This window comes from Talpa europaea (assembly GCF_964194135.1).
Source record: "Talpa europaea genome assembly, chromosome: 16".
NCBI classification, from domain to species: domain Eukaryota; kingdom Metazoa; phylum Chordata; class Mammalia; order Eulipotyphla; family Talpidae; genus Talpa; species Talpa europaea.
The window spans coordinates 377,536-645,005 of record NC_140084.1 but is presented as its reverse complement, the minus strand read 5'-3'; the positions used below and the strand labels follow the sequence as shown (position 1 = coordinate 645,005).

General features: G+C 71.0%; 14 protein-coding genes across 17 annotated transcripts; 6 read left to right on the top strand and 8 right to left on the bottom strand.

The window, feature by feature from the left end:
- Positions 1-45,691: 45,691 nt before the first annotated feature.
- On the top strand, positions 45,692-56,089 carry ZNF469 (zinc finger protein 469; the record flags this gene model as incomplete). The annotated part of the gene is made up of 1 exon (XM_084257881.1): positions 45,692-56,089. One exon carries the CDS (start codon positions 45,692-45,694, stop codon positions 56,087-56,089), a length of 10,398 nt encoding a protein of 3,465 aa, XP_084114007.1.
- A 6,348-nt stretch (positions 56,090-62,437) lies between these two features.
- On the top strand, positions 62,438-110,889 carry ZFPM1 (zinc finger protein, FOG family member 1; the record flags this gene model as incomplete). The annotated part of the gene is made up of 10 exons (XM_084257442.1): positions 62,438-62,477; positions 81,633-81,761; positions 83,616-83,723; positions 98,835-98,968; positions 105,301-105,403; positions 106,293-106,502; positions 108,412-108,645; positions 108,788-108,883; positions 108,960-109,106; positions 109,220-110,889. 10 exons carry the CDS (start codon positions 62,438-62,440, stop codon positions 110,887-110,889), a joined length of 2,871 nt encoding a protein of 956 aa, XP_084113568.1.
- Positions 110,890-120,594: 9,705 nt separating this feature from the next.
- On the top strand, positions 120,595-144,423 carry ZC3H18 (zinc finger CCCH-type containing 18; the record flags this gene model as incomplete). Of its 3 annotated transcripts, XM_084257309.1 has the most annotated exons (18): positions 120,595-121,158; positions 123,012-123,096; positions 123,729-123,800; positions 129,324-129,472; positions 129,789-129,881; positions 130,401-130,558; positions 132,837-132,954; positions 133,917-134,185; positions 139,743-139,934; positions 140,096-140,221; positions 140,356-140,460; positions 141,032-141,175; positions 141,554-141,613; positions 142,321-142,481; positions 142,647-142,846; positions 143,126-143,222; positions 143,859-143,955; positions 144,216-144,423. In XM_084257309.1, 18 exons carry the CDS (start codon positions 120,595-120,597, stop codon positions 144,421-144,423), a joined length of 2,898 nt encoding a protein of 965 aa, XP_084113435.1. The 3 variants fall into 3 exon arrangements, with proteins under 3 accessions (XP_084113435.1, XP_084113437.1, XP_084113436.1); XM_084257311.1 differs by lacking the exon at positions 123,729-123,800; XM_084257310.1 differs by lacking the exon at positions 141,554-141,613.
- Positions 144,424-148,711: 4,288 nt separating this feature from the next.
- CYBA (cytochrome b-245 alpha chain) lies at positions 148,712-154,127 on the bottom strand. The gene is made up of 6 exons (XM_084257185.1): positions 154,031-154,127; positions 151,117-151,186; positions 150,820-150,894; positions 150,553-150,636; positions 150,310-150,391; positions 148,712-148,979 (listed from the first exon to the last, which is right to left on the bottom strand). The coding sequence occupies exons 1-6, from the start codon at positions 154,086-154,088 to the stop codon at positions 148,758-148,760; spliced, it is 591 nt and encodes a 196-aa protein (XP_084113311.1). The 5' UTR covers positions 154,089-154,127; the 3' UTR covers positions 148,712-148,757.
- Positions 154,128-154,884: 757 nt separating this feature from the next.
- MVD (mevalonate diphosphate decarboxylase) lies at positions 154,885-159,673 on the bottom strand (the record flags this gene model as incomplete). Its single annotated transcript, XM_084257089.1, has 10 exons — positions 154,885-155,372; positions 155,640-155,784; positions 156,266-156,381; positions 156,570-156,788; positions 156,879-156,953; positions 157,160-157,359; positions 157,705-157,848; positions 158,055-158,169; positions 158,355-158,425; positions 159,604-159,673. 10 exons carry the CDS (start codon positions 159,671-159,673, stop codon positions 155,292-155,294), a joined length of 1,236 nt encoding a protein of 411 aa, XP_084113215.1. The 3' UTR covers positions 154,885-155,291.
- A 4,822-nt stretch (positions 159,674-164,495) lies between these two features.
- On the bottom strand, positions 164,496-168,782 carry SNAI3 (snail family transcriptional repressor 3; the record flags this gene model as incomplete). The annotated part of the gene is made up of 3 exons (XM_084257880.1): positions 164,496-164,677; positions 166,171-166,740; positions 168,707-168,782. The coding sequence occupies 3 exons, from the start codon at positions 168,780-168,782 to the stop codon at positions 164,496-164,498; spliced, it is 828 nt and encodes a 275-aa protein (XP_084114006.1).
- A 4,783-nt stretch (positions 168,783-173,565) lies between these two features.
- On the bottom strand, positions 173,566-178,236 carry RNF166 (ring finger protein 166; the record flags this gene model as incomplete). Of its 2 annotated transcripts, XM_084256817.1 has the most annotated exons (6): positions 177,981-178,236; positions 175,477-175,633; positions 174,485-174,597; positions 174,202-174,316; positions 174,021-174,128; positions 173,566-173,631 (listed from the first exon to the last, which is right to left on the bottom strand). In XM_084256817.1, the coding sequence occupies exons 1-6, from the start codon at positions 178,133-178,135 to the stop codon at positions 173,566-173,568; spliced, it is 714 nt and encodes a 237-aa protein (XP_084112943.1). In that variant the 5' UTR covers positions 178,136-178,236. The 2 variants fall into 2 exon arrangements, with proteins under 2 accessions (XP_084112943.1, XP_084112944.1); XM_084256818.1 differs by lacking the exon at positions 175,477-175,633 and having other exon boundaries at positions 174,485-174,552; positions 178,022-178,236.
- A 142-nt stretch (positions 178,237-178,378) lies between these two features.
- CTU2 (cytosolic thiouridylase subunit 2) lies at positions 178,379-185,494 on the top strand (the record flags this gene model as incomplete). Its single annotated transcript, XM_084257879.1, has 14 exons — positions 178,379-178,440; positions 179,070-179,144; positions 182,556-182,634; positions 182,740-182,799; positions 183,006-183,066; positions 183,258-183,367; positions 183,477-183,766; positions 183,856-183,991; positions 184,087-184,218; positions 184,422-184,513; positions 184,617-184,724; positions 184,854-184,955; positions 185,089-185,155; positions 185,240-185,494. The coding sequence occupies 14 exons, from the start codon at positions 178,379-178,381 to the stop codon at positions 185,492-185,494; spliced, it is 1,629 nt and encodes a 542-aa protein (XP_084114005.1).
- Positions 185,495-185,704: 210 nt separating this feature from the next.
- PIEZO1 (piezo type mechanosensitive ion channel component 1 (Er blood group)) lies at positions 185,705-216,642 on the bottom strand (the record flags this gene model as incomplete). Its single annotated transcript, XM_084257878.1, is given in 50 exon segments — positions 185,705-185,954; positions 186,038-186,227; positions 186,316-186,395; positions 186,469-186,833; positions 186,920-187,012; positions 187,086-187,274; positions 188,082-188,229; positions 188,299-188,457; positions 188,531-188,745; positions 188,831-188,978; positions 189,063-189,171; positions 189,253-189,508; positions 189,585-189,773; positions 189,849-190,107; positions 190,181-190,360; positions 190,431-190,513; positions 190,628-190,800; positions 190,884-190,931; positions 191,008-191,104; positions 191,461-191,561; positions 191,933-192,004; positions 192,235-192,320; positions 192,395-192,484; positions 192,737-192,908; positions 192,984-193,080; positions 193,154-193,397; positions 193,553-193,706; positions 193,935-194,039; positions 194,750-194,954; positions 195,115-195,315; positions 195,392-195,517; positions 195,772-195,948; positions 196,051-196,211; positions 196,347-196,435; positions 196,529-196,711; positions 196,800-196,948; positions 197,022-197,207; positions 197,210-197,383; positions 197,596-197,856; positions 197,998-198,098; positions 198,623-198,719; positions 198,790-198,903; positions 199,001-199,172; positions 199,249-199,462; positions 199,538-199,706; positions 201,290-201,428; positions 201,539-201,581; positions 201,935-202,057; positions 202,795-202,890; positions 216,579-216,642. Coding segments are annotated over 50 exon segments (7,596 nt in total).
- Positions 216,643-224,893: 8,251 nt separating this feature from the next.
- Positions 224,894-227,978, top strand: CDT1 (chromatin licensing and DNA replication factor 1; the record flags this gene model as incomplete). The annotated part of the gene is made up of 9 exons (XM_084257877.1): positions 224,894-225,427; positions 225,496-225,629; positions 225,848-226,045; positions 226,118-226,263; positions 226,374-226,474; positions 226,752-226,940; positions 227,158-227,298; positions 227,364-227,565; positions 227,815-227,978. 9 exons carry the CDS (start codon positions 224,894-224,896, stop codon positions 227,976-227,978), a joined length of 1,809 nt encoding a protein of 602 aa, XP_084114003.1.
- Positions 227,979-228,553: 575 nt separating this feature from the next.
- Positions 228,554-230,390, bottom strand: APRT (adenine phosphoribosyltransferase). Its single transcript, XM_084257184.1, is given in 6 exon segments — positions 228,554-228,903; positions 229,011-229,089; positions 229,280-229,413; positions 229,909-229,985; positions 229,987-230,100; positions 230,295-230,390. Coding segments are annotated over 6 exon segments (627 nt in total). The 5' UTR covers positions 230,375-230,390; the 3' UTR covers positions 228,554-228,760.
- A 632-nt stretch (positions 230,391-231,022) lies between these two features.
- Positions 231,023-244,600, bottom strand: GALNS (galactosamine (N-acetyl)-6-sulfatase; the record flags this gene model as incomplete). The annotated part of the gene is made up of 14 exons (XM_084257088.1): positions 231,023-231,567; positions 232,961-233,078; positions 233,479-233,600; positions 234,581-234,683; positions 235,222-235,358; positions 236,753-236,856; positions 237,501-237,640; positions 237,780-237,907; positions 237,976-238,042; positions 239,009-239,152; positions 240,346-240,448; positions 240,999-241,073; positions 241,369-241,492; positions 244,481-244,600. 14 exons carry the CDS (start codon positions 244,598-244,600, stop codon positions 231,481-231,483), a joined length of 1,572 nt encoding a protein of 523 aa, XP_084113214.1. The 3' UTR covers positions 231,023-231,480.
- Positions 244,601-245,017: 417 nt separating this feature from the next.
- TRAPPC2L (trafficking protein particle complex subunit 2L) lies at positions 245,018-247,863 on the top strand (the record flags this gene model as incomplete). The annotated part of the gene is made up of 5 exons (XM_084256702.1): positions 245,018-245,050; positions 246,159-246,331; positions 246,793-246,880; positions 246,987-247,066; positions 247,732-247,863. 5 exons carry the CDS (start codon positions 245,018-245,020, stop codon positions 247,775-247,777), a joined length of 420 nt encoding a protein of 139 aa, XP_084112828.1. The 3' UTR covers positions 247,778-247,863.
- A 5,960-nt stretch (positions 247,864-253,823) lies between these two features.
- Positions 253,824-267,262, bottom strand: CBFA2T3 (CBFA2/RUNX1 partner transcriptional co-repressor 3; the record flags this gene model as incomplete). Its single annotated transcript, XM_084257640.1, has 11 exons — positions 267,133-267,262; positions 264,983-265,060; positions 262,187-262,428; positions 262,027-262,116; positions 258,793-258,974; positions 258,081-258,304; positions 256,389-256,474; positions 255,797-255,992; positions 255,266-255,334; positions 254,509-254,699; positions 253,824-254,099 (listed from the first exon to the last, which is right to left on the bottom strand). Exons 1-11 carry the CDS (start codon positions 267,245-267,247, stop codon positions 253,824-253,826), a joined length of 1,749 nt encoding a protein of 582 aa, XP_084113766.1. The 5' UTR covers positions 267,248-267,262.
- Between the last annotated feature and the right edge of the window lie 208 nt (positions 267,263-267,470).

The window sequence follows — 267,470 nt, the reverse complement described above, 5'->3', positions numbered from 1 at the left end:
GCGAGGCTGTTTACCCTGGATCGGCGCTCTGGGGGCGTCCCGGGCGGCGCCGGCTCTGACACCACGAGCCGCCAGCAGGGAGGCCGCGCGCCCCCGGGAGCACATCTCTTCCTGCGGCTTCCAGTCGCGGGTCTCCTCTGGCCCTGGGGAGCTCCCCCCCCGCCGCCTGCTGTGTGGCGGCCGGCCGGGGTTTGGGCCCCGGCCACGCGCATGAGTGGGTCTCACCTGCTTCGGGCTCTCAGAGACTCGCGCCCGACTTCCGGCACCCCGGACGTCGGCCCGTCTTACCAGGTGTCGTGTCCCTGCCGGGAGCGGCGCCCTGGGGAGAAACGCAGGCGTCCGCAGGGTCTGGGGCCCGCGCACCCGCCCTCGAGTCCGCTCCGCCCCGCCCCGCTGGCCCGCCGCTGCCACTGAGAGAGCCGCCGCCCTCCCGTCGAGCTGCCGGGGCTCCTTTGAGAAGCCCGTTTGCTGCCTCTGCGTGTGCTGCTCGGGGGCCCCGCGGCCCGGCTCCGTGGAGCGGTGTGTCCCCTCCCGGCCCGGCGCGGAGCCCGGCTGCGCCTGGGGGCTCGCGGCGAGGCCGAGTCAGGGGGCGCGACCTCTCCGGTGTGTTCCTTCCCGCGGTCGCTGGCTAGTGGGGCCCCTTTGCGGCTCCGTGGGGCTTCTGGAAACGGCCGATCCATTTCTATTTTTAAAAAGCCTCCTGGGACTGAGATGGGGGCCCCTTCGAGCCCGTAGATCAATGTGGAGGGAGACGGAGATCCTGGCCACGCCGGCCCCGGCCTTCACGCGCTCACCCCGCCTCTGCTGTCTCCCGGGGAAGTTCTCCTCCTCGGACGTGGACTTGTTCCACGGCCACCCCCGGCAGAGAGGCCTTTTCCCGGTCGTGAGGGCCCAGCGGGGGAGCGGACCCCACACCCGGACACTGGTCCGGGTAGCCTAGGACAAGTCCCCCGTCACAGCCCAGCCGTGGCTGCCGTGGCCGCGCACAGGGGGGGCTGCGCCCGCTGTCTCGGCCGCCTGCTCCGGGAGCACGAGCGTCAGCTGTTTCCACACGCGGGCCACGCTCAGCCACGCTCAGCCGGGGCCCGCGCCCGTGTGCCGGCCTCCCCAGCCGCTGCCCGCACTCTCCGCGGGCCCGGGCGAGCGCGTGGCCTCCTTGGAGGCCCCAGAATCGCCCCCTTTTTCTGACGCCCTCCCTTCCTGGACGACAGGCCGGGGAGAGCAGAGGGTGGCGCGAAGCTCCCTTCTGGCCTCCGCCTCCCGCTGCCGTCGGGAGCGTCCTTGAGGGACAGCGCCCCCTCTCCTTCGAGGCGGCCCCGGCCACAGGGTACTTCGGTAGCCCCGGGGGAGACCAGCGCGGAGCACCGACGGCTCGAGGGAAACGCCCGGGAGCCAGACCCGCCGGCCAGGCGGCGTGTGACCAGGCGGCGTGCGTGCGGGTCGGGGCAGGCCCCGCCTTCACTCTGGGGGAACATGGAGGAAGACCCTCGGAGTGGGGGGCTTCAGGGTCACTGGGATGGCGTCGGTTTGGCTCCAGGAAGGTGTTCCGGGGGCGGGGGCGGCGCCCGCTGTCGGGCCGGGGCCCCGGAGCCACGGCAGGAGGGGGGCCAGCCCGGGAGGAGGCCGGGGTCACGCAAGGCTCTGGGTTTGAGATTCCAGGCAGCATGTGGGCGGGCGGACTTCCTTAGAGCTAGAGCTGGCTTTGGGGGTGTGAGTAGTGTAGCCTTTGGCAGCACCCCCTGTTTCTTTTAGAAGCCCAGAGAGGGGAGAATCTGCATGACTCCCATGAGTAACAGTCCCCGTGGCCGTCACGGTGACCAGCTGGCTTCCAGGAGCCCCTCGGGCGAGAAACGGGGAGCGCCCCAAGGAGACCGCTCTTCCCCCGTCCCCTCTTCTCCCTGTTCGCACTGGGGCATCCGGCCCACAGATGCCGGCAGTGGCGGCGGATTTGAACCCTGTGTGCCGGGTGCTACTCCGAGAGCACGCCCTGAATCTCCTGGGGGCGACCGCCTTGTCTCCCCAGCCCAGCTTGTCCTCGGGAGGGCCGGCGAGGGCAGCTGCTGTCTTTTCCTCAGCCCCCACCAAAGCCCCGCCGGAGAGAGCAGGGAGAAGGCCCGGGGGCTCCGTCCGGGCACCCACCGCTGTGGAGAGGGGGTGCGGCTCTCCCTCACCCGGCCCAGGCCTCTGGGGGCCCGCAGGGCCTCCCCCCACCTCCTGCCAGGAGGCAGCCGGCTGGGGCTAGGAGGCAGCCAGCGGGGAGGGTGGGGGCACAAGCCCCGCGTTTCCGGTTGGGCTGCTGCGGGGAAAACAACAGGTTTTTCTACTTTGGAGCCTTTCTAGCCCCGGAGCCGGCGCCGCAGATGGGTCCTCCGCACGCAGGCTGGGGCGCCGCCGGCTCCGCGAGCACATCTCAGAGCAGCCGGGCCCTGGAGCCCTGGTCCCCGAACTTTCCCAGGGTCCGGCGGCCGGGACCCTCCCTGGCCCGCCTCCGCCGTCTCCCATCACCCGCTCCTGCTCTGCCGCGCGCCTCCTGCCCAGGGGGCCCCCAGACAGCCGCCCGCCCTCGGCCCTCCCTCTCCCTGGGCGTCCACCCATCAGTCCTCACCCAGCACCCTTGGGCCAGGTGCTGCGGAAGGTGGAGCTGAGGCAAAGGCTGGGGACACCTATCTATTTGGGGTGCAGGCCTCGGACAGGGAGGGTGCTGCTGTGCAGCTGCTCCCCTGGCGGGACCTTCCCGCAGCCCAGGGCTGGGTGGACTCTATGCAGGAAGGACCTGGGGCGCCCACGGGGAGGAAGCGGCTCCACACCTCACGGTGGCCGCAAACACCCTGCTGGGGATGTGGAGAGGAGCCTGCGGGCAGGTGGGTGCGAAGGGGCAGCACAGGGGCACAACGGGGGCTCCAGGACACGGGCCAGAATGCCCTGGGATGCAGTAGCCCCACCTCTGCATGTACCCCAAAAGAACTGAGGGTGTATGTCCAGCCACACTGGCCCACGCAGCGCCGTGCGCCTGCTGGGAAGGCAAGTGGGCACCGCCGATGGGTGTGGCCTGGGCCGGGTGGGGAGCACACCCCCTCTACGGGGAGGGCCCCGCCCCGCAGCCGACCCCGGACAGCTGTGCTGAGGGGATGAGGGCCAGCGCGCGCGGCCGGGTGGCCAGACAGCGGCCATGGGGCTTTGGCAGGGGGGGGGCCGGGACGCTGTGGGAGGCTCAGCCTCGCCGGGCAGGCGGCGGGCAGAGGCTTGGAGGTGGTGCCTGCTCGCCCGGCAGGGTCACTCGGGCCCTTGCCCCCGAAGGAAGCCACACCCCTGATGTCCCCAGTGAAGTCCCACAGCGGCTGGCCCTCGCTGTCTGGGGGGCGTTTGGGGGGCTGGCACGGGGCCCCCCACGCACACATGAGGGCCTGCCTGGCTCGCGTGCCGCTGCTCTGACGTCTGTCTGAACCCCGTGTCTTCTGCAGAGCCGACAGGAGCAGAGAAGCCGAACGAGCTGGACCCGGCGACCGTCATGCCCCTCGGAGCGGATTTGCCAGCCTGAGAGCGGGGATCGCGAGGTAGGGACGCGGGAGGCTCCGCTTGTCTGGGAGCTGGACCTGCCGGCCTGGCGGTCGTCGGGTTCCCAGTGCTGGCTGTGGCGCCGGCGGCGGGTGTCTGGGCCGGGTCCTGCGCCGTGTGGGTGCGTGGCTGGTCCTGAGCTCACGGAAGTGGACATCGTGGGCACCACATGTGGGCCAGGCACGCAGTGCTGCTCCGACGGCCAGGGCGGGAAGGGCCAAGGGCCGGCAGCTCTGTCCACAGGACGGGAGGGAGCCCTGAGTCCAGTGTGGGGCGCTTGGAGGTGCCTGTATGTTCTCGCCCTCGCCGCGGGGCGGGGAATGCATGGCCTGACTCCAGGCTGCCCACCCTGCGGGACCACCCCGGACCAGACCCTCCACCGTCGCCTGCGGGAAACCTGCCCACGGCTGCCCCCCACAGGGCTGTGGCCCCCACGCCTCTCATCCCCTTGCTTTTCCTTGTGCCTCTACCACATGTGTTGTGTCCCGAACTCTCAATTTTGGCTTCCTTGTATTTGAATTTTATGAAGAGTCACCCAGAGCCTGACGCTTGGTTGGCTCCATGGGGTGTTCTCTGGGGCGTGGCTGTGGCTGGAGCCCCGGGTTTTTGTTGCCAGGTAGGGGCCCCCCCATGACTGCACTGGCACAATCACCGCCTCCCAACGCCTCGGGCACCAGCAGGTGGACCGCGCCAAGCGATGCCATCCAGGCTATGGCCACACTCCGTGACAGCCGAGGTTCGCGGGCCATGTCCCGTCCCTCGGGGCGTTGGCTGTCCTCCTCTGTCCACGGGGCGGGAGTTTCCAGCATTCTGCTGTCACCAAGGAAGCCTCTGTGAAGGGCCCCTGCGGGCAGTGGCTTCCCGGGTACACGCGCCGCCACCCTGCGGCCACTTCCCAAGGGCAGCCGTGGCTCCAGCTCGGCAACAGTGCGGCGGTGCTGGTTGGCCTGCCCACGCGGCAGATGGCAGTGTCCCTGGTGCTCACCCGCTTCGATAAACACAGCTGCCGTGGCCCTGGCGTCGTCCTGCCCCTGGGTGCTGCTGCCCGTGTTGGCTTTCTGCTGGCTGGCTGTGGTTCGTGGCTGGCCCCCCGTGTGCCGGCACTCGTTGCGCGTCCACCTGACCCCCGTCCACCCAATGCCCCGAAATGGCTTCACCGCCCGCGGCTTCAGCCACTCGCCAGCGCCGGAACCGCTTATATAGGCCCCGGGGCGTGGCCAGGGCGTATGCAAATGAGGATTTCCATCCGTGCGGTTCTGGTTGGTGGGCAGTGTGTTGTCACACGGTGATTGGTTGGGTTTCAGGCCTGGGCGTGGCTGGCCAGTGTGGCTTCTTTTCCGCGGGGCCGGCCCCTGCCCGCCTGCCCGCTGTCCCGGACCTGGCCTGTGGCTGTCACCCCGGCGGGCAGTGGCTGCACGTTTGTTTGCGGTTTTCTTTCCATTTCGGCATTTATCCCCCCGGACTCTCCGCCCTGCGCCTCCCCTCCCACCCTTGGGGCACCTGAGCGCCTCGTCCCCCACCTCTGCCAGGGGCCTTCCGCTGCCCCCCCAGGCTGGCCGGCCAGGGTCCCGAGACAGCTGTCCTCACGCCCGCGCCTGTCCCCTCCCTCCCCATGCCCTGGCACCCCTCCCGCCCCACTGCTCTCAGTCTGGGCCCCGAGGGGGGCCGGCCCATCCCGGCAGGAGCCTGAGGGTCAGAGGCTGGAGGCTGCCCCTGGCCCCAAGGCCGCCCTGCTGCCTCCTGTGATAGCCGTCCAGGGACAGGGTGCCGCCAGGGACGGAGGGCCTGTGGTGGGCCTGGGGCCCCACGGAGCACCAGGGCTGCGGGGCGTGCGTGGCCCCTGCAGGGGTGGTGTGAGGGCAGGGCTTCCAGTTCGCCAGTCCTGCCGCCACTGCTGCCCGGCTGTGAGGGGCGGCCCCTCGGGGGACACGCCGGGCTGTTCCTGGCACTGCTGCCCCATCACGCCAGCCCCTTGCTGGGGGGGAGCCCGGCCGGGCCACCTCCACGGGGCCAACGAGGGAGACTGTGTTGGGAGCGGGTGGGAGGAGGCTGGGCCAGGCCCCAGGCGCTGGACCTGGATTTGGCTGCTGTGTTTGACTTCGCGCAGCAGGAAGCCGTCAGGAAGCCTGGCCGTGGAAACGCTGGCGGCTCTTGCTAATCGAGACAGACACGCTCTGGAGCTTTGGCCCGGGTCTCGGGGCTGTAGCCCTCTGAAGGCCGAGGGCCCACCTGCATCCCGAGAGTGAGCGTCCCGCTCCCGGGGCATCCCCACTGCCCGGGCCCCCCCTGAGACAGAGAACTCCGCGCAGGCGGGGGACGTTTGTCTTGACCAGCAAGTCTGCTGGAAATTCCTTCCACTCCGCGGCCCTCCCGCCGGGCACTCCCCTCCGCATTCACGCTGGCGGCCAGACGGGCCAAGGCCGGCCGGAGCGAGACTGCGGCTGGGGAGGGCACAGACTCGTGATGCTGGACGGTGGGGCACCCAGGCCGCCCCGTGTCTGGCCGAGGCCTGGGACTGTGGTGCCCCCTGCTTGCTGGGCAGGACCCGGAGGGAGGGGCACGCGTCCTGCCCCCCTGGCCTGTGCGCGACGGGGCCGCTGGGGGTCTGCCTGGACCGCCAGGGCTGCCCACCCCAGTGACCGCACAGCTGTACACACAGGGGCGCGTTGACCCGAAGATCTGGACGCTGAAGAGGCAGATCATCCGCGTGCGTCCCTCTTAAGCCCAGCCCCGGGCCCCGGGAGCACAAGTCGGGGGCCTGCCGGGCCCCTGGCTGGCCGGCCGTGGCTCTCGGGGCGCCGTCTTGCCCGCCTGCCCGTGCACTTTGTTTAATTCCCAGCCGCGGCGTCTTTTCGACGCGGGAAGTCGTGTGAACGTTCTCCCGACTCGTTCTCACTGACCATTACCCCAGCCCCCAGGAACTCATAGGAACCTTCCAGAAATCTGTCTTATTTCCCAGCGCCCATCTGGTTCTGCTTAAGGGTTCACCATATCTCCTCCCGTTTTCTTGGCTGCTGGACCTGCTCTGGGCTCAGCCGGCCCGCGGGCGCCGATAGGCCCGGTTCCCGTGGGCTGCAGTGGGGGGCCGGCCTGTGCCTGGGGGCCCCCGCGTGTCCCTCCCCAGCGACAGCCAGAGTCCGGCACCCAGGGCGTGACCCACTGCAAGAGAGGCCTTCACCTGGAAGCCGTGGGGCAGCTGGGTGGGCAGCTGCGGGTGGCCGGTGACGGGCTCTGGCCCTCCTGGAGCTGCCGGTGCTCCCCAGACAGGAGGGCGGCTGCCGGGCTCAGGGCGTGATCTGGGTTAAAGCGGGTGCCTCTGAGACCCAGCACCTGCCACCGCCTCTGGGACACGGCCGCGGCCTCCTCTCACCTGCCACCTGGGCCATGCAGGGACGGGCCGCGGCCTCATCTCCCCCTGGGCCCCCTCCTCATATGGGGGGCGGGGGAGACTCCGGGTTGGCATCAGCCCAGATGCGTAAGCAGCTGCGGATGGGAAGAGGGGTAGGCGAGGGGCTCCTGGCTTCCCTGGCTCTTGACCGTCCTACCCGGCTAGCATCTTCCCTGGGTGCCTGCACAGTGGTGCCCGCACAGCGGGCAGTGTAGGCAGCGGGGCTGGGGGCTCGGAGCCCCGGGACAAAACGGGGTGTCGGGCCAGGTCTGGAGAGCGAGCAGGACCTGGAGGGCTGCCGGCCGGTCCCCGGCTCAGCAGAAAGCGGCAGCAACTCTGGTCCCCGGGGTTCCCCGGCCCAGCCACGCTGAGCCTGGCCCTGAGGCCCGGAGGCCGAGGGCAGGGAAGGCCCGTCCCCGGCGGGAGTCGGGTCTCCGGGAAGTGTTGGTCTCTCAGCTGCTCCAGGTGAGAGCCGGTGGCACCCTGGGCTCCAGGGTCACGGGGCCCAAAGGGGCAGCCAGCCCAGGCTGGGAGGGGAGTGGGGACCCTCCCCGGGCCCCCCAGGCCCAGCACCGCAAGCGCTCCTCCCGGGGCAGGGGGGCGGGAGCCACCCCGTGGGTCTCCACCCGCCGCCGGAAGCCGCCCCCTCCTGGCAGCACCGCCGCCCCCGTTTTCTGAGAAGATGATGGGAAACCCGCGGTGCCTCGGCAGCTCCTGGCCCGGCGGGGCCCCCGGGGTCTGGTCCGTGGCCACCCCGCGCGGCTCCGGCTCCTCGGCCGCACCGCAAGGCCCCTGCCAGGCAGCCTGCGCCCAGCCTCAGCCTTCGAGGCCAGCTGGCCGGCTCCGGGGCTGGCGTGGGGCGCCCTGCCACCCATCCTCACGGCCAGGGCCGCTTCCTCCGCCGCCGTTCACCAGCGCCGCTGCTGGGGCGCCGGCGGGGCCTCCGAGACCCTCCCCGAGGGGCCTGCGCTGGGCCTGGGGGCCCCGCCCCCGCCAGGGCTCCCGTGGCCAGGCCAGCCCAGGGCCGACGAGAGCCGGGAGCCCCGTGTCCCGCGGCCCCGAGCGGGGAGGAGGACCCGCACCCGGGCACACCAGGCCCAGCGCGAGCACCTGCGCCCCCAGGCGCCTCCACCAAGCCAAGCTGGTTGCTCAGCGGCCTCCTGGCCCCAGGCCTGCCCCGGCCGCACCCCCGCGGTTCCCTGGACCCTCCCTGGGGGTGGGAGCGTGGAGCGGCTGCAGCGGCTGGGCTGACGTTCCTGCTGAGGAATTCAGCGCTGGCCTCGGGGAGGGGCGGCCGCGGGGCGCTTTGTCTCTCCCCGGCAGTCTCCCCGGCGGTCTCCCTCGCCCTCCGCTTCCCCTGGCCCTGATGAGAACGAGCCGGCAAGGCCGCAGGCGCGGGGGCGGCTGGGGGGCTCTGCCTGGGCCAGCCGCTCCGTGCCTGCTCCCCGGGGTCCTCCTCACAGGAGCCAGGACACGTAGGGCTCACGCCTGGGGTACAGAGGGTAAACTGAGGCAGGGCCGGCCTACTGCCGCGCACTTTTTCCCGGCTAAACTTGCTCCTGCATCCACAGGCGCCTGGCCTTCCCCCCTGCCCCTGCTGGGGGCTGGGTGGGCGCGGGAGGCACGGGCCGGCTGGTGGGGCGCCGGGGCAGGAGCGCGTCCCCTGGGAGAGCCGGGGCGAGGGGGGTACGCGGGTGCCTCTGAAACTGGGGGCTGGGGCCCAGGACGGGACACCTGGACCCTGAGGGGAGGGGAGCTGGGGCAGTCACCCGCCGGGAGGCTCATCCGCGGGGGCGCTGGGAGGGGTGTGGGGGCAGGGCCCGGAGTCTCCTCCCGCCCCCGGGTCCGGCCTTCTCGCCCCTGAAACGGGACCCGGGTCTTCCAGGCCAAGTGCAGGTCAGGGACACCACGCGGGGCCCGTCTCCGGGCGCCTGTGACCAGGGCTCATGGACCTGCCGGCCGCCTCCAGAAGACACGCTCGCCACCGGGGCCAGGAACCTCGACCCCCTCCCGCCGCCTCCCCACCGCGCCAGTCTCCCGTCGGCGAGCATGACGCGGGGAGCCCGCTCGGGTTTTCTCGGGTGCGGAAGGGACCGTCCAGCCCCCGCAGAGAGGCCGGCGAGGGGCCCGGGTGCTCGGCCCCCGCGCCGCCCCCGGGCCCGGTCCAGGAGTGTCACGGCCAGCATCGTCCAGGGCGCTCCCTGCCCACCGGCTCCTGCCCTGTCCTGCCGCGCGGCCGCCCCTGCCTGCTGGAAGCCGGGCCCCGGGGCCGTGGCCGAGATCTGCGGCGCCTCTGCTGTCCGTGGCGGCCAGTGGGTCCGGCCCGCCGGCTCGACTCCCGCCTTCTTGTGCTGAGTCCCGCCTCCCTGGAACCCTGCGTGGCGGCCCGGAGCTGCCCGCGGGGCAGGGGCCAGGAGTACGCCTGCCCTGAGCCGTGCCCCTGCCCCCGGCCTCAGGCAGCCCCGCGGGGTCCTGGGCACCCCCAGGGACCCCGGGCGCCATTGGCAAGCGGCTGGGTGACGGGCCCAAGCCCCGCCCCCAGCGTGTCCCGGCCCGGGGCTAAGGGCCCGAGCGGGGTGTGCGGGCGGGAGCCTCCGCGTCCTGCAGGCCGGAGGGGCAAAGGGCAAAGCCCCGGCAGCGGGGCCCTCCCTGTCCCTGAGGGCGGGCGCTCGGCTCACCCGCACCCTGCACGCCCAGCCCGCGGGGCCCGTCCTCGCCCTCACCGCTTCCCTCGCTCCGAGAGGACCTGATGGCGCCACCCCGGCGCCCGGCTCAGCCCGCCAGCAGCAGGGGGACCCGGCACGCGAACCGGGAGGCGCCCCAGACGTGGCCCCGGATGGGAAACTGAGGCCGAGATGGGGACCCACAGCCAACGAGCACATGAGACTTCACCCCCGCGCCTCGGGACACACACCCACGCGCCACGTGCTGTGCGAGCCCCACGCGCAGCCCCCCATGTGCATACAGCCCCCCACGCACACACAGCCCCCCCCCGTACACAGTGCCCCGCACCCACACAGTCCCCCACACACAGCCCCCCCATACACAGTGCCCCACACCCACACAGCCCCCCATGCCCACACAGGCCCCCATGCGCACAGCCCCCCCACATAGCCCCCCCCACACAGCCCCCCCATCACACAGCCCACCCATGCACACACACACAGCCCCCCACAACCTTCAGCCTCTCGGGGTCCCCATCACAGCCTCTGGGAGGGCCCCTCCCCATAGCCGGCCTCCCTCCCCAGCAAACCCATTCTGGCTTGTCCCGCCAGCCGCCCCCCACCCCCACCCCGGCCCTGCAGGGCTGCTGGTGTGAGCAGAGCTGCTTTAGTTACCGGGAGCGCCTCCCCGCGAGAGAGGACCTGGCCCTGAGCCCCCTCCAGAGGCTCTCCGCCAGCCGCCGTCCTGAGCCCCCGCCCCCGGCCTCCTGCTGCCGGCCGGCCCTGGGCAGTGGGGACCCGGCAGGTCCGCCTGGGCAGGGCAGTGCTCGGGTACCTGGGCCCGCGCCCCGACCTCGGCTGGGTCACGGCCCGTCACCCCGCTCGGAGCCTCCATTCCCCTCCTGCGGGAGGGCCTGTGGGATGGCCTGCCCGGGTCCAAGCCAGGCCCCTGGTTGGCAGAGTCGGCCCCGGCGCCCTCGCCCGCTGCGATGGGGTGGCCCTGGGCCCCGGGCACCTGGCGTGGCCCCGGGCGGGGGGCTGGCGGCAGCCTCGGGGTACAGGCAAGCGGCCAGAAGCAGACTCTCCCCTGGGGGCGCTAGACGGACCCGGCCGCCTCGCCGAGACCGTGTCACCCAGGGCCAGGCTCCAGGCTCCAGGCCGTAGCCACTGTCCGCGCCCGGGCTGGCCCCACGCTCACCTCCCCGGCTGCAGGCGCCGAGCTCTCCACGCCGCCCCCCTTCTCCCGCGCGGCAGCTGCTCCGTGGGCAGGCGCCCTACCCCGCGCCTGGCCCGCTCTGACGGCCCCCGCGGCGCGCAGCCCCCAGGATGCTGCCCCCGCCCGCCCGCCCGCGCGTGGTGCCCGCAGGCCGAGATGCTGGTTCTCGGGCACATCCTGGGGCTGCTGAGGCCGGGGCAGGCGGGGAGCCCAGGCAGCCGTCCAGCGGGCTGAAGGAGCTGGCGAGGGAGAAGCTGCCTCGGGCCAGCACGGGGCAGGAGGGAGACCTGCCGAGCAGCCAGCGGCCCAGGGAGTCGGGTGAGGATGGGCAGGCCGGGGGGGGCCAGGTCCCCTAGCGGACAGCGGGCCCGGCTCCCTCTCGCGCTCCCAGGAGCTCCGGGCGCCGCGCTGCCCAGGCTCTCCCCTGGACAGACACCGCGGGCACCTCTCACCCGTGCCCGCGACCACGGAGGCCTCACAGCTCGCACCTGCCTCCCGCCGAGCCCGGCCCTGCCCCGCGGCCCCCCAGCCCCCGTTGCGCTGCCCACAGCCTGTGGGGCCCTGCCTCGGGGCCCTGGCACAGGCGTGACCGCCCGAGCTCCCTCCCACTCAGGCCTCCCCCGGCACTCCAGCTCCCGGCTGCATCCTTCTTGCCGCGCCCACACGGGCCAGTCGCGTCCCCCAAGGGCACCCTCTGGCACCCTCTCCCAGAGACGCCGCAAGTGGGTCTTTGCAGATGCGATTTGTCGAGGATCAAGATGCGATCCCGTTGGGCCAGGGTGGATTCCCAGTCCGACGACGGGTCCTTCGAGGAAGACGGAGACGACCCTCCCGCGGGGATGTGGCTGCGGGCCCGGGGAGCCCGGGAAGCGGGAGAGGCGGCCAGGGCCGTGCCCTGGAGCCCCAGAGGAAGCCCCGCGGGACTTGGGAACCATGAGGAAACCCGTTTCTTCTGCTCTTTGCAGCTCCTGCTGTGTGGCAGCTGCCCACGGCCGCCCGACGCCCCGTCCCATCCTCAGTAACCTCGGGCTTGCTTCTGCTGGTTCTGGGGAGATGTCCCTGGGGCTTGGCGGGGCTGCGTGGGGGGTGCAGACCGCGCTGCGCAGACTCTCCAGCCGCCGGTCCTGCCCCCCACCCGGCCTCGCGCCAGCTGCCTGGTCTTCTCGGGCCCTGCTGCCAGTGTTCCCCAGTCCCCGTGGGGAGACCTGAGACATCTGCTTTCGGCGCTATTGTCAGCGGGACGGACGCGCGAGCTGTCTCGGGGGCTTGTTCCCGCGGAGACGTGCAGCCCGCATCTCTGTGGTAGTGTGTCCCAGCCGTGCACCCCCCAGCATCTGTCCTGGCCGTACGCCCCCACCCGTGTCTGTCCTGACCGTGCACCCCCCCCAAGCGTCTGTCCTGGCCATGGGCCCCCCCAAGCGTCTGTCCTGGCCATGGGCCCCCATAAGCATCTGTCCTGACCATGGGCTCCCCCAACGTCTGTCCTGGCCGTGTGCCCCCCCCAAGCATCTGTCCTGGCCATGCGCCCCCGCAAGTGTCTATCCTGGCCGCGCGCCCTGGCCTTCCTGGAGTCGTGCACTTGCTTGGGTTCCAGGGTGCACGTCACGGGAACACCGTGGTTGTTCTTCTCCCTCTGGCTCCACGGCTTGAGCTCTCGTCCCAGACGCCTGCCCTGGGCGGGCCTCGCGGGCAGTGGGAGTGTGAGCCAGCGCCGTGTCCGGCTTTGCCTGCGGGGGGACCTTCGGCTCCTGGTCACCAAGTAGCGGGGAGAGTGGGGCCGTCCCTGCGGGCCCACGTGTCAGGCAGGGCCTCCCACACGTCAGGATTTGCGGGTTTTTATCGTGGAGGGATGTTGAATCCCGCGCCTGCCGGCAGGTCGCGACCTCTGCCTGTGGCTCTGTGACTGCCGCGCGCCACGTGGCGTGAACGGGTCAGGCCGCCCTGGCGCCCCGGGGAGAGGCTGAGAAGCACGCCTGCCTCCTTGGGGTCACTGCCCCTTCAATGCTGGGTGGGGCGCGCCGGCGGGGCCGGCCGGTTCCAGGCTTTGCCGCCATGCTGCGTCCCGACGCTCCGCGCGCGGCCTCTCCGCAGCGTGTTTCCAGGACTGCACGTTCTTTCAGCCGCGCGGCTGCGGGCGTGGAGCCCTCCAGAGCAGCGCCGGCCGCCGCGTCCTCCCGGGCTCAGGCGCTGTCGCCTTGGTTGGTCTTTTCAAACAAATCGACTCGGGTTATTGATCTTTCCTGTTGTCCTCCCGGTCTGTTTTATTTATTTCTGCTCTGATTTTTGGTTTCCCCCCACCTGAGCACACCCCGGCGTGCCGTGCGCACAGTAGGCCCACAGTAAGTCCTCGCGGGTTGAGACGCTCAGTGAACCGATGGATGAAGGAACCAACATCAAGGCCGCCCTGGGATACGCGCCCTCAGCCTGCGGAGCGCTGTCCTGCGGGGGGCGTCAGCCCCGGGGTGCAAAGCAGAGCGACAGGGCCACGTCAGCGGCCTCATCCCAGCCCCTCGGAGGCAAGAGGGAGACGTGCCCCCATCCTGGGGTGGCCACCACCTGCGCGGATCTCCGCTGGGGCTGGCCTTGAAGCCTGGTGTCCCGCTTCCTGGCCGCCCCTGTGTCCTCCGGAGCTCAGGACCCCAGTGTGAAGGGGGGGACTGGCGTGTGCGTGCCCGGGGTCCGGCCCGTCTGCACAGGGGTCCCGCTCCGGGAGGGGCCCGGGCCTTGCCCTGCGCTGGCGTGTGACCTCAGGCCAGCTCGCCAGCCGCGCCAGAGAGGACATCTGGGGGTAGCAGAGGACGGCGTGGGTGGTCTGCCCGGTGCCCACACCTTGGCACAGGTGAAATAGCAGCCACTTTATCACACTCTCGTTTATCTAAACCCGCCTGAACTGAATTCCTGTTTTCACCCTGATGGGCCCAGGGCCGGCTCCATGCTGCCTGCGGCCGCTTCCTGCAAGTGCCCGGAGCCAGCCCTGCGGCTTCAGAGGCGGCCTCTCACGTCTGATGTCCCGGGACTGATGGGCAGCTGAGATCAGAGCGGGGTGCTGCCCGGGACGCGCTGGAGAAGAGTCAAGTCTGGGGACCCCGAGTGCGGGCTCTGGCCCACATCCAGCCTCCACCTCCTCCAGCCCAATCTCCCACTGCTCCGTGGGGCTGGGGCCAGCAGGGGCAGGCCGGGGCACGGGTGTGGCGCAGCACAGAGGCGGCCCCCGCAGGGACCCAGCAGGCGGTCGTGGGTGCCGTGTCCAAGGTCGGAGGTGGAATGGGGGTGCAGCCTCCAGGTCTCAGCTCCGTGGGGCCAGTTGTGTGCACTTTTGCTCCCGAGCCTCAGCGGCCTCTGGGCACAGGGAACAGCCAATAAGGTGTCGGGTCCAGGAGAGGGCGCTCTGCGCATGCGTGTGCTTGTGTGCGTGTGGCTGTGTGTGTGGCCCTGGGGTGCTGTGTGCCCGGGTGTGCACCTGTGTGCGCGTGCATGAGTGTGCACTTCAGGACTGCGTGCCGTCGCTGCCGTTGCAGCCAGCGTGTCGGGTCGGGGCTCCCTGGGGCTGTGGGAGTGGCAGCAAGTGAGATGGCCTGGTGGGCCCACGTGTGTGTCCAGGAGGCCCCAGGTCGCCCTCCCTGGCAAGTGCCGTGTCTGACTGGGCCTGACAGGTGTGGCCGAGAGCTGGGCTCGGTGCTGAGGGAGCCGGGACGCCCGCATCGAGGCCCACCACCTGCAGGCAGGCACCCTCAGCCTCGCCTGCCGGTGCGACAACCACCTCGAGGTGTGAGCCGGCCCACTGCCCACTGCCCATGCCCCCTGGTCTGCGGTTGCCCCCTCCAGCCTGTTGCCGTGACTGCCAGCTCTGGGATGGCCCCTTGGCACAAGGTGGTCTAGGTATAGGCTCTGGGCGGCATCTGCAGGACGCAGGTGGTCGACCCTGACCACGTCCTGGTGGCTCCGTGCGGGGCATGGATGGGCTGACATGGAGGTGGGCACCGGCAGGCCGGAAGCTGGGCGGGCATGGTGTGAGTTAGCCGGCGCCCAGAGCGTGCCAAGTCTATTCCAGGCTGTGTGGAGTTATTTTATTTCCCATCTGCGTTTATGGGCACTCGTGATTCAATTAATCCCTTTGTTGCTCGTGCAATGAAAAAAATGTGCAGCGTGCTCTCAATGCTTCCCAAACTGTGTTAGTTATTAAGTGAGTCACTGGGCTGGGAGGTGTAGACAGGGAAGCGGGGGGAGCAGGCGGCGGTGAGGACCCCAGTCTGTGGGAGCAGCCGGGCCCCTCCAAGCCTCCTTCATCACCCCTTGCCGCTGGGGGAGCCGCCTGTGCCAGAGACCTTCGCTCGGGGCAAGAGGAAGCTGGGGTGGTCAGGCGCATGTGGGGTAGCCCCTTGGCGCCCTGCAGTCCCGCGCCTGACGTCAGCCCGAGCAGCAAGGAGACGTGTCATCTAGAAACTCCCCTCGGGCGCTGCTGTGTCCCAAGGCGCTCTGCCCGCGCCTGTTGGGTGAGACCCGTGGCCATGCTCCCTCATGAGCACTGCAGTTTCAGCCCAGAGGACACGGTCTGCCCCGACGCCCCAGCTGCACGGGGTCCTGGCAGGCGGCATGTGCTGTTCCAGAATCCTGGCCTCGCCGCCTTTACACGTCAGTTGGGGAACCTGGGTCAGACCCTCGGTGGAGGTTCCCTTTGCTCTTGGCAGGCAGACGTCCTCCCAGACGCCCACCAACATGCAGGCCCTGCAGAAGAGTCTGGGAAGGGGTCAGGGCAGCAGGCGTGAGATGAGGCGTCGGCTCCAAAAGAGGAGACTCTGCAGGCCTCTGCTGTGGGAGGCGCCTCAGACACCCAGGGCACAGGAGCAGTGGGGCGCAGGGAGGGCCAGTGTGCCAGGGTTATGCAGCAGGTTGGCAGCAGGTAAAGTGAGAACCCACCTCTCAACTGCTCACGATGACCCTGCCCACAACTACTTACCCTGAGACACACCTGAACGGCTGCGTCCTGCCCAGCCCGTTACTTCCAGCAGTTTCAGGTTGAAGGACCAGCATCCACCACCACCATTACCACCACCACCATCATCACCATCATCACCATCACCACCACCATCATCACCACCACCACCATCACCACCACCACCACCATCCCCACCATCACCATCACCACCACCACCATCACCACCATCACCATCACCACCATCACCACCACCATCATCACCATCACCACCATCACCATCACCACCATCACCACCATCACCATCACCATCACCACCATCACCATCACCATCATCACCATCACCACCACCACCATCACCATCACCACCACCACCATCACCACCACCATCACCATCACCACCACCATCACCACCACCATCACCATCACCACCACCATAACCATCATCACCATCACCATCATCACCATCACCACCACCACCATCACCATCACCACCACCACCATCACCACCACCATCACCATCACCACCACCATCACCACCACCATCACCATCACCACCACCATAACCATCATCACCATCACCACCATCACCATCACCACCACCACCATCACCATCACCACCACCACCATCACCACCACCATCACCACCATCACCACCATCACCACCGCCATCACCATTGGTTCACCTGAGGGTAGGACCCGTGACTTCTCCTGGTCCCCCTGGCGTCCACCACAGGTCCTGCCTTCGGGTGGTGCTCAGTGAGCATCTGGGGTGATGCGCGGGTTTTGGAGGAGACGCACAGGTGAGCGCCATCTCCTTGTCGTGTCCTCCGTTTGAACATCAACGCCGCGCTGAGCCCTCCTCTTGCCCAGCTCGCGGCCTGGAAGTCAAGGCATGGACGGGGTTTGAACATGAGTCTGAGTCACACAGAAGTCCGCGCCCCGCCCACCCGGGAGCCCATGAGGCATGGCCTCTGCCCCGTCCTCGCGGGGCTCGGGGGCCAGCGCTGCTGCGACAGCACAGAAGGGTCCGGGCCCCGCGCAGAGAAGCGGGGGCCGGCCGCTGTGGAGGCGGAAGCAGGCGGAGGGGACACAGGCCGGCGGGGTCGGCCCCGGGCTGCTGACCGCCCACCGAGGGCCGGGCACGGGCACATCCCAGGGCTGCCCGGAGCCCGGCTCCCAGCTGGTGCGGCCAGCCTGGCCGGGGTGCTCGGCGCAGGACTGCGGCGACTTTCTCAGAGGCACGTTATTAGAAAACAAAGGCGCCCCTCTCCTGGACTGCCCGGTGCCGGCGCCGCCTCCGGGAGAGCACCTAGCTGCTGCCGGACGCGCGTCCTCCCTCCAGATGGCGAGAGGAAATGCAGTATTATTTTAGGACCAGCCTCCGCGTGACCGCCGGCGAGGGCAGGGAGAACAATCCGGCGCTTGTAGCGGACACAGGCCCGCGCGGCCCCCCGGGAAGGGCTCGGCACCGGGGCCGGCCTCTGGGTCACAGCCGAGGGGGCCGGGGCCGGGCGGGGAGGGCCGGCCCCGGGTGTGAGCGCGCGCGAGTCTGCAGGGCGGGTCCTCCTGGGCCCAGCGTCTGCCCGCGGCAGCAGAGGCAGCGCTCCCTGCGGGGGCAGCTCCGGCCTCGCAGGCCCTCCACGGCGGCCGGGCGCGCTCTGGGGGGCGAGGACTGGGAGCCTCCGGGAGAGCGAGGCCTGGGCGGTGGGCGCTGCTGGGAGCCCCGAGCCGCCGGAGCCCGGCCACCGGGCAGGGGCCACCTGCCGGCCCCTCGGGCGGCACCCGGCCAGGCCTGCGCCTGCTCCCAGGCGGCTTGGGGTCGGGCACGGGCGTCTCTGCTGGGGGAGGCCCCCCGGCCGGCACCCCCAGACCAGTCCCCAGCCCTCCGCCCTCCGGGGCTCTGCTCCGGGCCCGGGTGCTCGGCCGCCTGGGCTCAGGCAGCGGCCGTAAAGGCGTTGTTTTCCGGTCCCCAAACCCTCCCTGTCCTCCACGCAGAGCTGGGAAACCGCAGCGAAGCCCGAACAGCGACATTTCAGCATGGCCCCTGACTGCGGCTCAGAGAAGCCGCCCGGCCTCCGAGGGCTCCGGCCGGGCCCGGCTTCCTCTTCCAGCCTTTTCATGACGCTCACCCGGGCCGGAGGGGGCGGTGGGCAGGGCCAGGCCGGCTGCTCCCAGCTCTGAGCCTGCGAGTGCCAGGGGCACCCCGCCCCCAGCTGGGTCCTCCCCAGGGGGAGCTCCTGACATGGGGGAATGTTCCGGAACACTGGCCCGGGCGTGCTCGTGGCCCTGCACCCGCTGCTGCCCTGGGGCGCTGCTGCTCCCCGCTTGTGTGTGGACCAGTCCGGGGCGGGGGGGGGGGGGAGGGGGGTGGGCTCGTGGCCTGAGGGCGGCTCGCACCGCCCCCCTCCAGGCGCGTCTCCCTGCTCAGCACCTGTGTGCGCCCCCGGCCGCTTCTCAGCCCCGGCTTCCTGGCTTCCGGAGCCAGTGGCCGCCAGGGCCAGGTCAAGGCCAGAGAGGCGCTCACTGGTTCTGCCCCGGGGTGACGCCCCGGCCCCAGGGAGGGGCCCCCAGGGAGGGGCTCTGGCCCGTATCCTTGGCTGGCAGCTGCCCCGGCGCCCCTTCTCTGTCCTCCCACGGCCGCTCCTGCCCGGTGCCTGTGTCCAGCCCCCCCGTCACATGGATGCCTGTCCGGAGTTAAGGCCCATGTGCCCCAGGGTGGCCTGGTCTCAGCTCGATGACAGCTGCAGAGACCCTGGTCCAGTGCGGCCACCTTCGCAGGCCTGGGGTGGGGTGAGCACATCCACTGGGGGCACATGCACCCCCGCCCAGCTGGACCGTGGAGAGCGAGAGGGTCTCCACCTAGAAGTGACAGGGTCCTGCGGGCTGCTCCGTGCCAGGCCCCGCTGGGGCGAGAAGGACAAGAGCGAGGACTCCAGCCCCAGCTATCAGGCTCCGTCTTCCTCCAGGACAGGCAGGCATGGACTTCGGGGCTTCAGCCCTGAGGATGGGGTCGCATCCGTTCCTCTGCTGTGTCCCAGCCCCGAGACAGTGATGGGCGGAGAGCCGTGTCCCCACCAGTGTCCACTGAGCCATGACTCTGCGTCCAACCCTTCGTGGCCTCGTTCCAGGTGTTCTTCACCCTCCCGAGAAGTGCGTGGTCACCCCAAGTCACCATGAGGGGGCAGCTAGGTCCAGGGTGTTTAGAACATGTCCCCAAAGCTCCCGTGCCCCCACAGGCGGAGGACGCCAGGGCGGCCCAGCCGCGGAGGGCGAGCAGTGGGCCGGTGTCCTGCTGTCACAGCCCCGGGGCAGCCTATCCCCTGGGCCGTGCCCCACACCCACCCCGCTGGACCCACAGCCCCGGCCGCCTCTGCACGTGCCCTGGGCCCGGCCCCACGGGACCCGAGCGCCCCGAGACTCCCAGCCCCCGGGCCGCCCCCCCTTGCTGCGTGCAGAGCAGTGTGTGGGGACGGGGACGCGCTTGCCCTGAGCCGGGCTGGGCACCCTAGCATGGGGGCCACGGCCTGGCCGTGCCGGGCACTGACGGGTCGTTAAGCAGCTGGGCGCTGGGCGGGGCGCCCCGGGGCGAGGGCAGGCTCACGGGACGTCCAGGCTCTGGGTGTGCGCGTCTGTCTGGGTAGCCCGACGGAAAACAGCGCCCCCGCCTGAGCGGCCCTGAGCCCCGAAGGCGCTCGGCTGCGCGGGCATCAGGCCGCGGCGGGGACGGGCGTGAGGCAGTGAGCGCCGTCGGTCTCGAGGGCCGGGATGGAGAGACGCGGCAACGTCTGGAGATGGGTGGGGAAACGGAGGCCAGGTGGGTCGGGACAGAGCTGAGGTTGAGCGGAGGCTCCACTGTGCTGCCTCTGGCTCCCCCGCAGCGGGGACGGGATCCCAGCGCTAAATCGGGCCCCTGGCGACCCCCTGGGGTGCCCACGCCCACAGGAGCCCCGGCAGGGTCAGCCTCGGGGGCGTCCTGCGGCCGCCGTCAGCATCAGCCCGTCCACAGACCCAGCCGCTGCGGCCGGCGCTGCTGCGGGCACCCAGGCCAGCCTGAGTGGGACACGCGCGTGCACAGGGGTCCACGCACAAACGCGTGTACGTGACGCTTCTCACGCGCGCTTCTCACACACCTCCGCTGGCGGTGCTTGGCTCACACGCTCACTCCGCGCCCAGCACGGCTTCGGCCTCCCCCACCCTGCAGGAGATGGCCACGGGCGGGCACCCGGGAGGGGTGTGGAGGGCAGCAGGCGCCCAGGGGCCCCGGGTGCACGGGTAACTCTGGGCCGGGTCCAGGGACACGCTGAGCCCAAACGGGGCCTCCACGGAGCCTCAGAGAGTGGGGGCGGGACGTCTGCTCCGTGCCGGCCGCGAGGCCACAGGGCGCGACCCGGGGCCAAGGCAGCAGGTGGCCGGGCGGGGGCAGCGGGGATGCTGTCATGGAGGACCTGGCGCGCGCCGGCCGCTCAGGGACGGAGAAGCAATTTGGAGAGAAAACGATCCGGGGAAGCTCGCCACATTTTCCCTAGAAGAATGTTGGACGTCTTGGTGGCCAGGTATGGAAAAAGCAAACCTCTGGACAGTGAGGTCATCCGTGGCCAGCGGCGTGGAGGCGTCTCCTCGGCCCAGGTGGGGAGCTCCGGGCCCGGCTACACCGGCCGCTGTGAGGGCGCCGCGGACCCAGCCACACGGCCCCGCGCCGCCGGCCCAGCCAAGCGCGAGCTCGGCCTCCCGGGACCGTCCAGAAGACGCGGCCGGAGGCGTCGGAGGCAGGGGGCGCGGCCGCAGCCGCCCGCGTTCCTGAGCACCAGGCCCTCCACCCGCCCTGCGGCCGCCGTGAAAGGGCCCATTCACGCGCCGCCGCCGGCCCGGCCACCCCCACCGCCTCCGCCTTCTCCCCCCAGCGGCGCGCAGGAGGCCAAGGACGGGCGGCCGGTGGGCAGCAGGGGCGGCAGCTGGCCTCGGGCTCCCCCACAACCAGACCAGACTGTTTCCCCGCAGGGCACTAGGCTCAGGCCGCACGGCTGGCTGTCCAGAGCGGGGTGAGCCCCGGGCGCCAGCAGCCCGCTGCACCCCAGACCTCCAGGCCCCCAGGGGCCTCCGCGGCAGCTGTCCCAGGACCCAGGAAGGCCTGCTGGGGGGGGGGGGGCATTCCCAGGCGGCCTGTCCTCCGGGGCCCACCTCCTTGTCGTTACCTGGCCCAGGCACCGGGGCCATGGGAGCCAGTCCAAGCCAGCCAGGCCGGGCCTCGGCAGTGCACTAGGCTCTCGGGGGCGGCAGGCCAGAGCTGGAGGGGAGCTGGGGCTCGAGCCCAGGGCCCTGCTCCCCAGGGGCTCCTGAGTCTTCACGGCGCCGGGGGTGGGCAGGCCACAGGCCGTGCTTGAGGGGACAGCGATACAGACCGCATGGCGTAAGAGGCCTTGCCGGGAGGCACTGGAAAGACAGGAGTCCTGAGCCAGTGTGCAGAGCAGGGCAGGCTGCCTGGAGGCGGAGGCGTGGTGCTGGAGCAGTGGGGGTGGAGTGGGGCCCGAGCCCCATGGCGCCCGCAGCCCTGAGGCCTGTGAGCTCGTGTTGGGGTTCGTGGCATGTGGAGGGAGGGTATGAGCTGCTCCTCAGAAACACCCTTTTCCGCTCCCCCTCTTTGCCCCCAAGTTGTGCGTGGCAGGCAGGAGGCGGGCAGAGCGGCCATGCTGTGGTGAGTCCCGCGCCAGCTGGGCCTCTCCTTGGCAAGGCCCCACCGTGACCTCCAGGGTCACCTCCCGACAGTGCCGGCTACACCTGGGAGGCCAAGTCTCCCCCGCCAAGAAGCCACACAAGGCAGGGGGGCCCGTAGTGTGGGCGCAGGAGGTGGGGTGAGCTCCCAGCATCGTGAGGCTGGGGCCTGATGTGCTCTGAACCCCACTTGGTGGGCTCCCCTGCAGGAGCGGCGCAGGGCAGCCAGCAGCTCCCAGGCAGGGCCCCTGCCTCTCCCGGGAGAGGACCAGCTGCCTGCACCAGGGGGTGCTCGCCGGGAGCCTGGGGGCGGGCCTGGGGCAAGGCCTGGGTGGGGTACACTCACCCCCGTGCAGTACTATCTGTGCACGCACCGTTCTGGACCTGCGGCCCCCCGTGGAGCGGGGCCAGGCCCCGAGGGAGGCAGCTCCTCTGGGAGTGGACCTGAGCCCGCCCGCCCGGAGCCCGGGAAGCCCCTGGATGGAAACACCCGTGGGCCCGACGGCCCCTGGCCCCTGCGTGCCGCTGTCCGCGGGGAGGGGCGGGGCTCCCGGCGGCCCTGGAGGTGTCCGCTGAGGCTGCGAGCCCCTGCGCCCCGGCAGCAAGGTCCCTGCCCCCACCCCCATTCAAGCTCTCGGTCACCTGGCAGGAGTTTCGGGGCCTCCTCCAGAGGTGCCCGAGCAGCCACGGGCAGTGGGCTTTGAGCCGCACATGGCTTCGGCCCTGGGAGCTGGGGGAGCTGGGGCGCGGGCCTGAGCCCGGGGGCCCTCCCGGCACCCTGTGGCGAAGCTGCCCCTCCGCTCCGCGCTGGGAGCCTCCGGGCGCACCGTCGGAAGGGCTAATTCTGAAAGGTGCCTTTCTGCGAAGTGCAGGCTGACCCCCACAACCTCCCCTCTTAGACGCTCCCCAGTCCACGCCTGGGTCTGTCTAAACCGAGGCGGGGGGTGCCTAGGAGGCCACCCCCACCATGGGGCCGTCGCACCCCCGGGACGCGCGGCCATCGGTGGGGCCCCAGAGCGAAGCCACAGAGCAGGTGACGGTCAGGGCCGGCCACGGGGTGGCTCCCCACCACCCTGCCCCAGGATCCGCCCGTGCAGAGGCGCTGAGATTTGGGGGCGCCTTCCAGGTGCCGGCTCGGGAGGAGAAACTGCAGCGGCGGGCAGGGCGGAGGCTGGAGGCGGCCCCTCGGCTCTGGCCGCGCGGAGAGGCCGGAGGGGGAAGGACCGGCGCGGCGCGGGAGGGGCTCGGGCCAGGTAGGCAGCGGCCCGCTGTGCGGAAGGGGCGTCTGGGCCCTCGCGGGCTGGCATCTGAGGGGCCTGGGGTGGGCGGGCCGGCCGGGGGCTCCAAGCTGCGCGCGGCCTCGGGGCGGGTGCGGGGAGCAGACACCTAGGAAGAGCCGCCAAGGGGGCGGCGGCCGGACGCGCCTGGAACCGAAGCCAGCGCCGCCGGGCAGACGCGGGGCGCAGGGCGGGCGCCCCCGCAGCACCCAGCCGGGCCGCGGCGCGCGGGGGCGCGGACTTGGCGGCTGAGCCGACCTGAGCCGGGCGGTGCCCCCTCCGCAGGGCGCGCGGGCGGCTCGGTGCCCGGCGGGCGGGCGGGCGGGCGGGCGGGCGGGAGCGCGGCCCGGGCGGGCCTGCGGGCGGGCGAGGACGGCGCCGGGGCCGCGCGCGGGCCGCGTTCCGGGATCCCTGGCGTCCGCCAGCGCGGCGAGCGGCCCTCGGAGCGGAGGTGAGTGGCGCGGGCCTCTGCGCGGCTCGGCGGGCGCGGGCGCGGGCGCGGGCGCGCGCTGGGCCGGGGGCACCTGGCTGCCCGGCGGCCGCCCCTCCCGCCCCGGGCCCGCCCGGACGCCCCTCGCCGCGCCCGCCGGCCGGGCGGGAAGCGCTGCCCGGGCGCCCGCGGGACTCGGCCGCGGCCCTGCCGGCGTCCGCAGAGCGGGGCGGCTCCGGGAGCCCCGCCGGCGCAGCCCGAGCGCCCCGCGGCGCCCCGCCAGCTCCCAGCGAGCGAGGGGCGCCCTCCCACCCTCCGCTGCGGGGAAGGGGGCGCGCTCGGGACGCGGGGCTCGCGGGGGCACCGCGGCGGCCGGGCTGGCTCATTCATTGCTGATGCGAGCAGTGGGTTCCCCCGCGGGTGGGGGGCACCTCCTCCAGGCCGCCCCCCGGCGCGCTGCCCCTCCGCCCGAAGTACAGGGCTCTCTGGCCAGCAGCGGCGCAGTCTGAGGGGGGTGGGGGTGGGGTCTTTGGGGGAGCCGGAGTGGCTGCTGCTGCGCCCTCCCCCAAGGAGGCCACGCGGCACCCCCACCCAGCCAGCGCGGAGGCCACCGCCTGGACGCAGAGAGCGGGGTTGGAGGGTCCCGTGGGGAAGCGGCGCCCCGCGGCGGGGCCGGAAGAGCAGGCCAGTCTGTCTCCCAGGGACTTCCCGCGGTCACCCAGACCCTGCCCCTGCACCCCGGCCCGGCAGGCAAGAGGGCCGGAGGCCAGCAGGCGCCCCCAGGCCAGCGCGGGACTCTGCCCGGAGCCCTCTCCTGCGCCTGCCGGGCTGAGGCTGTTAACTCCTTCGCGGCTGGGCCAGCGCAGACTGTGCCACGTGTTACGTGCTTACTCCTCGGTGAGATAGGTGGTACCCCAGATTCTAGGGGAAGAGTTGGGGGTCGGGGAGGTTGGGTGGCTGGGCCCACCCACAGCTGAGGAGCTCAGCGGTGACAGCCCTGCCCCCCAGCTGTTGGCACAACCACGTTGGGGGCACCCTCACTGTGCAGCGCCGTGGCACATGCCCGCCCACCGCCTTCCTGGTGACCAGCGCGAAGAGGGGGGAGCCAGAGTCAGACGGGGCGCTCTAGGGGCCTGGGGGCCACGGCTTGGGGAGGGGCAGGGCCTCGTGTGAGAAGGTGGCCTGGCGGGCGGGAACCGCGGGGCTGAGCTTGGCAGAGCTCCCGGGACTGGGAAGGGGAACAGGGAGTGGAGGCGCAGGGGCGGGCATCCCGAGGGGAGGTGTGGCCCCGCAGAGCCACGGCCTGCAAGCGCGTGCGGCCAGCACCCCAGAGCCGGCGGCCCAGGACCGGGGGTCAAAGAGCAGTTGGAGGCATCAGTACAGCGGTCTCCACCCGGCCGCCTCCAGGCAGGACTCCGCTTGGACGCCCCCCGTGACGGGGACCTCACTGCCTGTCATAGCGCCCCTTCCTGGAGCTCACCCGCCGGCCCGGGCGCAGCTGGGAGAGCGTAGATGGGAGGGCTGGTCCCCGAGCCCCATCTAGTCTGTCGTGCGCCTCTGCTGACTGCTGGTTTGCGGTCAGGCCCTGTCCAGCCCCACCCTGGGGGAAGGGCAGGGCCTCTGTCTTGCCTGTGCGTTTGCCCTGGTGGCCTCGGAGCCAACCCCTGTCCTGTCCTCAGCTCCTTGCTCCTGGAGCCACTGGGATGGTGGCAGAGGCGCCGAGTCCAGCCCGGCCCCGCCCGGCCCCTGCCTGTCAGCTGCCCCAGCCCACTGAGCGCTGGGCTGGGGGGCCAGGGAAGCCGGGGGGCCAGGGTAGCTGGGACCTGGGCAGCTGCCCTGGGCAGTTGGGGTGGTGCCAGGGTCTCTGAGTGCTTCCCACCTGGAACACGGGCCCTCCCACGGGTCCGGGGCTGGGCTGAGCCCAAAGCTCCCACCTGCGGGCCTTGGGGCGTTGCGAAGGTGTCACAGACTGGGAAGAGAGGGGTGCGGCAGGAAGCTCAGGTAGGAGGAGGTTGTGGGGCCGCCTCCTTCTCCAGTGCCCCCGCCAGCAGCCCACGGCCCTCTTGGCTTCGTTCTAGCCGCGGGCGGAGACCAGGGCAGCGAAGGGGCAGCAGCCCCAGCCAGCGGCCCTGCCTGCCGACGTCCTTGGGGTCCGTTCCCGGCACGCTGGACCCCCTGCCCATCTCCCGCCACCACCGTCTGCCCTGGACGCCTGGCGTCTGCCCTCCGTCTCCACTGGTGGGGCGCAGCGAAGCCCTCACAGCAGGACAGCGGCCGCATACCGCGCCTTGTCGGACGGGGCCTCCACTGGTTCTCAGACCCCTGGGCCTGTGTCCTTGACCTCTCCCTGCTGATTTCCCCTCGCCATTAGCCTGTAGACCGCAGAGAGGGGGGCCACGCGAGGGTGCAGACACCGTCCACGGGGACCACTTGTTGCCTCCCGCTTCAGTCCCACCGTGGTCAGGAACGGGGGCGCCGGTCCCCGGGGGGAGGGAGAGGTGGGCCTGGACGGTTGAACAGGTTGCTCACTGCACAGTGGCACCCGGCCCGTACTCTGCTCACCGGGTCTGGCTCTGGCCCGCTCTGTCTTCCCAACGGTACCTACGTGCCAGGCCCCTGCACCCCACGAGCGCCGGAAGGCTGAGCAGCCACTCTTCGGCCCGGGAGCCCCCCTCGTCAGGTGCCGCCAGACATCCGGGCCTCTCAGCACTCCTCTGGGCCCGCGGCGCTCACAGACGCCCCTTGGCCGGGGAGGGGGGTTGCCAAGCCCACTTTGAGGAGCGTCAGGAGCCGGACCCGCAGGGGCCCGCTGGGGCCCGGCCAGGCCTGTGCCGTGAGCGCCTGTCTCCAGATGTCCCGCGAAGCCCGCAGCCCCGCCCGCTGCTGGCCCTGGGTGCTGCGTCCCCGAGACCAGCAAGTCAGACTGGCTCTGCCCTGGCAGGAGCTTGGGGCCGTGACCCTGGCGTGAAACTAGGTTTCCTGCTCATTACTCATCCCGGCCCCGGTCGGATTGAAGTGGTCTGGAGATTACGTCGCCGCTGAGCCGGAGCGGGCGCGGGGCGGCTCCGCCTGTGCTGGGGCGGGCGGCTGCAGGCCGAGGGTGGGACGTGGGGCCAGGCCCATCCCGGGCTTCAGGGTCCCCGCCACGCGCGCAGCTCCCGCCCCGCCGGGCTGGCGTGGGTGTCGGGTGGGTGACCCGCGGGCCGGCAGAGCCGCTCGGCCAGAGCCAGGCGGCGGCCCTGGGGCCCCACGAGCGAGCGGAGACCCAGGCGCGGCTTTCTGGAGGCGCCGGGAGGCCCACCTGGACTCGGCCGCCCCCGGCGCCCAGACGCAGCAGCCGGGAGGCGGGCGCAGAGACCGCCGGGCCGTCCGGGCAGGCAGGCGGGAGCCAGCGGCAGCACAGGGCCGTTCTGTCCCCGGGCGCCTGCTGACAGCCTCCGTCCTGACTCCGGGCAGCTCGGCCTGGCGCCCCGGCCGCGGCCAGACAGAACCCGCATTCATGAGCGGCTCTCGAGGCTTTCCTGCCGGGGGAGGCCCGCGGGCGCGGGGGCCGCCGCGTCTTCCGCATTCCCCTGGCTCGGCCCCGGGCCCCGCGTGCGGGCGCTGCCTGGGGGTGCCGCGGCCGGGCCTCCCGCCTGCCCGAGGAAGGGCGGGGCCGGCGGTCAGCGGGCGGTGGCCAAGACGGCGCTCGGCCGGGCGAGGGAGCCGGGACCGGGGACCCTGGAGGAAGCTGGGCGGGGGCCGCTGCGCCCGCGGGCTCCTGTGCCCGAGCCGCCTGCCCACCCCCGGCTGAGCACGGCCCGTCGCCACGTCCCGCCCGTGGTTTCCCGTGCGGTCTCGCGGCGGTGTGACCCCCACACCACCTACTTCCAGAACATTCCCATCACCCCAAAAAGAAACCCTGGCCCATTGGCAGCTCCCCCCCTCCCCCCCCCGCCCCCCGCCCCAACCACTAATCTGCCTTCTGCCTCGGGGGATGTGCCTGCTCAGGACATTTCACTTGAGTGAAATCACTGTCTCCGGGCGCCGGCCCTGTGGGGGCTCCGGGCCTCGTGTCAGGCCTGGGGGTGCCGTTCCCCTCAGCCGAGGCGCAGCCCTGGGGAGAGGCCCGCGCGTGGCTGCGCTCGTGGGCGCGGGGCGTGGGCGGGGCGTGTGGGCCGGGGCTGGTGCGGCTGGCGCGCGAGGCGAGGGAGGGTCGCGGGGTCCCCGACTGCTGAGGGCCCCAGGAGGCTGCACCATGTCCTATTCCTGGGGTCAGGGTGGGGGGGCCCAGGCCGTGCTGACGTACGTGCACCCGGCCTCGCACTGAGCCCCCGTCGCTCCTCGTGGGGACCCTGCTCCCGCGAGCCCCGCGCGCCAGCCCTCGCCCCGCTCCCGCGCAGAGCGTCCCGCAGCCTTTTCGTTTACTCCTCGCTGCTGCTGAATGAAGCTGTGTTTGTTTTTGCATAGACGCGCTGGGGTGCAGGCCGGGGGTGGGGGTGGGGGGGTGAGAGGACTCCCCAGAGACGGAGCGGGGAACAGAACAGGCAGACTGAGTGAAATCCACGGCTGAGGGAGCAGCGGGCGACAGGAGGGTCTGCTGCGCCCTGTGGGCAGCTCCCTGGCCGGGGGTCGCGCCCTGGCAGTCGCGGCGCTAGCCTGAGACGGACCCCCAGGCCACCGAGGAGGCCCCAGTGGACACAGTTTAATGGTGAAACGCGGAGCCCCTTTTCCAGGAGCAGAGCCCGTCAGTACTAGCCCAGCCTCTTCCACTGCACCCGCACACTCGTGTGTTCACAAAACTGTGCAGTGTCTATCCAGACCCGCCAGTGTAGACGGGCCTGGCACACAGGCGTGTGACTGTTTCTGCAGATGCCCTGTGTCCAGCACCCCCCGCATTCAGCCGCTCCTCGCATCCAGCCTCAGCCCTCCCCCTGGGCACCCGCCCCTGGGGACCGGCCGGTTGGCGCACACTCAGCCAGCCCTGCCTTGGCACAAGCTGGGGGCACGGCCCCAAGGTGCCCTGTGGGGAGCTGGTCGATGAGACAGTTCAGGGCGTGAGGACCTTGGGGAGGTGCCCAGGAGCAAGGACGTGGGTTTTGAGGCATAACTAGGAGTTCCCCAACCGTTCCAGAGGGACGAGGATGCTGCGGGCCAAGGAGGCGGCAGGTGCACAGGCGCAGCACCGCTCCCGGCTGAGCCGGCCTCTGGAGGCGCCCGTGACAGCTCGGGCCCCGTCTGTCTCGGCCTGGACGCAGCCCCACTCCGCCCCGGGCAGACGCTGCCCTTGGCCTGCTGTCCCGGGGCAGGGCGAGGGAGGCCGCACAGCCCCGCTGCTCCGTCATCCCTGTGCGGGCCCAAGGCGGCGCCTCCGTTTCCTGCTCTGCGAAATGAAGCCAGGAGAACGAGCTCGCCCCGCTGCAGGGCGCAAAGCACCACACCCGGCTGGGCGGGGGGCGCGTGGAGAAGGGACTGTCACCTGCGCGCCGTGGACTTACTGTCTAGGAAGGCGAGGCACAGGCCGCGGGACAGGAACCCGACCGGGCTGCGGCGGAGGAGGGCGGGGCAGACGCGGAGGGACGGGAGGCAGCAGGGAGCGGTGTGGTCTGTGGCGCAGCCGCGTGTCCTCAGCACCGCCACATCTGAAGGGCCGCCTGGAGCGGGCGAGCACCCGGCTCTCCTCAGCCTCCTCTGGGAAACGTCAGCAGCTAACCCCGAGACCTCGGGCCGGCTTTGGCCCCCGTGCGGCTCGCTTGCGGGTGCCGGCTCGAGCGGTCTGGTGGAGAGACGCGGCACGGGCGGGGCTGAGCTGAGGGCCTGTGCGACAGTCAGGCGGGCGCCGTGGCCCGGCCGCGTGTGCGTGTAGGCGGGTGTGATGCGGGGTGCCGGGTGCACAGGTCGTCCTCGGTGTCCTGCTGGTTCCATTTAAGATCACAAAGACTAACAGCTGACGCCATTTCTTTGTACCACAGTAGCCCAAATTCTGTGCTCTGGCCCCGGTCAGGCCACACCAGCGAGGAGGCCCGGGCCCAGGCGTGCTGTGCGTTTGGGCTCCGAGCCCCCCGCTGGCTCCAGGGCAGGTGCGCTCCCGCGGGCCCCCCGCTGGCTCGTGCCTCCCCTGTCCTGACTTCCACCTCCTTCTCACCTGCTTCTTCCAGAAGCCCTCCTGGCCGCTTTTCCTTCCCTGGGCCTCCACTTCTCAGAATGGGGTCTGCTGAATCAGAGTCCCCAGCAGCAACCCTGGGGTTCGCATCCTCACCAGCCCCTGGCAACTGTGCCCACATTGGAGCTCAGGCCCTCCTCTTTCGTCTTCCGATGCCCTGTTCCGGGGACACTGGTCGCAGCTACCCCAAGCATGCCACTGTCCCGCTCACCACCATACCGTTGCTCACACTGCTCTTCTCTCCTAAGGATGTGTGGAAAACTCCTATCCATACTTCAAAACCCCCCTCCAACATTACCCGCCTTTCCTCTGAGCAGGCTTCCCTCCAAGGCGGCCTGTCCCTGTCCCGGTTTCGTCTGCCCCCGTCTGTGCCTGGAGCCCCTACGTGCAGGAGCTGCCCGCGTGTCTGGATGGCGTCTCCTCTCTGACCCCGGAGCCTGCAGCAGCCCAGGTGTGGCTGTGGGGTGGATCGGCATGTGTGGGTGGGATGGTCTCTGCGATCTCAGTAAACATCTGGCCCCGGGGACTGGCAGCCATCTGACCCGGAGGGTGCCCCTTGGCTGGCAGCCGTGTCCCGTCTATAAATACAGTCTAACCCGGCCAGCCCACGCGCATTCCTGCTGCCCGCCCTGGGGTGCCCTCCCAGCGGAAGGAAGCCTCCCGCGGCCCTGCACGCAGGCTGTGGCGGCCACTGCTGGCGGGCGGGAGGGTGCCCACTGCAGGGTCAGCTCAGGGCCCGTGGGGTCCGGCTGTCATCTGAGCACACCCGCCGGCCGGCCCATGCCGGGCCGCATTTAGCCCTGGGGAGCCTCCCGTGCGGCGCTGTGCTTTTCTTGGCCGTCCAGGCTGTGTTTACGCCGGCCTGGTGCCTGGGGAGTAATTAAAGTCTCCGAGGCCCCTGGAGGGACCTGCCTGCCGTTTGCAGAGGGTGCCCGGCCGGCGTGCTCAGTCCTAACTCTCCTGTTTCATCGGGGGGGCCTGGTGCAGAACTGCGGAGCTAGACTGACCCAGGGGCAGGTCCGCAGGGGCCCACGGTGGGGTGCAGGGGGAGCCACGGGCCCATCAGGGCCTCTCGCCCCACCCTGGGCCTCCTAGGACGGGTGTGGACTGTGTGGCCGGGGGTCAGATGGGTGGGCAGAGCCGGTGCGCGGCAGCTGCTATCGTTCTGGCAGAAAGGGAGCGTCTGGCAGCTGGGGTCCTGGGCGTGTGCTTCCATGGAAGACGGAGAGCCCAGAGTCGGGGTGCACGGTGCCTCGGAGAGAAGAGGCTGGCCGTCTACACCGGCCTCAAAGGGAAACAGGCTGTGAGCCACAGGCTCCCCCGGGAGCTGCACGCAGGAAAGAAACAAATAACGTGAGCTTCTTGGCATCTCTTATTGAACCCAGCGACCAAAAAGTTCATTCCAGCGGGTAACTGAATTTTAAAAATGATGTGTGCAGCTTTTCACAGTCTTCTGGCTCCGTCTGGGAAGGTGGGGTGTCCACGGGCAGAGCAGCACAGGCCCTCGCGCTCACCCCGGAGCCGGGAAACGCCACACCCGCCCTGCTCCCCACCCCGGCCCGGGCCCTGAGCCGCACCCCCCCCACCGCCCCCGTGGCTTTGCCATGCCTTGTCCTCGTTCAGGCCTTGCCCGCGCCAGCCTCTCCACCCTTGGACCGCGGCTTCGGCACACCTTGGCCCAGGCAGCCTCAAGTGACCCCCCCCAGGATCGAATCACCCTTCACCCCCAGGTTCCAGACCCTGTCTCGGAAGCTCAGGATGTTGTGGCAAAGGGAGAGTTTCTCTTGTGACCTCGGACAGCAGGTCAGGAATCTTTGGATGGGCAGGCGTGCCCCGTGCGTGTGTTACTGCACGCGTGCTGTGTGCACAGGTGCTGTGCAGCCGGCCTGGCGGCGGGTCTTGTAGCGTGTGACAGGGTGTTCCGATAACTGCCCTCATCTCTCGTACCCGCGGGAGGCGCCAGGCCCACGGGAGGACTGGCGCGTGCTGGTGCTGCTCCCACAGGCCCTCTGGGCGGGTCACGCTCTGATGCCGGGAGCCCTGCGGCACTCAGAGGCCCCCCTGACTTGTCTGAGGTTAGAGGCCCAGCGAGCAGAAGGGGTAGCAGCCCAGACGTGCAAATCCAAGCCTGTCTCCTTCACCTCAGCGGTTCGTCCTGGGTCCTACGTTTGCCCATGGTGCCACGGGACTGTCCCCTGCCCCTCCTGCCGCAGCTGTCACCTGTGTCCGGGGCACCTGTCCCCAGTCTGTCCTAGGCAGGGCACCCGCTGAAGCCCAAGTCCCCCCCCCAAGCTGGTGGCCACTGGGGGGCTCAGGGTTGGGTGGGGCCCACCCGGACAGTCAATGGGGACTCCATGTCCATCCACTCACCCCCTGCACCCCCACTCCTGGCTTTGTCGCCTGGTAACCCCCGAGCTTGTCTGTCACCTGGCGTTCCTGGTGCTCACGCATTAGTGGCAGCAGCCCTGAGGGGACTGTGGCCTGGGGATCGGAAGCCCCCGCGGCCCCTCGGGAGGCCTTCCTGAGCAGAGGCCCCGGCTCCGTGCTCAGCCTGTCCTCCTGCCAAGCGGAAGCCCATCCAGGCCCCCGGCCCAGGGCAGCCCACCACCATGGCGTCGCCTATGGTACTCGTGCCCACGCGACGCCCCCCCTCCCCGGGTCAGGGCGTGTCCGGTGTCCGGCCCCAGGGAAGGAGAGAGGCCAGGCTGGTGATGGCAGAGTTGCGGGGGCAGAGGGAGGGTCGTGCTTCTTCCCGAGTTAGTCATCTTGGGAACACGGATCCGAGTATTTACACAGCGAGTGTGTGGTCGCAGGTGTGCGCTAGACCAGGGCGCGGGGCGGAGGGTGCCCACCGTGTGGCAGGGAACGTCATGTGGGGCCAGCGGTGAACCCGTCACGCTGAGCACTGTCCCCCGGGAACTCCCGGCCCGCCGAGACACGCCCGCCCAGGCGAGCAGAGGAAGGACTCGGCCCTGGGGTGGCGCCGGCCAGGACGCGCGGGAGTGTGAGGAGGTGGGGGGCGGGGGGTGCGCTGCGGCATGTGGCGTCCATGGAGTCGGGCTGTGCCCAGCAGTGCCTCAGTCCCCCGACCCCTCCGCAGGCCTGGGCCCACGGGACTGTGGACTGTTGTGCCAACACGGCGGGTGCACTGGCGCCGGCGAGGGGGCCCAGGGGCTGCCCCAGAACCGGTGCCGAAAGCGGTGGACGCACGGGGAGCAGCCCCTCCCGCCTCCCGGCACCACCGCTGCCACCTCTCAGGCCCTGGGGGGCTGGGGCCCCGCGCCCCCTCCATGGGGCTCGGGGGAGAGGGCTTCCTGAGGCCGCTGGCCCTTGGTGGTGGTCAGCCGGGGGGGCCAGGCCGGGCCTGGGAGCTGCCCCAAGGCAGGGTCTGGGCAGCTGCCCCAGGGCCCAGGGTCTCATCTGAGGGTGGAATCGCCTGCCTGTCTCTTGGCGCCCAGCCTGTGCCCGCGGAAGCGTGCACGTGCCACGAGGGCCCTTCAGCTGCAGCAGCGCTGCGTGGTCAGCCTCGTGGCCAGCAGGCCCGCCAGTGCTCCCCCGCCCGCGCGCCTGCCCCACGGACCCAGCCCACGCCCCACGCAGCCTCCACCCTCCCCTCGGCTCCTGGGGGCTCTGCGTCCTGCTGAAGCGGCAGAATCCCACGGCGAGCTTGTTCTGGGGCCTGGCTCGGGGCCGTGGTGCGGGGCCGCCCTCCAGAGGCCCTTCCTCCGCAGAGACGTGCTGATGGCGCGGCAGGGCCCCCAGCCCGCCCCTGCAGGCCAGGCCTCGGTGCCCGCGGGACCCTGCGGCAGTGCTGGCTTTAGCCGTTTGTCAGTCTTCGCGGGAGGGACCTTTTCACACACGCGGGGAAGGCCCCACCCAGCCCCGCTCGCGGCCAAAACACCCAGTAACCTGCTGCTTCTCGCCGCAGTTTTTTTTTTTTTAAAGATTTATTTATTTATGCATACAAGAGCTGGGGTGCAGGCCAGGGGTGTGTGGGATAAGGGGATCCACCAGAGACAGAGCGGGGAGCAGAACAGGTGGATCTACTGAAACCCACTGCTGAGGGGAGCAGCGGGGAGACAGGAGAGTCTGCTGCGCCCTGTGGGCAGCGCCCTGCCCGGGGATCCAACTCAGGCCGCAGTGACTGCAGACAGCTTCCCAGAGCTGGGGCTCACCCCTGCGCCCCCAGGGAGGCCCCTTCTTGCTGCATTTTTATAAGCATGTGTCAGTCCCCCTGTGAGCCTGGTTGGCCCTTCAGAGATGCCGGCCGTGTGGCCGGAGTTGTCCGCCTTTCAACTTAAACTGGAGTGGGTCCAGGGTCGCCCCTGCCGTCATGGCCCCTTCACGCGGGGAGAGAGGGGATTGCCGCCGAACTGAGCCGCCTCCAGGCAGCCAGCTGCAGACCCAGTAAAAGCTCACCCTGGGGGAGTCACCCCTCAGCCCCCGGGAGGATGTCTGGGTCAGGCGCCTTTCAGCTGCAGAGAAATGGAGCTCAGCTGAAAATAGGTTAAGCAAAAAGGAGATTGTGTTGGAAGACATAATGGGGCTCTGTGGTCTGCTTCAGGCATGGCTGGATCCAGGTGCCCAGACTGCGGCATCCGGACGGGGTCTAAGCGGGCAGGGGAGGGTCGGCCCTGCCAGAGGCTCGGGGGCGGGGGAGGGAGGATGGTCGTCAGAGGAGACGCGGGCGCTGTTTCCGGGAGGGAGGGTCCCGGGCGGGCCAGAAACAAGTTCTTGCGGAGGAAACATTCCTGCTGCAGAGACAGCCCAGGGGTGGGAGGAGGCAGAGCAGGCGCCCCGTGCCTCGGGGGCAGCAGGCGCGGGCCAGGGAATCCAGACCGGAGCCGGGTCAGCTGCGCTCAGCATGTGTGTTTGGTTTGGCCGCAGCTGTTTCTGAAATCACGGAAGCCCGCGGAACACCCGGCTTCTGTCGGAAACCCTAGAAGAGTGTCGACCCCAGCCCGGGATGGAGCCTCCAGGCCGCAGCTAGGTGGGGCCGGGCAGCCGCGCCCCCCCCGGGGGGGGCTCAAGCCCACCCCCCATCCCACTGTGTCCCCAGCAGCGGGGGGCGGCGGAGGGGTGGGGTGTCCGGGGGCCCGTGCCGCCTGCTGCCCCGGTGGGGTCGGCTCAGCGTCCTTCCCGGCCGTGGCCGCCCAGCCCGCCCTGCCCGCCGGCGCCGCGGGGCTCCTCCCAGAAGCGGGGGAAACCTGCGCGTTCAGACTCCGGTTGTTTCTGCACCGGGCGCTGCCCCAGCACACGCACGGCCGCCGCCGGGGACTTGGCAGCTGGCGGGCGAGCTAACGTGGCTGAGTTGCGTTTGGGGACTTTGAAGGAAACTAATTCAAACCAGCTGAGATGTGAGGCGCCGGAGGTGGCAAAGCCAGGGACAAGTTTCCACAGGGCCGGGGAGCCAGCCGCCCGGGACCTGCCCTTCCTGAGGCCCCGTCCGAGGCCCGGCGCTGGGGGGCTGGCCGAAGGGGGACGCAGGCCGGGCTGCTCGCCCCCGGGCCGTGGCCGCTGGCCCTGCCTCCAAGAGCAGGCCCCGCCTCTGGCCTCAGTTTACCCGCCAGCCACAGGCCCCGAGAGCCCCTGCGTGTCCCGCCCCCGGAAGCCACGCTGGGCCTCTGGGGCGCCACCCGGCAGGCCCGCCCCCGCCCGCTGCCTCCACCAGCTTCCAGACGGCCGCGTGGCTCGCCGGCCCTGCTGCTCCCCATGGACGGCCCCGCCGCTGCAGCCGCTGTCTGGGCCCTTCGAGTTGCCGGGCTGATTGTTTCTACTTCCTGCAATTTTTTTTTACTTCAAAATCAGTGTAAACACGTTATTTGGGTGAAAGACCGTTGGACGGGCCCACGAAGTGGAGACGGTGGCGTCTGCCAGTCAGCCCTCCAGTGCCCGCGGCCAGCGCGGCCCCGCGGCTGGCCTCTGCCCCAGCCCCACCCCCAGGCACAAGGCCAGCGGCTCCAAGCGCCGAGGGCAGGACTGGCCTCCCCACGGGCGATGCACCCCGAGCTGTGGGCCCCTCCCAGTGCGCCCCCTCCGCCAGCGGCGCTCACCCCGACCCCCTGGGGCTGTGCTGGGAGCAGGCAGTTCACATCCCAGACGGCTGTGCTGACCACTCCTCCGCCTGGCCCCCGGGCGCTGGCCCCGAGCAGGCTCATGTCGTCCTCATGCCCCCGCGTGGGGGACATTGCTGTCCCTGTGGGGTGCGAAGGGAGACTGAGGCACAGGCAAGCTTGTCCTCTGCCCTCAGGGCTGTGCTCCAGGCTGGCACCGGAATTCCACGTCTGACTTTAGGGAGCCCTCATGCCCCATCCCACCCATGGGCCAGCCGTTGGCACCCTGCTTGTCGCCACCCTGCCTCCGCGCCCACGGTCGTGCTGTGGGTCAGGGGGAGCAGCTGCCTGGGGACACGCCGCCGCCCCGAGCCCCTGGTGCAGGGACAGCTCTGTCCTTTGTGCCCTCTGGCAGGGAAGGACGTCCCCAAAGACGTCTGTGTGTCGCCTTTGAGATCCCCGCACTGCGTGCGTCTCCAGGACCCGGGCGACACCGCGCGACGGTGAATGACAGCGCTCGCCCCCCCCCCCCAACCGCGCCAACGCCCGACCGCAGGGCCAGGCCCTGTGTGCTGGGGCGACTCCCCCACCCACAGGTGGGTGAGGACACAGAGAGGTTAAGCCACTTGCCTGAGGGCGCACAGCAAAGACAGGGTGCTGCCCTTTGACCCTGACCCGCATTGGCTCTGCCCCTCCCCCTGCCCAGAGGGGCTAACTGACCTGAGACCCTGCCTGGGGGCACCCCTCTCTCCTGGGCCAACCCTCCTGCTCTGCTGCCCCCCTCCCCCGCCCCTACCGACGACCGGCGGGTCCCTCGTGAAGACCGACAGGGCCCTGGCAAGGGCAGCCTCTGGCTCCCTGGGCTGTGGGGTGCATGGGGCTCACTCCTGCTCCCTGGAGATGGAGGGGGCCGCAGGCTGGGACCGGGGCTGAGCGCAGCACACCGCCTCCCCTGCCTCTGCCTCTGCTGTCTGGTGCCAGCCGCGGCCCGGTTAGGCTTGGCTCCAGCGGTCGTCACTCGAGACGGGGTGGCCCCGGCGCAGGGTCCTCGTGGGTCAGGGTCGCCAGGGTCAGGCCGCCGGGTGATGTCGCCCTGGGAGGGCGGGCTGCCTGCGGGAAGGTGTGCGCCGCCCACCCTCCTCCTCCTCACACGCTCTCCCTGCACAGGCGCCTCTGCCCCTCGGGGCCACGGGCCGCCCAGCGGATGAGGGGCAGGACCTCCAGGCACTGGCCCCGGGCCACGCCCTTGTTGGGGTGGGAGCAGGGCTGGTCATTAGAGCCACGTCGCCCCACCCCACCCGGGACTCGGCTGCGGGCAGCCCCTGGGCCAGGGGAGAGGGGACGAGCGCCGGCTGCAGTCCTGGCTGCCCGCCTCCTGCGCTGACCGCGCGACCCTGCCAGCCGCCGGGGCCGGGAAGGCGGGCGTGGAGGTGCTGGCGGCTCCTACTCGGCCTCCGTGCCTGACAGGGTCGCGCACGGTCTCGGGAGAGCTGGCGCTCCCCGGGGCAGAGAAGGGAAGACACAGCTCGCTCGGCCGGTCCCTTTCGCCCTGGCGACCAGGAAGCGCGGAGGTCAGCTGGAGCCTCCTGGGTAGGCTTTGGCTTTGGGCCTCCGCCACCCACCGTGGGGAAGGCGCCGCCCCCCTAAACGCCCCGGGCCTCGCCGCAGGAAGAGTTCCCGTTTCAGGGAAACCACGTGAGAGGAGGGGGCTGGAGATTTAGGTCTGAAGGGGCGCTGCCGCTCTCCGCCTGGCGAGAGCGCAGGCCTGGGCAGGAGCCGGCAGCGGAGCCCACGAGGCTCAGGGTGGCCTCGCAGACTCGCAGCGAACGCTGCTCGGGCGCTGGCCGTGCACAGACCCCTCGTCCCTCCACGCGCCCTCTGCGGCCTGCGGCTGCTGCCCGGCCCACCTCTAGTCCCCAGTGCTCCATCACACGGGCTCTGGGGACCGGCCCTGGCCCCTCAGCCCCGCCCCTGTGCCCGCACTGCCTCTGGCGGGGAGTGGCTGTGCCACCCACACCCCAGGCGCCTTCAGAGAAAACCGCGGTCAACTGCCCTTTCAGCCCCTAGCAAAGGGCCCCGGTTTCTCCCTTCCCTCGTCCGCCTCCGACTGATGAAAGAACAACACCCGGAGGTGGGCGGGAGATGCCCGCTGGGGGTCTCTGCCAGCGCCCCTGCAGCCAGCAGAGCCAGGGCTGGTCTGAGTGGCTGTGGGTGTCATGCGAGCGGCCCTGCTCCCCGCCCCCCGCCCCTGCCACGGGCTGTGGGGAGGTGCGGGCGGCCCCGCAGCTAGAGAGCGGCCCCTGCCCTCGGGGCTCTGAGGGGTCAGAGCCGGCTCAGCAGGGAGAGGCACCTTGTGACAAAATGTCTGCGGGAGGGTGAGGGCGACCCGCTGGTCAGCGGTCCCTGCGGTGCGTGAGTTGTTGGGGTCAGGGCTGGGCCGGGCGGCTGGCAGGAGCAGAGCGGCGGCGGGAGCGGGAGAGGCCAGGCAAGAGCAGGCCGTGGGCAGTGTGGGGCGCGAAGACCCGGGCGGCCTCAGAGGGACGGGAGGGCCAGGGGGCGCTGCCGTGGGTCTGAGCAGGAGCCAGCCCCGGGGGCGCCCCATGTCTGCGGTGTCCCGGCCTCCCCGCGCTGTCGAGTGCGGGCCCGGGAAGGCCCCCTTCCCGTCACACAGCTGGCCGGGGCCCTCGCAAGGCCCAGGCCGGCCAGCCCTGCCCTCCTCGGCAGCGCAGGGGCGGGGGCTGTAGGCTGGCAGGGCTCTGCCCGAGAAGAGGCCCGGGCTTCAGGAAGGCGGGGGTGGGGCTCGCGGTCTCGCATGTGCCCCCCTGGGCGCCGACAGCCCCAGGCCCGGGCTGTGCCCACCCGGACAGCCCCTCCGCGTCCTCCCGCCGCAGCGTGTCCTGGGCCCGCGGCTGAGCCTCCCTGAGCCCCGCTACACCGGAGCCCGCCCGTCCTCCCGCTCCAAGGGGCCGTGCCCCGGGCCTGGGGAGTCCCCGCACCGTCCCTGCACAGCGGCCTTGTCCAGCGCGCCGGGGGCCAGGCCCGCCCCGCCCGCCCCGCAGCCTCCAGCCGCCAGGGCGGCCCAGCAGTGAGCGAGGCCGGGAGTGGGGGGAGCGGTGGGCGGAGGTGAGTGCGCCCCGCCCGCCGGAGGTCAGGCCAGACCAACCGCAGCCTGTGTCCCCCGGGGCTGCCCACACAGTAGTTATTTTGTCTCGCGTGAATTTGTTGCCAACTTTTAAAAATGGGGGGATTTCACTCTAAAACCCGGGCTTCTGCTTTTCCGGGAGCTCAGAAAGCCGGCCCTGTGCTGCGCTCCTGGGGCTGTCCCCGCCCCCCCGCGGGACTGCAGGGCTGGGCAGGGCGGTCCCCTGGGTCCCCTGGCCCAGCCCCCACTCTGGGGTCCAGACCCCACGTCTTGGAGGGTGGGGCCCGGGGCTGAGTGCAGGGGGAGGGGCAGGGCGGAGGCAGGGTGGGCGAGGAGAGGGGCAGGGGCAGGGCCCGGTCCTCAGGGCAGGGGGCAGGGAGACGTGCGGGCAGTGGCGTCTCCCCAGGCCCAGGGGTCCTGATGGGTAGCCAGTCCCACCCCACCAGCTGGCAGGCCAGGGACTGTGGGGGTGCTGAGCACACAGAGCTGAGACCCCAGCCTGGGAAGACGCCATGGGCCCTCCCTCCATGTGCCCAGGGGCCGCCCCCACCTTTGGGGCCTCCCAAGTGGGCGCCCACCTGCAGGACGTGGTGGGCACAGCCCGGGCCGGGCGGCCACCCTGGCACTGTAGGGCCGAGGGCGGCGGCAGGGAGAGGACAGCTTGGACCCCGAGCTGGGCTTGAGCCCCTGTCCCCCCATCCTGCAGACGGGCCCTCACCCAGCAGGCAGCGGATGCCCCAGGCTCCCCGACTGAGGCCGACTCACCCGCCACCTCGGGCCAGAGGTGCCCCTCCCTCCAAACCCCTCCCTGCACAGCCCGGGCGGGGCGCAGGCCCGCTCACCCGAGCCCGGTCCCAGCTCCCCACGGCCGCGGCCGCGCCTTCGGAAGGGAAATTACAGTCACTTCTGACAGGAAAGGCGTCTGACGGGTTCTGCGCTGCCGGGGAGTAATTAACGCTGCGCCCTGGGGAAGCTCATTAATCTTGTCCTTGGAGACAGCTCATTAGGCTGTGCGGGGCTCCAGGCTCGTGTCCAGCAGCCGGCCCCGGTCTGGGCCCCAGTGGGTGCCCCACAGCTGTCTCCCTGCCCAGACCCCTCGGCCTCTGCCCCTCACCTGTGAGGTGGTCTGGTCGCCCCATGCCGACAAGCCTGGGCCCCCAGGGTGGCCCGAGTTCCGGGGCCAAGCCAGCAGCCATCCAGTGTCCGCACGTTGGGACCATGCGCCAGACCCCCAGGCACACCCGTGCCCACCCCCAGGCCGCCCTCCTGCCTGCTGGCTCCTGCTGGAGCCTCAGTTCAGAGCGAGTCCAGGACCCAGCCCTGCCGGCGTGGTGTGCCCCGGTGTGTGCTGTGCCGGTGGCCACGGGGGCTTCCCTGCCCTGCGCCCCAGCATGGATGGCCCCGAGCCTCCGGCCACGAGGCTCCCCTGAGCAGGGTCCTGACTGGCGGCGGGCTGCTGAGGGGCGCAGCGCCACCGCCTCACAGGTGGGCACTCAGGACTGCATGCGCCCCAGGGAGCCAAGGTGTGGGCGGCGGCCCCCACCCCACCCTCGGCTGGGCAGGACTGGGGGGCCTCCACCCTGTACAACCGCGGCTAGGGACAGGCGCCCCACACAAGGCTGCGTGCAGGCCTCAGAGAAGTGGACGGAGGTAGGGAAAGCAGCCGGTGGCCAGGGCTTCCTGGAGGAGGTGGCCCTGGACCTGAAGGCCGAGGGGCTGGCCTCAGGGGAGGAGGAACGGGCATCCCAGGACAGCCCCGTGGTCCAGGACTCCACGGCCCGGGGTTGTCACCATCAGAGCACACTGCCCCCCGCTCGCCTTGGCCCTGGCCAGCCTGCAGGGCAGTGTGCTCCCCGGCCTCAGCCGAGGGTGCCCAGCAAGCTCCCCCAGAGGGCCTAGCCCCACCTGCCCGGGACCACAGTACCCAGGGGTGCGGAGAGCGCCGGTCCGCACAGGCGCTGGGGACAGCCGCCTGCAGGGTGGTGCCCAGGCCGGGTGTCCCCTTCGGTTACTGGTGGCCCCTTGATGTGGGCGGGGCCCTGGGCCCGCACGTGTCGCCGGGCTCCACACAGGACTTCGGGGTGCAGGCAGGCTGCTCTGTGGGGAGCAGAGACCCAGGGCGAGGCCTCCGGCAGGCCAGGGCTCCCCACGTGCTGGGCACGAGGCCGTGTGGGTCGACTGTCAGGATGAAGTGTGGGGCCTGGCATCGGGGCCTGGGGGGCGTCCAGCGGGGCTGCGGGCGCCAGTGCTGGCCGGCCCGGCCATGAGCGCCTGAGGCACACCCCGCCGCCGCCTCCCTGTCATTTCCGAAGACATCATTTCCCCCGCGCTCCTCTTATCTCCCTCCTGTTAAAGGATCTCAAATATGCGCCCCGATAAGGCGGGGCAGACACCGTTCCAGCCCCTTCCAACGCCAGCCTCCACTTTCCCCGAAGTAATTAAGATAAATGCAGCCGATAATTCCGGCGTTTTCTTAAACGTCCCCTCCAGGCCGGATCGCAGATACAGTTTCACCTGCGGAGGTTCCTCTGCGCGCCCAGGTAACAGATAGCGCCAGAGCAGGCGGCGGCGTTGGAAGCAAAGGAAGGGGGGACATTTGTGAATTAAATGTCAGCGCAGCCGGGCCCCTGCTCCCGCGCCGGCCCGTCCCCCGCTGCCGTGTGCCCGCGCGCTCTGGCCAGGCCCCCGGTCGCCGAGGGACACCCCGCCCAGCAGGCCGCGCAGCTGCCCTTTTGGGGCGGCCGCCGGCCCGGGCCAGGGCCGAGGGCACAGGCGACGCTCGGGGCTTGGCTAGGAGGGCGGCCGGAGCCGCCCTGGGCCCTGGGGAGCGGGCGAGGGGGCAGACTTGGTTCCGGGCTCTGCTTCCAACTCACCGGGTCAGGCCGCGTCTGCTGGAGCCTGTTTCCCGTCCACACGGGGTCAGGGCGGAGGCCCGCTGCCCGCCCAGCCCTGCCTGCCTGCGTCCGGCGCCGCCCCCTGTGAGGTGCGGGGGCCACACACACGGCCTCCCCCGGCCGCCGGGTCCTGCCACCCGCCAAGAGGCCAGAACGCAGGGAGCGGGACGGGCACACGCCCAGGCTGGCGTCCCTTCCTCCCTGCCCGCCTGGCTGGGCTGGGGCTGTGTGGTCCTCGCCCCCCGCCCCCCTGCAGGATGAGGCATGGAGAGGGGGTGTGATCGCCCCAGGCACTCGCCCCCACGACTGCAGCACCCCAAAGGGCCCGTCTCCAGATTCCGCCTCGTGGGGGCTGGGGCCACAGGGCAGCTGTTCAGGTCGCCGTGGGGAGCCTCACCCCAGAGGCCACCCCAAGCCGGCCCCACGCAGCGCGACGCTGCAAGGCCACGGCTGTGTGGGCAGCCCTGCGGCCGGGGCAGGGTGCGGGCCCCCCGGGGGCAGCCCAGGCGGTGGAGGAGGTCACAGGGCACCGCCCACTTGAGTTATGCAGGGAGAGGGCCTGGTCATGTTTCCAGGCGCTCCCCAGGCAGGCCGGGGTCTGAGGGGTTGGCTCTCCTGCTTCAAAGGGGCCGCAGGCCTGCTGAAACCCACACCCCCTGGGCACCCAGGGGCTGGGCGGGGTGGGGAACCCGAGAGCCGGGCACATGCTGCCCCATGCCCAGCCCACATCTGAGCGCCAGGACGGGGCCCTGGGGGCGGCCAGGGGGAGGCCCGGGGGCATGGTGGAGGCCCCTCCGCAGGGAGGGACAGCAATGGGCCGCTGAGCTCGGCCCAAGGCACGGCCGGGGCCATGAGGTAGGGCCGAGGGGCGTGCGTGGTCACCACGGGCACCCCACCCCTCCCTTCTCACCACGCACCGTGCGCTGGGCAGGTCGGACCACCTCTCTGAGGCCGCCTCCCTGCTGTGGCCGGCTGTGCCCTGCACACCGTCCAGTTCGTCCCATGCGGCCAAAGCCACAACTCAGTTGCCCACACTGCGCCCAGTGTCAGGTGGGACGGTGGCGGGTGGGCGGCGGGTGGGCGGCGGGTGGTGGACAAGAGTGGGTAGTTGTCGGGCGCAGTGGACTTCTTCCGCGGCGTCCCGGGGAGGCCAGAGCTCTGCAGTCCTCCAGGCTCACCGCGCGCCTGCGGACGCAGCCTCTCCCGGCTGCCATCGGGACTCATTAAATCCTCGGGTCTGTGTCTTGCACGTCGGACACCACCGGGGGCTCTGACGGTCCAGGCAGCCGTCTCTGTCCAGTAGCAGCTCAGGGCGTCCACTGTGTTCGTCTCCAGGGTCAGGAGTTGGGGGCCCTCAGCAGGGGGCTCGGGCTGCTGTTGGGATAGCGTCTCCTCTGACGACTGGGCCGGCTGGAGGCGACCTTCCCGGGCGGCCCCAAGCATGGCAGAGGGTGTCCCCCCCAGCGCGTGGCCCAAGTCCAGCGGCCTGCTCTGTGCCCGAGCGGGAGCCCCGTGCCACCTGAGCCCGCGAGGGCCCGGGCCTGCCTTTGGAGGGAGGGGTTGTGTGGTCTCCACGGGGCCGATTCCACCAGTGCGCGTGTCCCTCGACCCACTGCCCTTCCTGGGACCCCTGCAGGTCTCGGGGGGCTGGTCTTCTCTGCTGCGAACCCCTGCCCGGCTGCACCTTGAATGTGTCCCCTGGAGGCAGCACTTCCCAGAGAGAACGCTGAAGCTGGGGACCCCAAACCCCGCAGGGCCCTCAAACTGGGCCAAGCCACCCCGCTGGCCCCCACACACCCCCAGCTCCCCAGGGCGGTGGAGGCGGCTCGCAGCACTGGGGGCTCCTCCAAGCCCTCTGCCCCTTCCAGGCAGCACAGGGACTCACGCTCCCCATTTCTCTGCAGCCAAGAAGCCCTGCCTCCTGGGGCAGCCGCGCGGCCCGGCAGCCAAGGCACCAACTCCCAGGTACGTGAGGGACCCTGGCCAGGGCCCCACCCCGCTGGAGACAGCCTCCCTCGCCCCTCCACCCCCGCCCACCGCCCCTCCTGGCTCCACTCTGGGCCGTCTTTGGGGCTGCCACCTGCCCCCCAAAAGCGGGATGTCAGGGGCGGACTCGGGGCTTGCACTGCAGTCCAGGCAGCGTGGAGGGAGGGCGCTGTGTCACCTGGTGGGGGCCTGAGCCCCGAGGGGGAGTGGCCAGAGGCCCCAACAGGGTCACAGCCAGTGTGCACCGTGGAGCACCCCTGGAGCCAGCAGGCCCGGCCCAGAGAGGCTGCCGAGCCACCCAGACTGCTGGCTAAGGCCTGGCATGGGCCCGGCCCTGCAAAAGCCTCGACAAAAGCCCTGCAAAAGCCTCTTGGGCCAGTGGCAAACACAGAACACCCTCCCCAAGCCCCCAGGGAGCCCCAAGCCACCTGTGCTCCACAGCCCCCCATGCCTGCTCATCGGCATGCCAGCCAGGCAGGAGCAACCCTGGGCCCTCCGGGCTGTGGGTGAAGCTCCTTCTAGTTGCAGCCCCCATGCACAGATGGGGAAGTGAGGCTGGGAAGACACTGGGTCAGGTCACTCGATGACCGGTGAGGGAGGCCCCATGTGGAAACCCACAGTCCCCTGAACGCCTGCTGCTCACCGGCCTCCAGGCCCGGGCAGGCGGAGAGCGCCCCCCGGCCCTCTGCTCTGGAGGACACGGGCTGGGGCGGAGCAAGCCCAAACCAGCAGCGAACCACCCCCAGGCCAGGCCGCGTGCGCCCGCGCGGAGCCGCTCACCTCCAACAGCCCCTGGGGCCCCGGGCAAGGAGACGGGCCTGCCGTCAGCAGCCGGCCCGGGGCCCAGGCAGGGGCGGGTCTTGTGGGGGCCATGCCCTGTCCTCGAGCACCACAGCATCTCCAGGGGGATCCCTGAGGGGCCCTGGTGGCCGTGGGCCCCGCCCTGGGGACCGCTGGCCCCAGCATGAGCCACCTGGAGGTGGGCAAGTGGGCGTAGCAAGCCCCCGGGACCTCCACAGGCGGGGAGGCCTTGGGCAGCTTAGCCACCTGCCGCCCGGGCTCCTCACGCACAAATGGCAGCGCAAGTGCAGTGCCACCCTCCGGAGCCCGGTGAGGGCAGGGAAGCCGTGGGTGGGCAGCGCTGGCGGTCCGGCCCGAGGAGCTGGGCACCGCCACTACTGACTCATTCAGCAAACTCGCCATAAGTCCTGGCCGGCAGCGCCCTGAGATGGGGAGGGCCGGCCCTGGTGGGGCCCAGAAGGGGGAGCCAGGCCTCTGCTTGAAAGGGGTGGGGCCCCCGGGGGGGGGGGGGAGGGGGAAACGGGGCGGCTTGGCGCCCTCTGCTGACAGCCCCTGGAAGCACACCCCGGAGACCCTGCCGGGGCAGGGCGTGCAGGGGCCCAGAAGCGCCCTCCACAGCAGCCGCTCAGAGGACGGGGCTGGCCGGGGCCCCTCCTCCCCGTGCCGGAGCTCTGTGGCCCTGCCGCGGACCCCATCCCCAGGGCCGGCGGCCACTCCCTGCAGCCCCTGCAGGCCTGTCTCCCGCCCACACCGGTGCGGCCCCTCGCCCCTCTGCGCCCAACTGCCACCGCAGAGCTAGGGCGCCCCCACCAGGCCGCGGGCTCAGCCCGGGCCCCCACACGGCCTCCCGCAGCCCTTCAGGCAAGGATGGAGCGGGGCTGGCCCGGGGACAGGCAGGCCCCCACGCCCGAGCCTCCGCGGGCCTGTGGGGCGGCAGGAAAATGCAATTCCAAGGCAGGCCTGGGTGGCTCTGACGAGCGCTGTGCCCCGGTGGAGACCCCCCCCCCCGCCCCGGCCCCCCAGAGGGGGCGGCCAACCCTGAGCAGGGAGGGGCGCCGGCCACGCCCCAGGGCTTTGTCTTGCAGGGTCTCCCACCAGCTCACCATGTCCTTGGAGCTCGCCTCTGAGGCCTGACCAGGCCCCAGGCACACCCCAGAGATGCCACCTGGCTCAGAAGCCCAGGACCGGGTGGCACCTTCCGGAGGCTGGTGTCCTGGGCAGGGGCTGGCCCGCAGGCCACACTAGGGCTGGTCAGCTTTCCACTCCGCGCCCCGTCCCTGCGGGCCCTGCCCTGTCCTTCCTGGCCCCGTGGGCCACACAGATGGCCGCCTTGAGCCCACGGGCCCGCCCCATTCACTCCCACCCTCCCCTTGCAGGCTCCACTCAGGACCATGAAAGCAGGCGTGTCTGGGGGACCCCGAGGGCCGAGGATGGCTGCCCAGCTCACTCCCCAAAGCCCCCATAGGACCGCTGCCCCCTCCTAGTGTCCAGGAGGGGCCATGCCGGGGGAGCAGCCCCAAGGAGCACCGCCTCCAGCCATGACCGGCGACCTGCAGCCTGGCCAGGCGGCCAGTGGCACGAGGGGCTCCACCCTGCCCCCCAACAAGGACGGTAACCCAGCCGGCAGGACCGCCAAGGCCGCCAGGGAGGCCGGCAGCAGGGCCCAGGCTGTGGACCTCAGGACCAAGCCACAGCAAGCCAGGGGGGTGGAGCCCAAGCCTGCCCCTGTGAGAGCTCACCCCCTGAGCAGCGACCCCGAGGAGGTGGGCAGCCCCCGGGCCCCACCCGGGAGGAGCCCTGCCCAGGCTCGGGCTTGGCAGGCCAGCAGGGCCGGGGAGAGCCCCCAGCAGCTCCGCATTGTGGGCATGGCCAGCGCGAGGGCCAGGCCCGCCCTGGACGAGACCCCAGAGGGCCTGCCAGTGGAGGCCCCCCAGCCCCCAGAGGGGGAGGCCCCCCGCACCCGTGTCAGGCCTGGCCTCCCCAGGGCCGAGGCCCCGCCTGCCCCCAAAGAGCTCAGCTTCCCAGGGCGTGTCCAGGAGCCCCCCTCCAGCTTTACCTCCACAAGCCATACCTCAGCGAGCACCAGCCCCCGAAGGCCAGGCCCCTACCCAGAGTTCCCAGCTGGCGGGGCCAGCCCCTGGCCCCCCGCCACCGAGGACAGCTTCCAAGGTGCTGGCTTCAGGCCTCCCCCCACCAAGCCAGAGTCCTTTCCTGAAGGCAGCAGCCCGGGGGGGGTCTTTGAGCACCCCTTCCCGCGGGGCACCTCTGAGCATGAGTACGCCCAGGGGCCCCTGGTGCTGGCCTTCCACCAGCCCCCCGCCGCGTGGCCGGAGGAGGCCGTGGCCGCCAGCGCCACATGCCAGCTGCCCTCCAGGCCTGCTCCCCCACCCCCACCCTGCTACCCCGGCCGGCCCAGTGGCCTCCGTGCCCCCCGGGATGCGGGCAGGGCTCTCCCTGGCCCTGGCGCTGTGCGCCCAGTGCTCGGCCCCTTCGCAGGTGCCAGGGCCACCTTCCCCGACAGCCTGCACCAGGGCCTGGCGGAAGCTCTCCCAGAGGCTCGGCCAGTGGCCCACGGCGGGCTGGGGAGCCCCAGGGGATGCTTTCCCGGAGCCAGTGGTGTAGACCCTCCCCTGGGGCCTTTGGACACAGAGCTGGCCCCCCCCGGGCCCTCCCCCACGAGACTGCCCCAACTGTGGGACCCAGCCGCAGCCCCGTATCCCACGCCTCCTCTGGGCCCCACGGCCGCCCCCGGAGGGGTGTTCTTTGACGGCCAGCCTGGCCTCGGCCAGCAGTTGGGCCTCCCCCACAGTCCCCCGCTGCCCTGGTCCCAGGTGCTCCCGACCGCCGTGGCCGGCCCCCACCCAGTGGACATGCTGGGCCGGCCGCCTTTCCCGCCGGACGCCCTGGACTGGCAGGGCAGCGTGCAGGGAGCGCTGGCGGCGGCCGGGAAGCCTCCCGGCGCGGGCGAGAAGCTGGGGCTGCTGGGAAACAGCCCAGGCCAGCACGGCGGCTCCCCCGGGCCCTTCCCCTACAACGGGCTGAAAGACCCCGGAGCCCAGCCCCTGTTCTTTGGGGTGGCCCAGCCCCAGGTCTCGCCTCGAGGGGCCCCAGGCCTGCCCCCACCCAGAGTGGTGGCCGCCTCCCCCAGCGAGTCCCCGCTGCCCTCGCCCGCCACCAACACCACGGGCAGCAGCACCTGCTCCTCCCTGTCACCCCCTTCCTGCAGCCCCGCCAACCCCAGCTCGGAGGACAGCCAGCTGCCCGGGCCCCCCGCCTTCTTCCATGCCCCGAGTCACCCCCACCCGCCCCCCGGGCCCTCCCAGGGCCCCCCTGTGCACTACCAGCCCGAGGCCGGCCCCTTCCCCACGGGCGGGCTGGGCGCCCAGGGCGCCTTCAAGTGCCTGGAGGACGCCCCCTTCCCCAGCGTGGGCCCCGAGGTGGCCCAGGGGGTGCTGGAGGGCTTCCCCCAGGGGCCGCCCCCCTACTCCGCCCACCACTTTCCCCTCAGCAGCGCCAGCCTGGACCAGCTGGACGTGCTGCTGACCTGCAGGCAGTGTGACCGCAACTACAGCAGCCTGGCCGCCTTCCTGGAGCACCGGCAGTTCTGCGGCCTGCTCCCGGCCAGGGCCAAGGACCGGCTCCAGCAGCCCCTGGGGCTCCCCACGCCCCCTGCCACCCCCAAGGCAGCGGCCGGCGGGAGCCCAAGCCTGCTCAGCCCCGCCAAGGCCGCCCCCTTCCTGCTGGCCGGAGACGGGCGGGAGGACAGCAGGGACGACCCCCTGCGGGGCAGCCTCGGGCCCAGCCTGGCCGCCCACTTCGCGCTCCCCGCCGCAGACCTGGACCTGGAGGACGCCGCCAAGCTGGACAGCCTCATCACCGAGGCGCTGGACGGCCTGGGCTACCAGTCTGACAGCCCCGAGATCGATAGTAGCTTCATCGACGTCTTCGCCGACGAGGAGCCTCCCGGCCCCCGGGGCCCCGGTGCTGGGCAGCCCCCCAAGGCCAGGGCGGGGGCGGTGCCCGAGAGTGAAGTCCAGCCCCCGCTCCCCACTGCGGCCGACACGGCAGAGCCCCAGGCCCCTCACCTCCGGGACGGGGTGCCCACCCCCCACGCTTGGCCCAAAACCCGCTCCCGAGGCCCGGCGCCCGCCAAGGCCGCCAGGGCCAGCCTGGCCAGCAGGCAGAGGGGAGGGAAGCGGCTGACGCGGCTGCGGAAAGAGCAAGGCCCGGCCAGCGGCCCCGGCGGGCCCTGCAGCGGCGCCAGGGCGCCCCACCTGAGGCCGCGGCCAGTGGGGGGTGGGGCTGAGCCACCCCCGCCCCAGCCCCGGGACCTCAGGAGCCAGGCCCCCCGGGGCCGCGCCGGCCCCCGCCACCGGGCCCTCCCCGCGGCGGCCGGCAGCTCGCAGCGCTCTCGGGGGCCGGCGCGGAGGAGGCGGGCGCGGGGCGGCTCGTGGAGCAAGGAGCTCATCCACAAGATCCTGCAGCAGAAGAACCAGCCGGGCCCCCGGCCGGGCCCCCGGCCCCCGCGGCAGCCCCGCGGCTCCGAGTCTGAGGAGGACGAGGGCCCGCGGCCTCGGGGACCCCGCTTCAGGGGCCGGCCCCGCCACAGCTGCCGGCGCTGGCCCCGCGGCGAGAAGAGGAAGGAGGGGGACTTGGGGGGCCTCAGAGAAGAGAGGGAGCAGCAGAAGCCCCGGAAGGTCCTGAGGCGGGGAGCCCCGACGGACAAGGGCTCCCCAGGCCCAGAGGAGCCGGCCAGGCCTGGCCTGAGCACCCCCAGCTCTCCTGAGACCCAGCACCCAGCAAAGAGCCCAGAAGCCAGAGCCCCCCAGTACGCAGATGGCACAGCGGCGGCCCCCCATCATCCGTCGCGGGCCACCGCCCCGCCCGAGGCCCCAGAGGAAAGCCGACAGTCCGTGCGCCCCGGAGCCCCGGAGCCGCCTCAGCCCGGCAGGGGGGACCCCGAAGGGCCGCCCCCCGGGAGCCCGCCAGGGCCGGGCAGTGCGCCAGGCCCGGAGACGCCCTCCCGCGGCGGAGAGGAGCCCGCCCCACGCCCGGCAGAGGCAGGCCCCCCTGGGCACAGCGCCCTGCTCCTGAGGGGCCCCGGCCTCAGCGGCGACCCCGCGCCCTCTCACAGCAGCACCGTGGGGCGCCCGGCTCCCAGAGAGGGGCCCCGGCCTGACCGCAGGACACCAAGTGGATTGTTCCTGGGACCTGAAGACCCGGCCTCGCGTTTCCACCGGGACCCGTACGCCAAGCCCGAGGCTCCGGACCCCAGCGGCAAGCTCCTGTGCCCGGACGGGGTGCCAGCGCTGCCCCCAAATGCACCCCGCCCTGTGGAGCTGGCCCCAGGCAGAGCCAAGCCTCCGCTGACCCCGGAGTCCGCACCGCTCTTCCCAGGGCTGCCCGTGGAGGGGCCCCACGCCCCGACCTCCAGCAGCCCCGGAGGCAAGGACACCCACGCGGGCACCTGCCCTGGCCCAAGGAGAGCCCCGCCGCCCCCGCCTCGGCCCTCTGTTCCGCCCAACCACGGCTGGGCCCTGCAGGAGGAGGTGGCCCCGCTGCTGCCCAGCCGGGTGGGCCACGTTCCTGGCCGCCCCGGGGAGCCGGCACCCGGCCAGCGCCCCAGCACAGGCCCAGCCCGGTCGCCCCCGGCACCCGGCACGGCCGGCCCAGGGCCTGCCTCCCTCGCGGGCAGCCTGGCCGAGGACGAGCTGGAGATCAGGAGGCTGGTCGCTGAGCTGGAGAGTCAGCTGCAGAGCGGCCAGGGCGCGCAGGAGGCCCCGGGCCAGCCGCACGGAGCCCGGCTCCAGGCCGCCGCCCCGCTGGCCCGGCCGAGGGCACCCCCGCAAGGGGCAGGAACGGCCGTGGCCACCGTGGAGTGGGCTCTGGGGGGCCCCCGGGAGGAGCGGCCCTCGTTCCACCCCGGAGAGGCAGCCCCGCCGCTCGGTGCCGCCTGCCAGCCGGGTCCCCCCAAGGCTGAGCGGGGCTGTGGGGAGTCTTCTCACGTGGGGAGTCCAGCGAGGTGCAGCCCCCGCCGGGACGCCTCCCTCCCCGGGGACAACGGCGCGTCAGGAATACTCGGCCGCCCAGCCCCCCCGCCGCCCCTCGCGGCAGACGGACCCCGCGGAGACCCGCCTCAGCTGGAAGGGGTCGGCAGCCCTGCTGTCCCTCTGGCCCCTGCCCTGGCATTTTGGGGTGCTGGGGTTGTGCCTCCGAGCACCCCACCCCCTGGCGCCTGTCCCGGCGACGGCCCCCGGGAGCCCTGTGTCAGCAGAGCGGGGGCCTGCCCGGGGGCCGAGACCGGCGGAGACCGGAGGCCCCAGCACCCGCCCACCGGCCCCCTGCGTCAGCTCCAGCTGCTGGTGGCCAGATCCGTGAAGCCGGACGCTGACCCTCCGGACCTTCGCGGGGACGGCACGGAAGGCGGGGGCAGGAGCCGCAGCCCCAGCCCGGACTTCCTGGGGGCGGCGCAGGCGACAGCAGCCCGCCCACACCTGGGGCCGCAGGCAGAGGGGCGTCCGGGCTGGCTTGGCCAGGCTGAGGAGCCCGCGGGCCCCAGCGGGGCCAGCCAGCCGCAGCCAGAGACCTGGGGGCACCCAGGGGCGCCAGGCAACCCTGCCACGGTCACCGTCAGCCGTGACATCATCACGCTGCACACGCCAATAGGACACGCAGACCAGGGCCAGGCCACCCCGAGCGCCCCCTCCTGTGCTGCGGGACCGCCGGTCCTGGCCCTTACCCAAACTGGGCCCACCGTCCAGGCTGCAGACCAGGCAGCCGGCCCCAGCCTCAAGGGGCCACCTGCCCTGGCCAGCCCTGCCTCCGCCCCCTGCAGCCGCAGGCCCCTGCCTCCTGAAGACCCTCCCGCGGCACCGGCAGGCGGGCTGACGGGCCTCCCAGCCTCCGTGTCCCGTGGAAGCCCCACAAGCCCCCAGCGTGTGCCGGCCTCTAGTCCCGCCGGGGGCCCTCCCGCAGGAGCCAGCTGCGGCCAAGCCCACGTGGACCCCGCAGCCCCCCTGGCCTCGAAGACGGGCCCCTGCAGCCCCGAGGGGAGCCCAGCTGCCCACCCTGCCCTGGACGGCAGCCCCCGGGAGGGCCCGCCTGCGCGGCCACCCCGCCTCACCGACACCCTCACCCCCGCCTGTGTGGCGGGCCGCCCGGAGGACAGCTCCGCAGGGGCCCCAGCGGGGTCCAGAGGAGAGAGGCCGAGAGGGTCTCCCCCATCGAGGGCCGTGCCCTCCCCGGAAGACGTCCAGGCCGCGGCTCCTCCCGGCATTCCCACTGCAGAGGGCCCGGGGGCCGTCAGGGGGCCCGGAGCCGGGGACCCAGACACCCCAAGCAGCACCGTCCACCGTGGCCACAGGGAAGGCCAGAGGGTTGCTGCTGTGCCCTCTGACCGTTCCACACCAGGGCCTGCAGCGCCAGCTCACGCCCCCTGCCCAGTGGGCAAGGCGGGGGCCAGCCTCCAGGGACAGGAGGGCCTACGGACTCGGAGGCCCGGGAGCCCTGGTCTTACCAGAGCCCTGGAGACCAGCAGCAGAGGCCCCCCTGCCACCTGCCCCTCCACAGGGCCCCGCACAGGCAGAGACACGTCCCCCGGCAGCCCCACTGGCAAGCCCAGACCCAGCTCCCCCCAGAGCCTCGGAAGCAGCCTCCACCAGACACCCCAGGGCGACTGGAAGGAGCCGCCGGCTTCAGGGGAGAGCAGCAGCTGGAAGGAGCGGGCCCCCAGCGGCCAGCCCCCCACCTGCGAGGTCTGCGCGGCCTCCTTCCGCTCAAGGCCCGGCTTGAGCCGCCACCGGGCCAGGAAGCACGGACTGCATCGGGGGGCTGCCTCCCAGCCCGGGCCCCCGGCCCCGCCCCCTCGCCAGCCTCAGGACCCCTCGGAAAAGAAAAGCCGCAGGAGCCCTGGGAAGGAGAGACGGAGGCAGGCGCTGAGCGGCCCCCGCCGCGCTGCGGGGCCGCCCCTTGTCCAGGGCTGCTCCGCTCCGCTGGACGCCCCAGCGCCCGGCACTTCCCTGGGCGTGCCGGGAGCGCCAAGCTGCCCCCCTGGCCGGGAGACGCCCGTCAAGCGAAGGGTGGACTCGAGGCGCCCAGAGCCCGGGACGCGGGGCCCGCCGGAGCAGGCTGCGGCCCGGCCCAGGCCCGCGGCGAAGGGAGGCCAGAGGCGGGGCCGAGAGCCCACGGGCTGGCCCGGCCGGTCAGAGGGGAAATCAAATAAGAAGGCGGCGAGCAAGGCGAGCGAGAGGAGGTGCCCGGAGGCGCGCGGGCCTCCCGTCGCGGCTGATGTGATTTCAGATAGAGGCGGCGCAAATCCATCAACTGTGATTGCCAATTACCCGGCCCCGGCTGGCCGCCGCCTCCCCCCGGGCGCGGAGCGGGAGAGCCGGGCCACGCGGCCGCCTCGCGGGGCCCCGCCAGGCCCACAGGGGACAGCCGCCCGGGGCTCACCCAGGACCCGCACGGCCCCCGCGCCGCCTCCCGGGGCAGGGGCCGGCCGGGGCCAGAGACAGCCCGGGACGGCGGGCACCGGCCAGGACCCGCCCTGGGGACGGTCTGCAGGGGGCCGCGGGGTGCCCGAGTGCAGCTCGGGGCAGGGGCTCAGGGAGGCGCACAAGCTCCCCTCGGGCCCCCCCGGCCCATCCGAGGTTTGTGCTGAAGCAGGCGGCGTCCCCCATAGCTGCTGTCCAGGAGACGGGGCCCGGGAGCAGAAGGGCACCCCTCCCGCCACCCCCGGCCCGGGTCTCGGGGACCCTCTGAGCTTGGCCCATGATGAAGCTGCCTTTTCCCAGCTTTTCCCTCTGGCCTTGACTCGGAAGAAGCAGCCCCGCGTCTGTGGGAAGAGCGGTAAGAAGCCGAAGCCGCCCGCACCCCTGGAGCCCAGGGGCAAGGTGGGGGACAGTGTGGCACTGCCCCCCGCTCACCCACCCACAGACCTCAGAGACTCGGGCTCTCTCTGCCTGTCCCGCGAGGACCCGTGGGGTGCTGAGGCCGCGGGCCTGCCCCCGGCCTTCCCGCTGGACGGCTTCCTCGGCAGCCCGGCGCCCGGCATCGAGCCCTGGGCCCCCTGCCCCAGCCTGTGGGGTCTGGAGCCCGACCGGGAGGCGGCTGGCGACACGCGGGCCCCCCCTGGGGCCAAGGACCGCCTGTCCGACAGCATCCCGGAGCTGCACATGGTCCCGGCCGCCTGGCGGGGGCTGGAGCCGCTTGTGCCCGTGGAGGACGCCGCCCCTTCTCTCAGAGACACGAGCCCCGAGCCCCCCAACCTTGAGCGAGAACGCTGTGCCGGCGCGTCTCCCGGCGACGCCCTGCCCCTCCCCACACCCGGCGCCACGCTGGAGGGACAGGCCCTGCGCCCCCCGGGGCCCCGTGAAGGCCCCGCCGGTCCCCCCAGCCTCAGCTTCCTGGGCCCGGAGGCTGCGGCCAAGGTGGGGAACCCAGGGCCGGAGGGGGCGGCGGCCAGCCCTAGGCGGGGGGAATCCCGGCCGGCCAGAGCCCGGCGGGCGGCCTACAAGTGCAGGGTGTGCTTCCAGCGCTTCCTGGGCCTGGGCGAGCGGGACCTGCACCGGCTGGCCCACAGCCCTGCGCCGCCCCCCACCTGCTACATGTGCGTGGAGCGCAGGTTCGGCTCCCGCGAGCTGCTGCGGGAGCACCTGCGGGAGAAGCACGTGCAGAGCAAGGCGGGGCCCTGGGCCTGCGGCATGTGCCTGCGGGAGGAGGCCGACGTCTGGATGTACAACGAGCACCTGCGGGAGCACGCTGCCCGCTTCGCCCGCCGGGCACCCGCGCGGAGGGCCCCTGGCGGCTGGCCGGAGGGCTGGGAGGGCGGCCGCACAGCCGCCTGCCTCCTGGGCCGTGTCCTGGGGCCGTCCCCCGCTGGCACAGCCCACGCTCCAGGGCCGGAGGCCCCGGAGGACGGCCCTAGGGAGCAGGCGAAGCCCCGGGGTGGCGCCGCCACACCAGCCAGCTCCCCGCCACTCAGCTGGAGCCCCCCTCCGCCCGGGGGCCGGGCCGCCCCCTCTGGCTCGGGCCAGACGCCCCCCAGCCCGCCCCCCAGCCCCTGCCCCGGCGGCGAGCCCCTGCGCCCCGCCAGGCAGGTGCACGCGGACTGCAAAGACCCGGCCCGGGACTGCCACCACTGCGGCAAGCGCTTCCCCAAGCCCTTCAAGCTGCAGCGCCACCTGGCGGTGCACAGCCGGCAGCGCGTCTACCTGTGCCCGCAGTGCCCGCAGGTCTACCCCGAGCCCGGCCAGCTGCGCGCACACCTGGGCGGGGAGCACGGCCTGGGCGAGGAGCTGCCGCTGGAGCTGCCGCACACGCCGCTGTACGCCTGCGAGCTCTGCGCCAGCGTCACGCGCATCAGCCGGCGGTCCTTCGCCTGCAGCGCCTGCAACTACACCTTCGCCAAGAAGGAGCAGTTCGACCGGCACATGGACAAGCACCGGCGGCGGGGGCGGCCGCCCTTCCCTTTCCGGGGCGTGCGGAGGCCAGGGGCCCCCGGGCACAGGGCCCCAGCCTCCCCGGGCACGCTGCCCAGCAAGCGGCGACGGGTGGCCTTGCCCTGCAGCCCCCCGGAGCCCAGCAGGGATGCCCCCCCCTCCCTGCTCCTGCCCTGCCCCGAGGGGGCTGCCGGCACCTCCGAGGGACAGCCTAGGGCCCCAGAGAGGCCCACGGGGCCGCTGGGCCCCCGGGGCAGGGCTGGCAGCCTTCCATCGGGCCTGCAGACGCTGCTGCCCCCGCCTCTGACTCCCTTCCCTGCCGTCCTGGCCGACGGCAAAGGTGGCCACGAGCCAGACCGAGTCCCGGGCGGCTCCGGGAGGGAGGCTCCCGCAGGCAGCCCCTGGCCGCGGGTCCAGCAGGCCACCCCGCCGGAGGGGTGTCTGCCCCAGCCAAGGGCCAGGGGCCAAGGTGCAGAGGGAAGGAGGGCGGCTGGGCCCCTCTCAGGGAGACGTGGGCCCCCCGGAGCTGCTGGCAAAGGTGGCCCTGACCATCGCCCCGAAGCCCCCACCCCTCTCCGGAAGGAAAAGCAAGTGTCCACGAGCCACGTGGCACCCCAGGGGGACACAAGGTGCCCCTCTGATCAGAGCAGCGCCGCCAAGGCTGGGGGCGGCCAGCGTCTGTCGAAGCAGACGTCCAGCCCGCCTGCCCCCAGCAAGGCACCCGCGTTCCCAGAGACACCAAAGACGGCGGCAGCGAGCCCGGCACCCACCGCGCCGGCCCCCGGCACCGAGGGCAGGGGAATGCCCAGCACCCTCAAGGCCAGGCCGGGCCCCCGCTCCCAGGGTGGCGGAGAACCAGGGCACCGCACCAAGGCCGCTGGGGGCAGCCAGCCCCAGCCGGCCAGCGGGCAGCTCCAAAGCGAGACGGCCTCCACCCCCGCCAAGCCCGGCCAGCCGGGCCAGAGCCCCACCCCCGACAAGCTTGCCCCGAGGGCCACAGCCCGGGGCTGCCCCCAGGGCCCCGGGGAGGACAGAGAGGGCGCCGAAAGAAAGAGGAAGAGCCGGGCCCCCCGGCCAGCCAGGAGCAGAGGTGGGGGGACAGTCCCCGGAAAACCCCCGCGGGCCCCCCGGAAGCAGCTGGCTCCCAGCCGCGTGCTCCCCACCAAGCCCCGGCCCGGCAGCCAAAGCAGCAAGACGCACTCACAGCCGTCGGCCCCGCGGGAGGGGGAGCCCGCCCATGCCCACGGGGGTGCCCGGCAAGGGGGGCTGGGCCAGGCCTTCCCCCCGGCGAGACCCCTGCACAGGTCCCTCAAGAGGAGCAGAGCTGTCCTCGGCGCCGGACTCGCCGCTCCCCACGCCCGCCGCACGGCCGAGTCGCAGAGCAGCCTGCTCAGCCAGCTCTTCGGGCAGCGGCTCACCAGCTTCAAGATCCCGTTGAAGAAGGGCGCGGCCGAGTGAGCTGCAGCAGCAGCGCCCCACGGCGGCCGTGGAGGGGGAGCGCCCCCGCCAGTGCCCCTCGCCCGTGGCCGGCCCCCTCCGACTCCCTGATGCGCACGGGGCCTGCACCCCACGTCAGGGCTGAGACTGTGGCGTCTGGAGCAGGGCTGGGGCCCGGCGAGGGCAGCCCCGCGGCAGCCCGCCTGAGCCCACGCAGCCATCTTCTTAGTACCGAGAACTTGACGAGCGCAGAGCTCCCCCCGCCCCTGCCCCCCGCCAAGGCACAGCGCCCACAGGGCCCCGCCTCGGAAGACCCACACCGGGCCCCCCCAGGCCGTCCGGCAGGGAAGCGGAGGCGGCTGCCGGCCGATGGTGACGGGCTCGCGCTCCATCTCTTGCTGCCGGTGCCGGAGTGACCCATGGGGGAGCCGCCTGAACCCCCACCTCCGATGACAGGTGCCCCGGGCACCAGGCTCCCCTCTGGAGCAGACAGCGACTCCCGCGAGCCCTCCCTCCTGCTCCCCACGGCCCTGCCCGCCCCAGCCCCCCGGCCGCCCCCGGGGAGCTCCCGACCACGTCTGCGATTTTTCTTGAAGTCTCTGGTGCTAGTTCATGTCATAATGTGAATCCAGGACCCCGGTTTGCTTTCCGAGGGACCCCCGTGTTGGGGTCGGGGAGGCCCCGGCCCCGTCTTCCCCGGCTTCCCAGATGAGACACTCGGGGCCCAGGGCGGCCCTGGCGCCCGGCAGCCCGTGCACTGAGGTGACCCCAGAATTGCGTCCTCGAGGGGAGCAGGCGGGTGGGGGAGGCTTCCTTCTGCCCTGAGGGTCACCGTTTGTCTCCCCTGTTTCAGCCCCACCTCGGGCCAGACCACCCTCCTGTAGACACGACGGGGCTCCGGGCGCCGCGAGGGCGGCACCCTCCTGTCAAATACACTCCCGCTGTTTTTGCAGAAGGCCTGCTGTGTTTGTGTCCCCCCCACCGTCCTGGGGAGCCCTGGGAGCCCCCAGGCCCTGCCGGCGCACCTCCGTGGGAACGGCCCCGGCCCGCCGCCAGGTGGCAGCACCAGGCCAGCTGCGGGCAGGGCCCCTCTGGGCAGCGCGGGCCGCCACCGCCCACGGCCTCCGAGCCACGCGCGAACGCGACCCACGGACACTGCCCGCCTTCCGTGCCCTGGGGCTGCCCCGAGGCACCCCCCGCCGGGTCCGGAGCCCAGCGGGAGCCGGTGAGGGCACGGGTGCGGGAAGCAGCGCCCCGGACCCACAGGGGGCGCCCCAAACGCTCGGCCAGGCTCTGGGGCCACCAGCGCGGGGTCGGGGTCAGCCAGTACAGACCAGCTGCCTGCAGCCCGTCCCGAGGGCACCTGCCTGCCCTAATCGTGGTGCGCCGCGTCCTGGGTGCCCATCGTTGCTGGCCGGGGGCGGCACGTCGGGGAAGCTGGCCAGGCGCCCGCCCCCAGGGAGTGCCGGCGCAGGAGGATGGCGGCCTCGCTGACCCCCGCCCGGCCCTTCCCCCGCCGCGCCGCACGCGCAGTCCCGCCCCCGAAGGGGGCACTGCCTCCGGGCCGCCACCCCCGGGCCGGGTGTGCTTGGGTCTGACAAGCCAGAGGCGCCCAGGATGTGACCAGAGCAGAGAGCAGGACCCCCCGCGCCTGGGCCCGGAGACCCCAGGCAGTTGCCCCTCCAGCCTCAGTCCCCTCCCCAGCGCTGTGCCAGACGCGGGGTTCTGGCCAGCTCGGAGGTCTGCCCCGCAGAGCCGGCCCGGGACGCGAGGGGGGCAGGCGAGAGGGGCCGCGGGGCCACCCCGGGAGCCAGGCCGCAGAAGCAGCCCAGGAGCGGCCCCTCCTCCCTGCCCCTCCTGCAGCCGAACCCCCTTTCCTCACTTAATTTATTTTGACATCCCGCCTGCCCTTCGACCTCCTTACGAATCACGTGATGCTTAAAACTTATTATCCAGCGTTGAAACAGGAAGTTAATTAAACCCTCGCGGAGCCGCGGTGACGAGCGTCAGCGGCTGCCCGTGAGTGAGACCGGCCGGGCCACGCGGGACAGGCCTGCCCTTCCCCACGGGCGGCGCCGACGGGGGCGCGGGCCCTTCAGCGGCCTCCACGGCTGCCTCCAGCGAGGACGTCGCTGCCCGAGCCTCGGTGGCGGGACTGGCAGGGGCCGGGGGCCTTCTGCAGAGAGTAGGGGCCTGTGTTGGGAGGAGGGGCCGGGGTGCAGTGCCCGCCCGCTGCTGGCACGGAAGGAGGCCCCGTCTGTGGGGAGCAGCCAGGGCTGCCGGGGAAGGGGGAGTGGGCCGGGCCGTGGGAGGGGTGTGCAGCAGGCGGCGGGACAGCTGTGCAAAGGCCCTGTGGCCGCAGGCCGCCCGCTCCGAGGAGGCTCGGCAGGAGTGGTAGCAGGCTGAGCCGGGGCTCCTCACGCAGGCGGCCCTGGGGGAGCAGGACAGGCAGGCCGCGGGCCGGCCAGCGAGTGCCAGCCTCAGAGCAGGGGGCTGTCTCGGGCCACTCGGAGCCGGGGTGCTGGGGTGATGAAGGAGAACCAGTGCTCCGCCTGGTGTTCCGAGGCTCCTTTTCTGGCCTGGCCTCGGGGATGCCCCCCCATTCTGCTCCAGGCCCCGCACTCTGGGCCCTCCAGACCTTGTACCTCCTCTGCCTGCAGCTGTGCCTCTTTCTTGAGCATCCTCTTCATCCTGCCTAGTGCAGCTTGTTTCTAGAACATTCTGTGACTCCCTAGGTCACGGCCCCACCAGCAGTGCACTAGCGAGGTACCCGCAGCTGCCTCCCTCCTGGCACATGGGGTGGGGCCGTGTGCAGCAGCCCCAGGTCAGCGGGCAGAGGCTGAGGAGGCAAGCCAGAGACGTGCCTGGGGCCAGGCCCTCCAAGCCCCTCTCCCGGATCCCAGGCCAGAGCTGGGGCACCACTGCCTGGGGATGCAGGAGGCGCTTCCACTTAAGAGCTGGGGGGCCGCTCTGAGCCAACTCTGCCGCTTCCTGCCCTGGGTACCCTGGCATTCATAACCACCCGGCAGGTGCATGAGGAGTCAGGAGGGAACACAGGCCAGCCCAGAAAAAGAAGGTGTCTGTGACGGGGATGCCACACGGCCCCAGAGCAGGCGCCCGGACAGAGTCACCCCCTGGGCCCGCCCCCCAGGCCTCTAGTGCGCAGGAAGTACCCAGCTCTAGGGGAGTTGGCAGGCCCGACTCTGTTCTCTCCACACTGACATTAGGATGTGACTTGCTGCTCATGGGCACACAGGCAGGTGGAAATTAGGGTTCACAATGGGCAGACCATGGGGCATGAGCCCCACCTGGACACCCTCCACACCCCACCACCCCCTCTCCTACTGCATCAGGGACTCCTGTTAAGCCCCATCTGGAGGTCACCGCCTCCAGGAAGCCTTCCCTGACGTCCTCAGGCAGAGGTGCTGTTCTGCTCCAGGTCGCCCTGGCCTTCCTTTCCACTCGTTTCCAGTCTTTCCTCAGCTTATCGCCATCGCCAACAGCCCTCCCCTGAGGGGGTGGCAGGTCCCCTGCCCAAGTAGGCCGCAGGGTCTCCCGCACCCGGGGCTGATAATACCCCTGCAGGGCACCTGAAAGACAGAGGGGGCAGAGTGTAGAAGGAAAGCACCCTGAAAACCTCATTTTTGAACAAGAGGGCCCATTTTCATTTGCACTGTGACCCCCCAAATGATGCCCTGGTCCTGGAGAGTGATGCTGCCTGGCCGCCACCGCCTGAAGTCCTGGGCGGGGTGGGCACGTCTCTCCTCCCAGGCCTGTTTGTTCACCTGTATGTGGGTGACCAAGTGACCGCAGTGCCGAGGCCGACCTCGCACGGTGGTGGCCTCCCCGTGGCCCTCAGGCCCCTCCCCCACAGGCCAGCCCCCAGCCGGCCAGCCCAGTGCCACTGGCTGGTGTGGACGCCCAGGCCCCCTCCTCCAGGAAACGCCACTCCCGGGTCCCTGTCCTGGCCCAACGGGAAGCCCAGTTAGGTCGGTGCCTCGTCCAGCTGGAGTGAGCACGCAGATGTGGGTGCACTTGTGAGGGAGGGGGTGCAGCGCCAGGCAGTGGTGGGGAGCTGCCCGTGCCTGTGCAGGGTGCTGGAGGGCAGGTCTCTTGGCCGCCTGGCATTAGTGTCCCCTCTGTCCAGGCACAGGTGGGTGGACCCGGGGTGGACCCCAGCCTCCTTTCCAGGGGCCCCCGTGAATACTGCTGGAAAGGGGACAAGTTATGGGGTAACCCATCTCTTCTGTGAGGCAAAGGTGTGGGGAGTGAGGGACTTCCCGCAGCAGCCCCCCCCCCCCCGCATGAGACAAGGGACAGCGCTGCTGTGACGGGTCCTGCCATCAGGTGGGTGGGCCATCTGGACGGGTGTCCCGGTGCCCTCTGCAGAGGCCCGGCTCTCGGTCCCCCGCCCTTGCTGACTCCCTATTTCTTGTGAATATGGGGGAGAGGGGCAGGCGCTAAATGCAGGCCGAGGATTATAAAATAAAACATAATTCCATCTGGGAGGACAGCCTCCAGGGCCGTGTGACCTCGACCCTCCCGGGCCTCTGGGGTCCCCTGAACACACCCCAAAGACAGAAGGGTCATCTCCATTTCCAGGGCTGGACAGACAGTTGACCCTGGGGACCAGCTCACTCGCAACAGTTCAGGAGAGCAGGGGCGGGGGTTCGCTAGGCCGGGAGGGGTCCTCCTTCCGGGGGGGCCCCCAGCAGGGGCACCCGCAGAGTCCTGGCTGGTGAGTGGTGGGGACCACGTCCCGGGGGCTGCTGCTCGGGCCTGGCCCAGGCCTCTGGCTCCCGCGTGCTCCCCGATGTCCAGCCTGATCTGGGAGGAGGCCCCGGGGCGCCCGCACCCCTAAAAGGCCAAGGCCTGCACTGCGGGGTCACGGCCGCCAAGGGCGGGAGGGAGGCGCGGGGAACCTGCCCGCTGGGCGGTGCGGGCAGACGTCCGGCCGCCCGAGCCCAGCTCCGCCCAAGGCAAGGGGGGCGCCCACACCTCGGGCCTCCGCCGCCCGGGGCGGCGCTCCAGAGCGGAGGGGCGGGCCGTGGCCCGTGGCCCGAGCAAGGGCCGGGAGCGGGTCAGGCCTGGGGCGGGGCTGGCGCCGGCGGGCGGGTCCGGAGAAGCCGGCGGCCCGGCCGGACGCGGGGCCCAGCCGGGACGCAGCCGCGGCCCGAGCGCGGAGGGGGCGCCGGGAGCGCCGGGGCGGGGGCGGGGCCGCCGCGCTGGGCGGGGCCAGCGCGGCAGGGGCGGGGCCTCGCTGGCTCCCAGAGGCGGGGCCAACTGGAAGGGCGGGCCGCGCGGGTGGGCGGGGCCAGGGCGGCCGGGACCTGAGATCGACCCAGGCCGCGGCGGGGCGGGGCGGGGAGGCGCGGGCCGGGGCCAGGGCGGGGCCGGGCGCGGGGGTGGGGCGGGGCGGGGCCGGGGCCGGGCTCAGGGGCGGGGCCATGCGCGGGGGGGGGCCGGGGGCGGGGCCGGGCGCGGGGGAGATGCCGGGCGCGGGGCAGGGCGGGGCCCGCAGGGGGCGGGGCGGGGCCGGGGGCGGGGGAGGTGCCGGGCGCGGGGCAGGGCGGGGCCCGCAGGGGGCGGGGCGGAGCCGGGGGCGGGGCCGGGCGCGGGGGAGGTGCCGGGCGCGGGGCAGGGCGGGGCCCGCAGGGGGCGGGGCGGGGCCGGGGGCGGGGGAGGTGCCGGGCGCGGGGCAGGGCGGGGCCCGCAGGGGGCGGGGCGGGGCCGGGGCCGGGGCCGGGGGCGGGGCGGGGCCGGGCGCGGGGGAGGTGCCGGGCGCGGGGCAGGGCGGGGCCCGCAGGGGGCGGGGCGGGGCCGGGGGCGGGGGAGGTGCCGGGCGCGGGGCAGGGCGGGGCCCGCAGGGGGCGGGGCGGGGCCGGGGGCGGGGCCGGGCGCGGGGGAGGTGCCGGGCGCGGGGCAGGGCGGGGCCCGCAGGGGGCGGGGCCGGGCCGGGCCGGGGGCGGGGCCGGGCGCGGGGCGCGGGGCGGGGCGGGCGCCGGTGACGCGCCGGCCCCGCCCTCCCGCCCGCCCGCCCGCCCGCCCGCCCGCGCCCGCCGGGAGCGCCTCGCCGTGGCCGCGGGTCGGGCGCTCGCGCGGCGGCGGCTGAGGAGAGCGAGCGGCGGCGGCGTCTGGCGCCCGCCGAGCAGCCGGCCCCGCGCCCGCGCAGCAGGCCTGGCCTCCAGCCCCGGCGGCGGCGCGGCGGGCGCGGGCGGGCGCGGCGGGCGGGGGGCGCGGGCCGGGGCGGCCGCGGAGCCCGGGGCCCGGGGGCATGAGCCGCCCCGCGGCCCCGCCGCGCCCCCGCCGCCCGCCGCCGCCCGCCAGGGGCTAGAGGCGGCCGCCGGGAGGGCGCGCGGCGCCGGAGACATGTCCAGGAGGAAGCAGAGCAACCCGCGGCAGATCAAGCGTGAGTCCAACTTCGCCGGCGGCCCGCGGGCCCGGCCCGCGCCCCGACCGACCCCCGACCCCGACCCGACCCCCGACCCCCGACCCCGACCCGACCCCGACCCGGCCCCGCGCGCCGCGCCCCCCGCCGCCCCCGCCGCGCCCCCCGCCCTGCCCGCTCTGCCCGCGGCGCGGCGGCCTCCCCGCCCGGCGTCTGCGCCCCGCGGGGCCGGGCCGGGCCCCCAAGGCCGGCGGCGGCGGGCGCGGCCCCCGCCCCTCCCCCAGCCCGAGATCGCGCGGCGATGGGGCGGCGCGATCGGGGCGCAGATAAAGTTGAAAATATTCCACGGCGATAGCATCGGCGCGGCGGGCGCGATCGTATCGCGCTCCCAGGCTCCGCGGCGGGCGGGCGGGCGGGACCCGCGCCCCAGCGTGCGGGCCGGGCCGGGCCGGGCCGGGGGCGCAGCTTCCGCCGCCCCAGCTCGGCTCGGCGCGGCCGCGGGACCCCGCGGGACCCCCGAGGCCGGCGGCGTCCCGGGGTGCGGGGGGGCCGGGCCGGGCCAGCGCGGCGGCCGCGGCTCCAAGTTTCTCCCCGGCCGGCGGCGGCCCCCGGGGCCCCTACGCCGGCCCCGGAGAGGGCGCGCTCCGGGCCGCTCCGCCGCGCGGGAGCCGCGGAGCCCGCGCACGGGAGGCGCCCCGCGCCCGCGCCCCTCGCGGGAAGCGCCCGCGCCCGGCTGCCCGGGGCGCCCCCCGCCAGGCGGGCCCCGCTCCCCGCCGTCCGCGCCCTCGGCCCGCGGGACCCCGTGCTCCGGCCCCGGGGAGCGGCGCGGCCCAAGGCCCTCCCGGGGAGCGCGGGGAATCCGGTTCCGTAACCCGACGCCGCGCGCGCGGACCTGTTTTCCGAAAGTCCCGGGCCGCGCGGCCGGGTGCCGCCCCCTCCGCGGGCTCGGGGCTGCGCGGGGCGCTCGGCGGGGGGCGCCCGGGACGGGGACCCCGTGGGCACGCGGGCGCGGCCCCCGCCCCGCGCCTGCGAGCCGGGCCGGCAGGGGAGGGCGGCGGCGGGAGGCGGGGCTGCGCCGGGCCGGGCGCCCCCCCGCCCCCCGCCGATCGCGGCGCGTTAAGATGCCGGCGCGATTGTCCCCAGCGGCGGCGCCCGCCCGCGCCCCAGCCCGCGCCCCAGCCCGCGCCCCAGCCCGCGCCCCAGCCCGCGCCCCAGCCGCCTCACCTGCGCGCGGGCCGCGGGGGCGCGGGGGCCCCTCGGAGGCCGGCGCAGCTGCCCGCGCCCTGCGCCTTTGTTCGGCGGGAGAGATGTGCCGGCTGATAGCCCGATGGCGGCGCGATAGGCGCTTCCATTTATTAACTTCAAACGCGGGGCGGGGGGCGCGGCGGGGGCGGCCCGGCCCGGCCAGATGGCCGCGGCGATAGGGGGCGCGCAGCCCGGACCCCGGCCCGGCCCCTCGCCGCCTCCCGCCGGGTCGATGCGAGCGCGATAAGCCGGGCCGGGCGGCGATCGCCGGGGCGATAGGGCTTATCTGCGGCCGCCAGGCCCGGCGCGGCGCTCGGCGTGCGGGGGCGGGGCGGGGCGCGGGTCTGCGGGGCGCGGGCAGGGGCTCACCCCAGCGCACCTCGCTGCCCAGCGGCGGCCCCCCGCGGGCGGCGCGGCCCGGCGGGAGGAAAGAAAACTCGCTTCGCCGGGCGGGGGCGGGGAGCGGACGCGCCCCTAGATGGTGCGAGATAGCGGGGCGGCCCGGACCCGCCGCTGCCCTCCTGAGACACAGTCCGGGGCTTTCCTGGCTCCCGCCGCTTGAGGAAGGACCGGGTATCCCGGTGTTTTTTAAGCAGGGCCCCCCCCCAAGTCAGGACAGCCCCGATTTCACGTAGCAGGTCTGAATTGAGCACCTGCGCTTTGCAAGGTGCCTTGAGGAAATGGAGGCCGCCGAGCAAGTGGGGGCGCCGCTGAGAGCAGTGTGGGTCACTTTGGGGGGCTCCTGCACCGTCTGAAAAAGCAGCCGCGAGCGCTCCCGGGAGACATGCGCGGGCCGCAGCTCCCCGCTCTGAACCGTGGGGACAGGAGCCAGCAGTCCAGGGGCTGCAGAGCCCTCTGCGGTGGGGGTGCCCTTGCACCCCAGGTGCTAAGTGGAAACCGAGGCTGCCCTGGCCAGGGCCTTCTGCAGGAGCGGGGGCCGGCTGGGCACCAGCCACTTGTCTCAGGACGGCGTTTTCACACCTTCTCAGAGTTTGCTTAAACAAATTATTGTTCCCCGCACACGGCTGGCCCGCCCGGCTTCTCACCCGCCGCCTCACAGAGCCCAGCCCGCTGGGGCTGGCACCGTGGCCGAGGGCCCTTCCCGGGAGCCTGACTTGGGCACAGCTCAGGGCGGGCGGGCTCTGAAGTGCTTTATCAGCGTGGAAGCCATCACGCTGCCCCCACATGGGGACTCTGCCAGGTGCCCAGCCTCCACAGGCAGGGGACTGCCTCCCCTGCCTCAGTTTCCCCTCTGGAAAGTAGGCCTGGCCGTAGAGGACACAGACGTAGAGATGGGGGCTGCATGGCTCAGCCCCAAAGCCTGCACTTGAGCTTCAGGTGCTGGAGCCCGCACTTGAACCCCAGGGCTCCGGCTTCGCTTGGCTCCAGGTGGGCCTAGTCCCTGTGCCGCTGGCTCGGGCAATGGCGCAGGCCTCCCCTCGGTGGCCATGGACTTGGTAAGAGCAGCTGGCCCGGCGCCGCTCCGCGCTGGGCAGTAACGGCCCCTGCTGCCCATCGTCACTTCACAGCTGGGGAGACGGCAGTACCGAGAGGTGACGGCCCTCCTGGGCGGGCAGGTGGCCCGGCTTCCGTCCCTGGCTTCTCCGGCCTCAGTCTCCACACCTGTGCGATGGGCTGCGGCACAGCCCCCCATCCCGGCCCTGCCCACATCCCCTGACCTCCTTCCTGAGACATCCAAGTGCAGGGGGGATGCTGGGGGGTTCACCCAGCCCTGACTGGGGGCCAGTCCCGCCTGGCCAGCCCCTCCCGAGGTCACCAGGAGCCCAGCGTGGCACCAGCACCGCCAGGGATTTAAATGGGTCAGTTGGGGAAGAAAGGAGGAGGGAACGTGATGCCATTAATTGTGCCCCTTATCTCCTGTTTCTATGCCAACCAGACGTTCCTGGGGCTTGCCGGGCCGTGAATAATACTCCAGGCCTATCTGCCATCGACAGGCCTCCTCCTGGAGGCAGCTGCTGCCTCGTCGATCGGTATCGCCCCCCACCCCCGGCCCTGACCGGGCCACGCTCAGGGGCCCCATGGGACGCCTGCCCACAGACCAGACCCCCGGCTTCCTGGAGCTGCCCACTAGCCCCATTTCACAGAGGGGGAGACTGAGGCCACAGCCAGTTTGCTGCTGGCAGGAGCAGCCTGGGACCCAGGGGGCCGAGGTCAGCCTCAAGGACAGCAGCCCAGAGGGGGTCGGCCCCGCCCGGTGGGCCTTGGTGTGCTGGGCTGTGGCCTGTGAGTGGGGGAGAGCCTGGCCTGGAGAGCCAGACGGGGAGGTCCCCGGGGCCCCGTCAGCCAGTCACGCCAGCCTCGCTGCCCTGCTCGGGCCACCAGGAGCCAGCAAGCTCATGACCGGTGTGCCACGCAGCGGGCCTGGGCCCGTCCTGGGCCTTCCCGAACTCTGCCAGGGCAATGGCCCGGGGGGGCGTGGTGTGAAGTGGATGCGAGCCTCAGTTTCCCCATCCGCAGAATGGGACTGATGGCCGTGCCCGCCCCAGGCACACCCCAGTAGCCGCCGTGGCCTGTCAGTGGGGTCGGCTTTGTGGTCTGCGTGTGTCTGAAGGGGATGCCCTCGCAGGCCTGTCCATGCAGCCGCGTGCGGGGCGCAGACATGGCCCTGCAGGGAAGTGCTCCCCTGCGCTCTCCCACCTGCGCGGCGCCTGGGTATGTGCTGACGTCCCCCACCCAGCGGGTCCTGGCAGGAAAGGCACTGCCTGCTCCAGGCCCCGGGGGCCCCCTCCAGCCATTCTGCCAGGCAGGTCCCTGGGCTGTGCCGCCCTGGCCAGCTCGGCCTCTCCAGGCCGGCCTTCCTTGCCCAACGCTGCAGGCGTATGGGAGGTCTCCCCAGCCCTCCACCCCTCGCTGGGCCAAGCCCGCTCAGAATTGAGGGTCGTGGGGCAGGATCTCCTGCTCCCTGTGCCCATTTCACAGGTGAGGGGCGGGAGGCCTGCAGGCCCAGCCAGTGTGGGCAGCACCCAGAGCACAGTGAACCCCCCTTGCCCAGGAGGGTGGGCATTGCTGCAGAGGGCAGGCCTGGGGCTCCTGGCAGGGGCCCAGCAGCTGCCCGCGGTGCCGATCAGCTGAACGGGCATAGCCCAGTCACTGCCCCGCTGTCCAGTGAGGGGCCCTAAAAGGCCTGGATGTGAGTCCAGCAAGGGGCCAGGAGGGATGTGGGGGCCTGGCTGTGAGCAGGGTCTGGGCCTCAGCCTCACCCACCCCTGCCTTTGTCCTCCACACTGTGGCCCCGAGGTGGCAGCCCCGCCTGGGCCCACTTCCCCCACTCTGCCCGCGTGCCGTGCAGTGGGAACACGGCAGGTGCTGGGGCCTTGGAGCCGCCAGGTCAGGAGGGCACAGGGCCCTGGAGGCCACCGGGCGGCCGCAGACCAAGACCCATCCCTCCTGCGCCCACAGAGGGCCTGGGCCTTTACGCTTCAGCCTGGCCTGGCCAGTGTTGGGGCGCCGCTGGCCTCACTGTGCCCCTGGGCCTGTGGCTTCTCGCGGCCTCAGACTCTGCTTTTGAAGCAGGAGCCCAAGCAGCACTGCCAGGCATGCTGCACTGGGCCAGGAGCCAACTGGCCAGAAGCCGGCTCAGGCCACCACACAGAGCCCCGCCCCCAGGTGCCCGCATCTGAGGGTCCTGCCTGCAGGGCCGTGTGGTGTTAGCTGTGCTGGCCGTGTGCTCCGTCCACTTCACAGGGAAGAAAACTGAGGCCCATGCTTGAAGCCGCAAACTGTGGGAGCTGGTCTGTGGGCCCCAGAGGTAGGCAGAGGTGCCTCTGGGCCGTGCCCCGCCCCCAGGCCCTCCGTCCCACCCGCCGCCTCCTGAGGGTCTCCGCAGGGCCCCAGCAGCCTGCCCCTCCTGTGAGGCGCTGGGAGAAGGCCGTGGCCCCGCTGGGGCAGGAATGCGGGGCTGACCTTGGGCCAGAGCTGGCTGGGCAGATAAGCAGGCCCCTCCCCTGCCCTCCTGGCCTTCTCCGCTGCCTCTCCCCTGGCGTGGGTTCCCAGAGCCTCAGTGTCCCCCATATAAAGGTGCTGGGGTGCAGCTTCCCGTACTGGCCTGGTCTGAGCTCGTCCCAGGCTGCTGCTGCTGGGCCCTGGGCCCCTGGGCCCGCTCCCTTGGCCCCCAGGGCTGGGCTGCAGACAGAGGTCAGGCAGCCAGGCCCAGGAGCACCTGGTGGGCCCTCCCCAGCTTGGCCATCCCCTCACCGATGCCCTCGGGAGGGCGCTACGCCAGGGCCGTGCGGCACGCGGCCTGGGGAGGGGGAGCGGCGGTCCGGCTGGGGCTGTGCCCGGCCCGCCTCTGGCAGGACTGCTGCCGCCTGGGTGCTGCCGCCTGCACAACTGAGCACAGGCCAGACCCCGGGGCACAGGCCAGACCCAGGCCCTTGGACCCTGCGGGTGTCGGAAGGTACCCGGCATCCCTGGGCCTCCGTTCCCCAGGGCCAGGGCTGAGGGGAAGCCTCCATCAGGGTTGGCCGTGTCATGCGGCCCCACAGATGCCAGCGAAGGGGACATAGTGCCCTGTCCCCCTACCCGCCTGAGCCGCGCCTCTGTGTCTGGCCTCAGGCCCGCCACCTTAGCCCCAGTCTCTGGACGATGGCCACACCACAGCCTCCTGCCTCAGTTTCCCTGTTCTCTATCAAGCCTCACCCCGAAAGTCAGACCTAGGTAGTGTAGTCTTGGTGCTTCCAGGGGGTGCGCCAGAGGGACTCCCCGGCATGGGCCTGCCTGGGGCTCCGCGCAGGGGAGGGCGGGCTGGTGTGCCACTTGCCGCGGCTTCGGGCGGGCAGCGAGGGAGCTCCTCCCCGGCCTGCGGGCTCCCAGGCGCGAGCTCCGTTCTCCTCCGCGAGGGAGGGGGCTCAGAGACTCCTGTGCACAGAGAGGAAACTGAGGCTTCAAGCTTCACAGTCAGACTTGGCTTGCACTGGCGCCCCCACCGTGGGGAGAGAGGGGCCGGCGTGACCGGGGTGGGGCTTCGCAGGCCCGGAGCTCGGCCCCGGCCCCACCTGGAGACATCCATGTTGGTTCAGGTCAGGAAACAGGGCCTTCCTGCGGTTCGGGCCCATGTGGCTGGGCTGACCTGCCCTCGCTGGCCATGTGGTGTGGGGCCTGGCCAGCCCTCTCTGGGCTGAGGTGGCCCTGCCAGCCTGGAGCCACAGGCCCTCCACACCCTGGGGCCACACAGGGGCCCTCGGGGCAGTTGGGAGTCCCTCAACATTTGAGGGTGCCCTGAGCACTCCAGGCTCCCCAGGTGGCCAGGGCTGGGGGTGTGAGCTGAGCCCCAGTGGGGGCACTGCGGGGACAGGCCTGCCTCACTCCCGACAGCCAGGGCTTGGGGCCTGGACACGCCTCTGCAGGGGACAGAGCCCCGCAGGTCACCGTACCTGCTGTGCCCCCCCTGCCACCAAGCCTCTCCACTTCCCAGACCCGGCTTCACCCCAGAGTCTGCGACCCAATGGGATGGAGACCCTAAGGTAGCTTCCTGCCTTGGTTTCCCCTGCCGTGCAATCTGCCCTCTCCCAGCTCCACCAGAACCCTGGAGCAGAGGGACGGCCCCGTCCTCCCTTGGGTGGCCTCAGGGGTGGACCGGCCCTCGGGGGCCCCGACCAGGCCCGGCAGCCAGGTCCCTCTGCCTCCCGGCCGTGCTGGCCGGAGCCCCGGTCTCTCCCGAGCGTCTCCTGGGCCGGGCCCCCGGCGGGCGCAGGTTCCAGCTCCCGTGATAACTTGGAAAGTTGAACCGGCCCCATTACTGCGCAGAGATGGTTGGCGAGATACGGCCTTGATAATGGGGGAGATAGCGCGTCTCCCGCCGGCCGCCCAGCCTCCCCACCATTAACATTCCCCACCAGCGCCCGCTGCTATCTCCTCTATTTCCACTCCTCCCGCAGATAAGGATGGAAATTCTGACTTCATAGCTCACTGATTAAAGTGTCTGGATTTCTTGATAATACACAGATAAATTATGTTTTTGAAAAAGAAGGTAGGGAGGCGGGCTGGGAGGATGGGGGCTGGCGGAGCCCTTGGCCGGCTCTCCTGGCCCTCCTGGCCCCCAGGCCGGCCGTGACCCCCCGGCGGCCCCTCCCGGGCCTCTGTGCAAAGACAGCGTCCAGGGGCCCGAGCTAGGCGCTGGCGGGAGGTGTCAGGACCAGGCCCCGGCTCGGGGCAGCAGCCACAGAGGAAGGAGGATGTCCCCAGCCAGCACCCCGCCGGAGCTGGGGGTCCCAACTCGGAATCATGGAGCCGTCTGTGTGCCTCAACTTCCTCATCTGTCCGTGCGCCCCGGCTCGGAGGCTTGGCAAGAGTGCCCGGTGCCCAGGCCAGGGGTTTTGCCCAGCTTGTCACCCCAGCATCTGAAACAGTGCCCGGGTCTAGAGTAGGCGCGGGGCAGGGGGGCGAGGAGAGCCCCCTCTACCAGTTGGGAGAGGCGGCGCCAGCCTGGCCCCCAGCCCCTCCCGGACCACCCTGCCCGCCTGCGCGGCCAGTGCCACGCGCGACGGTGCCGCCCAGATGCGGCGAGGAGCCGTCTCGCGCTGTCTGGATAAAGCCTCCTTCAGCTGATCCGAGAGCCGCGCTGATGGCGCGATTAGGGCCGCGCGGCTAATCCCGCCGTGAGGGACAGGTGCGCAGCCAGCGCTGTGCCGCCGGGAGGCGAGGCTAGGGGCGCGCCTGCCCCCCCCCCCCGGGGACTCGCCAGGGGCTGCCCGGGGATCCCCAGGCCCAGGACAGCCGGCCTCTTTCTCCCGCTGCTCTTACGTTTAAAGCAACCCTTGAGAACCGGGACGCTCCGTGACCCAGGCAGGAGGCCGCATGGGCCGCAGACGTTTCTGGAGGCGCGGGACTCCCGGCTGTGGTCCTCCGAGCGGGGCCGGCGTCAGCAGAGCCGCCCTGACGGAGCACTTGCTGGGTGCCGAGGCGGCACCTGTGTCAGCCTCCAGTCTTCCCAGCCTCCCTGGGAGGGCACCTTGGACCGCATTTCTGCTGTCGGGACTTAAGGCTCAGAGAGGTTGAGTAACTCACCTGAGGTCACACAGCCCGGGAGGGAGCAGTGGACACTCTGGCCTTGGGGACAGTCCAGGTGGGTGAGTGCTGGGCCCCGCCCTGCCCAGAGCCGACGCTGGCCCCTCCCACTCCAGCTGTTCTCGGCTTCCAGACATAGGCCCCTCAGTGCCAAAATGGGTTTCTTTCTCTCTTTTGGGTCTTGTGTCTCGAAACTGTAAAGGAAGTCAGCAGTTTGCCGAGCACGGGTGCACGCGCAGGGGCGGCGGCGGGGCCCAGGGCTCGTCCCCTGCCCCTGAGCGCCGGCCTGCCGCAGCCTCCTCACCTGTACAAGAGGCGTGACCCCAAGTCCCCCTCCGCGCCTGGGCCTTTGCGAGAGATGGGTAAAGCACCCCAGGTTGTGCCGTGGGTGCGGGGAGCCCAGAAACCAGGACCCCGCCCGCACTGGCCTTCCCCCCAGCCCCGCCTGCGCCCACTCCTTGGGCAGTCCTGTTCTCCTCAGGCCCGTGGGAGTGGGGTCCCCCCACCCCGTCACTGTGGCGCTCAGGCACCTGTCCTGAGCCGTAAAACGATACCGGAGATGCCAGACCTGTCCCACAGACCCTGGGGGGGACCTGGCCTGCTCTGGCCACCTCCCAGCCCCGTGCGGTCACCAGGGCCCCCACCAGAGCTGAGTGCCTGTCTGGGCCGCCTGCCCCTGGCAGTCACCTCTCGGCGTCTGCCCGCCCATTAATTGGGGGCTGGCCCTAAGGCCCAGCCACAGCTCCTGGGGGGGGCCATGGGCAGTGCCCCAGGAAGGAGCCCCCATCCCTTAGCTCCCTGGCTTGGGGGCCGAAACCCCCCACCACAGAGGAGGAAGAGGGGGTGGGAGGCCCCTGTCCGCTACCTCTGCCTCTGTTGTTTCCCCTTATGGCGCACACCACAGACACCCCGCAGCCGCACATTGCGCTGGGCTCCGCGCCCTCGCACAGGTGTCACTATTTTTCAAAGGACGCCTGACAGGAGGCTGCGGGAACAAAGTTGCCCCAAAGGGCCCCAGGGAGGAGCCCCCCGGGGTGGGGGTCCGGACTTGGGGTGCACACTGCTGTGGCTGCTGGCTCCGACCGGCGACCTTGGGGCACCCTGACCCTGAGCCACCCGCAGCCGTGGGGTGAGGGGCAGCCTGGGGGGCTGGCGGGGAAGGAAGAGGCTCCCCGACCCTTGGTCCTCGTGCTCGAGGCGGGTCCTGACCGGTGCCCCCAGCTGCGGTGCCCACCTGGGCGGGCGCGAGGGGCGGCAAGCAGATGAGCGCGAGTGCGGCCGGGGATTGGCGGGGCCCGGGGCGGGGCGCAGGGGTGTGCCGGCCTCTGGATGCCCTGCTGCTGACCCTCGGGGCCCAGGCCCCCGCAGCCGGCACGGGGGGCCGAGAGCCGGTGTTCCGGAGATCAGCGCTGCCAGCTCCGACTCCCGTGTGGGAACGCGGAGTTCAGAGGCGGGGCGGGGAGGCCCAAGGCCGCCGCCGGCTCCCTCCCTCGGCGCGGCGCCCCCACTCTCGGCCCTCCCCCGGCCGCCCCCAACTCTGCCCCCTGTAGCGGCAGGAAGGGCCGGCCAGGATCTCTGTGACCTGAGCAGACGGGTGAAGGAGAGTCCTGGAGCCCTCGGTGGCTCTTTCAGGCTTTCATTGAGTTTACAGGGGCGCGGCAGGCCGGGGTGGAGGGCGGGAGCCTGGCAGGCCCCAGCCCGGCAAGTCTTCACGCTCTGGGCTCCCCGCATTCTCCCCGCGCCTTTGCTTCCCTGCTCCTTTCACTCTCTCTGCTGGCGTCCAGGTGACGCCGCCCTCGTAAGCCCCGTCTCAGCCCAGGTGCGCCCACCTGCGCACGCCCACACCCCACCCCAGGGGCCGCCGTCAGGCGGGCTGCAGGGCCGCAGGGTCCACCATCCATCCCGGCGGGAGGGCGGAGAGGCCCGCTACCGTACTTCCCCTACGCCCCCGTGATGCTCATCCGGAACCGCGCTGTGCGCGGCTCTGCGCCCGGCTGCGTGGGCAGGCTCTGGGCCTGGCTCCCTCCGCAGGGGGCTTGTCGCACCCTTCCTGGCCTCGGTTTCCCCAGCCATGCAGGGGGCTGGGGTCCCCGACTCTGGCTGTGGTGTGCTCTGGAAACGCTGGTCTTCCACATGGGCCCTTCTCAGAAACGCGGGTGATAGGAGACCCTGTCCGTGGGGTGTGCCCAGGAAGCATGGGGTTCCCACTCCCTGAGGTCACTTTGCACGCCACAGCACACCCCACACGACGTGAGGCCCGTGGACCCGGAGCCCGGCCCCAGGCCCCGCGGGCTGCCACACTCTGGCCTCGCCATGGCCGTGCCCATGACCGCACCGGGCCCGCGGGCTGGGGTCTGAGCCAGAGGCAGAGGGCCGTCGTGGGGCTGTGGCGCCTGGGCCTGGGGCGGCGCCCGCGGGTCCCGGTCGGTCGGTGCACCTGACACGACACAGCGCTCCAGTGAGCTCAGTGTGTCCGGGGGTCACAGCCCACGCCGTCCACCTCCAGAACCGTCCGTCTCCCCAAGGAGCCCCGACACCCACCCAGCGCCTCCCCTCCCACGGCTCAGCTCCCAGCCCCGGCCAAGGTGCAGGCCCGCGTGGGCCAGGGCCTGCCTGGTGCCAGGGGGCCCCGCACCCTCCCAGCCCTGGGTGCTGTGGCTCTGGGCCCCGTGCGGACAAGGGCCCCGGGGCAGCAGGTCCGGCTTGGGGCCCACAGAGCTGCGGACCCCTGGCGGGACACGGGAGCCTCTCCTCACTTGCCCCACTTCCCCCTCCGCGCCCTGGGGACGCATCTGCTGCTTGGGAGGCGGCCACCCCGCGGGCCAGCGGCTTCCTTCCGCCCCGCCCCGCCCCCCTGCTGGAGAAGCAGCGGGCAGTGGCCACAAGTCTGGACAGGAAGGTCTCCCAGGCCCGGTGGGAGTCCCGCTCCTGACTCAGCAGCGCCAGGCTTCCTGGAGGAACGGCTGGGAGCTGCACCCGGCCCCGAAATCCTGACCCTGGGCCCCACCGAGAGCCCCCCGCTCCTCAGGCCTCGGCGCTCCGGGGAAGTGTCACGCGGCCGAAGCGCCCACACGGGTGTGGCGCGGCCGGTCCCGCCCGGAGCCCAGCTGGGCCTCGAACCCTGCCCAGCGTGCTGGGCCTGCCCCCGGAGCCCGACCCCCGGAGCCCAACCCCTCTGGGCCCGTCTGCCTCGGCATGTGGCCGGGCCGCGGGCTCCCCTGGCCGAGCCCGCCCGCCCGTCGGCCTTCCCCGGCCATCGGGGAGAGAGTCACTCCGGCCACGGCCCTCGTCTCCGCAGCTCCCCCGCCCGGGGCCCCACGCTCAGCACTGGCGCGGCCGCGCGTGGCCTCGCCTTCTGCCCCACGCGCACGCAGGCCTTTCCCGCCAGCGCCCGCCACGTGGCCCCGAGCACTGGCGATCGCTCTCCGGACCCGGCAATCTCGTGTAATCTATCAGCTGCTATCGGCCCATCGAGGGCTGGGAGCGGCCGGGCCCAGAGATGGCGCCAAGCGCGGGCGCTGATAACGTCCCGAGTTCAGGAGATGAATGTTGAGTAAGCGCAGGCCGGGCCGATAGGATGTGGACTTGGCAGGCCCGGCTCCGGCTGAAACCAATCCCCCCTATCTGCGGGCTGGGCTTTCTCAGGCCCGGCTCTTTCTTCCCGCCTCCTCACCTCCCTTTTCTCTGCCGTCCCCGCCCGGGCCCTGCCCCTGGGGACAGGAGTGGGGGCCAGACTGCTGGCCCAGGAGAGGGGCCGGGGAGGGGCGGGGGGCCTGAGCGAGCCCGAGGAGGGCACAGCCCGGGGGGGCTGCCTGGAGGAGGCAGCTGGCGCAGCGGCAGTGCCAGGGCCCGAGCGCAGCCCAGCTCCTCCACTCCCCCAGCCCGTGCTCAGCCGCAGGCCGAACCCACAAACACTCCTGCTTCTGTGGCTTTGCCCCGGAGTCCCTCCGCCCGTTCGCACTTCCCTGCTCACGGCCCGGCTTACTGCCACCCCGGGAAGCCCTCGCCCACCACCCACGCCCACCCAGAGGACCCAGAACGAGCGGGCGCAGGATGGCGGCGGTGGGGAGCCAAGTCCAGAAGTGTCCTGACCTCCGGGCCCCCCCTCCACAAACCGCCAGCCGCACAGCCGGCTGAAACCCCGGGGCTGGTGCCCAGCTGCTCTCCGCCTGGGCTCCCTCCTTTGCCCCGTGGAGCCGGTTCCTAGCAGGCTCGCGCGGAGGGTCTAGGCAGACGGCACAGACCATCCAGGGCTGAGGGCGGGGGCCTGGGGGTGGCGCCGCTGGAGGCGGATGGCCGGGGCAGAGAGGGGCCCGGGCTCGGACGAAGACTGAGGCACACGGCGCCCGGGGCAGAGAGACACGGAGCCAGGAGGGAAACAGGCCGGGGAGGGAGACAGGGGTTCAGGCCTGGGAGCAGGGAGCTCTGGGCGCTGCCCCCGCCCCCCGCCTGTATAAGTAGGGTCAGCAGATGGGTGGGGGCCGGGCAGGGCAGCGGGGAGACAGAAAACGCGGGGTCAGGACAGGCTGCTGCCCACTCCCAGCGGCGAAGCCTTAAGCCAGTTTTGTTCCTCGGTGCCTCGGTTTCCCCGTCCGTGAAGGAAGGGGGCACCAAGTGGGTGCTGTCTGAGGGCCACAGGGCTGTGTGGTCCCCCCTAGAGCCAGGCTGATTTGGAGGCCGCTCCCGTGGCTGCTGCTGTCCCTGCGGTCCCCTGCGAGGCCAGAGAGGCCCAGCTGCCTGGGAGGCCTCCAGTCCGTGCCCAAGGCCCACCCGCGGGTTACAAAGCCGAGCCGGGAGGACGTGGGGGAGGTGGGTGCGGCCCCTCCCCGGGCTGGCGAGGGTCTGCCTGTATCACGCCCCTCCCAGCCTGGAGCCCCCACCTCACCCATCAGACCTCCTGGCAGGCCATCTGTGGGGCGCACCATTCACCCCAACACTCAGGCTTAGACCCAAGACTTCCCTTGGGTGAGTCCAACCCCAGTCTGCCCAGCCACACCCTGAAGCTCGCCCGCCCTCTCTGCCACACAGCCCCCGGCGCGTGAAGCACCTACTGCGTGCAGGGCACTGCTCAGACCTGGGTGAGTGGGGAGACCTGGCGTGACGGTGACCCGGAGCGTGCTGTGAAGGGGGCGTGCCAGAGGGGCCCAGGAGAGCTGGGGAGCCGCGGGGTGCCTGAGCAGAGCAGCTGGGGGTGTGGGGCCACGTGGACACGCAGTCTGTAGACTCCCCACGACAGCCCCTCGGGAAGACAGGCAGGCCTGGAGGGAGGTTCGGGGTACCAGGCCCCTCCAGGAGGGACAGCAGGACCCTCAGAGTGAGGCTGCGGGACGCTTCCTTTACAACCTTGGCGCCCGGGGGTAAGCCAAGGGCGCGCGTGGATAGCTGCGTGGCCGGGACCCGGGCTCCATAGACCGCCCCCACCTTTCCACAAACACCTTGGTGTCCAGGCAGTGGGTGGTGACATGGTATGTGGGTGCAGCCCAGTAAACGCCGTCCAGCTAAAGCCTCTGGAGGTCACGCGGCTCTTGCTCCTTAGGCTGTCCCGGGACAGCGAGACCCTCCTGGCCCCACGGACGTCCGTGCCCTATGGGTTAAGGGAGTGGCCACAAGCAGCGGCCTCCCTGCCCCGGCCAGCACTGGGCCCTGAGGCTGCAGGAACCCCTGCGGCCACTGCCCTGAGCAGTGCCTGGTGGGGACGGCGAGGGCCCGACCGCTGCCGGAGGCCGGCGCAGGGCAGGGGCTGGGAAGCCGCCCCTGCGGGGGGAGGGGGGGAGCTCCCCGCTGCAGGCACATTCCGGGGCCCTGGTGGGCCGGCCAGTCTGCGTCCCCGAGCTCCCTCAGTCACTGCCCCTGTGGCTACTGCCAGGTCCCCAGCACCACCCCCCACGGCCATCAAGTAAGCCGAGGTGCTCTCGCCAACGCCCTCTCTCGGGTCGCCCGGCGGCAGTGGTGCTGGGCCTGGGTTGAGGGGCCCCTGAGGCTGCAGCATCTCGCACCTTGCCAGGGACCCCAGGCCCTCTGCACGTCTGCAGCGCCTGAGCCCCGGCGTCCCCCCTGCCGGGTGCAGGTGTGCAGGGACGCCCCGGGCCTCCCAGAACCGCGCCGAGGACGTGGAACCAGCATGAGGCCTGTTGAGCAGGGCCGCAGCCCCAGACTCGAGGTGCTTTGCCTAGGGGGCGGGGGGCAGCATGACCTGACAGGGCCGGTGTCGGGGAGGCCCTGGGGGAGGCGGGGCCCAGTGGGCCTGGAGAGAAGCCGGCGCCTCAGCTGGAGACCAGGCCGCGTGGCGTCCACCTGGGCTCTGCCTGCTGGGGCAACCTGGAGGTGAGGCTGCGGGGGGCTCAGTGCCAGCGCCTAGCGGGCTGCACCGGGCCCGAGAGAGGGCTCCTCCTCCCCGGGCGCCGGCACCTCGCCCACCCGCCCCAGGAAGCCCGCCTCGGGGCCGACCGTTGGGGTCATTGGGGTAGACAAGACCCTTTCCTGCCTTTCCCCCTGCGCGAGGCCTCGCGCCTGTCCTCTGGCCCCACAGCCCCTGTGCCCACCCCCGCACCCCTTTCCTGCCAGGCACCCCGATTGGCTTCCAAGCCCAGCCTTGCCTGCTGGTGTTCTGGGCCGCTGCGTGCCAGCCCCGGGCTGTGGGGACACCACTGGGCTCCCCCACACCCCTCTTCTAGGTGGCCTCCCTGCCCTGGCCGGGCAGCAAGCTTTGCCGCTGTTATAACTGTCACAGCCGGGGCTTCGTTCCCAAGGGCTGGGGGGCAGGGGCTGTGCCTCAGTTTCCTCATCTGTCAAGCATCAACTGGGTTCCAGGCCTCCTTGCAGGAAGGGCCTTCCCCAGGGTCACACTGGCCGTAGCCCAGAGCTGGGTGCCGGCCACCCAGGCCCCCAAGCCCAGCCCATCTGGGCGGGTGGGCAGTCCCCGCCGCCTCCGCCCTGCCGTGGCCCAAGCTGCCCGCTGCCCGGCGGTGGGAAAGTCCGAACCTGTTGCTATTTTCGCTGTGTTATCAGGGCCTTATCTGCCGCTGTGTGCACCCAGACGCCAGGGTCTCTCTCCTGGCCGCCCAGCCCCACCCGCCCACCGGCTGCCCAGGGCCTGCGAGACGGGAGGCCAGGCCGCAGCGTCCTCCCCCGGTTCCTGCCCCTCAGCCCCTCACTCTGCCTGAGGGACTGACACGCTTGCCCCCAGATGCTCGGCTGTCGTAATACACGACTGTAATAACAAGGCAAGTCTGTGCCGGCACCTGCTGAGCCTGGCCGTGGCCCTTGACGTGCTGCTGCTGCCCACCCGGTCCCCAGTGTCAGTCACTGCTGGGCCTCTGCCTGGAATGCATTTCCCTGGCCCCAGTTGTGGGCAGTCTCCCCCCGCCCCTCCCAGATCACCGCCCTGGTCGCCTCCTCCAGGAAGCCCTCTCGGACCACCCACCCCCGCCCCCAGCAATGGCTGAACTCGTGCTTTGACATTTGCCCCTCGTTGCTTGGGCAGAACATCTCGGTTGCTTGGGGTCTCCAAGTCCTGACGCAGAGCCTGGCCCTCAGAGACGCAGCAAAGTCGCGAGCGATCGAGCGAGAGTGGGACCATCGGAGGCCAGGGCACCCCTCCCGTCAGGAGGCCGAGACGGCGGTGGGGGCAGAGCCAGGCCCTGAGGCCAGAGGGCCTGCGGCCGTGGTCCGGCCCTGAGGGACCATCTTCCTGTTTCCTTCTCTGTAAATGGGAATAAAAGCACCTCCCGGGGGCCTGAACAAGGTGTCCGCAGGCACCCCTGCGGCTGGCCAAGTCCAGGCGGCCGCGTGCCGGGCCCTGGCACTGGCTCCTGCAGGTCTCCAGGGCCCCACAGGGCCAGGCCTGCGGCAGCCACTCCGCTTGCACAGCCGGGAGGCCGGGGCGAGGGAGCCTGGAGCTCTGCGGCCATCGGAGCCCGCCGGACAGGTCTGGCCGGGGCCACCGTCATCCTTCTGTCACGTCCTCGGCGGCCAGATCCGGCTTCTTTGAGTCTGTCTCTCCGAAGGACCTGCCCCCACCGCTGCGGCCCCACGGAGCCGCGGGCCTGGGGCGGCCGGTCACCCCGCCGGCCCCGGACTCAGGGACTCGGGACCGTCCTCCTGCGAGTCCCCGTCTCCGTCATTCCGTTGACGGCATGAAGAAAGGGAGTTGATGAAATTCCACTATCAGCGCCGAGCCAATATGCAAAATATCTCGCCCCCAATCAGGCAGCTATTATGTTTTCATTTCCATCCTGCGCCGCCTAATGAGCGGGAGCCGATGGCAGCGGGCGGCTGCTCTCCGCGATAACCGGGCTCTCGGCAGGGGCGGCGCGACCCATCGTGGGCCGAGGAACCCCACGCCGGGGCTCCAGGGAGCCCCACCCGCCGGTGGGCAGCGTGGCCGGTGGCCGCGGGGGTGCAGGCTGCCTCAGGCGGGGCGGACAGCGGCGGGCTGGGGGAGCCGGCCCGCGTGGCAGCCACTTTGCTCCCGAGGGCCGGGGGAGCTGCTGCCCTTGCTGGGTCTCACTTTCCCCATCTGCAAGTGTGCCCCCTGGGGCTACGGCCCGGGGTCCTCCCCGCACCCCTCCCCACGCCGTCCCCCCGGGCGCGGGCTGGGGCTCGGGGCCGTGTAGAACTCAGGCTCCTACACAGGACGGGGTGCGGCCGGTGACGGGCGCGCCCCGGGGCTGGGGGGGCCGTGTGTCTTGAGTGCTGGCGGGACCCCGCTTCTGCCGTTTGTGGGCTCGCTGCGACCGCCGGCAGCTGTCTCGTGGTTATCAGCCGCGCTAATTGTGCTGGAACCGAATTAGCGGCATTAGAATAAATTGCCGCTGCGCCGGCCTCCCTCGCGCTCTCGTCACGCCTCTGTGCCGGGCGGCGCTTTGTTCCCGGGAACCGGCCGCCGCGAGGGCCTTCCTGGGTGGCGCAGGCACCAAGGCGGCCGCCTCCCTGGGCCGGGCGTGTGGGGGCGGGCGAGCTGTGTGCCCGGCGAGCCTGGTCCCCACGCCACAGAGCGGGCTGCAGACCCTTCCCCAGAGCAGGCCAGCGGGGCCCTGAGTCCGGGCCCCCAGCTCTGAGTGTGCCCACAGGCAGGCTGGCCAGGAGGCCCCAGGCCTGGGTGCTCGCCCGCGGCAGTGCAGACCCGCCAGGCCGAGCCTCCTGGAGACGGCCACGGGCCGCACCCTGCCCTGTGCGTGCAGAGGGAGGTCACTGAGGGTCAGGCCTCCCACCTGTCCCAGGGCACGAGTCGGACCGGTCTGGGGTGTGCCCAGCCGGCTGCCTGCCGTGTGGGCGCACTGGCAGAGCGGGAGGCTTAGCCTGGGGCTGCCTCTGTGTGGTCTGCGCGAGCGCGCCTGTAATTACGCGCCGAGGTGTGCGGGGGCGGGGCCGTGCCAGCCCGAGCGCCGCTGCTGGGCCTGGGACCTTCTTGGCTCCCTGGTGCCGCCAGGACGGGGACTCACTCTTCCCCCACCTCTGGGTCGCCCCTACCTTCCGCAGCCTCCTCTCCCACCTCGTCCTGCCCTGGGGCCTGTGCACAACTGCTCCCTCCAACCCGAGGGCTCAGCTGGCACCCCCCCCCCCCCAGGAGCCACCGCAGGTCCCTGTGGGTCTCCACCCGCTCCTGGCCCTTCCCACACAGCACAGCCTCACCCGCCCCTGCTTGCGTTGGGCCGTCTGGAAGCCTCTGCAGAGCCAGGGCCAGACCCAGGCCCCGACCTCCTGAGCACCTGCCCTCAGCTGTCAGCAGGAGGCGGGCGGGCCTCTGCCTGCGGGAGCAAGGTCCTTCTGCATCCTTCTGGCACCTTCCACATCCTGCCAGATGAAGTGTGAACAAATAGAAACCAGCTTTACCCCCATGGAATTCAGCTGGCCTGGCCTGGGCCAGCCCCAAGGCTTCAAAGGGCCCATGGCTGCCCCCCCCTTCTGCGTCCCCTGGAGGATCCTGGACGGGAGAGAGGCCGCGGGAAGGAGGGTGTGGGTCTCGGGAAGCCTGAGTCTGTGTTTCTGGGGAGAAGGCAGGCAGAGGGAGGCGTCCTCACGTTCCTGGAGGCCCACCTGCCGCCCGCCTACCCCGGGATGGGGCGCAGCCCTCGGAGTGGTGCATCCCCGGGGTGCTCTGGTGCCTCGGCCCCCGCCAGGGCCACCGAGCTGCCGGTCGGGCTCCTGCGACCACGCGGTGGAGCCCGGGTCTGGGCCTCACCTTGCTGTCCTCGGCAGTGAGGGGCTGGTGCTGTGGCCTTTGCAGCTGGGCCTGAGGGGGAGCCCTCAGTCAGGACCCCCGAATGCACACCTGGGTGGCAGCCGTCACCCCCGACGGCCGGGGGGATGGGCAGGGGCTTGCCCGGGGCTTGCTGTGAGCCACACTCAGCACCCGGCCGGCGCGGGCTCTCCGGCTCCGGGGCCTGCAGTCAGGCCAGCTGGACGCCCAGGCAGCCTCTCACGCGAGGTGAGAACCTCCAACAACCTGCAGAACCTGCAAGGAGCAGAGCCCAGGCCCGCGGCGCCCTGGCCCCTGGAGTGGACACATGTGGCAGCAGCCACTTAAGCCTTCAACAGGCTTTCTGGGTGCTCCCCGTGCGCCCCAGACCTGAGTGTTGGCTTCCCGGGTAGAAGGGATGACTGGGCCATGGTCCTGCCTGGTCACCCCATCTCGGGGACCACGGTGCCCATCAGAAATGCTCGTGGGATGGGGTGGGAGGGATCCCGCTGGGGACAGCCTGGAGAGGGGAGTGCACGTTTCCCCGGCCGGGGGGACGGAAGGCAGTGGGAACCCTAGGACTGGCAATGGCTGTTGATGTGGGCTCGCCCTTCAAGCCTTGGGGGGGCTCACAGCCACCCCCTCATGGCCGCTGACCCTGGGAGGCCTGTGGGTCAGGGGCGGCGCCCCTGCCCCTCACGAGTCCCCTCGGCCCGTGTCCTCAGGTTCCGTCGGCGACATGGAGGCCGGAGAAGAGGCCCAGGCCGGAGCCAGCCCCTTTCCGGAGCGGGAGTCTGCGGCATCGGAGGCCTCGGCCTCGGGGGAAGCTGAGCCCCCGCGTCCTTCCGGGCCAGGTGAGTCTGCGGCTAAGGTCCCCCGCCAGAGCGGCCCACGCCCTCCCGTGCCTCCACCCCTCTTCACGGAGCCTGGAGCCCGTCCCTGGGGGCCAGCCCGGGGACACCTGCAGGCCGTGGCACCTGGTGGGAAGCCCCGCGCCTCAGGCACACTGGGGCCACACCCCCGCCTCAGGCCCCTCCTTGCCAGGAGCGGGGCCCTGCCCCGCGGCACCGGCCCCAGCACAGACCCTGGGAAGGCACTTGGCCCAGAGAGGCCGGGCCACTGGCCCAGTTCACACAGCCTGAAACGGGGTGTCCCCCGCCGGCCGATGCCGCTCGAGTCCTGTCCCACCTCCCTCGCGCCCAGCCTGGCACCCGGCCCTCTCCCATCGGGCCCACCTCTCCCCAGCTGAGAGCAAGGCTGGCAGGACACGCCCTGGGAGGGGAGCTGCTGTGATCCTGGCACAGGTGGCCTCAGAGTGGGGGGCCTCTCGGGCTAGCTGTGCCCCAGAGCCCCCGAGAGGAGGGCTTCACAGGCAGGGGTACTGGGGTGCACAGCACCTGCCCTGCAATTCTCCAGAAGAGAAAGGCAGGGTGGAGGGTGTGGGGCCGCCTGTGAGCCGCTCTCCAGCCGCTGCTGCACCCGCTGGCCTGGCCCATCTGCTCCTTCCCCATGGGTCACAGCCCGGGACACCACGAACAAGACCCTCGCGGGGGAGTGCAGGGCAGGCGGGGGTGACTCGGGTACAGGTGAGGCCCCAGCAGGTGCAAAGGCCCTGAGGGGAAGGAAGAAGGGCTCTTAGGGAGAGGCTGGGGGGCAGCTCCTCCCCACGGAGGCCCTGCCCGGCACATCCCCATGCCAGGCCTGGTCCCCCAGAGGCCCTGCCGCTGGGGTCACAGGCCGTGCAGCAAGGAAGGCAGAGGGGCTGCAGGACCCCACCACCTGACCCTCAGTGCCCCAGGGGGCTGCCGGCCAGCAGGCACCCACTCGGGCCCCCTGCCCTCCTGGCCTCAGTCTCCGCAGCCGTGGCGCCTGCCCAGGGCTAGGGGGCTGTGCAGCCCTTATCTCCCCATCGCGGCTCGGCTGTGGGTGCTGCACCAGTGGGGGCGCCTTCTGCCAAAGGGCAGGAGGCTGTGCTGGTTGACTTTGACCCAGTGGCTCCCGGGAGCCAGGCCCTTATCTGATCTGGGAGCCGGGCCGCGAGGGGGGCAGGAGCTGGAAAAAACAGCCGGGGTTGCACCTGGCACCGCGGGGCGATCGCACGGAGATGGGGGCGATAAGGGGGAGCAGTATCTGCCGGGGCGGGCCGGCGGCCCTGCATGGTGGCTGGGCGCAGATGCCAGCCCGCTGATTTATAGCCAAAAATAATAGGACTTTTATACCGTGTGATTGATTTATTTGATGTTAATCACAGCTCTTATCGCGGGTATTAATAACCCGCCGGGCAGTGACGTCACCCCGGGGGGAGTTTATGGGGGCCCATCGATCGGGGGCCGCGGTGGTTATCAGTCGGGCGGGAAGGCAAATATGCCCTTTGGGCCGGGATTGGGTGCGGGGCCCGCCGAGGGGCCCCAGCTGCCCAGCAGCAGCTCGGAGCCGGAGCCCCCACGTGTGCCGCTGGCCTGGGTGTGCCTGCCGGCCATCCTGCGCTGTAATTATTAACAGCAACTGGAAGAGCAATTATTACCGCTGCAATTAATGAGGGGGCGACGGGGTTTAAAGGGCAAGGAGAACCTGAGGTGTCTGGCCCCCCAGCTGGAGCCAGCCGGGGGGACCTGGGGAGCTCGCCCACCTGGGCCTCGGTTTCCCTCCTGGCCACAGGGTGGGGTGCCCAGAGGCTGGCAGGCCTGATGGTGTTTTCCTCTTCCCAGACACTCCCCCCCCACCGCCGTCCCCCACATCCCCAGAAGGCCCGGAGGAGGCAGAGGGGCCAGAGGCGAGGCGGGATGAGGAGGCCGGCGAGTCCTGGAGCGGCCCAGGTAAGAGCCACGGCCGTGTGGCCGGAGCAGCCCCTCCCCGGGGCCCGGGGCCAGCCTGCCGGGGTCCTGGATGTGGCCTGCAGGTGGCAGGTGGGTCGGCCGGCCTGGGTCGCTTCCAAAGTCCACCAGCCTGTGGGAACGGTGTCCGCTAGAGGCGCCCGGCCTGTGCCGTCGCTGGGCTAGACCCGGCCTGGGGCAGGGCCCGGGGTGGGGCGGGTAGGTGCTCAGCCTACGTGGGCCAGAGAGGCCCACCCACCCGGTGGCCGGAGCAGCTCACAGTGCTCAGGGTGTCCGCCTGAGCCCCGTGCCAGTGGCAGCAACTGTGGGTGCAGGAAGGGCCGCCTGCCGGATTCTGCCCCTGCTGCCCAGCGAGGAGGGCGGGGCTGGAGGCGCGCCCAGGGCCCTGGGGCAGATCCTGCCTGTGCTGGGGGCGGGTAGGGTGCCGGGCCTCATGGAGCGCTGGGGCCTGGCCGCCATGTACGCGGCCAGCATTGGCCAAGCACCAGATGTTCAGGTGCGCAGCTGGGGCAGCACGTCCTGTGGGCCTGGGGGCGTGACCGTGGCCGGTGGGGAGAAGCACGTGGCCAGGCCTCGCCTCCAGGGGCAGGGCCAAGACGGAAGGGGGTCAGGGGTGGTCTTCTGCCAGTCCAGTCCAGTCACTGTGTGGACGCTGTGGGTGCCGAGGCCCCGGAGTCCATGGAGGGCCAGTGATGTCTGCCGGCCACAGGCCCACCCTGAGCAGGTGGCAGCTGTGGCTCCGGGAGGGGGCCAGCCCTGGCCCCCGCCAGATGGTGACCCCTCCTTGACCCGGCCTCCCCACCGGGCACACAGCATGGGGTGCTGCCCGGCGCCGGGACAGGCGTCCGGCACAGTGACATGCTGTCCTTCGAGAGGGGCTCAGCTTCTCCCCACCATGGGGCACCTGGCAAGGGGCAAGCCCAGAGCAGCGTCCACCAGCCTGACCCTGGGCAGCAGCACCAGGGACTGGGGGCCGGGGAAGGGCCCTCTGGTCAGGTGGTTGGCTCCCGGGCACACCCTGCTCCATCTCCCCTGCTCTGGGAGGGTGGCGGGCACCCACAGACACCGCGGCAGCCCCAATTCCAGGCTTCACCAGCGGAAACATTTGCTTTGGGTAGCGGCGAGAGGCAGGGACCCGTGTGTGCCTGCAGGACCTGATGGGGCGCTGGGCATGCAGGGGGCAGTGGCTGAGGCAGGAGCTGCTGGCCAGAGTGACCATGAGCACAGAGCTGAGCTCACACGCGGCAGCGCTCGGGGCCCTCACAGGCCGCCTGGGTGACAGCTTTGGGGCCGGGGCTTCGTGACACACGCAGCCCGCCTGCCCGCTCGTGGTGGCACGTCCCCTCGGCAGATGGAGGGCAGGCCACCGGACACAGGAGCCCGGCCTCGGGGAGGTCAGCATGGGCAGCCGCGGCCGTGGTCTGGGGCTGGGTTCACCCAGGGCTTCCTGCACGATCTGTACCCTGGAGGCCCAGGGGCTCCCTATCGGCCCCCACAGATAGGGATTTCTGGGCAGTGGGCAGCGATGGGCCGATAAGCGGCCATCAGCCCGCGCTGCGGTGGCCGCCCCTATCAGACGCCGGGCAGGCCACGCTTATCACCCGCCGGGAGCCAGAGGGGCCCGGGGGCGCTTATCTCTCGGGGCCGCCCGTGCCAGCGACGGGGCAGCAGGGCTCCCTGGCCCCGGGCTTGGCCTCCGAGGCCGTGCCAGCTGGTGACCGTGGGCACGGGCTGCTCCCGCTGTGCGGCTGAGCGCCTCTCCTGCGACCCTCTCCCCCGAGTCTGCTCCTGGTCTTTGCTCTGCGACGCCCCACCCCCATGGGAAGCACCCCATCACTGAGGGACGCTGTCCCCAAGGGTGGAGCAGGCGAGCCTGGCTCTGCAGCTTCTGTGGGGGTGACTGCCTCAGCCTGGGCTGCCCCTCTGGCCCTGGGACGCCTCAGAGCCCAAACCCAGGCTCGGCTCCCCCACTGTGGCCCCTCGCCCCTGCGCGGGCTGCTGGCCAGGCCCAGGTTCCTGGCCCCCTCCTTGGTCAGAGCCTTCCCCAGCGGCCCACAAGCAGGGCCTCGCGGACCCCAGGGGCCCTACCCTGCAAAGCCGGGTGTGAAAAGGCTTTGGAAAGGCAAAGCGTGAGCTGAGGAATGAGGGGCTGAGCCTCCTTCCCAGCTCTCCTGCCCCCCAACCCTGTGTCTGGGGCTGGCGCTGGTGCCCCAGCTCTCGGTGTCGCTGCTCCAGGGGTGCCCCCAGCTCTCTGGCAGGACACAGGCCCCGAACCCCCGCCAGCTGGTGGCTCCACCCCATCCTGCCTGCAGCCGGGGCTGCCCTGGGACAGGGCGTGGGCACGTGCGGGGCCAGGGAGACACCCCAGAGGCTGCCAGCGCCCAAGAGCCAGGTCTCCTGAGGTCGGGGCCGGGCCCAGGCTGGGGCTGATCCCGCTCTGAGCCAACGGGGTGCAGCTGCCGCCTCGGGGCAGGGTGAGCGGGGGCCAGTGTGCTGCCAGCGAGGTCACCACAGGCGTGTGAGGTGGGCACCCCAGAGGCCCTGGGTGGTGAGCGCACCCCTGGCCTGAGGGGGCTGCACCCCTCAGTGAGACCCAGGACCAGGGTCGCCTGCCCCTCGTTCTCCCTTGAGCTGGCAGCCTCAAGCGCAGGGAGAGGGGCCGGGCAGCAAGAAGGGGGCAGCGGCGTTTCCTCTTTGATGACCTCGTTCGGGGGTGGGGGGAGTGCAGGTGTGCAGACGGCTGAGGCTCTGAGCATGGTCCCAAGGGCGCGCCTGTCTGACCCCTCCTGTCCCTGCTCACGGCTGCCCCAGCTCCCCCAGAGCCCCCTCCCCGTGCCCCCTCTTAACGTCCAGGAGATGCCAAGGGCCGGGCAGACATGCCAGTGCCCCTCCCCGCCAAGAGGGTTTGCGCTCGGACGCGGGGTCCTGGGCCGCCCACCTCCGTCCCGGGCCTCGGTGTGTCCTCGGCCGCCCGCAGGTCGTGAGGGAGCAGGGCAGGTGGTGGAGGGCCACGGGCACTGCCCCAGGTGAGCCCGGGGCCCAGGAGCGCCGTGTGATCAGGCTGGCCCTGCGGGGCTCCCCTCACTCTGCGCAGCCCTTCAGGCCCCGGATAGGGCCGGGGCCGGCTATGCGTGCAGAGAGAGCCACGCCCGTGGGCACCGCGTGGCTGGGACAGGGGTGCGGGAGGCCCTCGGGGTGGCCCCGCAGGCGTGGTTGGGGCGTGTGGTGGGCAGGGCAGTCGGGCTCATGGCCTGGGGTGTGACCTCAAGGTCCCCATCGCCCAAAAGTGTCTCAGGGCCCGGAACACCCAGTGAGCACCGTACCCCAGCTCCACCCCAGGCCTAGGGCAGAGGCAGGCCACGTCCCCAGGCCTGAGGTCAGCAGAGGGGCAGTAGCGGGGTGAGGGTGTGTGCAAAGGCCAAGCCGCGTGGGCCCGGCTGGAGCACGTGGAGGCCGAGGGCAGGGCGTGACGGGGCGGGCGGAGTGCTGGGCCCTGGGGTCCGGAGGGTCTAAGCAGGCGCGCGCGGTCAGCTGCCCCGGGAACGCGGGTCGGCGAGCACGCACCCCTGGGTGGGGAGGCCTCTGTTGGCCTTTCCTGCCCGATCCCCTACTTGAAGGTTCCCGCCGCCGCCGCTGGAGACACCCTCGCCCAGGCGTGGGCGTGGGCACGGGACCCATCTCACCGCCGGAGCGCGTGTGCGGACCTCAAGGCTTGTTGTCGCGCGGCGGCCGAGGCAGGACAGCCTGTCCTGGTGGACAGGCCGGGGAGATGGGCCGATACACCGGCCGCGCGTGTGTGGGTGGGAAAATCATTTCAGCGATTATGCCTTATCGCCGGCCTGGCACAGCGGCCCATGGGCCTATTTGTCTTGGATTAACAGGGGGAGGGGGCGAGGCAGGGTCAGCCTGAGGTCAGCTCCAGAAACCAGACCATGGCTGGGCCAGAGCTCCCTCTTCTGGGTGTCCCCAGAGGGACCCGGGGCCCTACTTCTAACACTAAGACACCCCTGCAGGCCTGGCGCTCTCCTGCCCCTACCCGCTGTGCAGACCCAGACAGCCAGACCCCACCCTGGAGAATGTCCCTCCTCCCAGTGTGGCAGAGGGCGGCCTGCCCGCTCAGAGGGGCCACACTGCTGGATGCAGGGGAGCCAGGGCCAACAGTTCGGGGCTGGGCAGGTCGTGCATTCACTCAACAACCCCTTGTGTGTTAAGTGCCCACCCGGAGCCAGAGTCCAGGTGCCCAGGGCGTGGGCATTTGGGCCGGGAGGCAGAGTAAGAGTAAAGAGGGGCCCGTCCTAAACAGGGAGGCCAGCCCAGCTGCTGGTGGACCAGCCTGTCGCTGTCTTCGCTGCACTGCCCACTGCCTTGGACTGGCCCCTTTCTCCCCGAAGCATCTGGCCCCCAGGCCAGGGCAGGTCTGACCCCTGGCCCTGTGTCCACTGCCAGGCTCAGAACTGCCCTCCCCTCTGGGCACAGCCCTATGGGCAGGGCCCCCAGGCCAGAACTGAGGTGGGGCCTCGGGCTGTGGATCTCCGTCGCTGGCCTGGCCCACATGGGGCCACCTCTGGTACTGCCCCGTGGGCAGCAGGACCAAGCACCAGGCCACACACCACCCCAGAAAGGCCCGGTGCAGGGGCCTCAGCCCTGGGCACGCCCCTTGCTGTGGTCAGCAGTTGGCCATCCCGAGGTGCTGAGCACCTGCGCCCACGGGACCCTGGCCAGAGGGAAGCTGCCCTGGCACTGCAGCCGATGGGCTTATTTGTCTTGTATTAACGGGGGAGGGGGCGGTGCAGAGTCAGCCTCGATCAGGGGTGGGGGGGGCTGGTGTGCAGACAGCCAAGGCCCTAAGCATGGTCCCAAGGGTTCAGACTTTGGCCTTGGGCCCCTTGGGGTCTGCCCAGGGACGGAGCAGGTGGTCAGCTCCCGGGGCACTGCCCACCGGGGGGCCTGTCCACGTTTGTCCTCCAGGGTGCACTTCTCTGCGCCGTCCTGCGTGCCAGCCCGTTAGATGGGGACACAACAAGAGCCGCCGTCCATGGGCACAGACCAAGGCCTGCTGCAGCGGCGCCCGCGGGAGTGGCCCTGCGACGTGGCCTTGGCGGGACGGAGGGGGCGGGGGCACCCTCGCCAGTTCCCCCAGACCCCCAGCCGCCGCGTGGGAGTGGGCTGGGGCGCTGGGAGCTCACGGCAGCCTGTGACAGCTGTGGCCCCACTTCCTGGAGGCGCAGGCCCAGGGAGGTCCTGCGCTGCCCCGGCGCCCCACCACACACCCCGCCGGGGAGGGGCCGCCCCCGCCACGTCCCTCTGCCCCCGCCCACCCCGTGTGTTCTCGCGGGCTCCGGGCCTCCCTCCGCGAGGACGCTGGCCCGGGTGAGTAAGCAGCGGCGGGGGGCTCCCGGCCCTCCTGCCCAGTGACCTCACCGCCTTCCGGGAGCGGCTATCTGCGGCCGCGGCCTATCTCGGCCACGGGTGCTAATCAGGCGCTTCCTCCCCGCCCTCCTGCCGGCTTCCTGCCCCCACCAGCTCACCCGGCCGCACGTGGGCCTGCGCCCCGCCAGGGCCTGCGTGCACCAGAGGGCGCAGGCCTTCCCCGCCGGGGCCTCTGGGGCCGGCTTCCCTTCCAGAAGCTCCCCGCAAGTCCTCCTCCGGGGGCGGCCAGGCTCCCTGGCCCTGCTCTGGCACCGCGGCTGGTGCCACCTCACCTCACTGTCACCCCGGCACTGTCCTCGCCATGCGGCCACGGGTCCCTGCCGGTGCGGGGCAGCCCTGGCCCCCCGTCCCTTCTCGGCTGCCTGGCGGGGACCAGGAGGGACACGCTCCTGCCGGGAGGTCCTGCAGGGCGGAGGTGCGAGGGCGTGCGTGCCGGCCGGCGCCCTCTCCAGCCTGCTGGGCTGTGCCGTCCCCAGCGCGGCGTGGGTGGGGCGCTCTCGGCGGTCAGCGGGCTCGGCCGGGCATCCCGGGCCGGCAGGCGGGATCTCCCCCATCCCCAGGCAGGTGGGGACACTGAGGCTGGAGCTTGACCCTGAGGCTTGACCCAGACCCGGGCCGGGCCGTCACCCGCCCTCCCGCGAGCCCCCGCCACACCTCGCTCCTTATTTATTTATTATTTCTCTATCTCTGTGCGTAACTTTTGATTTCCTCACCACGTTTTTCCATTACGGCAGCCGTGGACGCGGCCGATAAGATCGGTCCCCGGAGATGGGACAAAGGGGCCGCCATCGGCTCGAGGGCTGGTCATATCCTGCCCGAAAGGCCCGCGCGGGCCTGAAACGAGGCTCGATGCTATCTCGGGGCTTATTGTGTCTCGTGTCGAGGAGGGGGCTGCCTGCCCAGCGAGGCCTCACCCCCTTCTCGCCTGGGCCGCGTGGCCCCTGCAGACTCAGGCGTCCGTGTCCACTTTCCCCGTCCCCCCTGCCGCCGGGGCCCTCGGTGACCGAGGCCATGTGGGTGCAGGCAGGGCTTTGGCCCCACCCCGGGCTCCCGAAGTCTGTGCCGAGGGGTCCCCCCGCCCCAGCTTGCGTGCCCGGGGCCGGGTCTGGCTCAGCGTCCGGCCCCCAGGAACTTGCCCAGAGCCGTCCCCTCGTGGCCGGGTGCCCCGTTGGTGGCCGCGGGCTCGTTTCTCTTTGCTGCCCTGTAAGGCTTTGACGAGAGGGGGGCGGTCAAAGCGGCGGTCCCGGCCACAGGGGTCTCCGCTGGCACACGGCTGGGCCGGCTGCAGCTCCGGGACGGGGCCCCAGCAGAGCTGGGCTGTGGGCTCAGTGCGGGGCCGGTGAGAGCCGGGGCTCCTGCGCAGGGAGTGGGGGGAGGGGGCAGCCCCTTGCCTGGAGGCCCTGCAAGCGCCTGCCCACCTCCCCCGGGCACTGTTGCCCTTCAGGGGCGTGGAGAGGACCAGGACCTGGCCGGGACCCTGACCCTCGTCTCCTGGGCGGCGGGTGGCCCAGGGGCCGTGGGCAGGGAGCCTGCTGGGCCCCGCACGCAGGGGCTGGCACAGTTCCCAGGCCTCACCTTTGGGCGCCCTGGGTGGGGGTCCCTGGAACGCGCCCATCCCCAAGGGCGGGCGCCGCCTGTGGCCGGCAGGTGAGGCTCTGCACCGCCGTGGGCTCCCAAGCAGAGTTGTGGTTCCCCCAGGCTCCCGTCAGCAGGACTCGCCCGGGGCGGGGTAGGGGAGCAGCCCCTGCCCGTGAGACCCCCCAGTCTGCTCAAACTCACTTGCCTCCAGCCCATTTGCGGCGGCCGGGCCCACAGGCGGAGCGAGCAGGGCGCAGACCCCACGCCCCAGCCTGGTGCAGGAACAGGCGGGCGGGCGGCCGGGGCCCAGGGTGGCGAGCGGGAGGCCGGCAGGAAGGAAGGGCCCTCGGTGGCGTCGGCCCCTGGAAAAACAGGGGCAGGGGCCGGGACGCGGCCACGGGAGCCGATAAGCCGTGGGCCCGGAGGCATTTTCTCTGCCTTATCGCAGATCCTGCTTCGCGCCCGCCAGGACGGGGCTGGACGGGGGGCCAGGCACCCTGCCCCCTCCCCGGACTCGGGGCCTCTCTCCCCTCCAGGGTGTGAAGCTCATGGCCCGGAGACCCTCAGCTTTTTGAGCAGGTGCCAAGACCGTGAGGTTCTGGGCTGCGAGGTGCCAGGAAAGCTGCGGGCCTCAGGCAGAGCGGGGCCCAGCAGGGAGGGCCCCGGCGCCTCGGTGGGGTGGGGTCCGGGCGGCACACAGCCCCTGGCAGGGCTCAGCCCCACTGTCTGTAGCTGCCCCTGCTGGCGAGGCTGCTCTGGCAGCGCCCGAGAGAGCAGAGGCCAAGACCACACCCACCCCTGGGCCCGGCCGGGGCTCGCTGCACCCCCCAGAGCACTTCCCAGCCTGCCCAGAAGAGGCAGCTCTGGCCCCTGCCTGGGGCCCAGATGACGGGCCAGGCCTGCCCCACCAGCCCTGAACAGGCCCCGGGCGGTGGCAAGGGCCCCACCCTGCTCTCTGGCTATCCCATGTGGTCCCAGCTCCACCATTAGCCGGGGCAGGGTTCAGCCCGATAAAGATGGGGTGCCGTTCTAGGCCAAAAAATCAATAATCCCAGCGATCGGGCGATAGGGAGCCAAGTGCAAGGCTGCTGTGGGCGGACGGGCGGGCGGGGCACTGGGCGGGGCCCTGCCCTCCTCACCCCACGACTGAGGGGCCCGGGCTCCAGCGGGACGATGCTCAGCCACCCAGCCGGCGCCCCTGCCCCCTCCCGCCAGGTGCCCCCAGCCCTGTGGTTGGGCAGCGGGAGTGCGGCAGGTGGGGCGGCCGAGCTGGGGGCGGCCTCGCGCAGCCCCGGCCGTGGGGGGATGGCTCCTGCCCGGGGTCCCGCCAGCTGTCCCTTCTCCCAGGCCTGTGGCGTGAAGGCTGGGCCGGCTTGTCTGGCTCCACTTCCGCCTCCTGCCGCTGTCCTGCAGCCCTGTGTGCCCTGGGGTCTCAGGCCACAGCGCTCAGTGCCCCTTCCTGAGGGCTGTCCTGCGCGGAGACATCCACTCCAGGACATCAGAGGCAGCGGCGCCCAGGGGCAGGAGGGCAGCGCTGCCGTCGATGACATTGCCTGAACGTGGGAGACCCCAGCGGGGTCCTGGCCCTAGGCCCCCGAGGACCCTCTCCAACCCAGGCCGGGGCGGCCCAGTGCCTGGCACCCGCTGGTGCACACTGATCCCCGACCCACCAGCCCCCTCTGCTGTCTGCTCCCAGGAGCGTCGCCCCAAGCTGGGGCCCCTGCTGTGCAGCCAGCAGGGCTCGGCGGGAGGGCGGAGGAGGCCCATAGTGCTGCAGCTGGCCAGGCCCCAGAGGGAGCGCGGGCCTGCTGCCACCCTCCACCCTGTCCCCGGCCCCCGGGAGCCCCATGGAGTGCCAGCTGGTCTGGGCGCTTGTGGGGTCACCGTGGGCAGAGGGCAGCGGGGGGGGGGGGCGGGCGGTCGCGGTGGGTGGGTGCGGCCGCCCCGTGCAGCAGGTAGGCGGCCCCCGGTTGCGAGAGGCAGTGCCGCGCGTGCGGGCTGCTCGTGGCCGGGGCTGGCACCCTCCACAGTACACATGAGCGGTTGGGTGCAGACTTGGCCGCCGGGCTGCCCTCAGCAGGGACGCAGGGATGGGCACCCCAGGAGAGGCCTTCGGGGCCAGAACCCGACTCTGCGCTGGGTCTGTTTCCTCCAGGCCAGGTCCTGGGAGGCCGTGGAGTTGGACCCGAGGACGCCAGTCAGTCCCCTGGCGCCCGCCTGCGGCCTGGCCTTCCGGGCTCTGTAGCTCCGCGGCGGGGGACAGAGTGACGCTGGAGTGCGGTGGCTTTGCTCCCGGGGCCTCAGCCCGTCCTGCCTGGCACCACCATTGCTCCGCATCAGCCCGCCCTCCGGGTGCACACAGCCGCGGGGGTGCCCTGGGCCAGGCCTGGGCGAGGGCCGGGATCTCCTGCGCCGGCGGGGCCTCGGGGGGCTTCCTCCGCTTGGCGGCCTTCTCCCCGTGAAATGGGGCAGGCCCAGCCACCCGGTGCACCAGCCACTGCCGGCGAGGCCTGGGTCCGGCCACAGCTGCAGGTCAGGGAGACCTGGGCACCGCCCTTCCGTGCCCCCTCCTAGCCGTGCAGCCTTGGCAGCCCCTCAGCTTCGCCCGGCCTTGCTGTCGGTTGGCAGGGAATGGGCCGTTTGCCACATGTAAAGTTCTTTTTCAGCCATGCCCCTTCCATTTCTCCTCATGAATGACAGGGTGGGGGGGAGGCGCCTGGCGCCAGAGGTGGGGCGGCGCCTGTCCAAGGACCAGGCCACGGGGGACAAGGCCGGAGCTGGCGTCAAGCTCCGTCCCTTTCTGTTGGCAGAGGTGGTCTTCAGGTATGGCTTGACCCAGGGGCACACTGGCTGGGGCCTTGCAGCCCGGGTCTCCTGGTCCTGGAGACCTGCACTGTGGGGCTAACCCTGTCGTCCCTGGCGGGTGGACAGCAGACGATGGCCCGAGCCTGTCAGCGCCCCGGGCGGGACCGCTCCCCAGGGCTGGTGAGACCCCCAGGTGGGGGAAACGGCACAGCTCTGGCACCGGGCTGGCAGGTGCAGCTGCGCCCTGCCCCGTGGTACCTGCCATGGACTCGGGGGCCAGGGCTGTCGGTCAGGTGCACCCACCTGAGCTGTCAGGGAGCCCTCTCACCAGTGACACCGGTGGACGCTGGTACCTCCATTTCAGGGAACCCCAAAAGCATGTCCTCTGCCTTGCAGGGCTCTGTCAGGCAGGCATTCCTCTCCCCCATTTTGCATGAAGGGGAACAGGGCTTGGGGGGGTGGGGAAGGGGCTTGTCCAGCTGGCCCGTGGCAGTGCCCGGACAGGCTGTTTCTAGAGGCTCCGGAGCGGCAGAGGCTCGTGGCGGTTGAGTTACAGGAGGCAGCCCCTTCCCCACCCGGTCAGCTGCCGAAGCTGTGGCGGGAACAGTAGACCTTGCGGGAGGGGGCTGCCCCTCTACTGTCTCTGTCCTGCAGGGCCTTGCCCGCCCTCCGGCCCGTGCCTTCCATCGGGGGCCAGGGAGAGCAGGAGGAGGCTGGGCACAGGTGGGGGTCCGGTCTGCAGAGCGGGCAGCGTCTGTTGACGGGGCCTGGCGAGGCTCCACCCACCCTGATCTGCTACGTGACCCTGAGGGGTCGCACCCTCTCCCACATGGGCAGGGGGTGTGGCTGCAGGCTCTCTGGGGCTGCCGCTCCCCACCTCCTGCTGGGAGCCCTGCCAGGGCCGAGCTGGGGTTTCCTGCTGTCCCTCGCGCCTTCTCCCATTCTCTGTGACTTACCAAAGGCAAACAGCATGGTCCCTGCGGTAAGGCCACGCCCAGCAACGCCAGGCCAGCTGGCCCAGCTGGGCAGGGCCGGGCAGGAGCGATGGGGCCGGTTAGATAAGCGGGTGCTGGCAGGGGCCCCAGTGGGTGCCCCCATGCTGGCCCCAGAGCCCCCTGCCCAGGAGGAGCCGAGGGCAGCTGGACTTTGTGCTGCAGGGGCCCCGGCCATCAGCACGGGCGGAGCCCCAGCTCAGACCCCCGCACCCGCAGGACAGGCCGCAAGCTGAGGCTGCGAGGGCGGGGGCCTGCGGGTGGGGGCTGGGGGCAGAGAGTCCTGGCTGGAGGCCTGGACCCCCGTCGGATGGGAACCGGGGCCTGAGCCGGCTACAGCACCCCCTTGAACAGGCTGCTCGAGCTCCCTAGTGGCTCCCAGCTTGCCCGTAGGCCGCCAAGGACTCCAGGGCACGGGGCGGAGCTAGCGCCAAGGGCAGCCGTGGGGTCAGAGGCCACCTCTCAGGGACCGCAGCACGCCCAGCACCCAGGAGAGGGCAGCACCGGCCACACCACGGGCATGCCCCCCCTCCTCACGGCCCCAGCCCAGCAGGTAAACTGAGGCTCAGGCAGCCAGCGGCAGCGGGAGCTGGCCCAGGCTTCCAAAGAAGGCCCTGACTCTGCTCGGTCCCCGCACCCGGCCCTGAGGGGCGGCCTCGCTGCTGCCTTCTTTGCGCTCAGAGGCCAGTGAGGCTCGAGCAGGCGTCAAGGTCCCGTAGTCACGCCGGCCGCCCGCATGTCCCCTCGCTTCCTCACAGACGCTCGGGGGCACAGTTGAGCCCCAGCGGCGTGTCCTGGGATGACATGTGGGCTGTTGGCCAGGACAGGGTGTCCTTGTCCCGCTGCGGCGGGCGCCTGTCGACACTGTTGGCCCCGGGGTCCGCCAGGTGAACAGGCTGCCCCCCAGGGACCTGTCTGCAGATGAGGGACCCAGGCCTCGGCGGGCTGCATGGGGCCGCCCTCCGCCCGCTGCCTCCCTCCCTCTCCCTCATCGCCGCCCGCCGCCCCCCGAAAGGGCATGCGGGCCTGATGTGCACGGCTCGGCCAGGCCTGGCTCCAGCCTCCCCCGCTGCTCAGCAGACCTGGGTCTGAGGCGCAGCCTCCCCTGCCCCGGGCGATCCAGCTGGGGGCGCCGCGGTGTGGTGGAAGGGGCTCCTGCGGGTGTGCCAGGCATCATGCTAAGGCAGAGAGCCGGCCTGCCCCGGCTGCGGGTAGGCCTGGGCGGCAGAGCAGGGAGGACTAGCCGGGGCCGCCTGTGCCCGCACACCTGGCTGCTCAGCAGCGGGGAGGGGACAGAGACAGGGGAGCCCGTCCTGATGGGCACATTCCCCAAGGACCCCGAGGCCAGTGGCTCCCTCCCTTCCCCTGCCCCAGCAGGGCCTGTGGCTGGCCGAGCACCCAGTTCCAGGGCCCTGTCCCCACTCCCGCGAGTCTGCCTGTGGGGCGCGGCTTCTGGGCCCTGTGGGTGTGGCGGGAAGCTGGTGTTTCCATGGCGCCTCCATCTGGGGCCTCCAGCTCTCCGAGATGCTATTTAAGGATAACAGTCTTCCTGCCTGCCGCCTCCAGCCCCCCTGCTGCCCCCAGCTCTCGTCCCCCTTTCCCTTGTTCCCCACCTCCGCCCAGCCCCCCGGGCACCAGAAGTCGGCACCCCACACAGCCCCCCTTTTCCAGTCTAATTTGGCCCCTGGTTGGGAGAGGGTCCCTGCTGGGCATCTCTTTGGCCGGGCTCAGCCAGGGGACAGGGGTGCCGCCGGAACAGCCCTCTACCAGAGGCTGCTGAGCACCCCCTGCCAGCGTGCACGATGGCACAGGCCGTGCCCTGCACAGGGGCCTCCTGGACCTGGGAGATGGGTCGTCGTGGTGACCACTGCTGCTCTCCACCCTCGGCTCCCGGTTCCAGGACTCCCTGGCCTTGGCCAGGCCAGCCCTGCGTGGGGTCCTGCCCCTGGCGTGCTGAACGGTCGCCTTATCAGGAGGCAGCCCCTCTGGCAGCGCGCGATACCCGGAGGACGCACGGCTGCCGGGACGCGCCAGCCACGCTGTTATCTGGGGCACTCGGCCCGCCGGTCCTGCGGCTCCGATTAGGGACGTGGCCGTTGCCTGTGGGTGCTGGCCTGGGTGGGGTGGGGACACCACTGGCTGCCTCCTCCCTCCACATCCACGAGGGCTCTTGGGTGCCATTCCCAGGCGTCCCAGGAGCCCCAGGGCTGCCCATGGCTCCTCCTGGCTGCCAGGGAGACCTGGGCCCCCACCGTCCCCGTGCATCCCCGCATGGGGGGGCAGAACCCCAGCCCTCCCTGCGCAGGAGGTGAGCGCAGCCGAGGGTCCCGAAGGGCCCAGCCAGCTCCAGCGGGCAGGACTTCGGGAGTGTTCTGGTCACTGGAGGAGAGCGGGGCAGCGGGCCTGCCTGCCGTCTCTGCCTCGTCACAGGGCCCAGGGGCTTCTCAGGCAGGGCCCACGCCGGCCAGGCTGCAGCAGGAGAAGCGTGGGGTCTCTGCTCAGAGGCCGGAGTGCAAGTGACCCCGCACCTCTCAGCTTCGGGATGGGGCTGGTGAGGCCTCAGGGTTAGGGGACGCCCTGGCAGGAGGGGCTGCAGGACACAGGCCCAGCCCCTGGCGACTGCACGCCAGCCTGGGGAGCTGAGCTCTGGGCCCACGGGACAGCTGTGCTGCAGCCAGATGGCTGGACACGGGGCCTCTCCCCGCCTCGTGCACGCCCCGGCCCCATGCGGACACGCGGGGCCGGGTTGGGGGGCCAGGCTCGGGTCAGCCGTCGGAGCGGGCTGGGGGTGGCCGGGGCTGCTCTCGCTCAGCGCCGCGCCATGGGGCCGGGGGGAGTGGGGATGGCGGCCTGGGCAGAGCTCTGGCCAGGACTGCGTGGCCTGGGCTGGCAGAGGCAGGGCCCCTGTGGGTGGGCCGCGGAGACCCCGGACCTGCCTCCACCCCGCTCTGAGGGCTGATAAGGGGGCGCCGGCCTCCTGGCCTCATCCTGGTCCCCTGCCACCTTATCTGCCCTGGGGAAGACAAGGACCCAGTTACAACGTTTAGCCGGGCCTCCCGTGTACGCGCACGTTATCTCTGCCATTAGGCTGGCGGTTATCTGATAATTGGGCCCATTAAGGCCACAGCCTGCCCGGTTGGGGCTCCAGGAAGTGGGGCTGCCACAGAGCACGCGGGGACCAGGCCAGGCCATGTGAGGCCTCCATGGGCCCGGCGGCACCAGAGCGCCAGGGGACCCCACCTCGGCCAGCAGAGGGTGGCGGCCTGCGGAGGACCCCCTCGGGAGTGGCCACTGGCCCCGCCAGGGCCTGAGCCTGGAGCAGGCTGCGTCTGGGGGCTGCCGTGCCCCACATGCCTGACCTGGTGTGTGAGAACACGGAGCCCAGCGAGCTCCCCAGCCAGGTCCCTTGTCCCGGGGCCACGCTCTCCTTCCTGCCCCTCCCAGCCCGCGGCCCGGGCTGTGTGGCCACCTCTGCCTCCATCTCCTCGCGGCTCCTTCCCCACAGGCCTATTCCCGGGCCTCTTGCGAGGATGGTGCTGGCCTCGAGGCCTGTACTCACCCGGTGCTCACGCACCTCTGCAGAGGCCCCGCATCCGGTGAAGACACAGCGTGGGTCCTGGGTGGGCCTATTTTTTGGGGTCCGCCCTTCAGCTCACAACACAAGGTCTCAGCTCCTGGGGGGGCGGGTGGGTGGGCCCTGGTGCCTGGCCGCAGGCCCTGTCCACCCCGGGGCACTGGCCCACCTGCGCAGGTGTGGTGGCTGGTCCCCCGGCCGGGTCTCGCAGCCTCCGTGGGGTAGAGGCTTCACGAGAGCAGGGGCCGGGCCGCCCAGAGGGCAGAGGAGGTCCGGGGGCACCACTCGGTGGCAGGGAGGACACAGAGTTGGCCTTTGCCTCCTGGGACAGTCTGGCTGTGCTGAGGGCCGTGGGGGGAGCATGCGGCTTGTGCCTCGGTTTCTCCAGCCGGGCCCTGTGCTGTGCACGCCCCGTGGGTTCCATAGTGCTCGCTGCCGGCAGAGCCAGATGGTGCCGGGTCCCCGTCTTACAGCTACGGGAACCACAGTGACGCCCCCACCGGTGCTGCCTGGGGCACGGCAAGCCCCTCCTCACGGCCCTCCCTCCGCATGCAACAGCAGGGCAGCCCGGCCCAGGCGCGTCCTGGGCTTGCAGGTTGGCCCACCACCGGGCTACAGGAGATGTGTGTCCCCGCTCAGGCTGCCCCAGCTCCAGAACCGGCACCGGATGCCAGCAAGCCCCGCCGCCGCTCACCCTCTGATGTCTCTCCACAGACGAGCTGGAGCTGGTGCTGCAGGACGGGCAGCGGTGCGTGCGGGCGCGGCGTGGCCTGGCCCAGGGCCTGTCCTGGGGCCCGTTTCCTGGGGACATCCAGAGCAGAGCCTCGTCTCCGGGGCAGGCAGAACTGGTAAGGAGCCCGCCTGCCTGGCAGCCTCGGGCACAGCCCCTGCGGACGCCAGCAGCGCGGCGTCAGGCCCGCTGCCACTCGGCCCCTGCTGGGCACTCTGGGATGTGGGGCGGGAAGGCGGGGCAGGCTCCCTGGAGGAGGGGTCCTCAGCACGGACAGTAAGAGTGTGTGGGGGTTGTGGGGGGGCGGCTGGGCCTGGCGCAAGGAAGGTGGTTTCTCAGGGGCAGCCCCTCACATGGGGAGACAGCCTCTCGCTTCCCCCCGGGGGTCCTGTGGGGACGGGGAAAGGGCACTGCTGGGGACTGTGCGCCCAGCGCTCGGGGCCACCCAGCGCGGGCCAGGCCGGCCTTGGCTCTGCTTGACCCTGTGGTCACTGGGTGTCCTGCAGAGGTGGGGAAGCAAGTACCCCAGGGCCTCCTCCTGCAGGCAGGAGCCCCAGCACAGAGGCCAGGCCTGTGTTCCTGCCCCGACCTCCCCAGTGCAGAGGCTGTGCTGACCCAGCGTCCCTGGGCCGGCCCATGCCCCCAGCAGTTGGACGATCTCCCTGGCAAATGTGCCATCCAGCTGAGGCCCCTGGGCTGCCCACACCCCACACCACCTGTCAGAGACCTGGCAGACTCAAGGAGGCACGTCCAGAGCCCCTCCGTGAGTGCGTGGGAGGAGCCCAGGCCCAGGCGTCTGCCGCCACACTCCTGCCACACCTGCTGCCACATCCCACTCCGGCTACTGTGCTACGTGTCCCCAGCAGGCCCCTGACCTCTGCATATCCATGATCTCTGGAACCCCGGGGTCAGAGAAGCCCTATGTGGCCCTTGAGGCCTGGGCCTGAAGCCCTTCTGCTCACCACAGAGGGCGGGTGGGCTGTGGCTGGCTCCTGGGCACGGCTGGGGTGGGGGATGGTGCCCGCCGCTGAGCAGGGCAGCCATCTGGTCCATGGCCGCAGGCAGGGAGGACAGTGGTCAGGGCTCCAAGGTGGATTCGGCCCCACCACTGGACAGACAGTGAGCCCCCAGTCACGGGAGGCTTGCGGGCCACGGCTGGCTCTCGAGGGTTGGGGGAGGCCGGGGCTCTGTGGCGCCCAGTGGGCGCCGTGCGGGTCGAGATGTCCTCTGGGACATGGCCGCCGCGTCCGTCATGGATGAGCGTGTCCCAGGCTTGACCCCACCAGCAGTGCCCCCTTCCCATGGGCCCCCCACCCAAGGAAGCAGCCGCCAGGCCCTGGGATCGGATCACAGCAGGAGAAGCAGGCCACATCCTCCCAGCCCAGAGACCCCCGTGGGCCCGGCCCCCCAGCGCTGCCGCCGCCTCTCCGGGCCTGTCCCCCTTGGCTGGGCACAGGTCAGCCTGGGGAGCGAGGCCCTTCCAGGCCGGCGCGCACGCTGGGGTGCACTGGGGTGCACGGCAGCACGCCAGGGAAGCTCTGAGGGAGGAAGGGCCTGCTGCTCCCGCCTGCAGCTTTATCTCCCGCAGAATTAAATCCTTGATTAACCCTTATCTCGCCAGCAGCCGCTATCTCGCCCTGGCGCCGAGTGTCCAGACGCACCGTACAGATGATTGATTCTCAAAGATACACACGCCTTCCGATACTTCATTTATTGTCTAAATATTTTTGATAACATTTCAGCGGGCCTTATCCAGCCGGGCTGATGGCGCCCAGCACCCCCGCCCCCCCCCATGGTGCTGTCGGTTCCAGGGAGTTTGTCTTCGCTGGAAAGCAGGAGGGGAGAGGGGTGCCTGTGTGGTGTGGGGGCCCCGCCCAAACATCCTTAGGCCACCACTCCCAGGCGGGCAGGGGCGCGGGCACCCCGGGGGCCACTGGCAGCACCGCCGTGCGCTCTCCTGACCGGGGGCCGCCCCCACTGGAAACCCAGGGCGGAGACTGAGTCAGCTTCAAAATGTGCAGCAGACACAGGAAACATCTAGGAGAGCTGGGGGGCGACAGGCAGATGAGGGCTGGGGTGCGGGGGAGGGATGACTAGTGGATGGGGTGGGGGACCGTGAGCGAACACCCCCCATCCTGGCCTCGCTGACTCGGCCCACCCCCAGGGCTGTCCAGCACCCCCCCCAGGGCTTATGCCCTTTAGTCAGCGTCCAGGCAGCACAGGCCTGCGAGGTGGGTGGGCCACTTGGGTCCTGACCAGTGTGGCCACAGGTGCGTCTTCACATAGGAATCAGGGGGCCTTTCGGGGTGTCCCCCGGGGCTGGGTCCCTGGGTGGCCTCTGCAAGAAGCTGCGCTGCCTGGGGTCGGGGTCGCCGCATGCCTGAGCCAAACCCCACGGCATGACAGCCCGTGGGGGCTCTGGTCGGGCTTGTGGGGACGCAGGGCACGACATCGTGGGGGTGTCCCCTCCCCATTTAACTCTACTTACATCTGTTTGCAATGGCGATAAATTCAAAAGCCCCAGCCTGTCACCGCCACAGGCCCTGTGACTTGCGGGGCCCCCAGCCCAGAGGCGGGCAGTGGGGCTCCCTTTACATGATGGGCACCTTGAGGCCCTGTGCCTGAGCGCCCACTGTCAGCGTCCCCCTCCTGCCATGTGGGGTGCTGGGGTCCCCACTGCTGGCCGCGCCCGGGCCCCACCCTTGAGTGCCAGCAGGTCCTGGGACCACAGCAATCATGCCCCGTCGTACACATGGGGAACTGAGGCTCTGGGAGACGCCGGGGGCGTGGTCCTCCTGGGCCGCTGAGCAGGATGTCCTCGCGACTCTGGTGTCCGCGGGCTGGTCCCAGCCGGGGCCTCCCGCCCATCTCCAGCAGCCAGCTGCCAGCAGTCCTGGGCCCGTCCTCACCGTGGCTCCCCTTCCGAGGGCACTTGTCCAGATTTAGGGTCCGCCTGGGTAGTCCTTTCTGAAACCCCCTGGATTATCCTTCATCAGGTCTGCAAAAGTCCCTTTCTGAGCAAGGTCATGTCCAGTGGCTCCAGTGGACGTGACTCTGGGGTCACCACTCAACCCACAGAGCTGCACATGGCAGCACCAGGTAGCCGGGGGGTAGTCTGTGCCCAGCTGGAGCACCAGGTGGGCAGCAGTCTGGGAACCAGGCCCAGACAAGACACCTGCAGGCTGCCTTGCCTGGTTCTGTCCCCTCCTGCCTCAGTTTCCCTGCCTGCAGCATAGGGGCTGGGAATGTGCCACAGGGCCTGGGAGCTGCGACTACAGGGTCAAGTTGGACTGGCCTCCTGGGGGCCCAGGAAAAGGCTCAGCTGGTCCCAGGACACCGGGGTGACCTCCCCTGGGTCCAGGGCAGTCACGGGCACCAGGCCCACCCTTACTGGCAGGACCTTCTCTGAGCCCCAGGACCTCGAAGCCACGTGGCCCCCCCTGCCATCCACACAGCCCCTCTATCGCTGCAGGCCTCCTGGCTGCCCTGGCTGCAGCTGCCCTCCCCGCCCCAGCCTGCCCTGTCCGTCCAGCTCGCTCCCCTCCTGCCCTGTCCTGCCCCGACTCTAGCACCCACCAGGGAGACTGTTGATGCCGCGGTCCCTGCAGCCACAGGCTCTCCTGCCCCGGGGCTGCTGGAGAAGTGAGTGGGTGGAGGGGGTGAGAGGTGAGTGAGCAGGTGCGCGGGCGAGGGCGCCAGGGGTGGCGCTGGGCGTGCAAAACGTGCTGCTCAGGGCCGCTCTGCACGCAGCACGTCACGGCGTGGACGGCGCCATCACCTCGCGGCCTCAGCCTCTGGCTGTGAAGCAGGCTCTCAGCATCTCGGGGAGACAAGGGCCGGTGGGGTAGGAGGCCGACCCGCTGACCTCTGCGGGGCGTGGGCTCCCTGGGCCCCCCCAGCATGGCACCCGGGCTGCCTCCACGCTGCCCGGCGGGGCTCGGGCCGGCGGCTGCTGCCTGCACGGCGGATGCGCCAGGGATAGGGTTTCCGATGGTTATCACGGCGCGGGGGCCGCACACTGACCCCTTTGTTGGGGGAACAAGGGGTGTTCTCAGATCCGCCCAGAGAGCTTGACGAGACTGCCTGCTGTGCCGGGGACAGGGCTGCCAGGGGCTGCAGGCCGGGTGGGCAATGGGCTGGGGCTGGCCCTGGACATGCCTGCCCGGCCGGCTAGAGGCAGAAAAGACGCCGTGCGGGCCGCAAGGGGAGGCGGCCGGCTGCTCACGCGCGTCTCAGAGTTTGGGCCAAAGCTTGCACCCCACTGCCCGTGCTGGGGGCTGGGACCTCTAATCCGGGGCTGCTCTGGAGGGTGAAACAGGAAGTCCCCGCAGATGGGACTGGAAGTCACCCCCTGACTCGGGGGTCGCAGCCCCGTGGGCTTGGGGTCCAGAGCTGGCCGGTCCCTAGACGCCGCCCCTGCCCCTGTAGCATTGGGATGACAGCAGCCCCCACGGGCCAGGCCCAGGCGTTGCATCTGACGGGCAGAGAGGCCGAGAGGAGCCTGACCCGGCCACGGCAACCGCACCGGCGAAGTGGGCAGCTGCCCAGGTGAAGGACTCGGGGCGCAGGCCCCGGGCCCCCTCCTGCCCGCCCGGCCCTCATGGGTGCGCACCCAGCCCCTGGGGAGCTGCCGCAGGGCACGGGCTGGCAGACGGGCCAGCGGGGGTGGCGGCCCTGGCCTCCCTGCGCCCGGAACACAGAAAGTCGGGGGTTCTGCAGCGTCAGCAGAGCCGCACGGGGCTTTTATCGCGCAGCGAACACGCCGCGCCGGAGAGTGATAAGCGTTAAACCGGCCGGGAGCCTGTCAGTCTCAGTTTGAGGGCTTAGAAATATTGGGACGAATAATTAGATTTCATATCGTTACCTTCGCGCCCATCGGAGGATCAGCAGATTAATTTTTTCACCCTCCTCCACTCATGAATATTCATCAGAGGCCGGGAAGGCTGGCCGGCCGCCGCCGCGGCCAACTGCTGGCCCGGCCCGGCCCGGCACCGCAACACGGGCGCAGCACCCCAGCGGGCCACCCACCACTGCCCGGGCCCCGCCTGTCCCCAGCGTGGGCTCGGCGGAGCCCCCAGCAGACGCCCTCAGCCCAGACTCACGTCCAGCGGTAGCTAGACGGCGCTGCCTGCCCTGGCAGCTGTGTTCTGCGGGGCGGGGCGGGGCGGGGCGGGGGGCACGGGGGGCAGAAGCGGGGCTCCAGGGCTCACATTGCCGGATGTGGGTCACCGCCAGCCCTCCCAGGGAGGGCTTCACACCCACCGCCCTCCTCCGTGTCCTGGGGGACCAGACTGGCAGTCACGGGCAGACGTGACCCACCCGCAGCTCCCCGAGAACAGGACGGTCCAGAGTGAACACACGGGCCACAGCTGCTGCCTGGAGCGCCAGAGACCCAGCGGCAGGCGCGGGCCGGGCTGGCGGGCCAGGGCTTCCTGACCCCGGGCTCACCCATCTCCCCCGACCCAGCCGTGGCCCAGAATGCGGCTCTTCTGCTGGCCTGGGTGCCCTGGCCTTGCTGGAATTGGCAGTGGCCGGACCACAGGCCTCCCAGCGACAGGCCGTTGTCTGCAGGGGATGGGGCTGAGGCGGGGGGCTGCCTGGGCAGGGGCAGTTCCCTGCCCAAGGTTGTGGGGAGATCCGGGTGGCAGGCAAAGCCCAGGAAACCGTGGGCCCGGCCCATGCAGAGGGGCCTGTGCCTGGCGCCGATGCAGTGTGAGTGACGGGCACGTGTTTGTGTAAAACACTCGCCGGTGTGCTGTCCTTCCCTAGAGCACCCACTGGCTGAACTTGGGGGCCGCAAGCAGAGAGGGATCCCCACATCGGGGTCCACTCTGGGGCAGAGACCTGGGTTGGCCAGCCTCCCCCAGGCAGCAGTGGGGGCTGAGCAGGGCCAGGCCTCAGCCCGTGTGCCCTCCACGGACCAGAGGCACCACAGGTGCCCCCAGGCCTCTCCCGGCAACGCCATGTTGGCACAGGCCCCGCGTGCCCCTGCTGCTGTGCTGGGACAGGGTGCCCGGAGCCCAGTTACCCCTCGCTCCAGCGGCAGCCGGAGCGGGCCCGGCTGGGGGCAAGCACTGCTGGGGGACGCTCTCAGGATGAGACGGGGAGGCCTCTGTAGGACCCCACTCGGAGGGAGGCTGCTGCCACCTCGGGGGCCCCTGGCCTGGGGCTCATTTCAAGGATCTTGTGTGGGGGGAGCTCATGCCCGGTTCGGGCACCCCACAAGCAATCCAAGGCTGGGGACGGGGGTCAGCAGAGAACCTCCAGAGATGGGGTAGCCCTGGCTGGTGCCCACTGGCTGGCAGCCGCTGCCCTCTCTGGGCCTGAGATCCCGAGAGTGCCCAGGCGTGACCGCTGGGGCCCACTGGCCCGCCCGGGCGGGCTCCCGCCCCCACCTACCCCACAGGGACGCCCACCGGCTCTTCCGTGCTGACCCCTCCCACTCCGCAGGGCCCCGCCGTGACCCTGCTGCTGGAGGATGAGGCCTGCTGGCTGCGGACACTGCCCCAGGCGCCAAGAGAGGCCGAAGCCAACGCCGAGATCCACAGGAAGGGTTGGTGTCCTGGCGCTCCCCTCGTGGCCTCCGGAAGGCGGGGCACCGGGCCTTCGCTGGCCGGCCCTTAAAGGAAAATCGCCCTGCCGGGCCTCACCGTGCTGGCCACCCTGCGCGGCCCTTCAGGGGCTGGGGGACCTATCCCTCCTGCGCACAGTCACGCGCCAGGCACTGCCGCACCCCAGGGTGTCTCCGCTGCCAGACGGAGCCGGGTGTGCCGAGCAGGTGCTGGGCTCAGCACTGGGGGCCTGGACTCCCACGCCTGGACCAGCACCCCATCCCCAAGGGGCACGCTTGGGACCGAGGGGTGGTCAGAAGATACTCGGGCCAGAGCTGCGGGAGCGGTCGGCCGTGGGGCTACACGCCCATCGGTTAGCACTGCCCACGTGCCCCCTCGCCAGCCTGGTCAGCTGAGCTCGGGTCACCTGCAGCTACCCAGGGAGGACGGGGCCCGGGCTGTGCTGACGAGGGAGGGGCTGTGCCCCTGGCAGGGCTCCTGGCCACTGCCGACCACCACCACCCCTGCCTGCAGTGAAGGCCGAGGCCAGAGCCCGTGGGGGCTGCTGGAGATGCCTGGGCAGAGGCAGCCTAGCGCAGCTCAGCCCACTCCTTTGCCGAGGCTGCCCCCTGCAGGCCGCCCAGGGAAAGGCATGGGGTGATGTGGCAGCTGCCTGGGGCGCACACTGCCCCAGGCTGCCCTCCTGCCAAAGGGGCCCTGTGCTGGCCGCCCGGGCCCTCTGCTCCAGGGCGGGGGACACCGGGGCCCTGTGTCCCCACCCGGGGCTTCAAGCTTCATCTGTACGCCATGGTGGAGCAGAGGGCCCAGGACCAGGGGTCTGTGGGGCACTGGTGGGGAGCCCTGCTCCTCACAGGGGTCCTGCCTCTCCAGATGGCGCCGTGTGGTGCAGCCTCACCAAGCCCGTGCCGGCGGGCGCTCTGCTGAGCGTGCTCCTCGTGGCCAAGCCCCTCGACACTCCCAGCCACCCTGTGAAGACAGAGCCAGCAGAGTCCAAGAGCCCGGCCCCCCCACACCCCGACATCCAGCTCCTGCCCCAGCAGGCCGGCATGGCATCCATCCTCGCCACGGCCATCATCAATAGTGAGTACCCTCCGGGGCGGGAGCCGGCGCACCATGCACGCCAGCGGCCTGCAGGGCTGGGGCCGGACTTGGGGTCCCGGAGGGAGACAGGGCACCGGGGCAGCCCCAGCCCTGAGTTGCAAGCATGGCACGGCCCTAGAGGCACGCCTGACCCGCCCCCTGGGTGCAGCCCCCACGCTGCCAGCGTTGCCTGGCAGAGCCGCCTGCAAGAGCCCCGGGGCGGAGGGAGCGCATCTGCCAGGGAGACGCCTCCTGAAACCAAAAAGGGTTCACTCGTCCCCCCAAGTCTAAAACAGGCGTGGGAGGAGGGGTACCCTCAGGCCGGGGATCCCAGCGGGGCGGGCAGCAGGGTTGGGGCCGAGCGAGACACCTGACGGACTTGAAGGTGGACACGGACAGGTGGGGGCTCAAGCAGGACAAGGCTGCCAGGGGCCAGGGGGGTCTGCTGTGTCCAGGCTGTGGTGAGCCAGGAGCAGAGACGCGACCTGACACTGGGCGCAAGGTCACTGCGCAAGGCCGTGGCAGCCCAGAGGGGCCACGTGCAGGAGCGATCAGGATGCAGGGGTGAGGCAGGGCAGACGAGTCACCAGCGTGAGGGCCTCCTGCAGTGCCCACGTGGAGTTCTGGGCGGGAGCAGGACAAGGCCACCACTGCCCTAAAGCGAAGGCAGGCTGGGGGGTCTCTGGAGCTGGGGCGGGGGTGCAATGGCTGGCTCCCCCAGACCCGGGAGGGCGTGACCCTGAAGCCCGGGGTGGCCTCAGTATCCTGTCCCTACCCACCCCTGGCCTCCTGGGCCTGCCTGCGGGGGTGCAGGGAGCGCAGGTGCTGGGCCCGGCCTCTCTTGCCGCCCAGGCCTGCCCTGCAGCCTCCATCACCTCCGGGCAGAGGCGCTGGTGTCGGTCAGGTCAGGCTCCCCATGGGGCTGGCCACGGCGCTGCTGGGCGTGCTCCCACTGGCATGAGAGCCCCCTGCCAGCCCGGCAGGCAGGGTGTAGCTGTCAGGCCCTCACTGCCCAGGGCCTCGGAGTCCTCCGGGGAACAGGGCGAGGGCAGCACGCACACCGCCGCAGCGGGCCCTGAGGGGGCTATGCACCCTCCTGCCAGCCCGGGCTGCGCGCCCTCCCCATGAGGCCCGGCCCCCTTCCTGGGCTGTAGCCCAGTCCCAGCCCCCATATTGGGGACACGCAAGCCCACCCGCCTGGGTCTGCGGCGCCGCCCAGCCAGGCCTCACCAGAGCCCCACACAGGTGGGAGCACGCGGGGCTGGAGCAGGAAACCAGGGTGCGGGCACCTCCTTGCCTGACAGCGCCCTGCTTCGAGACACGAGCGGGGCTGGCGGACTCGGGCGGGGACCATGGGACCCCAGATAAGCCCCCTTGTGGGGGGACAAGCACCGGGAGGACGGAGCCTGCTCCCGCCCCAAGACGGTGCAGAGCAGCCCTCCCCGCCGGCCCAGCCGGGCAGCAAAGCCTCTGCACAGAAGCCCCCACTGGCCCCGCCACCCCGCAGCTCAGGGCGGCCTGCAGGGCCAGGTCGAGTGAAGGCGGCAAGTCTGGCCATTCGCTCAGCGGCTGACCCGGAACACCCACTGCGGGGGCGGGCAGCTCTTCCCTGGAGCCCTGCTGCCCCCCGCCCCGGGGCCGGTGTGGGGCTCGGTCCCTGCCACCTGGCCGCTCGGCCACCTGCTCACATGCCCGTGTCCTCAGGGGCACCCGGCCCGCGACCCCCGCATACAGCCCCCACCAGGTGCGCGGCCTCACCCCTGCTTCCACGCTGTCTCCTGGGGGGGCCCGCTGAGGGCTGTTCAGGCCCCACCCCCTGACCCGAGGGCTGCCGAGGGGCCAGGGGAGCCCGGGCACGGTGTGAGGGCGGTGGGCTGCCCCTCAGCTGCGCCCGCCCTCGCCCCCGCAGAAGACGTCTTTCCCTGCAAGGACTGCGGCATCTGGTACCGGAGCGAGCGGAACCTGCAGGCCCACCTCCTGTACTACTGCGCCAGCCGCCAGGGCGCCGGCACCCCCGCCGCGGCCGCCGCGGACGAGAAGCCCAAGGAGACGTACCCCCACGAGCGCGTCTGCCCCTTCCCCCAGTGCCGCAAGAGCTGCCCCAGCGCCAGCTCCCTGGAGATCCACATGCGCAGCCACAGCGGTGAGCCCCCGCCGCCCGCCCAAGGCCCCGCGCAGGGCGCCCTGCCAGGGCCTGGGAGCCCAGGGGCCCCCGGGGCCAAGGACCGAGGCCCCCGGCCGGGCGGGCGCAGAGCAGCCCCTCACCCGGCCTGGCTGCCTTCCAGGAGAGCGGCCCTTCGTCTGCCTCATCTGCCTGTCGGCCTTCACCACCAAGGCCAACTGCGAGCGCCACCTCAAGGTGCACACGGACACGCTGAGCGGTAGGTGGGGCCGGGAGTGGGGGGGCCCCCACGGCCAGCGCCCCCACCCCCTGACAGCAGGGCCGCCGCCCCGCAGGTGTCTGCCACAGCTGTGGCTTCATCTCCACCACAAGGGACATCCTGTACAGCCACCTGGTCACCAGCCACATGGTCTGCCAGCCGGGCTCCAAGGCCGAGCTCTACCCCCCCGGGGCCGGCCCCGCGGCCGCCAAGCTGCCCCCAGGTGAGCCTGGGCGGGGCGGGAGGGGCTGGGCCCCCAGGCAGGGCCCGGGCCGGGCTCTCCCCCACCCTCGCCCCGCGCTCCCGGCCTGAGCGCCGCCCGGCCTCTCCCCGCAGACGGCCTGGCCGGCTTCCCGCAGCAGGCGGCCCCGCCGGCGCCCGCGCCCGCGCCCGCGCCGGACAGGGAGGCCCCGGCGGCGGCCACCAACGGCGAGGCCAGGGCCGGCGCCCAGAACGGGGAGGCCGGCGAGCCCCCCGCGGCCGGCGGCGGCCGCAGCATCAAGGTGGAGGCGGAGGAGCCCGAGGCGGAGGCGCCGGCCCCGGCCCCGTCGCGGACGCCGTCCCCGCGCAGCCCCGCCGCGGCCCCGCGGGTGAAGGCGGAGCTGCCCAGCCCCACGCCGGGCGCGAGCCCGGGGCCCGGCGAGCTGGGCCCGGCGGCCGGGCCGCTCCTCGCGCCGCCCTTCGCGCTGGACGCGGCGCCGCCCGCCGCGGAGATCCTGGCGCAGATGTCGGAGCTGGCGCGCGGCCGGCTGCGGGGGGCCGCGGGGGCGCCGGCCGCGCTCTTCGCGGGGGCCGCCCCGGGCGCCACGTGCTTCGACTGCGACATCACCTTCAGCCACGTGGGCAACTTCTACGCGCACAAGCGGCTCTACTGCGCGGGCCGCCGCGCGCCCGAGGACGCGCCCCCCGCGCGCCGGCCCCGCGCGCCCCCCGCGGCCCCCGACGCGCCGCCCGGCCCCGGCCCCGGCCCCGGCCCCGGCCCCGGCCCCGGCCCCGCGGCGCGCGAGGAGGAGGCGGCGGCCGGCGCGGGCGCGGGCGCGGGCGAGGCGGCCGGCCGGGGCGGCGAGGGCAGCCCGAGCCCGGGCAGCGGGGCGGACGACGACGACGACCCGCGCCGGACGCTGTGCGCGGCCTGCAACATCCGCTTCAGCCGGCGCGAGACCTACACGGTGCACAAGCGCTACTACTGCGCCTCGCGCCACGACCCGCCGCCGCGCCGCCCGCCGCCCGCCGCCCCCGGGGCGCCCCCCGCGCCCGCGCCCGCGCCCGCCCCGCGCGCGCGCCGCCGCCGCAAGCTGCACGAGCTGCACGCCGCGGGCCCCGCCCCCGCGCCCGCCGGCCACGCCCACCCGGCCGCCGGCCCCGCCCCCGCGCCCGCCGGCCCCGCCCACCCGGCCGCCGGCCCCGCCCCCGCGCCCGCCGGCCCCGCCCCCGAGCCGCCCGCCTCGCCCGCGCCCGCCGCCGACGGCCCCATCGACCTGAGCAAGAAGCCGCGGCGCCTCGGCCCCGACGCGCCCGCGCCCGCGCCCGCGCCCGGCCGGCCCGCGCTGGCCGACTACCACGAGTGCACCGCCTGCCGCGTCAGCTTCCACAGCCTCGACGCCTACCTGGCCCACAAGAAGTTCGCCTGCCCCGCCGCGCCCCGCCCGCCCGACGACGCGCCCGCCGGCTGCCCCTGCTGCCCGCCCGGCGGCCGCGCGCGCGGCGACCTCGTGCAGCACCTGCGCCTGGCGCACGGCCTGCGCCTGGCCGAGGCCCGGCCGCCCTCGCCCGCCGCGCCCCGGGACAGCCCCGGCCCGCCCCCCGGCGGCCCCGAGCCCGACGGCAGCCCGCGGCCCGGCGCGCCGCCGTCCCCGGCCCCCGCGGACAAGGGCGCGCTCGCGCCGGCGCCCAACGGCAGCCACCGGTTCTGCCGCCTGTGCAACATCCGGTTCAGCAGCCTGTCCACCTTCATCGCGCACAAGAAGTACTACTGCTCCTCGCACGCCGCCGAGCACGTCAAGTGACCGCGCGGCGGGGGCCGGGCGGCCGCAGGGCAGCGCCGCCGGACCCTTGGCACTTAATAAAGTTCAGTTTGATGAGCAGCCTGGTTCTCTGCGGGCCCTCGGGCGCGCGGCCGGCCCCCGCCCTCGCCGCTGTGCGGACCCCGCCGGAGGCCTGCGCCGCCGAGCCCGGCCCTGGTCAGGCCGGCCGGGCCGCACGCGCCACAGCCCTGCCGGCTCTCGGAAGCCGGCCGCAGCCGAGCGGGGCGCCAGCCTGGCCCCGGCAGATGCAGGCGGCTGCGGCCGGCTGGCCCTCGGGCCTGGGGGAACCCGGGGACCGGGGAGGACGAAGCCCTGCGGTTGCTGAGGCTGGGGGGGAGGGGACAGCAACGGCCGGGGAGGAAGGTGGGCAGGGGCGCCGCCCGGAGGCCCAGAGGCACCTGGTCTGGGGAAGCCACATCCTGCCCTGCAGGAGGCCTGGCCAAGGGGGCGGGGTCCACCACTCGCGCTGGGGCTGGGGCACCCCTGGCCCCAGAGCCCCTCCTAGATGCTGGCACCTGCTTTTTCAACTTCGCTTCAAGTGGTGGGAAGTTTTTTCCAAACAATCCTGCCTGGCAGCATCAGGTGGATAACAGGGAACAGACCTTGGGCTGCTCTGCCTCAGAGTACCCCGGAGGTGCTTCCTGCTGCGTCACACACCCTCTGGGGCACGTTCCCCTCCACCCTGCCCTGGCGGGGGCGGGTCTTTAGAGAACGGTGGGTCTCAACCTCTCTCCAGGCCCTCCTTGCTTCCAGCTGGTCCTGAGTCCCATGAAGCCCCCTGAGAGCCAGGAGCCCTGGGACTTAACCAGACTGGCCACTGCAGTCAGGATCCCCCACCTGCCGGGGCCCAGGGAAGCTGTTCCAGGGCACCCCTCCTGGCACACCAGCCTGGGCCTCTGCCCTCTGGGGTCAGGTGGGGGCAGGGAGATCAGCAGATCCTCAGCCCTGACCCTCATTTGCACTGTTCTGCATGAATTTGCATGGAGACCTGGAGGCTCCGCCTCTGAGCGCCCAGGAACCCAGGCCGCTGTCACACTGACCCGCGCACTGTTCTCTACTGTGCCCGACAGAGAAACGTCACTGTATGTAAATCAACAAATAAATATTTTTAAAAGGTGTGGGGAAACGGGTGTGGCCTCCTGTGGGCAGCACGGAAGGGGGGGCGTGGCGGAGCCTGAGAAAGGGGCTTACTTTCACCCTGTAAATGTGATGTGGGTATGCCTGTATCCCTAGGCCACCAGGCCCTGAGGTCCCCCTCTCCCCACCCTCTGGCCCTGGAGGCCACTGTGCTGGCTGATCCTGCGACCCCTCCTCAGCCCACTCAGGAGGCAGAGCCCACGGGAGCAGCCTCTGCCCCAGGCCTGTCACCAGGGAGGCCTGGCCCCGCAGCCTGCCACCCCGCCCAGGGCCTGGGGGGGCTGCTGTGGCCCCGCTGGAGCCTCTAGGCAGCACTGCTGGTCCGGGTTCCAGGACCTGTGACACGCCCCGCCGCAGTCCCCAGCACGGGGCCAGTCCTTGGTGCACCAGCATGGCCCAGAGCCCCCTCCAAACGCCTCAGACCCAGGCACCCCACGCCCTGCAGACACCCTCAGTGGCCCTGCCTCCTCATGCCGCCCCACCCTTCCCCAGAACCCCCGTCACCCCACCACACTGCTCCACTCCCGAGCCCGTCACACTCTATGCAGTGGACTGGCCACCACCCTGGCCACTAGCGCCACAGTCAGGGGTGGTGCAGAGTCCAGGTGGCGGCACGCCCTGCTTCAGGCCCTGCTGGCCCTGGTCACCGCCCACACCCACTGTCCTGGTCACCGTTGTGCCTCAGCCCAACACGGTGCCTCCCAGAAGTGCTGTCCTCCTCGTCCGGTGCTTGGCCCAGGGCCCAGCCACCGTGGCCTGGCTTTGTCCCCATAGCCATGTCACATCTGATGTCCCCACCCCTTGGCCTTCCCCACCGGCCTCTCCTACACGGCCCCTGAGCGCCAGGCCCGGAGCACCCAAGCCTCTGAGGCCAGGAGAGAGTGATGGGGCCCACAGACAGATGGGCGAGCTCCTCCCCAGGGCCCCTGCTCAGCCAGGGCCCCCGCCCAGCCCTGGCCCCCTTCCTCCAGGCCTTCTCCTTTGCCCCTCCACACTGTGCCAACTGTATCTCCCTGGAGACAGCTCTGACCAGGTGACACGGTGCCACACCTCGCACACAGGGCGCATGACCTCACGCCCAGGGCATGGCCACCTGCAGCCGTGTGCACCGGGGGCTCCACAGCAGCACCGCGACCACCCTGTCCGGGGCCAGAGCTGCTGCAGGTGGGCACACGGGCTGGGGAGCAGTGCCCGTGCCATCCCCTCTACACTGCCAAGCCTGCCACCCTCAGCTCCCGGGGTGGGGACGGGGAGGGAAAGATGTGCGGCACAGGAGGGCAGGGCAGCCGCACTGGCCGGAGGGAGGGCGCGGGCTTTATCTGGGCCAGAAGGAGCTGCGGGAGGACCTGCAGGTTGGAGTAGGGAGAGCCAAGAGGGGCCTGTGGGTGCCCAGGAGGGAGTGAGGGTAGCGGACAGACAGGGCAGAGACCGGGGTGACACCTGTCCCTGCAGGCAGCGCTGGGGACTGGAACCAGAGGCTCGGGGACCAGAGGACGGGAGAGTGAAAAGGGCTAGTCCTGGGGCCAGAGTGCGGGCAGCCGTGGCCCCGACAGCGCGCCTCCTCCACCTCTGCCCACTCCCTTCCGCGCCTGCATCCTCCCTCCTCTCCTCCCCCTCCCGTTTTATTTCTCCTTCAGAACTTGTTAGGTTTAATTCACATGCCAAGAGGTGCACCCTTTCACAGTGCACAAGTCGGTGCTTTTGGTCCATTCACAAAACCGAACCATCACCTCCAACAACTCCAGCATGCTCCCATCACCCCCGCGGGAAGCCTGCCCACAAGCAGCGGTGCCCACGCCCCCAGCCCCTCGTGCCAGGGAGCTGCTGTGACCCTATGGATTTGCCTGCTCCTGTCATTTCGCTCAGGGGGCATCTTGGTGTGCTCCGCCAGCCGTGACAAAACTGCACAGGCCGGGCGTGAGACATTTATTTCTTCATGGGTCTGGAGGCTGTGTCTGAGCCCAGAGTGGGGGCACACTTGGTTCCGTCCGGTAACAGTCTGTGCCTGGCTGGCAGGGACAGCCTCGCGTCCTCGCCTGGGGGGAGAGAAGGGAGGAGGCAGGGAAAGGGAGAGAGTGGGAGCACTCCAAGCCTTTGCAACCTTTTCTCACAAAGACGCTAATCCTTATGGGCTCAGGACCCACTCCACACCTTTACACCTTAGCGGCCTCCTTACACTGTCACCACACACAGGCACCTCAGCACTCGGGCGTCGACACAGATGTTCAGGGGACACAAGTCAGTCCACAGCATGTCTGGCTTGAGGTTTTTCCGTGGCCTAGCCTGTATCGGGCCTCCGTTCTGTTCCGTGGCCACATACGGCTCCAGCCCTGCCCGCAGGCGTCCCCATCCACCTGCACACAGTAGGTGGCTTCCGCTTTGGGGGTTTCGTAAGGAAGCCTGCTTCCAACATGCAGGCACAGGCTTTTGTGTCAACACGTTTCATGACCTTGCCTTGGACCTCGGAGGCCTTGCTGGGCCTCGGGCCGGCTGTGTTCACGCCTGTTCCTCCCCCTGCCCATCGGGCCCATCCCGAGAACGGGGCGGCCGTCCCGGGTTCCTGGGCTGCAGCGCGGGCTGCCGCGGCCGGGGCCCCGGTGCTCGCTGCAGGCTTCCCGGGCAGGACGGGGGGGGGGGGGTGCTGCCCGCGGCCCCCGCCCCCCGGGACGGCGGCAGCCTCTGCGGGCCCAGCGCCCGGCGCAAACGTGGGCGCTGCGGAAAGCGGCGAAGGCCTGCGGGCGGCGGCCCGGGCGGGGCACCCCGGGGGGGGGGACTTGGTTTTCGAAGCTTTACTCGCTCGCGCGCGGAGCCGGGCGCAGGCGCGTGCGGGTGAGGCCCGACGGGCGGCGGGGGACGGACGGGAGGGCCGGCCCGGGCCCCAGGGCCCCCGGGCACACGAGGCCCTCGCGGAGCCCGCGCGGCGCGGGGGCAGCCGGGGCGCCGTCCGGCGAGGGCGGCGCGTCACGGGGCGGCGCGGGGCGGGGCCGGGGGCGGGGCCTCGGGGCGCCTGCGCCGTGGCGGGCGCGGGCAGGTGCGCGCGGGGGGCGGGGCCGCGCGGAGGCGGCCGCGCGGAGGCCGGAAGGAAGCGGGCGGGGGGCGGGGCGAGCCCGGGAAGCCCGCGGCCGCGGGACGGCCGTCGCGGGCTGATGACGTCGCACAATGGCCGGCCCCCGCGGGTAGTGGAGCCCGTTTGTTCCGCTCGCGTCGCGCCTCCAGCCCGAGCCCGTGAGGAGCGGAAGGGCCGAGGGACGCCCTCTCCGCGCCGCCCCCACTCCCGCGGCGCCGAGGCCGGGCCCCCGCCCTCGCGCTGAGGTAGGCGGCGGCGGGAGGGGCAGGCCGGGCGGCGGGAGGGGGAGGCCGGGCGCGAGCGTGGCGGCGGCGCGGGCCGAGGCCGGGAGCCCCGCGCCGCCGCCGCCCGGAGAGCGCCGCCCCGCCCGGGAGGGGCGCCGGGCCCGCCGCGCCGTCGCCCGGGCCCGGGGGGCGCCCGCGGCGCGGCGGCGCCCCGAAGCTGTCATCCCGCCCGGCCCGGCGCGCACATGTCCGCCGCCCACAAAGGGGCGAGGGCGCGCCCGCCCTCCGCACGGGCCGGCCGGCCGGGCGCTGCAGCCTTGGGGCCGCCCGGCGCGCGCCCCTGCCCCCGGCGGGCTCCGGCCGGCCGCCCGCGGCGCTCCCTCGCCTGCGTCTGGAAGCCGGGGGGCCCGGCCCGGCGCGCTGGAGCCGCCCCAGCTGCCCCCGCTGCCGCGGGGAGTTAAGTTTCCCCGGAGTCCTCGGACGGCTGCCGCGGCGGCACGGCGCGCCACCATTTCCGACGAGCCTTCTCCAGCGAACTCATTTGCAAGACTAGGTCGGCCTTCACCTGCGCTTGGGGGAAATGGAGGACGGGGTGTCTGACGCCCAAGTGAGGGCGTCGCAGCGGCTCGGCCACTTCCCTGCTGACGCTCGCTCCGCCGCTGGCCGCTGGCCGTCTTCCCGGAGCGGGGCTGGGATTCCCAGGGTGAATCTGGACTGGGGCTGAGTCCTACTTCCGAGCCCTGAGAGGACAGCCCTTGCCTAGCAGTTTTACAATCTGGGCACATGTGTGGTGTCCCGCCAGGCTGGGAACCAATCAGATGTGCCCCAAAGGCTGGACGTCTTCCCCAAGTTTAGGTGGAAAATGCTCAAACTTTGTAAGAAATTGTGTGGAGCATTTGCAGAGCGCACACAGGTAAGCCGTGGCTGTACCCATGGTGGAAAAGGAACAGGTCGCCTCCCGGTGAGGGCGTCCTTGCTGAGTGTTGGTGGTCAGGATTGGCTTGGTGGGTTGGGGTGGTATCTGTCACCAACTGTGATGTCTCTTTTTTAGATGCTATGAGTCCATGAAGTTATGAAATAGAATTTTAATCACATATGCTTAAACACTCAGTGCAGGATATTCTATTAAAAGTTTTTATCCCGATAGGTGATTGTAGTATTCTGTTGGCGCTCCTTTGCCAACACCTCTGTAAACTCCCGTGGTGGTGACTTTTGTAAAAGCCATGTGAGAAAATGAGTCTCATTCAACCTCTTATTTGACCAAAAGTAGTCCTCCCTGGCTTGGTAGCACCTGTCTCCTGTGGAGGAAGGTTTGCTGCTCCGAGAGCGTCATTTCTAGAGGTCATGCCGGAAGACGTGCTCCCGGGTGCTGTGCACCACCATGGCTGTGCCTGGGGCCACGTCAGAGTGACCCTTGGGAGATGAGGGAGCGCCCACTCTGTCTTCTAAAAATTAGGCACCCCTTTTTTAAAATATTCTCTGGCTTCAACTTTATGGAGAATTCTGTACCACCCCAGGTATCCCCAAATCATTCTTCAGTCCCCCTGAAAGTGTAACTTGCCTGTGCTCTGTAGGTCACCCTCAAGCACAGGTTCTGAATTTCTCTGTTTAGTAGTAGGTAGTTGATCAGATGATGAGGCTTTGTCATTAACTCCCTTATCCACCAGGCAGTTGGCAGCGGGGCTGTGGTGAGAGACCCTGGTTCCCTGTGTGGGCAGATGCAGCAGCGCAGAGGACTGAAACTCTGCCGAGAACCTTCAGTGTCGGGGTGGCTCTGCAGGAACACGCTGAGTCGTTTTCCAGCCTGGAAGTTGGTTAAGACAGGACCAGAGGCGCCTCATTTCACGGTCCCTGCTTAGCAGGCCATGTGTTTTTTCTCACACCTGACGTAGAACACATAGTCAGATATTTGCCAAATTCAGTTAATGTCAAAACACTACACAGAGGCCCAGAGAGACAGTCATCCTGCCTGGAACAGGCCTGGAACCGGCCTGGAAGACGCTGCCTCTGACCCCAGTGACACACCTGCTCTTTTGGGCGGCAAGTGTGACTTGGATCGCTCCCAAGTCCCTGGCCAGGGACACCCATCAGCCTATTTTCCTCTGAAAGATAGTTCATGTGTGTGCAGCCTATGATCAGAAAGCCTTAGGAGGCCCCGGGGGAAAGAAGAGGTGTGACCCCTTCCTCAGGAAATTGTCAGCGCTGCCGAGGGGCAACAGGATGTCCCTGTCACCAGGACAACCCCTGTGCACGCCTGTTTGAATGGCTGATAGGGCCGTGCTTTACCTCAGGTGTGTCCCAGGACAAGAAATTAGGTGGTGGCTCTGCCACAAATGCCAGCCCTTTGCCGAGCCCAGGGGCCCCGGGCGGGGGCATGGGGCGGGACGTGCTGGCGAGGAGGGGCTCCGCAGACTTTGCTCACAGAGGGGCTGCATGGGCAGCAGCAGGACTACGTGAGGGAGTGATGTGCTGAATACCTGGGCGAGAGTTGTTCTGTGTCCGGAGACCACGGGTAAGCCTCAGGAGGCTCTGAGCCCTCTGAACTGGGAGATAAGTGCAGGAGTTCTGATTTTTCTAGGGGGAGGAGCCATCCGCCTCATCAGATTCCTACAGTATTTCAGCCTCCCCAGGAGACTCAGTTCCACTGACACAGAGAACACAACTTCTTGACAGGGAGCCATTCACAGGAACTTCGCTCTGGAAGCTTCCTGTGAGAGCTGGGGGGCTCCCTGGACGGTTGAGGTCATTTCCATTATTCAACCAGGAGGCCCGTAGGCTGGCAAGGACCCCTCAGCTTGCTGTACGGACCAGCGCGGGGCCTCGGGGTTTTTCCTGCGGTCTCAGTGTGAAGGTGACTGCCTTTTGGAGGCTTTTTCTCCTGGGCTCGTGTTTAAGTTAATTGCTTAGGGTGAAAACGTCGAACACGTTGGAAGTCATGAAATAATTCACTGATGTCCCAAGCACTGTCTTCTCGTGGTCATCGTTTACGTAATAGTCTGGATGAGCCGCAGTAACTTTTCCATCTGTGTGAGAACTTCTGTTTTGGGTCCTAGAGGAGAGAAGCGTGGCTGGGCCAGCACCCCGCTTTGAAGGGAGGCAGACAAGGGCAGGACGCTGGCTCGGTAGAAGCCCCAGGTACAACACCCATCTGGAGCCCAGGTCCCATTTTTCCCTCAGAAATAACAACAGGAGGGGCCTCCCCGGTGGCGCAGTGGTTGAGCGCTGGGTTGCGAGGCTGCCCGCGGCCTCTGCGGCGCCGGTTCGATCCCCGGCTGCTCCCCGGCCACCCGAGGAGGGTCCCCCATGGCGCGCAGACCTCCTGCCGCCCGCTGCTCCCCTCAGCAGTGTGCTTCGGTCCTTCTGCCTGCTCTGCTCCCCGCTCTGGCTCTGGTGAGTTCTCTCACCCTCCCGCGCTTCTGACTGTACCCAGTGCTTGTATAAACAAAACAAACAAATAAATAAACATGCCTTTCTTAAAAAAAAAAATTAAAAAAAAAAAAAGAAATAACAACAGGAAGTGGTGTCCCGTCCCCGTGCGCCCCCCCCCCCCCACCGCCCCGCAGGACCAGAAACCCCCTGAGCCTGGCCCCGGGCGTGGACCGAGCCCTGTTGCTTGCTCAGCTCCCGGCCATGTGCGAACCTGCACCAGCCCTGAGCGCATCCCCTGCCTGCTCCTTGCGCTGGTTCTCATGTTTGAGGCTAGGTGGTGCGACTTTTCTTCCGTTTCTTACGGAAGGACTGAACCTCAGATGTGCCAAAAGATACCGATCTTATCACAGAGAAAGGAGAGTGAGAATGGCCCCGGGGAGCTGGCCTGCAGGTAGTTTGTGCAGCAGAGAGATAGTTTGTTGCCAGGCAGCCCCCAGGAGTTGCTGGAAGCGGGGTGGAGAGAGGCGCATGGTGGATAACAGTCTTTCCATTCAAGAGGTAACTTTGTTTCCGAACTGACCTCAGCCTGTAACATGGAGGGATCCCTAGCCTTTGCCTAGGGAAGTGAGGGGGCCCTGGTGGTGGGTGGCGAGGGCTTCGTGTGCAGCTGGAGCCGCAGGCACCAGCAGAGCCAGTGCCAGCCGTGGTGTTGATTCCTAGGGAAGGTGCGCCGCCGCCCCTGACTTGTGGCCAAACCTGCCCCTCACTCTGTCCAGGGCCGTAGCAGCGCTCTGGCCCGGAGCCTCCCCCACCCCATCGTGCCCAGGGGGCCAGGCCGCGGGGCACAGTGTTCCCAGCGTGCGTCCACGCTCGGACTGACTTTTAAGCGTGGCTCTAACGGTCCTGCCTTGGGTGATGTGGGCAGAGGCTGAGGAGTGGCGCGCTCTCGCTCCCGGGGCTGTCTGCTTGACGGCTCTGATCGGCCGCCTTGTGGGTTTCTGCCGTGCCAGCCGTTCGCTGGCGAGCTGACTACTTGTAGGCGATCTGCCCCCCCCCCCCCCCCCCCCGCGTGCTTGGTGAGCAGTCCCACCGCGGCGGATGTTTGGGCTGCGGGTCAGACGCCCGTCATGGTTCCAGTTTCCAGCCTGCGTCGTGTGAGCACCTCCAGCAGCACCTGCGCACGAGCGCACCCGAGGACGCGCCAGGCAGGGTTTTAAATACCCTGTGGAGCGCCGCCCGGCCCTCTCGCTGACTCCCCACGACCCGCCTCCCGCCCCGAGTGGGGCGTGGGCCTCACCAGATGCCGAGCTCCGTAGCGCTTCCCCGCTTGGCCGTCCGCTCTGGGTTCTGAGAACAGTGGTGAGACCTTCTCCAACGCCGCCGCCTGCCTCCACACCCCTGAAATGGGTCAGGGTCCTGCCTGAGCAATCTCGCCGTGCCCCGTGCGTGTCAGTGGGCCCAAGGGAATGGCAGGACCCCCTTGTGCCTGTGGCAGTGGGAGCCCCACGCTCTGCATGGTTAGATACACCACCCCACCCCACCCCACCCCACCCCCCCACCCCCCGCCGGTTGTGGAGAGGCAGTCGGGACCGCCCTTGGAGAGGTGCGTTCGGGGGCAGGAGACAGCCTGTGACCAGGGTGTGCCAAGAGGCCCCGGCTTCTGCAGACTCTTCAGGAGATGGGGTGACTCCGAGGGGTCAGCTTCCCACCCCATTCCGCTGTGACCGCACGTGGCTGTCCCCACAGTGGCCAGCTGCCAAGCGGGTCTGGGGTGTGGGGGGGCAGGCGGGGTCGCCTCAGGGCCAGCCGGGCGCCCAGGCAAGGGTGTGTTCAGATTCACTCTCTGACGGCCGCGTGTCTGTGTCCTTTCTCCTGCAGAACTGGGCACCGATGGAGGTGGCGGAGAGCCCCGGACGGGACCCTCGCTCTCCAGAGGACGCAGAGGAGGAGCAGCAGGGGCTCTCGGACGACGACGTTCTGAGGGAGAGCGGCTCGGAGCAGGATGGGGAGGGCGCGGAGGGCGACGAGAGTGCCGGCCCGGGGCTGAGCCAGCAGCAGGAGGAGGGCCGCTCGGACGGGGAGGACCAGGACCAGGACTCGGAGGCCCCGGGGCTGGGTCGGGGCCCGGCCAGCCCCCCGCGCGCGGAGGAGGGGGCCCCGGGGGAGGAGGACCGCACCAGTGACCTGCGGGACGAGGCCTCCTCGGTCACCAGGGAGCTGGACGAGCACGAGCTGGACTACGACGAGGAGGTGCCCGAGGAGCCAGCGTCCGCCGCGCAGGAGGACGAAGCTGAGAAGGCCGGGCCCGAGGACGAGGAGGACCGGGGAGAAGGTGCTGCAGGTGCTGGGGGCCCGGCGGCTGCCCCCAGTGGAGAGGACCAGGAGCCCCCGGAGGCGGGCAGGGAGAGGAAGCGGGAGGACGACGACGGGGAAATTGACGACGGGGAGATCGACGTGAGTGGGGGGGGGGTGGCCCCGGGGGCGTGGGCGGGGCAGCACCCGGGGAGCGGCGGGGCTCGGGAGTCTGCCTCCAGGACCACCGAGCCCGCCTGCCCCGGGCATGGCCTGTCCACGGGCACGGGCCTGAGCACCGGCCAGTCAGTGACGCTCGGACGCAGCGTGTCCCCGGGTGTCCCTCTGAGGGGCCCGGCCGCGTCGCCTCCCGGCGTGTGCCCTGAGCAGGCCGCGCCGGAGCTCCCACCTTGGGCCGCCCGCCCGCCCCTCGGGGCTTGTCCCTCAGCGGCAGAGGAGTCGCTGGCGGCGGCAGTGGTGGGGCCTGTGGAGGTGACCCCGCGAGGGAGCTCCCCGTGGTCTGCAAGGGGGTCCGGCGCGGCACGGCCTGGCCCTGGGGCCCTCGAGAGAACCGCTGGTGAGCGCCCCGCGCCGCGGCGTGCGGGCTCGGAGGCTGCAGGGGCCACCAGGAGGGGGCGGCCCGCTCCGTCCTTGACGGTGGCCGCCGTGGGCCGGGGGCCCCGCGCCCAGAGCGTTGGCTCTTTTGTCTTCTCGCTCCTTGGGGCAGGAGGTGGCGTCCCGAGTTGCCAGCCTTGCCCGGCGCGCGCTCCTCTGGAAGGGCCTGTCGGAACCTTGCCCTGCGGGGCTCGGGCGTCGCCATCCGCTCCCCCGGGCACCGTGGGAAGGGCCCCGTCCGAGGGGCGGGCGGAGGGAGAGAGGCTGCGAGACTGGAGTTTGCCAGTTTGCCTCAGATTAGGGCAGCAGATACAGTGGGGAGTTTCTCGGCGTTAGGAAATATTCCCCGCCTCCAGGGAATGGGGGGCGCCTGCCGCAGGGGGCCCTGGGCGGGCCGTCTCCCGTCGGACCAGTTGCGGGCTCTCCCTTCCGCTGCCGAGGAGGTGTTCAGGGAGGCCCAGCCGTCCTGCGGGGCTGGGCCCAGGGACTTCCCGGCGTCGCCCCAGAGGGGAGGTGGGTCGCGCCGGGCTGCCCGGAAGCCCTGCTGCCCGGCTGGCTGGCTCCCCTGGAAGCCCCGGGTGGCGTGGAAACCTGTGCTGACTGTCTCGCGTGTTCCAGCCCATGGCTGGGGGTCGGCCTCGGCTTGTGCGGCCCACAGGGGACCCAGACCTGCATCCTCCCGTCTCAGTCCGGCGGCCTCTGCCCTCTGCGGGGCTCTGACCCTTCCCTGCTGGGTCTCCTGGTTCTCAGGACTTGACCGCCGGAAGCTGCCGTCCCGTGGCCGCCCCTTCACAATACTCTTGCAGGCCCGGTGGCTGCTCTGGCCAGACCCCCGGCTCCTGCACACCTGGACCACGGTCTCTCCAGGGGCTCCGGGGCTGCTCCTGCCCTCGGGCTTTCTCTCCGTGGGGCCCGCTGCACTTGGGGTTGTGACCCACTCAGGCGCCGAGAGGAGGTCGGATGGCCGCCAGCCACGCTGGACGGGAGCACCCTGCCACCCCAGCCCGCAGGGCGGCAGTGCCTGGCGGAGCTATGCCGTCTCCTCGCAGCCCCTCAGACTGCCTGGCTGAGCTCCCCAATAGAGTGGTCCAGGGGGCTGCGCCAGGGCAGAGACCTGCGCACTCTGGGGCCCTATGGCGGCTTCCGTCACCTCCAGGCCTGCGTCTTGGAGGTGACTGCTGTCCTGTGAGGCGCCGGGTGCACCCGGGCTGTGAGGGTGCAAGCCTGGCGTTTTGTCGAAAGTCCTGACATGCCCCGAGATGCTGGGGATGCGGAACCCACGCCCTGGCCGAGCTGAGTGCCCTGGCCCTGGGGGAGGAGCTGTGGCCCGGGCCGTGGAGGGTCCTTCCCGGGCAGAGCCGAGCGTGGTCACGCCCCCTCACTTGCTCCCTCTGTTTCAGGATGACGATCTGGAGGAGGGTGAAGTGAAGGACCCCAGTGACAGGAAGGTGAGGCCTCGTCCCACCTGCCGCTTCTTCATGAAAGGTAATTGTCTGAGTGAGGGGCCTTTGCGTGGCCCGCCACGGGCCTGGCCTGGCTCCACCCCTGGCGTCTGCAGGGCTTGTCCTGGGGCCGACCGCGCGGCAGTGGCGGCAGTGTGAGACGGGAGGTGCTTTCATCTTCCTGCCACCGCACTGGTGCTTGGCTGCGGGCGCCAGCCCACCCTCCCAGGCCCTCACAACAGGGCGGTGACGTGGAGGCCGAGGCCGTCGTTGGTTCCTCTCACTGGCCCTTCCTAGAAGGCCAGATGCTCCAGGTGCTGGCTTTGACCTTTGCCCCCGTAAGGAAAAGGCCACGTTCTTCAAGACGATCAGAGCATGTCCTTCCCCGGAGCAGGTTTCTGGCCCGCAGAGGGAGGCCCTCCTGAAGGGCGCATGAGCTGAGGGGCTGGGCCACTGGCGGCGAGGGACTTGGTGGTCTGAGGACGGTCCTCTGCTGTCGGGCCAGGGCTGAGTGTCCCGGCTGCAGCGTGGTCTAGACGCGCTGTGGTGGTGGAGGTTTCCGTGGAGAGGCAGGGAGAGGATTTCTCCTGAACGTCCTCTGCCCCCCGACTGCTGGCTGAGCCGCCTGCGTGCTCCGCCTAAAGCTCACTAGAGCTTCCTGTACTTCTCTTCCAGGCGTTGTGACACCATTGTCCACTCTGCTTCCACCAATACCAAATTCCATCCCCTTCAGAGGCCAGGTTAAAGGTACAACACGCACCGTTCACTCTCTCTAGTGCCTCAGAGGCCCCCTGCGCTGGAGGCCAGAGCTGGCCTGGGGCCAGAGCAGTGCTGTGGGGCCAGCAGGAAGGGGCGGCTCTGAGGCAGAGGGCACCCTCGCACTTTGAGGCACTTGGTGAGGGCACGGGACCCGAGGATGGCAGGAGGCGGGTGGCTCCGGGCGGGGCGGGCCCAGCTCTTCCAGGAGCCCTTGAACAGCCCGGGCTCTGGGGCCTGGGCGGCCTGGTGGCGAGGGGGTGCGGGAACGGGCGCCTCGTGCTTGTCAGACTGACAGACGGTGGCCCGCCCAGTGCCGCGAGGAGCCACCCAGCACCCGAGAGCCAGAGATGCAGGCCCAGGCTCGGGAAGCTTTTTCTTTGAAAGCTGCGGGAATTTCCAGAAACTTACACGAGGGCCTCTCTTCTGTGAGACATGAGAATAAGGCGCTTTCTAGGTGACAGGAAGGAGACTGTGTGCGGGCGCGGTGTGAGTGCCGCTGTTGTGGCTGGCACTGCCCGCCAGCGCTGGGTCAGCCCGGCCTGGGCCCCGGCCCACTGGAATGGCTTCCAGAGTCGAGCCTCAGCAGCGCACGAGCTGTGGTGTAGCGGGACGGTAGGCCGCACATCGGGGGACGCCCTCCCCGCCATGTCACCGGACACCCGACCAGGCCAAGTCCTCGGCGGGGGCTTCAGGGGGCCGCTCCATGCCATCCCTGCCGCTGTGTCTGGGGCTGGCGACGGGCGGGCTTCTCGCCCCTGACTGGCATGACCTGTGACTTGTTTTGGGTCGTGAAGTGCCCTCATACCCGCCGGCGGCCTCGCCCGCTGAGTGTTGCGGCGCCTTCCAGAAGGAAACGGCAGGTCTCCTGTGGTGCAGCTCCTGCCTCCCGTTTCTCCTTAGTTGTGAGCCATTTTCGGGGTGTACTTCTTGCTCACCTGCAGTTTGTGAGCTGAGTTCAATCAAATCAAGTTGTTGCAGTAGCAAGAGGAATTACTTCAGAAACGGAGGGAAGCGTGTTGTGTGTAGCGAGGGTGTGGAGAGGGGGCCCTCGGGTGCCGCTGGGGAGGAGAGGCCGCTCCTCGCGGCCGAGGGCCAGGCGGACCCTGTAGCCGCGGGCACTTGCCCGGGAGATACGAGAGCATGTCAGCGAGGGCAACCGGCGGTGTCCGGCGACTGGGGAAGGGCCCGTCCAGGCAAAGCCGAGCAGCGTGGCCCGTGGGTGAACCTGGGCCCCGCGTGTCGAGCAGGAGACGCCGGCGCCGGGCAGCAGCCCAGTCACCGCCGCGGCAGGGCTGGGCCGGGGCAGTGAGAGCAGGTCTCCTCCGGGGGCAGGAGCTGGGCGCTGGCAGAGGCTGCCCCACTCTGCCTGTGCTGGAGCGCGTGGGGTGCACGCTTTAAATGTGGGTGTGGGTGTTGATGCAGTGAGGGTGATGTCTTAATCCAAAGACCTTTTTTTTGAAGTTTGCCAGTGATTTGTATTCAAGCCGTGCCCTGGGGGCCTCCCGTGGCCTGGGGGCGGAGTCTCGGGCTGTCACTGCCGCAGCCTGAGTGCGACCCGGCCAGGGAGCTCCCCACAGGGCGCAGCAGACCTCTCCTCTTCCCGCTGCTCCCCTCTGCCGTGGATTTCAGTCAGTCCGCCTGTTCTGTTCCCCGCTGTCTCTGGTGACTCTTCTTATCCTCGCACCTCTGGCCTGCAGCCCAGCTCTTGTACGCAAAAACAAGGTTGTGATCTATAGATTGGCCACGTGATTGCCCAGATGGACACTTGGGCGCCAAAGTGTGCGAGGAGCACATGTGAGTGGGGGCAACACTAGCACCTCGCTCACAGCACACGTGTGCCTCGAGGCGGGGCCGTCATGACAGTCTGTCCGCAGGGCTTAGCAGTTTTCTCTGGGCTCCTGGCTTGCCCCTCTGTCGAGCAGCACCCAGCCAGTTGCCCAACTCATTGCCCCCATTGCCCAGACTCCCTGACCGCCCCCCAGTGCTGGCATCCCCCATCCTACCTCCTGTGTCTTGGGGCGGACCCCCAGGAGCCTTGGGGGTGAGGAGCAGTGCACGCGCGCTCTGAAGCCGTCCTCAGTCTGCCCGTGCCTGGCAGGCATCATGCTGCCTCCTTCCTCAAGGCCGGCCAGTCGTCACTGGGGGGCGCCGCTGCCCTGCCCACTGCGTGCCCGGCTTGCCTTCCCGGACGGCGCACGGCACTGCGTGGGCCGCTGTGTGACTCGAGACCCGCTCTCAGTTCTTTTGGGTACACGTGGCGGTGGGGCGGCTGCATCCCAAGGGCGTTCTGTGCGTGTCCAGAGCCCCCCTGTTTCCCCCGCACTGCCCTTCCGCACCCGCCCCCGCCAGGCTCCTTCTCCAGGACGGCCCCTGACGCCTGGGACGCCTGCGTGTGCCTGGCCTTTGCGGGAGGCGCGCCTGCTGCCCATGTCTGAGTCCCTGCCCTGTCTTTTGTGTTTCGAGCAGCGGGTCTCAAAATGTGGCCTGTGGCCCCTGGGAGTCCTCGAGACATCCGAGGGGGTTGCTGAGGCCACACGTTTCCTGGTGCTTCTGAGCGTGTCTTGGCAGCACACCCGCACCAGGCCCTTGGCTGGCTTGCGAGCCTCACGCCCTGGTGTCCACCCCCAGCAGCCTGACTGCAGCGCTCGTGAGCAGCCCCTGAGCTTGCTTCCCAGTCTTCAAAGGTTTTTACTAAGATGGAATGCCCGTGCCACCCAGCCCGCCCTCCCAGGGCACCGTTGGTGCCTTCTGGCGACTCGCCGAAATGTGCAGCCGTCACCCTGTCCAGTGGAGGACTTGCCCCTCCAGGGAGACCCCACCTGTCTCCTCCGCACCGGGTGGGGGTGCTGGAGGCGGGGCCGTCAGCCACGCGCTCCCCTCCAAGCACGAGTCCTCCCAGATCAGCAAGGAGAGCTTGGTGCGGGCCATCCTGAGCGGCAGGACCTGGCCCCCGGGCTGCGCCCTCCCGCGCCGCACTCGCTTTTCCTGTGACGCCGCCTTTGGAGACGGGCCCTCGCGTGTGGCCCAGCGACGCGCCGTGGCCGTCAGCACCGGCTTCTCTCGTAACTGGGGGCTTCGCTTTTGCTTCGTTTCCTGGAGAACTTTTTCCTTTGATTTAAACCAGCTGCTTTTCCCGTCGCGGAAAGGAACGCGTGCTGGCGGGACGGCGGGAGACGGGGCTGCTCTCCCCAGGCGGCAGGTCCGGCGTCCTTGCCTGGCTCTCCGGAAGACGGTGGGGTTCCCCTGCCCCTCCTGCGCCCGGCCTGGCGGCTGGCGGCTGTCTCTCCGTGCGTGTGCACCGCCCCGGGCCTCTGCTGGCCGCGGGCCAAGGGTCAGGACAGACCCCGGCAAGGACCCGGTTCGACGCAAGGAGTGGGTCCCACAGCGTCTCGGGCTCGCCCAGCCCTCTCCCCGGTCCCCTCCGCCGCCCCGCTGTCCTCCGCCAGCTGTGGACGTGACAGCGGCCTCTCTGTCCACGGGCCCGTGGCGTGGCCCCGGCAAGAACAGGCGCGCCAGGGCTTGTGCGCGCGCCGTCCGGCTGTGTGTTCCCGTTTTAAGCAGGGCGCAGAAAAGCCGCGGCTTGCCCGCTAATACGTCCCGGCCCTCGCACGTCCACGGCCAGCTCTTGTTTGCCGGGAGCGCGAGCCACGTGTGGGGACGGGCCCGCGGTCAGAGGAGGAGCGGCAGCGCACGGCCTCCAGCGCCTCTGCCTTACACCCCGGGCCCCGTGGTCGGGCGTTTGCCGGCGTCTCGCCGGGCCCTCGGGCTCGAGTCCGCTGCACCCTACAGATGCGGCTCACGCCGCAGACCGTTCCCTCGGCTCTCAACACAGGCTTAAAGGCTCAGCGTGTTAAAAGGCTTGTTTTTTTCCTGAACGCTGCGTGTTTCTGTTTAGTTGCTGTCACGCTTGTGTGGGTGCCGTGCCGGGAGAGAAGCGCCCTAAAAGGTGGCTGAAACGTACCCTCTTGCCAGCCTGTTGAAAGCGTTTTCTAAAACCACAGCTGACCTTTGAACAAGTCAGGGCTCAGGGGTGCTGACCCCCTGCAATGACTTTTGACTCCCCTGTCTTTAACTGCATCGCCCCGATGTCGGCCTAGGGTGGCCACTTCCGAGATGCCCCGAATGCTGCCTGGCCGTGGGAGCCCCAGGGCCTGTGGCCGGCCTCCGCACCCCGGGTGGCGCAGCTGAGGCCATGGGGGCTGTGGGTGGCCGTGCCCCTTGAAGAGGGCCGTGCAGCTCAAGCCCGGGCTGCTCAGAGCAGCGTCCTGCAGCCCAGACGCACACCCTGCGTTGGAGAGAGGTGGCCGCGCCCAGCCCCTTCCCGTGGCCCACACGTGGCGCCTGGCCCCCTCCCTTCTCTCTGGGGCGCACGCCCCGTGGACAGAGCACTGTACGCTGCCGTGTCTGGGGTGTCCTCTGGGGGCCTCAGAACACGCCCATATGTGTAAGGGGTTACTGCGTTTAGATTTTGATCCCTCATTTGTTTTTGAGCCTGTGAATTTAATTCAAATGAAGTTTCAGGGCCTCCCGGCTGGTGCAATAGGTTAAGCGCTGCACCGTGAAGGTTTGATTCCCTGCCGGGCAGGGAGATTCCCACATGGCCCGGCAGACCCCTCCTGCCTCGCCCGCTGCTCCCCTCAGCAGTGCATTTCGGTCCAACTGCCTTTTCTGCTCCCCGCTCTGTTTCTGGCGAATTCTCTCACCCTCCCGCGCCTCTGGCCTGTACCCCAGCTCTTGTATAGATAAATAAATCTTTAAAAGAAAATTAAGGTTAAGCAAAGTTGCGCCCTCTAGTTCAGAGCCTCGGCTTCCCCTGTCCCGCTCCGGGAAGCGCTCTGCCTTCACGGCCCCGGGCTTGTGCTCCCGGGTAAGACCAGTAGCTGGCTTTGCTGGCGTCTTTCGTGGAGCATCAGCCTCTGCCAACGTACTTGTCTACGCTTGCTCTTGAACACGCTCTTCCGAGTCCCGGGATTATCTTGAAACGGGTGGGGATTTCGGCAGGAGAAAGGCAGGTTCGCGGAGCGGGGACGTGCACCCTGGGCGGCCTGGCAGGAGCTCCCTTTCGGCGTCAGCGCGCGTGTCCCGAGTCAGAGTGCAGCCTGGCCCCGCCGCCTGCGGCCCCGCGGCCCCTGCGCTAAGCGTCCCCGAGTGTTTCTGTGGGGACAGGCACTGTTGTCCCGTGGACTGGGCAGGGGCCGCGTGTGCCCCCTCAGGAGTGCTGTGGGTGCTGCTGGCCTCTGGGTCCCCCGCCGAGGGCCTGGGGTCCGGAGCCGGGTCCGCGCAGCCCAGGCGTGAGGAGCCCGCCGGGCACCTTGTGCAGCCGCCCTGGGTCCAGGCTCAGGCTCGTCCCCTGATGGGGTGGCGAGGCCTGCGGCCTGCAGTCTGGGGGCCCCAGCACGCCGTCTGCCCCTCAGGTCCAGGCCTCCTCCGCAGGGCCCCAGGCGGCAGCTGCAGCGCAGCAGGCGGAGCTGACCTCCCGGACCCGTTCTGACCTGACTTTTGTTTCCGTAGGGAACTGTACCTGGGGAATGAACTGTAGGTTTATACACCCTGGCGTGAACGACAAGGGCAACTACTCCCTTATCACCAAAGCCGAGCCTTTCCCGCCCAACGGTGCCCCGCCTCTCGGACCTCACCCACTGATGCCTGCCAACCCTTGGGTGCGTGACGCCTTTCCTTTCCTTGCTGATGGGACAGCTGAGCTCTGTTGTGAGTCTCCGCCTTAAACGCTGATTCGCTGCCTCACGAGGAAGGTGTTTCTGAGACTCAGAGTCACAGAGCCGCCTTCCAGATGCTTCCGCTGTCTCCATGTAGCGGTAACCCTGGACTCGGGCAGCCGAGTCCAGCCGAGTGAGTCTTGGCAAGAGCGGGCAGTACGGCTGACTGCGGTCTTAGCTGGTGTTTTTGCTCCCCACTTCTTGATGGAATTTGAAGTTTGGTTTTTTTCTCAACATTTTCCCTCTTGTTTTTTAATAGGGTGGGCCAGTAGTTGATGAAATTTTGCCTCCACCCCCTCCAGAACCCCCAACAGAGAGTGCCTGGGAACGCGGACTCCGGCACGCGAAGGAGGTAATGGCCTGGCGAGCCCAAGAGGCCCTGCAGAGCAGGGCGCGGGGACGCCTCGCAGCGAGGGTGTGCTGGGCTCACGGCAGCCGGGCTGACCGGCTCACAGATGCTGCTGGCCCTGGACCGGCCCAGGAGGCTGGGGAGGCCCAGGTTGGAGCCCGGCCTACGAGAGCGAGGCGAGCTGCGTGGCGCTGCTCACAGGGCTCGTCCAGAGCGGCCCGGGCCCCCTGGCCTCGGGCCAGCTCCTCTTCCATGAGCTGCCAGGTGCAGCACCCACTGGCGCCGCGGCCAGGAGCAGGCCCGCCTTCCCCCGCCCTCGCTGAGTGAATAGCGGGGCTCTCGGGCTCTGTCCAGGGGTGGGTCGTCGGCGTGCCTGGCTCAGTCACCTGCTCCGTGCTGCGTGAGCACCCTTTGCACGGTGGCCCGCCCTGGGTGTTGGGTGCGGCCGCCGGCCACCCCAGAGGCCTCCGCGTCACAGCAGGTTTCCTCCTGACCCTGACTTCTTCCTCCTTGCCGCGGTAGGTTCTTAAAAAAGCAACCATCCGAAAGGAACAGGAGCCCGATTTTGAGGAGAAAAGGTTCACAGTGACCATCGGTGAAGACGAGCGGGAGTTTGACAAAGAAAATGACATTTTCCGAGATTGGAACTATCGCATCACGAGGGACGTCAGAGACACAGCGTAAGGAGGCCCTGCCCCCCGCCCCGAGAGCGCCCACAGGTGACCGCGCTGAGGGCTGCGCAGGGGCATGCCTGGCCAGCGCCTGCCCGCTCTGCCTGCTGCGAGACACCCCCAGATCGCTTCTGACTTTCTTTTTGTACCTGAGTCTTCTCAGAGTTGGCTTCTGGGGAGGGAGGGCCTGGCGCTGGTGCCAACTGCTGCCCACCAGCCTGGCAAGAGCAGTGAGCCCCCACAGCAGACCTCCACCCCTGTTCTGTGGGGCCTCCACCCCTGTTCTGTGGGCCCCCCACCTTCACCATGGACAGCTGGTGAATCGGGTGCACTTTAGAGCAGGGTGGGCCCTGTCGGCGGTTTGCGACTCCTCAAGCGCTTCCGCAAAGAATAGGGGCAGAGCCTTGGTTCCATCAGGATGCTGTGGCCGAGTGGGAGGCCCAGGCAGCCCTCCCCCCACCCCTGCTGCAGAGAGCCGGCTGTGGGTGAAGGCCAGCTGGGGGGAGCCAGGCGGGCTCCAGGTGGGATGTGGGCTGTGGAGATGGGGCAGGAGCGCTGCCTTCCTGATACCCGTTTTTTCCCAATTAAACCAAATTGTAAAAAGTGCTTTTCCAGACATGCACCCCAACTCTTAGTTTTGCAATTTCCTGCCCCACCTGAGCCCCTCATTCAGGTGCCTTTGCCTTGTGGGTCTCATGTGTGGAAACAGGCTGGCCTATGCCCAGTGCCCCTGGTCACACAGGCGCGCATGGGCCAGACCCGGCACCCCAGGACGTACCTGCCAGGGCAGGGTCCCAGCACCTTCTTGGAACACAGCTCTGTCAGCTGGCAATGCGCCCTCCTTCCGGCCAGCCTCAGTCTACGCGGCTGGCGCCCCTCAAATGCTGCCACCTGGCTGCTGGGCCTCCAGGCTGGTCACTGCGGGAACAGCACAGCTGTCCCCAGTAGCTGTCCTTGGACTAAGACGCCCCGCAGCAGAGGCCACTTTCACTTTAAGCCAGTTTCTCCAAACTTTGGCCTTCTCTGCAGGAGCACGTGCCCTCACGCCTGCTCTGGAAGATGTTTCCAGGGTCTTGGCTTGGTGGAGGGTGTGGTTTTGCGTCCTGATATACAGGAGTGCCTGTGCCTCCAGGGCCCCTCGGCTTTCTCCTCCAGGTGCTGGTGGCCTGAGAACACATGGACGCAGCCTGTGTGCAAGCTGGCAGTGCCACTCGGGGCCCCTGAGCCACGAGGCCCTGCTGCGAGGGGGGAGGCGGCTGTGGGCGGGGACGGGTGTGTCGTTGGGTCAGGCCAGCCGCGTGGGTCCTGACAGGTGCTTGAAGGTCAAGGAGGGGTTTCCTGGCACGCGTGGGTGGGCCGAGCTGAGCCTCTGGAGCCGCGGGCACAAAGAAGTGCTGGTCCAGAGCCAGGAGATCCCGGCAAGCACCTTCTGGCCTGCCTGGCCGAAGGTGCCTTCCCTCCCTGCTCCCCTGGGGTTTGGGGCAGCCGGGCGGGTGGCTCCTGGGCAGGGTGGGCTCCGCCCCTCCTCCCAGGGCCAGGTTGGCCGTCCCTCTGTGATGACAAGTCCGCCATGAGCAGGCCGCAGGCCCCTGCCATCTCTCCAGTGCTTGGTTTGCGGCACGCAGGCGTCCTAATGTCCGGCGCTGGCCCTGGGGTGGCAGCCGAGGGTGGGCCTGAACGGGGGAGAGCAGGCTCCCGGGCGATGCCCGCTCGCCTGACCGAAGGCAGGGGTGCTGGCCCACTCACTGTCATGCTTTCAGTGTCTTCCTGAGTGTCGCGAAGTTGTCCTCGGGTGGATTCCACACATTTGCCTGCTCGTGTCCTCAGCGTCTTTCCTTCTTTGCTGCTGTCACAGGAGCTCCTCCTGGCCTGGGCCAGTGTCTGCTCCACGGGTCGATTTCTTGCTCTGCCTTCCTGCCCGACTTGGCTCTGCCCGGCCCCCCCGCTGTCTCCCCCAGGCCCATGGAGGTGCCTCGTCACCCCCTCACAGACAGGGCCAGCTCGTGCTCTGAAGCGCCAGGCAGGGTGTCCCGTGAGGACGCCGTCGCTGCCCATCTTCCCGAGCGTTTTCATGGGCGTGGGCCTTTAATGGGTCCCGGGCCGCCCCGGTCTCTGCAGGCGTGGGCCGTGGCTTCGTCGTTGGGTCTGGCTCCGCTGAGTTCCCATGTCCGTTCAGCCCCGAGCCGGCGCGGGCACTGCCCTCCGTGTGCGGAGCGGGGCTCGGTGCTGCGGCTGTGCCGTGTGCCTGCCGCCCGGTCACGCTGTCTCCCGTGCCCGCTCTCCGCAGCCTGGAGCCGTACGCCGACCCCTACTACGACTACGAGATCGAGCGCTTCTGGCGCGGCGGCCAGTACGAGAACTTCCGGGTGCAGTACACCGAGGCCGAGCCCTACCACAGCTACCGCGTGAGTACCGGGCGGCCCAGTGGTGCGCCCCACCCCCCGTGGTCTCTGCCCGCTGCGGCTGCCTTTGGTCATCGCATCCCCCGACTCGGGATCGGTGGGCATTGGCGAGGTGTGCGTCTCCCCCTGGGGCTGGCATCGCTCCTCCCGGGCTCCGTGGCGACCGCCTCCCCCCCAGGGCCTCTTCTGTGCACCTGACTGGCCGGGCCAGGCCCCCGCGCCGCCAGCCAGGCCACGTCAGCCTAGTGGCGACTGTCCCGTTGGGTGTTCCTTGCGAGAGTTCCCGGTGTGGAGTGTGTGTGCCTCCCATCCGGAGCCCCTCGTCTCAGGCTCTGGGGCGTTAGGGAAAAGCAGTTGCTCACAAACATCAGAAGCAGCCAAGCAAGTCCCCGGTTGCCAGGGCAAGGAGCTGTCACTTCATGCGTGACCATGTGGTGCACCGGGTCCGGGGGCTGTCCCGCCCCTCTCCCCTGTGGGCAGAGTCCTCCTGGGCTTGGCTGTGGGTGCTGGGTCCTGGGCGGGAGCCCCCCAAGGTGTGGGGTGCCCACTGGAGCCCCTTCACCTGTGTCCTCCTCCCCTGCCTAGGGTAGGCCAGGCTGCGGCTCAGGCTTCACTCTGGTTTAGCTTTGACCCTTGGAACAGACGAATGGTTGGGAACAGGTCAGGGGTTCAGAAGGGGTTCAGGACTGCTCGGGAGAGCGTGAACCGGCTTGCGGGGGCACCGTCTGTCCAGACACTACCCAGCGCCATCTTCGGTGTCTGCTGACCTCCGTCCTGCCCGAGGGCCGCTCCGCCTGACATGGCTGGGGGGCGGCCTGGGGTCCATGGCTGGGTGCGCCCCCCCTTAGATTGTGCTGCGCTCCTTTGGGGCCGAATCCACGTCTGAGGGAAACCTGGGCATGAGGCCCGCTCCCCCGCGCCCTGCGGCGGCTCTGCTCAGGCCTCGCGCTGTGTCTCCCTCAAAGGAGCGGGAGCGGGAGCGCGAGCGGGAGACCCGGCAGCGCGAGCGGGAGCGCGAGCGGGAGCGTGAGCGGGAGCGGGACCGCCGGCAGCGGGAGCGGGAGCGCGAGCGTGAGCGCGAGCGGGACAAGGACCGGCAGCGCAGGAAGGAGGAGTGGGAGAGAGAACGCGCCAAGCGGGACGAGAAGGACAGACAGCACCGCGACCGCGACCGGGACAAGGAGCGGGACAAGGAGAAGGAGAAGCCGAAGCCCCGCTCCCCGCAGCCACCCAGGTAGGCCCGGGACTGGGGAGGGCCCTGGGACGCGGCGCCGGAGAAGCCGCATGTCCCCCGGCCGGCGACGCCCGGCGCTCGCGTCACGCCTGTGCTCCGTGCGCAGACCCGCCGCTGGGGGTGCAGGGCCTGGCGTGGGGGGTGCAGGGCCCAGCGTGGGGGCTGGCGGGCAGAGCGAGGACCCGCCCCGTGCTACAGCCCAGCGGGCAGCGCCCCGCCCCGCCCTTTTTCAAAACACGCTCAGTCCTCGAGCAGGACAGATGGTCCGCGAGGACCCGGAGCTGGGGAGGCTGCGCCCGTGCTCCGGCGTGCAGACCGTCGCCCCGCGCCGCCCGGCCGGAGCGTCCACGCTCGGCGGTGTCTGCCTGTGCGCTGACAGCTGACCCGTGCCGTCACCGACAGTTTTAAAATGCCCGCGTCCCCACTAAGACACCCCCTGCACACTCGCAGTCTCGGCGTGCCCAGGGCCCTCCTGCTCCCGGCAGCGCCCTGCCGCTCTGCGCTGGCTCTGCGCTGGACGTGCTCTCCGGGCCTTCGTGTCGCAGGCGGGGGCTGCTTGAAGCTGCTCCCACCCAGCGGCATCTGTACCCAACGCGTCCACCGGGCGCTCGGGCCAGCCCTGCCCTCCTTTGCCCGGCACGGCATCTGTGTCCCTGATGGCACCGGCTGGTGTCCAGATGGCCCTTGGGCTGTTGGGACATGAGCTCCCACCCCAGGACCCGAAGACCCCGACAGTGGCTCTGCCACCCGGGGTGACACCAGGAAGTTGGCGCCCCAGCTCTGTTCTGAGGGGTCTTTGGCTCTTTGGCGCCCTTTGTGATTCCATAAGAATATTGAGGTTATTTTTGCCATTTCTGTAAAATGCTGGAGTCTGGTAGGCGTTTCCTCGAGCCTGGAGATACTCGGGGTGCGTGGGCATCCCCCAGACTGGCCCTTTTGGAGCACAGGTGGGCGGTGGGGCTCACTCCTTTGCGACTCTGCCTCGGTGCCCCGGCTCTCCAGCGTGCAGGCCATGTTCGCCTGGGTTCCTGGGCACCTGCGGGGTTGCTCTGCCGTAGGTGGGGTCGTCTCCTGCCTCCTCCCGGCGGCTCCTATAGAAAGGCCACTGTTTCTTGCCCGAGGACTTCAGGTCCCACAATTTTACTGAATTTATTCATTGTAACAGTCTTGGCGGCTAAAAGGCAGGCCTCGTTTCTGTGTCTTGTGCTATTGGTCCCTCCCGTGGGGCGCAGGCCCTCCCCTGCTGGAAGAGGGGCGCGTCCTGGTGCGCACTGGGTCCTTCAGGCGGCCTTGGTGGGGATGCCCGGGACACAGACGCCCCCTGTGAGCAGCGCCCAGGACACTCACCCTGACCTCGTCAGAGAGAGTCGCCCCTGGATGGGGGCGCAGAAGGCTCTGATAGCGTAGCGTGCGGAAACAAAGCCCGGCCCCACGGACGCCCGCCTGCCCTCAGGGCCAGCTGCCCGGGACAGGAGAGGGCAGGGTTGCTGGAGCGGCCGCTCGCATCCCTCCAGCCGGGTGTGTCCCAGGTGGACGGCGGGCCTACCTGGAGGGCCCTGCCAGCCCGCGCCGTGGCCCGCTCTCCAGCTTTTCCCGCGTCGGGCAAAGGGTCGTTCTCAGAGCAGCGCAAGTCACGTGTCCTGGGGCTCTGAGTGTCCCCAGGATGCGCTGACCAGTCTGTGTCTCCTGCGCCCGCAGTCAGTGCTCCCTTGCCAGCCCGGGCCGCCTGCCCCTCGGCCTCCCACCAGCAGGCCCGGGGCTCGTCTTCAGGAGAGAACAATTACGTCTCCCTTCTTGCCGGAAGCACGTTCTTAGCTCTTAGCTCCTCGTGCTCCTTGTCAGGGTGGGAATTAAATGGCTTCCACACTCACCCAGGAGATGGACGCGACTGCGCCAGAAAGCACCCGTGGGAGCCTCGCCCCGAGTGGGTGCCCGCGTCGTCTGTGGCACCACATGGCCAGCATGGGGTGTGGGTGGGGCTGAGCTCTGAGGGGCCACCCCTTCTTCCCAGGACTGACCTCGCTCCTGTTGCTTCCCCGAGGGTGCCGGCAAGTCCCTCCGTGGGGACTTCTCACCGGGTCTGCCTCGTGACTCTGCTGCTGGGGCTCCCTCCCCCGCGTCCGGGCTGACTCAGAGCAGAGCAGCGCTCCCGCCTGGAGGATGTGTCTCCATCACCGGGGGAGCTCCCCTCGGGAACCGCCTTTCCCGTGATGCCAGCCCGTGGGCAGCTCTCACTGCTGGCGCCGAGGCCGCTGTCAGGGCGCTCCTGGGGCCGTCGCCTACATCTGGCTGTCGGCCCAGCCGCCCGCGCCTGTCTCCATGAGGGCTGCGGCCGGGGTGGCCGGTAGCCCTTCCCGGCAGGGGGGCTCGTCCTTCTGGAGCCCTGTCGCCCTTTCCACAGCCACCTGAGTGAGCCTCTTCCAGATGAGTTCTTGGAGACCTGGGTGTGTCCACACCCTTGCAGGGCCACCCCAGCTGGTGCTTAGCCTGCGCCCCAGGTTCTGCCGCTGGGGGTTAAGTTCAAATGTTTTCAGAGCCTGCAGGCTTGTGCTCCCCGAGCCCCAGGACGGCGTATCTGCCCTGCCCCGGCCTCCCAGCACCGCCCACGTGGCTGAGGGTGCAGGCCGGACCGCGCCAGCCCCCGGGGCCACTCCGACTCTGGCTGGGGTTCTGCTCCGTGCAGAGTTGAGAGCTGAGGACGGGGGGCTGCACTGCACTTGGCCTGTGCTCTTGTTTCCGGCTGGAGGGACTGGCAGGCCTTGAAGGCCACAAGGGGCCCTGTCCAGCTGGGGCTCCTGACTGATAACAGCGCTTGGTGGGGGAGGCGCAGGACTGCCATGAGCCCGCATTTGGAGGGGTGATGGTCAGGTGCGCACCCCGGGAGTGGGGGTGGGGAGGCACTGGATCTGGTGGGGTTTGGCAGGAGGGGGTATGGTAGCAGGGGAGGGGGGCGGGCAGCGGGACCTCCTGCCAGAGGTCTGGGCAGTGGGCGGACCAGCCCTGTGGCAGGGAGGGGCTCACCTGAGCCGGGCAGTGTTTCTGTTCCAGTTTAGGGAGGCAGCTGAGGGTGGGTCATTTGAGTGTTTCCCACAGCTTCCCAGAAGGTCAGAGGGCAGAGAAGAGCAGCTCTTGTGGGGTCTCTGAGCGTTTCTAGAAACACGCAGGTTCAGTCAGTGAGCCCCATGCCCTGGTGTCCCCGCCTCCTGCGTCCTAAGTTGAGGTGTGTCCCCCGCATTCCACAGGGACCTACACCCTCTTTATCTTTGACCCCAGACCTGGCCCCTGCTCAAGTCGGAGTTCCCAGATCCTCAGCCGCTGCGTCATGCCTGGCCCCCACTCTCGGCCAAGCATGGGCCCAGGCGAGCTGAGCCGAGCTGGCCCCTTCGTCCTGTCTTGCTCTGACCTTTGTACTTGACGTTCACTGGGCGCTGACGCCGCGGGGTCTGCCTGTCAGTGATCGCGAGGGTCCCCCTCGCCGGGGTGGAGGCAGCCTCTCCAGGCTGCTGTCCGGCTCCGGTGCAGGCTGTCAGCGCGGCCCCTTTCCCAGCCCTGCCGTCGTGGGGCCCTGGCGGGCGGCCGCAGAGCCTGCCTTGGCACAGGCGCGTGGTGCCACGCGCTGGTCCGTTGGCTGGCCTCGCTTCTTAAACTTAAATGTGTCTGAAAAAAATTCTGTGTGAAGTCCTGGATCATTTGTCCTGGTGGGTCGCCAGAGAGAGCCTGGATGGCGGGGTGCTGATTCGAGTCAGGACCCCCCCCCCCGGGTCCCGGCCAGCTCCCTCTGCGGAGGCCACGGGGCGGGGGCACACGGACAGCGAGACTTAGGGCTGCCCCTCGGGAAGGCGTACTCCCCTCCAGGCGAGGGTCACCCTGGCGAGGCGACGAGTCTCCTGGGAGGCGCTGGCCTCCCGGCGGCCCCTGGCCCCGCTGCGCACTGTGGCCAGGACGGGGCCCGCGAATGCCGCCAGGTTTGCGTCCAGAGGGGCTGGCCCAGCCACGCCGGGGCCTGCCCTGCCTCTCCTCCTCGGAGGGCCGCCTCTCTGTGACTCAGGACCAACCTGGTGGCCGGGTGCCGGCTTCCTGCTGCCTAGGGACGAGCACTCCTGGGCGGTGCCTGGGGGCGCCGCCTGCTCCCCGCCCGGGACTCTGCGTGAGCGCGTGGTCGTGCTCTGGCTGAGGGCTGAGAACAGGGATTTTGCGTCTCAATTTTGTGAGTCCTTGGGGTCATCGTGAATGTCGGATGTCGTTCTCGGTGTGGGATTCCCAGCAAGGAGGGGGCACGAAACTTGGCAGGTGGTGATCGATTGATCGGGGCTGAAAGCGCCAGCGGGCAGTGGTTGAACGCCTGGGCTCTCCTCCAGTGGCGCTGCGGGGGCAGCTGTCTGCCCAGGGCGGGCAGCATCCGAGCTCAGGGCCAGAGTTCCACAGGCAGACGCTCGCAGGAGGGCCGTGTGGGCTGGAAGGTGGCCCTCCCTGCAGAGAGATTCCAGAATGCAGCCGGTGGACTACGGGCCGAGCTCAGCAGAGGAAGCGTGGACGCCTCTGACCGGGGACAGTCTCCCGGCGGCCGGCAGGGAGCCAAGGCCGCTCTTCCTGTGCCACACCACGCACCCAGCTCAGCTGGGAGCTGCACACGAGGGAGGGCCCGGACCCTGGAAATGGCACCGCCGCCTGACACAGGAGGACCCGGGGGCTGCAGGGCAGCTGGAGCACCGCCGGCTGTGGTGTGAAGTGAGCCGTTCCTGCGGGCCGGTGCAGTGCCAGGATTGGGGGGGTTCTTGGGGGTTTCCATCGTGAGCAGAAGCCCAGAGTGCCATGAGTGAAGTGGGCGCGTGGGGAGCAGGGCTGCTTTCAAGGGGCGTGGCAGACGCCTCGAGCACCTGGGGTGTCCATGCCTCTGACCCCTTCCTGCTTCTCGGGCCTTCCCTAGAGCGACGCCCACGAGGACATGTGCATCCGAGCACCCAGCGCGTACGACGTGAGGGTCTGGGACCCTGGGCTGGGGTGCGCTGTTGAGTGTTTGGGTGGTAGGGTGTCTGTGGGGTGCCCCTCCTTGGTGCTGAGCCTCCCCAGGCACTGCTGGCAGCCACAGCCCCACCACCCAGACTTGGTGATTAGACCTGGTCCTCTGCGGCTGACTTGCCCACGCCTGTCCTGCCCCACAGCAGCCCCAGGCCCGGGATGCTGCTCACAGCCCCCGGCAGGTGGGCCCCGCCAGCCGGCCCGCTGCCTCCTTGACACCGCGGCTGTCACACCTGTGACAGCATCTGACCCAGCTCTCTGCGCAGGGTGGAGATGGAGCCTTCCAGAATGCCTGGTGGTCTGAAAACAAAGTTTCAGTTCCCTTTAGCTCCTGCGTCTCCACTGTGTGCCGCTGGGCCCTGAGCCTGCTAACCAGGGCGACGGTTCCCTGAGTAGCCGCTCCCGGGAAGGCCAGGAGGGACACAGCTGGCCTGAGAAGGCCCGTGCTGTCCACCTGCCGCCTGGACGTAACCGCCCCCCCGCACCCCACATGCCGTCGGGTGCAGGCCGCGCCCTGCTAACTCCTCTGTGATCTTAGCCGTCAAGCTGAGCCACCAAAGAAGGAGGCCGCCTCTGCGGGGCCGCAGGTGAAGCGAGCGGATGAGTGGAAGGACCCATGGCGCCGGTCCAAGTCTCCCAAGAAGAAGCTGGGGGTGTCGGTCTCCCCTAGCCGGGCGCGAAGGCGTCGGAAGACGTCAGCCTCCTCGGCTTCTGCCTCCAATTCCTCCAGGTAGGGGCCGCCCGTCGGCTCGGCTGGTCCTTGGACGTGGGATGGCGGGACCCGGCTCGTGGCGCGTGCTGGCCGGGGGCCCTAGCCCTGGGCGGGCATCTGCTGGGCGCGCGTGGCCCTGGGTGCTGGAGGAAGACCCGCCCCGCCCGCCCGCCCGCCAGGTCGTCGTCCCGGTCCTCGTCCTACTCCGGCTCGGGCTCGTCCCGGTCCCGCTCGCGCTCGTCGTCCTACAGCTCCTACTCCAGCCGCTCCTCCAGGCACAGCTCCTTCTCGGGCAGCCGCTCCAGGTGCGTGCGGGGCTGGGGGAGGGGCGGGGGCTGCCCCCGGGCCCACACGGGAGGGGCGCCGGCTGCTACTGGCCGCAGTGGGCACCGACCGCACTGGTGGACGCAGAGCCCGGCCTCACGTTGTGTCCTCCTAGGTCCCGGTCCTTCTCCTCGTCCCCGTCCCCGTCCCCGACCCCGTCCCCGCACAGACCAGCCATCCGGGCCAAGGGGGAGCCGGCCCCACCACCTGGTAAAGCGGGGTGAGTGTCTGCGCATGCCCTCGCCCCGCCTGGAGACCCAGCCAGAGGCGGCCGCGGCCCCCCACACGTGGGCCTTGGCCCTCCCGCCCACCTGCCTCGTGAGGCGACCTGGCGCCGCCAGCCAGGGACCTCGGGCCGGGGCACACGGTCCTTGCGCCCAGCGACCACGCCCGCCCCCGCCCTGCCATGGGGGTGAAGCCCTACCGCGGCGCTCGTCCTGAGCCGCGCTGGCCACGCCCCACACAGGCAGAGACGGCGGGCGGGGGCGTGTGTGCCTCACGAGGTGGAAGGCCTGGTGCCGCCAGGGCAGGACACGGCCGGGCAGGGCTTCTGAGCAGCCTAGAGTTCACGGCTGCTGCTGCCGCCCACTGTGACAGGACGTCCGGCCTTGCCTGGCCATGTCCGCACTGAGGGCGCAGCCCCTGGCTGCCCTGCTCAAGGGCCCCTGGGGGTGCCCGTGCCTGCCTGGGCGTAGCTTCAGGGGCGGGCTCGGGGCTCAAGCGTGTGCAGGCGGCTGGCCTCATGAGAGCCGCGCCCTGAGGGGCCACGTCTGGACCTTCCTCCCGCACAGAGAGAAGTCTGTGAAGAAGCCAGTTCCCCCTCCAGTTCCCCCACAGGCCCCGAAAACCACTGCTCCTGCCCCCGAGCCCACCAAGTCAGGAGACCCCCGGGAAGCCAGGAGGAAGGAGCGGCAAGCCCGGACCCCCCCCAGGAGGTGAGCGCAGGGCTCGGCAGCTCTGGGGTCCCACATCGCACCTGCAGGGTGGGGGCTCTCCAGGCAAGGCCCTCTGTCCCCACCCGTGTGGCTGTGGCTGATCCTCCTCGCCTGGCCTCCGCTTCCCCACCTCACAGCGAAGGGGAGGCAGGACCCCTCCCACCTGCTCGCCGACAGACACGCGGCGCTGTCTTCCCTGGAAAGGGGCCTCCTGGTGCGGGGACGCCAGTGAGGCTCAGGGTTTTATTCTGAGCAAAAGTGACACTTCAAAGCCAGCCGAGGCCACCGTCCTGCCGGGGCCCAGCCTGCCTCTGAGGGGACGCGGCCCGTGTCTGCCACGGAGGCCTGAGGGCCGACTCGCTTCTCTCTCGCTCGCAGGCGGACTGTCAGCGGCAGCGGCAGCGGCAGCAGCTACAGCGGCTCCAGCTCCAGGTCCAGGTCGCTGTCCTCTCCCGCTCGCCCGTCCCTCCCTGTTGGGCCCGCCCCCTCTGCAGAGGGCCCGCAGGCTCGGGGCGCACCACCCCTCAGCAGCCTGCGGGCCGCTGTCCCAGCGCGGTGGGGGCAGACAGGCACACCCTCCACGGGGCCCCGCACCGCCCTGAGGAGACCCAGTACCCAGCTGGAGCGGGCGCGAGCGCCACAGGCTGCTGTCCCTGCCGCCCGGTGTGGGAGGACGCATGGGGCGGGCTTGCTCTTGCTGGCGGGCTGCGGGGCTGCCCCCCTGCCCGGCCTTCTCCTGGGCCTGGGTGCTGAGTCGGGACTGAGTCCCCTTCCCACGGCCTGTGCCTGGGTGACGCCCTCGGGAGCCGGCTGTCCTCTCGGTGCGGGCAGGGCGGGGCCGCCTGGAGTCACTCCCGGGCCGCTCCGGATGACCCGAGGTCTCGGCCTGGCTCCCGGTGGCCGCAGGTGAGACGCGCTTGCGGTGCTTGAGGCCTCACCCGGGACTCTGCTGTGGTCACCAGCTCTCGGGTCGCTCTCGGTCACCTGCCCCTTCCCAGCAAGCAGTGTGGCCGTCTCTCACTGCAGGGGCCGCACAGGGTGACCCCTCACACGACCCAGGGCCTTTCCACGTCAGAGCCGGGGAGGGTGGGCCTGGCCGCCCACTGCTTCTGGGGCCACGTGGCACCAACGCACTGTGTGTGCAGGTCCCTGAGTGTGAGCAGCGTTTCCTCCGTGTCCAGCGCCACGTCCAGCAGCAGCACAGGGCACAGCGTGGACTCGGACGACATGTACGCAGACCTGGCCAGCCCCGTGTCCTCCGCCAGCTCACGCTCCCCCACCCCCGCCCAGACCAAGAAGGAGAAAGGTGAAGGGCCCCTGGGTGCTGGTGCAGTGGCTGCTGGGGAGGCTGTGCCCCTCGTGGCAGGAGGGCGCGCAGCGGGGACGTGGGGGGAGGCAGTGGCCGGGCCCCCAGAGGCTTGTGAGAGCAGGGGTACGGTATGGCGTCTGTGACGGGGAATTCCCCTGGCAGGCAAATCTAAGAAAGAAGATGGCGTCCGGGAGGAGAAGCGGAGAAGGGACCCGTCGGCACAGGCGGCCAGACCCTCGAAGCCTTCCGCGGGCACGAAGGCCTCCCAGCAGTCTTCGGCGCCCCAGCAGGCGGCCCCGGGGCAGCCCCCGCAGGGCACCTTCGTCGCCCACAAGGAAATCAAGTTGACGCTGTTGAACAAGGTGAGGCAGGGCGCCGCCGTCGCTCCCCACGGCCAGCACCCCTGCCCGGCCTGAGCCCTGGTCCATCTCCAGGGCAGCCTGCGCCAGCCCAGAGGAAGCCAGGTCCCCACAGGACTGGAGCCCCCCAGTCAGCGACCCCTTGAAACTGGGGTTCCCATGTGGGCGCGGGGTGAGGGAGTGGGTCCAGCTGAGAAGGTGCAATTCGGCCACCTGTCCTGTGTGTCCTGCCCAGTGGCCGGAGGCGCAGGCCCATCCCCGCTGACCCCTCGCTTGTTGCAGGCGGCCGAGAAGGGGGGCAGGAAGCGGTATGAGCCCTCGGACAAGGACCGGCAGAGCCCTCCCCCGGCCAAGCGGGCCAACCTGTCCCCGGAGCGAGGTGAGCGCCCGGCCTCGGAGCGCGGGCCCCGCAGGACGGAGGTCGGGGCTGGGCCCGGGGAGCTCTGACCGTGGGGTCGTGTCATAGACCGTGACCCGAAATGAGTGAAGCTAAAAACTGAGTGTTTAGTTCCGAACAGCAGCGACACCCGCTGCGGCGTGACCTGGCGCTGTCGGAAGTGGCTGGTTCTGCCCCACGCGCTCGCTCGCCGCGCTGCTTTGGCCTCATTTTGCAAACCTCACCCGGCTGAGCGGCGGCTGCGCTCTCCTGAGGCTGCGCCCTCCCAGTGGAGTTGTGGGGGGCAGAGAGGCAGCGGGGAACAGACACCTTCCCCCCACACACCCTCCCCGCCCCCACCCCGGTCTCTGGCACTCCGGTGGAGGCGCCAGCCGCGCCGGTGCTGGAAGCCGCCGCCTCCACGAGCAGAGGCCTGATGCCGGCCTGGCGCGTGGCTGGCGAGCACCCGGTGCCCCTCCCGGGGCCGCGCAGCGCTGCCCCACACGCACCTCGTGGAAACGCAGAGGGCAACTCTCCCGGCCCTCAGGAGAGGCCGCTGCCCGCCCCTCCTAGGGGCACCAGGGCCCCCCGTCCCTGCCCGGGCAGCCTGCCGGCATCCGCCCCGCTGTCCTTGCCCAGGTTCTCGGGACCGGAAGTCCAGCGGGAGGCTCGGCTCCCCGAAGCCAGAGCGGCAGAGAGGCCAGAATTCCAAGGCTGCTGTGGCACCCCCAGACAGGTGAGTGCCCCCCATACCCCGGGCAGCCCACATGGGCGCGTTTTCTTTGGAAAGGCCAGGCCAGTGTCCTCGCCGGGCAGGGGCCGCAGGTGGCGCCACCGTCCGCGCAGGCGCAGGCGGGCCAGCCCAGAGCACACGCACACCCCGGGGGCCTCCAGGGCGCGCGCGGGTCCCCTCCCCGCAGAGCAGCAGGGCCGCTTCCTGGGGGTCCAGGCCCCCCGCTGCGCCTGGGCCTCCGCCTCACAGCCCCACCCCCACAGGAAGCGCCAGCAGTCCCCGCAGTCCAGGAGCTCCAGCAAGGTCACCAGCGTGCCCGGCAAGGCCCCGGACGCCGGCTCGGCCGCCACCAGCGGCGCCAAGCCGGGCAAGGCCAGCACGCTGTCGCGGCGCGAGGAGCTCCTGAAGCAGCTCCGGGCCGTGGAGGACGCCATCGCGCGCAAGCGGGCCAAGATCCCCGGGAAGGTGTAGCCGCCGCGCCCCGCAGAGACTCGCGTGTTTTTATAAATAGGGTGATAAGCGCAGCCATTTCGGATTTTGCAGTTCATGTCTCATGTTGGCTGTGATTCTTTTTAAAAATTAAAAAAGAAAAAAAAAGTTTCTCAGCTGGAAAAGAAGCCACACGTAGTGAAGACGATGCCGAATCCCAGCCTCCCCGACCGGACCGGACCGGACCCGCGCTGCAGTCCCGGGGACGCGAGGACGCCCGACGCCCCCCCAGCGCGCGCCCCGTCCCCGCCCGCCCGCGCCCGCGCCCCCAGAGCCCCGCGAGCCAGGCAGCCTCCCGCCCTCGCTGTCCCCGGATCAAAACAGATATATATTCTTGACCGAAGTCTGATCGGGAGATGTTTCTTATCTTTTATTTTACGCATCAAATTGTTTCAGTTGATTTAAAATGAAAAAATACAGAAAAGACCAAAAAAAAGGCCAAGGGTATCTTTGGGCGTCTGTCTCATGAGGAGGGTCTTTTTTGAGGGGTCTCCTAAAATAAAATATTTTGATAAGCAGCCGTCTCGCCTGGTGTCTGCGTGACCTGGGCCCGGGCGAGGGCAGCGCGGCTGGGTCACCCGCGGGCACGCCTGGTCGGTGGTGGCCGAGGACACCGGGTCCTTCGGGGACCCTGGAAGGTTCCCGAGCTGCCTGCTGAAGGGGCTCCCCTCCTCTCACCGCCAGCACAGGGGCCCTGCCTGGGACCCGGCCCCCCGAGGGCGGCGCGGCTGGCGCGGCGGCCCCGTGGACACCTGCTCGGAGGGACCGGCCGGCCGGGCAGACCCCACGGGCCCAGGCAGCGGACACCAGCCCCTCGCAGTCCCGGGAGCAGCCCAGAGGGCCAGGCCCGGCCCTGCACCGCCGCCGGTCCCTGAAGAGTAAGTTCCAGAAGTGCTTGTGGCCAGGCCCCACGCAGCCCTGCCGGCCAGGGGAGGGCAGGAGCGGTCATTCTGCTGGCGGCAGGGCCATCACCAGGACAGGCTGAGGGGCCGGAGTGGTGCTGCTGGGCCCTGGAGCCCAAGGGGGAGGACCGTGCCCAAGATGAGGGGAGCTGCTGCTGGGTCTCCCGAGGCCGGGGGAGAGCTGGGGTCTGGAGCAGCCCTCCGCAGGCCGCCTCCCGAGCCGTGCTTGGGTGGTGACTTGTGCCCAGGTCTGCGAGCAGCGGCACCGGGAGGGACGAGCCCTTGGCCCTGGCCCTGTGCCCGCCTTTCGCCGCCCTGCCCCGCTGTCTCGCCTGCCTCGGCTCCACCAGGCCCTGGTGTTTGAGTCCATCCCTCTCCATGTCCAGCGCCCCCTGCGTCTGCGCCCCTCTCCTGCGTCTGCGCCCCTCCTGCGTGTCTCCGGGCGGGACCAGGTGAGGCGGGCGCACGTGCAGGTAGAGCGGCAAGCCTCCAGGCACCGCTCCCTCGACACCCTCCTGCCCTCTGGCAGAGCCTTTCCAGGCTTGCCCAACCGGGACTCGGGCACTTGCTTCAGCTGCTGGCAGGGATGGGCCTGCGTGTCCAGTGGGTGTGAAGCTCAAACCAGAAACGGCCCCGCCAGGCTGGACCTGCCCACGGGAAGCAGGGGGCCCTCGCCGAGCCCAGCCCAGCGTCAGCTGCACGGACGCTGGCCCGGGCACCAGGGCGGCTCCAGGCCAGGCTCCAGGCTCCGTCTCCGGGAGGCAGTGCCTCCGGGGCCGCAGCAGCAGCAGCAGCAGCGGGGCTTCCCGGGCAGCACTCCTTAGGGTGCACGATGCGGCGCCCATGCTCACCCCCGGCCTGGACTTGCCCTCGAGCCCCAGATGGCCAGCACAGGCCGGAGGCCCCTCTGGTCCCCAGTGCCCCAGGCCCAGCTGCCAGGGCAGGGGCACAGGCACGGGAGGAAAGCAGCCGCTTGCCCACCTCCGTGCAGGACAAGTGACCGGCCCAGGACTGACCCTGGTGAGCCTGCCCAGCCCCCCCACTGCCCAGCTGCCCCCCACCTCAGGCATCTGGGCCCACAGGCCCAAAGAGCAAAAAGCATACAGCTTGAATCCAAGAAGCCGTGGGTGGCCGCTGGCCGGCAGGGGCCTGGCCTCGGGGAGGGAGGGGGCCCATCTAGCCGGGGTTAGCAGGAAGTGGGGGAGGTAGGGCAGGAGGCCGGGTCAGCGGGAGGAGGAAGCCTGGGCCCCGGGGCTTCCTAGGAGGAGGCCTGTGGCTTTCCCCCGGGTGTGGCCCAGGTATGAGCACCGGAGCTGAGCCGCTGGCCGGCAGGCGCACCCCCGGGTCTGGCCAGGAGCTCTGGCTGTCCCCATGGTGAGCCTGCGCCTCCCCCACTTCCCAGCCCCAGCCCCGGGGGGGGTGTTCCCTGCCGCGCCTGAGGGGTGGGGCAGGCCAGCGCTGGGGTGTGCAGGCTGGCCGCGGGGCTTGGTTTCCCAGCTGTGGCGAGAGCGGAACCTTAGCTCTGCGGGGACAGGGTAAGCCGCTTGGCCGAGGGAGGCCCCCTCACTGGGCACCCTCTGACCCCCACTTGCCTGTCCCACCAGCTCTTCCCTGGCCTCCCGGTCCTGCTCTGCTGGCCCATCAGCCTGGCCCACCATGGCCCCCCACTCTGGGGAGGTCCCCACACCCAAAGCCCACCCCTCGGTGCTGCTCCGCCGAGGAGCTGCCGCTTGGCCAGGCCGCCCAACTCCTGCTGGCCCAAGCCGCCAAGTGGGAGCAGGCCCTGCCGGTAGCCCTGGCGTCCAGCCTGGAGGCAGCGGGCCGCGGGGGGGCGGCAGGCGGGCCCCCAGCCTGGGACCCAGTGCCCGGTCTGCGGCTGGAGGAGGTTCTGGAGGTGGAGATCCACCAGTGCTCCATCGCCCTGGAGATACCGGTGGGCCTGGGGTCCCCACTGGGGGGCGGCCACCCCGCTCGGCCCCCGGTGTCAGGCCCAGTCTCCGTCTGGGGGCTGGTCGCCGCTCTCAGGTTACCCACTGGTTACCAGCGAGAGGGACGTTCTGGGCCCCCACTAGAGGCCCCGCGGGCGGGGCAGGGTCTGGGGGGAGGGCGGGGCCCGGCCCCGCACCCCGTCCTTGTGCTCTGCGAGGGCAGCGGGGCCGCGCCCAGCCCCCTGCCCCACGCGGGCTCACCTCACGCGTCCTTCCCCACAGCGAGGACACGGACGAGAGCCACTCCCCGCACTAGCTGGCTGGGCCGAGCGCTTGTGCTCCCCGCGCCGACCCGCGGGTGTCCCTGGGCTGCCGGCGACGCCGGGCCCTGCGGCGGGCGAGGGTCATCCAGGCCTGCGCAGCTTCCCTTCCACTCCGCTGGAGCGCCCAGGGAGAAGGGGTGCCCCTCCGCGCCCCTCCACACAGCTCAGGCTGGTCTGCGCACTCCAGGCTCCCTCCCTGCCCTCCTGGGGGATCAAGGACCGCTTATTTGTAAATCAATTATGTAAACACGAAGGCTGGTGTTATCACCGATGGACCCCTAAGCATCCCCCCCTCCCCCGTGGGCAGTGGACCCCCCGCGGGCCCCCCCGCGGGCAGTGGGCAGGGCCTGCAGGGGGCAGGGGGCTGGGGCAGGGGCAGATTCTGGATCCACGCTGAGGACAGATCGCGGGGGGTGTGGGGGTGCAGCCAAGGGGCCCTGAGGTGTTGCTGACCTCTAGGAGGGGCAGGGCTGGGTTCCAGTGTAACTGGCAGGGCAGGACGCCCCTCCAGGCCAGAGGCCCCCCTGGTTCTGAAGGCTGGACTTGCCGAGAGCAGGAAGGGCAAACTGGAAGGACGGGACATGAGGGGTCTTCGAGGCTTTGGGGGTGGAGCACGCCTCAAGGAGGAAGGGGCTCCAGCCCCGCTCCAGGGGCAGCAGGCGGTGCCCAGGAGGGACACCCAGCCCCGCACGGCTGGCGAGAGTGTGCAGGGGCGTACGTGTGTTTGATCCTGGGCACCAGAGGAGGGGTGCGAGGGCAGGCGGGGCCCCCACAAATGGCCCAACGTCCTGGGGGCCAGAGAATTTTGCCCCAGCCAAGGGCGACGTGGAAGGGCAGCTGGGCTCCCACTGCTCTTGAGCTCCCCCCTTCACTCAGCCCTTGGGCAGGCCTAAGGATGCCCCAGAGGGGTACACCAGCAGGTTTGGGGGAGCCCGGGCCAAACAGGAGAGATTCCAGTTACCGTATTTCATGGAATAGACAGAGCCCGTAATGCCAAGAGCCACTGAAGGAACAGGGCTGGGCTGGGCAGCGGGAAGGGGGTGCCCACTGGGCTAGAGGGAGCCCCCCGCCCCTCCACCCTGCCCCCCCATATCCCCAACCCACACAAGGAGCCAGCGCAGCTTCCGTCCTTTTTATTGTGGCCGTAGCCCTGGCGGTGCCAGTCACACCACCTCATCAAACACTGGCATGGGATTGACCTGGGGGCCACCAGGGGGGACCCCTGCAGTCCCCGCCGCCGCCTCCTCCTGGCTGGGCTTCTTGCGGGCCTCGGCGGGGGGCCGCGGTGGGGGGTTGCTGGGCGGCTGCTTGATGGTGGTGCCCACCTGCGGGCGCTCCTTGGGCTTGTGCTCGATGGGGGCCCACTGCTCCCCGTGGGTGGCCGCCTGCGGGACAGGGCGAGGCTGGGCCGGGTTCAGACACCCACCGCCCCCAGTTCCCCCTGCCAGGGACCCCGTAAGACAAGAGGGCTGGGTGCTGACCCCAAGGTCCCGCTCTCGCCACAGGGAGGGCCCCAGGAGGAGGGCGGGGGCCGGGCCAGGGGGCTACCCGCCGCCGGGGTGCTCCCGGACCTGGAGCCTCCGGACACGGTTCCCCGAGACTTACAAAACACAGACGCCCACATGGAGCGGGAAAGAAGGAAGAAGAGCGGGGAAAGGAAGCCAACACGCAGGCGAAACAAACAGAGAAAAGAGCAATAAAACACCGCCCGGGCGTGGGGGGAGCCGCCCCCGACCTGCTCCCGCAGAGACGCAGGCGGCCGCGCAGACCTTGGGGACACGTAAAAGAGGACCCCCCCCCCGCCCCGCCAGGACGGGCCACCCGAAAGGCCGCACAGCCGAGAGGGCGCGTGGGCAGGCGCAGAGGACGCACCAGCCACGAGCCGGACGGACAGACGGAGGGACGCGGCGCAGCCAAGGGCGTGGGCACCTGGCGACAGGCCCCACGCGCAGGAAGGGGTTTGCAACGTCCCCCGCCGCCGAAGGGCTCGGGATGAGAGTGGACGTGAGCCCGGCACGGTGACCGGGACGAAATCCTCCATTTTAAAAAGCGCTCCCAGGGCACGGGGCGGGGGGGCGCGCGGGGGGCGCTGCTCCGGAGGCCGAGACGGAGGGAAACGGGAGACCCGGTGGGGCCGGGCAGCGCAGGAGCGGCCGTGGGGCCCCAACCCGGCGGTTCCGCTTCCGGTTCAGCCGCCGCCGGGTCTCGCCGGGGCCGCTGGGCGTCAGGAGGGCGCAGGGGCCTGCAGGAGCCACCCGAGGGCACTGACGCCGGAGCTGGCAGGAGCTGGCGCAGCCCGAGAGGCGACTGAAAGGTGTGTGGACCCCGCCCCCCAGAGCAGGAGTGGGGAGGGGGACCCCGGGGCGCCGGAGGACCCTCTCCCGCCCAAGCCAGGCCAGCTGACCGGGCGGCCGGCTGTGGCCAGCTCCCGGGCCTGCTCCCAGGGCACCCGGCTGGAGCAAGGTGATTTCGATGAGAAGGGCCGGCAGCCGCGTCCCCTCCGGGGGGCCCTTGGGGGCGCCTGCACCAGCCAGGTCCCCTTGCCCAGCTTCTGCTTCTTGGTGCATGAAGGGGCCCCCCCCACCTCCCGCGCGCAAGGCAGGGCGCACCGAAGCTCGCCGGGTCACGGCCGTCCCCACCACTACCCGGGCAGGGCCCAGCTGGGGGCCGGGCTTGGAGGACCAGGGCCAGGGGGCGGCCGCTCGGGCCACTCACCAGTAGGTAGATGGTGCTCGCGATGGCCAGGCAGGCGGTGCCCAGGATGGTGGCCAGCAGGAAGCCCGCGGGGATCGCCAGGCTGCGGGGTGCAGAGGCAAAACGCGGGCTGTCAGCAGGGGCCCCGGACCCCGGCCCGCCCCCACCCTGCCGAAGGTCTTGGGGGCCCCCAGGGGCAGTCTGGACACGGAGCCCCCGGGTTTTGTTTGCAAGAACATCTGTTGGGGCGAGGGTCTCACTCACGCGAGATGCAGAAAGGCCCGGATGTAGTAGTTCCTGGACAGGGGCCCCAGCATCTTCACCACTTTGGTCATGTACTTCTGTCCGCTGGGCAGAGAGGAGGGACGCGCAGACTGAGCCCCCTGGGGCCTGCAGTGTCCGGCCCGGCCCAGGGCACCCGGGCTCCTCCCTCCTAGGGCCACGGCGGCCGGACCCGCTCGGGCCTCGGACAGACCCAGCCGCACGCAAGGCTCTGACCCCCGCGCCACCCCCAGCCCCCTGGGGACTTACCAGCGCTCCATGGTGGAGCCCTTCTGCCTCCTGCCGCGGGGGTACTCGAGCACGCACACGAACACGCCTGCAGCTCTGGGCCCGTTAAGGAGCAGCCGCGGCTCAGGCTCCGGAAGGCGGCCACGGCTGCAAGGCCCACGGCGGGAAGCCGCCAGCAGGTGCACAGGCCCGGCCGCCGGATGGGGTCAGCGGGTGTTACCCCCCAGGGGCCGGCGGCTGACCGCCACCCGGCCTCGGGCCCTGAGCCTCCCCCAGCACCGCCCCAGCCCCCCGCCCGGCGCCCACGGTGCAGGATACATGGCGTAGGCGCCGAAGTACCACTGGGCGAACTGCCCGGCGGTGGCCACGATGCCCCCCGAGATGAGGACTGTGGACAGAGGAGGTGGTGAGCAGGCCCCGCGTGGGGGGGTGGCCCTGTTCCCGAGGGCCGGCTCCAGTCCCCACGGGCTTGTCCACACGTTTGCCCAGGAAGGGACCCTGACCCGGTGGACAGGAGTCGAGGGGCCTGGGGCAGGGAGGGCTCTGAGGACCCCTGGCCTTCCTGGACTCGCTCCTGAGCCCCTGACGTGACTTCCTGGTCACTGAGCTCCCACCCCATGCTGGCCCCTGCGCCCGGCGGCCAGGGCCCCCTCCCGGGCAGCGCGGCAGCCCCGGCCCCGCACTCTGGGCTCCACGCGGCCGCGGTGCCGCCCACCTGGGTCACCCCTCCCCGTCATTTAGAATTTCGGGGGCAATTTCCCAAGGGTGGTAAAATACACATAACCTAATGCTGGCCGCTCCGGCCGCTTCCGGGGTCCTCCTGCCAGGGCGTCCCTGAGGCAGAGGCAGCCCCTCTGAGAAGCCCCCTCAAGGGACACGTCTCTAGACACGGAGGCCCCCGTCTGACCTCTGCCCCCGCCGTCCTCTGGCTGCAGCCTGGACGCCGCGGGGCCTGCAGCTGCGCTCAGGGGAACGCACTGTCCCGGCTGCAGGGTGCTCGAGCGGGCAGGGATTTCAAAACTGTGCAGATGGCGAGCTTCCCCTCCCGGCCCAGCGCTTCCTTTTTCCGTCACTCTGGGGTTCTCCACCCCTTTCCCGACTCCCTCATCTCTTCGTCTGGGGCTCTGGGCCCTCGCGCAGTGCTGTGAACACTGCGCCCCACTCCTTGCCACCTGGGGCTCCCGGCCAGCCCCCCCGGGGACGGTGGTGCCCGCTGCCTCTGGAATGGCGCGGGAGCTCACGGCCCTCGTGCCGTCTTGCGGGGGGGGGGGGGGGGGGGGGGGGGGGGGGAGCGCCCTCTGGAGGCAGCGCGGGAGAGTCCAGTCTCGGGGTGTCTCGTGACTCCCACCGGGCCCCAGCGGCAGTGGCGAGCTCGGGGTGGGAAGGGCTGTCCTCTCTCACCCGTGCCCAGCGCCCCGAAGGCCCCTGGTAAGAGCCGGCCCGGGATCCCGACCCCTGGCCTCCGCCCCCCGCGGGTGGCCCTGTCGATGCCCCCTGGGGATTTCCCGGCCTCGGTTTGGGGCTCCGCCACACATTAACCCATTGGTCTGCTGGTCAGCGTTTTTGCGCCCTGGGCAGGGCCGGGCAGTCCCCTCACGTGCCACGGGCGCACTGCCCGCCTCCATCGGGTCCTCGCCCCACCCTGGCTGCAGCGCCGCCATCCCTCTGCGGCTGGTGGCGCCGGGGCCACCCAGGGGCGCACGGACTGTGCGCTGGGCTGGGTCACACAGGAGGTGGGTGAGCGTTCAGCTTGCCTGTGGGGGGTGCGGACAGATGGGTGGTCGGCGGTGGTGAGCCGAGGGGCGCTGCGGTCCGTGTCCAGGCCCCTTAGCGCGGGTGCCCTCAGGCTTCCCCGCGGTGCTAGACTGAGCCGAACGAGGCTCGGAGGCTTCAGACAGAAGAGCACACTGCTGCACAGGCCCGGGGTGCACGGGGAGCCCGGGGAACAGAGGCAGCCCGGGGTCAGGGCGGGGTGGGGGCTGACCTGGGCAGGGGTGGCCTGTGCTCTGTGGGTTTTCGGAAGGGGGTGACAGGGATTAGATGGAAACTTCTACAACAACAGAAGCCCCCTGGACAGGCTGCCAGCAGGGTCTGGAGGCCCAGCGTCCTCGGGCCGCAGTGCATGCCAGTGACAGGGGAGCCAGCCCGCGAGGCCGTGGCTGTGACTTCCATCAGATGTGAGCTGGGGGGGACGGCGTGCTTCCCCAGGGCCTGGGGGGCTGGCCTGCAGGCAGGGACGGCTCTGGGACCCCCACCCAAGAGGAGTTACTTATCTGGACCCCTAGATGTGGAGGGGGTGGCCGGCCTGACCCAGAGCAGGCCGCTGTGCCCCAGCTGCCAGCCCCAAGCCTGACTTCACATTGGGGGGACCCCCTCTCTCTGTGCCCTTCCCTCCCAAAAAGCTTTGCCCCTCTCCCTGCTGTCCCCTGGCAGCAGGGGACCTGGGGTGAGTCCCAGTGGTTTGGGGTGGGTTGGGACCCTCTTCTCACCGCATCCCCTCAAGCGGTGCAGCCCCCCTGCAGGTGCTTCCTGGGAGGCGCAGCCCCGAGGGCCTGGCTGGGCCTGCCTTGGCGCCTAGGCCCTGCTCTAACACAGGGCGGGGTGCAGACCCCACAGCTCCTGGCCAGGGTGCTCCAGGCGAGGGTGGCAGGCCCCCAGCCTCCCTAAAAGTGTCTTCTGGGGCTGAGCTGGGAGTGGGCCCGCCCTCTGGCTGAAACCCAAGACGTCCACACGGGGCTGGCCCAGCGGGAGAGGCTGCCCAGCAAGGGGCCGGTCCTGGCCAGCAGGCAGGAGGAGCCCACCTCAGCGCCAGGGGCCCCAGGAGGGAGACCCTCGCTGGCCCGGGGTGCAAGCGGGGCAGGGTCCTGCCCCATTACCCCAGCTCTGGGTGGGGACACCCAGGAAACCACCGGGGAAACACCTCCCCTTGGTTGCAACTTCCTCTCTCTGAGCAGGGAGCGGGGAGAGGGGCGGTGGGTGGGGGTGGGGGCACCGGTGTGCAGGAACGGGAGGGTCTCTGGCCCCTCCGTGGAGCCGCCGCCAGCCCCTGCCCCCGCCCGACCTGGCCAGCGGCCGCCGGGCTCCCATCACACTGGAGTCCAGGGGTGGGGGGCCATCCCCGGGCTTTGGCTCCCACTTCCCTCCCCGCCGCCCGGCGTCCCGGGCCCCCGTGGCCTTCGGCTCCCACTTCCCTCCCCGCCGCCCGGCGTCCCGGGCCCGTGGCCCTACTCACTCAGGCCGGAGGCCAGCGCCTGCTCGTTGGCCCACATGGCCCACTCGATCTGCCCCATGGCGGCGGCTGCGCTCGCTGCCCCCGACCGCGGGTCTGCTCTGCTCCCGCCGGCGAGTTCCGGCACCGCCCCGCCCCGCCCCGCCCCGCGGCCCGCCCCGGCACCTCTGCCCACCGCCGCCTGGCCGGCCCCTCGCGCCCCCAGCTCCGCGCCTCTGCTCCCTGGGGGGAGCAGGGTGCCCAGTAGCCGTCTTCCTGGCCACCGGCCCGCAGCTCTCCCCCAGTGCGGCTCCAGGAGCTACCTCTGGTGTCCCCAGCTGCCCCCCCTCCCCAGTGCCTGGGTCACCCCCACCAGAGCCCAGAGGGCGGTTCCTGGGAGAGAGCAGGGATCCGGGGCTGGGGCAGGCTGGCCTCTCCCTCCCTGGACAGTCACCCCCCCAGGACCACAGCCGGGGGCCTGCTCCGGGCAGCAGACCCACACCTCGCCTCCCAGAGCCCAGAAGTCAGGGTCCCAGCCTGCCTGCGCAGGGCCTAGGGGCCTCCAGCCGAGAGAAAAGCAGGTCCCCGATCAGTGCCCGCAGACCCACGCCCTACAGTGGCCAGTCCAGGCCCTCGGAGCCTCGGGGCACCGCACCACAGGTGGCGGCTGCGGGCCCCTGCCGGGCACCTCACCACGTCGGGCACACGGGTGAGGGCAGCCTCTGGGACAAAGACGCCCATCCCAGATTCTCCTCTCCCGCAGGAGGGCGGGTGCCCGCGCCCCCAGACCTGGCGATGCGTGACGGCTGCAGGCCAGGCAGGCCCAGGTGGATGCCGCTGGTCCAGAAACCAAGAAGCAGGTAAGGCTGGGAGTCGGCAACTTTATTCCCCACCGTAGACCCCGGACGCCAGCCCACCGGCGCCCGCCTCCCGGACACACCCCGTGTGCCCTGAAGATCCTCGGCCCGAATGTAAGGTCTGCCCTGCGAGGGCCAGGGTGGCCACCGGCTGGAACCCCCGGGGTTCCCTGGGCACCGAGGCCCCTCCCTGCACAGACCCTCGTCCAGCTGCGGACAGACAAGGTCCCCACAACACCTGCTCAGGGCCAACCAGCCCTTCACCCAGGGGCGCCCCACGCCCCGGTCCCGCCCGCGGGCGGTCATTCCACGTGGCCCGTCTGGAGTCAGGGGTCGCCCACACACCCCAACCCCACAGGCAGGCCTGGCCCGAGCTCCCCAGTCCCAACGCAGTGCCCTCCCCAGCGGCAGCTCCGGCGCAGCGGCGGTCACACGGCTGGCTTGGGCAGGCCGTCGGGGCCCAGGAGGTGCGCGTGGGGGTCGACCAGGGTTTGGGGCCCCGGCCCCACCTAGGGGCAGAGAGATCAGAGTCAGTCCGGGGTGACCCGGAGAAACGGGGGTCCCCTGGCCCTCCCTCAGCCAGCACGGCTCCTCCCTGCGCCGGCGGCCACCCAGGCTCCATCGGCCGCAGGCGTGGACAGCGGGCCGGGTCTCGGCGCCACAGACCTGCCTCTTGGCGTCCACGTTCCCTGCCTCAGCCCCTCACACTGCGGGGAGCCCCGGCGCACCACCCCGGCCCCCTCTGCCATCCTCTGCCGCCCCTCGCCCCGGCCCACCTGGGTGGAAATGATGTACTTGACGCCGCCAGGAAGGGGATCCACGGCCAGCGCGGCCTTGAGCTCCTCCGAAAGCACGGCGGGGGGCAGCGGCAGCCCCTTCAGAAACCTGGGGAGACGGTGGTTGTGGGCAGGGGCACGCGGGCTGCAGGCACAGACACCCTCCGCGCCCCGACACTCGCTTCAAAGAGGTGGCCGGGTGAGGCCTCCGTCGCGCGTTTTGCCACGGGAAGAACCGCGAGGGCCGAGGAGGGCAGGCCCGGGCGACTGCGAGGTGGCCAGGGTCACCCCGTGGCTTTGCCGATGCGGCCAGGCGAGGCCAGGCTGCCGCTCCCGCCAGCTCCGACTCAGGAGAGCGCAGCCCCCCAAGGGGACAGCATGGTCAGAGTCCCGGGGCCCCGCCAGCCTCGGGGGCTCACCTCAGACGGGTGGCCCGTCCCCCGGTGAGGAGGTCAGCACCCAGCCCCCCCACGCAGGACGGTGACCCCGCAGAGAACAGGGATCTGGGAACGCTTGAGGGAGGTGACCCACCAGGAAGCGCCCGCCTGGCAGCTCGGGGCTCCCTGCCCACTCTCGCCGCTGCGGGACCCCTGCGGGAGAGCCGGCTCCGCTCCCCAGACACTCACTTGTCTCCCTTTGACTCGGGGGGGAAGGCGTGCCTCACGGCGGCCACGAACTCGGCCACGGTGTCGTCCAGGGCGAAGACCACGGCGTTGGGGCCCGCGTCAAACGTGTAGGCCACCTGCAGCCAGGCGGTCAGCGTGCGCGCGTACCCCTCCCCGCGGCGCATAGCCCACCCAGCGCCCCCCGCACAGCAGGCGCAGCCCGACGGGTCACAGCACACCCCGCTCGGGGAGGGCAGGGCAGCCTGGAGCCGACGGCTCGCTGGGCGCATGGGGCGGGGGCCGGGGGTGGTCAGGCGGCCCTTGCCTTGGTCTGCCCGTGGTGGGCGTTGAAGCAATGCACCAGCTGGATGATGCGCCGGGAGATGTCATTGAGGTAGGAGATGGGCGGGAAGGTGTCCAGGCAGGTGGCGTGGAACTGGTTGCTGTCCTTCATGGTCAGCTGGCCGAAGCCGTGGAAGTCCCTGTCCCGGATGCAGCGGACCATCTCGGCCATGCGCGCCGGCACCACCGCTTCTGCGCGGAACTGCAAGGCAGGTGCCCATGAGGCCCGGCCAGTCAGCCGGCCCCGGCCGGCCCCGGCCTGCCCCAGCTCGCAGCGCCCCCGCGGCCTTACCCGGAGCAGGGCGCTGGTCTCCACGCTGGTCTGCATGCCCGCCGTGCTGCTGGTCATCTTCTTCTCGGCACTCACCTGCACCGACGAGACGGTCTGCAGCTGCCCCATGGCCGGCGGCCCCCCCCACCCCGCAGCCCCTCGGCCTGCAGCAGACACGTCACGGGTCTCCACGCAAGGGCTGCTCAGATGCTGGGGACCCCCCGCACCCGTCCCCTTCAGCCAGGGCACCCACCCTCCCCCCGCGCCCCACGAGGGCTGCTGGCACCCACACGTCCACTCACCACCAGGATGAGGACGCGGAGCTCCGGCCAGTGAGACTCGGGAGCCACCTGCAGGGCGACGCTGTCCTTGCCGTCCGCCCGCTCCCCCATCTGCCACTCCACGAAGCCTCCGTGCAGGCTCCGGCAGGCACTTCCCGAGCCGCGGCGGGCCACCTCCGAAAGGTCACCCTCCACCCCATAGACGCGGGCCAGCGTGTAGGCTGCGGGCACAGGAAGGAGACTCAGGGCCTGCGGGTACAGACCCAGAGCACGGAGGCCGGCGGCTCCTCGGTTGGCACCTCCCGGGCCTGTGGCAGCGGTGCAGGGACCCGCTTGGGGGTCCGGCGGACCGAGAGCTGCAAATCAGACCCCAGGGGCACAGCGCATGGAAACGACTTGGGGCGGGGGCCAGGGGTGGGGCCGAGGCTGCGGTGCTGGGGACACCCCTCCAGGGCTGGCGCCAGTGAAACCATCCCTTCAAAAGCACAAGCCCGCTGGGGTTTCTGTCATGTAGTCGGGCCTGACCTTGGGCCCCCAGGCTCCACGTGCTCCTGAAGGGCACCCACCTAGGCAGGCGTAGCCGGCGGCTGAGGAGGCCAGGCCAGCCGCCGTGGGAAAGTTGTTCTCCGACGCCACGTGGACCTTGTAGCTGAGGCTGGGGGGCGGGTCCTTGCTGCCTCCACTACTGCGCTTCTGGGCCAGCCTGCGGACTGTGGGGGGGCGGGGGGCCCAATCAAGCAGGAGGCAGTGGGCGCCCCTCCTGAGTGCAGGGAGCGGCAGGGCCACAGCACTGACCAGGCCTCGGCTCCAGACCCCGGGCCTGAGTGCAGCCCAGCGTCCTGGGAGGGGAGCAGGGCAGAGGCGCTCCCCGCACTGGACCCGCCCAGAGCGAGCAGAGTGGCCAGGCCCCACTTACTCTCCTGCAGACACGCCTGCAGGCGCGGCTGCCCCACATCCTGCTCCCGGCCGTTCAGCCAGATCCGGTCCTCGGTGAAATCCTTGCTGATGGCGGCTGTCGTGGTGGTTTTCAACTGGGAAAAGGGTGCAGAGGGGCGTCAGGGAAGAGCACACCTGCCTGGTCACCCACTCAGGCAGACCGGGCCTTGGGGGGCAGGGAGAGGGGAGGCTGAGCGCCAGGCCTGGCCTCCCAGCGGCAGCTGTCCCGTCCGGGCCTCGAGGGGCTCACTACACCTGCGTGGGCGCCCGCCACACCCACCTGGTCCTGATGCAGAGTGACGCTCAGGGAGGAGTTGATGGGCAGGATCAGCTTCTCATCGCGCTTTCCCCCTGGAACAGGCCGGAGGTCAGACCTGGGCCGTGCCCGCCCACCGGCTGCCCTCCTCTGCCCTGCACCCCACGCCCCTCCCGCAGCTCCCGGCTGCCTCAACCCTGCTCTCTGCCCGCACAACCTCAGCCGGCCTCGGCCAAGTGCCAAAGGGGCAGAAGTCCTGGAGGCTCCTGGGCGCTCTGGGCACTTCCCCAGCGGCCAGCCGCGGAGCACCCCCAGCGGCCAGCTGCGGGGCACCCCCAGCGGCCAGCCGCGGGGCACCCCCTTGTCCCCCAGGAGTTGCCTTCTCCTACCGCGAGTGACCAGAGCTGAAAAAGCCCCAGTGGCCCCGGACACGAGCTGCCGGCATCGCCGCGCAAAACCCAAGCCCTCCTGGGCCCAGCCCAGCCCCAGAGCGGCCCGTGATGACTCCTGGGGTGTCTCCCGGGGTGTCCCGGGGTGTCTCCCGGGGTGTCCCCCGGGGTGTCTCCCGGGGTGTCCCGGGGTGTCTCCCGGGGTGTCCCGGGGTGTCCCGGGGTGTCTCGGGGTGTCCCCCGGGGTGTCTCCCGGGGTGTCCCGGGGTGTCTCCCGGGGTGTCCCGGGGTGTCTCCCGGGGTGTCTCCAGGGGTGTCCCGGGGTGTCTCCCGGGGTGTCCCCCGGGGTGTCTCCCGGGGTGTCCCGGGGTGTCTCCTGGGGTGTCCCCCGGGGTGTCCCGGGGTGTCTCCCGGGGTGTCTCCCGGGGTGTCTCGGGGTGTCCCCCGGGGTGTCCCCGGGTGTCTCCCGGGGTGTCTCGGGGTGTCTCCCGGGGTGTCCCCCGGGGTGTCCCCCGGGGTGTCCCGGGGTGTCTCCCGGGGTGTCTCGGGGTGTCTCCCGGGGTGTCCCCCGGGGTGTCCCCCGGGGTGTCCCGGGGTGTCTCCGGGGGTGTCCCGGGGTGTCTCGGGGTGTCCCGGGGTGTCTCCCGGGGTGTCTCGGGGTGTCTCCCGGGGTGTCCCCCGGGGTGTCCCGGGGTGTCGGCCGCGGACAAGCTCCAGAACGCGACAAAGGCCGCCAGCGCCCGAGGGAGCCCCACGCCCTCGCCCCGCGCTGGCGGCGGCCGGGCGCCTCGAGGGGCCGCGCGTCCCCACGGCGTGCGGGGCGCCTGACCCCAGGGCGGCCCCGGAAGGCCGCGCTGCAGCGTCCCCGGGCCCCGCGCACTCACAGTACTTGACGACCGCGATGTTGACCGGCGCGGAGCAGGTCACCGCCGCGAGCCGCGCCTCCGAGGCCATGGCCGGGACCCGCCGCGCTCGGCCGCCGGCCCCGGCGTCTTGTTGGCGCGGCGATTGGCCGGGGCGGCCGGCTGTTCGCGCGCCGCCCAATCAGCGGCGAGGCCCCGCCCCGCCCCACTTCCCGGCCAATGAGCGGGATCGGACGACGGGCTGCCGACACCGCCCCCGCGCCCCGCGGCGCCGCGCCAGCTCCGCGCAGGCGCAGAGGGGGCTCCGGCCGGCCGGGCGGCGACGCCGGCGCCCGTGTGCGCAGGCGCGGGCGCGGGCGGGGGGCGGGGGGCGGGTGCGCGGGCGGGGGCCGGGCGTTCCCGGCGCCTCAGGGCGGGAGCGGGCGGGAGCGGGCGGGGGCCGCGCCGGGACCCCGAGGCGCAGCTCGGCCGGGCCTCCCGCGCCCCCGCCGCGTCGCCTGCCCGCCCCGCCCGCGGGAGTCCGCGCCCCCCGACCCCGGGGCCCGCCCCCCCCGGCGAGGAGCGGAGGGGCCGCCCGACCCCCCGCCTCAGCCCGGGAGCCGCGCCGCCGCGTCCTTGCTGGGTCCCGGGCCGGGGCCGGGGGCGGGGCGGGGCCGGCAGGTGCGGGGCCGCCTCCAGCCCAGGTGCCCGGGCGGGGCGCGCCACCCCCGGGCCGGCGGCCTGTCTCGCCCCGGCTCCGGCAGCCCGCGGCGCGGGGGCCTCCGGGCGGGAAGGCGCAGGGGCCGGGGGCAGGGGCGCCCCTCCGTGCCGGCGTCGTGGGGGCGCCCCCCTCGGGCCCCCGGCCCCCCGCGTGCGGGGCGGCGCCTGTGGGCGGCGAGGCCCGAGCCCGCACGAACGCCCCGCCCGGGCGCCCGGAAGACGCCCCCAGACGCCCCGCGGGGCCCGCCGATGGTGCCCCCCCCCCCGCCCGGCAGCCTGCGCCCCTCTGGCCGCTGCGAGCTCCGCCGCGACGCCGGCCCTGCGGCCCTGCCCCGGGGCGCTGCGGCGGGGAGGCTGCGGCCGCCCGAGGGCCCGGCGGGCCCCGCCCTCCTGTCGCCTCGCTCGGGGGCCTCACGGCCGCGGGCGGCTCCGAGGCGTCCGGGCCCTGCGGGTCTGGCCTCACCTGCGGCGGGGCTGTCCTCAAACGTCCGCGGGCGCCCGGTCCGGGCAGCGCGGAGGGCGCCCCTTCAGCGGGCTTGGGCGGGGCGCGAGCCGGGTGGGTCCCCAGCAAGGACTCGAGGCGGGCAGCCCTAGCCCAGGGGCCTCGCCCGGCAGCTCCCGGCGGGAGCGGGGAGCTGGTTTTCCCTTCCCTGCCCGGGCGGATGGACGGTTTGCAGCTTGGGGAGGGCCCGCCCCTGCCCCTGCCCCTGCCCCTGCCCCTGCCCCTGCCCCTGCCCCTGCCCCTGCCCCTGCCCCTGCCCCTGCCCCTGCCCCTGCCCCTTTCTGGCTCGCGTCTGCCTCCTCCGAGGAGAGACCCAGTGGGGAGCTCCCGCTGCTGCCTGGCCCCCAAGGCTCCTGGTTTGAGGGCCCGGGAGGAGGGGCCAGGCCTGCAGGAGCAAGGCCCCCCCCTTCGCTTCCCTGCCCTCCACCAGCAGAGAGAAGAGCGGGACAGAGGGCGCTGCCCTCAAAGCCTCATGCTAGGGCTCTGCCCGCCCGCCGCCTCCTGTCTGGCGGGGCCCTGGGAGGTGCGATGTCCACGCGCCTTCGTGAGGATTTTACTTTGTCAAACCGTCTGCTGTGGAAATGTCCAGCATCTGTTTTTGTCATGTTGACTTGCTTTCCGGCGCGGAAGTCCCCCGAACTCTCCCCGCCCTGCTCTGTCGTGGCCGCAGTGTTCCCTGGGCGGACATCGGCCCGCTGGGTCAGCGCCCGGCGGGGGCCCTCCGGGCGGCACTGGGCCTCTGGCCGTGGGGTTTGCGTGCAGGTCCTGCTGTTGGGTAGGAGCCCCGGGGTGGGCTGGGGTCGGACGGGATTCGCAGTTCTGGTCTTAGAGGCGAGCCCAGGCCACGCTGCTCCCGGGGTGCAGTGGCCCCGGAGGCGCCTGCGCGGGGGAGGGACGCCTCTGGAGCAGTCTCAGCCGCGCCCAGGCCCGCGGGAGGGGCGCGCCGCCTTGACCTGGCTCTGTCCTGCTCTTGGCCGGAGCACCCTGCCTTCCCCAGGGTGAGCCGGGCTGGAAACTTTGTTCCACTGACCTCTGCCAGAGGCTGAGCTGGGCCAGGGCGGCGCTCGGAGCATAGATAGTAACAGGCGGGCTATTTTCAGACTCCCGCAGAAGACCCCAGGGTGCTGGCCAGCTGCTATTTATGGGCCTCTGGGCTTCTGGGAGGGAAGACACCCCTTCGGGGCACCGGCAGCTTCGGGAGGAGGCTTCTTCCCAGGAGCGGTGGGGCAAGGACTCCCGCCTGCAGGCCCAGGCCCTGCCAAGTGCCAGGTTTCCCTCCCATCCGGGCTCCGCAGCCATGTCCCAGGTTTTTGCTGTTGAGAACTGCACAGGCCCCCCTCTCAGGCCCCAGGCCTGCCCTCCGCCACCTGCGCCCCCCCCTTGGGGACAAGTGCGGCCACGCCCAGGGCTGCTGTAGGGGAAAGTGGGGATGTGATGTGGGACACTGGCGTGGAAAGGAAAGTCTCCATACAAGTGTGGAGGCCCAGCAGCCCCCCGAGAGAAGACCTGGCCGTGCCAGTGTCGTGGGGATACACGTGTCTGAGCGCCAGGCCCTTCCCTGGCGCGCCTCGGCGGGTGTCGGGACAGGACTCCCCGAGCCCCTGAGCCGGGACTGACCGCAGCCCACTGGCCCCTGGCGGCTGTCCAGCTGCGTGTTCCCTGGCAGGTGCAGGTCTTTCTTCCACACACCCCTGCCCGCCGGCGCACCCCCACTCCCCTGCCCCCGCCAGCCCAGATATAAATATCCGTGCATTTTCCATGGGCCAGGGCCGAGGGGAAAACATTTGGCTTTATTTTGGGCCTGTGAAATTCCCTGCCTCCGTTCCCGACAGGTGCGCCGCCTCATTTAGATCCCGGGGCCAGAAATAGCGCGCAATTCACAATGTCGCTTCCTTCGGGTATCTGCATCTATTTTGAAAGAAAGCCTTCCTGTGAGCTGACCGGACATAGTGCCAAGGCCGCCGCCCTCGCCCGGCTCCAGGGGCACCCGCTGGGCCCTGCTGCTCCTGGGGCACGTGGGCGCAGGCCAGGGCGGAGGCCCGCCCGCCTGCCCACGCCCCTCCGCTGCTTCGGGGCGCCCGTCCCCCTGAGCCCCCACAGAGCGCCTCTTGGTTAGCCCACGTGCCCTCATCAGGGGCCGGTGGGGGGTATCCCCTGAATCACATGGCGGGTGCCGACCCCCGGCCCTGTGAACAGAACAGTTGGAAGCAGTCCTTGGGTCAGAACGTCAACCTTAACACCCGCTGTGGGTCCTGGTGGAAAGGTCTGCAGACCAGGAGGCCACGTTTCTGGGCGCCGGTGCCGGGGCAGGGTTCTGGCGCAGTGGTCCCGGCACATGTGTTGGCCGAGTGCCCCTCGAGCAGCCGGTGCTTTCCCTCGTGTCTGCGCCCCGCTGAGCGGGCACTGCTGGGTGGTCCGTGTCGTCCGGGTCCCCTGGGCCAGAGAAGCCGGCGATGGAGGCCGGGCCTCCCAGGGCGCCCCTGAGGCCCCTGCAGTACTGCAGCAACCGGCATTTGGTCGGCGGGCGCCAGGCCGGGCCCTGCCTGCTGAGCTGCACCGGGGGGTCCGCACTCGGGACCGCAGGCAGGGGACTGGGCAGTGACACCCGTGTGATCCTGGGGCCCTCCAGCAGCTGGCAGCCCGGAGCCCCCTGTGGCCAGGACGGAGGGGCCGGCCCCCACTCAACAGGCCGCTGTCCCGCACAGCGGAGAGGTGTCCCCTGCCAGGGACAAGAACTCAAAGTTCTGGCTGGCCCGAGATGCCACCCTCCAGGGCCTAGCGGAGGTGGCTGAGACTCCTGGCCAGAGGCAAGACCAGCCCAGCAGGTGACCGCCTGGTGGCCAGCGGAAGGGGGAGGAAGTGAGGCCCACACCGGCACAGGGAGGGCGCGGGTCTCGCGTGGCCTGGAGCGGGCTTGGGAGGGCCTGTGTCTCGGCTGCAGCGCGCCCGGCCTCGAGAGAGGGTCAGCCACGGACGCCAGGGTGAGCCCTCCATGTCTGCAGCCATGAGGGCTGCCTGGTGGTGACCGCCAGCCAGGACCGGGCTCTCTTCTGAGTTACCCCGGGGGACATGGCTCACGGGACGCAGGCCTTTCTCCACCCTGGCCGCCTCCCCTCTGGCCAGCCCCGGCCCGCGTTCCCTCTTGCTGTGCAGGAGGCGGCTCCCTGCTCACCTGACTGGGCCCGCCCGGCCGCCCCAGCCTGCCCCCAGGCCTCTGGTGGTGCGAATCCGGTGCGCGTCCCCCTGCCCGTGGCCCCACGGCCCCCGCTGCCTCTGCAGAGCCCCCCAGAGTTCAGTCTCCGTGAGCCCGGGTTGGAGGGGCAAAACTCGGGACTTCAAGGAGTGACGGGGAGTCTTTATTGTCCCCCTCGTGGATGGGCAGAGCTGTAGCCGCTCCCCCAGCCCCCATCATGCCATGTGGGCCGCTGGCTCAGTGCTGAGGGCGGTGGCGGTGCGGCCACGCATGTCCGCAGAGGCCCTGGGCACGCATGTGTGCTTTGGCGGGGACGGGTGCAGGCCCCCCAGAGCTGCCAACCCTTCAGGACGAGCAGGTCCAGCGGCGGCGGCAGCTCCTCGTCCTGGCGGACGCCTCCCTGGAAGAGAAGGCATGTGAGCGGGTGCGCGCTGCGGCCTGCCCGCCGTGGCCCACCCGGCCCGCGCTGCTTCTGGGGCACCGTGGGCGCGGGCGAGGGCTGCCTTCCTACCTGCGCCCTCAGGGGCCAGGGCTGCAGCCGGCGTCCTCGTGCCGCAGCAGCAGCGACATGCGGGAGAAGGTCTTGGGGCAGCCCCCGCAGCGGTACCGCTTGCTGTCGGCGTGCGTCTGCAGGTGCGCCCGCAGGTTGGAGCGGTCGGCGAAGGCGCGGCTGCAGTGGGAGCAGGCGTAGGGCTTCTCCCCTGGGGGCGGGGGCCAGGTGAGCACCGCAGAGCACAGCCCCAGCCACCTGGGCACATGCCGACTTGCCCTCCCTGAGGACGGGAGTCGGGGGGGTGCGGCTAGCACCTGCCCAGGAGGAAATGATGGCGGCAGAGGTGGGGTATCCCTCCTGGGAAAGACTGAAGCTTCTCAAACCCCTTCCAAAGGCAGAGCTCCAGCTCAGATCTTGTGGGCTCTACCAGAGTTGCTAGATCTTTCCCTGGGTCTGCCTGCACCCTCCCGGGGCCTCTGCATCCAAGGGACTGGCACTCAGGAACAACCTTGGGTTCTGTGCCTGCCAGGTCACCTCCAATCTGGGGACCGGGGCCTGGACAAAGCCCTCCTGTGGGGGCCCTGGTCCCCAGGACAACCCTGACAAGCTCGCTCTCCTCTGCCTTCGTAGACTGGCTTCCAGACCTGCAGCCCCCAGGGGCCTGGACCCCCCACCCCTGCCAGGCCGGCCTCTGTAGGGCTCCCTTCCACCCTGCGCCCCAACTGGGAGCCCCGAGCACCTGCCAGGCTCCTGCCCTGTGTGTAGGGCTGGGGGATACCTCAGCAAAGGGAAGGAGAACTGAGAGGGGGCTTCTAGCCTGGAAAGCCCCTGCAGACCCCTGTCTCCTCCCTGGGGGTCGAGGCTCCGGGTACAGACAGTGGGAGGGTGGCTGATGAGCCTGGCCCAGACCAAAGCTTTAGCACTGGAGGCCCCTGTCTCTCCGCCTCAGTCTGTCCATGAGCTTGGCCTGGGCGGGGCGGGGAGGTGGAGACCCGGGTTGAGGTCCAGCTCCTCCAGCTGGGCCTCCAGGCAGGTCAACCATGTCCACTGCTCAGCACTGTGCTCTGGAGGGCAGCGGGGCAGCCCCTGGGCAGCTTCCGGGCCACAGGCCTCCTCCTGCATCTGTCGTCTCGCCTCTGACCTGCGCTTGGTCCTCCGGCCTTCTGTCTGCCAGCTGGCTCGACCCACACCCCGCTCCGGGTCCCGCCACTGTCTGTGCCCCCCAGACAGGCTGTGCCCCCAGACAGGCTGTGGCCCCCAGACAGGCTGTGCCCCCAGACAGGCTGTGGCCCCCAGGTCACCCCTTCTCACTCCTCCCTGTCCTGCGGCTCCAGAACCCTAAAAGGCTGCGGAAGGAGAACAGCCAGACCCTGGGGCGCCCTCACATCCGGGGTGACTGCACCTTGGGGCTGATGTGTGCCCCAAGTGCTCACTCCACCCCAGGCCTGCGGAGGTGGCCACACTGGACCAGGGTCTCTGCCGCTGTCATCCAGCCAAGACCAGGCCACCCTGGGGCGCATGGGTCTTAACCCCGGACAGGCGTCCTTGTGACGGGGGGGCCGGACACAGACACCGGGCAGGAGAGGCCGTGGGAGGACGGAGCAGGGCCGCAGGGAGCAGGCCCTGGGGCGGGGTGTGCGCAGCCTCTGGGCAGCACTGCCACGCCCCACCCCGCCAGGGGCTCCCTGCAGACCCCCCTACCTGTGTGGGTGCGGATGTGGCCCTGGAGCAGCCAGGGCCTGGAGAAGGCCTTGCCGCAGGTGGCGCAGGCGCAGGGCAGCGTGTGGGTGCGGATGTGCATCTTGAGGGCGCCCAGGCTGGCGTACTCCTTGTCGCAGAACCTGCAGGTGAAGCAGCGCTGGGCCTGCAGCGGGCAGTGCAGCTGCCGGTGCCTGGCCAGCCCGGTCAGCGTGAGGTAGGGCCGGCGGCAGCGAGGGCACTGGAAGCCGCCCGGGGGGCGCAGGTCCTGCTGGGCCCCCAACAGTCTCTCTGGGGCCTGGTCCCGGTTGGGGTCCAGGATCGGGGGCCACCGGGTGGGCAGCACCAGCAGCGGACGCAGGGCCAGGTGGTGGAGGCTGTCTTTGAGAGGTGCGCGCGGAGCCTGGCCCGCCCGAGGGGCTGTCCGGTCAGCTTCCGGGAGGTCTGGCCCAGAGGCCCCCTGAGCCGCCTCAGTCTGAGGGAGGCGGTCCCAGGGCTGGGCTGGGGCCACCTTCTCTGGGAGCAGGAGGGGCACCCCCAGGACCCGACAGGCGGTGCAGGGGCCATTGGTCTCTGGAGGGCAGAGGGGAGAGAGTGAGGCGGAGCCAGCCAGGCGGGCAGGCCGCCCCTCCTGACCCGCCGCTCGGGCCGCCCGGTCCCACGCCGCGCGGCTGACTCTTGGCAGCAGGCAGTGCGGGAGCGGCCTCCGCTAATGAGCCCGCAGTCCCCTCCCGCTCACCCCTCGCCGGTCATGACCACTGCGCCGTGGGCGGCACAGCCTCCTGACTGCTGCCCGGAGGTCAGGCCGGGCTGTCCCGGGTGGCATCACGCGACGCCTGGCCGAGCGCCCCTGGCTCTGTGGGGCGCCCGCTTTGGCACAGCCGAGAATGGAGGCGCCCTCAGAGCAGACGGGTTAGCCGCTGAGGTTTCGGTTCAGAGTTTGCGCAAAGCCGATCTCCAGACCGCCAGCTCCTGTCCCGTCCCTGTGGAGAGACACCTTTGGCCCCGCTTCCGTGTCCACCCCGAGGCTGGGTGAGAAAGGAGCCCGGAGCTTGAGGGAGAGGTGTGCAGAGTGCGCATCCAGCGCGGTGCGGAGCCCCAGGATATGCAGAAACTTGCATTTCAGCAAAAAACAAAACACGATTTAAAGGTGGGGCCTGAACAGCCCTCCGCAGAGACAGCGAGTGGCGTGGCGTGGCCAGAAGTACCGCCAGCACGGGCACCACCAGGGAGTTGTCAGCCGACGCTGAGAGGGCGCAGGTGTTGGTGGAGGTGCTGAGCACAGGAACTGCTGCCACCGCCCCCGCGCCCCATCACCAAGGGTGCGCTGGGTTTGTGTCCTCCGGCCGCGACCACTAGGTCCAGGGACCGTGATGCCCCCCGCGCTGCTCTGGGCTTTCCTACTGGGAAAGGGGCGCTGTGTCTGCCTCAGTCCCCATGTGGGGCCCGTGCTGACCCAAAGCGGGGGAGGCAGGGGTGCCAGGGCTACTGACCCACAGGCCTGGGGACTCCTGCGCTTCCTCCATCTTTTTGCTCACTCTGATCCCTGGGGGAGGACCTCTGAGTACTGCTCTGGCTTCGGGGTTCTCTGGGTCGGTCTAAAGGACAGCATCTCGGGCATCTCCTGCAGAGTGGCCGCAGGGCTGGGGGCCCCTGTGGAGCGCAGAAGGGCCGGGGGCTGTGCCCCACTGTCCACCGTCTGCGTGGCTACCTGTGCTATTTGCTCATTCAAATGACCACTTGGGGTACAAGTGATAAAGTGGGGTGTTCTGTGTGTCTGCACCATAGCAGCGACTCCAAGCTTCTAGAACTAGAACCCGTGTAGGGTCCAGCCCCATGGCGCGATCCAGCCGCCTGTGCGTGGGTGCCCTCGGGGGCTCTGCTGTTTTATTTTACAAAAGTGCCAGTGGTGACTTGCGGGCCTCAAAGCAGTGAGGTCTAGAAGATGTGCCTCCAGCAGGGTCGCTTCACCCCGCGGGCGACGGGCCCCTGAGGGTACTGGCTGGGTGCCCTGGCCCCCACAAGCCCCTCCATCCCCGGAACCCCTGTGAGCCAACCCAAGAGGCTGGCCTCCTGGGGACGCGGCCCTGGCCTCTCGGGAGAGACTTCTGCCCCAGACGTCCTGTTCCCTGAAAGGAGCGGCGGTGGGGCCTCGCAGCCCCTCTCCAAGGGGCCGTCTCCCCGCTGGAGCCGGGGGTGGGGGTGCAGGGAATGGCAGCCCCTTCGCCAGCCTGCCCTGGGCAGGCCCGGGGAGGGGAGGCGGGAGCTCTGGAGCCGCAGGTGGGCAGAAGCCCGGCAGCGCGCAGTCCGAGCGCCGCTGCCCACCCGCTCGGCTCCCCGCGCAGCGCAGACGCCCGGGACGCAGACCCGGGCCCGCACGAGCCCCCTGCGCCCGCGGAGGGCGGGGGCCGCGGGGACGGGGGCGTCGCCAGGCCCGGGAACTTCTCCGCGAGAGACCCCGGCGCGGAGCCCTCCCCCGCCCCGCGCCGCCGGGACCCCCGTCCGCGCCCTCGGGCCGCCCGGGGCTGGGCGCTCCTACCTCTCCGCGTCTCCAGCCGCGCGTAGTCGGGGGCCCGGGGGCTGGGGTGCGTCTTCACCAGGAAGGAGCGCGGCATGGTCGCGCGGGCCCGGGCGGGTCGGAGGCGCCGGGTCCGGCGGGCGCCGCGGGCAGCGGCCGGCAGGTGCGGCGGGGCGGGCGGGGCCGGGCCGGGGTGGGCGGGGCGGGCGGGGCCGGGGTGGGCGGGGCGGGCGGGGCCGGGGTGGGCGGGGCGGGCGGGGCCGGGCCGGGGCGGGCGGGGCCGGGCCGGGGTGGGCGGGGCCGGGCCGGGGTGGGCGGGGCCGGGCGGGGCCGGGCCGGGGCGGGCGGGGCGGGCGGGGCCGGGCCGGGGTGGGCGGGACGGGGCGGGGCCGGGGTGGGCGGGGCGGGGCCGGGGTGGGCGGGGCCGGGCGGGGCCGGGCCGGGGTGGGCGGGGCGGGGCCGGGCCGGGGTGGGCGGGGCCGGGCGGGGCCGGGCCGGGGTGGGCGGGGCGGGGCGGGGCCGGGGTGGGCGGGGCCGGCGCCGCGCCGGGACAGGTGCGCGGCCGCGTGGCCTGCCCACGGGACTGCCCTGGCGCGCGCGCCGAGTCACGCCGACCCCGGGGCTGGCGCGCCCACGCGCCGCGGCCGAAAGGGCGAAGGTCGGCGGGGTGGGCCGCCCGCGTCCCGGGCCAAGGGTGGGAGCGCGGGGCGCCCCGAGGCTCCCCCGTCCCGCCCCGCCCGGGGAGACGCGCGCGGGCTCGGTCCAAAGTGGCCCCGCCGACCCGCCGACCCGCCGACCCGCCGCCGCGGCGACCGGGGGCTGTCAGCGCCCCGCGCGGCCCGGGGCAGATGGCGAGGGGGGAGGCCGGGCCGAGCGGGGCCGGGCCCCTCCCCTCTGCTGCCGGCCTAGGCTGACCCCGGCCGCTGGGAGAACAGACAGAGCCAGGAGCTCCGGAGGCCCCGGGGTCAGACTGGGGGTCAGCGGGAGCTTCCTGGGCAGCCTCGAGCGCCCCCCCTTGTCCTTGGAACCCTCAGGACAGTCCTCGGACCCTGCGAGAGCCGGGCCAGCCCCGCCTGGGCATCTGGTCCCTGTGATGGGACAGTTGGCGGCTGCGGGGAGCAGAGGGCAGGGCCTCGGGTGGTAGGCGGGCGCTGGGCCAGGCCTCGGGGTCACCACCCGCCAGCCGTGGGCCCGCAAGGTGAGGATGGCAGCCTCGAGGCCCGTGGGGGGCAGGGTCAGTGTCTCATCCCTACCGGCTTGCTGGTGGGGACACAGGCTGCGAGCGATTGCAGGGGGCACTTGACCCACACTTCAGCCTCCCCGAGGCTGAGGGGGTGCCTGAGACCGCTGGTGCTGGAGGGGGAGCGGGCAATGCACCCCGGGCCACCCCATGCTGCTGGCTGCGTGGCATCAGGGATGCATGGCCGGGCAGGCCGCCATCCTGCACCCTCACCACCTCCCTGGCACACACCTGGGCCGGCCCTCCACCCGCGCCACCCGGCCTCACCCAGCCGCCCGCTGTCCTGGAGCCTCTGGCCAAGCTACCAGGGCCTCCCCAGCCCCGGGGCCCAGAGTACCAGAGAGCGCTGGCCCCTGGCGGTGGCCCCGAGGCAGGGACATCCTGTGGCCCCTCCTGCCTCTCAGAGCTGCTCTCCTGTGGCCCCAGGGCACGTGGGCTGGAGCCGGCTGGGCCTCACCGGAGAAACCTCAGCGTCTACACTGGCCTCACCTGGGCCCCCCTGGGCGGGATGTCACGTCCCTGTCCTCGATGGACCATCACGGCTGCGACCTGGTGGCTGGCCTCACCCCTGCGCAGCTGAGGGGAACCCCTTCATCAGCCAGAAAAGGGACCAAGGTCCCCATTCCCTGCAGAAACCACGCGATGTTCCTTTGCCCCTGAGGGCCCCGGGCCCCTGCTGAGACCCTGGCGCCCTGCCCAGCAGGTGGTTTCCGGGTGAGGGGCCGCGGGAAGCTGGCCAGGAGGGACAGCTCTCGTGCTTCCTGGGAAGGTGGGGGGCAGAGCGCGGCGGCCCGACCGTCCCCCCTGCAGCCCACACACTATTCTCGCCGATCAACTCGCGGCCTGATGTCGTGACCCCACCCATGCTCAGGCCCCAGCCCTGCTCGTTGGCCCAGATGTCCCCAAACTTGGTGGCCCTGGGCGCTCATCTGGGGGGACTCGGAGCAGGGAGCGCTGTGCAGGGGTGCACACCTGCCAGCAAGGGTGCAGGGCCCGGGGAGCCCTGGGGGGGCCTCCAGGGCAGCGCTGCTTAGAGCCGGCTGGTCTGTCCTGGCCTGTGCAGACAGCCCTGGCGCCGGGGCACCCGCCATGGCCCCACCTGTCAGCGTGCGCAGGGCGGGGACCCGGCGGCGGCCGGGCACGGCCAGTGCTCTGCTCTGGCTGGGGCGTGGGGTCACCCATGGGAGTGGGACCCGTGCCCCTGCTTCTCCCAGATGACCTTGGCAGTGCCCCTGATGCTGGATGGCCAGTGGGGCACCCAGGCCCGACTCCAGCGCCTGCGGAGTGCGGGGCCACGCGGGAGGGGCTGGGCCTGAGCGGCTGAAGGGGCTGCGGGGGCGCGTGTGAGCCCGCTGTCGGCACCAGCACCGTGAAGGCTCGGCGGTGTCCTCGTGCGAGCCCGGGCTGAGGGCAGGACGTGGCGGGCTTTCGGTTGGGAGCATTGGGGTCCCACTGTGAGAGATCCTCCCCTGGGGAGCGCCCACACCGCCGGGCCGCCAGGGGCAAGATGGGGTTCCCAGGAGCCCTGGCGGGGGAGCGGAGCAGCCGTGCTGAGAGACGGGGTCACTCTGGTCAAGACCCGGCTGGGCATCTGTGAGCCCCCCTCACCGTGACCCCGTGCTTGTATCTGTGTCCCGAGCGACTCCGCGAGTCTGTGCCCCAGCTGGGTGTGGCCCTGGGCGCCAGGGGCGGGGCTGGTGGCGGCTGGCCTGGATCTGCCCATGGCTCTGCCCAGGCAGTGCTGAGGGGAGCCTGGGCATCCTGGGGGCCACCCCCTGCCTGTTCTGCTGCCGGGCAATGTCCCAGTGGCCAGGCCCGGAGGTTCCTACGCCTTGAAGGCCCCGGGCTCCCTCGGGGCGGGCCCCCCGGGGCACTGAGGCCTGGGCTGCTAGTTGGGAGGACGGGTGGGGGCTGGGAGCTGCCGGGGGGGGGGGGCAGCAGGGGCCACAGTGACCGACACAGCCCTCTCCTGCCCACCAGCCCCTCGGGGTGTCCACAGGAGGCTGGCCTTCTTCCCACCCCACTCCACCTCACTGTCCTGGACACCCAGAGGCCTCCACCAAGGCCCGTGGGTGCTGAGTGGCAGCGGGGAAGCGGAGGGTGAGGGAGCCGAGGACGGCCCTCCCGGCTGCCGGGCCAGGCCCCGAGGGCACACTGGGCTCCACAGGGGAGACGGTGCAGCAGGGGGCGTGAGGGGGGTCAGACCAGCGCCACCCTGTGGACAGTCCGGAGCATGGCGGCTGTTTCCGATGGCCGGCGGGGCGGCTGCACCTCACCAGGAAGCGCGGCCCCCTCAGCAGCCACCCGGGGCAAAACGTGAGCCAAGACACCCCCCCCAGCCCCCGCTCTCTCCCGAGCAGCTAAAGCCTGAGCCTCCTCCGAGAGTGTGGCCTCTGGGGCAGGCTGCTGGCCCAAGTGGCTCCTGAGACCCGCTGACTGGGGGCCAAGATTCCCTTCGGGGCAGCACGTGCTTGGGGAGCCCCGGGAGGTGTCCAGCTCGCTGGCCTGGGAGGCAGGATCGCTGTGCAGGGTGGGGGAGCCCCGGGAGGCGTCCGGCCTGCAGGCCCGAGAGGGTAGGGCAGGCTGCCTCGCTGTGCAGGGCAGCGCGGGCCTGGGTGGCGGCGGGGAAGCTGTGCTGGGCGGCCGCGGCAGGGCCTGGGCCGGGCGCGGTCTGGTCACCGTGGCCAGCTGTGCTCTGGAGCGGGGCTGAGGCAGAGACCTGGGCGCCCAGGAAGCGGGGTGACGGGCCAGCCCTTCCCGTCGACATTCACAGACACCGTCAAGGTCACCGTAGATGCTTTGAAACATTTAATTCTTTAAAAACACGACAGGAATGGATGCCTTGAACTGAGCGAGTACCAAGGAGCCCTCTCGGCCTGCTCCGCCCATCCCAGCACTGCCCGAGGCGGGCCGTGGCCAGCTTTGGGGAGGTCACAGCCAGAGGCCAGCCGTTTGCCAGGGAAGGCCCCGCGCCTCCTGCAGTGTCCTGTCTTCCGGGCGCCTGCGGGCGGGGGGCTGGGAGCGCCTTGTGGCTGTGGCGGCAGGCCCGGCCCGAGCGCCACGTCCCTCTGCGCGCCTGTGCGGCTCCACCCCGCGCCTGCTGATTTTTCATTGCTTTTTTTTAAAAAATATAATTTTCCAAATGTTCCATAAAAATACTATTGTTCCTAGTCAAACACAGATATTGCAATATGAAGGGGGCGGCTGTCTTTGCTCTATAAAACGTGGAAAGGTCGTCACACCGGATAATATAGAAAATGCCAGAATTTCTAGTATCACAAAAGCCAGTACAAACGCGTGGTGGTGGCCAGACGCCTGCGAGGCCCCGCTCAGCAGCGGCCGAGGACGCCGCAGCGGCCAGCAGGCCCTGTCCGCTCGGGGAGGACACCACGCTGCGACTGAGACAGACGGACCGACGGCTGCCCCTCCCCCGCGGCCGGCATGGCGGGGCCGCCCACTTGGCCGAAGCACCGAAGCGGCCAGGGACACTCAGCCCGAGCACAGTGGGGGCCGCCCTCTGCGGGGCTGGGGGCAGCTCTCCGCCCGGCACCGGCGGCGCGTTCTGTGCAGGCGTGTGGCTGCGGCAGAGGGAGCTCGGCCCGGCCGCGCGGGAGAACTCGTCCAGCGCTGGGCTGCGCCCTCAGTTCTCGGACAGAGACAGGGCCAGGGCGGCCTGGAAGGCGGCCTCCTCGTCGATGCTGTAGTCCTGGGCACAGAGGGGACGTGGCGCTGGGCCCTGTCCTGCATGGACCGCGCTCCCACCGCAGCCTCTGCCCTCCCTCCCTGGGGAGGTCAGACCGGGCCCCACAGACGCGGTGTCGGGTGCCCTGTGGCTGCAGGCTCCTCCCCGGCCCACAGGGCCCCCGGATGCCTGCCGCTCTTGCTCCTGGGGCGGCAGGGGGTATTGGGAGGGCCTGCCACGCCGCTGTGCCCAGCCCCGCAGACCACGTGTGAGGCCCCGGCGAGAGGCTGTGGGAGAGCGGGGCGCTTTCCCAGGCTGGACCTGCACTCGCCTCCCCGACACCAGAGGGGCGCTGTCCCCCGTGAAGGGCTCCCTGGGGCCCTGCGGGCTGGGTCCTGACCCCGGGCACCCACCACGAACGTGTCGTAGGAGAACTTGTGCCGGTGAAGCAGGTGCTGCAGGAAGTTGGCGCTCTTGTAGCTGGGGTCACCCCAGGGCATGGCTGAGCAGATGGGACACACCTGGGAGAAGGGCCGGGCTCAGGCGTGTGTGCGCGGGCAGCCCCCCAAGGCCCCGCAGCCGCGCCCACCTTACCACGCGGTTGGGGTCGCTGCGGTGGTTGCCCACACAGTGCCTCAGCAGCTCCTGCTGGTCCAGGTTGCGGGCACCGCAGTACGGGCAGGCGAAGGTGGACCTGTTGGGGATGGCGCTGGGGCGGGTGGGGGGTGAGCAGGGTGGGGCCCACCTGCCCACAGGCCTGCACCACAGGGGAGGGGCCTCCTGCCGGCTCTGTGACTGCCGGGACCTCCTGCTGGGCGGTGCCCCCCCGCCCCCCCCCCCGCAGCTCCGGTGTGAGCCCACCCTGGCAGGCACCTACCTGGGGATGGGCTGTGATGTGGGCACCACAGGAACGAACTTGGGGCAGTGGGCCATCTGCTCCTGGACCTTCGCGCAGGAGGACACGTGCACCCTCATCTTGGCCAACGTCACCTGGGGGGTGGGGGTGCTCAGGAGTGGCGAGGTTGTGCCCAGCAGGCGTCAGCCCTCTGCCCAGAGGCCACCCGGGGACACTCGCCTGGCTGCAGGTAGGCAACTCCCTCCAGGGAATGTGGGCACTTGCTCTGGGAGCAGCCCCTGGTGACGGCCCCCAGAAGCTCTGGCCGTCACCGGCAGGCACAGACCCGAGCTCTTGCAGCGTGGCCTCCAGGCTAGTTGGGCCAAAGGCGGGCAGAGACAGGAGCCGGGGCCTGGGTCTCGGGAACGGCCTGGGAGGGCCTCTGCCAGCAGAGAGGGAGCACCGCACAAGAGGACGCCAGCGCCCAGAAAGGGGAAGCAGTGGGGCGCAGACTTGGGTCAGGTCTGACCTAGGCCCAGGGGCCCTGGGAAGGTCCTGGCAGGCCCGGCCTGGCTCTGGTTCCCCCCAGGGCTGGGGTGCTGGAGAGGCCTGCCTCCCGGGCGTGTCCAGAACCCTAAGTGCCACGCTGAGGGGGGCATGGTGCTTCCTGAGCAGCTGCAGAGGGGTGTGTAGTGTGGAGGGCTCGGGGCCACAAGGCTGCTGCCTGTGCTGAGACTGGCAGGGCTCATTCAATGTCAGCGCCGGCCCCCAAGGGCGGGGAGACTAGAAATGCGGTGTGGAGGCAAGGGATGCCATGGCCCCCAACTTCACCCCGCAGAGGGCTGCTGGGGAGTGCCAAGGCTCGTCTGGCGGGCACAGCTCAGTCCGTGTCCCTGTGGTGGCCCTGGAGCACAGGCGCCCAGAGCGCAGGCCTGGCTGCGAGGAGACGGAAGGCCCAGGGCCAGGGGCACCTGCCCGGGGGGAGGGAAGCTGAGGCCCCTGGGGTGGGGTGGGTAACCTTCTTGCTGGGTAACCTTCTTGCTGCAACCCCGGCAGGGCGCCTTGTAGGTTGAGAGCTGCTTCTCCACGTGGGCGGCCTTGTCCACTTTCTTGGGGTCGAAGGGCAGGCGGCACAGGGGGCACAGCGGGGACGGCACCTGCAGGCACGGCTGGAGACACTCGCCACAGAACCTGCGGGGAGGGATACTCAGCCTGCAGCAGGAGGCGTGGGCCGGCCCCCCCCGCTGCTGTCAGGGAGCCGCTGTGGAGATGTCACTTCTGTACCCGTCTGGCTAGGAGAGCCCCGGCTCTGAGTCCTCTCCCCGGCAGTGGCACTCCGAGAGCTTGGCTGCAGGGGCACCGGGGCCTGCGCATGAGCTCCCGGCGGTGGCTGGGCCAGGGGGGCTACGCCGAGGGGAGTCAGTGCCTGCCGTGGAGACTCCCCCTTACTGCCAACTGCCAGTGAGTGTTCTAGACTGGCCATTGCAGTGGTGGTGGCACGAGGCCAGGGGTGCACCAAATCCCCAGACTGTACGCCCAGAGCAAGGCACGTGCAGGGCCTAGGCGCCCACAGGACCTGCTGGCCTCCACAGGCCAAGGGCAGGCGCCCAGCGTTTGTCCGATGAAGGACATGGTCTGGCAGGCCGGGCCCGGAGGGTGAGGTCTGGTCTGGCCGTCTCCTGAAAGCTGGAGGGCTGCCCCTCCCCACCCCAGCCCACCCTGATGCAGGGCAGGAGGCTGCAGGGCAGGCCCAGGACCCTGCAGAGGGCCTCCTGCGCGTGCCGGTGCTGCTTTGACTCTTTGGGGACTCGGCTCCATCTCTGGCCTGTTTCTTTGTGCAGGAGTGATGCCAGCACCATCTCACAGGCCGGGAGTTGGTGCTGACAGGGACACCCCCGCCTTCCGCCGTCCCCGCAGACACAGCACCTGGCTCTCCTACGGCCCTGAGCACGCAGCTGGAGACCTTAGCTGGAGGGCGCCACGCAGCCCCATAAAGAGAAGAGGCACCTGGGCTGAACCCCACCCTGCACAGCAGGACTGGGGGAGGGGCCGTGATGGCTCAGGTACAGCTGCTGGTTCCAGATGTGGCTCAGCTCAGGATGTCCCGAGGGTGACAGAGGCCCTGGAAGCCCCTCCCCCCCCCCGCCCCCAGCTGCAGCGAGGCTCTGCTGACCTGGCAGGCAGGGCCCCACACAGGCTGCTCTCACCACCAGGACACCCAGCCTGTGGAAGGGCATGGCACATGGCAGGCCAAGGAAGTGCCCAGGCCAGCAGCAGACTGTGTGCAGGAAACGCATGAGGCTGAAGATGAGGGTCCCACTCGGAGAGAGCCCCAGAAGCACCTGACAGGCTGGGAGGAGAGAGATGGGGCTGGCGTGGCCAGGGAAGCAGAAGCAGAGAGTGAGAGCCCTGAGGACCTGGCTCTGGGGCTGGGGGCGGGGTGCAGCAGGACGGCGGAGAAAGGCCTGGGGGTGGGTGAAAGGAGACGTGGACTCCGGGGTCCCGCCTTCTGTGTTAGGAGAACCACCTTTCAAGAGAAGACCTCTTCAGGTGAACACAGGCCGTCAGGGCCAGAGGCGGCAGGAAGACTTTCTAAGGTGAGGCCTGAAAAAGTTCCCTTTCTGTGGCGAAGGGCCGGAAGATACAGAGCGCCCCCTCGACCTCGAGCAGCCACGGTGTGGGCTACAAGAAGGAAGTCGGCTCAGAGGCTGCCGGCCGCAAGGCGCGGCACTGAGCACAGGCGGCGCACCCGCCCTGGCTGGCGGAGCTCCGAGTGGGCGGCCGCGCTCCGGCTGGGTGGGGGCGAGGGCTCGCAGGAGGCTGACTGTCCCTGCAGGTGACAGGCACACACCCACCCAGCAGCTCAGCTCCCCTCACCAGGAGCCTCCCGAGTCAGCTGCCTTTGTTTGCAAAATGTTCTAGGGACTCCAACCAGCCCCGGCCCACGGCCCACGTCCTCAGCCGCCAAGGCCTCCCCCCTCCCCCCACCCCGCCCGCCCGCCCGCCCGGGGCTGCACTGCGCTCCTTTCCCGGGGTGCGCGCTCTCCACTGCGGACAGGAGAGTCGGGCCGGCCCGGCCCCCTCGCGCCCAGGCTGGCAGCACCCAGGACCCTGGCGAGCCCTCTCGGCGGGAGGAGCCGGTCTTCCTGCTTCTGTTCCCAGGTCGCCCGCAGGGGCCACGGGGTCCCCTCGAGCTGCAGACGCTGCCCAGGTGTGCGCGTCGGGTCCCCGGAGGGCCCGCCCGGCCGGCGGCCCCGGCAGGGAAGTGCCCCGAGTGCTCCCCCACGCCGCGCGCCCGGGCCGGCTCAGGGGCGCCCTCCGCCGTGATTAAGACAAGAGACAGCGGCGCCAAGCGCAGGGGACGGCCAAGGCCGCAAGTCGTTTAATGTCAGCTGCCGCCCGGCCTCCGCGGGACGGGGCGGCCGGAGGTCGCGCCGCTGCCCTCCGAGCCCCCGGGGCCGCCGGGCGGCGGCCGCTCCGCGCGCCGAGCGGGGTCGGGCCCGCCGCGTCCCCCGCGGCCCGAGGCCGGCGCACTCACGTGTGGCCGCAGCCGCCGATGGCCACGGGCCGGTGGTACACCTCCAGGCAGATGGGGCAGCTGAACTGCGCCTCCAGGCCGCCGTCGCCGCCCGCGGGCCCGCCCGGCGGCTGCCGCTGCTGCGCCGAGGCCACCAGGCTGCGGAACATCGCCATCCCGGGCCCGGCGCGCCGCCGCCCCCGTCCCGGCCCGGCCCGGCCCGGCCCAGCCCGGCCCGCGCGTCACGGCCGCGCCGGCGCCGCCCCGACGTCAGGCGGGCGAGCCCCGCCCCCGACGCGTCACGCCCGCGCCGGCGCCCCGGACGCCGAGCGCGCCCCGCCCCTGAGCCCGCGTCACGGCCGCGACGGCGCCGCGCGACGCCCCAGCCCCCAGCCCGTGGCCGCCGCCGCCGCGCCGGCATGTGTGAGGCGGGCGAGGACTACGGGGACCCCGCGCCCGAGGGGCCGCCGCCGCGCCCGAGGTAAGAGCTGGGCGCCGCGCCCCAGAGTCCCGGCGGCCCCGTGCGGCGCTCCCCAGGGGGCCCCGCCCGCTCGCCCCGCCAGCTCCGCAGCCGGGCGGCCCCCGTGGCGGGAGAGGAGGCGCCTCCCCGGCGCGCCCGCGCCCCACGGAGCAGCTGCCCCGCCCCTCGCGCCCGCCCTTGGGGCTCCGGGGCGTCTGTGCCCCGGGACGGCCCCCCACCCTCAGAAGCCCCGGGCCTTCGTCTTCCTTCCCGCGCGGAGTTCGGACGAGACCGGCGCCCCCGCCCCGCGCCGCGGCCGCTCCCCCTCCGCGGCCGCTCCCCCTCCGCGGCCGCTCCCCCGCCCCGCCCCCGCTCCCCCGCTCCCCCGCCCGCCCCGCGGCCGCTCCCCCGCCCGCCCCGCGCCCCCGCCCCGCGCCGCGGCCGCTCCCCCTCCCCGCCCCGCCCCCGCCCCCCCGCTCCCCCGCTCCCCCGCTCCCCCGCCCGCCCCGCGCCCCCGCCCCCGCCCCGCGCCGCGGCCGCGCCCCCTCCCCGCGCCCCCGCCCCGCGCCCCCGCCCCGCGCCGCGGCCGCTCCCCCTCCCCGCCCCCGAGCCGCGGTGTGAGGTGCGGCCCGCCCGCCCCGTCTCCGCAGCCCCGGGCAGCGCTGTGTCAAGTGCAAGGAGGAGCTGCCGGTGGTGGTGATCCGCGCGGGAGACGCCTTCTGCAGGTGAGGCTCCCGCTGCCGCCGCTTCGTGCAGGGCACTTGCGAGCCGCCTTGGCCAGGCCTAGGGGCCTTTGGGCACCAGCGGAGGCTTAACCCCCAGGGCTCTGGCGGGAGCCCGCTCTGCTCTGCCTGCGGCCGTGCGGCCGGCCTGTGGGTCAGTATCTCCAGCGGGCCGCGGAGCCCCCGGGACAGCGCAGCGGGGTGCGCCCACCGGCACTCCGGTGGCACCCGCTTTGTGCAGCGGGTGCGTGTGTAGCGAGCGGCCCGCTCACATGTTCAGATCGGCCTGCACGAGCCTTGGGTTCTGGCTTCTGAGACGTCTCAGGAGGGAAACTGAAGGACTGATGAGGCTCTTTTCCTGGCGTGCTTCTGTCCGTTTCTCGGGAGCCCCCTGACATGAGGCGTGGGCCTGCAGGATCCACACGTGAGGGAAGGAAGCCGTAGCTTTCCTCACGCGGAGCCTCTGAGAGTGTCTGTTGCACCTGTGCCTGGAGAGTCAGGCTGAGGAAAACAGGCTGCAGCTGCCGTGCGTGAGGCCAGCCTGGGCCCACAGCGCGTGCTCTGCGCTTGCCTGACCCCCTCAGAGGGGGAGACTGACCTCCCTGTGGGAAGTTTTGATTTTCTAGATTTGGAGCCCTTGTTAGTTCACTTTTTTCACACAGGCCGGTCTCCCGGGGGCGGGGGGGGGGGTGTCTGGCTTTGATCTGCGTTTCTCTTACAGTGAGTGATGCTGATCAGACCTTCGTGTGTGTAGACCATCTGTCTTCTTTTTTAAAAAATATTTATGCATGTAAGAGCTGGGGTACAGGGCAGAGGTGCAGGGGGTGAGAGGACTCCCCAGAGACAGAGTGGGGAGCAGAACAGGCAGATTGACTGAAACCCACTGCTGAAGGGAGCAGCGGGGCGTCAGGAGAGTCTGCTGCGTCCTGTGGGTAGGCTACCGGCTGGGGATCGAACTCGTGCTGCAGCGCCTGGCGATGGCTTGATAACACCTGTCTTTACGCTGTGTCCATAACCCCTGCGCTGCCGGGGAGGCCTGAAGGTTGTTGTTAGAGAAGTGTCTATTTAGGTCCTTTACCTGTTTTTTAAATTAGGTTATTTGTTTCTTTATTGCTGGGTTGCATAAGTACTCTGTAAATTTTGGAGATCCGCCTTTTATCTATATGTGCTATTATGCAAATGTATTTTCTTATTCTGTAGGTTGCCTTTTTGGGTTTTTTGTTTTTAAAGATTTGTTTTTGGAGCCTCCCCGGTGGCGCAGCAGCGCAGCAGGTTGAGCGCAGCAGGTTGAGTGCAGCGCTGTGGAGCTGTCTGCAGCCTCTGTAGCACGGCTTCGATTCCCGGCCAGCCAGGGAGATTCCCCCATGGCGGGCCAGACCTCTGCTGTCTCCCCGCTGCTCCCCTCAGCAGTGTCTTTGGTCCGTCTGCCTGTTCTGCTCCCCACTCTCTCACCCTCCCATGCCTCTGGCCTGTACCCCCATACTTGTATAAGTAAATTTTTTTAAAAGATTTATTTTCATTTATGCATACAAGAGCTGAGATGCAGGCCAGGGGTGTGGGGATGAGAGAATTCACTAGAGACAGAGCGGGGAGCAGAACAGGTGGATCCACTGAAATCCACTGCGGAGGGGAGCAGCGGGGAGACAGGAGAGGTCTGCTGCGCCATGTGGGTCAGCTCCCCAGCATGGGATCGATCTCAGGCCACAGTGGCTGGTGATAGCTTCATAGTGCTGAGACTTTAACCCCTGCGCCACTGGGAGGCCTCCCTTTGTGGTTTTTTTGGTGATTTCTTTATTTTTGCTTCTGTTTCCCTTGTTGTTGGGGTTGTATCCCAAATGCAGTGTTGTGGTGGGTGTGTCCCCCCAAATCTTTAATCCTTTGTGAGTGAACTTTCGTGCATGGTGTTAAATATGTGGCATTATTTTTTGCACGTGACGCTCCATGTTTCCCAGCGCCATTTAATGAAAAGGCTGTTTTTAACTCCACCGCGCGATCGGGATTCCTTGTCAACAGCTAGCCGGCCATGTTTTGATTGACTTTTCTCTGCGCTTTCAGTTCTGTTGCCTTGGGCTGCTCTTCTGTTTGTGTTCCTTTGCCACTGTTTGCTTATTGTCCTTATGTCCTATCGTTTGAAGGGCGGAAGTGTGATGCCTCCATTTTTCTTCTTTTCTCTCAAGATTGTTTTAGTTCTTTGGGGCCTTTTGTGATTTCATATAAGGTTTTCAATTGTTCTGTTTCCTTAAAAAAAGAAGTTAGGGGGCCTCCCCGGTGGCGCAGTGGTTGGGGCGCTGGGTTGTGAAGCTGCCCGCGGCCTCTGCGGCGCCGGTTCGATCCCCGGCTGCTCCCCGGCCACTGGAGGAGGGTCCCACATGGCACGCAGACCTCTCCTGCCGCCCGCTGCTCCCCTCAGCAGTGTCCTTCGGTCCTTCTGCCTGCTCTGCTCCCCGCTCTGGCTCTGGTGAATCCTCTCACCCTCCCGCGCTTCTGACTGTGCCCAGTGCTTGTGTCAATAAATAAATAAATAAATAAATAAATAAATCTTTAAAAAGAAAGTCACTGGTATTTTGACAGGCATTGCATTGCATTCAATCTATAAGTTGCTTTGGGTAATATGGCCATTTTAGCGATGTTAATTCTTTCCACACAGGAGCACGGATAACGTCCCATTTCTTTGATTTCCTTTAACAAAATTTAGCAAGTTTTCATTGTACAGGTCCTTCACCTCTTGTTAATTTTATTCCCGAGTATTTCTTTTTTTTTAAAGATTTATTTATGCATATAAGAACTGGGGTGCAGGCCAGAGGTGGGGGAGGGTGAGAGAGTTCACGAGAGCCAGAGCGGGGAGCAGAACAGGCAGACTGACTGAAAGGCCCTGCTGAGGGGAGCAGTGGGGAGACAGGAGAGAGAGGTCTGCTGCGCCCTGTGGGCCGCTCCCTGGCTGGGGGTCACACATGCCACTGCCGACTGCCTGATGGTGCTGAGACTCGCCCCTGCGCCCCAGGGAGGCTCCCTCGTCACTTTTGACTGCGAGCTTGGGTGATGGTCACCGCGAGCCGTTTATGTTGCGTCGTTTGATTTTTGGCTGTTTTCTTTTTCTGTTGTTTCTTTCTCCTTTGTGTTGGGGTCCCGATGCCTGGGCCTGCTCCCCGGCACTGGGCGCTGCTGGTTCTGCCCCCCACCCCCCCGCACCTGGGGCTGGGCCGCGCGCTCGTCCGCGGCTGAGGCGGTTCAGGTTTTCGTTCCCTGTGGAGAAGCTCCTCGAGCCGGACCCGGAAAGCGGGCTGGCGTGCCGGACTCGTTCGCCTCCGCGCGTCTGGGGGACCCGCCCGGCCCCTCCGGGCTTCACGGACGGCCCCGCGGGCCGGGGAGTGCTCGGCTGAGAGGCCTTGGCGCTCAGCCCTGTTCTCCCCGCAGGGGCTGCTTCAAGGCCTTGTACACCCACAAGTTCCGAGCCGTGCTGGGCAAGAACCGCGCGATCTTCCCTGGTGAGAAGGTAGAGTGGGGCCCACCCTCGGTCCCTGGCTGGGTGGTGCAGCCGGGCGCAGAGGGGTGCTGCCAGCCTGCACCCGCAGCGCCCTCAGCACCCTCCTCCCCGCAGGTGCTCCTGGCCTGGTCCGGGGGCCCTTCGTCCAGTTCCATGGTCTGGCAGGTCTTCGAGGTGCGTCTCACACCCCTTTCTGGGCTGGGGAGGTGCTGGGGGCTCCACAGGGGGTGGGGTGGGGCGCGGTGCCCAGCTGCCTGTTGGCACTGCTGGAGGCCGGGTCTGCAGGGGCGGCTGCGCACCCTGGGGCCTGCCTGCTGTGGCGGCCCTGCCCGGGCCAGGGGTCTCTGGCGACCTCCACCCAGGTCCGTCACCCCCTCCAGGGCCTGAGTCGAGATTCTGCCAAAAGGTTGCGGTTTGTGCCCGGGGTCGTCCACGTGGACGGTACGTACAGCGTCTCCGCCCGGTCCCGCCCGCCCTGGGGCTGCCCGTCCATCTGTGCGACGGCAGGAGTGCCCGCCTGGCCGGGGAGGCCACCGTGCGGGCGATGGGGGCTGCACGCGGGGCTCCGGGGTCCTCGGTGCGGCTCAGCCGACCCCAGCTCCCGTCAGCCCCTCTGCTGTCTGCGGCTCTAGAGGGCGCGGCCTGCGGCCAGAGCCCGGAGGAGAGGGCTCAGACGCGCACCGCCACGCAGCGCATCCTGCAGCGCTTAGGCTTCCCCTGGCACGCGGTGGCCTTGGAGGAGGTGTGTGCGCCCCGTTTCCTGGCCCAAGGCCGCCCCAGGCTGCCCCGCCCGCCTTTCCCAGCGCCTTTAGAGGTGGCCCAGGCCTCACCCTCCATCGCTGTCCCCAAAGGTGCTGGACTTGCCGCCGTCCGTGCTGCGCTGCTCTGCGCGGGAGCCGCCAGGGGCCCAGGGCGCCTACAAGGCAGCCGTGGACACGTTCCTGCAGCAGCAGCGCCGCGGGGGGACTGAGGCTGCGGGGGGCAGCCCCGCCCCAGCCCCAGAGGAGGAGCCGCAGAGCCCACCCCCCACCCATGACCCCCCGTCCGGGGCCCCCACGGCTGCCCAGACGCAGGCCCTGTCCAAGCTGTTCGGCTCCGTGAGGTCGTTGACGGCCAAGGAGGAGCTTCTGCAGACCCTGCGGTGAGCGCCCCACCGGCCCGGGCCTGCCGCCCCCGCCCCCCTGGCCCCGGCACCCCCTCAGGTCTGAGCCTCGCCTGCTGTCCCTGCAGCACCCACTTGATCCTGCATGTGGCCCGGGCCCACGGCTACGCCAAGGTCATGACGGGGGAGAGCTGCACGCGCCTGGCCATCAAGCTCATGACCGGCCTGGCGCTGGGGCGAGGCGCCTTCCTGGCCTGGGACACGGTACGGCGCCCGCCGGGCCTTCCTGTGGTGTCTCCGGGGGTGGGCGCGGGCGCGGACGCCGCGCCGAAGAGCGGCTGCTGAGGACCCGCCCGCAGGGCTTCTCGGACGAGCGGCACGGCGACGTGGTGGTGCTGCGGCCCATGCGCGAGCACACGCTCAAGGAGGTCGCCTTCCACAACCACCTGTTCAAGGTCCCCTCCGTCTTCACGCCTGCTGTCGACACCAGGGTGAGCCGAGGGGCGCGCGGCGGCCGGGCCGGGCCCTGGGGAGGAACCTGCAGGAGCCCAGGGCACCAGGCAGCTGGGACATCCTTGGGTGTGGACGCTGCACAGCTGGGCCCGGGCTCCTGGCTCTGGCGCCAGAGCAGCCCCCACCCCAGCCTGGGTGCTCTCCGCGCGCGGCCTCCAGCACCCCATCTGCTCGGCCTTAGGCCCCCGAGAAGGACAGCGTGCACCGGCTGGTGGAGGCCTTTGTGCTGCGGCTGCAGGCCCGGTTTCCCTCCACCGTCAGCACTGTGTACAGGTGTGTGCGGGGCGCGGGGGGCACGCAACTGCCCTGCCCACTGCCCTGTGCTGGGCCAGGCCCTGATCATCGAGGCCTCTGCCTATCCCCTCCCGCCCCCCAGGACAAGTGAGAAGCTGCTCAAGGCCCCCAGGGACGCCCGTGCCCCTCTGGCCCCTGTGCCCTGCTGCCTGCTCTGCTCCTGCCCCTTGGACATCGACACCGCTGGTCCGTGCGGGTGCGGGGCGGGTGTGGGTGTGTGGCTCCCGGGCCCTCAGACTTCAACACCACTGGTCTGTGCGGGCGCCGGGTGGGGGTGGGTGTGCGGCTCCTGGGCCTTCACCCCTGTGCTTGCAGGCAGTGCCACGGCCTTTGGCGCCCAGGCTGCCCACCTCTCCCGGATGCAGGCGGAGGCGCCCACAGCAACGTGTGCTTATGCAGGGGCGGCCGGGCTCTGTGGGAGGTGAGTGCCTGCTGTCCCGCCCTGAGAGCTGCTGGGTGCCCCCTGGCTGCACCCACAAACCCAGTCCCCCCACCCAGTGCAGCTGTGATCCCACTGATCCCTCCGCACCCACAAGCCCACTCTCCCCTTGCAGGGAGGAGCCTGGCGCCTGCCTCATGGAGCAGCTGTGCTACAGCTGTCGGGTCACCATGAAGGACGTGGTGAGTGGACACCCTCTCTGGGATGTCAGGCCCTGCCCACCGCCCCACCCCGTGCCTCACCCGCGCCCCCCCACTCTGTTGCAGCCCTCCCTGGAGCCCTTGCCACCCTACATCCTGGCCGAGGCCCAGCTCCGCAGCCAGGGGGAGGTGCCGCTCCTGGGGTGCCAAGAGAGCCTGCCTGCCCGGCCCTCCCCACCGTGCGCCTCTCCCGGGGCCGGGCCTGCGGGGCCTCCCTGCGCGTGTCTCCTCGGCGACGGGCAGACGGAGCCGGACGTGGCGCGAGCTGAGGCCGCCCGGGGCCGGGGCTGCGGTGGGAAGTCAGGGACGGCACCCAGCTGATTCTCCGTTTGTATAAATAAAACGCTTTTAATTAGAAAACTCTACAGTACGTGTGGGGGAGGCCGGGCCCCGGGCCGCAGGCGGCGGAGGACAGCAGTCCTGGTCGGCCCAGGGGCCACGGCGTCCGGCAGCAGCATCGGCTCACGGGCCGGGGGGGTCGGGGAGGGGGCGTCGGCCGCCGGCTCCTTCACCTTCACTCCCGCGGGCGCCCTACTCCTTCTCCCGCGTCCACTTGATCATGGTCTCGGGCGAGCGGTACAGGAAGATGAGCTTGGCGTACAGCTCCTCCTCCAGCTCCAGCTCCCGCGTCTCGCGCACCAGGAAGATGTCCTGGCACAGCTTGAGGATGCGGTCCACGCACGGCAGCTCCTCGAACATGATGGAGTGCGAGATCTCGCTGAAGAAGCCGCGCACGAACTTGCCGATGACCAGCACGATGGACACGTACAGCCCCATGATCCTGCGGGCGGGGTGGTGAGGGCTGGTCTCCGGCCTGGCCCGGCCCGGCCCCGCCCCGCCCCCCTCCGCTCTGCCCACACTCACCCGTAGCCGGCCAGGAAGCCCAGGCTGGGCGGGCTGACCTTGTCGCTGAAGATGACCATGGGCAGCAGGTTGCAGTCAGCCCGGCAGTCCTGCAGCTCGATGACCCACCACTCGAGGAAGCCGGTGGCCCCCGAGTCCACACGCTCCCTCCGCAGCTGGATGCGCACCCCCAGGTAGTCGGCCTCCTCATCTGGGCAGAGGGAACACGCGGGGGCTGCTGGGCCACGGCCGCCCCCCACCTCCAGTCCGTCTCGGCCCCCACCACCAGCCCCACTCACTGGGCTGCAGCTGCTTCACCGGGTTGGCTTCGGGCCCGTTGGGGGCGCGGATGTACTTGGGGAAGAGGTTGGGGATGACCCTGTGGGGGGCAGGGCGGTGGTCAGACCCGGCCCCCTCTGCGGCCTGTGGGCCCCAGCCCTGGCCCCACTCACACTGACTGGTCCGAGGTGCCCTCGAGCAGACTGGCCAGTTGCCGCCGCTCGGTGCTGTTGGGGGCCAGGTCCAGCACGTGCTTCTCGTTGGTGTACTCCACGGTGCCGCCCTTGGCCAGGTCCCTGCAGCGGCCGGTGGGGTGAGCCTCGAAGGCCCCCGCCCGCGCCCCCCCCCCCCGGCCTGGGGCGCACCTCTGGAAGTTCCAGGTGAAGCGCAGGGTGATGTCTGCCGTGCCGTTGTACAGCTCGCGCTTCATCTGTGCCCGGCTGGGCGGGCTGATGCGCCACAGCGCCCCCGAGCTGCCCTCGATGTGGGCCGTGACGATGTCCTCGGGGCTGTACTGGCTGATGAACTGCATGGCCAGCTGGGGCCGGCGCGCCTCAGTGGGGACCTTGGCCCTGCCCCTCCCACCCCCACCCCCCCATGGCCGGGGCTGGCGCGGCAGCTTACTGGGTTGGGGTCGAAGTGCTGGGACAGCGCGTCGTAGGCCGCCTGTGTGAAAGGCTGGATGGACGGCTGCTGGGCGCTCATGGTGAACAGGGGCTGTGGGGAGGGCTTGTGAGGGCAGCCCCTCGGTGTCGAGGGGTGCAGGGCGGGGGGCGGCGGGGGGCCTTACCTCGTAGCCCCCCAGCTTGAGGGTGACGGTGACGTCGATGGGCTGGTTGACCACGCCCACCACGGAGCGCACCAGGGACATGAAGAGCAGCGGGAACCAGATGATGGCCACCAGGAAGAGGATGATGAGGCCGCCCATGCCGTACTTGACAATCTTCTTTTTCTTCTGCCCCTTGGGCTGTGGGTATTTCTGGGGCAGAGGACGGGGAAGCCACTGAGCAGCGCCTACCACCATCCCTGCACCACCTTCCTGCCCCAGTGCCAGGACCCGCGGTCCCGCTGAGGATGGCAGCTGGGACATGTCCTCACGGGGCGGGCACAGCCCTTCAGCAGCGGCCCTGGCACCACCGGGCGCTCATGCCTGCCTCTCGCCACACAGCTGCGGCGCAAGCCCCCGGGCAAGTCCCCTCCTTGGGTTTCACGAGACTTAACACTGGCCCCCGCGCCAGACGTGTGTCCATCGGGATTTGGTGTCCAGGCCACCACGCAGCCTCGAGACCCATGTGGAACCAGGCACGGGCGCCAAGTGATGAGCACAGAAGGTGCTGCGTCACCGGCTTGAGGGTGCCGCACCCACCAGGACGCCACAAGCTGCCCCTCCTGGGAGGCCAGGGGCAGAGGTTCCACCGGGTGTACCCGGGCTATGAGGCCGCGTCCACAGAAGCACGACTGACAGACAAGCCCGCCATCCACCTGCCACATGGGGCCTGCCCAGCTGTGGACAGGAGCCCCTGGCACGGAGAAGCCCCACGAACCCTGAGCGGAAGGCCAGGTCTACGCAGCTGCTCACGGGCGAGGCCGGACCAGGCGGCCGTTGGGGAAGGCGCAGGTGTGGGTTGGGATGTGGCTGCTCTGGGTCAGGGTTTCTTGGGGTGACAGGTGCCTGCACTAGGAAGCACCCACGGGTGCTTTCTCAGGTGTGAGGGATGTGGCAATAAAGCTGCTGAAAGACGCAAGCGCAGCTTGTATCTGGTGCTTCCTCCCGCCGCCCGCGCACCTTCTCCGTCTCGCGGCTGCACTTGATGATGAAGATGTTGGCGTAGATGTCCTCCACGCACATCCAGTTGGACAGGGACAGCGTGGTGTCCGTCCACACCCAGTCCATCACGGCCCGCAGCTCCACCAGGAAGGGCACCAGCCGGAACCTGCCCAGGTCAGCGGCCGTCAGGGGCCTGGGGGCATCCTTGCACCTCGGCCCCACGGGCCCCACTTACCCCTGAAACAGGAAGAGGTTGAGGTGGTTGTACTTCTTGGTGAGGAAGTTGCCGAGGATGCGGGTGGGGTAGCCGCAGCGGATCTGGTAGGCGGACAGGGCGAAGTAGATGCACTTGACGAAGTACCACAGCTGGGCCACCGCGTTCTGGCTGAACATCCTGCGTGGAGAGCGGCCGGGTCAGCGCCTGCCCGGCCCACCCGAGGCCAAGCCCGCGCACCCACCGGACCCACCTCTCCGTGACGGCGGGCAGGATGAAGAACATCCAGAGGTGGATGGCCAGCACCAGCGCCACCTGGAAGGCCAGCTTGCCCAGCACGGTCTTGCGCAGGTAGAGGGCGCGGTCCACCACCATGGTGCTGAACTGGATCAGCAGCATGACTAGGAAGGCCTCGGGCACCTGGTCGTCCGACAGCGACGAGGTGATATCCGTGGCCGCCGAGTGCTTCTGTGGCCGCACGGGACAGCAGAGGTCAGGGAGCCGGGCCTCCTGGGCCCTGCACCCTGCGTCCTGCAGCCCAGCCCCCACTCACCCCGAAGGCCCAGAAGCCAAAGATGATGATGATGAAGTCGACCACGTCGGCCAGGAACATGAGGGCGTAGACGTCGGTGGCCGCCCGGTACTGGGTGTGCAGGATGTCGTGGAAGAAACGCCGCAGGGGCCGGTACATGCCCTGGGCCCTGGGGAGCGGGACTCAGTGCTGGGCCCTGCCCCTGCCAGCCCGCCCCCCAGCCCCGCCCCTGCGCCAGGCCCTGCCCACTCACAAGGACAGGCAGAGCCTCTGCAGCTGCTGCCCGGCTGCCCGCACTCGGTCCCCGGGGCGTCGGTGCCTCTTCTCTGTCCCTGCGGCTTCCCCCTCTGACTCCTCAGCTTCTGTGGGGAGCAGCCGGCTCAGCCCTGGTCTCCTGAGGGCCTGCCTGTCACCAGCAGGGCCGGGGGGCCGGGGTGCCCTACCAGTTTCCGCCAGGCCTCTGGGGGTGCTGCTCTCCCGCCTCCTGAAGCGCAGGCTCGTGCGCGTCCTGCTCTGGATCTCGAGCTCCTCGGAGGGCCCGCCCCTCACGTCCGCCTGCACGCTGTCCTCGGGGGGGTCCGCCGCCGCCTCGGTCTCGGGTCCCAGCAGGGCCTCCAGCTCCTCAGCCCCTTGCTCCCCGCCGTCCCTGCCGCGCGCCTTGGTGTCAGGCTCCTCCTCGTGGTCCCAGAGGCCGTAGCACTGCACGGAGGGGCAGTGGTCAGGCGGCGGGATGGCCGCCCCCCCCCTCCCCGGACGGAGGCCCGCCCAGGCTCACCAGCAGCTGCGAGCGGTGGAAGAAGAGCGCCATGAGCTGCAGCAGGTCGTACTTGATGTAGCCATCCGTCTTCTCCAGGCCCAGGATGCGCGGCGGGAAGTAGGGCTTGTTCTCGTAGCGCCGCAGCACAGCCTGGCTGTTCCAGGGGAAGAAGCCGAACTGGAACAGGTACTTGGTGACCACAGTGACCTGTGGGGAAGGGTCTCAGCGGCCGCCCACCGGCCCGCGGCTGGCCTGCCACCCGCCCTCCGCCCCCCGCCCCACCTCGGTGAAGATGATGGCCGTCATCCAGAAGCGCTTGCTGGGCCGTGGGATGGACAGCATGGCCCAGAGGAAGACCAGCACGGGCAGCACCAGCGAGACGGCCGAGGCGGTGACCATGTGGTTCAGGATGATGATGAAGTAGCACAGCAGCTCGGAGTGCGCGGCCACGCACTGGTACACGGCCTGCAGCAGCCGCAGCGGCCGGCCCTGGCCCTCGGAGAAGCGCCGGGCCTCCTCCAGCTCCGGGATGTGCAGGCGCCTGTGGGGGGCCCGCTCAGCACCGCGCCGCAGAGGCCAGGACCCCCCCACACCTCCGCCCCGCCTCCGCCCACCTGTCCAGGAGCAGCTCGCTGGCCGTGCGGGTGCGGCGCACGCTGGCCGGCAGCTCCCGGGAGCCGCGCAGGGAGGGCCCCGGGACCGCCTCCTCGCTGCCGCTGCGGGTGCTGTAGCCCGTGCTCAGGGGGCTGCTGGTGTCCGTCACGCTGCTCAGCGGCTCCTCGGCGCCCAGCCCGCTGAGGGAGGGAGGCGGTCAGGGGGCGGCGGGGCGGGGTGGGGGAGCCTGGCAGCAGGGGCCGCACCTACCTTGACGTGAGGCTTGGCTCGTCGCGGGCCTCCGTCTCGCTGGCGTACAGCTGGTCCAGCACCTCACTGCCCACCTCCTCGCCCTGCACGGCACGCCCAGCTCTCTTGCCAAAGGGGCCCCGCGGGCCAGGCCCATCCCCCCAAAGAAGGCAGGAAGGGTGCACGGTGGAGAGGGGGCGGGCACGGGGGGTGCTCACCCGCAGCAGCTTCTCGGCCAGCACGTAGCGCTCGGCGCGCAGCACGTCGCTGGTGGCCTGGTGGTGGCGCGTGAAGGTGTGCAGCCAGCGCGTGAGCCCGTCCACCAGCGCCTGGCCCAGCACCCACAGGAACTGCACAGTGCTCAGCACGCGCTGCATCACGTGGCCGCGGCCTGCAGAGGGGGGCGGGGGGTGCTGGAAGGGTGGCCTAGTGGCAGCGGGGGACCCCCCTCCCCGGGCTTTGGGGCCCACGCACCTGCCACCTCGTCCTGTGGCGCCTCTGCCTCCTGGCTGGGGCCTCCTCCTGGGAGTGGGAGTGGGTGCAAGTCAGCGCCTGGGCCCCTGGGGTCCCCTCCAGAGCCCTGTGCGCGCCCACTCACCTGTGGGCAGCTGCCCTGCCTGCTCCTGCCGGGCCTGCTCCTCCCGCCGCTGCCTCAGCACGGTCTGGGCGTTGGTGACCCACGCCTGGTACGCCATCTGCTTGCCGGGGCCTCGCGGTTAGCGTCTGCCCCCGGCCTCCTGCTGGACCTTCCCTCCCTCGGCGAGGGCAAGAAACAGCCCAGGGGGCGGGGCAATGCCCACAGCCCCGTGGCCCCCCCCCCCCGCTACCTTTCCCCTTGAGCACGGACCCCGGGACAGCCCAGGGCCCGGCCCAGCAGCAGACGTGTCCGGCACGCGTGCAGCGCCCCCGAGAGGCCAGCCATCAGCGGGCGCTGCAGGGCCCGGCGGCAGGTGACCGCGCCCCGCACCGTGTGCGCTTGTCTCACTCGGCGCCTGGGGAGGCGCCGGCCCAGCGGGCCGCCTGGGCTGCGGGAGGCAGCCCCTGCCCTGACCTGGAAGGCGCTCTGTGCCGACGGCCGCGGGTCCTCGGGCTGCACCTCCTCCTCCTCCTCGCTGTCAGACTCGAACAGGTAGTAGTCCCCAGAGTGGATGACTGCGGGCAGGGCGGGGCTGAGCGCCGGCCCCCCACCCCCTGTCCACCCCCTCGGGGGCCTGGCTGTGCTGCCCTGCCCGGTCCCCCAGCACCGTGACCCCTGGGCCAGCCCCACGGCCACCCTCCCAGGTGCCAGAGGCAGGGCGGCGTCGCATGCAAAGGACACAGGCAGCGCGAGGAGACGAGACTGGACAAGAGGACGCGTGGGGACCGCGGTCAGCAGGGCACGTGGGGTTCTGGCTCAGGAGAGGGCAGCGTCTGCTGTGGGGGCGCAGCCCGTCACGACAGGCCGGAGGCGGGGCGAGGAATATGTGCATGGGGGGGGGCCAGCGGCTCCCTGAGGCAGTCAGCCGGGCCGGGTTGGGCCGTACCTGTGGCGTGGTCCAGCCAGGGCCGCCACCACTGTCTCGGGGGCGCGGGGGAGCCCCCCGGGCTGCCGGGCCCTGTGGAGGAGCGGTGAGCATGAGCAGCAGGGAGCGGGGCCGTGTGCGGCAGGGCGGAAGGGCCGGCGGCCCCCACGGGCAGGCCACAGGCAGGCGCGGGCCGGCCACACGGGACAGACGACCACATGGCACGGGACAGGGCGGCGGCTGGCGACACCACGAGCACGGGTGGGGGAGCGTGTGGGGGAGCATGTGGCGGGCGGGGCTGCCAAAGCCCCACCCACACTCACCTGGCTCTTGGCGGGGGTCCTGGGGGCGGCCCTGGCCAGTCTGGCCCTGGCGGTGCTTCTCCTGCTTGGCCCGGATGCGCTCCATCCTGGGGGTGCGGGGGGAGGCCGTGAGTGCTGGGCAGGCCGGGGAATCCCGGTGCCCACCCTGGGCGGCACCTACTGTCTCTTCAGCTGCGCCAGGGACTTCTCCTCCGCCCGGCGGTGCAGGTCGATGGTCTTGAGGTTGGCGGCGTTGTAGAGGGCGAAGCCCCTGCGGGTGGCATGGTGAGGCCCCAGCCTCTCTGCCCAGTTTGGGGTTCCCCGCTTCGGGCCGGCTGGGCCCAGCTGCCCACGTCCTCCCTGCTCAAGGGGGCCTCAGCCCTACCCACCACCCACCAGACTGTGGGGCCGGGAGGGCCGGGCCGCCCTGCGCTGCCATGGGCACCATCAGGGCTGCAGCGGCCACTCGGCTCCCAAGATGGGCCTGGGCTCTGCTGCTTGGGCTCCCCGTGGCGAGGCCAACCTGGAGGCCTGCATGGCGGTGGCCTGCAGCTCCGCCCTGACGTGCAGGAAGTAGTAGCTGAGGAAGACGCGGCGCTGCAGCAGCAGGAACAGGAAGCAGACGCTGTCCCAGAGCACGCCCGCCTCCTCCACGGGCAGCAGGCAGTCCTGGTCCCTGCCCAGCATCTCCTTGGCTGCGGGCGGCACCGCAGGGATCAGGCCCTGGCTCGGGCGCGCACTCGGTCCCGCCCGCCCGCCCGGTCACTCACGGTCGTAGTAGCCTTTGACGGTGCACACGAGGCTGAAGAGCTGGATCACCCAGCAGAAGCTGCTCTGCATCTGCTCCACGAAGACGCAGGACAGGAGCTGGGGGGGAGGCGGGTCAGGCCAGGTGGGCGGGCAGGCGGAGGGCAGAGGGGTCGGCCTGGCGGGGGCTCACCGAGAGCAAGTTCTTGGAGACGATGACGGTGACGTTGTAGAGGATGAGGCAGTCCCAGAGCAGCAGGCGGGCGCGGGTGTCCCTCTGCAGCAGGGCGGTGCCGAAGAGCAGCAGGTAGAAGCAGGCCAGCAGGTAGCCGAGCCCGAAGACGCTGATGCGGGTGGCCCCCGTGACGAACACCACCACCAGCACCAGCCAGAAGAGGTAGCGGAAGACGGCCACCTTGAGCATGTCCAGGGAGGACCTGCCGGCCGCGGGGCGTCAGTGCGGGGCGTCACCGGAGCCCCAGCTCCCTCGGAGCAGGGACCTGCCGGGGTGGGGGGTCCCGCCGGCGCCCCCGCAGCCTGTGCTGGCGTGACCGTCCGCCCTGCCCGGCAGCAGCCTGCCCGGCCGACTCACCTGCAGTGGATGAAGTTGGGCACGGGGTTGGGCTCCCCCCGGGGCAGCTCCAGGTGGTCCGTGTTGACGCCGGCCATGCGCTGCCACTCCTCGGTGCGCTCGGCCGAGAAGACCTGCCACTGCTGCGAGGCGCAGAGCAGCAGCAGGAAGTCGCCTGCGGGCACAGGGTCCGCTGCCACCAACCGGCATCCCCCGCCCGCCCCGCCCCAGCAGCCGTGGGCAGCGCCGCCCGCCGTGCAGACCCGCTCAGCACGCCCGCCCCACACGCGTGCCCCCCGGACGCTGCTCTGCACCGCGGCGGGCGCCCGGGAGGCAGGGCCGGCGGGGGGCGCTGGCGGGCGGCCTGGACGAGCCCTGCCCTCGCTGGCCAGGCCGCACTCACTGATGAGGTTGGTGGAGTTGGGGCTCCGGAAGAAGTCGGGCAGGTACAGCCACTTGATGAGCGCCGAGTTCATGGGGATGGCCTGGCTCCAGCGCCACGGGTAGTCTGCGGGGGCGCGTGTCAGGGCAGGGCCCGGCATCCCCAGCGGCCGCGCCTACGTCCACTCGCGCACCCACCCCACGGCCCTTCAGCGTCCGAGGCCCGCCGGCCAGAGACCCCATGTCCTCAGACACGTGCCCCCGCGTGACTGCCCAGGACCTGGGCGTGGGCGGGGCCGAGGGGAGGCCTACAGGGAGGGAGATGGGCAAGCGGGGCCTTTCTGGTGGTGACCACTGATGGGGGGCAGGATGCAGAGCCCAGAAGGCACAGGACTGGGGGGACAAGAGGAAGGCGCCCCCCGAGCCTTCACCCCAGAGGAAGGACCCTGTGCCCACCCCAACCCCAGGCCCAGGCCCCACAGGACTCTGCTCAGCGGCTGAGAGGCGGAGGGCGTGGCCGGGCTGCCACAGTGGTCAGGGACTGCACCCCAGATGCGCGGGCGTGGGAGCAAACACGGCGCCTCCGCCAGACCACAGGGGGCCCGGTTTTACTACAGCAAGCCCAGAAGCAGCCTGGATGGCCTCGGCACCTGGCTGCACCGGCCCCGCCTGTCCAGTGCCCACCACGGTTTTCTGCCCCAGCCTCCAGGGGAAGGAACCGGGTGACGGTGGGAGCTGGCGGAGGCCATGGAAGGGTCCAGAGTGCGCCCTGAGGCAGCACCCAGCAGACGCCCAGGGGAGGGCTGTGGGATGGGCTGGCGGGGCGGCGCGCCTCACCTATGCACAGGGCGGGGGGGATGCCCAGGCACAGCAGGTACTGGTACAGCAGGAAGAGCGTCAGGAAGAGGCAGTAGTTGGGCCAGAGGCGGGCGATGGCCGCGCGGCGCCGGCGCGTGAGGATGGCCACCAGCCAGCCGCCGTGGAGGATGACCATGAAGTTCATGCGCTGGCCGATCACGTTCACGGCCATCAGGAAGCAGATCTGGGGGTGACGGGGGGTGCAGTCGGACAGGGGCCAGGTGTGGGGGCCCGGGGACCCCACACCCCCTGTGGGGACGGAGGGCCTGACCCCGCACACACGGGAGACGGAGCTGTGCCGGGGCAGCAGGATGCACGGGAGCGGGGCGCTCGCCGGACCTCACCTCCAGCCCGAATTTGTAGAAGAAGAAGTTGATGAAGTACTTGAGGCAGCTGAGCAGGTCGCGGTCCAGCCGCTGGCGGGTGCCGTCGGCGCAGACGGCCTGCGCGGGCAGCGGGCCCAGCTGGTGCTGGCGGCGGTGGTGCTCTTGGCTCCGGTACACCATGGCCTCGAACACCAGCAGCAGCAGGATCTGCAGGTGGTTCTGCGGCAGGGCGGGCGGGGCGGTCAGGGCTGCCCGGCCCCGCCAGCCCCCCGCCGCCCTCCCCCGGCCCACTCACCTGGATGTAGCCCAGGTTCGGGAAGCCCTTCCGCACCCCAAACCAGTTGGCGGGATCGACGGGGCCGCGGTACAGCAGGGACTGGCTGATCTCGGCCTTCTGCAGGTTGGTGCTGTTGGGGAAGGGCTGGGGGAGGGGCGGGCATCAGCGCTGGCACTGGGCGGGTGGGACACGGGCCCCTCGCCCCACCTCGGCTCTGGGTCCACCCTGACAGGGAAGGGGTCAAGGAATGCAGCAAAGGGGCCCCACAAAGGGGGTGGGGCTGCTCGGGGGCCTCCCCCTCCCCGCCAGGGTGGGGCTGCCTGGTGCCTCCCCAGGCCCTGGGCTGAGCGCAGGCCCGCGGGCAGGGACCCTCCTCTGCGGGCCGGGGGGCGCGGCACCTCCGTGCAGTTGCTGGCGTACTCCTGCGGCCGCACGACCTTGAGCTGGTACAGCATCTTGCACACGATGATGATGCAGGTCCACACGGTGGACAGGCAGGAGGCCATGGGCCGGAAGCGGGGGTAGGGCAGCGCGAAGGCCCAGAGCACCACCAGCAGCAGGTTCATCACCGACACCTGCGGGCGGCGCGGCGGGCTGGTGGCTGGACCCCGCAGCCGCCCCCCACCCCCTCCCGCTGCCACCCGTCCTGCCGCCAGCCCCGCGGGCCCGGCACGCACCTCCTTCAGGGCCACCCAGACGGTGTAGAGGGCCACCAGCTTGAGGACGTGCAGCTCCAGCAGGCGCCGCACCAGCACCTGCACGCGGGTGAGCACGGCGGAGAAGCCGGCCGCCAGCTCCAGCAGGCGCTCGGCCACCAGGCCCCACTTGCTGGGCGCCGCTGCAGGGTGGGAGGGCGGCCGCGGGGTGAGGCGGGGTGAGGCGGCGTGCTCCCGGCCCGAGCCGCCCGCCCCGCAGCCCAGGCTTGGGGCTCAGAGGGCCTGAGCCCGGGGACACGGGGCGCCCTGCGGCTTACCTTCCGGGGCCCGCGTGGCCTGGGGGGGTCCAGGTGCCCCCTCCGCCGCCTCCTGCTGTAGCAGCGGGGTCCCGCTCACCCCGTCCTGCCTGGGACAGGGCCCCACAGCGTCACTTCCCCCCACCAGGCCGGGCGCCCACCCGGGACCGCCCTCCCCGGCTGGGAGCGGAGCGGGCGCCCACCTGGAGGCCCAGCGCGGCCGCTGGGCGCGGGGCGGGGGCACCCGGTCCAGGTCGGTGAGCCGCATGAAGGGCTGGTGGAAGTAGTGCAGCTGCAGGATGCAGGCGAGCAGGAAGAAGCCGGGGATGAGGATGCTGGAGAAGAGCTCGGACACGCTGAACTGCTCCAGGCCCAGGTCCTCCAGCCTGCGGGAGCCACGGTCACCACCTGAGGCCCGCCGCCCGCCCGCCCGCCCGCCGCCCGCCGCCCGCCGCCCGCCCGCCGCCCGCTCACTGCTCGTCCGTGAAGCCCGTCAGGTTGCGCCAGTAGGCGGGGAAGTCCTGGAACTGGAAGGTGTAGACGGCGATGAGCACCAGCATGGTGTAGGCCACCACCAGCCACCAGAACACCTTGAGCAGCTTCCTCCACAGGCTGTAGTAGACCTGAGGGGGCGCAGCGGTGAGCCCCCTGCCCGCCCGCCCGCCCGCCCGCCCGCCCAGCCGCCCCGCCTGGCACCTGGAAGAGCGTGAGGCACAGCAGGAAGAGGAACATGTAGACGATCTTGTAGACCACCAGGCGGCCGGCGAAGCTGACCACGATGAACATGCCCCCGCACACGTAGATCCAGTACTTGGCGTACGCGCCCGTCACCAGCGTCCCCAGACTCCGCAGCAGCGTGCGCGTCCGCGTGGGCTCTGCAGGGGACACGTGGCGTCGGGCCGGGAGGGCCGGGAGGGGGCCCCGCCCGCCTGCCCGCCCGCCTCACCTGTGTCAGCCACGGTCACCCCCGTCAGCGTGGGCGGAGCCTTGGCCCCCCTCAGCAGCTTCTCCTTGACAAACTGGCGCAGCAGGAGCCAGAAGGTCAGGGTGTACAGCAGCTGCGACACGGCGGGTCAGTGAGCGCCGGCCTGGCCTCCGGCACCAGGCCCCGCCCAGAAGTGCCCTCGGTGGGAAGCGGCCGGCCCCTGCCCCTGCCCCGGGCCAACTCTGTGGACATGTTGTCACACCCGCAGGCCCCTGGCCCCACACATGCCGGGCACCGCTGCCTCAGGGCCACGCCAAGTGCGAGGTGGCGCTGGCAGCCGCTCACCATGGCGCCCAGGTCCAGGCAGGGGTAGCGCGTGTGCTCCAGCCCCAGCTGGCGCAGGCTGACGGGGCCCAGCATGACAGGAAGCTCGCGCTGCAGATCCATGGCCCACACGTAGCGCAGGCCGCACAGCGCCAGCCCGTAGAGCAGGATGAAGGGTGAGCACAGCATGGCCAGCTGGTGGCGACTGCGCACTGTCCAGATGACGCAGGCCCAGAGCAGCAGCACGAAGGTCAGCCAGCTGTGGTAGGTGATACTCCAGACCTGGGGGCGAGGGGGAGGCCAGTGGGTGGACCCCCGGAGCGCCAGCACACCCCCCCCCCCCCGAACACACACAGCACGGGCTTGGACTCGGGCTGCTCGGGCCCCGCGGCCGAGGGGGCACATCCCGCAGACGCCACTCACCATCATGGCGATGAGGGCGCACACGTAGCTCTGGTTCATGATGAGGTGGCCCAGGCTGTGCAGCGGTGATGGCTCTTGGGGTCCTGCCAGCCGGGGGCGCCCTAGAGGGGTGGGCCGGTCAGGCAGGAACTGGGGGCCCTCCTGGAAGCTGCAGCTGGGCTCGGCCACATGCGACGTTGCCCCCAGACATGGACAGGTGGCCCGTGGGGAGAAGGGAGCGTGCTGGCAGGAGCCCGTGGCGGGCCTGGGGCAGAGCACGCCCTGGAGCATGGGGGTGCCCAGCCCCCACCTCCGCAGGCCTCGGCTTCCAAGACCAAAGGCCAGGGCGGAAAGGTAGCCCCATGCCAGCACCCCAATGCCTGATTGTGCAGGGGCAGCCCGGAGCACGGGGGGCTGGGCTGGGGGGGCACTTCGAGACAGGGCTGCACAGGGCCCCAAGGTGGGAGAGTTGAGTGCGCTCTGGACTGGGAGGGGTGCGGGGGGCCGGGAGGCCCCTGGAGGGCTGGGTCACGGGGCCCTGGCCCTGGCCCTGGCCCTGGCGGCAGACCAGTGAGAACCCCCGATGGCCACCAGGGGGCAGTGCACGCACACGCAGGAGCGCCCAGGCCCAGCACGCGGGACTCACTCGGGTGCTGCCGGACGGGGCTGTGGCCAGTCAAGTCGTGCACGGTGCAGTTCTCCGGCTCCAGAGACGCGGGCGCCGCTGGCTGCGGGACAGGACAGACCTCGCGAGCCAGCCCACGGGGGCCGCCCCCCCCCACCACCCCCCGCCCAGCCAGGCCCACCCCTCACCTGGGCAGCTCCAGTTTCCTTATCGGCGGCTGCCCAAGCCTGGTCCTGCAGCCACTGGTCCACCTCGGTCAGCTCCACCTCTTGCTCCTCCTCGCCCCCAGTCACCTCCTTCCTCTGTGGAGACCGGAGTCCAGGCTCAGCCCTTCAGCCTGGCGTCGGGGTTTCGGGGGGGGGGGGGGGGTGTGTGTGCAGGGGGGAGGGGCGGCAGGACCTGGTCGGCGGGCCGGTGGGGGCGCAGCTTCAGCAGCGAGACCAGGGTGTAGTACAGCAGCAGCAGCAGGCCGGGGCTCGCGTACACCGGCCAGTCGTGCTGGGTGTTGAGGGTCAGGGTGTGCGGGCTGGAGCAGTTGGCCGGAACCATGAAGTCCTTGAGGCCGAACACCCTGCGGGGGATGGACCCGGCTGAGTGCGCGGGGCCGGTGGGGCGGGGCCCGTGGGGGCGGGGGCCGGGCGCCTCACCTGGCCCAGATGCTGGCGGGCGGGAGCAGGGCCTGGGCGAAGGGCGTCTGGTAGCAGTAGAGGCAGAGCAGGTGGCCGGCGCCGAAGCAGCCCACGGAGACGCAGAGCGTGCTGAAGCCCAGCGGGCTGATGGGGAAGTGACAGGCCCACCAGGTGCAGATGGCCAGGAAGGCCAGGAAGTAGAGGCTGGAGAAGGCCGAGGGGTGGGCGATGCCTGTGGCCGGGGACACACGGGTCAGGCCGGGCCGCGGGGGCTCCGGGGGCGCGAGGGTCCCTACCCAGTGGGTACCTGCCAACGCCAGCAGCGCGATGGCCAGCATGCGCCCGGCGGCCACCAGCAGCCAGTGGGCGGTGACCCGGAACCGGGCGGCCAGTCGAGATCTCCGCTTGGCGGCCAGCGCGGGGCCTCCCCGGAGCCCTGCCAGGGGCCGGGCGTCCGCCTCCCTCTCGTCGTCATCCTGCAGGGTCACGGGGAGACAGGTCAGGGCACGGAGCCCCCCGAGCCCCCACCACTGCTGCCCAGTGGCCGCGGCCTGCACCCCCTCAAGTCAGCTCTGGGGACTGGAGCAGCCCACCTGGCCGGCCCGGCCCACGCAGGCGCCTCCAGAGCTGCCGAACCCCTCAGCGCCCGCCCTCGTCTCATGGAGACCCGCACAGGCCCCTGGGCCAGCCCCGACCGAGCGGCGAGTGTCCGGAAGGGGGCATGTGCCGCCCCACCACGCGTGGCCCACAGGCTGGAGCTGAGCCCACACGGGCTGGGCCCCCATCAGAGTGGGGTGAGGGGACCCCACTTCACCAGGCTTGGTGCTAGGGTCTCAGGGTGGGCGTGCCCTGAGGCTGATTCGCCAGTGGACAGAAGCGACCAGCTGGCTGGGGAAGGGACGGCCCTGCCGGGCCCCACCGTCCCGGGGCTGGGGGCTGCAGCAGCGAGTCCTGCTTCCTGGAGGCCCCGGGCCTCGGGGCGGGCGGCGGTGGCAGGGAGCCCGCGGGCCACACCCCAGCCCCCAGCCTGGCGTCGGCCTCTGGTCAACCCGAAGTGTCCCAGAGAACCCCAGGCAGGACCTGCCCAAGTCTGGGGGCCCGTCAGAGCGGGACGCCCCCGCCCGCCACAGGCAGCCAGCCTGAGCTCGGCAACGCGGCCGCCCCCTCCCACCCCGGGAGCCTGAGAGCCGCCACCTGGGGGGGCCGGGGTGGGTGTGGCCGCCATGACAGACCCGCGATGCGGGGGGTTGGGGATGCCCACGTGTCCCCGCCTCCCGCGGCTGAGCCTGGCTGAGCACGTGCGCCCGGGACGTGGCTCCGGCCGTGGGCAAGGTGCCCCCCCCCCCCCGCTGTCTCCACCCGGCCATCAGGTCCAGCCCCGGGGGCAGACCTGTGATGGGCAGCTTGGAGGGGCTGGCCCTGCCGCCACCCCCAGATTTTGGGAAGGAGTCCAGTCCCTTCCCGGCAGGGCTGTTCCCGGAAGCCCTGGCCCTGCTAACGAGGAAACCAGAGGCCGCCGGCCTGCGTGCCCACACACCCGGGGGGGGGGGCGGGCCGCGGGGCGGGCGGGCGGAGAGCAGGCGGGTCGGCTTCAGGCCGAGTGACCTGCCCTGCGGTGGGCCCCAGGACTCCCCTCCCCCTTTCTGGCCAGGCTGAGGACAAATGACAGTGGGACCTGCACGGGGCGCCCGAGGCCCTGGGCCCCCTGCAGGGAGTGGGGCTGAGGCCAGTGTGGAGGCCTGTGGTGGGGGCAGGGCACACGCAGGACCCGGGCCTCACCCCACTGGAGGCAGGACCCTCCGGGACAGTCCTGATTTAGGGCCTAAACAGCCACGATGACCCACAACCCCACTGGTGCTCTCGTTCTCCAATGCGCTCTCCCCGCCCTTCCCAGCGCTGCCCGCCAGGCGCTGCCCACCCCCAGCATGGCCTTTGTCTCCTGTTCTGGGCAAGCCTGAAGGGCATGGGGTCCCGAGACCGCCCCCAGGACAGACAGGCAGCCACCTCACCCCCCGGCCTCCGTGCCCTCGAGCGTGTCCAGCCCCAGCTGGCCCCTCACCGGCTCCCGGGCACGCTGGCTCTGCCGTGCCCTCCGCACCAGGCGCCTGCAGAGGCCCAGGCACACGGAGGAGACCACCAGGATGCCCAGGTCAGGGGCCACCAGGCGGATGGCGTTGGGGATGTCCTTGAGGTCCAGCCTGTGGAGGGCAGGGAGAGGCTTGAGCAGCTGCTGGCCAGGAGGCCCGGGCCTGGCAGGCGTGCCTCCCTCCCCCACATGGGAAAGCTGGCGCAGGCTCTGGCCTCTCACCTTGTGACCCCCACATGACGGGAGAGGGTCTCCCAGGGGCCACCTGCAGAGAGAGGCGGCGGGGGGGCCCGGGTCAGGTGGTGGGTGCCCCGGGGATGCCAGCTGCCCGCAGGAACGCCGGCACAGGCTGCCTTCGCTTAGGGAGACTGAGGCCCAGCAGGGAGGGGTGCGGCCGGATGTGCCTGAGGGGTGCCGACTGGGCCCCAGCTTCCTGCCTGCAGGGGGCGTCACCGCCGGGCAGATCGGGGGCCCAGAGACCCGCCCCGGCCACCAGGGCCCCCCATCTGATCCTTTGTGGGGGCAGCTGGGGGTTCTGGCCTGCAGTGGGCAGGACCCCAATAGTCGGCAGCTGCAGACCTGAGGGCCCACAGGCATCCCTGGGCCCTGGAGACTCACAGTTGGGCCCCAGCAGCCGGTCCAGGCGCGGCACGACGTGCAGGCATATCTGGAAGGCCAGGTGGGCAGCCAGGAAGAGGAGGCTGAGGCCCAGCAGGGCTCGGAGGAGGCGGCCAGTGTGACCTGCGGGCAGAGTGGCCTGCTGCAGGGGACGGAGGGGCAGGCGGCCTCCCTGCACGGCAGCGGGTCCATCAGTGCTGGTCAGCCGTGGGTGAGACACTGCTGGGGTCCCGTGGCAGAGGAGGAAGTGGGCGTGGGGTGACCCAGCGGGGATGGGGGTGCCCAGCCTGTCTTTCACCTGCTCACAACCTCCCTGGGGTGGGGCCGAGGCTTGTGGGAGCCCGTGGGTTTGCCCACACTCCTGCAGAGCTCTGGGGCCCCTGCAGGGAGCCCCAGGACCTCAAGTCATGCATTTGGGGAGGGGCCCAAACCTAAGCCCCACCTGGAGGGGAGAAGCGGGGCCCAGGAGCCCCCCAGTCAGCACATCCATTCGTGCCGAGGCTGAGAGGCCGCGATCCCTTGCAGGGCAGCCTGTGGCCCTCTGCTCTGTGGCGGGTACCACTGGGACTGGCCCCGGGTTCTGGGCTCTGAATCCAGCTCAGGCTGTGGCGTGGCCAGTTCCCTGCTCCAGCCTCGGCCTCTGCTCGGGCGCCCACGTGGGCCCCGAGGACTGGGGAAGTGGGGGGTCCCTCTCCTCGCCCAGGCACGGCATGTGCCCCCAACTGGGTCAGGGGTCCTGAGATGGGGGTGGGGCCGCAGAGACCAGAGCCCCTTCCTCACCCCCATCCCCCACATGCCCGGACAGGCCTCGGCATGGCCGCCTGAGCCCCGGCCCTGCTCCCGGCCGCTGCCCGCCTTACCTCGGAGGCTGTGCCAGGAGGGGCCTGGGAACCAGGGCAGCAGCAGCAGGAACAGCAGGTAGACCAGGGAGAGCGCGTTGACGCGGAGCAGGCAGGCTGGGAGGACAGGGAGGTCAGCAGGTCATCGGGTGCCCCCTCAGCACACACCTTCCAAACTCCCCACCACACTGCCCCCCAGCGCTTGCCCACCAGCCCCGCAGAGACCCCAGCAGCCTCTTTGCTTTAGAAAGTGCAGTTACGACATGGCGCACTGCCAAGGGCCCCCGAGCCCGGGCAGGCACCTCCCTGCTGGGGTGCGCCCTGGACAGCACTGGAGCTGCTGCCTGACACGGGGTGGGGGTCCTGCTTGCACAGCCCCGGGTGACCCCCACCTTGCAGCCGGGCCCACCACCGGCCTGCCCCTGGCCCCCGGAGGGGCCTGCGAGCAAGCGGGGCCAGGCTGCGTCTGGATAGTCACCCCAAAGAAGCTGACCTGACCCGGCACTCAGACCGTCTTCCCCGGGGAGGGGACAGGGACAGGCGGGTCTAAAAATAAGCCTGGGCCCAGGCCCTCTCTGCGTCCAGGCCGGGTCTCCACAGGCCCTGGTCACGTGACCTGGGGGCAGTGGTGTCCCCTCCAGTGCCGGGGGGTGGGGGGGCGGCTGGCTCCCAAGGGCCTGGCCTGGACCCCCGGGTCCCACCGGCACCGGATGCGGGAGCCTCCTCAGCCCCCTGGTCAAACCAGTCACAGACCCCTGAGCCCACGTGGCCTCACGTCTCTGCCCGCCTCCCCCTGCCAGGAACCCCCAGGCGGAGCTCAGGGAACCGGGGCGTCAGCCACCGCGGGGGACAGAACCATGGGCCAGGCGCCCAGGCCCGGTCAACGCTCCCACCTGAAGGGTGGGCAGGACCCCAGAACGACAGCCATGGGGGCCAAGCATGGGGCCTCAGTCACCCCTCTCCCCACCCCCACTGAGGTGGGGGTTCTGGCCCAGCCCGAGGGGCGAGGCCAGCCCCGGGCTCCCCCAGAGCACTCGGCACAGAACAGAGTTGCTCGGACGCGCCCAGGAAGCCGGGAGGCGCCTACGGCACAGGCTGCTGGAATGCTCAGCCCCTGGGCCCGCCCCCGCCCCACCGTCCAGCCTGTCCCCAAGGGGGGGCTCAGCGCGGGAGAAAAGGGCCCCCGTGAGTGGCGGCTGGGGTTTGTGGGCTGCAGAGGTCTGGGGGTCACAGCCCGGGGAAGGCCCTCGGAAGCAGCCAAGCGGGCACGTGTCACGTGTGGCTCAGTCACGACAGCCCCAGGCCAGTGAGGCCGTCAGGGGCCAGGGCCCGGGCGCAGGGCCAGAGCCGACCTCAGGTCCCCAGAAACAGGCCTGGGAGGGGAGTTGGGGGGTGGGCGGCCCTCTCCCCTCCTGTCACGAGGGGCAGCTGCCCATGGGGACTCAGTCCAGGCTCCGTGCACACAGGCTGGGCATGTGCCAGCCACTGGATGACGAGGAGGCGCCGCCCTCCTGCGGACCCCGGTTCCACCCGCCCCGCCCAGCAGCTGGGGACAGGCAGCCCTGGGGGCGGGATGGAGGTGAGTTCTGAACAGTCCGTGCCCCTCCTCCATCACCTGGGGGGCAGGTGAGGGTACCCTGGCCACAACCGTGAGCACAAGCCCCCCAACAATGCCATCCTGCATCCCTGTCCCAGGGAAGGGGTAACGGCCAGCACTTGGGTCCAGGCCTGGGCTCCAAATCCAGGACTTCCAGGACATTCTGCGAGACGGTGACTGCTGCTGCCCAGGCATGTGGCCGAGTCGGCAGGAACCTGGGCGCATGCGGCCTGCAGGTGGCGCTGCTCTGGCCTGGCCTGGCCTGGCATGGGGGCTCACGGGGCGTCCTGCCAGCCCCAGGGAAAGCACGCCTTTTCCGGAGCCGGGAACAATAGGAAGGGGTGGGGAACCGGCCTCCAACCCTCACGGCCCCCCGCAGGCCCGAGTCTGCTGCCCAGACCCCTGGCTGGGCCAGCCGCTGGGCCGGGCGAGAGCGCAGGGAGGCAGATGACCAGCTCGTGCCCCCCCCCCAAGCATGCACATTGCAGGCCCCCACCCCCGGCCCTGGAGCTCTGGAACAGCCTGGTCTGCAACTTGCGTGCACACGACCATGGGGGCCAGAGCCGGCCACAAGGGGGTGGGGACAGCACAGGCAGGTGACAGAGGGGGTGCACGAAGGCACCTCCATCCCCCCACATCAGCCACAGGAGCAGGAAGGCCAGTGGCTGGGAGGGGCAGCTGGGTTTGGGTGGACACACCACGGCCCACCTGTCACTGTCCCTGGACACGGGCAGCTACTGGGTGGCCCAGCCCTCAGCTGGGTCTGAAGGGGCCCCTCCCTGCTGCCCCAGCGCCACGGGTCCCGGCCTGGTTGGCAGGAGGGCGGCAGGGCTGGACCTGCATGGGCCTGGGGTGGGCCGAGTGGCTGGCTCCAGGGGGAACAGCAAGGCTGAGGCCCAGGGGGGTCCGGAGACACCCCCCCGCTTCTCCCACATTCACTCCCTCCCTGAGGCGCCTCTTTCTGAGGCCTGACCACACCCCCTGGGTGCAGGCCCAGGGGTGCCACAGCCTCACAGTGGCTCAGGTTCGGTTCCCACCACTGCCGGGGTGGCCTCAGGGCCCAGCCAGACAGCCCCTAGGTCCGCGCCAGGCCTCGGGAGCATGAGGCCCAGAGACGCCCTGCGCCGCTCACTGGCCCCAGCGCGCACGGTGGACAGAGGCGGCCCTCGCCTCCCGGGGAGTCTCCTCCTCTGCCGTATTTGGCCTGGAGGAGAACCCGTAAACACGGCTCACCCTGCGGGGGAGGGGGGCGGGGGGCGGTGCCAGAGCGGGACATGGCTGCTGGCCCCGGCCCGCAACTACCCGCAGCTCCGAGGCACCTGCCGGGGCCCCCCCAGGGGACCCCGGGCTGGGATCTAGCCCCCCATTCTGGAGCAGGTGTCTGGAGAGGTCAGCAGGGGCCCAGGGCTGAGGTGCTGCCCTGGCGTGTCTGCGGCCCACAGCACCCACCGCCGCCGTTGAGGAGTGCCCCCGGGAGCTCCAGCCCCGAGGAGGTGGGGGGCACAGGAGCACACTAGCGTGGACAGGGAGACTCAGGAGAGGCCTGCACAGCCGCACGGGCTCCTCTCCAGGGGCAGCGGGAGTAGGCACGGCGAGGGCGACAGCTGAGGTGGACCCTGCAGGGCCAGGGCCAGCAGCAGGGCAGGAGGGGGGTGTTTGGCCCCCAGAACTGGGGCCTGGCAGATGTCCTAGAGCCTGTGCTTGGCAGGGCCGAGCGGCCAGGGGTACGCCAAGTGCTGGGCCTCCAGCCCCCGATCAGGCCAGGCGGAAGGAGCAGCCACGCTCCACCACAGACCCTGGAGGCCCAGGCCGGGGCGGGGCGCCCGAGGCTGCCCTGTATGGAAGGGCTGGGGGCCGCCGATGGGCGGGCAAGGAGGTCCCTCCCCTGGAGGACGCCGCCCCAAGGGCCCAGGCTCATCAGAGAACCCCTCCCGCCAGCGAGCAGTCCCCTCAGCGCCCGAGCCACGCCCAGCACCCCAGCAACCAGCACCGCCCACCGTCTGCGCGCGGGGGTGGCTGTGCCTTGGGCTCGGCTCCTCCGAAGGGTCAGTGCTCGGCCACCCTGCCCAGCAGGCCTGCCGGAGCCCAGATTCCAGGGCCCGGGCGGGGCCTGCATTCCACAGGGGAGGCAGCTCCCCTGAGCCCCGGGGAGGAGCCAGCGCAGGCCCTGACCTCGTGCAACACAGGTAAACAGGCGCCGCCCACCAGATGGCCAGTGGACGCCGGTGGACGCAGGGCCCGGCGTGTGGCCCTGGGCACTGGGCCGTGCTCTTCAATGCGGCCGCCTTGGCTGGGGCCTGCATGGAGGGCAGGGCTGAGGCCGGCCAAGCCTGGGCAGACACAGGGGCCGGCGCTGACCCAGGGCGCAGCAGGGCCTGACCCCGGCATGTGGCCCCGCGGGGTACCCAGGCCACAGCAGGCCAGCACCACCTGAGCTGGCACCCAGGGCGTGGCGTCGGGCTCGCCCAGCCTGTGTGGGGCACAGACAGGTGGGAGGGGTTTCCAGGAGGGCAGGGTGGGGGGCCCGCTCTGGCCCTGCACCCCCGCGGTCCTCTCTGCGGTCACTTTCCAGGTCCTGCCCCACTCTGGGGCACGTCAGGCCCCAGGAAGGGGTGCGGGGTGGGGTGGGGGCCGCCGGAGGGGGGCGGCGGCGCCGTGGCAGGCGAGGTCCAGCTCTGCCCCCGAGCCCCAGTGCCCTTCAGTGAGATGGGAGCAGCCCAGGACCTGCTCTAGGGTGCGCCCTCCCTGCACTGCACCAACCCCGGGGGGCCCTGCCGGCGGGTGTCCCCCGCACCCCACCCGCGGGGTGAGGCCAGAAGCGGGCACCCGGCAGGGGCCGGCAGGGCCTCAGTGCTGGGGGCTGGGGCGGGGCAGCGGCACGTTTCCCAGGTCAGCGAGGCTGGGCCGGCATGGCCCGTTCTGAGTCGCCACGGAGAAGCTTGTGGACGGGGCGGACACTGAGTTCTGTCCACTGGGTGTCCCACAGGCTGAGGTGGGCCGCGGCCACCGCCCAAGCCCAAGAGCCAGGAGGGCCCAGGGGGGTGCCCCTGGGACCCCAGGCGCCATGTCGCCTGCAGCCTCTCACGGGCCAGCCCACATCGCCCGCGCCAAACGCACAGAACCGGCCTCCCGCCCCCCCCCCGCCCCGCGTGCCCACAGAGCACGGGACAGGCCCTGCCCGTGTCCTGCTGCTTCTCCGGGGAGCCCCGACTGCCCCTCAGCGGCCGCCTCCCAGGAAGCCCAGGCTGGTGCACAGCAGGCCAGGGGGTGGCCCTGGTGCTGGAACGCGCTCCCCAGGCTGGGGAGTGGCCGAGCGGCCCCCACCCAGGAGAGGAGAGCGCGTCCCCCGCCCGGGGACAGGGCAGCTGCCCGAGCTATACGTCCGCTTCCTGGAAAAGTGTGAGCGCTCCGCGCGGCGCCGTCATACCCGCCACATCCTGTTTTTATGGAAAACTAATCTAATTCCCAACAGCACAGCGAGCAGCAGTGTCGCGGGGGTCCCCGCGGGCCACAAGGCGGGGCGCCCCTGCTCTGGCCAGTGCGGCCAGCGCCCTCCCCTGCCAGCGGGTCCTCGGGAGGGGGGCAGAGCCTCCAGTGGGCGCCCCTCCTGGGGAGCAGGCCAGCTTCAGCGGCCCCTGCCCGAGAGCCTGCCCACGCGGGGGCAGCTGTCACTTGGGGGACATCAGAGAGCCCCAACCACCCAGCCTGCTCCTGGGCCGGGTGCCCAGGATGACAGGAAGGGGCCTGACATGGTGGCCTCTCTGTCGATGCTGCCCCCCTTTAAAATGGGGGCACCAGGGTCTCCTCGGCGGTGCAAGGGGTTAAGTCCCAGGACTACGAGGCCATCACCAGCCACTGAGGCCTCAGTGGGGTCCCGGCCAGGGAGCTGCCCACACGGCGCGGCAGACCCCTCCTGTCTCCCCGCCGCTCCCCTCAGCAGTGTGTTTCTGGGGATCTGCCTGTTCCGCTCCCCACTCTGTCTCTGGGGAGTCCTCTCACCCCCCCCACCTCGGGCCTGCACCCCAGCTCTTGTGTGCATAAATAAATGTCAGCAAATCTTAAAAAATCATAAATTAAAAAATGAGGGTGCCAGTCTGCTCCCCCCAAGGCTGCCTTGACCACAGGGGCGCATCCGCGCTGGCGCCACCCAGCCCGGGGTGGGATGGCGCTCTGGGCCCCCAGCTCTGGGGCTGGGCTGGCCTGGGCACCCCCGTCCCTGGATGCAGTCAGGGGTCTGCAGCTCCGTCTCCCCACAAAGGGAGTACCACGCGGGGTGGCCCCCTGCCTGCTGCGTCCTGGGGTCCCAGAGTCCCTGAGTGGCCCGTCCAGCCGCAGGGCCCTGGCTAGACGCGGGGGGGGGGGGGCAGGGGGGCAGCTGGGGCAGCCACATGCACCCAGGCCAGGCAGACCCGCCCGCTCCGCCTGAGGGGGGCCCACGGCCAGGCCGGGAGGGCCCAGCTGACGGCGCAGGGCTGCAGCTCCGGCCAGGGCAGCCTCCGCCCCCCAGCACAGTGTGTGCCCAGCGCTGCTCTGCCTGCGCCGGCGCCATCTCTCTGCAGTTCGGCAGAAGCAGCCACACTGCCCGCGAGGCCGGTGTGGGAGCCGGGGATGTGCCCACCCCGTGCCCCCGCCAGCCCCTGCTGCCCCTTCCCTCTGCCCCGGGCTGCCATCCAAGGCCGCCCCGCACAGCTGCCGCCCCAGAGACAGGACACGGGCAGGTGCCGGGCGTGCGCCCACCGGGACGGGCTCCCCCAGCGGCCACAGGCTGGCCGACCGGCACCCAGAAGCCGGGGTTCAGCCGGGCTTGGCAAGCCTGAGGATGGCCCCAAGTCCCCAGGGTCACCAGGCCGCCTCCCCCGTTCCCGCTGAACCGGCTGAGCCGGAGCCCCGCCCAGCCAGCGCCTCACCAGCGAGGAATCCGTGGCCGGCACGCGGCTCTGCTGCCCCCCCCCCCCCCCGCGGCCCCCGAGGCCGGCTCAGCTCCCGACTGCAGGGCTCTGCGGCCGCAGCCCCACGAGCTTCAGCTGCGGCCTGCCCGGGTCACTGCCCACGTCAGTCACGGCTGGACACGGGCCCTCAGGAGGCTCAGGGTGGAGGCCCAGCCTGGCCATGGCACAGAAACAGTAGCACGCCAGGGTGCCAGGCTGGCCACCGCGGCCCAGGGATGCCTGCCCTGGGGACCTCTGGGCGCCTGGGACAGAGTGACGTCTGCGCGCGAGTCCCAAGGTAGCCCAGGGGCACCCCCGGACCCTGTGCACAGAGCAGACAGTGCGGGCGGGGGTGGGACCAGGACCCACGGAGCGTCGGGGGATGCTCTCGGGGCGGCCGTCAAACACCCGCTGCCCAGCCTGGACAACCACCCCGGCCCCCCACAGTTCCGTGTCAAGACCCAGGCCCGGCACCGCAGGTCCCCGTGCCGCTGCCCCACACTGGGGGAAGCTGGACAGGAGCCCCGGCGCCCGCCTGGTAGCCGAAGGTCAGGCGATTCAAGGTGGGTCAGCTCTGGGGGCTCGTGTGGCCCAGACACCACCGGACACGCCAGAGGGCCAGAGCCCAGCTCAAGCCATGGGCACCCCACAGGCAGCCCAGCCAGCCCAGCGCAGAGGAGGGACGTGACCCGGGCGTGGCCTCGTCCCCACCACCCCCGTGCGCCCGCCCACGGCCTGCAGTCACCCCTGAACCAGGGCCGCCGCCCTGCCCTGCGCCCTCAGGGGCGGCTCCCTCCAAAGGCCACTGCACCTCAAAGCCCTCCGCCCCCACAGGTGGCCCCAGAGCCCCACGTGGGCCGTGGCCACGCAGCCAGAGCCGCCAGGATGGCGAGACACAACCCCACCCCTGTCCCGCCACGGTCAGGGGGCGTCTGCTCGGGTGAGCCCCAGGGGCCAAGGACAGAGACTCAGCGAGGCTGGGGGCTCCACAGCCACCCCAAAGGAATGGGGGCCGAGGGGCGTGCTGAGCAGCCCCACCCGGTCAGCGCCGGCACAGGGAGCAGACAGGGTGCGGGAGACCAGGGGCAGCAGGGAGGCCTCGGCCCGGAGGCCAGGAGATGGGGCTGCGGCCTCTCCGCCGCGCCTCCCGGACTTGGGCAGCAGGGGGACCCAGCTCACACCCACTCCGGGCCTCCCGCAAGGGCACAGTCTGCCCCCTCGCCGTGGTAGGGGAACCGGGGCAGCAGACGCCTCGCGGAGGTCCGGGGCCAAAAGCACAAGGGCCCCCCCTGCTCCAAGGAGGCGCCCCCCAGGGCCCCATGTTGCTGTGCTGCGCCCCCAGCCCCGAGGTCCCCGCAGAGGCACCAGCACCAGGGCTGACCTCGGGAGATTAGGCCCGGCCTGGCCGCCTCCCCCTGGCCCAGAGACCTGCGCCCACCGATAAGGCAAGAGCCGCTCCTGCCGAGGGAGGGCGGCCCCGCCAGGGAGGCCTAGCCCGGGCCCTGTCGAGGGGGCAGCGGCCAGCCCCGGCCCTGCCCGTGCAGCACGACGGAAGGGAGAGACGGCCAGAGGGCAGAGGGCAGAGCCGGCGGGACGGCCGGCGCGGGCCCCGGGCTTGGGGACGGGCGGGCGCCTCTCCGCCCCGGAGGACACACGCGTGCCGGGCGGCCAGGGCGCGGCAGGACCGCGAGGCCCAGCGCCGAGGAGGTCCGGGCACGGGGGCTCGGCCGGTGGTGCTGGGGGCCGGGAGGTGCTGGGGGGCGGGAACTCACCGGCCGTCGGAGCCCCAGCAGGACGCAGCACCCAGCCAGGCCGCCCCTGCGAGGCTCCCGGGAACTGCCCCGTGTCCACACGGCCCGACCGCGGCGCCCAGGCGGGGGACACGCGGGGACAGCACGGGCAGGGCCGGGGCCCACAGGGCACTGACCCGGGCAAGCACAGCGCTTGGGGCTCCGTCCGGAGCAGACTCCCTGCTGCACGCCCTGGGGGGGCCAGCCACGGCTGCGCTCCTGGGACCCCGCAGAGGCCCCTGCGGCTCAAGACAAGCTCACGCCCCGCCCCACACGGCGCAGGCTCAGCCAGGGGCCGACCGGAGGCCGGAGCCCAGCCTGGGGGCGGTGAGGCCGGGCCTCCCGTCCAGTCCCGCTCGGAGCACCAGCCTGGAGCAGGGGCAGCTGGGAGCGAAGCCCCCACAGCAGGGCGGGCCCCTGGTGGGGGTGGGGGGCGCGGGCCGGCCGATGGGGCACAGGCTCGACGAGAAGAGCTGCCTGCAGGGACCCCAAAGCCAACAAGCCAAGCTCGGCTACAGTCGGGGCTCAGGGCAGATGGCACCCAGCCGTGCACTCTTCCATCGGGCACAGGCCCCTGCCCGGGCATCCCCCGCCCCTGCCCTGAGGCTCTGTGGGGGCCCCTGGAGCCCAACCAGGCAGTTCCCATACATCTACCCGCCCACAGGCGCCCCAGAGCCGGGCAGGGGACCGCGGCCTGGCGGGCGGGCAGCAGGGTTCCTGGGCAGGGGCAGGAAGCCTGGCTCAGCCCAGTCGCCTCTGCCTTGGGAGTGTTGCCCAGCCCCACGCCCCCAAACGGGTCCCCACCGCACAGGTGTCAGGAGGGGCGCGTCTCCGCGGGCGCCCACACAGCAGGGGGGTCTCGGGTGGGCTGTGGCCAGGGCTTCCCGTCTGTCCAAGCAGAGGGCTCGAGGGCCTGGACCGGGGAGGTAAGCGGACACCCAGCCCTCCACGAGACGCCCCGGGCCTTGCCCGAGCCACCAGGCTGGCGGCGGCCGCGGGGCCATGTCAGGGCCGAGGAGGGCAGGGCCCGGTGGAGACCAGGGCCGGGGAGCTGCCACTGCAGGTCACCCCCGAAAACGGGCAAACCTCACGTGAAGAGCACAGACGCCAGGCCCCGAGCTCGCGCCTAGCCCAGGAGAGGCCGGAGCCCCCTGCACAGGCTGGGAGAGAAAGGAGCCGACGCGTTTGGCGCTGGAAGGTGCTTCCCCCTCAGAGGCTACCTCGGTGGGGCCCGGGCTGGGGGGCGCCCAGGACCCAGGCCTGAGGCCAGCAGGGCCCCCTCACAAGGGCGTGTCCCCCGGCCCCTGCTGCTCCTGCAGGCCCAGGCTCTGTGCCGAGCCGGTCCGCTTCCTCTCCCGGCGGTGGGAGAGGCCCGGGCAGGGCGGCCGGGTCTCGCCACACACATGGGCAGTGCCCGGTGGGGCCCAAGTGGGGCGCCCACCCCACTCCCGCGCCAGGCAGCCACCTGGGCTGGTGAAGGCAACTGCAGCAGGCCACGGCGGTCACCATCCCTGAGGCCGGCCAGCCAGGCGCGGGCCCGGCTATATATGTCTCCAGTCGGAGCAGTCAGCAGCCACCCGTCGGGGGAACCTAAAATACCCCCTATAATTATGTCATTAAAGCACACGGCAGGGCTGACCCACCCCCTCAGCAAACCCCCAGGCGCTGCGGGGGGCCGCTGTGGTCATGGGCCTCGGCCTGGGGGTGCCTGGCTGGTCTGGGCCGCTGCTCGTAACAGGGCTCACCTGCCCACTGCCACCTCAGAAACCCAGCACCAGAAGGGGGGTCCCCCAAATGGGACACCCCATGAGAAAGAACGGGGACCACAGAGTCACAGGCGGCAGGCAACACCTGGACAGGAGAGCAGACCGGAAACAGGAGTGCGCCCTAGGGATGAAAGCTCACGAGGGGGCTCCCCTGGGCACAGGGGTTAGGCCCAGCACTGCAAGGCTACTGCCAGTCGCTGTGGCCTGAGCGCAGTCCCGGCCAGGGAGCTGCCCACACGGCGCAGCAGACCCCTCCCGTCTCCCCGCTGCTCCCCTCAGCAGTGTGTTTCAGTGGATCCGCCTGTTCTGCTCCCCACTCTGTCTCTGGGGAGTCCTCTCACCCCCCGCCCCCCGGCCTGCACCCCAGCTCTTGGGTGCATAAATGCATAAATCTGTTTAAAAGAAAAAAGCTCGGCGAGAAAGTGCATCTTGGGGACCTGTGCGTTTCCGCGGGGGGAGGGGCTGCTGAGCCTCAGGCCCCCCCAGCCCACTTAGCCACGTCCAGCCGCCGCCTCCGGCCGCCCAGCACCATCGGGCCTGCGCACAGCCCTCCTGGGCCCCTTGTGTGGGACATCCGTCCCGCTCCCCTCCCCCCAGGGCAGCACAGGCACCCACAGGACCCAAGCACTGGGACGGGGACCCCAGGACAGCGAGCTCACCAGGAAGGGGCGCAGCCCCACCCCTGGCTCTGGCTCCTGCCCAGGGCCGTCCCCCGGGAGCGGGCAGGAGAACGCCTGCACGGGCCGGGGCTCCTCGGGGAGGCCGGGACCCACGGGAGCGCGCTGCAGGGGCTCTGCGGGGCAGGGGGGAGGGGGCTGCAGACACCCGGGGCCCTAGGCCAGCTCTGGGCACCTTGTGTGCGGGGCCGCCGGGGTCAGGGCTCCCCGGGGCCGGCGCCCTGGCCGCTGACCACAGCACACACCACGCAGCGCGACGCACGCACATCTGGGGACGCACGCGGGCTCCGGGCGCACCAGGACGGTGTTGGGGCTGCCGCGTCAGGGGGCGACCGCGTCCCTGCTCAGAACCAGAGCCCCAGAGCTCGGAGACCTGGGAACAGCCCCACGCTTTCACAGAAAGCCCGGACCGGAGAGGGGTGAGGGCCCCGCGGGTTCAGAGCGACGCCGGCCCCACGCCACCCCTCCCCGCTGTCCCCCCAGTGGGCGACCAGAGGCGCCCCGCCAGCGGGAGGAGCAGGTCACCCCAGCTGGTCACCTCCCGCCGACCCCCCTCCCCCGCCAGCAGCAGCCGCCAGCCCCTCCCAGCAGGCGGGAGCCCGAGTCCTGTGTCCTGCAGCAGCCCCGGCCGGATGGGGGTGGGGTGGGGCAGAGCCGGGACAGTGTCCGGCCGCGGTGACCTGGAGCCCCCGGGAGGCGGCGGGGCAGGGCTCGGACCAGAGAACCGCGGCAGGGCAGGCGGCCGCTCCCGAGGTTTCCAAGATCTGTAGCTAAAAGCAGCCCCGCTCTCGACTCTGCGGGGAACGGCAGGCCCTACAGGGGCGGCCACGCTGGCCGGCAGCTGGGGCCGGAGGGGACGCCGGACACCAAGGCCGCTCCCCTGCAGCTGCGCTCCGCCTGGGGCCCCCGGCTCCCCTCCAGTTTCAAGCGCCGAAAGCAAATGTGCCACCTCTCAGAAGGGGAGACCCCGCCCAGGAAGCAGCCTTGCGTCAGGCCCCGGGGGAGCCGGGCACCTCCTGCCCCACGACGGCTTCCTCTGCGGGACGCCCTGCCGGGCGCGAGCTGGCCAGGCCCGGGCACCTGCGGGTGACCACAAGGGACCCACCCTGCGCTGTGGGCCGACCCCGGCCCCCTCCACACATGCTCACGCACCCCCGGCAACCCCCGTACAAGCAGGCCTTCCCGGAGTGGGTCCTTAGGGGTCCCAGAGGGAGAGGGAGACCCACCCCAGCTCTGGGGTGCCCGACCCTGGGGCTTCTTATTCCTGGCACATCAGCAGCCTCAGGCCGGGAGAGAGGGGCTCCAGGCTGGCGTCACCCGAGGGGCCGCTGTCGGAGGCCTGGGTTCCCTGGCCTCAAGAAGACCCCAGAACCGGGTGCCTCAAGGGGGTGCCGAGGCAGCTGCAGTGGAAGCCTGGGGGGGCGGGGAGGAAGTGTCCCCACAGACTCCCGCAGGGCGTGCTCCTGCGCCTGCTGTGCTGGGTGCCCGCCCCGGCCGGGAGTCAGGAGCTGGGGGTGCTGTCCCGCCCGGCACCTCCAAACGCCCCCAGCTCGCAAGGCTGAGTGCCGGGCTCCAGGGACATCGGGTGAGACCGAGAGGCAGGGTGGGCGTGACGCAGGCGCTCCTGGCCGCGCCAGAGCCAGCAGGCCCGGGCTGACTAAGGCCGCAGCGACCCGGCCAGCGCCACCTCGCCCTCCCCAGCCCAGGGTGCTCGCCGCTTCCAGCCAAGGCCTGTCCGGCGAGGAGGCGCCGAGACACGCCAGAGCAGCGGCCCTCCAGCGCCTGACATCAGCGGCCGAGCGGGTGCTGGGAGCGGCCCATGCCCGGGACGAGGGCCAGCCCCAGGGCCCGGTGTCGCCCGGCTGGCCCCTCACCCGCTGCGAAGCGTGGCCCGCAGCCCGGTGGGCAGGGGCAGGGTGGGCATGGGCGGCCCCGGCGCTGAGGACGCGGCGGGGCTGGGGGGCGGCGCGGGGCGCTGCCGGCACCTGGACAGAGCCTCCCACAGCCCGTTCCCGGCCCCGCCGCCTCTGCTCGTCCGGGGGAGCGCCCGGCCCCACGCTCAGCAGCTGGGGCACCTCAGGGGACTCCGGGACACCAAGACACGCGTGTCTTCTCGGAGCCGCTGCCCTGGAAGCCCCCACGGCCAGAGGCCAGGAGTGAAGGCCGCAGGCGCCCGGGGGGCACTTCCGAGAAGCCTGGCTGGCCTCTGCGGCCCCTGGGCCGGCTGTCCCGGGCTTTCTAGAGGCCGGGGAGGGCGGGGGGGGGGGGACAGTCAGCGGGCAGCGGGCCTCCGGGGCTGCTCTGCCCAGGGTGACTCACTCCCTCCTCGCCCCGCTCAATGGGCCTCATTGATTCCTGCCCGAAAACTTCCCAAACTTCGCCACCTTTCCCTGCGACAGACAAAACCGCAGCCTGTCCCGGGCCAGGCGCAGCCCCAGGCTCCCGGCCCGCGGCTCCTCCGCGGCCGGGCGGGCTCCAGGGGCCGCCGAGCGTCCAGGACGAGCCCCCGCCCCACGCGCAGACCCCGCAGCGCGGCGCCCCGCCGGGGGCCTGCTCGGCAGCCCCGCCCAGCCGCGGCCCGCGTGGGCGAGGCCGGCGGGGGTGGGCACGGCGGGCGGGCGGCGGGCAGGGCCAGGCCGCGCTTCCGGCAGCGCCCCGTGTCCCGCGGGCCCTGCTCCCCGCCGCCCGCCCAGCGCCCCGACCGCGGGCAGCACCAGGCGCCGGGGCCCGGGGCGGGCAGGGCAGGGCGGCCCGGGCTGTGCCCCGAGCGCGGCCGGAGGGCGGGCGGGCGGGCGGCGCGGGGCGGCCGGGGTCCCGGGCAGGAAGCGCGGCCGCTCAGGAAGCCGCGCTGCGAGTTGGCGCTTTTTTGTTGTAACACGAAAGAAAAAGAAAAGTTTTGCGTCCCCCCCGCGCCGCCCCGGCCCTTCCCACGCGGCCGGCGCTCCCGCCCGCGGGCGCCACTCCCGACGCCCGGGCCGCCCCACGCCCGCGCCCACGCCCGCGCCCGCCGCCCCGTCCCGTCCCGCCCGCCCGCGCGCCCCACTCACCGGCCAGCAGCGCGCCGGGCAGCAGCAGCCAGTAGAGCCCGGCGCCGAGCACGTGCGGCTCCATGGCCCGCGCGGGGGTCCGGGGGCGGCGCGGGGGTCCGGGGGCGGCGCGGGGGTCCGGCTCGGGGCGCCGGGGGCCGGCGCGGGGGTCCGGGGGCGGCGCGGGGCGCTAGGGGCCGGCGCGGGGAGGCCGGGGCCGGCGCGCCATGGCGCACAGGGCGGGTCGCCGCACGTGCCGCGGCCGGGACCCCGGGGCCGGCGGGGCCCGGCGCCTCCGCGTCCTTGTTCTCGCCGCCCCTCTCGGGGGTGCGCCCCGCCCCGCGGCGGGGGGCAGCGCGCGGTCCCGGGGCTCGCGGAGGCCGAGCTGGGCCGGACGGCGGCTGGGCGGCTGCCTGCGCCCGCCCGCGCGCCCCGCGCCTTTATAGGCTCTGCCCCGCCCTCCCGGCGGCCCGCCCCGGCCCGGCCCGGCCCGCCCCGCCCGCGCGCCGAGGGGACCCCCGCTCCGGCCTCCGGCGGGGGGCGCGGGGCGGGCCGAGCGCCCCAGGAAGGCTCCCAGCCCGGGCTTCTCGCGCAGCGCCCCACGCGCGACGGCGCCCGCGTGGCCAGAGCGGCTTTCGCTTTGCGGGCCCAGCGGTGAGGGCGCAGCGCCCCCTGGGGACCACGGGGTGCGCCCGCAGAACCCCTTGCGGCCAGGCCTGGTGGGCAGGTGGGGGCGGGCCCTGCACCCCAACCCTGGCGGGGCGCCCAGCCGCGCCCTCATCACTCCGTCCCGGGGCCGCGAGGACAGCCGGGCACCCCGGGGCGGGGTCTCGGAGGCCGGGGTCCCCTGGCGAGGAAGCGGGAAGCCCGGCCCCTGGGTCAGCCGCTGAGGGGGGAGCGGGGCGCCGAGCGAGTGGGGCCCCCCCGGGAGGCAAGGCCGGCCTCTGAGCAGCAGGCCGGGAGCACCCGGAGGTCGCCCCGCGCCCCTCCCGGGCGGCGCCTCGCTGGGCTTTCGCGGACCCCCCAGAACGCGCGGCCTGGGGGTGCCCAGGTCAGGGATGAGGACGCCCGGGTGGGGGTGGGCTGGGGGCGCAGGACTGGGGCGGGGTCCCCCCACCAGGACGGCCCACACGCGCTCTGCGGCCACTGGCTCCCAGGCGCAGGACCCCATCCCCTCTCGGCACCTTGGGGGCTGCTCCGAGACAGGGTGGTGGCCCCCAAGTTTCAGAGCCGTGGGGATTGAAGCGGAGCACCCCCCTGCCCCCGCGGGCTGTGGCCGGAGGGCGCGGGAAGACAGGGGAGGGCGCGCACCTCTGGGGGCTGGGCAGCCCCGCCCGGGTTGGGGGAGGGCCCCCCTCCCTGCCCGCCCTGCTCGGGGAGATTCTGGGGTGCAGGGCCCCCCTCTAGGGACAGGGATGCCGACGCGCACAAGGCCCCAGAGGCGCTAAGACGCCCCGTTCGCCTGCGGGTTTAAAGGCCACGCTTTAAGCTGGAGCCCAGGGTCCAGGTCACACGCCCGCCCCGGCCCAGCGCGGGGAAGGGCCCTGGGGGTGGAGGCGGGGAGGGGCGCCCGGGGCCCCCAGCCTACCGCGGGGCGGCGTCCTGGCTCTCGGGGTCCCGGCCCTCGGGGTCCCGGCCCCCCGCCTCTGCTGCGTGAGCGGGAGTGTGAGGAGCGGGCGGAGGCAGGACGCGCTACAGTGTGTCCCGTGGGCCGCGCAGATACAAGGTTGCAGCCCCGGCTCAGCCCCTGCCGCCCGCCAGCCGGGACCCCCGGGAGGGCCCCGAGAGAACTTCCCAGCCTGCCGCCCCCCAGCCCGGCCGCTCCATCCCAGCCCCGGTGGCCGAGGCCAGGCCAGAAGGGAAGCCCCAAGCCCAGCGGGGGCCTGGCCGCGTCTGCTGCCGATGGACGCGCCGATGGACGCGCGGTGCTGGGGCAGGCCCTGGGCAGGCGGCCGGGCACCCCGGGACTCCGCGGCCTCGGCCCCCAACGTCTAGGCCCAAGGAGCAACCCGGGTGCCCGAGAACAGACGGCCGGACCAGAACACGCGAGCCAGGCCCCCCGCCCGGAGACGGAGCTGCCACCGGGAACGTGGCGGGCAGGACCCGCGTTCAGACAGACAGACAGACAGACAGACGCGCACCCGCCCTGGGGAACCCCGGAACCGGCAGGCTGGGCAGGGAGCGCGAGGCTCCGGGGCTGGGGGAGGGGCCGCTACCTAACGGTGTCGAGTTTCTGCTCCGGATGATGAAAAAGTTCTGGAAATAGACGGCGCCGGGGCCGGTTACACAACCCGAGCGGACACGCAGGCCCTGCCCAGGGTGGTCTGCGCGGCGTCGCCCCCTGGCTCCTCGCCACCGTGGGGGGCCTCCCTGGGGCGCAGGGCTGGAGCCTCAGCGCCAAGGGCCGTCCCAGCCCCTGCGGCCTGCGCGCCGGCCAGGGCGCTGCCCACACCCCGCTGCTGCCCTCAGCAGTGTTGTCGGTGGTGCGGCTGCTCGGCTCCCCGCTCTGTGGCGGGTCCTCTCACCCCCCGCATCTCTGGCCCGTACCCCAGTTCTTGTGTGCATAAATAAGTAAATCCTAAAGGAAAATCCTCCCCCCCAAAAAAATCCCCACCAAAACGCGCTCACGGTCCCGGGGCCAGAGGCCGCAGAGGCGCCCCCCCCCGCCCCCCCCGCCGCCCGCACGGGCACCCCCACCGCAGCCCGCACGGGCACCCCCGCCCGCCGCCCGCACGGGCACCCCCACCGCAGCCAGGTTTTGTTTCTTCTACATTTTGTTGTCCTGACCAGAGGCTCGATGAGATTTTATTCTCCTGGGGACGTTCTCCCCAAGCGCCCTCTCTGGAAACAGGAACCGAAGCTGCTGTAGAAACGCTGACGTCCCGTCCCGTCCCGTCGCCGGATCCCCGCGGGCCCGGAGCTGGTTCCCTTCCCTGCCTCCCCCTCCGCACTGGGCACCAGCTGGTGCCCGGAGGCCCCGCTCAGCCCGCGGCCGCCTCCGCAGCGGCGCCCCGGTCCGCCTGGTCGGCTCACCCTGTGCTGCAGCAGCTGCGCGGGGCCTCACCCGGCCGGCGGGGCCTGTGGCCTGCGCCCCGGCACCTTTACAAGCCGCCCCCCGGAGCCGAGGGCACGGACCCCCGCTGAGGTGAAGGGGCCGGACCTGGACCCGGCTTAAGGGCGTCTGTCAGCTGTCAGCCGTCTCGTCTCGCTCCCCCATCTCGGCACGAAACGGGTCTGACGGGCAGGACGGGGCCGCCCTGGAGTGCGGGGGTCCACAGCCCGGGCCCCAGCAGCCGATGCCGCCCGGGGGCTCTGTGAAGCTGGCGGGGAGCAAGTCCGCCCCGGGCCCCGGGGCCAGCAGGACCACAGAGGGCCTCGAGCCCGCAGGGTCAGGCCCCCCTCCAGCCCGGGCCTGGGGGCCGGCCAGTGGCCCAGGCCCACCTACCCACCCGGGCCCTGCGGGGCAGGACGCCCAGAGCTCCTGGCACTCAGCGGCTGCCCGCGCCCGCGCCGGGGGATCTGCGCTGCACCCCAAGGAGAAGGCCGAGGGGGCGGGGTCCCAGGGGTCCCCTCAGCCTGCACAGTGCCCGCCCTCTGGCTGCCCCGACGTCCTGGAGCAGCCGCCTGTGGCCACCGTCGCGGAGGGGGCACGCGGGTCTGCCTCGGCCCCGAGTGGGCATGAGATCAGCCTCCGTGGGCCAGCGCAGGGGCCGGAACCCCGATGGCGGTGCCGGGGACCCTGACCGCCCTCCGCGCTCGCCCTCCTGCCCCAGCTTCTGCCCAGCGGCTGGGACCCCCGGCCCCAGGGCGCCCGCGGAGGCCTGATGCGGCCGGCGGACACCCTGCCCCGTGCGCCCGGAGCGGCCGGCTTGGCTCTTTGCGGCGAGCTCCAGCCGGAGCGCTCTGGCCGGGGGTGCGGCCGCCGGGCCCGCGCAGGAGCCTGACCCTCCGCCGGGGGTCCGCAGACCCGCGCCCCGCCGCCGCCCGCACCCTCGGGCCCTGGGCGCCCCCCGCCCCCGCGCGTGCCCTCCGCCCGCGGTCACGCCTCACGCCCGGCCCACGCGACGCCCCACGCGCGCGCCCCCCGCTGACCGCCCGTGGCCGGCGACGCTCCCGCAGTGGCCCGCGGCCGCGGGGGGGGGGGGGGCGCGGTGGGCCTCCGGGCAGCCTCCTGCGGCAGGAGACCGGGTGGGGCCTGCCTGACCCCCGCGCCCCCCCCCCGCACCCTCCCGCCCCCTCCCGCCCCCCCCCCGCACGCCCCCCAGCCTGCCACCCCCACCTGCCCCTGCGCCCCAGCCGCCCACGGCCCCGCCCCGCCCGCCACGTGACGGAGCCGGCCCCGCCCCCACCGACCACGCCCACCCCAACCACGTGCCAGTCGCCGGCCTCGCCCATCCACGTCACGTGACGGGAAGTCGGCCCCACCGACAGACCACGCCCATCGCCCACGTGGCGCGCGGCGGCCCCGCCCACCCACCCCGTCGGAGAGTCGGCCCCGCCCCCAGGGCGCCTTCCGGGCTTCGGGCCTCGGCGCCTGCGGGGGGGGGGGGGGGGGGGCGCGGGGCCTGCGGGTCGGAGCCAGGCGCGGGCGGGTCCTGGCCCAGCCCCGCGTCCAGACCCAGCCCCGCCCCCGCGGCCCAGCCGGCGCCTGCCGCCCGGGGACCCCCGCCCGCGCCCCTCGCCCAGGCTGCGCCCCGCTTCCTCGCCGCCTGGAGCGGCAGGGGGGCCCCTCGCAGGGGACCCCGGCCGCCAGCCCGGGCGGCGGCACCGGCGGCGTCGCTGCGGCTCCGCCTGGGAGGACGGGACGCGGCAGCCCCGGGCCGAGCGGCGGGAGCAGCTGGGAGGCGCGCGCGGGCGCGGGCGCGGGCGCGGGGGTGTCTGTGGATGTGGCGGCGACACAGACGCGGCTGCGGCCCGGACGCAGGACCGGCCGCCGCTCGAGCCTTCCGTGGAGTGTCCCGAGAGGACAGCGGAGCCGGCGGTGCTGTGCGGACAGTCGCGCTCACGGGCCTCCCTGGGGCGCAGGGGTTTGGCTCAGCGCTGTGGGGCTGTCCGCGGCCTCTGCAGCCAGAGCTCCACCCCCGGCCGGGAGCGACCCACAGGGCGCAGCCGACTCTCCCGTCTCCCCGCTGCTCCCTCAGCAGTGGGTCTCAGTGGATCCGCCTGTTCTGCTCCCCGCTCTGTCTCTGGGGCGTCCTCTCGCCTCCCGCCTCTGGCCTGCACCCCAGCTTTTGAATGCATAAATAAATAAATCTTTAAAAAATTATAGAGAGAAGAAAGAAATGGTTCTGATAACAAGTCTGATGGTGGTGATCAAAATGATGGTGATGAAGCCTCACCCACTCCAGCAGGAAGCTGACTTCCACCTCTGCCGCAGGGCCTTTGCACACATGCTCCCTGTCCCCACAGATGCTCCCAGCAGCTCCTCCTTGGCGGGAGGCTCTCGGCTCCCTCGTCACCTCCTTCACAAAGCCTCCCTGATCCCTCAGACCTACTAAGTGGCCCCGTCACTCCACCTCCAGGCTGCGCTATTCATTCTTCACAGGAAGCAAACTGCTTTTGTTTTTTAAAGATTTATTTATGCATACAAGAACTGGGGTGCAGACCTGAGGTGGGAGGTGAGAGGACTCCCCAGAGACAGAGCAGGGAGCAGAACAGGCAGACTGACTGAAATCCACTGCTGAGGGGAGCAGCAGGGAGGCAGGAGAGGTCTGCTGTGCCATGTGGGTAGCTCCCTGGCCAGGGACCGAACTTATGCTGCAGAGGCTGTGGGTGGTTTCATAGGTTGCATCTTAACCCCTTTCACCACCAGGGAGGCCCCAACAAACTTTTTAGACTAAAGTCTTTCTGCACTGGAAAGTGCTGTTTGAGAGCAGCACCCCCTCCTCCCTGTGTGGCCGTGCCTGGGGGGTCCTCAGAGGCGCCCAGGAAACACTAACCAATCACACGAGTGAAAGTTCTGTCCCCAGGCTCCCCCGCAGGGCTTGGCCCCTTGTGGGGAGGGCTCTCTGCCCTCAAGCCTGCAGCCCTGCAAGGTGGCATGGCACTGCCCGAGGAGCCTTGATGAAAAAGGGCAGAGCAGGCCTTCTGTCTCCCTTATTTTAGCCTCCATGCTTCTATTAACGCAGCCTCCCACGGACCCAGATTTGCAGCCATGCTTCAGCCAAGGCTCTTGAGGCGCTTTAAATAAGGGAAGAGAAGCAAACATGGGGACGCAGTGGCGTTGGCATGGTGCGGGCCGGGTCTTCCTGGAGAGCTGCCCAGTCTCACCGAGATGAAGTCGGAAATCATTGAGATCAACTGCGGAAGTGGCCCGGCCAGGCTGCTGGGCCCTGGAGACACGTGGCCCGGCTTGCTGGCCCTCCCAGGCAGAACAAAGTGGGTCTGGCCTTTCACTCATGCAATGGTGGGGGTGGCAGGTGACCCTACTCGGGTCTGGGGCTCAGTGAGGATCTGACTGGCTCCGGTGGACGCTCGTCTTATCAGCTGTGACTGGGAGGGATCCCCTCAGTACACATCCAGGAGGGAGCCCCATCCTGGTAAATGGGTCAGCAATTTGCCGAAGAGCAGCCCCCAAAGCTGGGGTCACCCCAAAAGACCTGTGGGTCATACTCATAATACTTCGCAGGGGTGTGTCCTGGCCACGGCAGGCTCAGTGGCGGCAGCAGCGGCTGGTGGGGTGACGGTAGCCACACCCTCAGGCCGCCCAATGCCCAGGCTTGTAACCCTCATGCTCACCGCTCACCCCACAGGGAGCAGAGACACCCTGGATCCAAGCCCGGATCATCCTGGGCCTGTGAACAGTCCTGGGGGTGATACCGGAATTGTCAGGCCTAGTCTCCCAGCCGGGATCGGATTTCAGGCTGCAGGGCAGCGCTGAGCCCCAGCCGCTAGACCCCCACGGGTTGGTGTCTCACGAAGCCGCAGCAGGAACTTCGCAGACGCTCAGGCAAGCAAGCGAGAAGAGGCAGGTTTGTTTAGAAGAAAAAGTTTATTGAGGAGAAAAAGAGCAGAAATAAAGTGGGACTCCCAGGCCAGGGAACCAGGCCTGGGAGGGGCAAGGAAGCCAAAGTAGAGTCGTGTCTTAGGGAACATAGACCTTTTTTTCCCTCAATTTTCTAAAACTTCACCAGTCTCTCTGTGATTGGTTAGTTCTCGGCTGTCTTAATTTGCTCTTCACATTCCTTATCTAACAGCTTTCTCTTTCCCCATTAGTTGCATCTTTAAATTTATGGCCCAGTCCTCTGGATGGGCCTCCCTGCATTGAAGTTAAACAGCTGCCCTTCTAATGTGACCATAAATTAAACCACTCTCCATTTTTTCCAGTCTCCACCTCCCTTTATCACCTGAAGAAAACCAGGACCATCGTTAACAGTATTAATATTATTCGTGGTCCTGGGGTGTTTGTTTTCCTAATGGCATTGGTTATATTTCTTTGGTTGTCCTTATCTCTGAAGCCTTCCTAAATTCTTCAGAGGTCCCCTCCTGCACTGTCCCTAAAACTGCCTAATAACCCTAGCTTGCCCTGTCTCAGGGGCCGCTCGCCCTGGGCCACTGGGGGCTCACGGGCCAGGCAGCCACACCGCCCCGGGCAGGACCCTGGAGGGGCCAGCGCCCAGCCGTGCCTCCGCTGTAGCCCCGAGGTGGCTCCCCGGGCCTCCTGGGAGGCTGGGCCCAGCCCCTGGCCCCGCGCACATTCCGCGCAGCTCGTGCGCCTCAGAGGAAGCCCGAGGAGGGGACAGCGCGGCCGGGCCCAGCACCCCGCGTCAGGCTCCCGCCCCGGCCCTGCACGGCACCGGGCCCAGGGCGGCCGCGCCTTCCCTGCGGGGCCTGCAGGCGCCGGGCGGCCTCCCTCTCGGCGACGGGTCCGGCCCGGCGGCCGCGCGCACGGCCCGCCTGCTCCCCGGCGCGCGGCGGGCTCGCGGGCTGGCAGCCGGGGCGCCCCGCGCGGACGCGGCTTCCCCGGGGGCCCCGAGGCGCCGCGCCCCGCGCCCCGCGCCCCGCGCCCCGCGCCCCGCGCCCCGCGCCCCGCGCCCCGCGCCCCGCGCCCCGCGCCCCGCGCCCCGCGCCCCGGCCGAGACGGCGCCTGCGCACACGCGCCCACGCCGCCCCGCCCGCCCCGCCCACCCCTCCGGCGCGGCGCGAAGGCGCGTCCTGAGGGCGGGGCTGCCGCGCGGCGCGGCCTGGGGGCGGGGCCTGGGCGGGGCGGGGCTGCGGCGTGCGTGCGTGCGTGCGGGGCGGGGCGGGGCGGCGCGGGGCGGGGCGGCGCGGGGGCGGGGCCGGGCCGCGCGCGAAAGTCGGCGGGAAGCGGCGCGGCGTCCCCTCGGCCGGCCGCCATGGCGCAGCGCCGCCTCACCGACTTCTTCGCCCGCCGCCGGCCCGCGCCCCGCGCCCCCGCGCCGCGGGCCAAGCCGCCCTGGCGCACCCCGAGCCCCGCCAAGCCCGCGCCCCGCGCCGCGGGCAGCAGCCGCAAGCGCCCCCGCCCGCCCGCCGACCCCGCCGCCCGCGAGGGCCCCGCGCCCCCCGCGCGCAGGAGGCTGCGGCTGCCGGCCGGGCCCGCGGTGAGCGGCGGGGGCGCCGGGGCCGGGGCCGGGGCGGGGGGCGCCCCCGGCGGGGGGGCCCGCAGCGCCCGCTGGCACCCCGGCCGCCGCAGAGTTGGGGGCGCGCGTTTCCGCCGACTCCCCGCGAGGGGCGCCCCCGGGGCGGCGGGACGCCCTCAGCAGACGCGCCCGGCCGCGCCCCTCCGTAACCTTCGGGTCCTTCCCCAGGCGTCCGGCCCCGGCGCCCCGGAATGCTCGTCGCGCGGGAAAGCAGCGCAGGCCGCGCCCCCGGCGGGCCCCCTGCCCCGGCCGGCGGCCCAGGAGCACGAGGTGAGGCGGCTGGACGCGGGCTGGGGTGTCCCGGGGCCCGGCTGGCTGACAGCGCCCTGTGTCCGCAGGTCCCCGCCAGGCCCACGGCCTCTGAGCTCAGGGCGTGCCTGCGGCGGGCCCGGGAGCTGAGCGCCGGAGCCCTGAAGGACGACGCAGGGGAGCCCAGCACCCCCGAGGCCGAGGGGCACCCGGCAGAGCCATGGTGAGCTCTGGGCAGGGGGCGGAGCAGTGGCCTCCCCCTGCGGGGAGCTGCAGCGCTCGGGTCCGGGCATCTCTGGGCTCTCGCCGCCTCCCGGGGCGGTTGACCGTCTCCGTGTCTGCCTGTGCTGTGGGTCTCTGTCGGGCTGGGGGTGGCCGGGATGTCACGGGTGCTGGGCGGGACAGGGGTTCTGGGTCTGACTCCTGGCTCCTGCCTGGCAGTGGAGGGACCCCGCCCGCCTACCAGCGCTTCCATGCCCTGGCCCAGCCGGGCCCCCCCGGGCTCGTGCTGCCCTACAAGTACCAGGTGCTGGTCGAGATGTTCCGCAGCATGGACACCATCGTGGGCATGCTCTTCAACCGCTCCGAGACCGTCACCTTTGCCAAGGTCAAGCAGGGCGTACAGGACATGATGCGCAAGTGAGCAGGCTGGGGCCTGGCCTGGGGGGGTGGGGTGCTGCCCCGAGCCCTGGCCCACACCCTGTCCTGCAGGCGTTTCGAGGAGCATAACGTGGGCCAGATCAAGACCGTGTACCCCTCATCCTACCGCTTCCGCCAGGAGCGCCACATCCCCACCTTCACCGACGGCGTCCGGAAGGCTGACTACCAGCTGACCATCGAGCCGCTGCTTGATTCAGGTGAGCCCATGGGCCTGGCCCGCCCTGCTGTGGGACCTGCGTGGCCACGCCCCCGTACACAACTAGAGCCGGGGGCTGGCCACTGCGGCTCAGCCGGACTCTCCCTACAGAGGCAGACGGCACAGCCCCCCAGCTCTCGGCTTCCTGCCTCCTGCACCGGCGGCAGGTCTTCAGCCAGAACCTGGTAGCTCGCGTGCGGGAGCACCACAGGGTGAGTCCTGGTGGAGCTGCTCTCTACTGCCCACGCTGTCCTGCTGGGGCAGCCGCGGTCACCTAGTGGACATGGACACGCGTCAGGGTTCTCGGAGGACAGGGTGGGTGTGGCGGGGCAGCTGCGGGCTCGGGCCCTGGAAGGCACCAGGTGTGTTAGCAGGAGCGGGGGTTGCTCTTTGCGCTTAGCCCAGCCACCTGGGCACAGGGAGGGGGACTGGACATCCTTGCCCCCATCCCACACGTGCCAGGTGTTACCTGCACACACTGCCTCCCAGGCCTTCCTGGCTTCCCTGGACCCCCCCATGGTGGTGCCTGAAGACCAGCTGACGCGCTGGCACCCCCGCTTCAACGTGGACGAGGTACCGGACATCGAGCCAGCCGAGCTTCCCCAACCGCCCAGCACCGAGAAGCCGGCCACCGCCCAGGAGGTGCTGGCCCGCGCCCGCAGCCTGATGCCGCCCAGGGTGAGGCTGGTGGGCTCCTGGGGAGGGCGGTCTGGCCCACACGGGTGGGAGCCGGCCCTGCTATGGGCCCTGGGGTGGCACCCGCCCTCCCATGTTACCAGCAGGGTACACCCCAGGATGAGCTAGGTCTGGACCTTCCGAGCGGTCAGAGGTGGGGTGTAGGTGACCTCACACGGGCTGGGCGGGAGGCTTCTAATATCTGTTCTCTGGCCCCTAGATGGAGCAGGCCCTGAGTGACCTGGCCCTGCGCACAGCTCAGCCTGGCAGCCCAGGGCCCCCCAGCACGCCCCTGCCGGTTACACCGCCAGCCACGCCCCCCACTGCCCTGAAGGGGGTGTCTCAGGACTTGCTGGAGCGGGTGAGTGTGCGTGTCCCAGGGGTGTGCCGAGGGTCTGGTCCCAGCTGACCCTGTGCCCACTGCAGGTCCGGGCCAAGGCAGCACAGAGGCAGCTGGCGCAGATGACGCGGCGCCCAGAGCAGGAGCAGCGGCTGCGGCGGCTGGAGCGGCTGCCCGCGCTGGCCCGCCTGCTGCGCGGCATCTTTGTGTCAGAGCGCAGGCCGGCGCTCAGCATGGAGGTGGCTTGTGCCAGGATGGTGGGCAGCTACGGCACGGCCCTTAGCCACGGTGCGTGTGGGGCCCGTTCTTGGTCCCTGACCAGGTGGCCCCTAGGGGTGTCCCAGGGTGCACTGGGTGGGCACTGTGTCCTCAGGGGCCCCCCAAGGCTATGTGCAGGGGTGCTCTCTGCCAGGTGGCACGGTCAGGCCCTGCGGAGTGCTTCCCATCTTCGACCCTTGGCTTTCACGGGGTCGGCTGGCGGGGCAGGCCTGCGGCTTGGAAGCCGCTGAGGGCCTGTGGGTGCCGGTGTTTCTGCAGGGGAGATGGAGAAGCACGTGCTGCTCCTCTCCGAACTGCTGCCCGACTGGCTGAGCCTGCACCGCATCCGCTCGGACACCTACGTCAAGCTGGACAAGGCTGCCGACTTGGCGGACGTCACTAGGAAGCTGGGCCGTGTGGCCAAGGCAGAGGCTGCATTGTGAGCCGTGGCCCACCCACACCTTGCCGGGCTTTTATCCCTTGCACAGAGGCGCCAAGTTCATTTATCCCTTGCACGGAGGCGCCAAGTTCACTCCACCGCAGACCCCCTCACCGAGGCTGCCTCTGCCTGGCCAACCTGGGGCTCCCGGCCTGGGGCCCGCCACGTGCACGATTGTCATTAAACTGATTTGCTGGTGACTGGTCTCTGCTGCCGTGGGGTGGTGTCCGAGCCTAGCCCCATGCTGCTCTTCAGGGCGGGGGGCTTTGCCCCTAGAGAGATCTGTGTATTGATGCAGGATGGGGCGAAGACCCCCTAGTGTGGGATGGGAGGGATCCCTCCGAGATGGGGGGACCTGCCACGCTGGTTTTGGGGCAGAGGAGGGGCCTCTGGGAGCTGCTCCCTGCTGGAGCACCCAAAGATCCGTCCCGGGCTCCCAGCGCTGAGACTGAGAAGGTGGTGTCTCAGGGCAGCCGCCCTGCTGCAGGTGGGGCGCCCCCTCACCCCACATACCCCTCCCGGCCTCAGACACCTGGGCAAGTGATGCGCCAGCAAAACCATTTATTATGTTCGGGCTGTGCTGTTCCAGGGCCAGACCCAAGGACCTGGGCTTGGCTGCATCTAGGCTGTCGGCTCCAGGCCGGCACCCACTGGAAGGGCCCGGGTGGCGGAGAAGGTCACAGGACGTTGTGGGTGGGCAGCCAGTGCGCCCCCCTCCGCCCCCCGGTGGAGGTGGCAGCAGCCGCCTGAGGCAGGACCCTGCTTGCTGCAGGTGCCCGGATGGGGTCACTCATACTGCAGCAGGGAGAAGAAAGGCACGGCCCCCAGCGTCTCCCTGCCTTTCAGCGAGGTCAGCTCCACCAGGCTCACACACTCCAGCACCTCCGCCTGCAGCTGGCCCAGCAGTTCACAGGCGGCACGCATGGTTCCTGGGGGAGGCGGGAGTGAGGCCCCTCGCCTGCACTGCCCGGGCTGCAGTCCCACCGCTCGCCAGCGGACCTAGGGTGCCCCCCGCCCCTGTGCCCGGGGCCCTCACCGCCAGTGGCCAGCAGGTCATCCACCACCACCACCTTCTGCCCTGGCTCCAGGGCATCCCTCTGGATTTCCAGCTCAGCCTGTGATGGAAGCGCAGCCTTAGAAGATGGCCTCCGGGCCAGAGTCGCCCCGGCTCCACCTCCTGCCGTGGTCTGCGTGGCCCCGCTCAGTGTCTCGGCCTCTCTGAGCTCTGCGCTGGGTCCTCTTCAACGTGTGCTCTGCCTGCGCAGCTCTCCTGGGGCGGAGGGCCATGGCGACGAGCCCACTCACCTTCCCGTACTCCAGTGTGTAAGAGGCAGACACGGTGGGGCCGGGCAGTTTCCCCCGCTTCCGGATGAGCAGGCAGCCCAAGCCCAGCTCCTGGGCCAGGGAGGGGCCGAACAGGAAGCCACGGGAGTCCAGACCTGTCAGGCAGAGCGGGGGTGTCGGGCGCAGCCGTGTGGCACGGGAGCCTGGGGTCCCCGTGGGCCGGGGCTGCAGTCACGAGCCGCCGTCATAGCCGCCAAGGAGCCTGGCCTCGTTGGCTCCAGACAGCCCAGGGGCACCTGCTGACCAGGGCGCGGTAACCTTGGGGCCCCGGGCTATCACCTGACCTTTAACCCGCTACTGCTGAGCCTGGGGGCAGGCTGCGCGCAGCAGCCGAAGGCGGACGGAGGCCTCCTGAAGGGCACCGCAAGGACACCTGCTCCGTGGCCCTCCAGGCAGGGGGCTGGGGCGTCGGAGGGGGTGACCTGCGGGCCGTGCCGGGTCTTGGTGGATTCCCCGCGCCGGGGGAGGCGGGCCCGGGAAGCCGAGCTCGGGCCGCGCCGGGCGGACGCCACGCGGTCAGGGCGACCCCACGCCCGGCTGGGCCGGGAGGTGCCCGGCGGAGGGGAGAGCCCGCCCGCCAGCGCGCCCACGCGAGGCAGGGCCCCGGGCGGGGGGCGGGGGCTCGGGGAGGCCGGGGGGGGGGCCCTGGGCGCCGCAGCCGCCGCCCGCACTTGCCCGCGATGTAGTCGATGCGGCCGCCGTGCGCCGTCCGCAGGTGGGCGGCCAGGAGGCCGATGCAGGCGCGGAAGGAGTCGGGGTCCTTGAGGAGCGGCGAGATGTCCCTGGGGGCGAGGCAGGTCGGCTGACCCGGGCCCGCCCCGCAGCCCCCCAGGGCCCGGCCCCGACCCCCGGCCCGGCCCGGCCCGGCCCGCCCGCCCGCGGCGGGAAGGAAGCCAGCGCCGGCCGCGCCCCGCCCCGCCCCCCGGCCGCCCGGAGCCGCGGCGGGACCCTCGCGTCGCCGCCCGGCCGGCCGCACCTGAACAGCACGCCCGGGACGGGGAAGTCCGGGAAGCTGCGGATGCGCCGCGCCACCAGCTGCAGCCGCGGGTCCGCCATGTCCACGGCCCCGCGTGTCCGCGGAGGGCGGGGCGGGGCGGGCGCGCCTGCGCGGGAGAGCGGGGCGGGGCCTGCGCGGGAGGACGGGGCGGGGCCTGCGCGGGAGAAGAGGGCGGGGGCGGGGCCTGCGCGGGAGGACGGGGCGGGGCCTGCGCGGGAGAAGAGGGCGGGGGCGGGGCCTGCGCGGGAGGACGGGGCGGGGCCTGCGCGGGAGAAGAGGGTGGGGGCGGGGCCTGCGCGGGAGGACGGGGCGGGGCCTGCGCGGGGCGCCGCGTGTCACGGAGTCGCCGCCGCCAAGGCGCGCCCGTCCCTGCCGTGCCCGACGCGCGGGGGCCGTCCCGGGGGCGTTCGCGCGGGGCCGCCGGGCGAGTCCAGGCCCCAAGACACGCGGCCGCGCAGCTCGGACCAAACTTTGGGGACTCCCCGCGCTTTCGGCCGGGCCGAGCTTGCGCGAGCCCGGGGGGGCCCCCCACGGGGCCGAGGCAGCCGGCCTCGTCCCGGCCTCCAGATGCGCGGGGCGCTCGGCGGGAGAGGCGGCGCCCCTGGCCCGGGCGGCGCACCTCGCCAGCCCGCCACGACCTCCTCAAACTGGTCCCCGTAAGCAGAAGGCCGGGCTGGGTGACCCGTCGTTTATTGCGAGGCTTCTCCCTGCCCACATCTGGCGGGGCAGCTTGGCACGTGGGGCGTCGGGGGGAAAAGCCCACTCGAGGCAGGGGACCCCAACCTCGGGGGCAGGGCGCGGGTGGGTCTCCTCGGGGAGCTGGAGCTGGGGTGTCCGCTGTCCCCGCTGGGGCTGGGGCGCCTGGCTGGGGAGGAAGCGGCTCACGGAGGCCCCCTGCCACCCAGGGTGCTGCTGGGGGGGCCACCCGACCTCTGAGTCCAGTGCAAGCCAGCCTGGGGGCGGTCAGCGTCGGGGAGGGGCAGGGGCTGGAGTGATGTGGGGGCTGGCGCAGGGAGTCCAGGCTGGGGTTGCTCGTAGCACCTGCCACAGGCTGCGGGCGGCGTCCCTGGCTGTTGGCCTGGCAGCAGCAGGCTGAGCAGAAGGCAGCAGGGCTCCTCCCACGTAGATGCCCCGCCCCTGGGCACTTGCGGCCACAGTGCAGGTGCTAGTGGCGCCAGAAACACTTTTGGGGGACAGATTCCGGGGGCGTCAGGCACTTTCCCAACTTCTCACATCCTGGGGGTGCCCAGTTCTGTAATGAAGATGGAGAACAGGGTTCACGGAGCTCCCGCCCATGCACTGGGGGGGATGCAGCCCCTGCAGCCTTGCTCCGGGCTGCAGAGGAGATGGTGACTGGAGAGGGGCCTCCGAGGGCCCCGGTTCCCCAGTGAGCAGGTCCTGGCCTCCAGGCGGCCCCTGCAGGAAGGGGCAGTGCCACCGAGGAAGGCCGGGCTGAAGGGCCTCTGCACCACTTCCGCCAGGACGCTGCCAGCCCTGCGCGTGCGGCCTGTACCGGGCGTGTTGCGGGGGCCGGGGTGCGGGACGGCAGGGTCCCCGCCTGGGTCTGCTCACTCAGGTCTCAGGGGAGTTGTGCTGGGTCGGCTGCCCCCGGTGTCTGCGTGGGGCGGGGGGAGAACCAGGCTCATGCTGAGGGTGCTCTCAGGGATGGGACTTCTGCTTGCCGCAGAGCCCCAGGGAGGCCCCCAGCGCTGGGCTGAGCACAGGCTGCCTGTGCTCATGGCAGGCAGAAGCCGCTCACCAGGGTCCCGGCCCTCCTCACTATGCCCCTGGGGCAGCGTGGCAGCTGGCCACTGCTCAGGGGCCACAGCACACAGACCTGTGGTCACGGGTCAGAGAACACCACCCGAGTCCTCCCTGGGCCAGCCTGATGTGCGAGGCCAGCGCTGAGCTGGGGTATGTGGAAGGGCCCAGGGCTGGGAGCAGGAGCGTGGAGTGGTGGGGGCTGCAGAGTCCTGCACGCACATGAACAGATGCATCACCCACCCCTTCCGTGGCCACCCTGTTGCGGGTGCAGGGGCTGTCCCATGGGACCCAGAGAATGGCTGCAGAGCCTGGCCAAGCCCCTTCCTGCTGGCACCAAGACCCACAGAGGCGCCTGCGGGATGTGGCAGACACGCGGGGCGTCATGGTCACTGGGGGCTGTGCAGGCTCTAGGCTCCTGGGACTGGAGGGCCGGGGTGGGGGGCACTGAGCTGGCCTCCACCGAAGAAGCTAAGCTAAATTGCCCCGGCCTCATGGAGTGTGGGGTGCGGCCTGAACACATGCCCCGCCCAGCTTTGTGTGAAGGGTGCCCGGCAGACCCCCCCACAGGCTCGGAGTCCTTCCCTGACCTGGGTCAGCTGGTCCCCCCACAGGGTGGCCACACCCGCTGGCCATCGGACCCAAGTGTTCCGGCAGCACAGGGTTTTGGCTCACCCTGCATCTGCAGAGAGCACCCCCGTGCCACGCCTGTGCGATGAGACAGCAGCAGCAGAGAAGCGCGGTTCGGCCGTGTGCAGCGCCCCCTCCCCAGAGCACAGGCTCCCGGCACTGGCTGGACCCTCGCGGGCCCTGTGGAAGCGACCTGGGAGTGCAGCCCCCAGGGCGCCCCATCCTCCCGTCCCCTGCCAAGCCGGCCCACTCACCATTACAGCCGGGTCGCACACGTTGAGCTGGGGCTGCCCGGGGACGAGGGACTCCCGGTGCTGCCGCACGGCCAGGGTGATCCAGCCGAGCGCCTGCTGGTACTCGGCGTCCTCCAGGCTGCCGGAGAGAGTGCCGGGTCATTGCGGGGCCCGGGGTCGGGGGCTCGCGGGGGGCAGGAGGGACTGGACAGAGGGGCCCGCCCTCCACGGGCGCGTGCCCAGGCCCGGAGCGGCTGCACGGCTGCGCGTTTCTGCACGGAGGGCTGTGGTCCCGGCAGAGAGTGGGAAACCGCAGGCCGGCTCTGAAGGCCCAGCTCAATGCTTTCGAGGAAGCCTCCGACCAGGCCCCAGGAGGCCATGAAGGGGACTGGAGGTGACGCCACCCAGAGGCACGGCCTTGGGCCCAGGCTGGGCTCTGCGCTGTGGGGGCGGGGCGGAGGGGGCAGGCGCAGTGGGTGTGCCAGCGACGGAGCGGAGGCCAGGCTGTGGGGTGCAGCGGCTCGGGCGCGCCTGCTCACCTGAGGGGGAACCGCTCCCCGGGGTCGCGCCCCAGGTGGAAGATCAGGGGCAGCTTCGTGTGCTCCTCCTGCGTGTGTGTGGTGACTCCGGGGACGCTCTGCCCGGGGCAGAAGTCGATGCCCTGGAAGGAAGCGGGGATGGTGAGGGCCCCCCTGCGCACCCCCTCCACACCCTCGGGCACCCTGTCCATGTGGGCTCCTCTGCCTGACACATCCGGGGCTCAGTCCCTCCCTACAGGCCACTGACCCCGCATGCTCCCTGGGAGGAGACACTGCCCAACTCTCCCCTCCAGGGTGCGGGGCCACGCCAGAGAGAGACCCGGGAACAAGCCCGGACTCAGGGTGACAGGCAGAGCTCGGGGAGCCCCGCCCTCGGGGTGCCCTGGCCTGGGCAGGGAGTCAGCAGGGCCAGGGTCTCCCCACCCTGAGGCCTTGCCACCCCAGGGCCCTGCCCACCACCCCGCTCGGCAGCCACCGGAGCACCGAGGCCCCAGGCTGGGGCAGCAGCTGGGGGGCCCTGAAGCCAGGGCTGCACCTAAGAGGGGGTGTGGGCAGCCCGTGGTGGGTTCCCTGGGGGAGCTGGAGAGCAGCTGGGCGTTTCCAAGTGTGGACGGAGACAGGCCGTTTGGATGCAAACCAAGGAGCTGCTTAATGAAGGTCCCCGTTCTCGGGAGGCTGGCGGTGGGAGGCCCTGCCAGGGGTCCCCGCTGAGTCGGCCCCGGCCCTCTGCAGCCCAGGGGCCACGTAGCCACGGCGGGGTTCTGCTCCTCACACCAAAGCGGGGGGCCGGACAGCACTGACCTCCGGAAGGTGGGCAGGGTAGAGAGAGCTCCTGGGACAGCCCAGGCGCGCCAGCCCGCACACGGCCCAAGCAGCCCCCCGGCGGGGCGGTCTCGGGTCACCAACGAGCGCGGGTGTCCTGCGCAGAAAGACCTCGACCCGAGGCGGGTGGGCTCTGGGAGACCCAAGTGGACAGGAACTGAGGGGCGGGAGCAGGTCACGGGGCTCCTTACAGCCCAGGCCATCGCCACCTCTGCAGGGGCCCTGCGGCCGCATGCCCGGCCCGAGGACCGGGGAGGGGGGGTGCCCGCCCTGCCCCCACCTGTCTGAACTCCTCCCAGGAATTGGTCCAGGTCCAGAAGTGAGCCTTGTACCGGCCGAGGGTGACCGCCATCAGCGCGTTGCCCCGGTAATAGAATATGGGCCTGTCGGGGCGGGACCGGGTCAGGACGCTGGCGGGCGGCTCCCGTCTCCAGCCTATGCCAGCGGGAAAAGCAGACACCCCGCCCCCCGAAGCCGGCGGCCCCCGGGATTCCCAAGAACGGGCCTGGGCTGGAAGGCAGCTGGCTGGGTGTCTCGGCAGGCTGGCGCCTGGGCCTGGGCCTCGCAAGCCCCAGCCCTGCAGCGGTGGGGCCCAGGGGAGACAGCGGCCCCCCAAGGCCTCCCTTGGGCCCTGGGCACCGCAGGCCGCCGGAGCTGGTCCCGCGGGGCAGAGGAGGCTCATTTTGAGCAAAATGGCAGCCGGCCTCAGAGGCAAGAAGCTGAGGGGAGAGGGGCCGGCTCCAGAGCCGGTGGCTCCAGAGCTGATGATTGGGGCAGCACATGCGCGGCGTGGCTCCCGCCCACGGCCTGAGGCAGGAGCGAGGGGCCCAGGGGAGGAAGAGGCCCTGGACCCCAGAACCAGCCCAGGGCCCCCTGCGTCCGCGCCGCGGGGAGCCCACCCGTGGGGAGCACAGGGCCCACCTGTCAGTCAGTCGGCCCTGCAGCATGGCGGGGAGGAGGTCCAGGCCGTCCACGACCCTGTCCCGGGGCGGCTGCAGGCCAGCGAGGGACAGGCTGGTGGTGAAGAGGTCCATGACGCTGCCCACCTGAGGGCTCACCTGGGGGGACAGGAGGTGTCGGGACCCGCACACCCGGCCCAGTCCCCCAGCCCCACGCGGGGGTGGGGTGTCTGCGTCGCAAATCTGCGCCCCCGCGACGGGGTGTGACGGGGCTCTCCAGTGTTCCCCCTTTACCTTTTTAAGGGCCAAAAAAGAAAAAGGGGGAAGAAGGAAGCTGAGGGAGAGCGGCCCGCGGGCACCTGTGCCCCACACCAGGGGCGTGCCGCAGGGGCACGTGGGGGCTGGGGAAGCGCGATTCCCTGAGGCCGCGCAGCGTGGAGGCCACTGGCAGCCAGCGCTGGGCTCGGGGTCCACGGCCAGGTGCAGGCAGGCGGCGCGTGGAGGCCAAGGCGGCACAGCACCCGGGCCCAGGCGCCTGGGAACCACGGACCCAGCACGGTGCGCTCCGGGGCGAGGCGCAGGGCGGGCGGAGGAAGGTCCCCACCCAGAGGGCGTCCTCGCGGAGTCTTCTTGGGGCAGCGGGAGAGGGGTCCCGGCCGAGGAGCTGGGCGGGGGCGCCCCTCGCAGGACAGCCACCGGTTCCTGGCCGGCCCTGGAAGGGCTGGAGCCTCACGTCCCTCCAGACCCACGCCCCGTCCTGAGTCTGCCCTCGTTCTCACAGGGGGCACTGGTGACCCCAAGTGACCCACATGCCGAGGGGCCACTGCTCAGGACCCCTGGGGGCCACCCTGGTGGGAGAGGCCAGTCTGTGCTGGGGGGGTGGATGCCAAGGCCCAGGCTGGAGTCTGCTCAGCGAGGCCCACCAGGGACTTGGGCCTCCGTGCGCCGATGGGTGGGTCCCCAAGGACGCCCACGGGCGTTTCTGGACAGCAGAGGGGAGGGCCCACACGGCCTTCCAGCAGGGAGCAGCCCCGGCCCACCTGGCGGCCTTGGGAAAAGGCAGGAGTCGGGTCTGCCCCGGGGCCCTGGGCAGTGGCCGGGGAGGCCGGCTGGGCGGGACCCGACTGACAATGGTGAGGGGCGGGCTCTCAGCACCGCGCTTCCGAGACGCCGGACAGGCAGCGACCTGCAGCTGGCATCGTCCCGACGCCGCGTCCATGGGGCCTGGACCAGGCCGGTGCAGGAGCCCCGCGTGGGGACCCGGCAGAGCGAGGGGCTCCGGGCAGGCCGGCGCAGGGGCCAGTGCCGGGGGCAGACGCCCCTGGTGTAGGAGGGCGGCAGACGAGCCCGCCGCTCGGGCCGCGAGACGCTCTGGAGATGGGTCTGGACGTGGCGGCCGCGGGGAAGGGGCCCGCTTACCGCGGCAGGAGCCTCCTGCGCCAGGGCGAGTGGCTGGGCCAGGGCAGGGATGCCGCAGGGGACTGTCCAGGGCCCCCCGCTGCCCCGCCCCTGCTGCGGAGAGGGCTTCCTCACCCCCAGGTGCTGAGGCTGACCTGGCCGGCGGGGATGTGGCCGGGCCACCAGGCGATGGCGGGCTCCCGCACCCCGCCCTCGAACGTGGTCTGCTTCCCGCACAGGAAGGGCCCGTTGCTGCCGCCTGCGGAGGGAGAGCCCCGGTGACCCGGGCTGCCAGAGCCAGCAGGGCCCTGGGTGGAGAGGAAGACCGACGCCTGCGGGGGCCGAGCCTCGGGGAGGAGACGGGTTCGGCTGCATCGGCCGCCCACATGACACCCGGGGCAGGGCTGGACCAGGGCACCCCCCTCGCCGTGCTGGGCCTCTCGGCCCCCCGCAGCTGCGCTCAGGGAGAGGGGCCCTTCCCCTCCCTCCTGGCCTGGTGGGGAGCCCCAGGGGGGGCCGGCCTCCAGGCCCCCTGAAGACAGAGAGAGGCGCAGGCACTGCGGGGGGCACACGGCCAGGGCTGCTGTGTCTGTGGGAGGTCGCCGGGGACGCGTCACCTGCAGCCGGGCAAACCCGAGACCAGCTCGCCCAACATCGCATGGGGCAGGCCGGTCAGGGGCGGGGGCCGGGCAGGCGGGAGGAGACCCCATCGGGCCCGCACCCCACCCCGGCACGGGCAGGGGAGCACGCGGCCCATCCTGGAGACCACGCTCCGGCACCGCCGACGCCCTTCCCGGGCTGGGGACGCTGCTCCACGGACTCGTGGGACCCCAGGCCGCTCGGGTCTTCCCTCAGCGCTGGGTGGGCCCAGAGCCCCTCCACCTGCCCCGGGGCGGCCCCTGCCTTGTCTGGGGGCAGAGATGAGGGCGGCCCCGTTGTCGGACGTGAAGAACACGAAGGTGTTGTTCGCGGCGCCCAGGTCCTGGAGCAGACTCAGGATCGCCCCGATGCTGTGGTCGATCTCCCGGACGGCATCCCCGTACCTGTGGGCGGAGGTGGCCGGAGACACCCGTCGGCAGAGGGCGGCCGAACCAAACTCCCGGGGCTGGCGGCCGCTGCAGGTGGACCCGTGGCCCTCCCCACTCGGGCGCGCAGGGGCCCACGGCCCCGCTTGATACTCACAGCCCACGCCGGCTGCTGCCCAGGAAGCGTCTGGACGCGTAGACGGGGGCGTGCGTGGCGTCCACGGCCCAGTAGAGGAAGAAGGGGCGCTGGGCAGCGTGCTGCCTCTTGATGAAGTCCAGGCCCTCCTGCGAAGCGCCGGCCGTCTGGCTGTGTCCGGGCGGCCTCCCCGACCCCGAGCCCGCCCGCGCCTCACCTGCAGGTAGAGCTGAGTGAGGTTGGCCTCCCCTGTCTTCAGGTTGATGGGAAATTCTTCATAATACCTGAAAGCAACCCAGACCACGGAGAGGTCAGCACGCGGGCGGGACAGGCGCCCCTCCCTGAGCTCAGCGGCGAGGGCGGGACCCGAACATGAGGGAGGACACCAGAGAGCCAGAGGCTGCGCTGCTGCTCGGGCCACGCGTAAGGCCAAAGGGCGGGGGGGGGGGGTCCTGGCGACCCCCAGAAAGCCAAGGCTTCTCTCTGAGGACACGAGAATGTTCTAGGGCAGCTGACGGCTGCCCGGGCCACGAGCACGAAAACCCGCCCACCACGTGCTGCCGAATATCTGCCCAAAGCCGGGCGCCTGTTTACAGAGACCCCGGGCCTCCCCGGGGGCGCAGGCGGTTGAGCGCAGCACCGGGAAGCTGTCCGCAGCCTCTGCAGCACCGGTTCCATCCCCGCTGGCCGCGGAGCAACCCACACGGCGAGCAGAACCCCCTGTCTCCCCGCTGCTCCCCTCAGCAGTGGATTTCAGTCCTTCTGCCTGTTCTGCTCCCCGCTCTGTCTCTGGGGAGTCCTCTCACCCCCGCGCCTCTAGCCTCTATCCCGGTTCTTGTATAGATGAATAAATCTTAAAAAATCATGGAGTTAAAAACACCGATTCCAATTAATAAAAAACAAAACGAAAGCGTGACCCGCCCTGCCCTTTGGTCCCTCGGCGCGTGAGGGGAGCACCTGTGAACCACCCAGCCGGGACACAGCAGGGCAGCGGGACAAGCGGAGCTGCCCAAGTCTGAGCGCGCCTGGCCTGGCCTCAGTACACCAGCCCAGAGACCCGCGGCCACCCCCTTGGCCACCCCGGGCCCAGGAGGGCTCAGCCCCGGTGGGGGTTTGGGAGGGGCGCAGCCCCGCACATCTGGAGCCCGCCCACGCCAGCGGCGCTCCCGAGCCCTGGGCTCCCGGCTCTGGGCGCAGGACGGCCGCGGGGCAGGGCGTCCAGACCTGGAGCCCAGCGGAGGGACGGTTACCTGCCGACCATCTCCCAGTCTCTGTACACGGGGATGTTGGGCCGGACCCTGTTGTCGTAGGGTCCAAAGTGGCAGTTGGGGGAGCCAAACCACTCGTCGAATCCATGCTTCAGGGGGTGGTATTTAGGCCTGTGGCCCAGGTGCCTAGAACAGGAACCCAAGACACCTCAGGGGCCCTGCACAGGGACCCCCCAAAGTTCTGGCTGCATAACGGGCCAGCCCCAGCGCACCGAGCCCTGGCCCTCGAGGGGTGCACCGGGATCCCTGCCCCGGGCTGCCCAGGCTGGAGAGTGTCCGGCAGCACCGTACGGGCGCGGGAGGCGGAGGCCAGCGGGCAGGGCGCTCAAGCATCCGTCCAGGAGCTGGGTGGGCTCAGGGAGTTGGTGCTCGTGAGGCACATCCCCTCCCGCCCAGAACCCCGAGCCCGCCCATCTCCAGCCACCTCTGCCCAGGCCTCCCAGAGTGGCCCTCAGAGGCCAGGGCCCCTGAGCCCGCCTCAGCGCTTATCCAGCCCTGGGGGCCACGTCGGGCGTCTCTGGGCCCTGTTGAGCCCACCCCCGCACCTCTCCTCCACAGTCCTGACCCTCACAAGCCCACAGACACGCCCATTCCCACCCGCGTCCATGACCCTAAGCAGAGGCCACCAGGCCCAGAGCAGAAGCTCTCGGCGAGGCAGAGCTGGGGCGCGGTGGGGTCTCCTCAGCCCAGAGCCCTGCCTCAATGCCCTGGGGGCTTCCTGGCCCATCCGGGGAGCCCCACAGCGCCTGCAGCAGCCCCCGAGCTGCGGAGGGACCTGCAGCAGCCCCCACACCCGCCCCGCGAGCCATGTGCGTGGGCAGGCGCCGCAGGAGAAAGCGCCTGAGTGCAGCGCAGGGCAGAGGGCGCCTCGGCAGCGCATGCGGGAGACCGAGGGAGGGGCCAGGGAAGGCGGCCTGGGGCTCGCTGAGCTCCCGGAGTGGGAAGGAAAGGGCGGCCTGACCTCCACGACGCTGCCTCAGGGCTGTGCGCTCTGCACCACGCGCTCAAGGCCACGTCCACAGCGTGACGGGGCGCGGCCCCTGAGTCATCACTGCAGTGGCCCCGCGCTGACCGTCCCCTCCTCGCGTCTCCATTTCACCCCGGCAGCGCCCCGTGCCTGCGGGTGGTGCAGCGCCGCAGGCAGATGTGGAGCAGAGCAAGGCCGATGGGGCGGGCCCCCATGCAGGAGGCCCGGGCATCGCCTAAGGTGGGCCGAGGACACGCACGGGGCCAGACACAGACCTCCCGCCCCGTGTCCGTGGCTGGGCGCACACGGGAGTGCCAGGATGGCGCCTGGCAGTGCCGGCGAGCGGACTCACCACTTGCCCACGATCTTGCTGGCGTAGCCGGCCTCCTTCAGGAGCTCGGGCAGCAGGCGCTCGGAGTCGGGGATGCCGCCCGTGACCTCCTGGGGCGTGTAGGCTGCAAGGGCAAGGCTGTGAGAGTCCGCCCAGCGGCCGCCACCAGTGTCCTTACCTGGCCATGGATCTGAGCGCTGGCCTGCGGGGCCCACGGGCAGGGTCCTGGGCACTGCACCTCCTAGTTGGCACCAGGGCCCAGGGCCAACCCCGCCTCGGGGGCCTGCACGGTCAGAGTCCCCGGCCTGCCCTGCGCTCCCTTCTCCGGAGCCGGCTGGTCTGGGAGACGGCTCCTGGGGACAACGGTGCACGCGCCCGCTTCCTGAGGTCGCACCCGAACCCACAGCCTGTCCGCCCGCATGCCCCCCCCCCCCCCCCCGCAGCCGCTCTGGGGGAGGGCGCCCCCTCCTGCCAGACCCGCTGGGCGGTGCCGGGGAACAGGACAGGCCAGGGGAGGGGAGGAGCCCGCCGCGCTCTCCGGCAAACACCGTTTCCGACCGGGGCCGCCGCCTGCTTTACGTGTTCTAACAAGACCGCGCGGGCCTGCTCAGGGGAGGGCGCCCTGCGCCCCCGCGTCCCCTCCTGCCCGAGCAGCAGCGCCGCGTGGGGCCTACCGTTCCTGGCGTGGCCGTTGGTGGTGTAGAAGCCGTTGCGGATGGGCAGCCGCCCTGTGAGCAGGGCCGCCCTCGCTGCGCGGGGTGAGAAAACCAGCTCGATGAGTGGGGGCTCCCCAGGCGGCGGTGACCCGGGACCCTGCTCCTAAACCCCGTGGCCTCGAGGCGCCTGGCGGGGCGGACGGTGCCTGAGGCCAGCTCAGAGCCCCTCCCAGGACTGCTGTCCTGACGCCCCGCCCTGCCCGCTCCCCTCCTGAGGTGGGTTTGTGCCGCTTCCTCTCCGCCCCGCCGCCAAGGCCCTGCCCAGCTTCCTGGCTCCGGAGGCCCTGCACCCTTCGCTGAGGGGGTTGGACTCCTGCCCCACACTCACACGGGGAGCACAGGGGGTTGGCCGCGTAGAAGTTCGTGAAGAGCATCCCTTCTGCGGCCATTCGGTCCAAGTTCGGGGTCTCCCGGGAGGGCTCTCCGTACACCCCCAGATCGCCCCACCCCATCTGCGGGGAAGAATGTGGAGGGTAGAAGCAAGCTCCTCTGTCTAGGGGCAGAGAGACCAGGAGGGGCTGCCTTGCGCCCACAGCAGCAGCGCCCCCACCAAGCCTGGCCTGGTTGGGCACCGGGGGTCGGCTGCTGCCCCAGATGCCAGCGTGGGGCTCACAGGGCAGCAGCCGCAAACCCAGCCCTGCCTTCCACACAGAGGCCAGCCCGTGCCCAAGTGCAGGTGCAGAGGTGAAGGCAGCGGGGACCCGCCAAGCTACAGGGCCAGCGACCCGGCGGCCGACCCCAGGGAGCCGACTGACATGGAAAGGGGAGCCACAGCCACAGGAGCATGACCCTGAGGCCCAGCGGGCACCCTGGAGCCCCCAAGGGCGGGGCTCGGGCCCTGGGAATGGGACCATGTTTGCACGGTGGGTACGACCAGCAGACTGTGTGGGTGCGGGGGCCGGGCCCAAGCTGGAGACGGGCTGTGTGCATAGAAGGCATCGTGCCGGCCCAGGGGGTGCCCAGATGGGCCCGCATCCCAGGCGGGAGCCCCAGTGGGCTGCGGTGGGTCCAGAGGCACCCGGCACCTGAGAGAACCTCCCAGAGTAAGGCAGGGGCTGAGCAAGACAGAGGCCCCCAAATTCCAGCTCCCAGATGCAGCCAAGGGCCCCTGCTCGAGACCACCGTCACTGCTCGCTCGCGTCCAGCTGTGAAGGAGTCAGTGACCCCACCCGCACCGAGAGGGGCGAAGGCACCTCCTCTCTCCTGGCTGTGGCTCCTGCTCACGGGGGCAGAAGCCAGCCGACCGGGGCCCTGGCCCCCCCCACTCCCCTCTGTGGGTGGGAACTTCAAGGCTCCTGAGCGCCAGGACCCTGGTCACTGGCCACGAGGGGCTTCTACCGACACCGGGGCCCGTACGCGTCCATGTGGTGCGCTGGCCCTGCAGGCTAGCCCGGGGTGACACAGCAGCTGGCCTTGGGGCTCTGACTCCGACAGAGTCGGGGTAACCCTTCCCCATTCTGATTCACCCAGGCAAAGAGACTCAGGAGCCCTCGGGCCCGCCGCCGCCAGGGCCACAGCTGCGTGCCAGGCTCCCGGGCCCTGCCCGGCCAGACCTGGGGAAGAGCCAGTCCCTGCGGAGACCGTCTCAGCCCCCACCCTCGCTGGCGCGCGTGCACAGGCTGTCTGGCTCTGAGGGTACAGGAGGCACAACCGCCCCGACGGCCGGGGGCCCTGTAAGCCCTTTGTGGGGGCCTGAGGCCGGAGTCCGGCTGGCCAGAGCCCTCCCCTGGTCAACTCGGCTCAGGGCAGCGCCCCTCCCCCCCAGACCTGTTGCTCATGAGGGTGGGCGAGGCCACGTGGGGACAGGGCAGGTGAGAGGGCAGAGCCAGGGGGGTGTTTGGGGGTGGTGCTGGGTCCCAGGGCCTGAGGCTAGGTGGTCACAGTTGGGGGAGCTGGGATCCCCATTTTTGCTTTCACTCTTCATGCGCCAGGGAAGTCCTAACCGGCACACAGGCTGACAGGAACAGGGGCCTCAGACTTTGGGGTGCAGCCATCCAAGCAGCACTCGGCCACAGGAGAGCACTGGCAGGGGAGCCCTCGACCACCCCGGACTTGGTGGGGTGCGGCAGGGTCCTGCTCACAGGGCGCCCTCACATCACCTCCCTCAGAAAAAATATGTGCTGACGCCACCCACTACTCAAGACCCCCAGAGACCCCGGAGGCCCCCATGTGTGCTTTGCAGCAGCCGCCTTCGAGAGCCAACAGAGACGCGTGTTGAACGCGGATGTCCAGAGCATCATGGTTCCAACGAGGCCCCGACTCCAGCAAGGAGCGCCCTGTCCCCAGGCCGGCCCTCACCGGTGCGCGGGCCCCTCCAGATCCGGGGAGGCCATCAGAACCGCCCAAAGGGGCGGCCCCGTTGCGACTGAATATGAAACAGGAACCGGCGTCGTGACTACGTCTGTGGACTTCCTGAGCATGCTTGGCCGCCTGGCCGTGAGGGCCAGGGACCTGGGCGCTAGCTGCGGGCGCTGGGGGGCTGGGGCTCCCCAGTGGGTTTTTATCAGTTACTTAGTAACAATCACGAGCTCAGAGTTACTCTCCTTCTCCCTGGCGGGAGGTGCCTGGGGACTTCAGAGCGGGTGGCCAGCCCCCCAGAAGCACTCCTGTCATTAGGGGCATGAACACTGCTCAGCGAGACTCCGTGCTGGCCGGCTGATAGGTATGCAGCGTCCTGGGGGGCTGTCCTCCAGCCACTACGGGGTGAGGAAAGGGCCTCCTGGCATCTCCCAGTCACCCCAGACTTGGGGGGCCTGGCGGGCAGCTCGGCTTCTGGCTGGAGTCCTGCCACCAGTGACTGCGCCGACCAGGTGACCACGGTGACCAGGTGACCACGGTGACCAGGTGACCGCACCGACCAGGTGACCGCGCCGACCAGGTGACCCTGCAGACCAGGTGACCGCGCCGACCAGGTGACCCTGCAGACCAGGTGACCTTGCAGACCAGGTGACTGCGCTGACCAGATGACTGCGGAGACCAGGTGACCGTGGAGACCAGGTGACCACGGCCTAGCACTGCACACACGACAGGTGCCTTCTTCCCGCCCACAGAAGTGCCCTCGGGCCAGTCCCCAGCAGGGTGGGAGCAGCCTGGGGGGACGGCTGGGGCAGCAGGCGGGCAGCACCCCGGCAGGCGTGCAGGCCCCGGCGTTGGCGGGCGCGGTGCCCCCTTCCCTGCCCAGACGCTGGGCAGTGAGGTGGGGGGCTGGGCTGCCGCCCCCGCCCTCCCAGAGCCCGGGGGCAGGAAACCGACCGGCTCCAGGACGGCGGACGGCGGACGGTGCCGCCCCTGCTGGGCCGCAGCCCCGGGGAGGGCGGGGGCAGTGGGGGGCCCCCGCGGCCGGCCCCACGGTGGACCCGAGCCCAGGCCCTCGGCGCGCCCACGCCCCCCGGTGCCCGCGGGCCCAGGCCCTCCGCGCTCCCGCGCCCGCCCGCACTCACGTCGTCCATGAGCATGAGGAGGATGTTGGGGGGACGCGGGACGCCCGCGGCCTCCAGCCCCCAGGCGCCCAGCACGAGCAGCAGCAGCCGCCACGCCGTCGCCTCAGCTGCCTCCGCCATGACGGCCGCGGCGACCGGTGCCCGGAACCCGACGGGCGAGCGCGACCCCCGGCGGGGCGGGGCGGGGCGGGGCCTGCGGAGACGGGCGGGGCCTGCGGAGACGGGCGGGCGGGGCGGGGCCTGCGGAGACGGGCGGGCGGGGCGGGGCCTGCGGAGACGGGCGGGCGGGGCGGGGCCTGCGGAGACGGGCGGGCGGGGCGGGGCCTGCGGAGACGGGCGGGCGGGGCGGGGCCTTCGGAGACGGGCGGGCGGGGCGGGGCCTGCGGAGACGGGCGGGGCCTGCGGAGGCGGGCGGGCGGGCGGGGCGGGGCCTGCGGAGGGACGGGGCGGGGCCAGGGCGTCAGCGCGACAGAAGGAGGCGGGCTCTGAGAGCCGCGTGACCCCGGGGGTCACGTGACGCGCACCGAGCCTCTCAAGATGGCGGTCTGCGTAGCGGTGATCGCCAAGGAGGTGCGTCGCGGCCCGGCGCCCCCGCAGCTCGCTCCCCGGCGCGGGCGGAGGGCGGGGGCGACGGGCGGCGGCGGACCCCTGCCCGGAGCCCGGCCGGGCCTCTCGCCTGCGCTCCGTGCGCTCTCAGAGGGCTCCGGCCCTGCCCCGGCCTCCGCGCCCCCTGCCCCTGCCGCGAGCCGGCTGCGCCGTCCCGCCGCCTCCCGTCCGCTGCGCCGCGGCCACTGCGCTGTCGTCCCGCCGAGCGGATGTGCCGCGGCGGTGCCCACGACTTCCCGGGACTTCGCGGTGCCTTAGGACGAGACCCGCGTAGCCGGGCGGCCCCCCAGGCCGCATCGCGCTCACACCCCCCTCCAGCCTGCGGCCTCCCTGCGCTCACCTCTGGGCCCTCGCGGGGTGGCCGTCTGCGCGCGGCTGCTGCACGGCTCCGCCTCGTCTTTGCCTTTTCTGGAGGATCGGATCGTGAGGCCGTCCTGCCTTAGTATTTGCCGTCACCTGTGTGTTATTTGTTGGCCAGTTTGTCGGTGTCTCCCTCGCAGCCGTCAGCCAGGGTGGGGTAGGGACAGCATGCTGCTCACATCCGCGCTGCGCCGGGCACACGACCGTGGAGGGGGCTGTATGTGGCCTGGGGGGTCCCTAGGAGAAGCCGACATGCCCTGGGTAGGACGTTTGGCAGCGCAGACACCACAGAGGTTTGAGCGGATCTTGAAGGGCTTGATGAATGGGCAGGCCCAGTGTCTCTCCAGGAGGGAGAGGTGGCAGCAGGTGATGGACGGGAGGTACTAGCTTTGGGGGGCCAGGGGGAGAGGTGGACCTTGCCCCGAGGGAGGCAGCTGCAGTCTGTGCGCTGACAGAGCTGGTTGTCAGGCCACACCCAGACGCGTTCTTCTGAACCACTTTCTCTCTCCTGCCCACTTAGCAGTATAGACATATGCAGGTGTCTGTAGATGACATTGGGTCCCCTGAAGGGCGGACCCCCAGCAGTTCTTGTGAGCACCGGGCTTTAAAGAATGAGGGTGTGCCTGTGGCCAGTTGGAGATTGGCCAGGGACTCTGGCCGGGGTGACTGTGGCCTGGGTTCTCACTTCAACTGCCGTCGTCTTTTCTTGCAGAATTACCCCCTTTACATCCGCAGCATCCCCACGGAGAATGAGTTGAAGTTCCATTATATGGTGCACACATCGCTGGACGTGGTGGATGAGAAGATCTCCGCCATGGGGAAGGCCCTGGTGGACCAGCGGGAGCTCTACCTGGGCCTGCTGTACCCCACAGAGGACTACAAGGTGTATCCTTTGGGTGGGAGGCTCTCCCACAGGCCGCACAGAGGTGGCACCGGGCCGCATGCTTTTGGGCTGCTCGGTTTCTTCCCAGGCGGCTGTGCCGCTTGCCCTCCGTGGGATCCCTCTGAGCACCGTGATCTGTGGGACTCCAGACCTTTAGCATGAGGGGTGTATGCCTGGCGGGGTTTGCTGTATTCTCAAGACCTTTGTGGCTCGCCCTGCAAAAGGAACTCATTCAGAAAGAGGGTGAGCGCCCCAGGGTCTGGGCAGGCGGATTCCAAGTGTGAATCCGTATAGGGCCCAGCTGCAGGCTTGCGCTGCCCACAAACCCCAGGGCTTCCCGGAAATGTGCCTACATGGCGCCTCGTGGGGGTGCGGTCTGGCCCACCTGCCCTGAGGTGGGTGTCTTGCTTCTTGGGTGGAGCTGGTCTGGGTGCTGTTTCGTGCTCCCTGACCTACTGTGCAGCTACGGCTACGTGACCAACTCCAAGGTGAAGTTCGTCATGGTGGTAGACTCCTCCAACACGGCCCTGCGGGACAACGAGATCCGCAGCGTAAGTGCCGGGTTGTGTGGCCCTGGGAGGGCTGCTGCTTCTCTTCCCCTTGACTGGGGGGAGGCGAGGCGTCTGTGTGACACCCAAGGGCGGGCTCTCACCACAGATGTTCCGGAAGCTGCACGCCTCCTACACGGATGTGATGTGCAACCCCTTCTACAACCCAGGGGACCGCATCCAGTCCAGGTGGGCATCCCGCGGGTCGCCCTGCTGACCAATGGGGAGGGGTGGTCTTCCTCAGGGAGGGGCGCTGCTCCCCTGGGCAGGATTCTGACACCCCAGGACCCCGGCTTCCTGGACAGGCTCTTCCTAGGAGAGCAGAGCTGGGGGCAGAGCTCGCCCATGTGGTTTCCCAGGTGTGCTGGGCAGGGGCACCTCCACAGAACCCCGGAGGTGGGATTGTGGACAGGCCTCTGGCAAAGCACTGCCTCATTGAGCGTGTGATGTAGAGGCCAGCTGCAGGCCCCTCCCAGGCAGCTTTTGGATTGATACGTTAGAACGTCACCAAGACACCCCCTGGGAAGTGCCCACGAGCTCATGCTCCCTGGTGTTTCCTGTCCCCCAGGCCCTGTTCCCAGAGCTCTTGCAGGCAGCAAGGGTATGCGCCATACCGAAGCCAGGGCTCTCTCATAGTATCCCCTTAGCTGCAACTGTGCCTGGGGTCCCACATGCAGAACCCCTGATCTCTGGGCCTCGCAGGGCAGGAAACCAGCCAGGAAAGGGAGGCGGGAGGCTGGGGGGGGGGAGCGGTAGGAGGGATGTACGCTGGCCTCTGTGCACCCGGGACTGGGCTGCGGGGCAGCTAGGCTGGAGGCAACGCCTGCCGCGCTGACTGGCTCCTCTCCCCGCAGGGCCTTCGACGGCATGGTGACGTCCATGATGATCCAGGTCTGCTGACAAGAGAAGTGGCTGCTCGTTGAGTGGCCTTTACCCTCCCGTCTATCGCCTCTGTGTCTCCTTGCGTGTCCTGGCCGCGCAGGCGCGTGTCCACTAAAGTCGTGTAAGGTCAGAGTTGGCTTCTTTCTTCTGTATCAGCAGAGGATTTGACACTGGACTTCTGGGGTGGGGGCAGAGGTCAGGGTGCAGACAGCCGGACACCACTGTCCCCAGGCGTGCGGGGGCGTGGGGTGGCAGGACCCGGGGAACTTGGAGCCCTGCAGTGAGGAGGCGGGTCTGCGGTGTGGAGGGGCGGGGGGGTCCGGCCTCTGCTCTGTCCCGTGTTCTGCCGCACCCTCCATGGGCTGGTGGTTGGGAGGGCAGCCTGGGAGGGCCTGGGAGGGCAGCCTCCCCGAGCTCCAGGAGCCTCTGGCCGCTGCTGCGAGGAGCCTGGGCACTTGTTGGGGCATGGTGTTCGCCAATCCCCTGAGGCCCAGACCCCAGGCAGGCTGGCCAGCAGGGGGTACGCTGGAGGGAGAGCTGACTTTCCGCCTCCCAGAACCTTAGCAGAGCCCAGAGGATGAGCCTGGCTTGTTACCTCAACCCCCGCGATTAGGGAGCGGGCTCTGGCCCTCGTCGCGGGCAGCGCGGCCCAGGCAGGGGAGGCAACGAGGCCACTGGGCCCGCTGCCTAGGTGCGGCAGGGCCATCTGAGGCGCGGGCCCGGGCAGTGGGTGCACCTCCTGGCTGCTGGAGGGGGGCCTACGACCGGAGGGAGGGAGGGGGCTGTCCCACGGTGGGGAGGCGTCAGCAGGCTGGGAGGGGCTCTGCGGTCCACCATCCGTGGGGAGCGCGGTGGTGATGCTCGTGCTGACAGGAGCGCGTTCAGACTAAGCGCAACTGGGAGGCCCGGCGGGGCTGAGCAGGACCGGCCGGCCCCTGTTCGTGGCCTTTCTTCGCTGTCCAGCGTCGAGTCTGCAGCTCTGTTGGACCCCCTGTCCCGGGTAGCACGTGGCTCTGGTGGGTCTGCAGCGCCTCCGACCTCATCTTCCCCGCCGGGGCTTCGGTGAACCGAGCTCCGGAGCCGCGGAGACAGCCGAGGGCACTCGGGGCGGGCGCGGTGGGGGGACTGGCAGGAAAGGCACTTTAACGTGGACCGCAGCGGGCATACGGGGTGCCCTGCCCTCGTCCCTTCCTCCCGCGCGGGGACGTCCACGTGGGGTGGCTGGAGGCGCGCAGCCGTCCGAGAGCGTGAGGACGCCCCGGGACAGGGAGCTCGGCGCTGGGCTCCGCTGACACGCCGGCTTGGACGGCCTGCGTCCCGCGTCTTTCCCCGCGAGACCATAAACCCTGCCTTGCTGACGCCGCTGCTCTTTGGGCTTCTGCGGGCGCAGCCGACCGGCCTGTAGATGGCCCTCGCGCCCCAGGGGCCTCGCGTGCTCCGCGGCCGGACGTCAGCTGTGGCCTCTGCTGTCACGCAGAGCTGGCGGGCATGTTCACATTCCTGCCCCGAGCCCAGCCTCGGCTGCCGGCCCCTGGCCCCACAGAGCTCACAAGCAGGCTCCTGCCCTTGTCAGCCCTGGGCCGCTGCTCTGGGGCTCCCCGCGCCACGGTGTGGTCTGCTCAGGGACCCGCTGCCCACGGGCGGCCCTCTGGGGTGAGGGAGAGGCAGGGCCGCACGGAGGTAGCAAGGCTGCGCCCGGCACCCTCCCCGTGTGGGAGCGGCGTCCCAGCCCCCATCAGGAGGCTGGACAAGGGTCCTCTCACCTCCGGGGCCAGAGCATCTCCTCCCGCCCCCCGGGGTCCCCACTCCTGCCTGCCTCCGCTGGGCGCGCCACGTGGCTGCTACCTGGGCAGGGGCTGGGCACGCAGCCAGGCCCGCCCCTCCAGGGGAGAGCAGGAGGCCGAGTCTTGTCCTCTCCTCTGTGCCACCCCACCCCTGCCCCGAGCGGGGTCCAGCCCTGGGCCTCAGGGCGGGGATGCTCTCTGGAGCCAGGCCGCTGCAGGGGATGGGAAGCGATCTGTGGGGGGAGGGCCACACGGTAGGCAGCCGAGGAGAAGCGTGGAGGCCAGGCCCTGGGCAGCCCGCCTGCCCACCAGCACCTGCCCGCTAGGGCTTCTGGGAGTTCTCAGCCCTCCTGGCCTGCTGGTCCTGATGAGCACATAACATAAGCTGGCTCTGCCTGGCCCAGCTTCCAGGCCTGGCTGCTGGGCTCTGAGGGCTGGGCTGTGACTGCTGGGCTCCGTGTCCCCCTCTTCACCCCACGGACACCTCCAGACATGCCAGGTGGAGACAGGCGGGCAGCTGAGGCAGAGAATGGGAGACGGCCGCCCTGCTGTTTCGGCTCTGCTGTGTTCCCGTGAGGCCTGAGTAGGAAGCCCCCTGGGGTGGGGGCCAGACGTGGGGCCCACATAGCTCGCTCAGTGTTCTAATTCCAGGGGTGGGCCACGGCCGTGAGCAAATCAGCCGAGCCGGCAGAAGCGTGGAATCAGGGGGCTTCCAGGGGGAGGTGGCACGTACCGTGCTTTCCCAGACAGGGCAGACAGAACTGAGCTGAGGCTGCCTGGGGGAGGAAGCTTGAGCGAAGGCCGGGAGGTCAGAGTCCCTGCTGGCTGGTGGGGGTGGGTCCTGCATCTCTCCTGCTGCCCCAATCCCTCCCATGCCCCTGACCCTCGCCATTACACGCTGGGCCAGCTTTCCGGTGGGACCCACTTCAAGGAAGCCAGATCCTGCCCTGGCCACAGCGTGTGCTGGTGACACCAAGTGCAGGTCAGCTGAGCCTGGGGTCCTGCCTCTGCCCCCAGCCTCCTGCAGGGGCTGCGAGCCGGCGTGCTGGGCCCTATCGTGGCTCCAAGCTGCTGCTCGCGCCTCGTCCCGCCTGGGCTCCGTCCTGGGGTGGCCTCTGTGCCTCTCCCTCCTGCCAAGGGAGCCCAGGGCGTGTTGCCCGCCCTCCGGGCCCTGGCTGGTTGTTCCTGGCTTGGTCAGCTCCTTCCCTGAATGTCCGCGTTTGGAGAAGGAGGGAGGTAGAGGCTGGGATGGAACTGGGGCGTCTGCTGGGACCCCAGTTCTTTCCTCATCTCCACAAAGGCTGAACGGCAGCGGCGTGGTGGCCTCTTGGCAAAGGCTTTTCTGGGCACTCTCACCATTGGTGAGGCCTGGCCCAAGGGCCTCCCAGCCCCCACCCCTCCAATGCCAGTGTTCCGGGCCAGGGACACCCTCTCCAGGCGCCACACGGCTGCCCACACTTGCATGCCTGCGACACCAGGGGGCACTGTTGCCATGCGCTTCGCGTGCTGCCTCTGGGAGGCCTCCCTGATTGCTCCCCCTCCCTCCATGGTCCCTGTGCCCGCTGGCCCTCTGGTCTGCTGTGCGAGCCACACGCCCCAGGTCTCCCCTGGCTGGCCAGAACGCCCCACGGGCCGTGTCCACGTCTGCTGAGGAGGTAGAAGCCTATAACACAGGCAGGTCAGGACCCCGGCCTGTGTGGGTCTCACCCCAGCCGGCCGGCCACCCCCACGTGGGGGCAGGGCAGGGCAGCAGCTGTGTCCAAGCTGAGAATGCTGGACTCAGGCCCGGCCCGGCCGCCTCCCCGAGCTCGGCCCTCTGAGGTGGAAGAGCTCGGTCAACACCCTCTGCTGACGCCGCGACACCCAGCGGAGCCCCTGCCTGCCCTGGCGCGGGCAGCACCCCCCCCCCGCCCCCCGCCGCCTCTCCAGCGACGCCCTTCCAGATACACCGTGGCCCAGGCCCGCGGTATTAATAACACTCGCCCGGGCTGCCGTGGTGGGAGCCCCGGCCCGCGCCCGGCTCTGGACAGCCGCCCCAGCTCGGGATCAAGGTGTCCCTTCCCTCCTCGCCCTCCCCCGGGGCCCAGCCCCTCAGGGCGCCGTCCGCCCCACCCGGAGCCCGAGGCGGGGCAGTGGCACGTGTGCAGGCGTCCGCCTCACTTCCGCACGCAGGTGCCAACCTGATGGCGTGAGACGCGCCGAGAGCGGGGCAGCCACCCTGGACACCCGCTCCCGGAGGAGGCCCGCTCCGTGCACCTCCTCTGGGGAGCTGAAAAACAGAAGGGCAGGCAGAGGAAGCGGGGGCCCCACCCACTGACCGTCCTGCCGCGAGAACCACCCCTCACCCGGGCCGTGGACGACCTGCCAGCCCTCGTGGGTGGGGCTGCCGCGCCCCCGTTCAGGCTCTAGGGCCAGGTTGAAGCGGGGCACCTGCCGCCAGGGCCCCGGCCTGGCCGGACTGACCCAAAGGAGCAGAAAGCAAGCAAGACGGGGTGCGCTGGGTGCTGGGACCAGAGGAGAGACGCCGTCCTGTGTCGGGGCCCCGCCAGGGAAGGCGCTGCCCTCGGGATGGCCCTGTCAGGCCGGAGCCCTGAGACTGGCCCGTCCCCCCGCCCGACCCCGCAGGGGCCCTGCAGGCCGGCAGAGCCGAGCCGGTTCCCCAGGGGAGCGGCCGTGCCCAGCACCGCCTCGGGAGCGGACCCAAGGCCACCCCTCCGAGGGACAGGTGTGTGTTGGGGGCACTTCTGAAATCGTCCTTTTTAATCATTCAGCCTCACGAGAGAGAAGGCGGGGCCCAGACGCCACTGTCTGCCTGGGGCGGGCAGGCGCTGGGGGTGCCGGCCGGTGCCGGACGCATCTCGCCTCGCGGTCAGCTCTGCCTCCCGGGGCTCAGGACGGCGGGGCGACCCCGGCCTCCGGTGCTGGGTTCTTACCGCTGGAAAGTACCCCGTCGCGCAGACCCCCCCCCGGGGCGCCTCAGGGCCAGGTTCGGCCGCCTCTGAGAGGAAATGCCGCGAGCTTCCACGCGCCGCCGTTTCTGACTCCCTTTTATTTGGCAGAATCCTCCTCCCCGGCACCGCGCCCGCCACCCGGGGACTATGTACATTCACATTCTCGGACACGGCCCCCGCCTCGGGCGCCCGGCGCCTGCTTCCGTGGCTGGCCGGGCGCCTCACAGCACGCAGGGTGCCCGCTGCGCCGTCCCCCGACGGGGACCCGGGCGGCTCCTCGTTCCTGCACCTCCTCCTCGGACGGCCGGGGCTCGGGGCAGGCGAGGGCGTGGGGGTGTCCCCGGGTCGCCCCGCAGCGCAGCTGGGCAGCGGCGCAGGTGCTGTGCACAGCCACTGAGTCTCGGGGGACGGTGCTGGGTATTTTCTGCAAAAGCGTGAGGACGCGGAGGCCGTGGCGGGCCGGCGGCCGGGAGAAGAGGTAGCGGAGGGCAGCCGCGGAGGGCCGGCCGGGCTCGCCTCCTGCCCTGAGAGCCGTCGAGCCCCGGCACAGGCTCGCCGCCGTGGGCCGCGGAATGCGGCTCTTGGAAGGACCCGGTGGCGGGTTTCGTCGGCAGAAAAGCAGGACGTGGCAGAGCCCGCGCGGCGGGGACGGGCCGCTGGAGCCGCGGAGGAAGAAGCGAGACCCCACCAGCCCGTCGCCCAACCCCCCAAAAAGGATCAGGCAAGAGAAGGGGCCGACGAGGGCGCGTGGCGGGGCTTGGGGGGCGCGGGGCGGCGCCCTGGGCCGCAGTCGCGGGGCTCCCGTCACCTCGCGGCGCGGCTGCTTGGATTTCTGCTTGGAGCCCGCGGCCGACGCCGCCGGAGGAAGAGAAACCTGAAGCCACAGCTGCGTGGAGTGGGGCACGTCCTCTGTCGCCTCCCTCCCGCGCCAGGGCCGGGCGCCCCCGCGGCGCAGCTCGGGTCTCCGGCGGGAGCGGGTTTTCTTCTCCCCTGTAATCAGCAGCGGGGCCCGGAGGCGTCTTCGTGCGCTTCTGGGCGGCTCTCGCCCGCCCTGCCCTCCCTCTGTCCCTCGGGAAACGGCAGCCGCCGGGCAGCGGGGCTCTTCCGCTGGAGGGAGGGCGCCGGAGGGGCCGCCGGGACGAGGGGGCGTGAGGCCGGGCCGGGGCCCCCGCGGCTCGCGGTGGCTGAGGAAGCGGCGTTGGAGGCGGTTCTGTGTTTTCTTTTGGAGAGAAGCGGTAGCAGCAGAGCCGGCGGCCGGGGCCGGGCCGGGGCGGGGCGGGGCGGGCGGCGGGGGCAGCGGCGGCGGCCGGGCGGCAGGGTCTGGGCGGGTCAGCGGGGGGCGGCGTCCGGCGGGCCCGGGGAGCCGGGGCGAGAGGGCCCCGCGGAGCCGGCCTCGCGGGGGCTGGCGGCGCCCACGGGCAGGCAGGGGGCGGCGGGCGGGCCGGGCGCGGCGTCGGGCGCGGCGGCCGCGGGGCCCTGCAGGCTCTGGCCGCACACGTGGTGGTGCTTCTCCCAGTCCCTGTGCTGGCAGAAGGAGCCGCAGTAGCGCGCCGCGTTGCAGCCGCTGCAGGTCTCGCTGGCCTTGCGCCCGCAGTTCCAGCAGCTCTGGTGCGAGAGCGGGCGGTCAGGGCAGGCCCGGAGCAGCAGCCCGCCTCCCGAGCGGGCACGCTCCCCGAGCCGCGCGCACCCAGCCCGCCGGGCGTCACGCGAGGAGAGGAGCGTGGCAGGTGGGCCGCGCCCATGGGCGTCTGGCCGTCGCAGTGCCAGGCGGGCACGGGGGCAGGCTGCTGCTGCGTCGCACGACCCCGCCGGTTCCAGTTGGGCCCCCTCGCTCACAGGGCCGCAGGTCTCCACCAGGAGGGCCCACAGCCCCTTCCCTCTCCTCCAGGAAGCCCTCGCGGCCTCCCCGGAGCTCCCGTACCGGAATTTGGAGCCGGGGAGAATAAAGGCGGCCAGGCTGCGCGGTGGGGTGGGGGCCAGGCACGGGCCTGTGCGGGGGTGGGGGCCGCCCTACCTCACTGGAGTCCTCCTGCTGGTTCACGACCGTCAGCGCGTCCTCCGAGGCCTGCCGGCGCGCCTCGGCCAGGGCCCGCTGCATCTTGGCGCGCTCGGTGCTGATGAGCTCGTGGGCCTTGCGCTCCGCGTCCGACACCGCCTTCTGCAGCTCCGACATGGCCTGCCGCTTCACCTCGTTCACCGCCTCCTCTGCGGGGGGGCGGCCCCGTCACGAGAGTGCCGGGAGCCCTGGCCGCCGCCCCGCGCCCTGTGAGACCCAGGGCCACAGTGCTCGCCCCACGCAGAGGGGCTCAGACCAGCAGGCCGAGGCAGCTGGAGGTGGAGCTGGAGGCAGGAAGGGGGTCTGGCCACCCCTGTGCTGATGAGGCTGGGCAGGGCCCAGGAATCTGCATCCCAGCACCTTCCAGGTGCTGCTGCTGCTGCTTCTGCTGCGGGTCCCGGGCCCCATGCTGACAGCAGCTGCGCTTCCCCCAGGGGCAGCCTGCCTCCTCCAACCCCTCGGACGCAGCGCTGAGCCCACTGCTCTCCCCACACACCACCTTCGGCCTGTTAGGCTCTGGCTAGTGGCCACCCGGTGTTGGCCAGCGACAGCCCTGCCCCGCACAGGTTGCTCCAAGGCACCCCCGAGCCCGCAGGCCTGTAAGGCCCAAGATTTTGCCACAAGTTGGGCACAGCTGAGCCCCTGCCCCCCATATGCTGGGCAGTGGGGAGTGTGGCCTGCCCACCCCTGGCTCCCTCTTGGGGTCCCCACTCACCAGCCTTCCTCCAGATCTCCTCGGGCATGTAGCCTGCGAGGGTCCTGGGCAGGAGCTCCCGGGGGGCGTCTATAACATAGGGGCTGCGTCACGCACGGGCCGGCTGCTGGCCCCGGGGCCCCGGGGCCCCCCTGGTTGAAGCCCTGCAGCAGCTGCTGGGTGGGCAGGTGCTGTCGGGAAAGGGACTCGGGTGCTGACGGGCCTTGAATTGGGGTGGGAGCCGGGCCCTCCCGGCCTCTCGGTGTCCACGAGCGTGGCGAGAGCCAACGGGCCTTCCCAGCCCTGTCGCTTGGCGTGTGATGGGTGCTGGCCGTGGCGCCCCTCCACGCACACACGACACTAGGTCAGGCCTCCCGCCACCCCGTGCATCCCAGCTCTCCGCACACACGCCCCATGCACCCTAGCGCTCTGCATGTCCACCCTGCCCCATGTACCCCAGCTCTGCACGCCCACCCCACCCCACACACCCCAGCTCTTGGCACGCACACCCCGTGCACCCAGCTTTTGGCACGCCAGCCCCGCCCTGCGCACCTAGCTGAGCCCCCTCTGCACCCCCGGAGCTGCCGAGGGGCCGGATGCCAGGCACCGGGCCCTTCTTGGGGTCCTCGGAGTCGCTGCAGCGCCGGCTCCAGTGGTTGAGGGCCTCACGGTCGGCCTCCTGGCAGCGCCGCAGCACAGTGAGTGAACGCCGCGTCTTCTCCGCCATGTCCATGATGCAGTTCAGGAGCTGCGGGCGGGGTCTGAGCTTGGGCACGGCCCACCGGGCGGGGGTGGGGGGGCGGGGAGGGCTGGAGCAGGGGTCAGTTTCAGCCCAGACCCCCAGCCTGGGCACCAGGCTCGCCGGCAAGTGTGCTGGAACTCAGGGCCTCGGGCTCTGCCCCCACGCTCCAGGATCAGGCCGGCCGCGGGGGCGCCGGTCACTCCTGTGTGCCCCCGGCCCAAGGCAGCGTGCGGCGGCTGATCCTGAAAATGGTGTGAGTGGCCCCCACGTCCCGCATTACTCTGGGGAAACTCCAGGCAGAGGAGGGGCCTTCTGAGGAGCTGACCAGAGGGGTGGTCACTCTGCCCCCACCCTCAGGTGGCCCTGGGACGTGCGGCCCCTCAGCCGGGCCTGGACACTCACGTTGTTGAGGTGCTTCCACTCCTCGGCCCACTCGCGCTCCGTGAGCCTGTGGTCAATCACCTCCTCCGGCCTGGACCCGTGTACCACTGCGGGAGGGTGGACGCTCAGGCCCCTGCTGAGCCCAGGCCGCCTGCCCACCTGCCCAGCCCCAGGCCAGCCTGTGTCCCCGGCCCAGGGAGCCGCGCTGGCTTGTGAACCTGCCCACGTGTGCCCTCCTGGCTGTACCGCCAGGCCCGCTGGGACAGCGGGTCAGGCAAGCTGCTGCCCACACTCATTCCCAAGGGAGCCCTGGGCCCCGACTGGCCCCTCTCTCTGCCTCAGTCTCCCTCTCCGGACCCCACAGGAGGAGACGGGGCCCGAGAGCTGCCCGGGGTCTGTGAGGGGACCCCCCCGCCCTGTGTTAGCCCCAGGGTCTGCTTTACAGAAGAGGACACGGCTGGCGCGGGACTGTGCTGGCCCAAGGGCGGTGGGGTCAGTCAGAACCGGCTTTGGCTGGCTTGGCCAGACCGGACGGTGGGGCTCTGCACCCCAGAAACCAGCATGCCCGAGGCTCTGTCCTCGCCCTGCTCCCTGTGCTGGGTGCCCTCCGAGACGCTGCCCGGGCCTGTACTGGGTGCCCAGGTTGGTGGACACCTCCTGGGGCTGGGTACTGTCCACTTAGGCCCTCAGCATCCTGGCCTCCCAAACCCGCCTGCCCCCGAAACCGTAGAGGACTACTTGGCCGACGAGGTGCCCACCGCCCTGCCCTGTGCCAAGGCCCCAACCAAAATAGAGGCTGAGACGTGCCGGCAGCTGGCGTTTATTTTTGCAGTCGCTGGACGGGCGGGAGTTAGCACCTGCCTGACCCCGGCTGGCACCCGCAGACGTGTCACCTGCTGCCTGGCCCCGGGAGCCTCTGCAGGGCTGAGGCGGCGCTGGCCCTGCCCAGGGGGCCTGTGTCCCTGCACCAGGGCCGCTGGCCCCTACCCGCGGGCAGGTGGGGGGGTGGCAGCAGCTGTGTTGGCTGCTCCCCACGGCCGTGTGCCCGCTCCTGGGAGCCAGCCCACCAAGCACATGGGCAGGAGGTCGTGTGACCACCCAAGGGTGCACCGTGGGGTGCAGGGCTTGAGGCCAGGCATCCACATGTGCTCACCCTGCCCATAAGCAGGTCTCCGACCTGGACACTGCCCCTCTGCGCGGCTGAAGCTGTTTTGGGCCCTGCTGGGAGATGAAGTCCCCCCAGAGGCCTCTAACCCGAGGGCTGTGTGCCGGGCAGGCGGCCAGTGCCCCTCAGGCTCAACATCCCGCAGACTCGGGCCTGCCCCACCAGCGGGGGGGCCCAGGATGGACACCTGCAGCCATGGCCCCCCACCTGGGGAGAACGGGCCCTACAGGGCCCTAAGGGAGGGTGCCCAGGCCAAGAAGATGCCCTCCTGCAGAGGTGTCCGGGGGGGCACAGCTCAGCCCGGCCCTGGGCGGGACCCCCACTCTAGTTCCCAGTCCACACCGCTTCCTCAGCAGCCTCCCGGACAGGCTGAGGCGTCCTGCTGTGTCCCGGGTACCTGCTGTGCCCGTGGGCTCCCACCGACCCAGTCTGGTCCTGCTCATCCAGCTCCTGGGGGCTCCCGCTGGCCCACCTGGCCCACTGGCCTGCCCAGGCTGGCCCGCCCCAGCCCCTGACACCCGGCCAGGCTGACCCGCCCGGCCCCTCACCCAGCTGCCGAGGGCGGTCCCGCAGCTCCCGGGGGTCGGCGTGGCGGTAGGCGTCCCGCAGGTGGTGGGCGGTGGCCATATCCTCCAGCCGGAAGTGCGGGGGTGGCGTGGGGTGTGGGGGCCCGTGGGTGGGGCTGTAGCGCTGGGCGGGGCTCAGGGTGCAGGGACGCTTGCTGAGGTGGTCGGGGTGCAGCGGGTCCCGGTCCGACCCGTTCTCTTTGGTCCTGGAGTGGGTGGGGCACAGATGATGGACGACGGGACTGGCGGAGCCCTGGCAGGTGCCAGGCTGCGGTGTGGGCAGAGGGGGCGTGGCGGAGCCCCGGCAGCGGGAGCAGCTCCTCCCTGTGTCCTCTGGGGCTGTCCTGGGGGCCCTGGCCCTGGCCCTCCCGGAGCCCAGGGTGCTCGAAGCCTGGCCTGCTGTCAGGGGAAGGGGAGGGGGACCCCAGCTCCCGTAACCAGACGCAGTCACCCCGACAGCGGTGGCCTCCTGGGGGGGTGTGCAGGCCTCGGCCCCCCCGGTGCTCAGGGCCATCCCCAGCACGGATGGAAGAGCCGGGCAGACCCTCCTGCCTCTTCCCCGGCACGCGTCCTCGGCCTGACCGGAGGCCTCCTGGGATGGCTGCGCCTGCCCAGCCCGCTCCCAGCGGACGCCCCGCCTCAGCCCGGCCGCCGCTCCCTGCTGGCCCCAGCGCCCGCCCAGCACCACCCGCACCTGTCTGGCGACCTCCTCTTGCCGTTCTCGCGGGCGTCCAGCAGGAGCTCGGAGGAGTCGACCGGGGAGGAGGCGCTGGCATCCAGCAGCAGCTGCTCGTGCTGGGCCAGGTACTGGGCGGGCGTCTGCTTGGCCAGGCGGGCGCAGTGCAGGAGCTCTCGCTGCAGCAGCGGCAGGTTTGCCTGTGGGCAGGAGGGGCAGGGGCAGGGGCAGGAGGGTCAGGTCTCTGGCTGTGTGACTCGGGGAGCTGTGCCCTCCGGCCCCCCGGGACGGGCACTTCCTGGTGATGCCCGGGGCAAGCGGGAGCCTCGGGGGACCCTGTCCCCCAGCGTGCACAGCAATTTGGGGTGCAGGGGGGCCCAGATTCTGGGTCAGATTCTGAGTCACCTGGCTCCCTCCCCCCGGGGCGTCTGGAGGAGGCAAGAGAGGCCTGCAGAGAAGACCTTGCTGGTGCCCGGTGCCACGCGTGACTGTGTGGAGGGGGAAACTGAGGCTCAGAGAGGGGAGCACGGCTGCCTGTGAGCGGGGGGCTGTGTGGCTGCTCTGACCCGAGTGCACCCGGTTGAGGTCCACCGAGCCCCACTTCCTGTGGGCTCCAGCAGTCCTGGGGTGCCTCGGCCTGGAGCATGGGCACCGTGCGCCCCCCGGGGTCTCGCAGCCGCCTGCAGGGGGACATTTGACGTGGCTCCGCATTTGCGGGTGAGGACACGGCACAGCGGGTGGGGGTGGAGCGATGTCCCATGGGGGTGCTGACGGGAATGTGGCCCCGCCCGCCACGCCTGTGGGGCCGCAATGCCCTGGCCCTGGCGCCAGGCCCCCAAGCCCTCTGGGCTGCCGGTGGCTCCTCAGGCGCCTTCCCCGGAGTCTCCCACAGCTTCCGCGGGGGCCGGCCGGGCCCGAGGACGCTGGACAGGGGCCCAGCGGCCCTAAGTATTTGTAAATAAACCCGGTCCCAACTTTCTCACGGTGCTTTCGAGCTGCCTTTGCCGCCCCGCACCCCGTCAGTGCGTCCACCCGGACCCGCCGGCAGCCCGTGCGTCCTGTCAGGCAGCGCCGGCTGCCAGGCCTGTTTTTCTGTTTGGATAGCTGAACCGGGGCCAGCCCGCCATCTGTCGAGCACGTTAGCAGCAGGAGCTGGGAAACGCGGCCCCGGGAGGCCTGTGGACGCCAGCATCCTCTCCCTCCGGCCCCGGGGCCGCCCGCTCGGCAGGGCGGGGGCAGCAGGGCACCGGCTGGTGGCTGTCAGGGCCTCACAAACATCTGGATTCCTGGCCGGCTGGGGCCAGCTGGGAACCGGCAGTGGGCGGGCGGGTGGGGCTGCCCCTGCTCCCGCTCAGCCGGTGGGGTCGGGTCAGGAGACGGAGCGGGGGCCCAGGGCCCTGCTGGGGGCAGTGAGGACCCTGGCATAGAAGGAATGGGGTGGAGACCTGGGCACAGATTCTGCCCTGTTCCCAGGGCCCCGCTGAGATGCTGGCAGCAGAGCGGTCACTGAGCCCTCCAGACCCCACCCGCGTCTGACGCTGCAGGAAGGCGGGGAGACCCTCTTCACAGCTGGGAGCTCGGCCCGCGCGTGTGAGCAGGACAGCGCGGCTCCGCGTCACAGGGCTGGAGGGCTCCCGCCTTGAGCGCTCCGTCAAAGGCCTACGTGGCCAGCCTGCCCTTGGCGTGCACTGTGGCCTCCGGTGTGCTCTGTAACTGGGCGGTGGAGGCGCCTGTGGCCCGGGGCACTCCGTGGGAATGAAGCCCCAGCCCCCTGGGAGGCTGAAGTGGGACCCGGGCTGACCCCAGGGCAGGGCTGACATTCACACAGCCTCTCTCCAGGGGAGGACAGCCCGAGGGCCACTGCCCATGCGGCCCTGGGCCACGCAGACTCTCTCTCGGAGGCTCGGGCCAGCTCCTCGCCCACCGCCCTGGACGCCGAGCTGTGTCTTTGACACCCCGCTGGCCAGGGCCACGCATGAGGCCGGGAGCCGCTGTGGGCAGAGGGGAGGCCGCGCAGGGGCCTCAGCGTCCTTCTGGCCCGTGCTGGGCCTGGGGGGTGTGCAGTGGTTGGGCTGTGGCCGGGCAGGGGTGACCGCAGGGACCGGTCTCCGGGATGAACAGGGGTGGCGAGGCGCTGGCAGCTGCTGTAAACATCTGACCTCACAGAACAAGCATCGAGTGTCCCCTAGACGGGGCTGCGGCCAGCAGCCTGCGGGAGGGGGAGCAAGGCCCGTGGGGCAGGTGGTCGCCAGATGGGCCGCCGGCCCTGCCAGCAGCAGGAGGGTGAGGGGGGGTGTCGGGGGGCAGGGGCTACAGGGGGCCAAGTGCTGCCTGGGGCCTCGGCGCCATCTCAGTGGCAGCAGGTGGACCTCAGGGCCTCAGTTTCCCTACCGGCTAGTGGCAAGCAGCGGCAGGGCCTGCGCTGGCCTCAGGGGCTGCTGGGAGGGGCCAACTGGCCACCAGCCATGGGCCGCACACCTCCTCTACAGCACGTCAACCTGTCTCCAGAGGACACCGCCCTGATGAGCAGGTGTGGATGCCCAGGGTGGACCCTGCGGCTGGGGCCCGGCGCACACAGCCACAGGGGGCAGCAGGTGTGGCCTGCGGGCAGCAGCTACATGACAAAGTTGGGCTCTGGCTGCAGCCTCTGGCAGGGTCTGTCCTGAAGGCCACCCCTGGGGCTGGAGAGGCCTTGTGCTGGCACCTGGGCCAGCCTGGAAACCAACCCCAGAGGGGGCCCTAGAGGCACGAGGCGGCTAAAGGGCCTCCATCAAGTGCTCCTGGGCAGGGCCTTGTGCTGCCCTGTGGGCAGTGAAGACCCGAGAAGGGGCTGGGCGGGAGCACGTCCACTCCACGAGCCCATGAGCTACCCAGCGCCTGCTCTGGGCCACGGGCTGGGTTGTGGGGCCTGCTCTGCTCCCAGCCCTCCAGCCCCACAGGCTGTCCTGCCTGCGCTGGCCGTGGCCAGGGGCTCTGCCCGGCTGCCCTCCCCACCCGGCCCTCAGCAGGTCACGGCCTCATGCTGCGTCGGCCCCGGGGCCCCGTCCTCTCTGCATGCGACGTGTCCCCAGCTTGGCCCAGTCTGGGAGTGCAGGGCTGGTGGAAGCAGCTGACCGGGTGGCCGGCCGAACCCGCCCAGCAGGCTCCGTAAGGGTCGGCTCTGACCGGTCAGCGCTGCTCCGGGACAGGAGCTGGAGCACGGTGGGAGGGGCAAGGCCAGCCATGCAGCCAGGCATGGGGGCTGGGCCTTACCTTCAAGAAGGGGATGACAAAGGGCCGCAGCGGGAAGTTGGTGGCCTCCTGCAGCTTGGAGTGGAACTCCTCGATGGTCAGGGTGGAGTTCTGGGGAGAGGGGCGGGGTGAGCCATTGCTGCTGCTGCCGCCCGCCCAGCCCGGTGTGGGGGGCACTCACCACGAGCCCCAGCACCAGCGCGCGCACACGCTCCCCGATCTCGGGGGAGATGTCGCCGCCGAACTGCTGCAGGGTGCTGAGGAAGCGCTTGAGCTTGCTGAGCTGCCGTGCCCCGCAGGCCGGGGGCAGGTGCTGCGTGGACAGCGAGGCTGTGGATGAGGCGGCCGGGCCATTGCTAAAGCCGCTGGGCGTGGACGGGGCACCGCTGACGGCTGTGGGCGAGTGGCTGCTGCCGTTCATCACTGTGGAGGGTAAAGGGCGCATGAGGGCGGAGGGCAGAGGGCGCGTGAGGGTGGCAGAGGAAGCCCTGGGCGCCCTGGCAAATGCCCCTGTGGCTCCCACAGACCCCAGTGGTAAGGGGAGCTGAGTGTGGCTGTGACCTGGGCCTGGCACCCACCCGGCACTGCCCCTTCCTCCCGGCCACACAGTCCACAGTCCGGCCTCCAGACCTGGCAGGGACGCCTGCCTCCCAGCCAGGACAGCCACAGGCAGGGTCCACCCTCAGGGTCCACCAGCCCACTGCCCTTCTCTGGGGTGAGGCCGCAAGCCCCCGAAGTCTGGGAATCCACCATCCAGCATGCCACCCCCAGCTCTGCTGCCCGCAGGGGCCCAGGGCCAGCTGCTGGAGCTGGGCAGGCTAAGGGCCGGTGCCCAGGACACGTGGGGCTGGACCCTGGCGGCGGCTCGGGTCACTGCAGCGTTGCCATGCATGGGGTCCGCACAGTGGTGTCGGGGCCTGCGGGACACGAGCCGGGCCCAGGCCAGCACCAGCAGGCACCCAGGCCAGCCTCCGGGGCAGCGCCTCAGCCTGCAGCCTGGCCAGCCCCTCGCACCAGTGCCCTGCCTGAGCAGCCTGGCCACAGCCGCCCAAAGGCGACAGTGGAGGGGGCTCTGGGAGGGGGATGGAAGCCCACATGCACGCACACACACGTGCACCCACATGAACACACGCAGCACGCGTGTGCACACACGCACGCCGCGCCCACTCAGCCCCGGCAGCAAGGGCCCTGCCTGGCCCTGGGCCGCGGGGCCTGTGCCTTCCGGCCCTGGTGGGGTGAGCCCCGTACAGATGCCCCACCAGCGGCGCCTTCTGGGAGCAGCTCCCGCTGACCTTCCTGCCGGAGCCCCAGAGCCCTCCTGCTTGCTCAGGCCCCGTGGCCAAGGGCCGGGCCCTGGGCAGCCAGGCGCCCACATCCACAGCTGCCCACCACAGGTGCGGGACCGTGGCTGAGTGCCGGTGCCGTGGGGCCAGTCCGGGACTGGCTGGACCTGCCCAGGGGCCTCCATCCGCCTCTGCAGAGGTGCGTGGGCACGTGTGGGGCACACCGCCTTGGACAGACCCAGCCCGCCGGCGGGCAGGGACAGCGCGGGCTGGGCATGACCATCAGGCCTGGCCTCTGTATCTCGTCTGCAAACAGCCCTGGCCTGGACCAGAGTGGGTGCTGGGGGCCGGGGGCAGGTGCTGGTGCCCTCTGCCTGTGCCCGCCCACAGAACCAGCTTACCCCTGCCACTCAGGGCCGGGCGGCCTCAAGCTGGGAGCCGGGGGAGCAGGGCCAGGGCTGCCACCCGACGCAGGCAGGCGGGGTGCCCCTCCCTTGGGAAGGGATGGCCGCGGGGAGCAGACCCCCCTCGCTCTACAGAGTAGCTGGCGACGTCCGCTGGGAGCACTGAGAGCCGCTCCTCCGCCCCAGGGGCACCGCGGGCTGGCTGGCCGCAGCAGGGTGCCCCCACCCGCCCGCCCTGCTCTGGAATGGAGCATGGAGCTAGGAGGGGCACGCGCCGTCCCCACCGCTCCCTGGGCAGCGTCCACTCTCCACTCAGCGCCGGCCACTGTGAACACGGCTGCCCCCAGGGACGCCGACACTTGCCTGGCGGTCAAGGCCCACGACAGTCTCCGGCTGTCACTGCGGAGACTATCACCGCGGAGACACCCGGGGCCGCGAGGCCTCTCCCGCTGGCTCCCTGCACTGTTGCTGGGTGGGCTGCCCCGGGGGGCCCGGCCTTCCCCAGCTTCCCACACTGGCCGCTGTCCACCCTCCACCACCCTGGTCGGGGCGGGCTGCCTCCCGCCGCTCCCTTACCAGCCTGGCCCTGGAGCCTGGGTCCTGCCGGAGGCCTGCTGGCCCACGTTCCCTCCCGCGGCTGCCGGGCAGTCTCAGCAGCTTGCTAAAGAGACGCCGAAAATAACCCCAGGCCACAAGTGCCTTCATTCCCACAACAGGTGTGTTACTAAGTTAGACCGCACACGTGTCCCCAGCTGAGGTTTGGGGGCACACACTAGCACCCCTGCAGCTCCCCAGGCCTGTGGCCGGGGCGGGGGCGGGCTGGGACGAGGACCCTTCCGCCAGCCCCTGCTGGGCCGGGAGCCCAGGGTCCTTGTGGGCAGCACTGCTGTCCAGGGACGTGGGGACGGGCGTGAACGAGGCATGTGTGTCTCTCCAGCATCTCTGTGGTCTGTCCCCGGTGCCGGCTGCACACCTGGGCTGACCGGCCTGTCCAGACCAGTGCTCTGGACGTGGCCCCCCACTGGAGCCTTCGGCTCTGCACACCCGCTAGGCCCCCGCTCTGGACAGACAGGTCTCCTGGCGGCCAGCGCCTGAGCCCTGGTGTTCACAGGTGAGGCACAGGCACCGGCCAGGTGACTTGGGGCTGTGGAGGTCGGAGAGGCCACCCCGGCCGCCAGCCCCTCCGCTCTCGGGGTGCCGCCGTGGGCGCCTCGCAAGGCCTCCCAGGGAGAGGGCCAGGCGGGGCACAGGGAGGCCGTTTGGAGCCGCGGTTTTTGTTATTTTACTTACAGAGACAGACCATAGACCATTTTAAGCAGCCATGAAAACGGCCGGGCGGCAGAGACATCACAGGCCCGTCCTCTCGATCTGTGAGCAAAATAAGAAAAACGCGGTCAGGACGGCCTGCGGGGGCTCCTTCCTGCGCATGGCGCCCCCAGCCAGTCCCTGCCCTCTGCCTCCTGGGGCAGCTCTGGGGTCGGGACCCCCACGGGCCACCACCGTGGGCCTCTGCAAAGGAATGCGGTTGGGCGGGGGGCCCTTCCAGGGTCACCTCTGGCGGGACCTCCTGGGGGTCTGCGAGAGTCCTGGAGTGGCCATCGGCCAGGCAGGAGACCTGGGTGCAGCCTGGTGACCCTACTGGGCCAGAGCCGCTCCCGGCTGGTGTCTCCGCGGACAGACGGTGGGTGGGGTGGCTGGCGGCGGAGCTGTGGCTGGCAGAGCCCATCTGTCTGAGCTGATGTGTGCGGCGGCGCAGCGGGAGGAGCCCCGGGCAGTGCAGGGAGTGAGCCCCCCGTCACCAGGGTCAGCCAAGGGCAGGGCCTTCCCGGCTGCAGAGAAGCTGGCGCGAGACCTGCTCTTGGCTTCTGCATGCTCTCACACTCCCGCCCCCCCGTGCCACCCCGCAGCCCAGCGCCAACGTGCGCGTGTCCGGCAGCTGCGGGCAAGGAGGCCACAGCTCGGGCTGTGGTCAAGGTCAGCCTCTGGGCAGCTGGGTGCGCTGGTGGCCTGGGCAGCGCTGAGCGTGGCGGCTGTGTCTGTGCTGGCTGCCACGAGCCAGGCACACCCCACGGCTAACCACGGGCTTCTGGGGGCTCCTGGGGTTAGGAGCGAAGCCGAGGCCACCCTGAGCCCTGGGGGACACTCTGCAGGGGACACGTGACAGTGCCCACTCTGGGCAACAGTGCTGCTGGTCTCCCCACACGCACGGAGAGAGGCCCTCGGTGCCAGGAGCGCCAGCGCAGAATGGAGGGGCCAGGGGGGTGCAGGGGAACCCCACGCCACACCACAGTCCAGCAGCAGCCCCAGGCTGCTGGACCCAGAGGGCCAGCATGTCCGCTGACCCGTCCCCAGCCAGGACATCGGGCTCCCACTCCAGGGCACTCGGGAACGCGGCCCCACTGGGAAGGGACCCCGGCAGGCGGACACACGCTTGTGCTGGGGCTGCTACTTGGGACCCACACTCAGGGGCTGCAGTTTAGGGGTGCCCACACGCTTCTGCGCACAAGCAGTTCCACCGTGATCTCCTTCCCCCACTGAGCCAACCAGTGCCCCTCACCACCGCTGAGGTCAGGTCGGGCCCGCACGGGCCTCGTGGCAGCCTCAGCCGCCCGCCACGGGAAGGCGGCTCCTCTGGGCCAGCCCAGCGTGGCCGCTGCAGCGGGTGGGGCCTGAGGGCTGCTGGGTGCCGGCTGCCGTGCCCTGTGGGGGTGGGGCCGCAGGGAGGGTGATCGGCGGCCAGGAGGGCCCCGCTTTCGGACATCAACCATTGACCATGTCCACCAAACGCAGGCAGAAAGTGGACCAGAGACCGGCTCAAGCCAGCCCCACACGTGGGGCCTGCCTGGGCCCCGGCCGAGCGCTGAGAAGCGGCTGCCCCGTCCCAGGGGTGGGCCCAGCACCCTGCCCCCCCGGGGGGGACGGGCCAGCCCTACGGTGGCCCAGGAGGCGGGGCCGAGGGTGGTGGTGGATGCAACGGGACAGAGGAAGTAGCTGGGATGGGTGGGAACCGGGGTCCACGAGGCTAAGGAATGTGGGGTCTCCAGAGAGGGTGTGACACGGGGGAGGGGCCTCTGGCCTCTGGCCCTGGATGTGGGCGCCATGGACACTCCCACCCTGTCGCCGCAGAGCCCCGGCAGGCCCGGGTCTGGGGGCAGCGGACACCGACCCGCACGTGGCCCGAGCCCGGTCGCCCCCTCGCAGTGGCTCAGGACCCCAGAGTCACAGGCCCCGGCATCTGCCCAAAGGACGGGGCTGCGGGGTGGTAGGGTTATCCCTAACGCTAGCCCTAACCCTCACGGGCCACGCAGCCACCCCCAGAAGCGGCCCCGCTCCCGAAGCTCTGGCTGTGGCCCGGCGAGCTTCCCGCCCGCCCCGGGCCCAAGCGGGCACCCACGGGGGCAGCCCGGCAGCCCCAGCGCCCCAGCCCGCCCGGTACTCACTGGCGTGGGGCGTGAGGGGGGGCTGGCGCGCGGGCCCCTGGGAGGCGGCAGGCGGCGGCATGCTGGGGGGTGTGGCCCGGGGCTGCGTCTTCACCTCGGCGGGCGAGTCCGGCATCGCTGTGGCCTTCTCCTTGTCAGCTGTGGGCGCTGGGTGGGGAAGAGAGAGGCGGTGAGGCAGGCTGTGGCACAGCAGGGGCGTTGCCTGTGGGCAGCCCTGGGGCCAGGGTCGGCCCCGCCCCCCGGGCAGTGGTGCGCACCCTCCATCAGCCCCTCCCGAGGCAGCCCCCATCTGACCCAGCAGGTCGGTGGCCCGAGAACCTGCGTTTCTAATAGACCCG

Excerpts from the sequence above, each read along its gene's own strand:
- CYBA (XM_084257185.1), bottom strand. The coding sequence starts at position 154,088 with ATGGGGCAGATCGAGTGGGCCATGTGGGCCAACGAGCAGGCGCTGGCC. Across the intron at positions 151,187-154,030 it reads GGCGCTGGCCTCCGGCCTGA|TCCTCATCTCGGGGGGCATC; the intron begins GTGAGTAGGGCC and ends CTCTGTCCACAG. Across the intron at positions 148,980-150,309 it reads CGAGCACCATCTACCTACTG|GCGGCCACCCACGGGGAGCA; the intron begins GTGAGTGGCCCG and ends CCTGTCCCGCAG.